At 42.9% G+C, this 288,358-nt stretch overlaps 4 protein-coding genes and 2 pseudogenes across 12 annotated transcripts; 4 read left to right on the top strand and 2 right to left on the bottom strand.

The window, feature by feature from the left end:
* Positions 1-23,709: 23,709 nt before the first annotated feature.
* LOC308339386 (small ribosomal subunit protein mS31-like) lies at positions 23,710-55,662 on the bottom strand. Its single transcript, XM_080797989.1, has 7 exons — positions 55,379-55,662; positions 50,303-50,587; positions 40,888-41,046; positions 39,954-40,091; positions 36,283-36,362; positions 31,965-32,108; positions 23,710-24,019 (listed from the first exon to the last, which is right to left on the bottom strand). The coding sequence occupies exons 1-7, from the start codon at positions 55,492-55,494 to the stop codon at positions 23,790-23,792; spliced, it is 1,152 nt and encodes a 383-aa protein (XP_080654115.1). The 5' UTR covers positions 55,495-55,662; the 3' UTR covers positions 23,710-23,789.
* On the top strand, positions 50,770-51,592 carry LOC308339805 (ubiquitin-ribosomal protein eS31 fusion protein-like; annotated as a pseudogene). The gene is made up of 2 exons: positions 50,770-50,790; positions 51,150-51,592. The product of its transcript is annotated as a ubiquitin-ribosomal protein eS31 fusion protein-like (transcript).
* Positions 55,663-84,916: 29,254 nt separating the features above from the next.
* On the top strand, positions 84,917-108,184 carry LOC308339392 (phosphatidylinositol 3,4,5-trisphosphate 3-phosphatase TPTE2-like). 3 transcript variants are annotated; one of them, XR_013966511.1, is made up of 9 exons: positions 84,917-85,161; positions 90,467-90,528; positions 91,874-91,954; positions 93,993-94,098; positions 95,008-95,072; positions 102,779-102,870; positions 104,971-105,066; positions 106,665-106,735; positions 107,827-108,184. XR_013966511.1 is itself a non-coding variant. In XM_080797996.1 (5 exons), the coding sequence occupies exons 1-5, from the start codon at positions 96,664-96,666 to the stop codon at positions 107,945-107,947; spliced, it is 423 nt and encodes a 140-aa protein (XP_080654122.1). In that variant the 5' UTR covers positions 95,639-96,663; the 3' UTR covers positions 107,948-108,184. The 3 variants fall into 3 exon arrangements, 1 of the variants encoding a protein (XP_080654122.1); XR_013966510.1 differs by lacking the exon at positions 95,008-95,072; XM_080797996.1 differs by lacking the exons at positions 84,917-85,161; positions 90,467-90,528; positions 91,874-91,954; positions 93,993-94,098; positions 95,008-95,072 and adding an exon at positions 95,639-96,706.
* Positions 108,185-141,631: 33,447 nt separating this feature from the next.
* Positions 141,632-169,186, top strand: LOC308339385 (mitochondrial ornithine transporter 1-like; annotated as a pseudogene). Its single transcript, XR_013968489.1, has 7 exons — positions 141,632-141,771; positions 144,602-144,726; positions 158,234-158,492; positions 162,383-162,520; positions 165,656-165,827; positions 166,799-166,956; positions 168,746-169,186. The product of XR_013968489.1 is annotated as a mitochondrial ornithine transporter 1-like (transcript).
* On the top strand, positions 168,768-192,939 carry LOC308339391 (phosphatidylinositol 3,4,5-trisphosphate 3-phosphatase TPTE2-like). 2 transcript variants are annotated; one of them, XM_080797995.1, is made up of 7 exons: positions 168,768-168,901; positions 175,850-175,911; positions 177,280-177,360; positions 179,374-179,479; positions 187,349-187,440; positions 189,546-189,641; positions 192,723-192,939. In XM_080797995.1, the coding sequence occupies exons 2-7, from the start codon at positions 175,864-175,866 to the stop codon at positions 192,738-192,740; spliced, it is 441 nt and encodes a 146-aa protein (XP_080654121.1). In that variant the 5' UTR covers positions 168,768-168,901; positions 175,850-175,863; the 3' UTR covers positions 192,741-192,939. The 2 variants fall into 2 exon arrangements, with proteins under 2 accessions (XP_080654121.1, XP_080654120.1); XM_080797994.1 differs by lacking the exon at positions 192,723-192,939 and having other exon boundaries at positions 189,546-189,837.
* A 6,610-nt stretch (positions 192,940-199,549) lies between these two features.
* On the bottom strand, positions 199,550-276,680 carry LOC308339383 (mitochondrial ornithine transporter 1). 4 transcript variants are annotated; one of them, XM_080797985.1, is made up of 7 exons: positions 276,662-276,680; positions 223,953-224,077; positions 210,173-210,431; positions 206,212-206,349; positions 202,910-203,079; positions 201,780-201,938; positions 199,550-199,990 (listed from the first exon to the last, which is right to left on the bottom strand). In XM_080797985.1, the coding sequence occupies exons 2-7, from the start codon at positions 224,005-224,007 to the stop codon at positions 199,866-199,868; spliced, it is 906 nt and encodes a 301-aa protein (XP_080654111.1). In that variant the 5' UTR covers positions 224,008-224,077; positions 276,662-276,680; the 3' UTR covers positions 199,550-199,865. The 4 variants fall into 4 exon arrangements, with proteins under 4 accessions (XP_080654111.1, XP_080654110.1, XP_080654109.1 ...); XM_080797984.1 differs by lacking the exon at positions 276,662-276,680 and adding an exon at positions 226,890-227,059; XM_080797983.1 differs by lacking the exon at positions 276,662-276,680 and adding an exon at positions 226,790-227,026.
* Positions 276,681-288,358: the final 11,678 nt, after the last annotated feature.

Raw genomic sequence — 288,358 nt, 5'->3', positions numbered from 1 at the left:
ATGGTATTTTGTTATGGAAGCCCAAGCAAACTAATACACTGACTAAATGATCAGCTATGTTTATGCAAAGCATAAGTTAGATTTTTAATATTCCATTGAGGAACTAAAGGTCCTAACCCAGAAAGGCAGTTAAGCAAATAAAACACTAATTTGAGAGCCAGAGTCTCATCCGAACCCATCTGCTAATGCTGGGGTCATTACCAAGTGGCACAGTCCGCATTAGAGGGAAACCAAGCCCCAGGAGTTGTTCTAAGCACTGGACCATACAAACTCATTTCACCTTCACCGCCTTGCAGGGAGGTCTGACTGTCTTACAGGTGAGTCCAGAAGGTAGAGTCACTTGCACAAGGCCACCTGCTAGCAAGTGTGAGAGCTGGGATACTAAATGAGGGAGTCCAGAGTCTTTGCCCTTGACCATCAAGCCATGCGGCATCCTTAATTAGTAAGTCTACTACTTGGGACGCCTGGGTGGCTCAGTCGGTTGGGTGTCTGCCTTTGGCTCAGGTCATGATCCTAGGGTCCTGGGATTAGGTCCCACACGGGGCTCCCTGATCAGCAGGGAACCTGCTTTCTCCCTCTCCCTTTGCCACTCCTCCTGCTTGTGCTCACATGTGCTCTCTCTCTCTCTCTCTGACAAATATATAAAATATTAAAAAAACAAATGGCTACCAGACACATGAAAAAATGTTCATCATCACTAGCCATCAGGGAGATTCAAATCAAAACCACATTGAGATACCACCTTATACCAGTTAGAATGGCCAAAATTAGCAAGACAGGAAACAACGTGTGTTGGAGAGGATGTGGAGAAAGGGGAACCCTCTTACACTGTTGGTGGGAATGCAAACCGGTGCAGCCACTTTGGAGAACAGTGTGGAGATTCCTCAGGAAATTAAAAATAGATCTTCCCTATGACCCTGCAATTGCACTGCTGGGTATTTACCCCAAAGATACAGATGTAGGGAAAAGAAGGGCCATCTGTACCCCAATGTTTATAGCAGCAATGGCCACGGTCGCCAAACTGTGGAAAGAACCAAGATGCCCTTCAACGGATGAATGGATAAGGAAGATGTGGTCCATATACACTATGGAGTATTATGCCTCCATCAGAAAGGACGAATACCCAACTTTTGTAGCAACATGGACAGGACTGGAGGAGATTATGCTGAGTGAAATAAGTCAAACAGAGAAAGTCAAGTATCATATGGTTTCACTTATTGGTGGAGCATAACAAATAATATAGAGGACAAGGGTAGATGGAGAGGAGAAGGGAGTTGAGGGAAATTGGAAGGGGAGGTGAACCATGAGAGACTATGGACTCTGAAAAACAACCTGAGGGTTTTGAAGGGGCGGGGTGGGAGGGTGGGGGAACCAGGTGGTGGGTGTTAGGGAGGGCACAGATTGCATGGAGCACTGGGTGTGGTGAAAAAACAATGAATACTGTTATGCTGAAAATAAATAAAAAATTTAATTAAAAAAATATATTAAAAAAAAAAAGTAAATCTACTATTTATTACCCTTCCTCACCAACTCAACTCTAGAGGGGAAGTTAAAAGACCTGAATTCACGGGGCGCCTGGGTGGCTCAGTTGGTTAAGCATCTGCCTTCAGTTCGGGTCCTGATCCCAGGATCCTGGGAGAGCTGCCCGCTTCTCCCTCTCCCTTTGCCTGCCACTCTGCCTACTTGTGATCTCTCTTTTTGTCAAATAAATAAATTTTTTAAAATCTTAAAAAAAAAAAAAACCTGAATTCAAATTCACACTCTACCCCTTAGCCCTCTAGGTAGCTTCCTTATCTGAATGATAATGGTACCCCTTATGGGGCTGATAATGCCTATCCACTGTGGGGGCCAACTGAGATGATCATATAAAGGTGCTTTGCAGACAAAATTAGTCCCAGGCATTGTAGACATTTTAAAATTAAAATTTTAAAATTGGAAATTTTTTTTATAGTCCTTTTTTTTTAAAGGATTTTATTTGTTTATTTGATACACAGAGAGAGATCACAAGTAGGCAGAGAGACAGGCAGAGAGAGAGGAGGAAGCAGCCTTCCCGCTGAGCAGGGAGCCCGATGTAGGGCTTGATCCCAGGACCCTGAGACCGTGACCTGAGCCAAAGGCAGAGGCTTAACCCCCTGAGCCACCCAAGCACCCCCCTTCTGGAAATATTTAGAGGGGTTCTCAGAAGAGTGGGAATCTACCATGGCCTTAGTTCCATCAGGGCCTTATATCCCCTACTGGTTGGTCCTTTTTTTTTTTTTTTTAAGTTTATTTATGTTTTAGTAATCTCTATAACCAACGTGGGCTCTAACTCAGGACCCCAAGATCAAGAGTCACGTGCTCCTCCAACTGGGCCAGCCAGGTGCCCCCAGTGGGTCTTGTATCTACAGTCCGTGAGGACTCAATCAATGCCATCCACACAGCTCCAACCCTGCCTTCTGTAAACCATTCTGTGGACAAGAAAGCATGGGAGGAAAGAGAGATCCCCACTCACTTCCCCTAGCCTCTGGAGCCTTCTCTCCTGCCTTCCCTGAGTCTTCCCAGAGCCCTTAGAAACACCGTGTTTAGGACAAGCAGAGTCTTTAGATGAAAAACATATGTGAGCAGGGCTCTGAAAGAAAGGGAAGCCTGGGCCCTTGGCTGGCTCAGTCAGTAGAGCACAGGACTCTTGACCTCGGGGTTGTGAGCTCGGGCCCCACATTGGGTGTAGAATTTATTTAAAAATAAAATATTGGGGTGCCCGGGTGACTCAGTCAGTTGAGCGTCTGCCTTTGGCTCAGGTCGTGATCCTGGGACCCTGGGATCGAGCCCAGGGTTGATCTCCCTGCTCAGCAGGGAATCTGCTTCTCCCTCTCCCCCTACCCGCTGATCCCCTTGCTTGTGTTCTCTCTCTCTTTCATTCTCTAAAAAATAAATAAATAAAATTTTAAAAACAAATAAATTCTTTAAAAAATAAAAAAGAAAGAAAGGGAAAGCCAGCCTATTGAATAAGGCAAACACAAGACCAGCTCTGACCACAGCCCCCTGCAGGCACGTGGGAAACCTACCCGAAGCTCCTCCCTCCCACCGCCAGCCGCCCACAGTGCCTTCACACTCATTGCCCGCTATGGTCCCTGTGGCTGTGAGGCATGGGAAGGCCACCAGTCTTCCCTGGGACAGGCCTCAGATGTCCGTGTTAGACCCGGTCCACCCCAATTGTAAACCCTGGCCCTCCAGGTTAACGCCTGTCGCTTCCTCCCAGGGCCCCCCACAGCTTGGGCCTTCTGGAATCACACTTTGTAAGTTGTCAGTCACCCCCATCTCTGACACAGCCTCGGCAGCATTGTCCATGCCTTGCCATGCACCTGTTGGGGTGCAATAATTAATTAAATGACAACATTTAATTAATTCCCTGCCTACTCTTGATCTTAGCACAAGCCTCAGGATGGGAAGAGAAAGACTCTTTCAAGAACCGGCTTTTGAAATCGACACTCCCCAGGGAAGCTTGCATTCCCCTCAGCTCCATTCCTGCTGCTGCTCCCATGTCAGGATCCAAACCCAGCTCATCCCATGTGCAGAACAGCTAATTAACCTTGCGGAGAAAGCTCTGTACATCTTGGCAGGGACAGAGCATCAAGCTTACCCCACAAGAGACTAGCTGGGCTGGGGCCCCTATTGAAGATAAATCTTGACATATTCAGAGCCATCGGATTTTTTTTTCCTGTGCCCTTGGCTTCTTTCTATACTACAAAAATTTGCAAAACAAAGGGCAAAAATGCCACAGGCTGGGCTAAATGCCGTGCACATTCTCTAGCTGTGTGGCACAGCCAAAGGGAAGTGCATGGGCTTACTTTTCCCTCTGTTCTCATGGAAATAAACACTCCAAGAAGCTGAGTGTTTCACTCACCGTTTAGAGATCTAATGTTCATTTACCTCCCACTGTTGGTTGTCTGAGCCAGTAGTCAAGGCCCCCAGCAGCCCAGCCTTCCCAGGTGAATATGACACCCCACCCAAGAAGGCCATCTGGCCATTCTACACCATGGACTCTTGCCACACATCAAGTGGACAGCTAAATGTTCCAAGCCTAAGCTGTCATCTATCTGAAGGCTATTACAATCTAGTATTTTCCAAAGTGGCTTATTCTAGACCACCAAAATGTGCAACAGGCCATGTGCAATTAATTTTTGCCATTTGTTTCCGTTTGGGGGATCCTCATACATAATTGTCTATGTTCGTCGTGAGGCGTCCGGGAATGAGCATGAAGTTTTATGTTCATGAGCCCTTCTCTAATACTGAACATATTAAAGTGGGCTGTCACGCTGCTTTTTTACACAGAAGATGATTCCCCACAAATTTAGTCATGGTTATTTGTTAGTTTTCATCTTTTCCTTGAACCACATTTCTCTCCCTTGCCAGTGTCCTCCATCATCTTCTGATATGAATGAGAAGAGGCAAAGAAGTTGCCATGAAGTCCTTTTTCACTTTGATGAAAGTACTTTTAATAACGTTTAAAAGCAGTGTTTTAGTGCCCCCTACTGGTACATAATATTAGTAATCCGTCTGCCAAAAAAGGTTCCCTTTTTAAAGAAAAGTGGAAAAGTAAAAAAAAAAAAAAAGAAAAAAAGAAAAGTCTTTTATAAGCCTTTTAGAACTCGTTTGATTTTTAAAATATCTTAAAAGTAACATAAATACTCCACCATTTTCACTACTGTACATTACGTAGGCGCACTAACATGAAATGTCTTGAATTCTCTATCAGCTCTTTTCTTCCATCTAATATTTAGTTTTGGCTGGGAGGAAAACTTTATCAGTTGTACTTTTGTTTTTTTTTAATTTATTTCATTTATTTATTTTTAAAAATATTTTATCTATTTATTTGACAGAGAGAGACACACAACAGGAGAGGGAACACAAGCAGTGGGAGAGGGAGAAGCAGGCTTCCCACCCAGCAGAGAGCCCAACACAAGGGCTCCAATCCCAGGGTCCTGGGATCAGGGCCCCAGCAGAAGCAGACGCCCAGCAACTGAGCCACCTGGGCGCCCTTCAGGTGCACTTTTGGAAACTGTGTCATTTTTACTTAACGAGTAAATATACTTACTAAGAGAGAATTTTCTTTAGATCTTCACACCCTCTCTGAAGCATCTTTTTTGTTAATCTAAAAATAACAATGTTCCACTTGAGGAAAAGGGAGGAAGTAGGCTTTGGGAATGAATCAGTCTTTAAAGGAAATTTATGCCTTAGATTTTCATGAACGATGATAATTCTGAAAGTAGATCAATGATAGCCATTAGGATAAAACCCCAAGCCCCTAAAAGAATACTAGAAGAACACGTCATGCCACATGAGAGACTGGATAAAAGGGTCACTGATGTGGAGAGGAACTGAGGCAAACGGGTAGGTTGTGGGGTGAGGGGTGAGTTGGAACTAGAATGACTTTTAATTAAATGCGGAGAAAGATTTTTATCCTTAATAAAACAAGCCCTGCTTTGAATAGTAAAATAATTTCGCAACATTGATTTGCACACAGAAACTACTTTTTCTCCTTGCATTTGGGTGGAATGCCAGCCAACTAGGGCAAGAAGGACCCCATATGGCCTAGAGCTCTCTGTGCACTCTTAGCCAGAAGGAAGAGGAGAAAATACAAGCGAGCATACAAGCGCAGGCCACAGCCAAATGACGCCAGATCTGCAGTGATGGCTCCCAAGGGCCCACAGGGAGTCAGGACGTGGGGGGGGGGGGTGGGGGGGAGATGCACTAGAACAGGGGTTTCCAATTCAGCCATTGATGGGCAGGCCTGTTTTGGCAAAACCAGATAGAAACTAGCCATAGATTCCTGTCAAAAATATGCCAAGTGAAACCATTTCACTGATAACCTTTTGCCAAATTTGAATGATTAGCCCTAACGTGAAAAATGCTCTCAAAGTACTATATCCTCACAATGAGCAAAGCTTCCCAGGAAATTTAAATTGCCTGAAACATTCTTCTGCTACTTCCTCAGGGATTTTCTAAGCTGTTTGCAAATCTCTTAGACCCGATCTTCTCAGGTTTTTTTTTTTTAATCCTTATCCTAATTTTAATTTTAAAATTCAGTGGAGGAGATCATTTGAGGTACATTTGTCATATTACTTTTATTTCTGTCACTTATTTCCGCCTCTTGCTTTTAAAATCTGTTAAGCAAGAAGTGAGCATTTCATCAAGGCATATACTTAAATGTCCAAAACTATGGAATGTCTCAGTGTGTTCTGCCAAAATCTTAATTCTAGGTATTTTGGCTTCAATGTTAATAACTACCATTATTAGTCATACTGTAGGGGGGGAAAGCACCTTAACTGACAGTTCTCCTAAAACCTAACCTACCCATTATAATTTCACAGGAACTAGACAACTTGGAAATCTGCGCTTGTCTCCAGGGTTTATTTCTCTTAAGGTCAGAAGTGCATTATAAATTTGACACAACTGTACATCTCAGCTCATGTTCCAGGGGAAGGGAAGGGACAGGACGAAAGTTGGGTTTTTGTTTGTTTGTTTGTTTGTTTGTTTTAATAAGCAAGCCTATTAACACATAGATCATTCTCATGAAGGAGCTCGCATTCATCTGCAATCCATAGTTTGATTAAAATACCTAGCTCGGAGAAAGAGTAAAAATAGACTGTCACCCACAAACAAATTATGGCTTATGCAGTCTCAAATGTGCTTTAAAAGTACAACTCCTGGGGCGCCCAGGAGTCTCAGTGGTTAAGCATCTGCCTTCAGCTCCGGTCAGATCCCAGGGTCCAGGGATTTAGTCTGGCATCAGGCTCCCTGCTCCGTGGGAAGTCTGCTTCTCCCTCTGCCTCTGCCTGCTGCTCCCCCTGCTTGCGCTCTCTGTGTGTGTCAAGTAAGTAAGTAAGTAACTAAATAAATAAATAAGCACATGGGGTGCCTGGGTGGCTCAGTGGGTTGGGGCCTCTGCCTTCGGCTCGGGTCATGATCCTGGGGTCCTGGGATCGAGCCCCGCGTCGGGCTCTGTGCTCGGCGGGGAGCCTGCTTCCACCTCTCTCTCTGCCTGCCTCTCTGCCTGCTTGTGATCTCTGCCTGTCAAATAAATAAATAAAAAAAAATAAATAAATAAATAAATAAATAAATAAATAAGCACAACTCCTACAGGTAAGGAAAGTTGGAAACCCTGATATAAAGAACAGTTGTCCTGATTTTCTTTTGCTTTTCCTTTTCTGTCTTCTTCTTTAATGTGAGTATAGCTGACACAAAACGTTACGTTAGTTTTAGCGTACAACATAATGATTTGACAAATTTACACATATGCTCTGCTCACCACCAGTGAAGCTACCTTCTGCCCTGATTTTCTTTTCTTTCTTTCTTTCCTTTTTTTTATTTTAAGATTTTATTTATTTATTTGACACAGAGAGTGAGAGAACACAAGCAGGAGAAGCAGTAGAGGCAGAGGGAGAAGCAGGCCCCCAGCCCAGCGGGGAGCCCAATGCAGGGCTTGACCTGAGCCCAAGGCAGCCGCTTAACCATCTAAGCCACCAGGCGCCCCTGCTCTGATTTTCTTTATGCTGAATTCCACCATGAACTTAGAGAAAACCTAGGATTACATAGGGGTTCGACAAGAAATTCACTGAAGCCTACTTACGCAATGTTTAAGGCTACAAGAGAGATGTATGCATAAGCATTTAGTTCATGTTTAGTATGTGCATTTATTCATATTCTACAACATACCGCAACAATCCTACGGGCTGGGGTAAAGTTTTACAGTCCCTGTCAACTGAGGAAACAAAGGCACAAGGTAGTAAACAATCTATGCACAAGACACAGTTCATCACAGAACCAGGGATTCAGGGTCCTGGGGGTCGGCAAGCCCAGCAACAACAGGGAGCCCACCTCTCCCTCTTCCTCTGCCCCTGCTCATGAGCTCTCGCTCTCCCACTTATTCTCTTGCAAATAAATAAATAAATTAAAAAAAAAAAACTTATCAACACTGCTCTTAAAAAACCAATCACTCTGGAGAAATTGTGTGATCTATTTTGGGCTCTTTTAGTTATGCACATAGAAGCAAATTCATCCTCATTGTTCTCAGGGACCACGGAACTGTGATGCTTCAGGAAGGGATGCTAAGTGTTCTGTTATTATCTTCTTATAGGACCATGCTCCAGTAAATTATGTTTCTATTAGGGGAGACCTTCCTACCCAAATCTGGATTCAGCCCACACTATGCTTACAGATTATAGGATGATTTTACAGACTTGAGTCTGCTGAGCTGGTGTTTGCAAAGGTGATGAGGACTGAGAGAGAGAGAGAGAGAAAGAGATCAGGAGTTGGATCCTTCCTCCTCCTGAGCTGGATGCAAGACTGGGAAAGGAGGCTGAGCAGCCCAGTACCTGGGGTTGAGCTGTCAGTGTCCCCCAAGTGAGGAAATCAAGAAGAAGGACCCGAGGGACACCTGGCTGGCTTAGTCTGTAGAGCATGTGACTCTCAGTCTTGGGGTCATGAGTTCAAGCCCCATGTTGGGCTTCAAGTTTACTTAAGAAAAATAAATAAAAATTGAAAATTGAAAAAGAAGAGATACGCTACCACTGTACCTCGGCAGGGGCAATATTAGCATTTAGGGCCATTCTTCAACATACCGGACTCTTGTGTGTATGACAAGGTGTTGACTTAGCAGTTGTGACCCTAGCAACACCACTGTCCTCTGTGAGTCATGGAGACAACCATAAAGCAAAGACTATCCTCCTGTCACACACATTTCCAAATACCCTCTGAGTGGGGTGGTAACATTCCATAATGAGTTTAGAGAGAATTTCAAGTAAATATCCTGACATTTCCATATATCACCTGCAGTAAAATAGAATTAATCAAGTGATTTCCCCCCAAACAGAGGACACAACATCAGAACCAGAAATCACGATTCAGACTGCTTTGCAATTAAACCACCACCACACACACACACAAAAGCTCACGTCCCCAGAACTCATACATGGATTTGGAGGAGTGTCAAGTGTTCAAACTACACAGTGCCTAGCACAAAAAATGGGCACTCAATAAATTACATGTGGTTCTTGGGTTAAAATATACCGACTTCTGATTTGCATTGACTTCTAGCTAATCGTTTCATGCCTGTCTTTCACCCCAGACCCAAGCTGTTGTAGCTAGCAATCATAACTTAGTCATCTTTACCTCCCACAGTAGATCTGCAAATAACAGGAAGTATCTTGAACATCGTAAAGGTCAATATCAATGGAAAGTGATGAAAGATATCAGTAATTGGATTAACAGGTAGCACAGTCACTCATGCACTGGTCCCTGGCTCCTGGCTGCATTTCAGAATCACCTTGGGGAGGGAGGGTTGTTAAAACTTCAGATTCCCAAGACTCGTATCACACCCTGTGAAATCAGAATGTCTGGGGCTGAATCAGCAGCATTTGGATTTCTTTTCTTTTCAGCAGCATTGTATTTTTGTCAAACTCCCCAGGTGACTCCTCTATGCCTACCCGGGACACATCCAAAGACTTGGGTTTATGGAACCAACTTTCCTAGGAGTGTCTCTCATACTTCCCAGATGGCAGAATTTATTAAATAAATTTCCAGGTTCCTACCTCAGAGATTCTCATCAGAAAATCTGGGCTGGGTCGCAGGAGGCTAGGTTTTTTAACAAGCACCCCAGGTGATTCTCATAACCACTCAGGATCACTAGCTTAAAGGGTTACGGCTGAATCTAGTCTCCATGGTGAAGGCTGGCCCCCACGCAAGGTTTTGTGGTTGGTTGGTATAGAGCATGTGATAGCAAGAACTAACCAATACTTTCTTCCTCAGAAAGCTATTAGAGGATGTGCTTCAGCAAAAGATGAGGTCAACAAAGAAAGAGGAAGACGTAAGCAGTATAGGAAGAACTATAAGCAACACGGGAGAGGGGTCCCCTTAGGAAGAGGTGAGGAGAGGTAATCACCATGTGCAGTGGACAGCCAGCCCAGAGCAGGTGAAGAGCCCCCAGGCAAGACGTCTTCAGGAAGGTGAACCGGATAACACAAGAAGCATCTCAGTATCTTCAGAGGAGAGATCTAGAGCTTTTGAGAGTTTCCATTTAATCTCTCTGTTATTAGTGCAGAGCCTGGTATCCCCCAGCCCCATCCTTCTGTTTTACCCTCTCTGGAACACGTCTCCAGTGTTTTATGAGTAGGGTGGGTGAGACAGGTATCTAGATGCTTGGGTGTGTGTTTTCTAAGTAAATTCCACCCCAATTCGGGGCTTAAACTCAGGACTCCAAGATCAAGAGTCACATGCTTCACCAACTGAGCCGGCCAGGTGCCCTACCTGACTTCTTCCTAACCTATTTTTCCACCAGTATGTTTTATTTTACCTATTTCCTTCTACCATCGCCTTCAGAGGAATCTGGTACAATCGATGGCCAGCTGGGGGGAGGGGGTAGATTCTGTAGCATACAACAGGTTGGTCCCATTTCCTTGGTTGGCTCCCCCTTTATCACTCACCCATTGGCCACCCAGCCTCCAAAATGGTTTCATCTTTTCTTCTCTTCTGTCCAACTTTATGTACTTGGGCCTCTTTTATTTATTATTTTTTTAAAAGGAAAGATCCCTTTACAGCCATTTTAATGAGGGTTCAGCAAGGAAGATAGATGGCATGTGTTCAGTTTGTTATCTTTAATCAATCAATTTATTTATTAAAGGCTTTATTTATTTATTTGACAGAGATAGACACAGCAAGAGAGGGAACACAAGCAGGGGGAGTGGGAGAAGGAGAAGCAGGCTTCCTGCTGAGCAGGGAGCCCGATCCCAGACCCCGGGATCATGACCTGAGGGGAAGGCAGACGCTTAAGCGACTGAGCCACCAAGGCGCCCCAGCTTATTATCTTAAACAGAAACGCTTATAGATTGCAATTTTTTCATGTACTTCAAAAGTTTTTATTATGGAAAGTTTCAAATATATATAAGATGCCTGTAATGTTAATGAACCATCAGGAGTTTCAACAACTACCAATCCAAAGTCAATCCTGTTTCAGTCCACATCCCTATTTGGCCCTCCTCCTGGATTATTTTGAAGCAAATCCCAGGCATCATATCATTTCATTTGTAAATCAATAATGGATTTGAAATGCTTGTGTAACTACCTCAAGGAATGAATTTCTGATTAGGGCACTTCAAATGCTAACTAATCCCCCCCTAGAGTTGGGTTCCTAATTAGGGCACTTCAAATGTGCACAGCGTCTAGGGTGTAGCTTAATGTATACACACATACATCACTGTTAATATTAAAGTATTTGAAAGTAAATCATCCTACAGACAATTGGACACTGTGAAACTCAGAGATCTAGGAGCATTAAAGTGCTTTGCTGTCCAACCAGCAGAAACTTAAGAGACAGAGCACTCAAAGCTGATACATTTTGTATGCAAAAATCCCAAGGTGCATTTTTGCTCTTGAGAGAATAAGAGAGGAGAAATCTAAGGAAAAAGAGCTAATTTGTGGAGAAAAATGGAGAACTTGAGATAATATTGGGTGCCACAAGAAATACAGACAATTGATACTCCATGATTAAGGCTCAGAGAGAGGTCAGACTGGCTATTTATATAGCCAGATAAATTATAATAATTTAATAATAATTAAATTAAATTTAATTTAAATTAATTAATTTAACCAAATTTAATTAATTCACCAAAATTAATTCATCAAAATTAATTCACCAAAAGCATGTGAACAAGGGGTTTGTCCAATTGAAGAGACTGGAAAGAGACCAGAATGCCCCCAGTTGGGGCATGGGGAGAGGAAAAGCGGTACCTGTTTGTGGTTCAATCGGTTAAGCACTGGGCTCTTGGTTTCAGCTCAGGTTATGATCGCAAGATCCTGGATCAAGCCCCACATTGGCCCCATGCTCAGCGGGGAGTCTGCCTAAGATTCTTTCCCCATCCCTCTCCCTTCCCTCTGCTCATGCTTGCACACACACGTGCAGGCTCTCTGTCTCTCAAATAAATAAATAAATAAATAAATAAATAAATAAATAAAATCTTAAAAAGAAGTGGTACCTGTTTGACAGAAAGGGAGTTGGGTGACACTTGCAATTTCCATTGCAATATGTTATCATGGAGAGTGTGGTATAAATTTTGTATATGCTATGCTCTCAGAGTAGGGTTCTTTTTTTTAAAAAAGATTTTATTTATTTATTCATGAAGGACAGAGAGAAAGACAGAGCCAGAGGGATAAGCAGGTTCCCTGCTGACCAGAGAGCCCGATGTGGGACTGGATCCCAGGACCCCGGGATCGTGACCTGAGCTGAATGGCAGACGCTTAACCTAATAAGCCACCCGGGTGCCCTTGAATAATGTTTTTCAATGCATAAAATAAAACATATGGAGTATAAGAGATCTAATTATGTTGAAATACAGTTATCAAAATATTTTTGAAATGTGATATAATAATAAGAGTTATTACTTTATTGACATATTAAATAACAAGATCTAGTGGCGGGTCTAATAATTACTGTAATTTTCAAATAATAATGAGCATAAATTATATTTTGAGATATCTGCAACAGTGTTCTAATGTGCTACAAAAATAGTCATGACTTCTATGGGTGACAAAGTCATAGCATGGCTAATATGAGTGTGTTGTGATGTGCACATTTATAATGGAAGGAAATGCTAATTTTCCATGAGAGGTGAGTGGAAACAGGATATATTTTCCTATCTAAGTTCACAGACAGTCCCCTACCCTGAACTCTAGCCCAGACACTCCTCTTCTTTCAACAAGACCCTGGACCTAGTCCAGCGACACCTGGGTGGCTCAGTGTGTTAAACGTCTAGCTCTTGATCTCAGCTCCGGCCTTGATCTCATGGTCATGAGTTCAAGTCCTACATTAGGTCCATTAAAAAAATATATGTTAAAAAAACACAAACCCACTATTCCAAAGGTAGACAGTTGAATACAGTTGACCCTTGAACAACCTGGGGATTAGGGGTGTCAGCCCAGTGCAGGTGAAAATCCACATAGAACTTTTGACTTCCCCAAAACTTACTAATAGCCTACTGCTGACCAGAAGCCTTACCAATAACATAAACAGTTCATTAACATGTATTTTGTATGTTATATATATAGTATATATTCTTACAATAAAGTAAACTAGAAAAAGGAAAATGTGATTAAGAAAATCATAAGAAGGGAGCGCCTGGATGGCTCAGTCAGTTAAGCGTCTGCCTTTGGCTCAGGTCATGATCCCAGGGTCATGGGATCAAGTGCTGCCTCGGACTCCTTGCTCAGTGGGGAGCCTGCTTATCTCTCTTCCTCTGCAGCTCCCCCTGCTTGCGCTGTCTTGCTCTCTGTCAAATAAATAAATAAAAGCTAAAAAAAGGAAAAAAAAAAAAGAAGAAGAAGAGCTACCAGTAGTGGATACTTCATTTAAAAAATACAGAAGGGAGGGCCCCTGGGTGGCTCAGTGGGTTAAAGCCCCTGGCTTCAGCTCAGGTCATGATCTCAGGGTCCTGGGATCGAGCCCCGCATCGGGCTCTCTGCTCAGCAGGGAGCCTGCTTCCTCTCTTTCTCTCTGCCTGCCTCTCTGCCTACTCGTGACCTCTATCAAATAAATAAATAAAATCTTAAAAAAAAAAAAAAAAGTACAGAAGGGGGCAACAAATAGTGTGTTTCTTCCCTCCCCAAGGTCTGAACCATTCATGAGGTAAACAATAAAAAGTCTGGCATATGGAGAGGTGCCTAGGTGGCTCAGTCAGGTAAGCATCTGACTCTTGTTTTCTGCTCAGGGTCATGGGATCGAGCCCCTCCATGCTCAGTGGGGAGTCTGCTTGAGAGTCTCTCTCTCTCCCTCTCCCTTTGCCCCTCCCCTTGCTCCCTCTCTCTCAAAAAAAATAAAATAAAATAAAATAAAAAAGAAAAGTATGGCATGTGGAGACCAGACTATTATGTTTATTATGAACAAAGCTGATTTTGGATAATGCAGCCTATCTCTACCTGTGAGCAGAGAGCCCTCCAAATTCTGCACCCTAGATTTTGGCAGATCTACCCTGCAACTCACAGACAGTGCTGGCCTGAGACAGCTCTCTGCCTGCAAGGAGTAAATATTTCAGCAGGCGTGCAGTCTGATTAAATACTTGTCTTTTACACCCTCAAGCCATTTCCTGGCCTTGGCATCCATCACACCGTACAGCCACGGAATCTTTTTCTCTCTTCTGCGAGCATGTGTCATTCGTCCATTCCTCTCCTCCAATAAATAGCGTTTTTAAACGCCTCTCTGGGGCCTGGTGATATGCTAGGTCTTGAGCACAGGATCTCCCAAGACGACAGAAGCTGACACAACCTCTCCCCTTGAGGAGATCAGGATGGGGAATGTCGTAACGGAAGTAAACAGAGTGTTGTGTTAGACAATAAGCGTGGAGAAATGACTTAATGAAGCAGGGAGAGAGGGCTTTCTTGGGAAGTGACTTTTAAGATGACACGTCAAGGCCAGGGAAGACCTGGCCAGGGTGTTTATACTGTGGAGGCTGGGGGAGGCTCTGCACATGGCAGAGCTCAGAAAAACGCTCAACAGCAGAAGAGTGATAACTGTCAAACACTTCACATGCTAGGAAAGGAGCACACGAGGGTAAGCCATTATCATTGGTTGATACCAGCAGATCTACTTTTATTCCACGTCCTTGGGGTACCCAAAGAGACGCTGAGGCAGACCACAGGAAAAGACGTTCATATAAAGGGCATCTGCCCATCTGGACAGATGCAGGCCCCTTCTCACCAGGCATGAGCCTGGAGCTATCCAGGTCCAAGCCTGAGCTCCCAGCCCCACAGAGAAGCCCCCACCCCTTTTTAAGAGATTTTATTTATCGATTTGTGAGAGAGGGCAAGAACAAGCAAGGGGAGTGGCAGGCAGAGGGAGAAGCAGGCTCCCCACTAAGCAGGGACCCTGATGTGGGACTCGATCCCAGGACCCTGGGATCATAACCGGAGCTGAAGGCAGATGCTTAATGACTGAGCCACCCAGGGCTCCCCCCCCTTTTTAAAAAAATTAACATATAATGTATTATTTGCTTCAGGGGTACAGGTCTGTGAATCATTTTGGTCTTATACAATTCACAGTGCTCACCATAGCACATACCCTCCCCAATGTCCATCACCCAGCCACCCCATCCTTCCCAGGGTAGCTCTGTGTTCAACATCTTGAGGAGCCTTCATGCTGTTTTCCAACATGGCTGCACCAGCTTGCATTCCCACCAACAGTGGAGGAGGGTTCCCCTTTCCAAAGGAGGCCCTTCTTCTTTTTTTTTTTTTTTAAAGATTTTATTTATTTATTTGACAGACAGAGAGCACAAGTAGCCAGAGAGGCAGGCAGAGAGAGAAGAAGGGAAGCAGGCTCCCTGCTGAGCAGAGAGCCCAATACGGGGCTCAATCCCAGGACCCTGGGATCATGACCTGAGCCGAAGGCAGAGGCTTTAACCCACTGAGCCACATAGGCACCCCAAAGGAGGCCCTTCTACCCAACACCTGCCTGGTCCCATGCCCACCCACGAAAGCAAGAGTCTGCTACAGAGGGATGATGACAGTGATGAGACTGTTTATGGATCTTGGAGGAGGACATCATAAATAAAATCAAGCATTCTGTTTCAGTGATGGAAAGTAAAGGTAACTGTATATGAAACCACAAAAAGAGCAAGCTGCCATTCCCAAATTAATGTTGGAGTCTACGGCCATACCACCCTGAACGCGCCCGATCTCGTCCAAATTAATGTTGGATAGTGAAAAAAAAAAAAAGACTCCTGGAGCGTCCTTTCTGACATTGGGGGCCTGGGGAGGAGTACAGAGAAAGAAAAAGGACATTATTTTTGAAGTACACAGAACGTGCCAGTCACTGCGATGTATGTCACCTCGTTCCGTTCCAACTCCTGCAGGTCCCACAAGAAGGGAATTCTAAGCACCATTCACAAAGGAGCAAACAGGCTGAGAGACTGAGCCCTGTTCTTAGAGTCACAGCTCCTACTGACATAGCAGGGATTTGAACCGAAGTTTCTGACTCCAAGGCGGAGAAAACCAAAGAAAGGAGAGAAAAATACAGGAAGGACCCTGCAGAATTGTCAATGATTCAGGACCTGGCAAAGCCAAGAAACTCTCAGAGCCTTTCAATTTGCTTCCTTGCCCTCTGAACTGTCCAGTAAATAGTACAGCACGCAAAGTTAACAGTTTCAGACCAGCCATTGCTTTCCAGATGGATACATTAAGTTTGTCACAATTAAAGTTGGTAAAAATAGGGCACCTGTGGGGGGGAGGCTCCATTGGTTAAGTGACTGGCTCTTGATTTCTGCTCAGGTTATGATCTCAGGGTCATGAGTTTGATCCCCACGTTGGACTCTGCACTGGGTGTGGAGCTGGCTTAAAATTCTGTCTCCCTCTCTGCCTACCCCACTCCACCTGGTTCCCACTCTCTCTCTCTCTCAAAAAAAAAAAAAATATATATATATATATGTAAAGGTAAACCACTCTCAGACATACGAAATGCTCCCTTTTAGGGGTACTGTGCCAGAGACTATGACTAAGTGTTTTCATATTCTGTACTACTTTCGACAGGAGCACCCGTATTTCATTCTCCATAAAGATGCTACTGAGATCTTGGATAACATTGTCCTTCCATTCGTGTGCTGCGAACATGATTTGTTTAAGAAGCTCTAAATCACAAGCATATTCCAGCAGCTCTTTGCTTTTCCTAATACAAGCTACTTCCCATTCTCTGCCACCATCACCAACATTCTGGTTCAAGGAGATATTAAGAGACACAGTAAATTATTCACTTTTCAGAACTCGCTTAGTCCTTGAATTAATATATTTTAGAAAGCAGGTTTGCTTCAGCCCCTTATGACTCTATTACTTAGAATGAAATCTCCCTAATTTAATAGTCAATTTGCATACATGTATAAATGCATGGATTTTAAAGCAACTTTGGGATTAAGAGGATTTTGTTGTCATTATTTGCATAACTTAAAGCTGATTACTCCAAGGAATTTTGGATCAATTTTAAGAATGGTAACAAGGCAAGAATCTAATGATAACACACTCTTTAGAACCAAGAATCTAATGATAATAAATACATTCTTTAAAATCAAGTCTGTAAACGGCCAGATAAAGGATGTCTTTAACAACATGGTCTCAGCTGAGGACATTCTCTATCATCTGTCAAAACTAGGGCTAAGCTCCGCCTGTCTTGCAGTTATTTGTCCATTTCCATTCATTCCTTAAAATATTATGAATTGTTGTAACATACAAAAGAGTATCTGTGATATGATGTAAATATAAATAATATAAATAATTTAAAGCATAATAATAAAGTGACCACCTGTGAGCTTCCCATCCAGCTTAAGACAATGTTAGTATTATGGAAGCTCCCTGTGTCCCTCCTCAACCACATGGCCATTTCTCCTGAAACGCAGTGTTGTGTCCATCATTCCCATGTTTTTCTTTTAGTTTCATCAAATTTATAGCGCAAGGCAACATATTTAAAATTTGGCTTTTAAATTGTATGGACATGGTACTGTATTACATGCATTCTTCTACAACTTCTTTTCCATGCAACATTGTTTCTGAAATGATCTGTGTTGGGCACCTCGGTGGCTCAGTCCTTAAGCGACTGCCTTCGGTTGGGGTTATGATCCCGGGGTCCTGGGATTGAGTCCCGCTTTGGGCTCCCTGCACTGTGGGGAGCCTGCTTCTCCCTCTGTCTCTGTCTCTGCCTCTCTCTGTCTCTCATGAATAAATAAATAAAATCTTTTTAAAAATTTTTAAAAATGAAATCATCTGTGTTGATGTGTATAGTTCTATTTTAATGATTTTCACTTGGGCATAGTGTTGCATTGCATAAAGAAGCCACAATTTATCAGTTCTCTGGGTGATGGGCACTTTCTCCCTTGATTTTTATACTCTGAATAGTTTTGGGGTTTTTTTTTCCGCTTTTTAAAAAAAGATTTTATTTATTTGAGAGAGAGAGAGTGAGAGAGAGCATTAGAGGGGAGAAGGTCAGAGGGAAAAGCAGACTCCCTGCGGAGCTGGGAGCCGGATGTGGGACTCAATCCTGGTACTCTGGGATCATGACCTGAGCCGAAGGCAGTGGCTTAACCAACTGAGTCACCCAGGAGCCCTCATTTTTTTTTTTTTCAAGTAAGCTCTGTGCCTAATCTGGGGCTTGAACTCAAGCCCTTGAGATCAAGAGTCGCATGCTCTATTGATGGAGCCAGCCAGGCACCCTGCTTTGAACAGTTTTATACATGCCTCTCAGGACATATTTGTGAGGGTTTCCTTGGGCATATACTCCAGGAGCAGGATTGCTTGCTTATAAGATTCAGTAATTATGTAGGTAAAAAATATTTATATACACAAAATTATATGTATTTATATTATATATTTATAGTATACATTTACATCTGTATAAATGTACATTTATACAGATGTACAAATGTACATAAATTATACATTACATGTATAATTGTTATATATTTATGTATTATGCAAATTACATATATAAATTACGTAATTCCAAAAGTGGTTGCCAATTTACACTCCTACCAACAGTGTACAAATGATACTGCCTTTTAATTTTTCACCCATCTAAAGAGAATACAAATGTTATCACAATATGGCTTAAATTTGCATTTCTCTGAACATTTTTCATCTACTTATTAGCTATTTATATATTTCCTCCTATGAAATGAAATGCCTGCCTTTGTCTTTTGACCACATTCTTTCAGTTTGTTTATTTCCCTCTATTTGATTTTTAGGAGTTCTCTATGTATGTTATATACAAATTATTTGGTGACTATATCTTCATGTTTGAGGCTTATCTTTGCACTCTTGGCACTGCCTTTTTAAATTAAAAGTTCTAAATTTTAAGTTAAATTTACAAATCTTTTCCTTAGAGATGGTGCTTTTTGATATTTTAAATCCTTGTCTACTCCAGAGCTGTGAAGATATTTTTGTTTTAAATGTTTTTTAAATTTTTTTTATTTATTTGTTTGACAGGGAGAGGGGGAGCAGCAGGTAGAGAGGGAGAAGCAGGTCCCCCACCAAGTAAGAGGACTCCAGGATTATGACCTGAGCTGAAGGCAGACATTTAACCGACTGAGCCACCCACACGCCCCAAGTATCAAATTATTGAATTTTGTTATCATGAACTTTTTATCCATCTACTTACTTAAATATTTTCATTGTTATTATTATATTATTATTATTTTAATTTAAGTAGGCTCCATGCACAACATGGGGCTCAAATTCCAGACCTGGAGATCAAGAGTGTCATCCTCTACTGACCGAGCCAGTCGGACATCCCTTTTTTCCTTATTTTTTATTACTTACTATGTTTCATTAAAGTTTTAAGAGGTTTTCTTCACAAACATCCTAAATATCTTTCATTAAGATTTTGTTCATTTATATCTTTGATGCTACTATGAACAGGATCTCATAAATCATCTTTTTTCTGTCGCTGGTATATAAAAATGCAGTTGCAAACTTGCTAAATTCTCCTATTATAATTTGTAGGTTATTTTTTCCCTACATAATCATAGACTCTAATAATGACAATTTCATTCTTCCTTTCTGTATTCCTTTCTGGGTTCCGGCAAATAACCTCAGACTTAGTGGCTTGGAACAGCATGCACATTATCTCCCAGTTTCTGTGGGTCACTTAACTGGGTCCCCTCTTCAAGGTCTCACAAGGCTGCAGTCAAGGAGTCCGCTAGGCTCTGTGACTTTTCAGAGCTTGGGGTCCTCTTCCAAGATTGGTGGGAGAATTCAGCGGTTGGAGGCTGTGGAACTGAGATCTCCATTTTGCGGCTGGCTGTCAGGCAGGAGTTGCCTTCTGCTCCCAGGGAAACTGCATGTGGCCTGTTCGTAGGCCTTTTCATGACATGGCAGCTTCCTCAAAGCCAGTAGAATTCTCACCCAGTTGGCTAACAAGGAGTCTTAGGTAATGTAATGTAATCACAAGAGGGACGAATTTCATCACTTTTGCCTAGAACGTAACTCAGTTGTGGGAGTGACTACCCCATCACCTTTGCCATATTCTATTTGCTAGAAGCAAATCTCAGTCTCTGTCCAGAAAGGGTGTGATTCAATGAGGATTACTTTAGAATGAATTTCTAATTCTAATAGCTTTTATATATATTTTTTTCTTGCTACACTTATAGGTTAGGCCCCCATATAATTTTTTAGAGATTTTTACTTATTTATTTGAGAGGGACAGAGAGGGAGAGACCATGAGAGAGGGAGGGAGAAGCAGACTCCCCGCTGAGCAGGGGGCCTGGTGTGGGGCTCCATCCCAGGACCCTGGGATCATGACCTGAGCTGAAGGCAGACGATTAACCGACTGAGCCATTCAGGCGCACCCCCAGCCCCACCGCTTTTAAAAGATTTTATTTATTTGAGAGAGAGAGAGCACGTGTGCATGTGTGAGTGAGGAGAGGGGCAAGGGGGAGGGAAGGGGAGAGGGGGCGAATCCCAGGCAGACTCATGCTGAGCACGGAGCCCACGTGGGGCTCAATCTCATGACCCTGAGCCAAAACCAAGAGTCAGAAGTTTAACCGACTGAGCCACCCAGATACCCCTGCATTCTTTAATTTTTTAATTTTTTAATAATTATATATAATTTACTATATATAATTATAATTTTAATTTTTTAATTCTTTAATTCTTTAATTTTTTCCCCATTGTTAAACCTCCCTTGCATTCCAGGAATAAACTCAGTTTGACTCTTGTTTCTTTCCTATTCATTGCTAGATTTAGTTTGCCATGTTGTTTGGTTTTTCAAATGTGCCTTCATGATTATGATTAACCTTTGTTAATTCTAGTCTCTTGAAATTAATTTGAGGTTTGTTCTTTTTCTGTGCTTTAGAATAATTTGTGTAAGAATTACCTTTCTTCTTTTTTTTTTTTAAAGGATTTTATTCATTTATTTGACAGTCAGAGATCACTAGTAGGCAGAGAGGCAGGCAGAGAAAGAGGGAAGCAGGCTCCCCGCTGAGCAGAGAGCCGGATGTGGGGCTTGATCCCAGGACCCTGAGATCATGACCTGAGCTGAAGGCAAAGTCTTTAACCCACCGACCCACCCAGACTCCCCAAGAATTACCTTTCTTCTGAAGGCTTAAAACTCTCCTGAGAAATAGTCTGAAGTTGTTGCTTTCTTTATTGGAAGTTTGTTTTTTTTTAAAGTTATCTCTATGCCCAGCATGGGGCTAGAACTCACGACCCTGGGATCAAGAGTTTCATGCTCTACGGAGCCAGTCAGGTGCCCCTTTATAGGAAGATCTTTAAACTAGGGATCCAATTTCTTTCTTTCTTTTTTTTTTTTTTTAAAGGCATGTAGATGCTCTTTTATTATTTTTTAAAGATTATTTATTTATTTGGCAGACAAAGATCTCAAGTAGGCACAGAGGCAGGCAGAGAGAGAGGGGGAAGCAGGCTCCCTGCCAGCAGAGAGCCCGATGTGGGGCTCGATCCCAGGACCCTGGGATCACAACCTGAGCCGAAGGCAGAGGCTTTAACCCACTGAGCCACCCAGGCGCCCCTTAGCCCTTATTTTTAAGATATTTTATGTTTTATCCCTCTCTTCCACTAGTATGACATGAGAAAAAATAACCAAAATGAAGGCAACAAAGCATACAAAAGGTACACAAAAGCAACTAGTAAAAATAAATCCAAATAGATCAGTAACTATGATTAAAAATAAATGAACTAAGTACTCAAAAAAGTTCAGGTGTCCCCATGTTCTAGTAAAGAATGTATTTTGTTGTTGTTGGGTGCAGTTTCTATATATGAGCAAGAGATTACTGTCTGTGAATTGATGTCTTTCATAAACCATAAAAACTCCTCAAGTATCCAGATAGCTTCTGACCCATTTCTTCTTCTCTCCTTCTGGAAATCTGATTGCACAAATGTTACCTTCTCTTAAAAAAATCTTTTTTTAAGTAGTTCTCCATGCCCAACATGCGACTTGAACTCATGGCTCTGAGTTCAAGCGTCATGAGTTCAAGTGTCACATGCTCTACAAACTGAGCCAGCCAGGTGCCTAACAAATGTTACCTTCTTGTATCAATCTTTACCTCTCTTTCAAATTTCTTTTCTCTTTTCTTCTCTGCACTACATATGGATTTTTCTTTAAGTAGGCTTCACACTGGGCACTTTTTTCTAAAACTAGGTTCAACACTCTTGGGGCACCTGGGTGGCTCAGTGGGTTAAGTAGGTTCAACACTCTTTTTTTTTTTTTTTTTTTTTAAAGATTTTGTTTATTTATTTGAAAGAGAGAGACACAGCGAGAGAGGAAATACAAGCAGGGGAATTGAGCGGGAGAAGCAGGCTTCCCGCTGAGCAAGGAGCCCGATGTGGGGCTTGATCCCAGGACCCTGGGATCATGACCCGAGCTGAAGGCAGACACCCAACGACTGAACCACCCAGGTACCCCAGGTTCAACACTCTTGACCCTGAGATCAAGACCTGAGCTGAGATCAAGAGTTGGATGCTTAATTTACTGAACCACCCAGGTGCACCCATATGGATTTCTTTAGATCTACCTTTGTGTCTAATCTGTTGTTAGACTCCTTAAATTTTCGTTTCCCAACATCTAGTCACTTTTATTATCTCCTGCTCTATATTTTACTCTATCTCACATTTAGTTCATAGTATATCATAAGTCCAATATTTATTTATTTGAGAGAGAGCAGGTTCCACACCCAGGACAGAGCCGGGCACAGGGCTTGATCTCATGACCCTGCGATCATGACCTGAGCCAAAATCAAGAGTTGGCCACTTAACTGACTGAGCCACCCAGGTGTCCCAAGCTTAACATTTAAAGACCTTATGAGTCTGCTTCTGCTCGTGTCCAATCACACAGTTTTATTTCCTTATGTGTTTTGTAATTTGAATTCTGAGTTGATGATGGGTTCCTTCATAGGATTTCCATTTGCTTATGCCGGGAGCCTAAAACACTACTAGCGTACGACCACTATAAACTAAATTCTTGTTTTGAGTTTTTTAGAATCTTTATTCCTTTGAGTTGTATGAATTTGAGTCACACTGCTAAGCACCGTAATAGAAAATAAATAGTTCTAACTTTGGCACAAAGACCTAAAGGACTAGAGGGGTTAGAATAAGCCACTTATCTCTACAAGGTTACTTCTTGTTCATGACCTAGACTTCGATAAGGGTAATTAATTTAGGGTGAAATATATAAAGATATATAAATAAAAATATGTGTGTGTAAATATACATAGTCAGTGCATATAAACCTGTCTATAAACCATCTCAACTGTTAGAGCACTCTGATGTCATCAGATATGTGGCTAATAATTGTATTTCAAAGAAGCATAGTCACTGAAAAGAAAAAGAAGTTGTCTTAAACTTGTAGTAATTCTAAGATATTCTTCTTGTTACGAATTACCAGTTGATGGAGCGCCTGGGTGGCTCAGTTGTTAAGTGTCTGGTGCCTTTGGCTCAGGTCATGATCCCAGAGTCCTGGGATCCAGGCCTGCACTGGGCTCCCTGCTTCTCCCTCTCCCACTTCCCCTGCACTCTCTCACTGTTTCTCTGTCAAATCAATAAAAATAAAATCTTAAAAAAAAAAAAAAGAATTACTAGTTGAATCTGTAAATACTGACAACTTTTCTCGATGCAAGAATATTCTTCAGTTACCACTATATACTTTAAAGCATTTTAACATTTATACCATTCAAATCAAATGTAATAATTAACACAATATAGGAAAACTTCTAGTAAAATTATTTTATTTAGTTTTAATATCCATCACCAACAGCTTGAAATAAGAATTTCCATGGTCTTCAATTAAGCCGTATCCCACTTTCTTTTAGAATGTCTTGTTTTTCATTAAAATAATTTCTAAACCACTCTATGTGTTCAATCTTCTGTTTAACACTCAGGTATGGGTTTTTGGAAAGGCCACAGGTCACCAGCTCCATGAAGTGGCGAATTGGTCCTTGTTTTGGAAAATCTTTCAGGTGTTTATCCAGAAATACATGTTCATGAAATTCTGAACCATCATCATCAAATCCTAGGAAATGAGATAAAATACAATTTTGAAGTAAAATCTCTATTGTAAAATCAGCACTAATGACTATTACAGTTAAAGCCATCAACTTTGGAGTTAGACCTATGTTTGCCCACCAATTTAACAACTGTGTGACTGGGCAAATTAATTAACTTCTCTGAGCATCAGTCTTCAGGTATAAAATGAGGATTAAAATAGAACCTTCTTCATGGGGTTTCTGTAAAGATTACACAGATACAAAGCTTATAAAACTCTTATATAATGCCTAGCACATTATAAATGTTCACTATAAATGTTCACATTATGATTCATATTATAAATGTCCAAAGCATAGGAGCAGTTACTGCTAATAAAAACTTCAATTCTACAGCAACCACTAAGAAAACTACACAAACTACACAGAAAAAATTATGTAAATAAAACAAAATAGAAAAAAAAAAATAGAATTTTAAAACATGTTCAAGCAGCTCACAGGGACCCCCCCCCCCAAAATGTAACGAGAAATAGAGAAAATGAAAAGAAAACAAGTAATAAAATTGGAGACTTAAGTCCTAACAAATCAATAATTACCTCAGATGTAAATGGTCTAAATACACCAACCAAAAGACAAAGATTGGAGAGTGAATATAAAATCATGCATCCAACGATATGCTTTCTATATGAAACTCGCTTCAAACACAAAATCAGAAGGTTGAAAATAAAAGGATGGAGAAAAATACATCTTGTTAACATTAATTTTTTAAAAAAGCAAGCATGAGTGGTTATATGATTATCAGACAAAACAGACTTCAGAGCAAAACAAACAAAATAATTACTAGGGAGAAAGAAAAACATCTGAATTAGAAAATTAGCCAAGATAAAGAAGAACTGAAGAACATCAACAAACATTATCAAACTGACATCTACAGAACACTCCACCAAACTACTTCAGAATACAAAATCTTTTCAGGAGTTCATGGAGCATTCACCTAGCTGGACCACATCTTGGGTCACAAACTGCAACACATTTAAAATAACTGGAGTAATACACAGTACATGCTCAGATCATAATGGGATCAAACTAGAAATCAGTAACAGAAAGACAATAGGAAACAGTTAAAGATCAAGCAATATACTTAAAAAACACTCGGAATTGAATGAAAAAGAAAACACAACAAATTAAAATTTGTGGGACACGGCCAATGCTACGAGGGATACATACAGCACTGCATGAATACAGATGAAGAGGAAAAGTCTCAATCAATAACCTAAGTTCCCACCTCAAGAACTAGCAAAAGAGCAAAATAACTCTAAAGCAAGCAAAGGAAGGAAATAATAAAGATAACATCCAACATCAATAAAATTGAGAATACAAAAATAGAGAAAAATCAACAAAACCAATACTAGTTCCTATCAAAATCTCAGTAAAGTTTTACCAACAAATTTATTCTAAAATTTATATGGAGAGGCATAAGTCCTAGAATATTATAACAATCTTGAAAGAAGAATAAAATGGGAGCGATAATGCTAAGATTTACTGAAATAGCTACAATAATCAAAAGTGTGGTATTGGCAGAGGGACAGACACACAGACTGATGGGACAAAAGGGAGGGCCCAGAAATAGACCCTGTTATGGACTGAATCGTTATCTCCTCAAAATTGATAGGTTGAGGTCCTAATCCCCAATGTGACTATATTTAGAGACAGGACCTTTAAGAAGGTAATGAAGGTTAAATGAAGTTTTAACAGTGGAGCCCGGATCCATCCTATCGGGGCTTGATCTCACAACCCTGAGATCAGGACCTGAGCCGCAATCAAAAGTCGGATGCTTAACCGACTGAGCCACCCAGGTGCCTCAATGCAACCAAAGATTTAATAAAGGTCTGGTGTCTAGAATATATTAAATATATATAAAAAAAAACAACCTCCCAAAGCTCTATAGTAAGAAAACCAAACAATCCAATTAGAGAATGGGTAAAAAACAAGAACAGACATTTCACTGAAAAAGATAAATAGATGGCAAACACACATAAGAAAAATGTGGTCAACCTCTCGACCCACTAGGGAAATGCAGATTAAAACCACAATGAGCTATCAATACACATCTATCAGAATGTAAACACATCTAAAAGAAAAACAGCGACAACATCAAATGGTGGTGAGAATGAGAAGCCAGATGGTTCACACATTGCTGGTGAGAATATAAAATGGCATAGCCACTCTAGAAAACAGTTTGGAAGCTTCTTTAAAAAAATTAAACATGCAGGGGATCCCTGGGTGGCTCAGTTGGTTAAGTGTCTGACTTCAGCTCAGGTCATCTTGGGGCCCTGGGATGAAGCATTGTGTCAGGTTCCTCCCCAGCCCTGGGCAGGGAGTCTACTTCTTCCTTTCTCTCTTCCTCTGTCCTTCCACCTGGCTCATGCTGCACTCTCTCTTTCTCTCTCTCTCAAATGAACAAATAAGTAAAATCTTTAAAAACAAAAACAAAAACAAAAAAACCCACACAGAACTAAACATGTAGGGCGCCCCGCTGGCTCAGTTGGTAGAGCATGTGATCTTGATCTTGGGGTTGTGAGTTTGAGCCCCATGCTGGGGCTCAATAAATAAATAAACTTTAAGAAAATAAAAAATAAAATAAAAACTAAACATGCAGCTACTGTATGATGAAACAATTTCACTCCTGGGTATTTACCCCAAGGAAATAGAAATTTACATTCATACAAAACTCTGTACAAAAATATTCATAGTACCTTTTTTCATAATAGCCCCAAACTGGTTAACAACCCAGATGTCTTTTACCAGGTGAATGGTTAAACAAACTATACAGCACATTCAAATCATGGACTACTACTCAATTAAAAAACAAACAAAAAAACCTCAACCAACCAAACAACAAAAAACAAGGCACAAACATCTGATACATGCAACAATTGGCTAAATTTCCAGGTAATTAATCAGGCTGAGTGAAAAAAAGTTAATTCCCAAAGGTTACACACTCTATGATTCTATTTGTATATATTTCTTGCAATGATAAAATTACAAAAATAGCGAATGAATTTAGTGATTGCCAGGGATCCAGGACTAAGAAGGGGAGGCAGTGGAAGGCAAGCAGGTGTGGCTTAGAAGGGCTCTAAGAGGGCTCTGAGATGATGGAACCGTGTATCTTGACCGTGGTGGTGGTCTCCTGAGTCTACACATGTGATAAAATTGCACAGAACTAAATACACATGTATAAAGGAATACTTGTAAAGCTGGTGACATCTATACACGGATGGAGAATTGTATCAATGTCAATTGCTTGGCTGTACTACGGTTCGGTTTTGCAGGAAGTTAACTATTGGGAGAAAATGGGTAGAGGCTATCTAGGATATTTATTATCTCTTCAGTGGCATGTGAATCTACAATTATCTCAAAATATAAGGCTTAAAAGCTTTCTACTCACTTGGAGTTAGTTTATATTTACTGAAAGAGATTTTAAAAAATTTATTTGGATACTTAAAGATCTATACACTATTTTTATTTATTTTAAAAGATTTTATTTATTTATTGGACACAGAAAGAGAGATCACAAGCAGGCAGAGAGAGAGGAAGGGAAGCAGACTCCCCGCTGAGCAGAGAGCCTGATGAGGAGCTTGATCCCAGGACCCCCAGATCATGACCTGAGCCAAAGGCAGAGGCTTAACCCACTGAGCCACCCAGGTGCCCCTATACGTTATTTTTATTAAAACTGAAGTAAATAAAAAATAAATCAAGGTGGTAGACAGATAAATGGCCACATATCGTATCACTCTCATGCTTCTAGACATTCCCCTTCACAATGTGATTTTGTCATTCTTTGCATAAATGGAGTCTGTTTCTCAAACCCTTGAATTCAGGGTTGGCAAGTGAACTGCTTTGGTCAACGGTATATTACTCAACACAGTGCAAACACAGGCTTGAAAAGTACCTACACATCAATCCTTGCTCTTCCTTGCTGTTATGAACTCTACTACAGTCGTGTGAAGAAGTCCAAGTTAGTCTTTGAGATGATGCGTGACATATAATCCAGTTATCTCTACCTCCACTGACAAGAGCCAGCACCCACAATCAGACATGTGAGACAAGCCACTCTAGAGAGAACTACCTGCAGCTAAGCTGCCAGAACTAACCAGAAAACCCATAAATTCAGGAGCAGTTGTAAGTTAGTTATTGTTTTACTAATTTTGGTGGTAGCATGTTATGTACCAAAAACTGATACATTTCCAAACTTATTGTACTTAACATTTTTTTGGTGGCATGTATATGGCTAAAGAATATTCAAGAGCAAGACTCTGTTAACTGCGTAGTAGTAAAAACATGATTAAATTTAAGGTCAAAGTTAAGGCTAAAATAAAAATGCTTTTATCATCAATCCAATATATAATAACTACTACAAAATCTAAGTGGGAATAATGCCATCTAACTGCTCTTACAAATCTCTATGCTGGCAAACAAAACAGAAGGGACAAACCAGTTCTTAAAAATAACAACAACAACAACAACAACCTGGAAAAAAGCTACTTCAAAATGGAAAATAATTTATATGTTTTATGTGGTAAAACAACACACTGAAATCTTTTATATAAATGAAAAACACAACACTGGAAAGTAAAGCTGTCAACACAGGACACGTCATTTTGTCATTTTCAGTATTATGTTCAGAAACTGGCATGGCCCACCCCTGAAAACAAAACACTTTTCCCTCAAAGTATCAGAGTAAATCTTCATGAAGCTAACTATTAGTAGAGAGAGCATGACATTTTATTAATCTTAAAATTTAAAAATAAGAAATACAGAAGAATATTATTAAACTGTTTAGGCTTCAAATTCTAATGCCACTCTCTTAAAGTATTCTCAGGTTCCAAACTGTATACTGAGGGGAATGATCAAAGTGAGAAAGTTTCCACAGTTCTTTTCCTGTTTTTCATTCCAATAACAATTGCCTCAAGGAGCTGGAAATGAGACACCTCCCTTTCCCACCCTGAAGCATCAATAATATGTACAAGTGTATATGGAAACTTGTCACATTTATCTCCCTAACCTGACCAAAAGACATGTTTGGTTTTTTTTTTTCTTTTTGTAAAAATTAAACTTGCTCAAAACCCAGGTCAAATTTAAGATAAATTTCTTTGGAGTTTGGACATTCAAGATTTTGACGAACTGAAGTGTTTTATTTTTGATGACAATGTATGCTAACCCTTACTTTCCTGTTATCCTATTTGGTGGTTCCTAGAATATACACATCCTCACTAACAGTTTAAGATTTAAGATCCTTGCAGGATAGTAAAACCCTCTCATAATATTGTTATAGGAACAGAGATGATGATGGTTGATGATGCTTTACTTGTATAACCTCACTTGATTTTCAGAAGAATCCCATAAAATAAATTTTATTTTTATTCCCATCATTTTATAGACAGGGGAAGTGAGGCTTAGTGAGATTAAGCATACAACTCACTCAAAACTTGAACCCCTAACCACTGTCTCACCTAAATAAAGTCACATGTTCAGGCACCTGGGTGGCTCAGTTGGTTGAGTCTGCCTTCCACTCTGGTCATGATCCCAGAGTCCTGGGATCAAGCCCCGAATTGGGCTCCCTGCTCAGAAGATAATCTGCTTCTCCCTCTGCCCCTCACCCCGTTCATGCTCTCTCTCTTCTCTCTCATAAATAAATAAATAAATAAAATCTTAAAAGAAAAAAGTCACGTTATTCTACCTCAACATTTTGTTTTAGAACCATATTTTTAATTACGATGACTCAGAACACCCATGTTTCATCAAATAAGGAAATTTTCCCTTAATATCACCCACTGCATCCTGCTAATTTTTTTCTTTTAAAATTCTGTGTTCATACAGAAGGGACATGAACTAACATTTATTTACATGTATTATACACTAAGAACTGTGCTGAGCAACTCAAATAACTTTGCCTTAGTTCTTACATTCTTCCAATGAGGTACCTTTAATTTTACAGATGAGGAAACTGATCTGGTTTTTTAACCTCAGGAGGTTAAATTGTTTTCTCAAAGGCAAATGCCTAATCACTGAGAGAGCTAGATCTGTACTCTGGTTTGCACAACTGAAAAGTCCTTGGGCTTTTTTTTTTCACCCTTCCCTGATACCTACCAGAGTATGGGAAGCATAATACTTTTTTTTAAAACTTTTTTTTAAAGATTTTATTTATTTATCTACTTGAGAAAGAGCAAGAGTGAGTGACTACAAGCGGGGAGAGCAGCAGAGGCAGAGGGAGAAGCAGGCTCCCCGCTGATCAGGGAGCCTGATGTGGGTCTCGATCCCAGGATCCTGGGATCGTGACCTGAGCTGAAGGCAGATGTTTAACTGACTGAGTCACCCAGGTGCCCCTGGAAAGCATAATACTTTGAGAAATATACATTTTATATTTAACAGGTGAAAACACAGCAACATAGCATCCTTTATGACTGCATATACCATACAAATCCACAAAATATTCAGAATTTATTAAAGGAATTATCAGTCTCTAAAAAGTTTTCCTACACAAAGTAATAATTTATGAGGATATAAGACAAAATATTTCTGATACTTAAGCTTCCATTCCACTTATTAATCCAAACAAATGAAAGATTATAAAAAAATAAAATGTTACAATGACAGCATACTACTACAAAGGTTAAAATATGGACTACATTTTCCTAAGACTTACTGCGATGTTTACAATTCCTAGCTAACTGTACCATAAAAGTAAGTGAATCTCTTCTAATTGAAAATACACCTTAAAAAAAAAGCATAAGAAATAAACTGCATAGTAATACTGTTTTCCTTTTGAGTGAGGGAAAAGTAATATCTCCAGAATAATCTTCAGGAAAGTAGATAATATAGCGTCTAGCAGTTCGAAGAACCTAGGTATGGAGCCAGAGTTCCAAAAAATCTTGAAGTCTTCTAACATTTTTGCTTTGAGTAGCGTTTAAGCACAAGAACCTTACATCTCATTAGTGCAATAGTTTTATGAGTAAAAGACAACCAGCATAAAACTTAAAGAGTTGTAATGTTCTCTAAAACTGAAATATCATCTCATACCCAAGATTTAATGTATGAGAAGATTTTCCAGGTAATCTCCTGCTTAGCAATTAGGAAACTGTCATCATTTGTAGTCAACACCTTCACGTCACATAGAAATTCATGACATGGGGCACCTGGGTAGGTCAGTCATTAGGCATCCGCCTTCAGTTCAGGTCATAATCCCAGGGTCCTGGGTTCGAGCCCCGCATCAGGCTCCCTGCTCGGCAGGAAACCTGCTTCTCCCTCTCCCACTCCCCCTGCTTATGTTCCCTCTCTCACTGTGTCTCTGTCAAATAAATAAAATCTTCAAAAAAAAAAAAAAAAGAAAAGAAATTAATGATACATTTCTACCATATGATTTTACTTGCTTTTTAAATTTATATTATTTTTTTAAAACAGACTCCATGCCCAACGCAGAGCCCAACACAGGGCTTAAGACCTGAGCTGAGATCAAGAGTTGGACGCTTAAGGGCGCCTGGGTGGCTCAGTCCGTTAAGTGTCTGCCTTTGGCTCAGGTCATGATCCCAGGTCCTGGGATGGGAGTCCCACATAAGGCTCCCTGCTCAGCAGGGAGTCTGCTTCTCCCTCTGCCCCTCCCCTCCCACTCGTGCTCTCTCTCAAATAAGTAAGTAAAATCTTCCAAAAAAAAAAAGAAAAAAGAGTTGGACCCTTAACCAACTGAGCTTCCCTGGTGCCCCTAGTTTTACTTCTTTATTTTTCTTATCAAAAACCCAGAACTAAGTGAAATTCTAACTTAAAAAAAAAAAAAAAACACTGTCAAATTTCTTTTCAGATACCACAGAGATATTTATACAAAGTTTTGAAATTCATGTAAATACCAAACTCTATGACTGAACACCAACCAGATTTAATCTCCATACGGAATTTTATAAACCTCTGAAATTAACTTACGGGCTTCATTGTTAATTGGAAACTCCCACAGCTTCCCCTCTTTCGTCCACTGGATCATCTCTGCAAAACCATTCTGAAGGGGCTGTTCATTTACCATGGCTAACAGCTTTGCAAATTCCACTTCCCAAAGTGAAGGTGCTGTCTCTACAATAACATTTCAAAATAATCACAAGTCAATATATACATCTTTATTTTTTAAAATGTTATAATCAACTCTAAATTAGTAATACATTTCAGCATTTCAGGCCCTGAGGATTAAAATAAACAGTATATAATGAAAGGTCACTCACTGAGAGCTAAAGCTAAAGGAAGATGACAAAAAAGCCTACAGCAACAATTCCTGCAAGCTTTAGCATTTACTACACTGCTAGGCAAGCAAGCCCTAAAGTCTCACCACCCCCTCTACTGGAAAGGAAAAGGAATGTGTATTTTGTTTAAGAATGTTTTCATTAATGTGAGTATTTTTTTAAAGATTTATTTATTTATTTTAGGGGCCCCTGGGTGGCTCAGTTGGTTAAGCATCTGCCTTCAGCTCAGGTCATGATCCCAGGATTCTGAGATCAAGCCCCACATTGGGCTCTCTGCTCACTGGGGAGCCTGCTTCTCCCTCTCCCACTCCCCCTGCTTGTGTTCCCTCTCTCACTGTGTCTCTCTCTCTCCGTCAAATAAATAAATAAAATCTTTGGAAAAAAAATAAATATTTATTTATTTGAGAGAGAAAGAGAGGGAGAGACCACGTATGCAAGAGAAGGAAGCGGGGAGGAAGAGAATCTTAAGCAGACTCTCCCTGAACACAGAGCCGGCCAACCAGGGCTGGATCTCACGGTCCTAAGAACATGACCTGAGCCAAAATCAAGAGCTGCATGCTTAAATGACTGAGCCACCAAGGTGTCCCATGAATGTCAGTATTTTTTATATAACATGTGACTTTAATATTTAAAGTCCAGCCTGTTTATCTTTATTTTTAGTCTGTCAAGATAAGTCACAATGTACTACTATTAATGACCAAAGAAATTAAATTAACATAATACTGACGATACTACTACTGGATAAGGAGCACTTACTCTGCTAATGCTTTTTATGCATTAGTTCATCTCATCCTCACAACCAACTCTATGAGTAAGTTCATATAAGGTTAGCTTATGACCACCATCATATCACATTTCAATCATTTATTTGCTCTGGAAATTGAAGACATCTTTCAAGAAAGGATCATATTTCCACCAGTCACTGCTGGTGGGAATGTAAAATGGTACAACCTCTTTGAAAAATAGTTTGGCAGTTTCTTAAAAAGTTAAAAATACACTTAGCATACAATTTCACTCCTAGATATTTACCCAAAACAAAACTATGTCTACACACAGACTTGTATGTAACAGTTCATGTACGACCACACCTAGGCTTAATTAGCCACATTTACAGAATAATCATAACAACAAAATAATTATCAGTCACATTTTATAGATTTATTCAGTAGGCAATGATCAGCCCACATCTTTTCTGTGATCACAATCATCACCACCATCATCACTGTCATTGCTAACGGCTGCAACTATGTCCTGAATGTCAACTGTGGTTTTGGCACTGTGCCTGACAGACACTTAATTACATTACTTCATTTAATCCTTGAGAGGTATGGACTAGCCCTATTTTATAGATGGAGAACGAGAAACCCAGAAAAGTTAGTATGACAGAATCTGAATTTGAATAATCCACATCTATCAAATACCAAAATTCCTTCCATTAAGCTATGTTGCCTCTCAGTTCTAAATTACTGCAGGGTAAGTAGAAAGGTCTACGACTACATCCTTTACAGCAGTGGAACAAACCTGGAGGGAAGCAAAATGTGGGAATCATGGGACAGAAGAATTCATTCATTCTGTCAATAAATAATTACTGAATGCCAACTATACATCAGGCATTATTTTAAGTGGTAGAGAGACAGCAGTGTACGCGGTGGGTATTGTACTTAACTGGAACAAAAGACATTCTTTAGACTCAATCAAGTATAACTTATTAAAACAGTACCTTCATTGAATTTTTAAAAAAAATTTTACTTACTTATTCTTACTTAATCTAGAGAGAGAGAGAGCAGGGGGAGTAACAGAGGGAGAGAGACAAGCAAACTCCCTGCAACTTGGGACACATCAGGCTCCATCCCACAACCTTGAAATCATGACCAGAGCTGAAGAGTGGGATGCTTAACCAACTGAACTACCCAGGCGTCCCCTAAGGTAAATGTTAATAAATTTACCTTATGAGAGTACAATCATTTTATATTTTTTATAGAACACATAAAACTTCAGTGCTTCCTTGCCAGCTAATTTCAGTTTTAAGAAACAGGATTTCTGATTTAAAAAAGCAAGCTGGCTCCTTCAAGAATCCAAGTGCCTCTCCTGGCTGTTCATTAGGTGGACAACCGCAGCTGCCCTGACAATAAATGCCCCCCCCCTTTTTTTTTAAGATTTTATTTATTTGACAGACAGAGATCACAAGTAGGCAAAAAGGCAGGCAGAGAGAGAGGAGGAAGCAGGCTCCCTGCTGAGCAGAGAGCCCGATACGGGGCTCGATCCCAGGACCCTGGGATCATGACCTGAGCTGAAGGCAGAGGCTTTAACCCACTGAGCCACCCAGGCGCCCCAATAAATGCCCTTTTGATGCAAGTGTAATAGCTGCCACATCAACAGGAGACAGGTGATCTATTCTCCATGACTGCACATTTTATTTTGCTTTTTTCAAGTAGCTTGTTAGAATCATCTAAGTGTGTGTGTATGTGTGTGTGCATTTTGTATTTCCCTTTTTTTTTTTAAGGAAGTCTCAACACCCAACTTGGGGCTTGAAACCACGACCCCAAGATCCAGTTACATGCTCTGAGAACTAAGCCAGCCAGATGCCCCTTGTATTTCCTCTCCATCATACAGGACAGAAAGCAGTTTTCGCAATAAGAGCAGGCAAGTTGTTCTCTTAGTTTTTCCTTTAGTTTAAAAGAACAAACACTGATTGAATTAACTCCTTTCCTCTATGGATTGATACTTCACATCTCAATTTGTTCAAAAAAAGCATTTATTAAAGAAAAATTTTTTAAAGCATTTATGATTTAAGGTAGTTAATTCCTATGATTCGTCAGCCACTGGCTAGGTGTTGCTGGGTATACAAAAATTAGTGAAACCCAGCCCCTAATATCTAGCAGTTTACTGAATAGTGGGAAAAATCAGATGTTTATATAAGTAACTATGATAGATTAAATGAGCCATTGGAGGCAGGCCATGGAACTTAAATATCAATTACAAAATTATCAAGCCCAAAAGCTAACTTATAATCTTTGGAAATGAAAGCCACTTGTAAGCTGAAGACCATTTGTATTGAGCTTCCCGTTTATCTGAATTTATCAGTAAACCATACTTTTTTTTTTTTTTTTTTTTTTTTTTTTTTTTTTAAAGATTTTATTTATTTCTTTGACAGACAGAGATCACCAGTAGGCAGAGAGGCAGGCAGAGAGGAGGAAGCAGGCTCCCCGCTGAGCAGCGAGCCCGATGTGGGGCTCGATCCCAGGACCCTGGGAACATGACCTGAGCCAAAGGCAGAGGCTTTAACCCACTGAGCCACCCAGGTGCCCCTCAGTAAACCATACTTAATGTCAAGCAAGAGGACACTCTTACATCTCTTTTAATTAGACTTAAATGGTGATTATGAAAGATTTGACCTCTTACCCAAAGGGATAAGTACATGGAAAAAGGATGGTGTGTTTAAAAAAAAAACAAACATGACCACCACAAATCTGCTAAATATATTTCCTGAATGCTCTTCTTCCCAGCTCCTAAACAATCACTAAGTCACTTCATTAAGTTACTTCTACAAACGCTATCTCCTTTTTTTTTTTTTTTAATATTGTATTTATTTATTTGAGACTAAGGCAGAGGCTCAATGACTGAACCACCCAGAGTCCCACCCCCCCACCATCTCCTCTTCTAGACAGCAAGCTGCCTTAGGGCAGAAACCATAGTTTATCTTTTGTAATAGCATAGTTGCAAACAGAGGGTGATAGTTAATGTTCTAACCCAAATCAGTAGCCAACTGCCAGCTCTGGATTCAAGAAGGTAGTAGTACTTACCTCCCACTGTCTCACCGAATGCAACATTTCAAGGGAGGAATCTGGCCAAGACTAGCAATGGCAACAATTACATTCATAAGCAGGATCCAGGCCAATGACAGGACGGTTTATTAAAATACCTCACATTGAGCAATCAAAATATTAAGGACTTTTTTTTTTTGAAAGATGGAATGTTTCTACACCTGAGAAATCATGTTCTTAACAAACCTGTTTCAGGTACCTCTTCAGTAACTGCCTTAAGGTCAAAAATATTAAGTCTCTTCCCTTTGAGCATATTTTTCCTAAGACTGAAAAAGAAAAAACAATTTAACTTAATATTTTTACAATAGCCAACAAAAAATTGAGAAAACTATTTTATTATTATCATTTTTAAAGATTTTATTTATTTATTTGACAGAGAGAGAGACACAGTGAGAGAGGGAACAGAAGCAGGGAGAGTGGGAGAGGGAGAAGCAGGCTTCCTTTCCCCCCAAGCAGGGAGCCCAATGTGGGGCTCGATCCCAGGACCCTGGGATCATGACCTGAGCCGAAGCAGATGCTCGATGATTGAGCCACCCAGGCCCCCTTAAGAAAACTATTTTATATGAAATACTCAATGTAGAAATTAAAAATAATTCCACTGGGGTGCCGGGTGGCTTATCATGAAACCAGGGTCCTGGGAAGAGCTCTGCAGCAGGCTCCCTGCTCAGCGGGAAGCTTGCTTCTCCCCCTCCCACATCCCCTGCCTGTGTTTCCTCTCTCAATGTGCCCCTCTCTGTCAAATAAATAAATAAAATCCTTAAAAATAAATAAATAAATAAGTAAAAATTCCACTGACCCACAACAGACATTTTAACTAAATTGCTGCATCATAAGAATGGATAACTAAAAACTGGAACAAGTGTACTTGAATTTTTGCATCATGATACAATAAAGCAGTTTAAGTAGTTTAATTTCCAAAATATCTAACTGAAAAGATTAATTTTCCATAATTTTATGTGATCCATTTCATATTAAGGCTTTAGAAAACTCAACATTAGAAAGTTATTAAAATATGCTAAATTAAAAGTTGTTAAAGTCAACAGTTGTCTTAGTTTAAGGGCAGAAAACACTGCATGTTTAATTACAAACTATAATTATAAAAGATGGCACAGATAAATCAAAACATTCCCACTTATAAAGCAATCATTCTGTCATTTTAACATAATGATTAACTTTCTTTACATAACATTTTAAATTAACTATTAAAATTAATGTCAGAGAGTTAATAGGTAACTTTTCCTTGTATATTTTAATCAACTGCTTTATGCATCAATTCACATTCATACTTGAATAAATTTACTGGGAGATTAAAAACCAGTTCAAAACTGGATAATTAGTTTTAAAATAATTTTGAATTTTTGGGGCACCTGGGTGGCTCAGTCAGTTAAGTGTCTGCCTTTGGCTCAGGTCATGATCTCAGGGTCCTGGGATTGAGTCCCCCCTACATTGGGCTCCCTGCTCAGTGAAGAGCCTGCTTCTCTATCTCAAATAATAAATAAAATAAATAAAATCTTTAAAATTCTTTTCTGAATCGAATTTTTTAATGAAATCACATTAACTGAAAAAATTCAACTACCATATTAAAATTAGATAAAGTAATCTCAAATCACTTAAGTTTTCCTTTAACAGATCCTCAAGTATTCTTAAACAAAGGTATTTATGCTCCCCAACTATTTTCAGTGTTTTTGCGTCCCTCTCCCCACCTGCACGCCCTCACTTTGCATCAGGTTAACAGGCAGATGGATTAAGGTAACTCACAGCAAAGAGGGAATGATTTGGTAAAGTATGGAATTTTAGAATGTACTAAAGAGGAAGGGAAGGGAACAGACATTTGCTGTGCATCTACTATATATAGCTGGCACATTCCTCTCCTATTTCTCAAGAAAGCCATTTTTTTTTTTTTAAGATTTTATTTATTTATTTGACAGAGACCACAGGTAGGCTGAGAGGCAGGCAGAGAGAGAGGAAGGGAAGCAGGCTCCCTGCTGAGCAGAGAGCCCAATGTGGGGCTCGATCCCAGGACCCTGGGATCACGACGTGAGCCGAAGGCAGAAGCTTTAACCCAGTGAGCCACCCAGGCGCCCCTCAAGAAAGCCATTTAAGTCAGGCTTCAGTTTCAGCATTTTATAGATGAGGACACAGACCGACAAGGCTGTAAAAGTTGCCTCAGTCCCAGAATTAGTCAGTGGCATAATGCCAAGATTCTGAGGCAGGCCAGAATGACTCCAAAGCCAGTGCTCTGTGCCTCACCCCTCTCAGATGTCTCTTCCTGAATGAATTAGCCCAGGGTATATCTGTGGTGATTAGTCTAGGCCCGGATTGTCTCAGGCTGTCCCATGACAGAGCAGGGTAAAAACCTGGTATCCCATCACTCCTCTCCCTTACTCTAGAGTCCTTCAGTCAGTTTAACACAGTCATTATATGCACATAAACAAATGTCCAACTTTTTAGCTTCTCCCTTACCACTTTCTAATTTCTAAGAATTTTTTTTTGACAGACACACACGTGTGTTGGCAGCAGCGGGGGGGTGGGGTGGCTGGAAGGAGGAAGAAGAGAGAGGGAGAGGGAGTGAAAGAATCCTAAGCAGGCTCATCTCACAACCCTGAGATCATGACCTGAGCTGAAATAAAAAGTCAGACACGTAACCAACTGAGCCACCCAGGTGCCCTGCCACCTTCTAATTTTCAATGATGGCTAATATCATTAAGAATCAAACTATGATATAGCATTCTGATGTAGTTTCGTGGAATCATTTCAAAGATGACTGATTGAAACAAGACCGAAATTATTAAATATATATATATATATATATATATTTTTTTTTTTTTTTTAAAGTAAGCTCTATGCCCAACACAGGGCTTGAACTCACAATCCCCAGAAATTAAGAGTTGCACGCTCTACTGACTGAGCCAGCCAGGCACCCCTGAAATTAAATATTTTGAGGAATCTTAAGTAACACTCCAAGTATACATTATACTCTATCCAACATGTCATAAGCATAAAATCACTTTAAGTTAGTAATTCAGAGAATCTCTCTAAATCATTGTACCTTCTTGAACTTGCTTTGTTAACAGCTGACTATCTTTTACAATCTTCCTGTACAAATCAGTAGTTTAACTTCTGATTAACTTGCTGGGATTATACTTAAAAGAAAATCCAAAGAATACATAACATGTCAAAAACACTCCAACTGTAAGCTTCCCCTTCTATCAAGATCAGTTAGTTTTTGTTAGAGCATACTAAATATCTGGTTTCCCCTCCCCGACTATTACTTCATGGGCTTGAAGGAGAGAAAACAGAAACTTTCAGTAAATACAGACAGCTTTTTATTCTAAAATAATTACATAAGGCATGGCTTAGCATCTTTAAGTCTGCAAATCACCAAATTCAAATTGCCACAAATAATCTACCACCTTAAGGTATTATAATGGATCTTTCTTTCTTTTTTTTGATGGTGGATTATTTCTCTAAGGTATGAATAATGATAATTATATAGAGATAGAAAAACTATATAAATATTGCTATGTACATATCAGAATGAAAAATAATGCTTCTCACAAATGCTCATTTGTTCAGAATTCAATCGGCTCCACTTATCTTAAATCAGGAGACCTCTACTCATCATGGATAAATAGGAGGCAGGGCTCGATGTGATTAATGGTATAGAAAAGCATAAGACTACTAAACCCAGAACATCGTTTCCTCTATAGGAAATGGTACATGCAGGGTGAGAAGAGAGATATAAATGCATCCATAATGCTCAAATACCTATCAGCAATAACATGCACAGAATAAAGTAAATCTACAGAGAAACAAATAAAACCAGCAAAACCAAACAGACTGCAAAGCCTGAGTACCTTTTCTTAAGATCATCAGTCTTCTGTCCCATGTAATTGTCAGTTCCTTCATCAAATTGAATTTGATGCACTGCTCTTGTACTAACTCTAGCTGTGGCAGATTTGGCAACTTTCATATCTGATATTATGTTACTGACACTGAAATAAGAAAAAGGTCAAGTGTATCAGAAACTGTAGCTACAGGATAGTAATAAACTTTCTTATACATGAGATTCCTATTATTTAAGTCATATTTCACTTCCACGCACTATAACAGCACAAAGCATTATGTTTAAATGAAAGATTATATGTCATATGTTAATTCACATCCCACAGACCACTAAGATTTATATTTCTTTTTGAAACACAACTTTTGAAGGTATTCCTCAGAAATGTTCATTTAAAACATAAAAGTGTCACTTTTATGGGACACTATTTTAAAAAAAGTGTCATTTATGAAAAAGTATCAGACATCTGAAGTAGTGTATCAACTTCAGTCAGTTATTTAATAATAAAATAAAATAATGAGATGAGAGGCAGAGTGAGGAGGTGTCAGCTAAAACATAAGGATAAGAGCAAAAGTGAAGGAAACAGGCCTGAAGATGATCATACTGTACATAAGACCAGAAAATTATTTAACAGGAAAAAATTAATATTCTCAGAGAAACTGTCTTATTCTTTTACTTGTTTTTAATCACGATACTGAATTTATCATTTCTTTTTCAGGGACAAGAGATCGTGTAACTTCGCGAAAGAAAAATTTAAACCATTCCATTGATCTTTGAAAGACTGCAATCTTACTTAACATGTCAGTTTAAAAAAAATTACTAATATTCCACCTATAAGAAATATTTCATGTATAAATTGATATACTGTGCACATTACTCAACAGTCACATGAAAAGAATTTATTTTGAAAAACCAGCATTACCAACAGAACTATTTGATTCACTAACCTAATTTTAGTTCTTTCTCCATCTTTCTGTGCCTTTGAGACTTCCTCATGCTGCTGGAGTTGCCTGAGCAGCTCTGACTTGGTTGTCTGCTTATCAAAAGGGAGAAAATCTGCAACAGCAGATGCCGCTGCTTCCAACTCAGGACTCACGGACTTGGTTCTAACAAAGAAAATGAAAAACAAGAAAAAAAAAAGGCATTACTTATTATGCCGTTAGTTTAGTGGAAAGTAAAATGATTCTTTTCCAGAGAAAACTTTTTTCGTCATTCAAAAAAATCCATTTCTGACAAAATCAATTATTTTTAAATATTTGGCTTTTTTTTAAGTAGGCACCACACCCAGCCTGGGGCTCAAACTCAAGACCCTGAGAGCCAGAGAGCCAAGATCAAGAGTCACATGCTCAATCCACAGAGCTACCCATGTGCCCTCGGTATTGCTTTTTTGTTTTTTGTTTTTAAGATTTTGTTTATTTATTTGACAGGAAGATACAGTGAGAGACAGAACACAGTCAGGAGTAGTGGGAGAGGGAGAAGCAGGCTTCCTGTCAAGCAAGGAGCCCGATGAAGGGCTCGATCCCAGGACGCTCAGATCATGACCTGAGCCAAAGGCAGATACCTAACGACCAAGCCACCCAGGAGCCCCGGTACTGGTTTTATATAAACTTTAAAATGTCACAAGCTGAAGTTAATGGATACTTGTTGAAGCACAATACTAACTCAGAACAACACATTAAAGTAATATATTAAAATATAAATTAAGCACAATACTAACTCAGAATATATTAAATTAAATATATATTTTATATATATTATATATTTATATAATGGTTAAAGTAGAGGGGTGAGGAAAAAAAAGAGTGGCGGTTATAGTTTACTGGATTTTTAGATGCCAATTTATTTCAGAAACTATATATATTGCAAGCCAATATTAAAGTAGCTAAATCTATTCACATATCATGATAAATCCATATGATGGAATAGTACTCAGCTCATGCGATTAACATGAATGAAACAATGAAAAGTTGGATTAAAAAAAAAGGGTGCTCTGTAATAGTCCATTTATACAACTTCTAGAACAGGCAAAATTAACCTACACTGAAAAAAATCAGCATAGTGATTGCCTCAGGACAGAAGGCTACTGACGGGAAGAAGGAAATGAGAAATGCTGTGTCTTGATAAGCTCGTGGATTTGCCAAAATCCTACAGCTAAGATGTGTATGCTTCAAAGTATGTAAATTTTACCTGGGGAAAAAAGAACCATAAATCATTATCATGATCTAGTAGGAGATGGAAAGTAGGTGAAGATATAGACAACATAAGAATGGCAAAAATATTGCTTACTGAAACTGTGTGACAGGTACAAAGGGGTTCATTACAGGATTTTATGTTTTAAACTTTCCATAAGAAAAAGCTTTAAACAAAGCTCTTCCTCAGTAAATTAGGATAAGTTAATGGAAAAATGTGCCAGACATAAAAAAACATTGTCTACATTATTACATATTAACTCACTAAGAACTGCTCTCTCAGTGAGCGGGATCCAAGTTAATGTTTTACTTTCTACATAATGATCGGTTGTTTAATATGTAAATCAAAATTCCCAAATCCCTAAGTTGCTGGATAAAGATTTAAGGACTTTACCTGAGATATGAGAACTCTAAAACCTGACTATACCAAGGAAGAAAAACAGAATAAAAAAGGGAATATTACAATTAATACTACTATTAGTTAAAAAGAAATGAGCTACTTACAAAACTGTTACCTATGAATAAGGTCTGAAATTTATCCCAAATCACTTTTCCTAAACTACTTGAGAGGTTTGTTTTCAAATTTTAATATGCATATTTGATCAGAGTGTACAAAGAATATAAACGAGTATTCATTTTCTAGAACCATGAATTTTATCACAACGGTGTTCTTTATAATCATAGTTTCTGGTTTTATAATTTGAAATGTTCTAGTTAATAAAAATTGTCAGGGAGCTTCTATCATTGAAATAAGATGATCTTTACATACTGAGATCCTTCTACCCAGATTTTTAACAAGAGAACTTGCTAAAATAACCACCTGTTCTATCCTATAACTCACACTATTTCAGGAAAACATACTTTATACCATTCTGTACTTCCTGAATTTATTTAAAATGAATTGTATGACATATACAATTTCAGAAAAGAAATTCTTGTAAGGAGTAGGATCCTGTTAAGGGGACACAAAAATTAACACAATTTTTGGCAATCTGATGACACATTTTCAATAGCCTAAGCAGCACCTGGCTAGCTCAGTCAGTTTAGTGCCCGGCTCTTGATTTTGGCTCAGTCATGATCGCAGGGTTTTGAGAAGGAGCCCCAGGGCACGCTCATTCTCTCTCACCCTCTGCCCCTCCCCAACTCGCATGAGCATGCTCTCTCACTCTCACCAGGAAAAAAAAAGTCCCAAACATATGCAAATCCTTTTACCTAGAAATTCCACCTCCAGGAGTATTAGCTAAAGAAAATAAGCAGATACATACATGTAATTTGAGGGATACTACACACTCCAAATTCAAGGCTTAAGCAGTTCTATCCCTAGTACCTGAAAGCAAATCATCTTTCAGATACCTGCATGGCTTTATGCATAACTTTATTTCAGGCCTTTTTTTTTGAGAGAGAGAGTGAGTGAGCACATGAAGGGGGTGAGAGGCAGAGGGAGGAGGAAGAGAATCTCAAGCAGGCTCCATGCTCAGTGCAGAGCCTGATGGAGAGCTCTGTCTTACAACCCCAAGGTCATGCATGACCTGAGCTGAAATCAAGAGCCAGTCGTCGCCCAGCCAACTGAGCCACTCAGGAGCCCTTATATTTCAGGCCTTTGCTTAATCATTATTCTCCCACGATCCCTTTTAAAAAATAGCCCCTCTCCAGCCTATCTTATTTTTCTTCACATTTCATCACCTGACATATTGTATGTCTATGTGATGTGAGTATATATACTCTCTCCCACCCCGACTCCCCCAATATTCCGTAAGGAGCAGAGACTTTTTTTTTTTTGATGCTGTTTTGTTCACTCCTCTCCTCCATCTCATTGGACACTGCCTGAGATATAATGACAATCTAAAGTTGTTGAATGAAGTTCATCATAGCATTATTTTATACCAATGAAAAACTAGAATAATCTAAATTTCAATTCGTGGATTCATTAATAAGTAACTGAAACCTTATTGGATGATCAGAGCAGATAGTTGCTTAGTTAAGAGAAAGTTAAAGTACGAGCTAGAAATTTTGGTTATTGCTGTACTCACCAGGGGTCTTGTTAGGTTCCACAACCCATTCAGACTCACAAGACTACCACAAACGTGTTTGGTCCAGTCTATTCAGAAAGATAAAGGACAGAACCACAGCAGACTGGCAGGGCAGCCTCATGTGTCCCTCTCAGTGGCAATCCTTGCAGCACTCATGTGGATGACACCGCACATGCCATCCAAAAGTTAGGAGACCCACATCACGCAGGTGCAGGAGCTTCTTCGCTTAGTGCCCCGTGGGAACTGGTTCTCTCTCGTAACAAGGCCACAGAGTTTCCATGGTCCCCACAACGGACATGCAGTTACAAGAGCAACTGCACAAGGAAGCCCTAGGTACATATGGTGAACCATAAGGTACCGATAGTCTCCCAAACCAGATGCGATCAATTAGGGGTCAATTTCATCATGGTAATGTTCCCTTTAGTACAACAGACATCAACAGTTATCAGGTTAACAGGTGTGGCAGATAATACTTTTAGGAAATAGAGATACCTGTATTTCTGGTGCTACAGACTCTTCCAAAACCTTGCCACATTCCCATAGAGAGAAGGACTCCATGTTCCCTCCCCTTGAAACCAGAGCAAACTGACTGCCTCGATGAACACAACGATAGAGATGATGCACAGTGACTTGCAAGCCTAGGTCATGTAAGATGACGCAGCTTTGGTTTGGCTCTCTTGAGATGTCTGTCCCTGGAACTCAACTAGGAGGTTATGGAGAGGCCTTGACTCAGTGTTCTGGCAAAAAGCCCCAAATACAGTCTTAACCAGGAGCTAGCACCAGCCACTGGTAAGTACGTGAGCGAAACTTCCCCTTGCACTGGCCCTCACTAGTGCCAAGTGGGGCCGACACAGCTACCTCCACCACGCTCTGCTCAAGCCGTGGGATGGTTTGTTGCGCCATAACACGTAACTGGAAGATTTTGGTATCTAGAAGTTGGGCGCTACTGTAACAAAAAACCTAAAATGTATGGGAAACCTTTGGGTATTAGGCAGTGGGTGGAAACAGGAAAGACCTTGAGGCAAGTATATATGAGAGACTAGGGCCTCAAAGAGACTTAGAGCCCGAGGGCCCTCAAAGCCACTGTGAGGGAGAACTTTAGGAAAATCAACATTACTGGAAGCTGCAGGAAAGGGGACTTCTCTTTAGCAACACTGTTGTTTGTAGTAACATGGAAAACAGGAAATACACCCAGGGAATTGGGTAAGCCAGTCTAAGGAGACTTTCAATGTAGAAGGTGCCTCTTGGCTTCTTAGTTGCGGATGATAAAATTCAAGAACACAGAGATGAGAAAAAACTGTACCATATAAAGGAACCAAGATTTGCTGGAATCAAAAATAAAACATTTTGGGGCACCTGGGTGGCTCAGTTGGTTAAGCAACTGCCTTCGGCTCAGGTCATGATCCTGGAGTTCCAGGATCAATTCCCACATCAGGCCCTCTGCTCATCAGGGAGCCAGCTTCTCCCTCTGCCCCTCGCCCCTTTCATGCTCTCTCTCTCTCAAATAAATAAAATCTTTAAAAATAAATAAATAAATAAATAAAACATTTTTCCTTCTTAGCTCCTCCAGGAAGGAAATGATGCTAAAATTCGGAAATGGCTTCTGATATGATCTCACTGATATGTGGAATTTAAGAAAGGCTGAGGATCATAGGGGAAGAGAGGAAAAAATGAAACAAGATGAAACCAGAGAGGGAGACAAACCATAAGAGACTCTTAATCACAGGAAACAAAACTAAGGGTTGCTGGAGGAGAGGGGATGGAGGGATGGGGTTACTGGGTGATGGATATTGGGGAGGGCATGTGTTGTAATAAGCACTGGGTATTATATTAACATTGATGAATCACAGGCCTGTACCCCTGAAACAAATAGTACATTATCTGTTAATTAATTAAATTTAAATAAAATTAAAAAAAGAAAAAAGAAATAGCTTCTGAAGAGAGATCAAATTCAGTGCAGTGTCAGGAAAACACTGTTTAATGATAAAGCCATGGGTATCAATACAAAACTCCTTGTTAAAATCTTAGATTTTTTTCCAAAGATTTTATTTTTAAGTAATCTCTGCACCCAACATGGGGCTCAAATTCACAACCCTGAGATCAAGAATTGCATGCTCAGGAAATTTGGGTGGCTCAGACAGTTAAGCACCTGCCTTCAACTCAGGTCACGATCCCAGGGTCCTGGGATTGAGCCCATATGAACCCTGCATCAGGGTCCCTGCTCAACAGGGAGCCTGCTTCTCCCTCTCCTGCTCCCTCTGCTTGTGCTCTCTCATTTTATCAAATAAATAAATAAAATCTCAAAAAAAAAATTTCATGCTTTACCAACTAAGCCAGAATTTCATGCTCTACCAATTAAGCCAGTCAGGCTCCCCAAGATCTTAGAAAGATTTAAAATGGTGCCTTAGGGAGCCTATGAACAGACAACAGAATTCTAAGAAACTAACGGGTATGGTCCCACAGGCTTGCACAGGGAGCTCAATGCAGAATAGGACTTAGGTTCTCAAACAATGCCCACAGGGAAACACAGCACCGCAGGGAAGCACCACAGGGAAACACAGCCATTAGTCAGTGACCGTGCAAACTACTAAGTCAAGGTGGTTCCCAGTGTTAACACTGGACCACTGCATTCCTTTTGATGACATATTTTTGTGAAGATGCTTTTCTGGCAGTTGCTATGATAAAAAGCAAGTACCACCCCCTCCCCTCCAATCAATATGAAACAGGAAAGTATCCAATCTTATCCAGTATGAGTCCTAGGTTATACCATAAAAACAACACAAATTCTTTCTGGCTCACTTTCTCTTGAGACACTTGCCTTTGGAACCCAGATGCCACGCAGTGAGAAAGCCCAGGCTGCACAGTCCTGCGCTAAGGTCTCAGCTAACAGCTAGCTTCAACTGTCAGAGCTATGAATGAGCAAACCTTTAACCGATTCCAGCCCCTGGACTTCCAAGTCTTCCAAGGGAGGACAGCACAGAGCAGAGATTAGCCTTTTCCACTATGTCCTGTCCAAACTGCTTGACCCACAGAAGCCATGAGCCTTAAAAATGGTTGTTTTATGCCACTAAATTTTGGAGTAATTGCTATGCAGCCACACTAACTTTATCAACAGCTGTTTAATATATAATACAAATAAAAAACTAGAATCAGGTCATACATGGAGCCATGACAGTCATCATGAATCAAAGATGATTAACCCAAATCTGTGCATCTGGGATCCCTTAAAAAAAGAAGGTGGGGAACAAAATCATTAGATACATTAAAAACAATTTTTTAATTAAGTAAACTCTATGCCCAATGTGGGGTTCAAACTCAGGGCCCCAAGATCAAGCACTACATGCTCTGCTGACTAAGCCAGCCAAGGGCTCCTAAAAGATACATTTTCATTTTATTTAAAAAAAAGATTAATTTATTTATTTTACAGAGAGAGAGCAAATGGGGGGAAGCAGAGGAAGAGGAACAAGCAGACTCCACGCTGAGCATACAGCCCGATGCGGGACTTGATCTCACAACCCCGAGATCATGACCTTAGCCAAAACTAAGAGTCTGAGACTCAATGAACCGCGCCACCTGGGAACCCCTAAAAGATAAATTTTTAAAACAAATGTATCTCATTCACCAATATTTTGTTGCAGGACCAAAGCCCTTCTTTGAACAGAAGTTCCAACATGTATCTTTTATATATGCACTGCACTATAGTACATCCTCCAAGAGTTCCGATTTTGGTTTCTTTAAAGTGGAAACTCAGATTAAGAACTTAAAAAGGCTTACAAAGCATTCTGAGTGCAGAATTTTCTTACATTTTTCTGCTTGTCTCATTCATACCTAATTGGAAAGGAATTTAAAAAAATTTTTTCTGAGTCTTTGCAAAACATTCAACTTATTTTAACCATTTCTATAATAAATAATTAAATTATATAATTGTAATAAAAAACCACAATGGGTCACAAACAGGTCTGGAAGCTTAAAAAAAAAAAACCCTCTCACTAAAGATAGATATATATATGTGCATGTGTGTGTGTCTATATCATCTAATTCTATATACTTTTACTATTTTTGTTTATTTTGTTTCTAAAAAGGAGGAGGAAGATGGGGCACCTGGCTGGTTCAGTCAGTAAAGCATCTGACTCAGTCTCAGGGTTGTGGGTTTGAAGTCCACATTGGGTACAGAGATTACTTGACAATGAATAAATAAATAGAGGAGAGGGGGTATCTATGACGGGCATGCACTGAATTAGCTTATTCTCTACCACCCAATTACGCATTCCAGGGATGGTTTTGATACAATGGGATACAATACAGAAACCAAGAAGTTTCATAAAAATATTAAGTCATTCTGGAAAGTAGAAATCTACATTAGTAGGCGCTTGGGTGGCTCAGTCATTAAGCATCTGCCTTTGGCTCAGGTCATGATCCTGAGGTCCTGGGATAGAGCCCCACATTGGGCTCCCTGCTCAGCGGGAAGCCTGCTTTTCCCTCTCCCACTCCCCCTGCTTGTGTTCCCTCTATTGCTATGTCTCTCTCTGTTAAAAATCTTTAACTAAAAAAAAATCTACATTAGCTGCTGATTCTGCTAAGAGATGTCAAAGATGGGGTTGTTTAAGCCACATACTTTATCACTATTTGAATCGATGATATCTGTGTAAGACTCACCATTATTTAAGTATCATTAAAACAAAACATTGCCATTTAAACTACAACATAATGCTAAAACATTATTAGAATCAGTGAAATAGGGGTGCCTGGGTGGCTCAGTAGTTAAGCATCTGCCTTTGGCTCAGGTCATGATCCCAGCGTCCCGGACACTGGGATCCAGCCCTATATCTGGTTCCCTGCTCAGCAGGAAGCCTGCTTCTCCCTCTTCAGCTTCCTCATGGCTATGTTCCTTCTCTTGCTATCTCTGTCATAAATAAATAAAATCTTAAAAAAAGAAAATAAAAGAATCAGTACTCTTTTCACAAGCACAAGTAATTACAATATTTTGAGGAAACCACATAAGCTGAGAGCACTGATAATTACTGGTCAAAGGAAGTCATATAAAACAGTTGTAATCAACATGCTTAAATTCTATCCTCAGTGGAATTTTTAAAATGGAAATTTCAGGGGTGCCTGGGTGGCTCAGTGGGTTAAAGCCTCTGCCTTCGGCTCAGGTCATGATCCCAGGGTCCTGGAATCGAGCCCCACATCAGGCTCTCTGCTCAGTGGGAAGCCTGCTTCCCTTCCTCTCTCTGCCTGCCTCTCTGCCTAACTGTGATCTCTGTCTGTCAAATAAATAAATAAAATCTTAAAAAAAAAAATGGAAATTTCAAACCCAGTCCTTCAGAGACATGAGGCTACCTCCAAATCAGGATATAAACAATTTGGTAATTAACAGTTTAAAGAGGCAATTAAGTTGCAGTTAATAACACTGATGAACATGTAAGAAAACATGTGGAATTCTCAATTAGATCTTGACTCTTTTCCTCTCTAAATTGTATGCAGATGTCCCCTTCCTATTTAAAGATTTTTTTTTTTCCAATTTTAAAAATTTTTAAGTAGGCCACCCCACCCCCCACCCAGAGTGGAGGCCAACACTGGGCTTGAACTCGTGACCTAGAGATCAAGACCTGAGCTGAGATCAAAAGTCAGATGCTTAACCAACTGAGCCACCCAGGCTCCCCTTAAAGATTTTATTTTATTTTTTAAAAGATTTTATTTATTTATTTGACAGAGAGAGAGTGAGAGAGGGAATATAAGCAGGGGAAGCAGGAGAGGGAGAACCAGGCTTCCCGAGGAGCAGGAAGCCTGATGTGGGGCTCAATCCCAGGACGCTGGGATCATGACCTGAGCCAAAGGCAGACACCCAGCACCTGAGCCACCGCCCCAAAGATTTTAAAGTAACCTCTAAACCCAATATGGGACTTGAACTCACAACCTCAAGATCAGGGGTCACATGCTCAACACACTGAGCCAGCCAGGTGCCTCTCCCCTTCCTATTTAAATATAGAAGGCTAACAGTATCTTTCATGTGCTACAGTCTCTGTGTTTACAGATTAAGTTTTCATGTAGCATCTCCCAGGTCCTCTAATTTCAATTTTTGTTCCTAAAAGAAAGAGTTTCAAAGATTACTTTCAATGTAATTGAAATTCAGTTCAATTTACCTCTTCTTTGGGGCATCTTCCAGAGTTTTTTGAAGCCTGCCAATTGTAGCTTCCACACTCTTGAGTTGTCTTCTGCTTGAGGGCTTTGTTGTTTGTACATTTACTGTGCTTAACTCAATTTTCATGCCCTTAATAATATCTAACAAGTCTTTTTTTGTATTCTCCTTTACACTCTCTTGGCTCTCTGTTTCTTTGGAAATCCCATGCGTTGGAGCAGACTGCTCATCTTTCTTGCTATAAATCACACTGTTAGTGCCAAAGTATCTTTGGACATTATTTTTTGTCCTAGAAAGAAGCATTAAAGAAAAAAAAAAATGAAAAATACAATCCAAAATAATAAAGCAAGGATTCAAAACACTGCTTTTACATGTTTTTAAACTTTTCTAATTCAAATCCTTCCCTTTTGTTTTTATTATTATTGTCAGCAACCGTAACAAGAACAACGTAACATTTATTAAATATATACTATGTGCTTAGTCTGGTGCAAAGTATTTATTACATTTCCTCATACCCGCAACAACTCCGTATTTCCCCCATTCTACAGATAAGGAAAATAGAAACCAGAGAAGCGAAGTGATTTACCCAAGTTCATGTAGCGCAGGGCTCACTAAGGCCTAAGATACACTGGTGAGTCACAAACGGGTTACAGGTGTGCTGAGACTGACTGATCACCTGGTCCTTGGGGTAGCTGGGTGAAGCCTGGGGCTGCTGGAGCTCCTATCTGTTGCCTCCCTCCGTTTACCTCAAAGTTTGACACAAGATCATTTTCTATGCATTCTGTGACATTTAAAAAAGGTGATAACTTTGTGATCCACCATCTGTGGTGGAAATATCACCAAGATGAAAGATTTTCATAAAAACCTTATGGGGAAAGACCACTTTCCAGGATGAACCCTCAGATACAATAGAAACTGTAAAGGCCAAGATTCGGGATAAGGAAGGAATTCCTCCTGACCAGCAGAGACTGATCTTTGTTGGCAAGCACCTGGAAGATGGACGTACTCTGTCTGACACAACATTTAAAAGGAGTCCACTCCTCATCTTTGGCTGAGACTTCATGGTGGTGCTAAGAAAAGGAAGAAGTCTTATACCACTCTCAAGAAATTCTTCTTGAGAATTCCTCATGAGGGAAAGAAGGTTAAGTTAGCTGTCCTGAAATACTATAAAGTGGAATCAGAAGTGCCCTTCAGATGGATGTGGTGCTGGAGTTTCATGGCTAGCCACTCTGACAGACATTACTGTGACAAATGCTGTCTGACCTATTGCTTCAACAAACTGGAAAACAAGTAATTGTATATGCGTTGATAAAAGACATGAACTATGGGGTGCCCGGGTGGCTCAGTGGGTTAAAGCCTCTGCCTTCAGCTCAGGTCATGATCCCAGGGTCTTGGGATGGAGTCCCACATTTGGGCTTCCTGCTCAACAGGGAGCCTGCTTCCCCCTCTCTCTGTCTCTGCCTGCCTCTCTGCCTACTTGTGATCTCTCTCTGTCAAACAAATAAATAAAATCTTAAAAAAAAAAAAAGACACGAACTAACATTTAAAAAAAAAAAAAGGATTCCACAGGCTGCCTGGGTGGCTCAGTCAGTTAAGTGTCTGCCTTTGGCTCAGGTCATGACCCCAGGGTCCTGGGATTGAGTCCCACATCAGGCTCCTTGCTGGGGAGTCCACTTCTCCCTCTGCATGCCGCTCCCCCTGCTTGTGCCCTCTCTCTGCCTTTCTCTCAAATAAGTAAAAATAAAACCTTAAAAAAAAAAGGTTGCAAAAACCGTGACAGAGTTAATAAATTGCAATTTACTATTCTCAAACCCCAAACTGACTGACTACCAAGTCCTTGTTCTTAGCATAATACTACCTCTTTAAAAGGTATAAAAATAAAGAAATTTCTTTTTTTTTTTTTTAAGATTTTACTCATTTATTTGACAGAGACGTCACAAGCAGGCAGAGAGAGGGGGGGAGGCAGGCTCCCTGCTGAGCAGAGCGCCCCGATGCGGGGCTTGATCCCAGGACCCTGAGATCATGACCTGAGCTGAAGGCAGAGGCTTAACCCACTGAGCCACCCAGGCGCCCCCAGAAATTTCTATTAATAAAGAAAAGTTACTTTCTTTAAAAAACATGTCTGAGTATTATTCTAATGTCTGGGTGTTATTCTAATCTGATCAACTTTCTCATTGAGCTACATGTCATTTAACCAATCACCATTTGTAAACTAAGCTGAAATGGAACAGTAAAAAGGATATTCAATGGCTACTTTCCGCTTTTTCATTAAATACATTTGTGAAAAAGAATGACACAAATGATTACATCTATTTCAAATTCATGCAAAAGATTTGCCAAATCTAAGTCACCCAAATATCTGATTTTATTTTGTGGTGTTAAAAACCTTTTGATACTTGATATTGACGAACTTTTTTTCTTTTTTAGAGATTCATTTATATATTTGAGAGAGAGAGCGTGTGAGCAAGAACGCAAGCACCAACAGAAGGGGCAGAGGGAGAAAGAATCCCAAGGAAGCTGAGCATGGAGCCCGATGTGAGGCTCATTCTCAGGACCCTGAGATCATGACCTGAGCTGAAACTGAGTCAGACATTTAACCAACTGCACCACCCAGGTGTCCTGATATTGAAGAAATTAAAAAGCTAGGGCACCTGGGTGGCTCAGTCAGTTAAGCATCTGCCTTCCGCTCAGGCCACGGTTCTGGGATCCAGCCCCACGTCCTCCACGTGGGGCTCCCTGCTCAGGGGAGAGCCTGCTTCTCCCTCTCCCTCTCCCCCTGCTCGTGGGTGTACTCTCTCACACTCTCTATCCCAAATAAATAAATCTTTAAAAAAAAAGAAAGAAAGAAAATATTTTTAAAAACGTAAAAAGCTAATGAATGTGTTAGATTAGAAAGGTAAAATGTACAAAAAGTCATTCATTAAATACAATGAATATCTACTCTGTGCTGGATACTATACTATGCATTGACGATAGGATACAATAGTAAATAAGAATCTCATGGTCCCTATCTTTCTGAAGCTAACAGGCTAGAACACTGTTTCTTAAACTTCAATATGCGTAAGAATTACCTAGGGGTCCCACCAAGGAATCCTTATTCAGTAGCTTTGAGGAGGGACTCAAAGTGTTTGCATTTCTAACAAATTTCCAAGTAATACTGATACTGCCCATCAGAGGACCGCGTATCTGAGGAGCTACGTGACACACGTCCTTTAATCCTTACAATTTTACAGGACAGGTTTTACTACTTCTGTTTTACATAAGCAACTGATGCTTAAAGAGGCTAAATCAGTGGTTCTTAACCTTTAGGGATCATCTGAATTACGTAGGGAGCTTATTTAAAATACATTCCTGAGATTCTTGGTTGCTAAGTTTGGTATGCTGCACAAGGACCTGCATTTAACCAAGATGCCAGGTGCTTCTGATACAACTCATCTCAAGACCGCACATCAGACCCTGGGCTACATATTATATCAAGTTCTCAAAGCTAGCCAATAGCAGTACCAGACTAGGGACCCTTTAATGAAAGAAAAAAATGGCTACTTCCAAGAATTCTGAAACAGACTATTTGATTTGCTTATAAAAATATCAAAGGCTATCAACTCGAGGCACTAAACAATTAGAATGCAAAACCAATTACATAATTAATATCTTTATAATCAGTACACAGGATCTTCATCATATCATTCAATATACGGTACGATTCAGTTTAGGAAAATATTATTTCACATGTTAAAGTTAAATATTAAAGGTATTATAACAAAGGTGGCAATCAGGAGACTCTCACATATAACCTCCCATCTTTCAATGTTTCCTTCCAAGACTACTACAGGGCCACAGAAAGTAATCTATGTTTAGTACAGGAAAATCACGTATGGGCAGTAACTCCATAACACTAAAATAATAAAACTTTGGTCATAACCTCCCACCAGGGCTTGTTTCCACTGAGAGCATTTCATCAGCACTTCAAATACAACACATCCAAAATCACCTTCAAGAGCTCCCCTCTAATACTGACTATCCATTTTTCACCCTTCTGTACTGAAGGGGCTTCTTACCATAACAGATATTTTGAATTCTAAAAACTATGACATATTTTAAAAGCTTTCTCAAAGCTGCTCCTCAATCTTCTATTAACATTAACAGTACACCTGTCTTGTAGGGTAGCCTGCTTAAATCTTTTCTCTACCTTACCCTTATTTCATGTCACATCATATCAGTTCTACCTGATTTTTCTCCTCCATCCAGCTACTTCTTCCCATCTCCATTGCTACTAACCTGCTTTGAGCTACACTTAATCATAGTGGCCCTGGCCCCAAATCGTTCTGCTTGGATTATATGCAGCAGAATTAAGTTTCCATAATGATGAGGGTTCTTAGAGAATAAACAGCAAGACGAAAGACGCATAACTACTTTTCTTGCCTGGCTAGCTCCAACCCTTGGTCCCCCTTTAGATTTTATCAGACTTCTTTTCCAGAAAGGATACCCTGAACCTCTCCTGCAATAGTTAGCTGTCCCGACTTGCTCACCCAGCCATGACTGGAATTAATAAAGCATTCTGTGCTACCCACACCATCTCAGCCTCACTCCGCTAAACTTGAATTGCATGCTTGGTGAACTATAAGCTTCGTGGTGGCAGAACTGGTGTTATTCGGGGTTTAACGCCAGTATCGGTACAGTGTAGGTACTTTAAATGTCGAATCAAAGAATAAATGGAGGCAGGAATGAGACCGTTATAGTCTTGGGGAGGGGGGGGGGAAGGTGAGACAACTTTGCTTCTGGAGCCCGGACTGAACGAGGGGAGGCGTGGCAAGAGGTAGGCGGCGCGGTGTAGAGCAGAGCGCTCGGGACAGGAGCCAACCTTGTAACCGTAGCTCTGTTTCTCACTCACGTTATGACCTTGGGCAAGTCATTTTAGCTTTCTGGGATTTCCCTTTCCTCAGCTTTAAAGCAACGGCCTCTGAGATCCCGCGGGCTGGAACATCCACCCCAGGAAGCGGAGAATGACCACCGAATGCCCCGGAGGGAGCCCGGAGGTTGCCTTAACACCCGTAAGGCCAACAGCGCCGAAATGCGGTACCTGACCGTTCCGTGCGGAGCACCGAGTAGCACAATCGTAGCCTCTGAGCCTCCAGAGTATAAAGGGAAGCGGGAGACGGGCCTTAGGGGTAGGATCGCGGAGACCCTCGGAAACATTGCCAAGAGACAAACCAAACCGGCAGCATAAACGATCAGGCCGTCCCTCTGCCAAACACGTCCCTCGCTCTCTCTTTCCGTTCTCCAGCCTGGTGCGTTCCGTCCCTTCACGTTCCGGTGGGCAACAGGGGCCGGTAACTGAGTTCCGGGCTCGTCCGCGGCCGGGCCCCGTCAGCCGCGTACCGACGGTGCTAGTGTCCTAGGTGGAGTGGATGCCTGAGTTCAGCTAAGATGCGCTGGTTCAGGCATCAGGACCCGCACGGGAGAGGAAGAGAGTGGAAGGAGTGATCTAGTGTGCAATACTACTTTGGGGGGCGGGGAAGAGGCGGAGAACTGACCCTACTGGGCGGCGTCTGGGGGAGAAGATGCACAGCGTTCATCACATTCTCAGAATGGTCCGTGGCCACAATGTTACAAAAGAAAAATTACCCTAGAACGTAGAAATTAGTATTTCTTTTCAGTCTCTGTTCTTGATGTAGCGTCAAAACATGAGACATGTATGTTTCTTCGCCCGCCCCCCACCCCGAAATTGTTTCAGAGAGAAAAATCTGCAAGAGAAAGGCGTGGTTTCTTCCTGCCCTTGAGGAAGGCAGTGAAGGATGAATGAGGGGTGGCCAAACCTCGAAGTGCTTGAGCATAAACCCCGGGGAGAAGGCCGGCTGATAAATCACATGCGAACCTCTGGACTGGACTTGCATGGTGGCCGCTGAAGGCTGACATCAATTTTCCCCCTACCATTTCAAGAGACAATCAAGATAGGTGGCGAGTTTTTTGTAAACGGAAATACAGAAAAGCGTATGAGTCATAAACATGTTGAGGAAAATGTGCTTCATGAATTAGTAGGGACTGAAATTTACTCTTTCTTCCTTCCTTTCTTCTTCTTTTTTAAAATTTTAAAATAGATTTTTGAAAGATTTATTTATTTATTTTAGAAAGACTGAAAGAGAGTACAAGCAGAGGGAGAGAATGTCCAAGCTGACTCCTGCTGAGTGCACAGCCAGAGGTGGGCCGCCATCCCAGGACCTATGAGATCAGGACCTGAGTCGAAACCAAGAGTCCACGCTCAAAAGACTGAGCCACCCAGGCGGCCCAGACTCTCAACTACTGCTTTCCAAAAGAGGCCTTTAATGATTACCCTAGTTAAAATAGCCTCCTGCACCACCCAGTCACACTTTCTGGCAGGGATTGCGGTTGTCTACCAATCCCCATTTGCCTCTTCCTCTGGAGTTTTCACTCTATGTGGCCACAGCAGAAATGACATTTCCCAGCCTTCCTTGCAGACAGGTACCTCTACATTTTACCAACAGAATGTGAATAGAAGCGATGTACCCATAAAAAAATGGGCACAAATTCCCCTAAAACTTTTCCTCTTTCCTCCTAGTTGGCATACAGACAAGATTATAGGAGTCGAAGCAGCTAGGAGATGGAGAGATGAAGCCTTTCAGAGATAAAGGTGAGAGCCACCCTGCCTCTGTCCCTTGCTGCCTCCTCCAGACTCTCACAAAGGAAGGGGGGAGGGGAACACTTCCTTCTTGTTTAAATGTATTTCTTAGTTTCTCTGTGACAAGTAGTCTAGGTTATATCTTAACTAAGGTACCCTCTATGTCAAAACCTTGTTTCATTTTCTACAGAGTATCATTAACGGAAATTTATCTCATATTTATGTGCTTTTGTTATCTCACTCTGACAGAATGTGTGTTCCGTGAAGGAATGGACTTTGTCTTATTCACTGCTGCAGTTCTAGTTCCTAGAACCATGCCTGTCATACGATAGATGCTCAAAAATATTTGGTGAATACATTAATTATTTCCAAGTACAAAATAGGTGCAGAGAGTTTAGGAAATTTGCCCAACTTCTTGCAGCTAATCAATGGCAGAGCTAGATTCAAACTCAGAACCACTTAACTCTGATATTCTTGTTCATCTTGGAGTACCTGAGGGTTTATGATTTTACTTATGCATAAAGTCACAAGGAGGTGGTCACTAAACACATAACTGAGTAGGTCAAAAGATCTGAATCCGAGATTCTAGCAAGCACCCCAGGTGATTCTGGTGCAGGTGGTCTTCAGATAGAATTTTGAGATATACTACAATGACAGTATGGCTTATTTAGCTATTCGTAGCTCTACATTCACTTAGGATGCACTTAAAGAAAAAGTGTTATAATTGGTGTACTATTAAAAGTGATGATCAGACTATTAACTTCTGACGAACGTCAAAGTCATAATGCTCAGCGAACAGAGCCAGATGTAAGAGACCATACACTGTATGATTCTGCTTCCATAACAGTGTGAAGAAGACAGAGCTAAAGGGAAGAAATCAGATCAAAAGTTACCAGGAAGTGGGGATGGAAGGAGGTGATTGGGTACGACAGAACATGAGGGAACTTTTTAAACTTATTGAAATACTCAGGGCGCCTGGGTGGCTCAGTGGGTTAAGCCTCTGTCTTCGACTCAGGTCATGACCCCAGGGTCCTGGGATTAAGCCCCACATGGGGCTCTCTGCTCAGTGGGGAGCCTGCCCCCCCCCCACCTGCCTCTCTGCCTGCTTGTGATTTTTGGCTGTCAAATAAATAAATAAAATCTTAAAAAAAAAAACTTATTGAAATACTCTATATCTTGATTCTGGTGGGGGTCATGGCCTTTCACACTTACCAAAACTCAAGACGTGTACACCTAAAATGTGTGAATTTTACTGTATGTAAATAATATATCTCAGCAAAACTGATTTGAACAAAAAAGTTAATTAAAGCAGTTAGAAATCTGCAATTATAAAATTGGTCACAAATTAAACCACAGGAGAATTTTAATATATCCTAAGAAAAAGAAAAGAAAAAACCTGTCCTGTGAAAAAGTATAATTTGTGCAATGGTTCAAAGCAATTATTTATAAAAACAACAAAAATGTAGCCTGAAAGTAGAAAATGTTTTTCCTCCTTCTTCTATTCTGCCGTGGACTCACTAATCATTTTCTTCTCATTGCCCCCTGAAATGCACTTTCTAGAACAATGTGCCTTTGGCAAGAGGCAGCAAATCAACTGAAATAAGTCCTGATACACATCAGGGACTTTGTCCTAAATGTCTCATGAAATTCTACACTAATTAACTTGACAAGCTTTCCATGAGCGGAAAAGTCAAAAATTATTCTATATTCCAGTTACCGATTGCTGTGTAACACACCACCCCAAAACTTAGTGGCTTAAAACAACAGTTTATTCTCTCTCACAGTTCTGTGGTTCACTGGGTGCAGCTGGGCGGTTCCCCGTTGGGGTTAGTCATGTGGCTACAGTCAGATAACAGCTAGTCTGGATTGGACGTCCCAGATGTTATTCTCATTCACATATTTAATGGCACAGCTGGGATGGCTGGAAGACACAGGGCCTGGCCGAGTAATATTCTCTCTCTCTCTCTCTCTTGCTTCCTCTCTCTCTGCATGGCCTCTGAAGGGTAGCAAAATATGCCACCTTAAAATATACCACTTGGGTCATAAAGATCATTTTGAGCTGTGGACATTTAAGATGCAAATACAAGTGGAGCTCTCTGCCCTCCCCCTATTTGCCTAAATGCAGGACATAAACTTTTGAAGGTGTTCCCCCTCCCTTCTCTACCAGGAAAGACAAGTTAAGCACTGGCTACACCTCTAGAAATGTCAGCCCAGAAATGGCACTGAAGGGATCCACATAAATAACTTTACTAACTAGCCCTTAGTTTACATTAGTTCCCCCCCATATATTTGCCTTTTTACGATTTGCTGCCCTAGAAACTGAAAGTCCTTTGCCCTGGTCTTGTGACTTCCCTGAAAATTCACCACTGTTTTCTTAAGATGCTATAAAAGCCCAAATTCTAACCATCTCTTTGAATTACTCATCTCCGAATGCTCTCAGACACAGAGATATGTCTGTGTGGCATATGCATTAATGAACTTCTATTTGTTTTTCTCTTGTTAACCTGTCTTCTGTTAGTCTAATTTACAGGGTCCCAGCCATTGAACCTAAGATGGGTGGAAGGAAAAGAGATCTTTTTCCTGCCCTGCACCTCTCTACCTGCCTAGCTGGGGCTTCCTTACAACGTAACATCTTAGAGTATTTGAGTTTTTTACATAGAGACCAACTTACCTTATAGCCTTATATACAGTGAGTGTTCCATGAGGCCCAGTGTAACGCTGCACAGCTTTTTAGGACCTAGCATTGGAAATCACAGAGTATCACTGCTGTGGTATTCCACTGGTAAAAAATGAGCCATAAGGCCAGCCCAGATTCTAAGGAGAGGAACTGTATCTCCCCCGGACACTAGGAGGAGTGGCTCCTAGGGCCCACCTTTGGAGACTTGCTACCACCTCTCAGCAAACTTTTAATTACGTCCATTCACCGTACCAGCCACTCTGCTGTCTTGTTTTGTCTTTTTTTTTTTTTTTTAATTTCCAACTATCTTGATAATCGTGTAAGAACTTATTTCAGTTTATATAAAATATTACAAAGAAGTATCACATACATTATTTAATTTGGTCATTGTGATACTAATAGAGGAAGGCAGGACAAGGATTTTCATTTTTATTTTTTAAGGATTTTATTTATTTATTTGAGAGAGAGAGCACGCAGAAGGAGAGGGAGAAGCAAACTCCCCACTGAGTGGGGAGCCCGGTGCAGGGCTCAATCCCAGGAACAGGACCTGAGCCGACGGCAGATGCCCAACTAGCTGAGCCACCCAAGTGCCCCAGAGCAAGGATTTTTATCCCCATTGTACTAACAAGAAAATGAGCCTCAGAGAAGTTCACTGAGTCACCCGAAGTCACATGACTAGTAAGTGCTAGCCCACAGCCTGCTGACTCCTAATCAGGGCTTTTCACTGGCTCTCATGCCGGCTCAATGGCACGTTTGTGTTTCACTGGCATCATTCCAGCCTGAATGTCAAAGTTCACTTGACAACATCCAAGTGCTGGTGTCGGCAAAACCATGCCTCTGAGGTTAGTGTGGTTGGACAAATTAAGAAAAAGCAAACAAAGCTTTAGGGAGCTGTTCACTGGAGAGATTTTAATGAGCCTGTGTTTCAGATGAAGATTATAGGTATTGATCGTACTGTTTAAAAAAAAAAGGGCTTCTTCAAGCTGATTTTGATTTTGTTTATAAAATATGAGATAACCCTGTTGAATAAAGTAGCAATAAATTGGAGGGTGCCTGGGTGGCTCTGTCAGGTAAGTGTCTGCCTTCAACTCAGGTCATGATCTCAACATCCTGGGATCACCACTCCACACCACCCCGCTTCTCCCTCTGCCCCTCCCCTCTCATTTGTGCTCTCTCTCCCTCTCTCTCTCTCTCTTTTTTTTTCTCTCTCTCTCATAAATAAAATCTTTAAAAAGGAAAGTAGCAATAAATTTGCCATCATGCAGTAACGTTAGAGATGATGCCAAGCAAACCTTTTTTTTTTTTTTTTTTTAATTTATTTGACAGAGAGAGAGAGACAGCAAGAGAGGGAACACAGCAGGGGGAGTGGGAGAGCGAGAAGCAGGTCTCCTGCAGAACAGGGAGCCTGATGCAGGGCTCGATTCCAGGATCTTGGGGTCATGACCTGAGCTGAAGGCAGACGCTTAATGACTGAGCCACCCAGGTGCCCCTGATACCAAGGTAACCTAAAATAATACATAGACAAGTCATGAATGTTCAAAGGATCATTGAAGAAAATATTCAGGTCTCAAATATTTTTATTTATTTATTATTTATTTAGAGAGCAGCGGGAGGGGTAGAGGGAGAGGGAGAAGAATCCCCACTGAACAGGAACCCAGGACCCTGAGATCATGACCCGAGCTAAAATCAACAGTTAGACACTTAATATACTGAGTCACCCAGGTGCCCCAGGTCTCAAATATTTATACTGATGACATTGTTTAGCATTGCTTCACAATGCCAAGCAGACGTCAAAGTCAACAAAAAAGGAGGATTTGCTGCTGTATGTCAGAGAGTTAACTTCATGAATCTTCTTACCTCCTTAACACCTGGAGACAGACTGACACAGGGTCCAGTACTATAAGCAGACAAAACTATTTGAAGTTTGCCATGTGACATAGACCACCCACAAAATTCACATAATTAAAGAAAAATAAACTCTAACGTGTGTTTTTAAACTATTTATACTTTTTCCAAGAAATCGAAAGCAAAGAAATGAAGAATAAAACAATCACACTAAAACTTCGTAGCTCAGGGGGCACCTGGCTGGCGCAGTTGGTAGAGCACACAACTCCTGATCTCGGGGTTGCAAGTTTGAGCCCCATGTTGGGTGTTGAGATTACTTAAAAATAAAATCTTAAACAACAACAACAACATGGGGCGCCTGGGTGGCTCAGTCATTAGGTGTCTGCCTTCAGCTCAGGTCGTGATCCCAGGGTCCTGGGATCGAGCCCCACTTCAGCTCCCTGCTCAGCAGGAAGCCTGCTTCTCCCTCTCCCACTCTCTCTGCTTGTGTTCCTTCTCTCGCTGTGTCTCTCTCTGTCAAATAAATAAATAAAATCTTAAAAAAAAAAAGAAGTGTTTGCTACTCTTACAGTAAAAATTGAAAGATGAATGGTAATATCCTTTGAAAGTTTAAAAATTACAGGAGCTGTAAGGGAGACAACTTTGTTTTTGTAATGAAACTTCTATGTTTAAATAATTGTAGACATACAGAAAAGTTGCAAAAGTTGTACAAATATTTCCCAGACTACCCAAATGTTAATGTTTATCACATTTGTTTTTATCACTTTCATTCTCTTACCTGTTATTTTTTCCCAGAACACTTGAAAATAAGTTGCAGAGGGGCACATGGGTGGCTCAATGGTTAAGCCTCTGCCATGGGCTCAGGTCATGATCCCAGGGTCCTGGGTTCAAGCCAAGCATCGGGCTCCTGCTCAGCGGGAGTCTGCTTCTCCCTCTCCTGCTCCCCCTGCTTGTGTTCCCTCTCTTGCTGTATCTCTCTCTCTGTCAATAAATAAATAAATAAATAAATAATATAAAATCTTTAAAAAAGAAAAAAAGAAAAAAGTTTGCAGAGATAATTCACTTTACCTCTAAATCATGTGGGGTGTATTTCCTCAAAAAGGGACATTATCAGGGTGCCTGGGTGGCTCAGTGGGTTAAAGCCTCCGCCTTCGGCTCAGGTCATAATCCCAGGGTCCTGGGATGGAGCCCCGCATCGGGCTTTCTGCTTAGCGGGGAGCCTGCTTCCTCCTCTCTCTGCCTCTGCCTGCCTCTCTGCCTACTTGTGATCTCTGTCTGTCGAATGGATGAATAAAGTCTTTAAAAAAAAAAAAAAGGGACATTATCTTACATAAGTACAGTGCAATTATAAAATTAGGAAATTAACATCAATATAATATTATAATTCAATCTGCAGACCTTATTCAAATTCCACCAACTGTCACAATGATGTCCTTTATAGCAAAAGCGAAAGAAACTGTTTTCCTCATCCAGGACCTGATCAGAGATCACAGGTTGCATTTAATTCCATGCCTCTTCCATCTCCTTTGAGTGGAGTTCCTCAGTGCATCCTCATCCTTCATGACCTTGACTTCTTTTTAAATTAAAGTATAGTTGACACACAATGTTACATTAGTTTCAGGTGTTTGATCTTGAGGTTTTTGAAGAGTTCAGGTGAGTTATTTTGTAGCGCACTCTTATTTTTTTTCCTGTTTCCTAGTGATTAGATTGAAGTTATTAGTTTTTTTAAATCAGGAGAAACGCGGAACTGAAGTTATATTTTTCACTGTGTTCCACGTCAAGAGGCATTTGTGTTTGTCAGTCCCATTACTAGTGGTGTTAAAAATGAACAGCTAGGTAAGCAAAATAAGTCAATCAGAGAAAGATAATTATCATATAATCTCACTGATATGTGGAATTTAAGAAATAAGGCAGAGGATCATAGGGAAAGGGAGGAAAAAATGAAACAAGACGAAACCAGAGAGACTTCATAAGTCCCAAACTGTAAGAGACTCTTACAAACCATAAGAGACTCTTAATCATAGGAAACAAACAGGGTTGCTGGGGGCGGGGGGAAGGGATGGGGTAACTGGGCGATGGGCATTGGAGAGGGTATGTGATGTAACAAATACTAGGTATTCTATAAGACTGATGAATCACAGACCTGTACCCCTGAAATAAATAAAACATTATATGTTAATTAATTGAATTTAAATTTAAAAAAGAAAAAAATGAACAGCTAGGTTAAGAGATACATAGGGCAAGGTCTAGAAGGGTCCTAGGCAGAGGAACTTCTGTCCCTTTGACTTGGGATGGACCCATCCTCCTGGCGCAGAGATGTGTTTGCCAAACTTGAAGCTTCTGCAGAAAACCATTTTGGTTGAGGATGTTAAACTATCTAGAAGGCTAAGAAGCACTCTCCTTTATAAGGCTGTCTTCTGATTTTAAACATAGCACTCCTAGAGAACACCAAAGCCAATTTTTTCAGCAATTACTACTTCTGGACCTAAACCTTCATCATTCAACTTTTACTAGAAATTCCAGGAAGAGTGTATTGTTATTGTTGTTAAGAATTTTTTTTAAAGGATTTATTTATTTATTTATTTGAGAGAGAGAGAGAGAGCACACATAGAGAGGCAGAGGGAGAGGGAGAGAGGCAGACACCTCATTGAGCGTGGAGCCCGACACAGGACTCAATCCCAGGACCCTGAGATCATGACCTGAGCCAAAATCATGGGTCAGAGCTTAACCGACTAAGCCACCCAGGCACCCCTGTTGTAAGAATTTTAATATAGTTCTGGAGTGGCTGGGTGGCTCAGTGGGTTAAGCCTCTGCCTTTGGCTCAGGTCATGATCTCAGGGTCCTGGGATGGAGCCCCCATATGGCTCTCTGCTCAGCAGGGAGCCTGCTTCCCACTCTCGCTCTGCCTGCCTCAGTGCCTGCTTGTGATCTCTCTTTCTCTGTGTCAAATAAATAAGTAAAATATTAAAAAAAAGAATTTTAATATAGTTCCACATGCAGATGCTGAAGAAAATGAAAGAATTTTAAAAATTAAGGAGAACATAGTTTCTAGCCAGCTCATGGTGCTGCAGATCTCTGGAATCTGTGATTTGAAGGCAGAAATCTAGAAGTAAAAATGTTATTGATGTCACATTCAGTTGTATTTTAAAGCAACATGTACATTTAGTCTTGGATGTTGGGAAGAGTTTTTCAAATATTCCGAATTATAACACATCTTTGGACAAGGCCAGTCTGAGAGTTTAGGAAGGGTCATATCCTGAGCTATAGAAAGGCATTCTTGGTTCTGTGCAATAAGATGGACAGACAGGAAGAACCAGGGTTGAGAATTACACCTTCCTCAGGTGTCACAGCAGTGCAGTAGGGAAAGGATTGGCCTTGCTACGAAAATGTGGGATTTGAAGCCTTTGCTGACAGCTTTCTAGAGTATAATACGATAATTATGTTTATTACCATAACACACATGAACACACCTCCAATTATATATATATATGTGTGTGTGTGTGTGTGTACATATATATATATATATATACTGCTCTGATTCCAAAGCATTCTATGAATTAATGATCGTTTGAAATTTTTTCACTAGTGAGTTAGAAATGGAATTCAATGACTAGTGGCTCACTAAACTGAAAGATGATGTTGGGTGTATATTATAATTATATAAAAATATTGAAAATGGGTGAAATTACACAAAATTACAGAAGAGCAGCAAAGATGATAAAATAGCAGTTTAGTTAATGGTAAAAGTGAATTCGCTTCCATTTAATGCACTTCCTGTAATACTGAATCTACCCACATTCATTTCGTACATTATTTAACTACTATGCTAATTCTAAGAAACACCTTAGAGCTAAGTAAATAATACATCTTGGGAAAAGTTAGAAATATTCTGCCGATCTGCCATTGCTGCCAATCTGTTCATGCTAGGACCACAACAGGGCAAATAGAGAAGCCCCTTTGCTGTGAGGGCAGGTCAGTGGAACACAAATGTCACTGCCCAGGTGAGTTTTTCTGGTTCTGTGGCTGCTTGCTTATGCATTCATTGAAGTTTTTGCTGCTTGTTTTATTCCATTTCCCATCACACTTGCTCTGTCTATATACACTTCTTATGCAATCACATTTAATTTATATTATGCATTACTTTTCAGTCACTAGCATCACCTGTATATGTGATTCATTTTCCAATAAATATGTTGCTTTGTTGTTTACTATATACCAGTATTCACTGATACCAATACATTTACTTTTAGCTATAGAGTTTATATATATATATGTGTGTGTGTGTGTGTATATATATATATATATATTTATTTATTTATTTAAGATTTTATTTATTTATTTGAGAGAGAGTGAGTGAGAGAGAGAGAGAATGAGCTGGGAAGGGAGGGGCAGTGGGAGAGGGATAAGCACACTCTCTACTAAGCAGGGAGCCCAATGTGGGGCTCGATCCTAGGACTCTGTCTGGGATCATGACCTGAGCTGAAGGCAAATGCTTAACCGACTGAGCCTCCCAGGCGTGTGTGTGTGTGTGTATATATATATATATATATATATATATATATATATATATATATGGATTTACTTATGAAAGAGAGAGAGGGAGAGAGAGAGCAGGGGGAGCGGCAGAGAGAGGGAGCAGACCCCACCCCCCCGCGCCCCGAGCATGGAGCGGGACACAGGGCTTGATCCCAAGACCCTGATATCATGCACTGAGCTGAAATCAAGAGTTGGATGCTCAACCAACTGAACCACCCAGGCACTCCCATAGATTTTATATTTTATTTTCAGGTTTGGTAGACATTACTGAATATACAGATTTTATGATTTCATGTGTAAATAAAAGGAAGTTATTTTCTGTGCAAAATAATTCCTTCCCTAAAATCAACTCGAAATTAACTTTCAATGCTTTTGTGTAAAAGAGTGCATAAAACCTCCTCCAACAAAACTGGAAAGTACCATATATACCTGCCATACGACAGTTAATTAGTGATAATGGGGCACCTGTGTGGCTCAGTGGGTTAAGTGCCTCCTGATTTCAGCTCAGGTCATGATCTCAGGGTGGTGAGCCTACATTGGACTCCATGCTGAGCAGGGAGCCTGCTTAAGATTCCCTCTCTCCCTCTGCCCCTCCCTCCCTATGCACACCCACTTCCTCTCTCAAAAAAAAAAAAATTGAAATAAACAAATAAGAAAACAGTGATAATCACAACACCAACAGCCGCTATGGAGTACTAAACAATCTGTAGCTGCTATCTCGTTTACTTCTCCGCATGAAGTCAGGATTATCCAATCCAAGGTCATCGCGTGTCAGGGCAGACAGAGGACACCACGCAAGAAGGAAGTCCACAAACAGTCAATATTTGGAAATCCAACCAGCCAGGCTGCCAGTGGCATTGGTACACCGAGGTTTGTTCTTTGTGAAATATGCCTGCAGAATAAGCCCACTTCTCCAGCACTTTTAGTTAGTCATTTCAATTTACACATGACCTCATCAGTAAAAGTATCAAATTATTACGAACGTTCTTCTCCAGGCAACGTACTGGCTGAAGGTGCAGAGAGGAAGAAGGAGGCTAGGCTAGCTCAGCTCACTTAGGGCATAGTTTGTCACCAGGTTTCCCGATCTGGGTAGGGAATGGGTGGGTGTGTGGCAGAATGTCAGAGGTAATGTTTCCCTTCCTTTTTCACAGGTGCGCTAACACCTGTTGTGTTTCCACACCATCCACAGTTGGAAATGCCTATCTTTCTCGGTAGATATAGATGTATTTCAGGCTAATCCAGGCTATAAATCAAGCCAAACAAGAGTATCAAACCCAGCCTAAAATAGACGTGGATACCTGGTATTAGTATAAATATGTAACATGTATTATGTGAAAATACAGTTTCGGTCCCCTTGGAATATGAAGATGAGTAAGACTTCATCCCTGCTTCCAGGGTCTGGTGATCAGATCAGGGTCACAGGTTAACAGGTGATGCAACAAGAGATACAAGGCAATGTGGTCAAAGGGTCATGGTCACGTACTCCTGTGGGGGCACGGGTGGAGGAGTCTCTTGGATCACAGGGTAGCCTTCGCACTAGGTCCTCAGTGCCCCAAACCAAAGGGCAGCGTCAGGTGTGTGGGGGCCAGGGTTGGGGGGAGGGTAGGGAGACCTGCGGCAGTGGCCTGTGTGGGAGACGGGGGCCGGAAGAGGAAGTGGCTTTGTGCCCTTCAGATCAGACTGTCTAGGTGCTCACTTCTCAGCCTCAATGTAAAATGACTCATTCTCAGAAGATTGACATGTAAAATGGCTTTGGATTTTAAGTTTCTCAAAGAGCAGGATCACGTCATTCTAATGTGAGCTGCACAGTGTAAGACACAGCAAATAATTTCTGGAGCTGACAGAGATGTTTCCAGGCAGAACTGTCCTCAGCCCCAATCCTCAAGTACCTGAAAGGTCCCCGGTTGCCCCACCCCCACTCCCTCCCTTTTCACCCTCATGCTGCCCCTGGGGGCCTGCCTCTGTGCTGCCTGCCCCTCTCAGAGCTTCCCAGCTTTGGGCCTCCCCAGGCCTAGCACCCTGGCCAGATCCTCCCTGGAAATTAGGCTTCTCCTCCCCTCAACTGCCTGTCAAACTGCCTCTCTCTCTCTTCTCTGCACCAGGAGGAGGGCTGAATACTTCAACCGACTTACACTAGTGTGCGAAGGCCCAAATTGCTGTCTTATTTAACACTTATTTAACAAACCATGGCAAGAAAATCTGATTTTTAGAAGAAGAGCCTTTAAATTCCAGTAAGCAAGACTGCAGCTCCAGTTGGGATTGTTTTGTTTTCCCTTTCCTGGCCCTCTCAAGTTTGGTCCCCGGGAAACCGCTTCTCTGTGAGAGTTAACACCCCTTTGTCCCTGGGATGTATTTGTAGGGCTCAGGTGCCCTCTGCAGGCAGAGATGATTTCATGGTACATAAAACATTTATACCATGGTGTGGGGAGGGGGGCAGCATGTGGTGCTCCAGTAGTGTGTGTGGGTGTATGTGTGGTATGTAGTATGTGTGTGGGAGTGAGGGCGTTGGGGGATATATGTATGCTGTATGTGTGTGTGTGTGTGTGGTTTGTGTGTGTATGTGGTATGTAGTATATGTGTGGTATAGTGTATGTGGTGTGTGTGTGTGGTACGTAGGGTATGCGTGGTGTAGTGTGTGGTCTCTGTGGGGTGTGTGTGATCTGTGTGTGGTGTGTATGTGGTATGCAGTGTATTGTGGTATAGTGTGTGTGCTGTGTAGTCTGTGTGTGTGTGGTCTGTGTGTGTGTGTGGTGTGTAATATATGTGTGGTATAGTATGTGTGGTATGTGTGTATGTGTTATGTAGGGTATGTGTGGTATAGTGTGTGGTCTCTGTGTGGGGTGTGTGTGATCTGTGTGTGGTGTGTGTATGTGGTATGCAGTGTATGTGTGGTGTAGTGTGTGTATGTGGTATATAGTGTGTGTGTGGTAATAGTGTGTGCAGTGTGTATGTGTGGTGTGATGGTGTGTGTATGTGGTATATAGAGTGTGTGTGGTATAGTGTGTGTGGGGTGTGTGGTTTGTATGTGTATGTATGTGGTATGTAGGGTATGTGTGATGGTGTGTGATGGTGTGTGTGTGTTGTGATGGTGTGTGTATGTGGTATGTAGTGTATGTGTGGTATAGTGTGTGTATAGACTGTGTGTGTGGTGTGTGTGTGTATGTATGTGGTATGTGGGGTATGTGTGATGGCATGTGTGGTATGTGTGTGATGGCGTGTATGGTATGTGTGTGTATGCATGTGCGTCCCTGCTAAAAAGACTACAGATGATTGGAACCTGAGCTGGGGGTTCCCTCATTCCTCTGCCCCTCATTCTAGACCCCCAGTCCAAGCCACCATTGTCCTGGGCTTTGGCTATTTCCATGGTCAACTAAGTGGCCCCCTTCCTGTCATTCCCACTCTCCCGCAATTTCTTCCCTATCCAGCCACCAAAGCTCTCATTAATAACGTAATTCAGACCATCTTTTTCATCTGCTTGGAATCCTCAACTGGCTCCCCATTGTACTTCAGAAATTTTCCCCCAGAGGGTAAGATTTCATTTTATTGTTACATCAGTCTCACAAATAAACCAACACAGCGAGAAACACCGAGCAGGTAAAGTGCAGTGCCGGGGCCTGGCAACAGGAGAGAGGAATCCAGTCTGTCTCCCGGGCCGCAGCCTGGAAAGGTCATTCTAGCATACAAGACCAAGGGCAGCTGACAAACAAAGCGACTCACTCTATAGACATTCTGAGGCGAGGAGTAGAAAAACTTCCCAGGTGGGTTCTGTGCAGGGCGAGGAAATGGACCTAAATGCCCTCCATGCCCAGTGCTTGACTGTGGCTCCCACCTCCATCCCCCTCACCTCCCCTCACTGCAGTTCCAGCCACTTGCGTCTGCTTTCTGTTCTTCACAAACACACCACAGCTTTGCTCTAGGACTTTCAGCTTTGGCATGGAATCTCCTCTTTCCTGGACTAGTCTTCTGAAAGACTGTCCCATGATTGCCTCCCTCACCTCTTTCTCACTTAGCTCATCAGCCAGCTTCTCAGCTGCACCACAACTGGTGAAGCCAACCTTCCCACTCCTTCCTGTAGCCCAGTTGCTTTGCCTTGCTCGCACTCATCACCCTCTGAAGCAATCTCCTTTCATCCCCTCAATAGGCTCAGGGAGCGCCTCCAGTAGGCACTAAATTGCATGCCCTTGGGCTATAACGAGATACAAACAGTTAAGCTCCCTGCCTCTTGGAGCTTACAGATCTTGTCAAACCTTTTGTTTACTTATTTATTGTCAGCCTCCCTCCCTAGAATATAAGCTGTCTGAGACCAGGGACCTTGGTCATCCTTGTTCCCTGCTTTATTCTCAGAGTCTCAAACTGCCTAGCAATGAACATCATTCATGGTCAAATTTTTTTAAATGAATAAAATGTTTATATTCTTATTAGGGTACATAGATAACATTTTAAATTCCTTTCATTGTGATGAAGTCAATTCATTCAATTAGTATTTACTATAAAAATAAGGCAAACAAAAAACCCCCCAAATTACTAATTATTCCAATGATCTATAATAACAATAGTTAACACTGATTGACCACTTACCATGCATCAGGGACTATAATAAGTTATTTATATACGTTACCTCATCTTACCTTCACCAAATTCCATGACACAGGTAGAATTATTCTTCCCTTTTTAAGATGAGGAATTTGGGGCTTAAAGAAGTTGTCCACCATCATAAAGCCATCAAATGGGAGAGCTGGTCTTCAAGGACAGGACAGTCGGGCTCCAGAGTCCGTGCTTTCAACCTCCACTCCATGCTACCTATCCACCTGTCCACATTCATATCAGAAAGTAAGTCTACTCATCAACTCCTTACCACCTTCTGAAAAAACTCAACACTCTTAGCAGGGTCTGTGGGACCCGTGGAGGCCAGCCCTGCTCCTTGCTAACTTCTTCTCCTATTATTCTCACCTTTGATCCGGCACTGAACCACTGGGGCTTCTAGACTGTCAAGCTTCTTTCTCCTTTCTTCTCATGCAGTTGCACAGTTTGTTTCCCCCTTTCAAACTCCTACTCACAATTGCTTCTCATACTTCAAGACTCAGCCATTACCTCCTCCCCGTGTGCTTCCTGGTTCCTTGGGCTTGGTCCTGTGCCCTTTCCCTGTTGCTCCCCAGCATCCCAGACATGCCTTTGCAGTACTCAGTGAACTCCTTTCCTCGTTGCAGCCCCTCTATTTGGGAAACAAGGCTTTATATTTCATCTCCAATTTTCCAGTGTTTAGCACAAAACTTGGGAAGGAGATGTTGACTACTGCTTTGAATGATGGATATGCATTTGGGAATTGGTTGAATGCCATGTTTTAGTATTTTGCACACAGAGGGTAAAGAATCCTATTATAAAGAGAAGGTTAGAATGTGGCATACAGAAGTCTTCATTGGTGAGGTCACCTGGGCATTGGGGGTAGTGGGGATGGGGATGGTACACAGAGCATCAGTTGGTAGAACCGTATCTTTCCCTCATTCTCATCCCCAGAAGACTTATTCGAACTGCCCAGCTGGAAAAATAGGTGTTCGGATTTTCCCCTCAAGCCATCTGACTCCAGACCTGCAATCATCTCTAGGCTGCGTTGCCTCTAATATACTGGACCTTCCAAAGAACGGATGTATCCCTTTATTCGTATTCCCTTTCAGTGATTGTATCTGTGTTTCTCCAAAATACTCAATTTTCTAAAAGCACTTTTTAAATGTTAAGAAATGGCTAAGTGTCTTGGGATGGGTGCACGGAAAGATCAAGTCGTTTACCCAAGTTCTCGCACTACTACTAATAGAGCAATTTGCTTCTAGACCCTGTTCTCTTAACCGATAGACTGTCTTGTCTTCAGAACAACTCGATCACTCAGTTACTCATTCTACAAATATTTATTGAGTGCCACAGCACGCTAGCTATTGTTCTAGATCAGCAATGTTCGATAAAACTTTTAGTGAGGGGTGTCTGGGTAGCTCAGTCAGTTAACCATTGGACTCCTGATCTCAGCTCAGGTCTTGATCTCAGGGTTGTGAATTCAAGCCCCGAGTTGGGCTCCATGGAGCCTACTTAAAACAAACAAACAGACAAACAAATAAACAAAAACGTTCAGTGATACCGAAATCTTCCATACCTGTCCTGCCCCATATGGGAGCCACTAGCCATATGTGGGTATTAAGTACTTAAATGTGTCTAGGACAACGGAAGCAATGAATTTACTTTATTTCCTTGTAGGTTCAAGTTAAGCAGCCACATGTAGTGATGGGCTACCAAAATGTATCATTCCAGACGCCAGGGAAACAGTTAAAAGCAAAGATCCTCCGATCTTGCCCAGTTTACATTTTGGGATGAAGACAGAGGTGAGAGGAAAAGAGAAAGACAGTAAATAAGAGACATAATACATAAGTGAATTATATAGCATGTGCTACGCTACAGAAAATTAAAAAGTACAGCACAGTCAATAGAGGCTAGTTTGCATTTTGAAATAGAGTGGTCACACCAATCATAAAACTTTCTCATCCTTTGGTTAGGATAATTTGGTCCGATTCAATTCCTACTCCAATTTCTCTCCTTCTCTCTTCCCTTTCCTCTTGTGAGTTCAGCTCCTCCAAGATGGGGCAGGAAGGGGACAGGAAAGTCAGGCTTGCCTTTTGCACTGGCCTTGCTCTGGGTCCATCTGATGCTGGTGGTCTCTGTCCAGATGAGGCTCTTCAGAGACTATGCTGTGGGGTTCTCTAGGGCAGAGTGTGCAGGTTTGCCCTGGCTCCCTCCATGTTGGAGCGCCCCTCTCAGACAAGGGCAGTGGCTTCTGCTGCGGTTAGCCTACCCCCAAATCCCTCTTCAGGCAATAGATCGTCTCCTTTGGCTCCTTGGGCAGCCCCCGGGCTCCTCCCTTCCTGTCACGTGGGGCCATGGGACCGGCTGAGAGCCCTGATGTCCTTCACCAGACCACTAGACCTTCAAACCAGCAGAGTAAGCCTTTCCACCTTCAGAAATCTCTGAGAAACAGGCATCAGTCCTTAGGTCCATGAGACCTCTGCACTCTGGCTGCCCCCAGTACACACACCAAGCCCTCCCGAGACCCCCTTATCGTGCTTGACTCTGCTTGTACGCTTAACTGCACCATGGAGGACATGGACTTGGCAGCTCACAGTCTGCCGGCTGGGAAGAGAGCCAAACATATTCCTCTCAATGTAAAAAAAGTATATTATTGAAGTGTAGTTGACATACAATGTTATATTAGTTCCAGGCACACAACATAGAGATTTGACAATGCTGTACATCACACAACACTCGCGATGGTAAGTGTGGTCACCATCTGTCACCGTACGTTATCACCACCTTATTGACTATAGTTCCTGTGCTGTACTTTTCATCTCCGTGACTTATTTATTTTATGAAACTGGAAGTTTTTTTGTTTTTTTTCTTAAAGATTTTTATTTATTTATTTGGCAGACAGAGATTGCAAATAGGCAGAGAGGCAGGCAGAGAGAGAGAGAGGGGAGGAAGCAGGCTCCTTGCTGAGCAGAGAGCCCGATGCGGGGCTCTATCCCAGGACCCTGGGATCATGACCCGAGCTGAAGGCAGAGGCTTTAACCCACTGAGCCTCCCAGGCGCCCCAAAACTGGAAGTTTTTAACCTCTCAATCCCCTTCACCTATTTCTCTCACCTCCCCCCACCCTCACCTCTTCAATCTTTTGGTGGCCTGAATGATTTTGTGAATGGGGGGGATAGGCATCTCAACAAGAACCCTGCACTCTCCCTGACCCTCACAATTCGCCTATGTCTAATGACAAACATGTCCCTGCCACCTAGTCAGTTTCTCTCCCACTGCAGACTGTGACGGTGGAGCCTGGATGAGGAGGGCTGGGCTGATGGATGAGAAGGCAGCAGGTTGTGCTGCCTCTGTTTAAGCCTACAAGGAGGTGTGGTTATCCACTCGCGGCAGCTCTTTCTGGAATGTATGGGACTTACTGCCTCTTTCCTTTGAGTCTTAGCACCAGTTTAGGACGAGAGGAATCAACCTCCTCTTACACTTTCTGGTATTAAATCATAATGGTAATTGTTAACCACAGCATCTGGGTGACTCAGTCGATTAAGGGTCCGGCTCTTGGTCTCAGCTCAGGTCTTGATCTCAGGGTTGTGAGTTCAAGCCCTGTGTTGGCCTCCATGCTAAGTGTGGAGCCTATTTTATTTATTTTTTTAAAAGATTTTTATTTATTTATTTGACAGAAAGAGACACAGTGAGAGAGGGAACACAAGCAGGGAGAGCGGGAGAGAGAGAAGCAGGCTTCCAGCTGAGCAGAGAGCCCGATGTGGAGCTCGATCCCAGGACCCTGGGATCAGGACCCGAGTCGAAGGCAGATGCTTAACAACTGAGCCACCCAGGCACCCTGGAGCCCACTTTTAAAAAAAGCTTAAAAAGATAAAAACAAGTGCAATTTTTAACCATATATTAAATGATCCGTCTATGTAACATCCCTAAATACAAACACTTTCCTTTTTTGGTTGTCTTGTTTGGTTCACTAAAAGGGATCCTTCCCAAGAGGATAAACTTCAAATCTTCCATTGACCACAGTGACCAAAATATATATGAGAAAAAGAAAGATCTAAGAACTGTAGGGTTGAGGTAGTCTAGCCTCATAGTTGCCAAGACAACTGTTTTGTAGTGACCAAAGGAGGAACTGTTCCTCCTGATATTATGGAGAAGCTATACATTAAGTTCTCCCTCCCCCAAATGGCAATTGTTCAAGCTGAATTAAGTGCTTATTGACTCTGAAAATTTGAAGGGATCTATCTGACTAGTGTCAGATGTGAACATAAGAGATGAAAAGAACCTAAACAAGAAAATTTATTCATATATTTCTGATAAGTTTGCACTTCTAAGAAAATAGGACCAATTATAAGTAGATTTTGCAGCTTCTAATGATCACAAAAGAAAAAAGAAGGCAAAGAGAATGGGCCTTTAGAATTCTTATTAAAAATATTTATAAAATGCTTGTAACGCTTACTGTGATTAATCTAAGTGTAAAAGATCTGCAAAGTTGGTAATGTTTTGATCTGTTTTATCGTTGGACAGATTATTGTTCATTCTGGCTCCTAAGCCATATTTTATAACCATTTTCAAAGATGGTTTTGATGTTGCATCTAAATGAAAACGTCATTGAAAAATGGGGATGTGGCTTTAAGAGTTAGTAATGGAATACTTTTGTATCTAAAGCACGTTAGCGTTTAGAAAAGTATGCGTTGCAAATAGGCCTAGTTGTGGGGAAAGAAGACCATAGACACCTACAACGTTCACGCTGGTGAATTGTAGGATGATGATGTAATCCAACAAATTGATTGCAATGATTCATTTTTTAAAAAGATTTTATTTATTTGAGAGAGAGAGTACAGAAGCAGGGGGAAGGGGCGGAGGGAGAGGTAGAAGAAGACTCCCTGCTGAGCCGGGAGCCCAACATGGGGCTTAATCCCAGGACCCCACGATCATGACCTGAGCCAAAGGCAGATGCTTTACCAACCGAGCCATCCAATCGCCCTCAATGATTCATTTTTTTAAGAAAGAGTTTATTTATTTATTTTAGAGAGAGTGTGCAACCATGACAGTGGTGGGGGGGGGGGCAGAGGGGGAGGAAGAGAGTCTCAGGCAGACAGTTGTGGGAGAGAAGACCACAGATACCTACCATGTCCATACTGATAAATTGTAAGAAAATGGTGCAATCCGACAAATTTATTGCAATGACTCATTCTTTTTTAAGGTTTTATTTACTTATTTATTTATTTGAGAGAGAGAGAGAGAGAGAGAGCGAGCATGTGTGCACCACAGTGGTGGGGGATGGGGGGTGGGTCGGTGAGGGGCAGTAGGCGAGGGAAAGAACCTCAAGCAGACTCCGTACTGAGCACAGAGCCTGAAGTAGGGCTCCACCTCATGATCCTGAGATCATGACCTGAGCTGAAATTAAGAGCTGGACACTTAGCTGACTGAGCCGCCCAGACATCTCTCACAACGATTCCTTTTGACAGCACCCCACTGTGGGCAAAGCTGGGGCCAGAGGAGGAATAAGTCAGAGTTCTTGTGCCTCAGCAAGGGACACAGAGTAGAATCTACTATAGGGGCCCTGAGGGCTCAGCGGGTGGCTCCTCCCACCCATCTAGCAGAATTTTCCAGCGCTCTCAGCTTTATACCCACACCTCCCCTGCACAGAGCCAGACTTCTATGGTTCCCCAAATGAGTTGTACCTTTGTACATGTAGTCTTCTCTGTTAAAAAAAAAAAAAAAAAGCCCAATTAGAATCATTTGCCAGCACCGACCCCCACCCCCGCCCCAGCAAACCCAGACTTAATTACAGTTTCAACGTACCCCAGGAATGTGATTTTTTGTTTGTTTGTTTGTTTTTTAAATTTATTTATTTGTTAGAGAGAGCGAGCGAGCACAGGCAGACAGAGTGGCAGGCAGAGGCAGAGGGAGAAGCAGGCTCCCCGCCAAGCAAGCAGCCCGATGTGGGACTTGATCCCAGGACGCTGGGATCATGACCTGAGCCGAAGGCAGCCGCTTAACCAACTGAGCCACCCAGGCGTCCCAGGAATGTGATGTTTTAACAGTCAATATGAAATTTCCTGATCAGCCCTAGTGAGGTTATCTCCATGATAAATTCTGCCATTCTCTTTCCCCATAAAGAAGCTGACCTGGCCTGAAACAACCCTTTCTTTTCTTTTACAAATAACTTCTAGGTCCATCCTCCTTTCTCTGAAAACCTTCCATTTTGCACAGCTCCTTTCAGCTTCCCTCTACTTGCTGGATGGGATGCTGCCCGATTCATGAATTACTTAATAAAACCAATTAGGTCTTCAAATTTACTTGGCCGAATTTTGTTTTGTAACCCCCCTGATGGGAATGCTCAGCCTGTCTCCAGCAGACATGTGTCGTGTTTTCTGGCTGCTTGGCATTGTCTTACAGCCCTGCCTACATTTGTGGAGTTCTACCAAGGAAACTTGTCTTGTCTTTTAAGACAAGCCAGAAATCTCACGTTCGCAGCCCCCTTTGCAGATCAGAGTGCAGGCGCCTGACTCACACTCCTTCCATCAGCTGCCTCTGTGTGATTTAATGATTTGGAAATGAGCAATACAAGGCAGTGGCCGTGGCGTGGCAGTGACTTCTCTGGCCAGGCTGCTAAGGAAGGTGCCCGGCTGGGAAGAGCAGCAGTTAGGGTGCAGAGGCCCTGGTACGAAAGCGACAGTGGTACAGACTATAACATCTAGAAGCTCTGAGGGAGTTGCAGCATGGTTTCCATGGCTCAACAGTTCTGCAGTGGGCTTGGAGACCCTTGTAAGAAGTTCTTTGGGGAGCTCCATCGGCTCATTCAGCAAACGCGGAAGTCACCCAGCATCCTTGTAATCTTTCGCTTTTGTGCTCCAGAGTTGGCTTCTGTTGATTGCAAGTAAGAGTTCTGAGTGATACATCAACAGGGTTTCCTCCCTTAAGAAAGGGCCACTTGTCTTTCAAAACCCACCCCAGTATGGGGGTCCCCTGGGGACTTCCCCTACAACTCACTCTTCTGTCCCTTTTTCGTTCCCTTCTCTGGGATGCCACACTACCCGCCCCCCTCTTGCGGCAAGCCCTCACCAAATTTTAATTATTTGTTTCTTCCTCCTTTACCAGGACTGAAGTTTCTCTGAGGCTAGCCATTGTGTCTTTCATTTCTGTATTTTCAGCACTCAGCACGGGCTGGTGCAGAGCCCATCAGTGGCCAAGGGAAGTTCCTTATTGATAGGAAGCAATGAACGGACGTGTTTGGGAGAACAACAGATCATGAAAGGGCTTTTGAGGCACCTGTGTCTAATACAGGTCTTGGTAAATAGCAGGGGGATTTCGACAGGCAGAAATGGCTGGGACTGTCCAGTTGCAGTCCATATTGACATGCAATCTGCTTTTTCTGTGCTAGCGTGTGCTTTGAACAATCTTTCTACGATCACTAACTCTAGGAGTTGATGAAGTGCTTTCATTCCGACACATAAGAATTTGTCCCGAATAGAACTTTTACTTGCCCGCTTCAATCACTCCTCACTTGCAGCCGATTTCCCGACGACCCACGACTGTTAAGCGTGTCGGGCTTCTTGCTGTTTCAGTCGATGTTTGGAGGCCATGGCTCCTCTGCTCCTCGTTACCACGTCCGGCAGCGGGAGTTTTCTGTTTTGATTCATCATGGCAGTTGTGTTCAGCAATGGCTTCTGAGCCTTTACGAGGTATGTCCGCCGGGTGTGAGGGACTCATGGCTGAAGCAAGCAGTCTCGATATTGTACGGAAGTCTCGCGCAAGCTAGTAATTTTAGCACAGACTGCATTTCTGCTGTCCATGCAAGAAACATGGAAGGAGAGCCTGGAAGGCTTTCCATCTTCCGCGGGTTGGAAAGCCTGCTCCACTAACCAGCCGCCGCCCCCTCATGTGTCTGCCTGAGCCTGCGGGGCGGACTGAGCACAGCAGCTTGAGTTCCAGATGTCAGAGGAATAGCCCTTTCTTTTCACTTCTGGGATGAGCGCTCTGTGCTTATTTGTTGCTGAAATGCTCCAGCTTTAAAATGTAGACGTTAAGGTGAAACCCTCTTTAGTTTTAAGCATACGCTGCCCGCGGCTAGAGCACAGGGATGGACTCACTGCAGAGTTCTATGTGGGGGTGGGGCACCCTGGGCTTCCCTTGTCTTCCCTGGGGTTCCCTTCCCAGCAGTCTGGATGAACCCCGGTCAGAGAAGTCTGGTTTTGTCCCTGCTGGGCCTCAGAGGCAGGGAATTCATCATCATACTTTTCCTCTGAGTTCCCTCTATCTGTTTTGAAAGTGTAAAATAAAATCTGAATTAGACAGGTGGGGGCGGGCAGTGAGGACAGGGGTTCAGAGGTCAGCAAGAGGGGCCTTCGGTGGTTGGAGTTATTTGAGCTGTAAGCCTATGTGTTCCCAGTTCTAAGTGTCTACTTCATAGGATGTTGTGAGTACGAAATGGGAAAGTGCACAATGCTTGGTCATAAACACTCCATAAATGGAATTTGTCTAGTAACTATTTTAGACAGTAAGAGCTCCACTCAAATGCATCCCCTTCTCTGAAGAATCTCCTGACCACACAACTAGGATGCATTTGCTCTCTTAGCTGCCATAACACATTGCCTGCATGTCTTTCATGAAGTTGTCATGCAATCTGCTTTTTAAAAAATGATTATATCCTTAAGAATCTTACCCTATGCTTAATATGCTGTGGGGGACATTCCTGATTACCTAACAAAACCCTGCTTCCCCCTGAGCCCTCTCCAGGTCTGCAGTGGTGATGTCTCAGGAAAGGTAGGCATCTCCTACAGTCCCAGGGGGGTAAGTCATCATTGGTCAAAACCAGGGGTTGGCAAATCACAACCTGCTAGCCAGATCTGGCCTGCCATTTTTCTCTCTTTTTTTTTCTTCTCTTTTTTCTTTCTCTTTTCTTTTTTCTTTCCCTTTTCTTCCCTTCCCCTTCCTTCCTTCCTTTTCTTTCTTTCAAAAGATTTTTTTATTCATTTCTTTGAGGGAGAGCGAGAGAGAGAGAGAGAGAGAGAGAGTGCAAGCGTGCACAAGTGGCAGGGAGCGGCAGAGGGAGAGGGATCCCAGGACTCTGGGATCATGACCTGAGCTGAAGGCAGATGCTTAACCGGCTGAGCCACCCAAGCACCCCATGGCCTGCCATTTCTTTTTGTAGGGTCATGAACCGTACAAAAAATTTTTTTTTTTCTTGAACAGTTTTAAAAGTCTGAAAAAATAAAAATCAAATAATATTCTGTAACAGGTAAAAATTATATGAAATTCAAATTTCAATGCTCATAGATGAAAGTTTTTTTTTTAAGATTTTATTTATGTATTGCACAGAGAGAGATCACAAGTAGGCAGAGAGGCAGGCAGAGAGAGAGAAAGGGAAGCAGGCTCCCCGTTGAGCAGAGAGCCCGACGTGTGGGGCTCGATCCCAGGACCCTGGGATCATGACCTGAGCCGAAGGCAGAGGCTTTAACCCACTGAGCCACCCAGGTGCCCCATAGATAAAAGTTTCGTAGGAACACAACCATACTTGTCTCTTTACCATGTCTATGGCTGCTTTTGTTTAGAACGGCAGAGCTGAGTAGGTATGACAAAGATTGCATGCCCTGCAAAATATTTACTAAAATAGTTATTAGCTGGTTGGTCCTTTTCAGAAGTTTGCTGACCCCTATTCTAAACCAAATTTGATAACTCCATTCTTTTCCCAGTGTTTTTGTTTGGGCAAGCATGAAACTCAACTTCTGGGCTAGTGGAATACAAGGGGAAGCTTGCCAGGGGACTTCTGGGAAAGATTTTTTGCGTGTGTGATAAAAAAGATATGGAGAATTCTTCCTTCCTGGCCTTAGATGTTACATGTGAGGATGTGATAGAGCTGTGGCAGCCACTTGGTGATCATGAGGGAAAAGTCAAGAGAATCAGAGAGAAGTTGACCCAGATACTTTTGGGCTGTTAAATTAACCAACCCTGGAAATTCCTATTTCTAGATTTCTTTTTATATTCAAAATAAATATATTAAGAGTTGTGCATCCTGTTATTTGCAGCCAAACAACCCTAAAGTATATGATTTAAGAAAATGATTTTAAAAATTATGTCATAGTATTTCCTTTTATTGATGATCCATTAAATTTTATCCATTTGCAGGCATTTTTCCTAAGTCTTTGCTACTATAAATGATGTCTTTAAAGATATATGTATATTATAAATTCAAATCTAAGGCTTATGAAATATACAGCTCAGCTCATTTTTTTTTTTCTTGCTCGTACCATTAAAAAGTTGTTAAGGAAAAGACAAAAGAAAATGACCTCCTTTATTTTTATTTTTTAAAAAAGATTTTATTTATTTAATTGACAGAGAGAGAGACAGCTTGAGAGGGAGTACAAGCAAGGGAAGGGGCAGAGGGAGAAGCAGGCCTCCTGCTAAGCAGGGAGCCTGATGTGGGGCTCAATCCCAGGACCCTGGGATCATGACCCTAGCCAAAGGCAGATGCCTTTTTTTTTTTTTTTAGATTTTTATTTATTTGACAGAGATCACAAGTAGGCAGAGAGGCAGGCATAGAGAGAGGGAGAAGCAGGAGCCCCACTGAGCAGAGAGCCTGATGCAAGTCTCAATGCAGGGCTTGATCCCAGGACCCTGGGGCCATGACCTGAGCCGAACGAAGGCAGAGGCTTTAACCCACTGAGCCCCCCAAAGGCAGATGCTTAACGACTAAGCCAACCAGGTGCCCCAAACAACCCCCTTTAAAACATTGTCTTAACAACTCTTTAATGGGATACAAAATACTCCCTTATTCCACACCGGTGACAAAAATCCAAATCCATGCTTATTTCAAATACAAACTCTACCTGATTCCAAAAACGATTTGAGAGAGTTTCCAATAAAGGTTACATCAACAGTCCACAATATTCAATGGGAGTTGTGTGATCAAAGCATTTTTTTCTTCTTTCTCATTAATTAAAAGTATTGAATCAGAGATGATTTAAGTTTTTGAATTATTTACAACTCCAATTAACACTTTGTTAAGACACATCCACATGGTATTAGGGCCAAAATGCTCCAAGTGATGAAATTATATCCCCATTTTTGTATCATTCCCTAGTGCATTGTGAAATACTGTCGAAGTAGCAAAGTCTCGCTTTTTCATGTTAGCCACTCTGTCCCCCCACCTTTGACCTACGTCACATCTGCCCCTTCATCAGATAGTCGGTTGTACTAATGTCCCCGGATTGCGTAGTCCCAAGTGTAGCAAACAAGTTCCTGGGGCACAGGGGTCAGTGCATGGACTCGCTTGCTGTTTGGAACCCAGATCTGAAATGCCATAGGGTTAACCTACCTATACTGATGGAAGTAATGCAGGACTCTGTAAAGTCCTGTTCTCCAGGCCATCAGATGCCTGGGGAATTACCCTCAGAACAAAGTTTGAGTGGAAAATCACCAAGAAGGTGATTTTCCAATGAGTTCTCTGAGCTTCTGTGAGGTGTTAAGCTTTTCAACATCTTATATTTCTCTATTCCTAATGCAACAATAACAAAGAGCCACTCCTGTGAGGGAGTTTAAGCTGCCAAGGTGAATTTATAAAATGTGAAGGGAGGTCTATTTCAGGAGAAAGAACTGGTTCCTGCAACTCTCTTGCTTTTAAAAGGAAGCTTCTGGGAAGTTAGGGCCATGAACTTCAGACTTGAACAGAACTCTGCGGAGTTCCAGCTCTTTCATTAGTACTTATATAACTTTGGGCAAGTGACTTGGCCTCTGAGTCGCCCATCCTTCACCAACCTCACCGGTGCCAGGCAGGGTGTGAAGCACCAGGATACAGCAAGCAAGACAACAGGACAGAGGCAAATGGATGAGGGTTTTTGCAAAAAAGGTAACTTTGCTAATTGGGGGTTCAAATTTGCACAAATGTTTCCTGGTTATTTGTGAGTTTACACATAAACTGAGGCTAAGGTTGTTGAGGAAATGTGAGGGAAAAAAGAAATGTAGCAGGAGTGCTGAGAGTCTGGAGCAGCTTTTGTGAGAGTAGGAGAAGGGACTCAAGGGAGACAACACAAAGAACAAGGTTGGCTGGCCACCCGGTGAGGGCGCAACAGTGACCTGGAGTAGTGCCTGCCCTCACGACGGTGGATGGCCCCAGCTGGCTCCCGGAGCAGCAGTGGCCCACGTGGTGGATTGCCCCAGCAGGATCACGGAGATCAGAGGCCGTGATGCAGTTGCGTGAAGGCTGGGGTTTGAAAAGGTTAAATGGTTCACTAAAGGTCACCCAGATTTTTACACAAGCATCCTGGCTCCAACTCCTGTGCGCTTTCCAATCTGTACCCGCAGACTGGATCTGTCCTTAATGAGGTTTCCTTTGAGTCTCAAGTTTCTAGCTTGCTAAAGCCACTGGACCAGGGGATACTGAAAGTCCTGGAGTCCTCTAGAATGTTGTAATGGTAGGTTCTGCTCCTGAGTCTGCTTCCCACCAGTTAGGTCACAAGTCACCTTGGGCAAGTATTTCAAACTCCCTGGCGTGTTTCTGTAATTGAGTTTCAGAAACTTGACTTCTAAAGTGCTGATTTTGGGAACCTGGGTGGCTCAGTGGGTTAAGCCTCTGCCTTTGGCTCAGGTCATGGTCTCAGGGTCCTGGGATAGAGTCCCACATCCAACTCTCTGCTCAGCAGGGAGCCTGCTTCCCCCTCTCTCTCTGCCTGCCTCTCTGCCTACTTGTGATCTCTCTCTCTGTTTCAAATAAATAAATAAAACCTTAAAAAAAAAATAAAGTGCTGATTTTGTGAAAAGTCAGTTTGTGCTGTTTTTATGAGTGCCCCCATTTACCAGGAGCTCTGATGCCTTCACAGCGCCTCCTACCTCTGGAAAGTCTGCTCAGTTGTACGTTCAAGTTAAGCACTTGCACTAACACAAGTCACTGGGGATATTTAAGTCTCCCCTCCCCCCATCACTTAAGTGATATTGTCAGTCATCCAACACCGCAATCAAACAGGGCAAAAACAAATTGTAAAAGGAAAAGATAGCACAGTTTAAGGAAGAAAATGCAGTATAGAAAATGAAAATAAATGCATGAACACTGAGCCAAAGAAATCCGAAGGTCACGACTGAGTTACATGAAGCAGCTAGCTGTCAGTGACAGACTAAGAGCTTTCCAATTAAGTAGGTGTTAGCTCTCTGTCTTAGCGAACTGGAGAAAATTCCTTTACTGATTCTTTGAATAGTGCTTTTTAATAAAATGCCAGAGAGCCACAGAAGTAGCCTATAACTCATTAGGAACTGAAAGATCAGAGAAGCCCGATTTAGAGCCAGTTTTCATCGGTGTGTGTGACCTTCTCCAATGTCATAGGCGAGGATGGATTTCCTTGCGGTAGGCAGAAAAGGGAACGTTTGTTTTGTGGGTTTTTTTTTTTTTTCCTGGCAATAAGCGAATATGTTTTTCATCACACGTCTCCGGTACTTCTGTAGTCAAATATAAAATAGAGGCCTTGAGTCCCAGCACGGTTCACCAGCCCAAAGACTTCAGCGGGTCCTCCCAACACCCCCAACCCCCGCCCTGAGTTCCAGCTGGGGTCGAGCCTCTCAGGAGTCCTCCGGGAACCTGGAGGAAGGGAAGCAACCCAGGGGTGGCCCGGGCTCCCTGTCCTCCAGGTCCTCCAGCTCGCGGGCACGCGGGCCGCGGGTCGCGCGGCCTGCGCGGGGCCGAGCGCGTCGCCTCAGCCGCGGACTTCCGCTTCCCACGCGCCGGCCCCGCGCTGCCCGCCCGCCGCCGCTGGGGTGCTCCGGGCCCGGGGGCCTTCGCCCTTTGCACTCCCGCGCGGGAGGGCGGGGCGGAGGGCCGGCCGGCGGCCGACGTGGGTGTTAAGCGGCCGCCCTGGCGGCGGAGGCAGAGCCGAGAGCCCGCGGCGGAGCTCGAGCAGCACGCGCGGCCAACTGGCGCGGCGGTGAGCGCAGCCCCACAACCGTCGCTCTGGGGGCGGCCGGAGGGAGCGGGGCGCGAGCGGGCCTACGTGGCCAGGCGGCGCGACCTTCCCGGGCAGCCGGTAGGCTTCTGGGGTCCGCGGCCCGCGCGCCGTGCACGTGCCCAGGTCGTTAACGGGCGCCGTGGGCCGGGACTCGCCGGAGACTCCGGGGCTCCGCGGCCTCCTTTCCGTGGAGTCAACTGCCGGGAAGGGTGTCCTCTTTGCCCCCGCGGAGTGTCATCAGGCCTCTGGGCACCGGGCCGCCCGTGCCCGGCCCGAGCGGGGGCGGTTATGAATGGGAGACTCTCGCAGGTTGTTGGGCTGGAGTCCGAGGACATGAAAGCCAGGACGAGAAAGTTGGAAGCTGTCTCCCTCGCGGGCCCTGTGCCCCCCGGGATCCAGAGCCTCGGAGCGGGAGTGCCTGGCGGGCGTGTTAGCGGCCAGATGGGTGGGCGTCGCAGCGCCTTGGGTCCGGCTCTAGTCCTGCGGGGAGGGCGGCCGCGCCAGCTTGAGCCTGTGCTGCAGTCTTCTCGCCCTTGGTGTTACCTGGTGGAGCAGGCGGCCTCAGAGCGTTCTCCCAGGCGAGAAACTCATTTCCCCCCGGGAACAGAAGGTGTGCGGCTGGCGATGTTGTTTATCTCTCCTGGAGTCGGACCCACGTGTGCTTGCAGGAGAGGTAAAGGGGCGCTAAAAGGATTCAGCTTTTTAACTGGCTCAAGACTGAGTTTTGACTTCTGCTGACCAGTCTTGCCTCCCCCGAGCCCAATGTATTTTTCAAGACTTCTTGAAGCCGCCTTCTTAAAGCACACTAATTTGAGTCAGTTGCTGAGTTAATCTGTTAGTTCCCATCACTGTTTTTTTAGTATCTTAATAATTCTATGAGTCGTTACTGTGGGATTTGATGCGTTTAAGTTTGGCTTACCGGAGGGGTTAAATTCGCAGCGATGACACATAGTAGGATCTATGCCTTTCTTATAAACTCAGAAAGAAATGTTGGCACCCCAAGAATTCAACCGATGGAGAAGCTCCCCACTTGCCTCCATTTTTCCTTTAAAATGCGGGGCTCGGTGCTTGTTTTTTGCTTTTCTTTTTGGTCAGGTTGGAATACTCTGGAATTAAGTATTGCTCGGTAGGCACAGACCCAAAAGGCAAGACTTGAGTTGAGTCCCCTGACTACTTGTATGACCTTGGAAAAGCTCTTGCTTTCTGGCCTCAGTTTTCCATCTGGAAAAGGAAGAGATTGGATTAGGACCCTCGTAGCCTTCTCTAGGTACAGGATGGCCACAACCTCGTCAACTATAGTTATTGATACTGCCTCTCCTGTCCTATCAATAACACAAAATCCATGTCTTGTCTGTTTCACTTAGTTGCTTTTTCAAGTCCAGTACTATGCTTTTGTGGTTGCTGGTTTTACAATCTTTTTTTTTTTTTTTTTGCAAAGAAAGCAAGATTCTTGGTGTCTGATCACTCACAACAGGCGCCAAGTGGTTAAAAAAGACTTCTTAGTGGATAAAATTATTTTCCGCCCACGTTTAGGTCCACATTGGCATTCATTAATAACCCAGCTGGCCCACCAGCCTCCAAGAGGTGGCCTGAGTGGGAGCACAAAGGTCTTTAGCGTGATGAATGAAAATTGTTCTTTGTTATTGACGGATAAGTCACTTTCTTAGTTTGAAAACCACACAGAATTGGCTGCTGAATTGGTTAGCTTGATATTATGTGTTAATGAGCCACCTTTCTTTTTTTTTTTTTTATAAAAAATCTGTATTTTTAAAGTCCATTTCTCTGTGATAGTTGATTTTTGTCTAACAGTAGAGGAGTAGACTCTAGTTTTCCCAAACTTTTTAAGCTCTAGCCCAACCATGCTGAAACAAGATCACTGGGAGACAGACCTGGTTATCTGAATATTTTACCGGTGCCCCAGTGATTCTTATCAAACAAATTTAGGACACAGTGTTGCTTCTCAAAATGTGATTGGTGGCCAGTCATTATCAGCCTCATCTGGGAGTTTGTAATGACTGGCAAGGTTTCTGGTCCCACCTGAGGCCTAGCACATCAGAATCTGTAGTTTAACAAGGTCCCCAGGTGTTTTGTGTACACGGTTATGGTTGAGAAGGTCTGGAGAGGCCTTTGTTGACCATCACTAATGCTTGGTGCTGTGCTCTGTAGTTCTAAGAACAGCTGTCCCATGTGGCTATTTGTGATTGCCTTTATATTATGATAATTCTGTTATTCACCTTTGATACGGGGGGACCTCCAGCTTAAGAGGCCCGAGGGCTCATCCTGCTGGTGGAAGATCAGGAATTCAGACCCACGCATATGTCACTTAGCAGAACACCTAATCCATTACTTTCCAGACCTACTGTTTTGTGACCTCCTAAGAGGGACTCAACTCAGGCTGCTGTCTGAATTTAGAACTGAGTTTAGTTGCCTGACAGTTCCACTTAGGCCTCTGAAAAACTAGTTTGATATGACTTGGGTGTCTGTGGTATTTGGCATTCACTTGTAAGATTTTCAGAAGGGTTGGTTGAAATGCTCCCTATGAGTGGCTGTAACTCTGATAACTCAGGGAAGGTTTTTGACTTGTGAGTTTTTCATGGGGAGATGGTGGGCGAGTAGAAGGCAGGCCAATTGCTAAGCTGCACTGATACCTTGACTGCCTTTTTCTTTTCTTTTCTTTTCTTTCTTTCTTTCTTTCTTTTTTTTTTTTTTTTTTTGCAAAAGGGAGAACTGATCTCCCAGCTCCCGGAGGTTGAGGTCCCAGTAACCAGGCAGCAGTTCTAGAGAAAGGCTGCAGAGGCTTCACTGATGGTGAGCTCTGGTCTCCTTTCAGGGATATGAGACACCCGTCATAAGCTCCAGAGAGTTGCCTTCCACAGAATATGGAATATATGTTCTTTGGCTGTTGAGTTTGAAAAGTTCTTTATAGGTTTTGGATACTAGCCCTTCATCTGATATGTCGTTTGCAAATATCTTCTCCCATTCTGTCAGTTGTCTTTTGGTTTTGTGGACTGTTTCCTTTGCTGTGCAAAAGCTTTTGACCTTGATGAAGTCCCAATAGTTCATTTTTGCCCTTGCTTCCCTTGACTTTGGTGATGTTTCTAGGAAGAAATTGTTGTGGCTGAGGTCGAAGAGGTTGCTGCCTGTGTTCTCCTCAAGGATTTGGATGGATTCCTTTCTCACATTGAGGTCCTTGATCCATTTTGAGTCTATTTTCGTGTGTGGTGTAAGGAAATGGTCCAGTTTCATTTTTCTGCATGTGGCTGTCCAATTTTCCCAACACCATTTGCTGAAGAGACTGTCCTTTTCCCATTGGACATTCTTTCCTGCGTTGTCAAAGATTAGTTGACCATAGAGTTGAGGGTCTGTTTCTGGGCTTTCTATTTTGTTCCATTGATCTATGTGTCTGTTTTTGTGCCAGAACCATACTGTCTTGATGATGACAGCTTTGTAATACAGCTTGAAGTCTGGAATTGGGATGCCACCAACTTTGGCTTTCTTTTCAACATTCCTCTGGCTATTCGAGGTCTTTTCTGGTTCCATATAAATTTTAGGATTATTTCTTTGAAATAATTTCTTTGAAAAAAATTTCTTTGAAAAAAATTGATGGGATTCTGATGGGGATTGCATTAAATGTGTAGATTACTTTAGGTAGCACAGACATTTTCACAATATTTGTTCTTCCAATCCATGAGCATGGAACATTTTTCTATTTCTTTGTGTCTTCCTCTGTTTCTTTCATGAGTACTTTATAGTTTTCTGAGTACAGATTCTTTGCCTCTTTGGTTAGGTTTATTCCTAGGTATCTTGCAGTTTTGGGTGCAGTTGTAAATGAGATTGACCCCTTAATTTCTCTTTCTTCTGTCTTGCTGTTGGTGTATAGAAATGCAACTGATTTCTGTGCATTGATTTTATGTCCTGACATTTTACTGAATTCCTGTACAAGTTCTAGCAGATATGGAGTAGAGTCTTTTGGGGTTTCCACATAAAGTATCATATCATCTGCAAAGAGTGATAGTTTGACTTTTTCTTTGCCAATTTGAATGCCTTTAATTTCTTCTTGTTGTTTGATTGCTAAGGCTAGGACTTCAAGTGCTGTGTTGAATAGCAGTGGTGATAATGGACATCCCTTCCATGTTCCTGACCTTAGCAGAAAAGCTCTCATGTTTCTCCATTGAGAATGATATTGGCTGTGAGTTTTTCATAAATGGCCTTGATGGTATTGAGGTATGTACCCTCTATGCCTACACTGTGAAGAGTTTTGGTCAAGAAAGGATGCTATACTTTGTCAAATGCTTTTTCAGCATCTATAAAAGTTGGGTATTCATCCTTTCTGATGAGGCATAATATTCCTTTATATATATGAACCGTATCTTCTTTATCCATTCGTCCTTTGAAGGGCATCTTGGTTCTTCCCACAGTTGGGCGACTGTGACCATTGCTGCTATGAACATTGGGGTACAGATGGCCCTTCTTTTCACTCCATCTGTATCTTTGGGGTAAATACCCAGGAGTGCAATTGCAGGTCATAGGGTAGCTCTATTTTTAATTTCTTCAGGAATCTCCACACTGTTTTCCAAATGCTTATGTTTTAAATTAAGATAAATGACTGAAGGTAAGTATGTATCTTTTTATGCTTCCCTGCCGTACTTGACTTGATTGGATGATAGGATATGTACTGTGTCTGTGACTGTACACAGCCACAAGGACAGGGAATCTGCAAAAGTGTTTTTCAGATGGGAAAATACCAGTTATAGAGACCCAAGGATGGCCTCCAGACAGAACTGAAATGTTAACAGTCTTGACCACTGAGAGCAGGGTTGGTAATAGTCAGGATTTCCTTTAGCAAGAAGCCTTTACGTATCACAGCATGAGGTGGTAAAAAGTCTTTTTTGGAAGTACTTGGCTTAGAATGTTTTCCAAACTATGGGTTGTAAAATAAGTTTAGTTGTTCATTGAAAAAAAAAAAAAAGAATAGGAAGTAGTATATATCTAAAGTTAAAAGGGTAAGCTTGAAATTACACAAAGTAAGTTCAGGATACACTGGCTAAGACAAAAGCTACAGATAACTGTAGAAATAAAAGACACACTGTATTTTTTAAATCAAATTTTGTATAGCAGGGCAAAAATATAATTTAGAGTAAAACATAAATTTTGAGGATGAAATAACATGAAATCAAGGGTTTGCTTTTAAATGCTAGAGGGAGTGCCTGGGTCACTCAGTTGGTTAAGTGTCTGACTCTTGATCTCAGCTCAGATCTTGATCTCAGGGTCATGGGTTCAAGCCCTCCATTGGGCTCTGTGCTGGGTGTGGAGCATACTTACAAAAAGTTTAAAAAATGAAATGCTGTGGTAGAAGAGAGGAAGAAAAACATGGAAGGAAGGAAGAGGAGCGAACAAGGACAACAATATAATATACTCTGGGAAACAGATATATGGGGTTTGTTATACTGTTCTGTTTACCTTCATGTATGTTTCATAACACACTTAAAGACTCAAAAATAGAAGGAAAAAATGGGTGTTATAAATGCTATGTCATGTTTTGGGTTCTGATCATGTTTTATCTTTTATAGGTGCTTTTATTTATGTTAGTTGGAAAAACAGGGTGTGTAATTAGTTCTTAACTGGTAAATAGCTCCTTAGCTCTAGGGTCCTAGAGGAGACCTCACTGGCTCTGTCCGTCACTGCAGTCCCCAGCAGCAGGGATTCAAGAACAGTATACACGTGCGCATGTGCCTTTGTGCACATGGGACAGAATTCTAGATACAACCTCAGAGCAATGAAACAGCTTTGGCTATTCCTGAATTGAAATCTTTTGAACAAGCACTTCCCGAGGGAAAGAAAATCGATCCCAAATGAGCTCTTTGAATATTTCTGACAGCATCTTTATACCAAGTACTGCCATGAACAGGTTGTTCATGGACTAACTTCTTTTCTTTTCTTTTTTTTTTTTTTTTTTTCTAACTTCTTTTCTTTTGCAGGGAGAACTGGAACGATGATTTGTGCCTACCTTATTGCCAGTGGAATATTTACAACTGCACAGGTAGGAAAGATGTTACTACAGATGATCTTGTGCTGATTGAATCTGATAGTTCTGAAACCTCACTGGTAGGATGTTAAGATGGTTCTTTGAGTCGTGGTACTTAATGAAGTTGTAATTAGAGATCCACTTATTAGAAAGCCTCGTTTTGATATGTCCTTGTTTATATTTTTTTCCAAAATTTTCTTTACATTCTAGTTAGTTAATATACCATATTTCCTAGTTTAATTTGCACTGGTTAGTAACTGACCTAGGTGCCTCTTAGTCTGGGCCAGGGCTAGGGTGAGGTCAGTGAGAAACTCCCCTCAGGCACAAAATTTAAGGGAATGCCAACATTTTCAGTAATTATTTCTCTTAATTAAATAATCTCATGCAGTATGTTTTAAACTCAAGATTAATGGAAAAAAAATCCATGATGTCAACAGTAATACCAACATTTTAAATAAAGGTAGGGTCTATTAGGGACAGGATTAAAGAGGGGGGTGGTAAAGTCAAGCTGTCCAAGTGTAAAACAACTCCACAGTCACAATGCCTCCTAGAGCTCAGTTGCTCCCAGCCCCATTCTTAATGCCCCCAGTTAGGGGACAGTCTCCTTCCTCACAAGAATAATATCAAGATTGGTTTGGTAGGTTCTCCAAAGGACCTCCAACATCCTTAGAAGCACTAGGTAGGTCAAAGGTACATTTTCCAACGCAGAACAAAATCTCTCCTTGATGTTATTAACCTCTCATAGTCAATATCTATGGGATCTATTGGAGGCTGGGCCCTCTGAAAATTTCTGCAGAGACAGGGTGGGCTATTTCCGGTTCTTAAAGTGGGGTTCTAAGTCTTATTTCTGCCATGATTGTGCTGAGAAATTCCCACTGAATGGACATGGCCAGCAGCTCTGCTCCCCACTTGGCCAGCAGTCTGAGAAGAGAAACTTCATGTTGTCTCCAGTGCCCCACTCTCTGGTGCCACCATCTGCTTTATTCCTAATTTGAGACACACAGGTCAGGAAAATGGAGGCTCTTCCCCAGTGTTTTCCAAACAGGGTCCAATCTCTCAGTGAATTGTAAAGTCAACTTGTTGGGTTGTGACTAGCATTTTTAAAAATAAAATGGACTAGATTCGAATAGAAAATATCAAAATGTATTGTTTTGTGAAACGTTGGTTTCAGTTGTATGTGAGTGCGTGTTTGTGTAAAAAACCTTGATACGATTATTTTTGTTGTTAACTTTAGTTTGAGTAACCTCTACCTAAAGGCTGCAGACTTAAGGAAATAATGTGCCCTTAGGACCTTTAAGAATGCCTTCCACAGGAAAAGAAGGTGCATGTGAGCCATGACTGTGTTGCCCCCTTTCCGTAGGAGAGCCTTTATTATTTTGGAGAACGGCGAACAGATAAAAGCACCAGTACTAAATTTCAGGGAGTTGAAACCCCTTCTCAGGTAAGTTGTCATTCTTACAAGGGGGGACCTTTGGGGGAGTTCAGCAGCCATTATTTGGTCTCGCTGTGCACTCTTTTCCTCTCGTGATCGGGCCGCTCCACTCTGGTGCCTGTGACAGGCCTGGATCCCTCCCAGGGCCAGAGAGCCATGTTTATGAGTACTACCCCCCCACACACACAAACACACACCCTGCCTTGGGGAATCCTGCGCTCCATTTAACATTGGCCACTGCTTACGGAGTTCAAGAGTTGATTCCTTCCCAAAGTAGAAAGGTCTAATTTCTAAGATTCTAGACTCGAAGATTAGGGAAAATCACTAGCCTTTGATTTCTCTCTGAGGGGAAATGAGTCTTTCACAAACCCCTACTTGGGCCATTCACCTCTTGCCGAACATCTCGTGTGTGTGTGTGTGTGTGTGTGAGAGGGGGGGGGGGAGAATCAAAGAAAGAGACAAGAGGGGCTGCCGTATTTTGAAAGAAAAAGGGGAAATTAACATCTTACCAAACCTATTCTATTCCAGACACTATTATACTTTGACAAATATTATCTCATTTAATACTCAGAAAATCCATGGGAAATATATGCAGTTACCCTATTTTATCCTTTCAACAATATTTTATGGTGAATAATTTCAAACATAAAAAGCTGAGACAATCCTATAATAAATCCCCTTATAGTCCTCGCACCACTTCAACCATCGTTTTATCATGTTGCATTCATTCCCTCCCCACTCTCCTCACATGCGCGCGCGCGCACACACACACACACACACACACACCCCTTCTCCACAGATCCCAGATGACTGTGGAGGAAATCCCAGTCATCGGGTCATTTTATCTCACAAGTATTTTAGTGTGGCATTCACATAGACTCTCGAGGGTAAAAATACCATAACACCATTGATCATATCTAAAAATATTATATCTTAAGGGGCACCTGGGTGGCTCAGTTGGTTAAGAATCTAACTCTTAATTTCAGCTCAAGGTCATAATCTCGGGTCATGAGATCAAGCCCTGCAACGGGCTCTACATTCAATGAGGAAGTCTGCTTGAGATTCTCTCTCTCCATCTACTTCCGCCCCTCTGCCCCTCTAAAACAAATAAATAAATCTTTAAAAAATAAAAATATCATACCTTGGGGCACCTGGGTGGCTCAGTGGGTTAAGGCCTCTGCCTTCGGCTCAGGTCATGGTCCCGGGGTCTGGGATCGAGCCCTGCATTGGGCTCTCTGCTCAGCAGGGAACCTGCTTCCCTTCCTCTCTCTCTCTGCCTGCCTCTCTGCCTACTTGTGATCTCTGTCTGTCAAATGAATAAATAAAATCTTTAAAAAATATATACCTTAATGATACCTTAGTAATATCCAATTTCTGGGGCATGTGGGTGGCTCAGTCAGTTAAAGTGTTTGCCTTCAGCTTGGGTCATGACCCTGGGGCTCCCTGCTCACTGGGGAGTCTGCTTCTCCCTCTCCTTCTGCTCCTCTCCATGCTCTTGGTCTCTCTACTACACACACTCTCTCTCAAATAAGTAAATAAAATCTTTAAAAAATACACTCAAGCTGGCCACAGGGACAAGAGCATATGTATCTTCGTTAGAGGTGTGTGGAGCTCAAGTCCTTTCGTGATTAGGAGGCTACTCTCTGCCAGAGCACAAACCTTCCTTGAACTTAGTCACAGTTAAGCCTCCACCCAGACTGAGCTTTTCCACACTCGTATTAACTACGTCTTGGTGAAATGTTGTAGCTCTTTCCCTGGGTCTGGTTAGGTGTCTGTTCAGTCGAAAGTGGCCTATAGGAGCAACATGTGGCTCCCTTCTTGTTCCTTCCCCACAGCACAGAGTTCAGAATTTTTCTTCTAAGGGAGATATTCAGTCATGAGGCAGCAAACATAAGCATGCCTAGTCATATAATGGCACTCAATAAATGTTTCCTTCATTAATGATTCTCCCTGAATTCTATGTAAAAACAAAAACAAAAACAAAATCAGGAATGCTGAGGATAGACTTTTCACCTCCACTTAAATTGAGTCTTCTGTTATTTTGCAGAATAGATACGTTGGATATTTTGCAGATGTGAAAAATATCTACAACATGACTCTCCCTCCAAGAAAAACACTCAAGATTTAAAAAATCGTCATTCATTCAATTCATGGTAAGTGTTTTGTGGGTCATTGACGAGTTGGCCAGGAGGGCAATGTTCTGACTCTGGAGGCATGGGATGGTTGCTCCCATGTGTGTACCAACAATCCCAACTCATGGCTGTCCTTTCAGGCATCCTCACATGTAACCCCTCCCAGTGGAAGAGCCCAGAAGCCCTTAGATGTCCTCTCTTCACCAGTTTGTGGGGGCTCTATCCCCTTCTTTTTTCTATTCTCACTGCTGCCTTGGCTTCAGCCCAGGGTGGGCTTTTAAGAATAGGGCCTCTGATGGAGAAGAGAGGAAGGGCTCATGAGCCCTGCAGACCACCTCTCCCTCATGTCCACCTCTAGTTCAGGGTTCATCTGGCAGCCCTGTATCATTTGCTCACATGAGCCTTTCAGAAACGTACTTTTCCCTCTCATCATCCTGGTCTCACTCTCTCCCCTCCCTCCTGCACCCTTAGTCAACTCATCTCCAGCCACTCGAGATGTCTTGATATGTCTTAAATACACAAAGGTGTCTTCAATACCCAAACAACAAAGGAAATTTGTTGCCACAAATTCTCTTTTCGAAATAACTACCAAGTGCCTGCTTTGGGCAAGGCCCCTGCTAGTGTTTCTCTGCCCTCAAGAAGGAGAGGAATGCGTGCGCATGGATATAAAGAGCTGACCACAGTGTTGGGGCACACACAGACTTGACCCTGCCAGCTGAGGGTCAAGGTCAAGGATAGCTTCCTAAGGAGCACCACCCAGGTCTTCCTTACAGAAATCTACATAAACACAGAAAGGGGGTTGGGAGAAACCTGGGCTCGGGGAGGTGGTGGGGAGGGGGGGGGCGCCTTTCAGCCTCCTAGCTTCTATTAGTTATTACCAGGAGTAAAAATCCTGATCAATTTTTTTTTTTTCCTGATCAATTTTTAAAGAGCTGACTGTTCTCCTGCTTCAAGAATGTCCGGAGAGAGACTGGGATCTGCCATCATGCAGAGAGGCAGGAAAATTAGATCTTCCATCTCTGGGACTTAAGAAATGAAAGGGAAGGGGAGGGGGAGAACCATCCTCAAGGCTTTAATTCTCCATCAACCACCCCGCTTCCTGCGCAGTTCACAGGGGAGGCGGCAGAACAGGCTCGCCACAGTGGGGGTGGGCTGGGGCTTCACTCTCACTGCCCAAGGTGCAGCAGGGAGCCATGCTCTGACTCCCCAAAGTTAAACCATGGCCCTTGCGGAGGTGCCGGGTCCCTCATGAGTAGTATGGTGCTGGAGCACTGGTATCCATCCAAACAGGCTTGTATTTTTAGCCTTCTGGGGAATCACAAAACGTAAGAGCTAGATATATATATTTTTTAACATTTCATCCAATTATTCAGAAATAAAAGAATCCTTTAAATATATATATATATATATATATATATATATATATATATATATATAAACTGCATAGTAAAACAAATTACAGTTAAAGTATAAAATGCTTTTTTCAAATTATTTCTATATCCCTTCCTCCCCACCACACACACAGAGGTGGTGGTGAGGAGTTTTAATGGATTACCACAATCGGGTTGCATCGGTTTCTGGCTTGTGAAAACAAATGTCAACCCAGGAGCATTGTTTCTGTGGGAAATTTTGTGTAGGTTTCCAAACAAGCATTGTGCAGGCAGACCCTTGAAACACGGCCCATTCGGGCAGAAGGCTGCCTGTGTATAAAAATTAGCAACTGTTGGTGAAAAGGCTTTGCAGACTGCAAAGTCCTCTAGAGAGTCCATTATGACCGTTTCCTTGGCTGTGTGTGAATTAGAAGGGAGAGGGTTGTTGTGGTCTGAATGGATGACCTCACTCAGAATTCCAGGTGTTGCCACAGCTCCCCAGGCAGAGCCAGGCTTGTCCAACAGGTGTCAGAAGGTAGGGGACAGCAGTTTTGCTCTGTTCCCTTCCCACATTCAGTGGGATCCTGCAAAAAGAGTCGACCACTTTATTCTAGACCAGGAAAAGCAACATGGTTCGTCACTGGAGCAGTTTCTCCCACCGAGAAATATAAACGCAACCATAAAACCAACTGAGTGGTAGGAGAGCCAGAATTGCGTCTGAGTGTATACTCTGCTTCAGTTTCTTCTTTGTTAACAATGGGACCAACGGTATCTATACCGACCCCCATGAGTATTAACCGTTCCAGACAGACAAATGGGCATTTGGTCCAGTGGGATTTTAATGTATTTTTCTAACATGAATAGTGAGAATGGGAATTGTTTCTCAAAATTCTAAGCTTAAAAATGTTTTTAATAAGTTCTAGGATTTCGTATGTTTCTCAGTCTGATGTTATACCCTCAAGACTGTGACTTCTCTGTTAATATTTTAAATTTTATATAAACTGCAGAAACATTGTTTAGTTAAAACTGGAAGGTGCAGAGATGGAGAACAGAGGAGCTAACCCAAATGGATAAGTACTGCAGGGGAAAACTGGGAGAGGGTTCCATGGGTTTGGTTTGCTAGTCTCAGGCTAACAAATAGATTCTAAAAGTACAGTTTGAGATGCCTCATGGAGACTTCCAGGCAAAGTTGTGATCTTAGCAGCTGTTCAGTACCATGTGGGTCCAGACTTCGGAGCCAACTCAAGAAGGGCTACATGGTAAGTTACCAGTCTTTCTGCACCCATGTAAATAATCAGGCCAAAGCTAATGACACCAGCATTTTTCTTTATATGTATGTATATATATATATTTTTTTTTTTTTTTTACTTATTATCCTCTTATCGCATTGTTAGCTTGCCCAACAAACTGTACCCTCTAGGCTAAGAAGTTCTGTTAGCCTTTGGTGCCCCATCACACTCTTGGTGCCTCATCAAGATCCCATTGGATCCCTTCCACCAGCTCTGTGATCCCACCCACCCCACCAGCCTCCACCCCCTTTACTATAATGCTTGGAGAATTACTGCTGGGGCCAACTCATTTATTTAGAGCCCCAAATCCCTGAGATAGTCACCACCCTGTTGGGCAGCCCATACGCAATGACTAGCAGCCGTACAAAAACTCAACTCCTTTGCTTCAAAGTGTGACAAACTCTGCAGTATAATTTACACCAATGAATTCCCCATGGATCAAGCTGAATCTGCTGAATCCCACCCTTCCTTGGCTCTTATGAAGAAATTCCTCCTAGGAGCACTTCCTTCATAAATCACTAGTACCCAGAGTGTTGGTTTAGGGTCCACTTCTGGGAGAACTCAACCTGTGATCATCCATTTACTTATATTGAGGTGTAGCATTTATAACACTGTATTTACGTGGTCTCTGTCAGGTGATATACTATGTTGCAAATTGCATGAGGACAGAGACCATTATTCATTCATCTTTGAATCCCCCAGATCATGACACACAGTTGGAGCTCAGTAGATCTCTGTGAAGTTGACTTGAACGAAAATGTCTCTGGCATGTCTCATCACACCTGTCCAGCCCCCCTCATCCACTTCTCTGATTTTATTCCCCACTTCTCTATCGGTCCATAAATCAGCTCTAGCAACAGTGGCTTTCTTCCTCTTTTGTTGTTGTTGTTGTTGTCATTCTTTTATAGTAACGATTCTTGGACTTCTACACGTTGTCTCCCCCTTACTTTTACAAACATTTTCTCTATTGAAATATACTCGACACAGAATGTTACATTCATTTTAGGGGTGCCTGAGTGGCTCAGTTGGTTAAGCCTCTGTCTTCGGCTCGGGTCATGATCTCAGGGTTCTGGGATCGAGCCCCGCATCCGGCTCTTATAAAATCTTTTAAAAAAATGTTACATTCATTTTAGATACATAAACTAGTGATTCGACAAGTCTATACATTATGTTATGCTCCCAAGTGTAGCCACCATCCCTCACCATACAACACTATTAGAGTGTCACTCACTATGTTTCCTATGCTGTACCTTTTATCCCCCAAGACTTACTCATTCCATGACTGGAAGCCTGTATCTCCCACTCTCCTTCACCTGTTTTGTGCCTCTCCCCACCTGCCTCCCCTCTGGCAACCATCAGTTTGTTCTCTGTATTTACAGGTCTGGTTCTACGTTTTGTTTGTTCGTTCATTTTTGTTTGTTTGTTTTATTTTTTAGATTCCACATATAAGCAAAACTACATGGTATTTGTTCTTTTCTGGTCTGGCTTATTTCACTTAGCATAATACCCTGTAGGTCCATCCATGTTGTCACAGTGGCAAAATCTCATTCTTTTTATGGGTGAATAATATTCCATTCTATGTATACATACACACCACCTCTTTATTCATCTATCAATGGACACTTGCGTACAATAGCCACGTCTTGGCTATTGTAAGTAATGCTGCAGTAGACATAGAGGTGCAAGCACTGTGGGCAATACTATAGAGTTTCCTCACGAAATTAAAAGTAGAATTACCATATGACCCAGTAATTCCACTACTGGGCATTTACCCAAAGAATATGGAAACACTAATTTCAAAAGCTATATGTACCCCCGATGTTTATTGCAGCATTATTTACAATAGTCAGTACATGGAAGCAACTCAAGTGTCCACCAATGGATAAATGCATAAAGAGAAGGTGCATATACACATATGTATAATGGAATATTACTCAGTCATAAAAAAAGAATGAAATCCTTTCTTTTGAAGAACATGAATGGACCTAGAGGGTATATTGTTCAATACAATAAGTCAATCAGAGAAAGACACGTACCATATGATTTCATTCACATATGTGATTTAAATAACAACAAAGAAAAAGACAAAAAACTAGAGTTTTAAATACAGAGAACAAGCTAGCTGCCAGAAGGTAAGTGGGGTAGGGGATTGGTGAAATAGATAAAGATGATTAATAGTACACTGACCTTGATTGTATAGAATTGTTGAATCCTTATACTGTACACCTGAAACTAATACAGCACTTATGTTAATTATACTCAAGTAAATAAATAAAGTGCCCAGAGTTGAGCCCTGCTGGTCCTGAAAACCTATTAAGCCCCACTAGTTTTCAAAGCCAAATGTTATGGGGACTTGTCTTGTCTTCTCAGCGCAGGTTCCCTGTGCCTGCTCTGTGGTCTGAGCCTCTTGCTTCTCCATGCTTGGGGTTCGCTCCTCTTCATGGATAGTCTTACCGGGGGGTTGGTTCTCAACCGTGTCTTCACCTCACCTACCTTTTCGATGTGGCCTCCTCTCTACTGTGGAAAGTCTGTTCTGCCAGTCTTTGGGTCCTTTTCAGAGTCTGTTGCACTGATGTGGCTGTTATCTTGGTGTGTGTGTAGGGGACAAGGTTAGCACAGGATCCTCCTACTCTGCCATCTTCCCAGCAACAAAAAAGCAACCATCATATAATTTTTATCCTCCTCTTGCTAATGCGGTGTACCATGCTGACTGATTTGAAAATATTGAACCATGCTTGCATTCCCAAAATAAATCCCACTGATCGTGGCAAAGGATCTTTTTATTGTTGAATGTACTTTGCTAATATTTTGTTGAGGATTTGTATATCTATCTAAGTTCATGGGGAATATTGGCCTGTAGTTTTATTTATTTGTTTGTTGTTTCTTTAATTGTGACTTTAGTCTGGTCTTGGTATGGGTAATGTTGACCTTATAGAATATATTTGGAAGTTTTCCTTCGCCTTCTATTTTTTGGGATAGTTTCAGGAGAATAGGTATTAACTCTTCTTTAAATGTGTAGCAGAATTCACCTGTGATTCTATCTGGTCCTGAGCTTCAGTTTGTTGGGACTTATTGGATGACTGATTCAGTTTCATTACTAGTAATTGGTCTGTTCAGATTTCCCATTTCTTCGTGACTCAGTGTTAGAGACACCAGCCTTCTTTTGGAGTAAGAGTAATCTTCCTTTGAGATTGTTAAGATCAAAACAGAAGGGGCATGGGGAGACTGTCAGAAAAAAGGGTGAAAGCGTTTGCAGTGAGCAGTAGTGTGACTTGTGCACCCTTCTGGGATAATCTCTACCTCTCATGGTTTTTAAGCTCTTTATAACTCTAAGTTGTAGAAAAGTAATAATACTGTAAATAATTTTTGTACATAAAAATACAAATTAGTTGAATCTAGTGGAAAGCAATTGATTATTAAACCATTTTTTAGGATTTTATGTATTTATTTATTTGGGAGAGAGAGAATGAGAGAGAGAGCATGAGAGGGGGAAGGTCAGAGGGAGAAGCAGACTCCCCGCTGAGCAGGGAGCCCGAAGCAGTACTCAATCCCTGGACTCCGGGATCATGACCTGAACCAAAGGCAGTCACTTAACCAACTGAGCCACCCAGGCGACTGATTAAACCATTTTGTATCTGTTTATAAACTCATGTCATCAATCTTTATTTCCCTATAGATGCGCAGTATTTTTTTTTTTTTTAGATTTTATTTATTTGACAGAGATCACAAGTAGGCAGAGAGGCAGCCAGAGAGAGAAGAAGGGAAGCAGGCTCCCCGCTGAGCAGAGAGCCCAATGCGGGGCTCGATCCCAGGACCCTGAGATCATGACCTGAGCCGATGGTAGAGGCTTTAACCCACTGAGCCACCCAGGCGCCCCCGCAGTATTTTTTTTAATTGAAGTATAACATATGTTAGTTTATATTAGCTTCATGTGTACAATATAATGATTCAATAATTTTATATATTACTGAGTGTTCATCAAGATAAGTATATTATCATCAAGATAAGTATACTCTCATGGGTCACCTGGGTCTGTTAAGTGTCACTCAGTCTGTTAAATGTCTGCCTTTGGCTCAGGTCGTGACCCCAGAGTCCTGGGATAGAGCCCTGTGTCAGGTTCCCTGCTCAGCGGGGAGCCTACTTCTCCCTCTGCCTCTCCCTTGCTCATGCTTTTTTTTCTCTGTCTCTCTCAAATAAATAAATAAAATCTTAAAAAAAAATTTATGGACATTGAGGAGGGTATGTGCTATGGCGAGTGCTGTGAATCGTGTAAGACGGATAATTCACATACCTGTGCCCCTGAAACAAATAATACATTATATGTTAATTTTAAAAATGATACGCGTACTCTTTATTCCCCTTTATTTCACCCATGCCCCTACCCACCTCCCTTATGGCAGCCATCAGCTTGTTCTCTGTATTGAAGAGTCTGATTTTTTGTCTCCTTTTTCCCTGTCATTTATATTTTTAAATTCCACATGAGTGAAATACATTTGTTTCTCTGTTTCACTTAGCATCCCTATAGGTCCATCCACACTGTTGCAAATGCCAAGATTTCATTTCTTTTTTAATTACAGCTGAGCAACGTTCCATTGTGTGTCTGTATACCTGTATAAATACATCTTCACTACATTTTCCTTACCTATTCGTCTATCAGTACACACGTGGATTGCCTCCATGTATTGGCTATTGTAAATAATGCTGCAGTAAACATAAGGGTGTATATAGCTCTTCAAATTGGTGCTTAATGTTCTTTGGGTAAATACCTAGTAGCAAAATTACTGGACTATACAGTAATTCTCTTTCTAATTTTGTGAGGAAACTCCATACTGTTTTCCACAGTGGCTTGTCGTTTACTTTGAATCAGCTGTAACATTTTACTGGTTTTTTACTAATTGATGAGTCAAATAAGATTTTTGACATGTATTTTTAAAATGCAAGGCACAGGACAGTGCTGTGGTATGCAACAATTTCTGTAACACAGAAGTGGGGAATAACATGTATTCATATTTGTGCGTACGTACATATATAAAAATACTCTGGGAGAGTATTTGTATTTGATTATATGTGCATAAAAATATTCTCCATTTGGAACTGGACAAATAAACAGGTGGGAGTAGGTGAGCCAGACTCTTCACCTCATGTCTTTTTTACCTTTTATATTATAGAAATATGCTTTATTTTAAAAGGTTTAAATGTGTGGGAATTAAGCTTGTAAATCAGTGCCCTTTCCTGTCATGTGGTAAGTATTGGAATTAATTTAGTTCTACATTTTCACTACTTTCTGGTGAACATCAGTTCTGCAGAGGAGTTCTGCAACTGGAATGGGATGGGATGGGATGGGATGGAGAAATAAGGCTCAGACATGATGATGCTTAATACAAATGAATAATGTGTTCATACGATGCAAATAGAATCTGAACATCAAGAATGATTAACATATGACTCTATTAGAATATTTTTTTACTTCTGTACCTTTACTTCTATGCATATTTGTGACATTCCTGGTTAAAAGAAAAGCAGTAAGAATTAATTGGAGGCTTGAGAAACCAGCCTTTAAGAACTACTAAAAAAAAAGGGGGGTCATCTGAATTGAATAGAGAGCAAGAAACCATTTGTCTATAGATGCATCGTGAATGCCACAGGAATGTTTGGATGCAGCTGTCTAATATCTAACTCCAGATGAGGGTAAGAGGAAATTGGACTATTTAAGACCCATTGTCGAATGTCTGAAGTAAGCAACACGTTAGCAGGAAAGGTGGCAAGTTACCTACGTGATTTTTTTCTAGAAAGGTGAAGAGATGAAATTCTGTCTTAGAAGCTAAACTATATGTCTCTCCCCCCACCCCAGCCTTATAAATTGTGCTTTAGGAGACAAAGTTGGGCTTAAAGCTTTGTCTTTTAAAGACGGAATCCAAGCAGGACCCAAATGATTCACTATTGACACACTGTTAGCTGTCATAATTTTCTCTTTAATCCATAATGTTAATCGGTGAGACATTTTGCTCTTTGTTCTAATGAGCCTAACTTTATTTCCCTCAGGTGTTGGAAAAGGCAATGGGAGTGATCTAAAAGTACAAATAATAATGCAGAGCCAGATCGTCTTTTTCTGTTCTGCTTCCAAAAACTGTCGGGTAAGAGACAGCATGCAAACTGGAAATTCTGGTGTTTGTATCCAATCTCAATGTCAAAGCAGCATGTTAAGTGTTAGCAGTGTCCCAAGTGACTCTACCTCCGATGTCCTATGGGACTGCACTATGAGAAGTAATGCAAGAATGGTTGGAAGGGGGACACATATACCTCTTTCCCCTAAGCGATGGGACCTGGTAGTCTGTTTTCTTAAACGTTGAAGTGCCTTAGACTACCCTAAAGCAAGAAGAAGCTTTCGTGGGTCTTAAGAAATATACACCCTCAAAATTCTCTCTCCAGGTCTGTCTCTCTTCTCCTATTACTTCACCACCACCACTCCTTCCCCTTTGTCCCACGGAAGGCACGCACCCAGACCTGATCCTTGACTTCTGTTTCTTATCGCTGCACATACTCTCCTCTTGGTTCTGCTCATCCATTCTCCTGCTGTAAACTATTTTTTTTTTTCTCTTCCATCTGCTCTGCACAGGCTTATGAGTACCCATCACGTGGTAGGTGCAGGACACCTACCTAGACAGGTTCTGCCCCAACAACGGAACTGTGTTTGTCAATCCAGATTTGTCAGATGAGCTTTTCCTCTGCTTCTGCAAGTGACACCAGAATTCTCTCACTGAGGCCTTACGATGTAGAATCCTTGAGTCTCTCCTGGCCGTGCCCCCACATCCAGTCACCACTTCCTATTGATTTTACCTTTGGAATCTCTCCTCACTCTCTCCGTTCCTTTCTGTTCCCATCGTCACGGCCCAGTCCAGCACCCCATTTGCTCATGCCTGGATTTCCACAGTGGTCTCCCTACCTTTCCCTTCTCTTCATACTATACAGTGTCGAGAGACCGGCAATATGCAGGTATTTCTCTGCTTCTACTTGAAAAGCAGTAAGTAGAGCAGAAAAAGAATGCACTCTGGGCCTGTAGTCAAAGCCAGTCAGTATCTTTGGCTCAGTATATCTGCAAAATAAAGACCACATCTCCAGGGTTGTAGGGACTAGGTTAGATAATATATGTAAAGTTGCTTTGTGAGCTATAATCACTAAGTGGTATAAGCGATAATTGTCAGGCCACTTTGTCGCATAGGAATTGCCCCGCCCCCATGCTTCCACAATTTTTCTTATTTCCTGGCTCTTGAACCTTTAAGATATTTCCCTATCCTACCTGAGACCTGAGCTTATTGCCATCAGGAACTTGACCTGCAGACTCCATTCCAAGTAGACCGGGTGCCTTCTGGCCCTCGGGACACAACACTCTCATTTCTGTTTCATGTGTTCAATGTCTTTCCTCCCCCTCCCCCACACCACCCAGTCTGCACGGCATTCTCTTTCAGTGCTCCTCGTGTGCACAAATCCTTCCACACACAACTCCTTTTCTGCTCCTCTGTGAAACTTTCTTATTCTATGCTTCTCATTAAGCTCCCCAAAACACACAACCACACAGTCTTCCTTATCCAGCTTGACGTGTAATTCATGCCATTCTACCATTGTTTCTTATGTCTATAGCTCCCTGAAGCATCACCTGAGTCTGCACCTTCTTTGGTATTTCGCACAGACTCTCCTTAGTGTGGGTACCACTGTTATGCAAGGGCCAATCAGTAACAAAGAAATACTCAGGATAGCCCCAAAGTCCTTCATTCCAGAAACTTGGCCAATCTGTGGTCACTCCATCCAGTAGTTGGCTACGGACAAAGCCTATGACACCATCAGCAAATGCCTTTTTAATAAAACATGACCAATTACATACTGTTTTTTGAATGTGAATGCCAACTTTAAAACTGAGCTTCTTAGTGTGTCCCAGCATCTGCAAATCAAATGACACACGTTCAACGGTGACATTTAAATTCTGATAGAAAACGGAGTATTTCACTTTTCAGCAGTGCAGTACCATACCCTCCAAACATGTTGGCCTTTTAACAATGTAAACAGTATTGCAACTTAATAGAAATAATGATTCACATTTATTTGTATGTGTAATGACTGCACTCTGAGACCAAGTGTACTTGATAAATCCAGGAAGCCGCGATAAGCAAACTGAACTTCACTGTTTATCCACCCATTAGCTAGGGTTACAGTTCTGAGTTCCATGTGATCATTCACAGATCCTTTATGATGCTGAAACAGACAGCGTGACAATCCATCTGTCCAACAGCCCACCTCTGTGTGATGACGTGAAAGTGCCGTTTTTCTCTTCATCGGTGAGTCATCCAGAACCAACCTATGCCGGTATTCTCGTCTGGCCTTTTGAATGATTCTGATTAAGGCTTTCCTTTGCTACAATTCCTGGCAAGGAACAGGATCGGAGATGTCAACCCCTAGCCAGGGAGGGGGAGAAAAACAAGGCCGGTCTATAACAAAATTTTTAAAAAGAACAGAAGAGATGTTTGCTCATTTTTTTAAAAGATTTTATTTATTTGACAGAGATCACAAGTAGACAGAGAGAGGGGGGAAGCAGGCACCCTGCTGAGCAGAGAGCCCTATGTGGGGCTCGATCCCAGGACCCTGGGATCATGACCTGAGCCGAAGGCAGAGGCTTTAACCCACTGAGCCAGCCAGGCGCCCCTTGCTCATTTTTTCTAAATTCTATACAACTTACATATATTCTCAAATAAGGAAAAAACCATGGTATGTTTACTTTAGAGTGGTGATCACACTTTTGTTTTGTATCTTTAAAACACACTGCTCCCCATAGTTTATAAAGTACTTTACAATGAGGGAGATCCGACTTTCCTTTGAAATGATACATAACTCGTGTTAAATAGTATTTTTTTATTAAGATTTATTTATTTGACAGACAGAGATCACAAGTAGGCAGAGAAACAGGCAGAGAGAGAGAAAGGAGGAAGCAGGCTCCCCACTGAGCAGAGAGCCCGACGCGGGGCTGGATCCCAGGATCCTGGGATCATGACCTGAGCCAAAGGCAGAGGCTTAACCCACTGAGCCACCCAGGCGCCCCTAAATAGTATCTTGAATCTAATATTTACCTTATGAAAAATGAGAATGTTTGCCATTGTCATTACTCTGAACATGAGTGTGTAACTTCTGCTGAGAAGTCACAAAGTGTACAAGTGTTACTCTTTACATAACAGATTTCTAAGCCTCAGTGGTTTTGTTTTCCTATTAAAATCATCAAGCAGAACTGCCAAAAACTAACAGTGTTGATCAAGTTCAAGTTTGTGCCCTCCTTCACCCCCTGCTTGCTCCCCGTTATGGGAGAATCTGTTCGATAGTGAAATGGTATGTGTGTGGAAGCAAGTGACCTCGATTGTTCCCAACCAGACGGCTACCCTTTGATCCCTGAAGCCGGTCAGAACGCTCGCTCAGTCAGTGGTCCTAAGCAGGAGCTCCACTACCAGAAGTACTGGCCCGGGCAGTGTTGCTTAATTTTGTGATTTTCAAGGGCCATGAGATGAAAACTCTCTCATGTGTGGGTATTCTTATCATTAATACTGACAGTCAATTATCAATGTAGCTACTCCTTGTAGAAAGGGATGAGGTCTTTGGACATAAACTGGCATCGGTCTCCGGTCAGCACGATGTAAACTAGGTTGGAGGACTATTGTCTAATGTATATAGAAAAAACTACATTTCCTTAAATTTTGATAGGAATGGCAAGAAAAAGCCATTTCTTAAAGTTTCCTTTGTGTCGTGAGCAGAAGGTTATAGACTAAGTGCTGTGTGTCTAATGGCTCTAATTGTTCTACATAGATAGGAAGGAAGGAATTTTAATCCCTTTGGAATTAGTTTTTAGTATCATTTTTACTATGAAAATTAACTTTTTTTTTTTTAATTTTAGGATCTGCCTAAATACTATGACAACTGCCCATTTTTCTTTTGGTTCCACACATCTTTTGTACAAAATAACAGGTATGGCTCTGATATAATCCAGTAGAAATGGTTTAGTCTCCAAGATCTGTGTAAGGCAGAATGGCACTCCTACCCTCAATTTATAGAAACCAAGAAATCAAGTCCCCCATTCTTCATTATGTAAAATATAGGGCTATTCTTGAGAACCACTGTGGCATTATCCTCAAAGTCCATGCCATAGGACGGTGTCATAGGAGCTGAAATGTATTCTAATCAGATCTAGAGTGTGGTGATAAATCCCTCCCCTTGCAAGTGGAGGAGGAGTCTGCTCAGTTACCCTGACTAGGGCAGGTCCACCGTATGTGTTCATCTACTGATGACCGACCACCTACCACATCCTGGGCCAGAAAGGAAAGCATCCTCGAGGAAGGCTTTAGCTAGTTTAAAGGTGACTGACACACTTATATCTAGGGCAGAAGTTAGAGGACACAGTAAGCATCAGTGAAGACAGCTTTAAAAAAAAAAATCAATATTCTCCCATTTAAAAGTGACTTTCTAGTGACTAAACTGGGAAATATATATATTTTTAAATTATCTGAAAATTATTATTCCAGGGAAACTTCTTCCCTATCTGGAAATTCGTTCCTGAGTCTGGAAGTTCTCTAGAATTCTAGTTCTCTAGTGCTTGAAGGAGGACTGAGTTAGTGGGAATAGTAGAAATAGCCGCTGAGGACTATGGGTCTTGCTTGCGGGGGACAAGAGCTCTCTTAGAGACTCTGCAGGGAAAGGGTATCGGGTGTCAGCAATAAAAACACAGCTCTGTCAGAGCCACACCACTTATTTAGGCTTTGGTCTCCATAAGGGAGTTCCTTGGGACGGTGGGCTACTGCAAGCTGTGGATACCGTGGTTCACGGAGATGGCGCGACCTCTCTACGAACTGGCTAAGGGAGGACTCACTGTGGTAGAGTGGACAGCTGAGGCAGAAGGAGCATTTTGGGAATTACAAACAGCCTTACTGAGTGCCCCAGCATTGGCCATCCCAGATGTTACCAAGCCCTTCCACTTGTATGTGCCAGCTGAGGCACAGGAGGGGGACTAAGATTAACCCTGGTTGGCCTTCTGTGCTTGAAACCTGTTTCTTCTTTCCTAGGCTTTACCTTCCACGAAATGAGCTGGATAATCCCCACAAAAAGAAAACGTGGAAAATTTACCATCAGGAGTTTGCTGTCGAACTACTTTTTGATGAAGTCATAGCTGATACTAATAGATAGTTTCCCTTTTAGGATAGGATAATGTTCTCCACAATCCCTGCCACCTATTTATGTCTGCTAACCCTCCTTCCTTGCAGGTATACTTATATTTATACTTACATACACAGTAAGCATCGGTGAAGACAGCTTTAAAAAAAAAAATCAATAGTCTCCCATTTAAAAATGACTTTCTACTGAAAATAAATATAAAAAAAAGAATACTAATGAAATAAAAAAAATGACTTTCTAGTGACTAAACTGGGAAATTTTTTTTTTTAATTAACTGAAGATTATTATTCCAGGGAAACTTCTTCCCTATCTGGAAATTCGTTCCTGAGTCTGGAAGTTCTCTAGAATTCTAGTTCTCTAGTGCTTGAAGGAGGACTGAATTAGTGGGAATAGTAGAAATAGCCGCTGAGGACTGTGGGTCTTGCTTGTGGGGGACAAGAGCTCTCTTAGAGACTCTGCAGGGAAAAGGGGATCGGGTGTCAGCAATAAAACACAGCTCTGTCAGAGCCACGCCACTTATTTAGGCTTTGGTCTCCGTGAGAGAGTTCCTTGGGACGGTGGGCTACTGCAAGCTGTGGATACCGTGGTTCGCGGAGATGGCGCGACCCCTCTACGAACTGGCAAAGGGAGGACTCGCTATGATAGAGTGGACAGCTGAGGCACAAGAGAGGGACGAAGACTAACCCTGGTTGGCCTTCTGTGTTTGAAACATGTTTCTTCTTTTCTAGGCTTTACTTTCCACTTAATAAGCTGGATAATCCCCATAAAAAGAAAACATGGAAAATTTACTGTCAGGAGTTTGCAGTCGAGCTACATTTTAAGTCATAGCGGATACTGATAGAAGTTTCCTTTTTAGGATACAATATGTTCTCCACAATCCCTGCCACACATTTATGTCTCCTAACCCTCCTTGCTTGCAGGTATATTTATATTTACATACACATATTTTTTTACAACATTAAATATATACTAAGTAAAATGTTAGTGGTGCTTTTTCTTTTCTGAAGGAGGTATGCCAGGGTTGAGAGAACTACTGTTTCTGGGGACTGTGTGCCAAAGTTAAGAGTTTGAAAAGAGGGGAGGAGTCAATATGGTGGAGAAGTAGCAGGCTGAGACGACATCGGGTAGCAGGAGATCAGCTAGATAGCTTATCTAACCATTGTGAACACCTACAAATCCAACGGGAAATCTAAGAGAAGAAGAGCAACAATTCTAGAAACAGAAAAACGACCACTTTCTGAAAGGTAGGACCTGTGGAGAAGTGATCCAAAGCGTCAGGAAGACAGACCGCGGGAGGAGGGGCCGGCTCCCGGCAAGCAGCGGAGCAAGGGAGCACAAAATCGGGACTTTTAAAAGTCTGCTCCATGGAGGGACATCACTCCAGAGGCTAAACCGGGGGGAAGCCCAGGCGGGGTCAGGGTAACCCCAGGTCCCGCAGGGTCACAGAAGTATAGCGGGTATCTGAGTGCCACAGAGCTCGCAGGTATTAGAGCGGGTAAGCCGGCTACAGTGACAAAGCCGAGGAGTGAGCTCTCAGCCCGGGGCTACCTTGTGTCGGTCACAGGCTGGGGGCCTTGGAGCACGGCCGGAGGCCACGGAGATGGAAGCAACCAGGCGCATTTCTCCAAGTGCCAGCAATTGACTGCTTTCCTACCAGCGCGACTGCAGGCCAGGGAGGCGGGGTGGTTGGGCGCTTTTCTCTGAGGGCGCACTGAGGAGCAGAACCCAAAGCTCTCGGCTCCTCCAGGCCGAGACATTGGGAGGCCGCCATCTTCATTCCCGTCCTCCGGAACTCTACGAAAAGCGCTCAGGGAACAAAAGCTCCCGAAAGCAAACCCAAGCGGATTACTTAGCCCGGCCCCTCGCAAGGGTGGTGCAATTCCACCTGTGGCAAAGACACTTGAGAATCACTACAACAGGCCCCTCCCCCAGAAGATCAACAAGAAACCCAGCCAAGACCAACTTCACTCACAAAGAACAGCGGAATTCTAGAGGAGGAGAAAGCAGATCTTATCTGGACAAAATGACAAGGCAGAAAAACTCACCTCAAAAAAAAGAACAAGAGGCAGTACCGAAGGCTGGGGACCTAATCAATATTGACATTGGTAATATGATAGATCTAAAGTTCAGAATGATGATTCTCAAGGTTCTAGCCAGACTCGAAAAAAGGATAGAAGATATTAGAGAAACCCTCACCGGAGAGATAAAAGCCCTTTCTGGAGAAATAAAAGAACTAAAATCTAACCAAGTTGAAATAAAAAAAGCTATTAATGAGGTGCAATCAAAAATGGAAGCTCTTACTGCTAGGATAAATGAGGCAGAAGAAAGAATTAGTGACATAGAAGACCAAATGACAGAGATTAAAGAAGCTGAGCAAAAGAGAGACAAATACTGGACCACGAGGAGAGAATTTGAGAGATAAGTGACACCATAAGACAACACAACATTAGAATAATTGGGATTCCAGAAGAAGAAGAAAGAGAGAGGGGAGCAGAAGATATATTGGAGAGAATTATTGGAGAGAATTTCCCTAATATGGCAAAGGGAACAAACATCAAAATCCAGGAGATGCTAAGAACGCCCCTCAAAATCAATAAAAATAGGTCCACACCTCGTCACCTGAGAATAAATTTACAAGTCTTAGCGACAAAGAAAAAATCCTGAAAGCAGCCCAGGAAAAGAAGTCTGTAACATACAAGGGTAAAAACATTAGATTGGCAGCGGACCTATCCACAGAGACCTGGCCAGCCAGAAAGAACTGGCATGATATATTCAGAGCACTAAATGAGAAAAACATGCAGCCAAGAATACTATATCCAGCTAGACTATCATTGAAAATAGAAGGAGAGATAAAGAGCTTCCAGGACAAACAAAAGCTGAAAGAATTTGCAAACACCAAACCAGCTCTACAGGAAATATTGAAAGGGGTCCTCTAAGCAAAGAGAGACCCTAATAGTAGTAGATCAGAAAGAAACAGAGACAATATACAGTAACAGTCACCTTACAGGCAATACAATGGCACTAAGTTCATCTCTCTCAATAGTTACCCTGAATGTTAATGGGCTAAATGCCCCAATCAAAAGACACAGGGTATCAGAATGGATAAAAAAACAAAACCCATCCATATGCTGCCTACAAGAAACTCATTTTAGACCCGAAGACACCTCCAGATTTAAAGTGAGGGGGTGGAAAACAATGTACCATGCTAATGGACATCAGAAGAAAGCTGGGGTGGCAATCCTCATATCAGATCAATTAGATTTTAAGCCAAAGACTATAATAAGAGATGAGGAAGGACACTATATCCTACTCAAAGGGTCTTTCCAACAAGAAGACCTAACAATCTTAAGTATCTAAGCCCCTAACACGGGAGCAGCCAACTATATAAACCAATTAATAACAAAATCAAAGAAATACATCCACAGTAATACAATAATAGCAGGGGACTTTAACACTCCCCTCACTGAAATGGACAGATCATCTAAGCAAAAGATCAACAGGGAAATAAAGGCCTTAAATGACACACTGGACCAGACAGACATCACAGATATATTCAGAACATTCTATCCCAAAGCAACAGCATATACATTCTTCTCTAGTGCACATGGAACATTCTCCAGAATAGACCACATCCTGGGTCATAAATCAGGTCTCAAACGGTATCAAAAGATTGGGATCATTCCCTGCATACTTTCAGACCACAATGCTCTGAAGCTAGAACTCAATCACAAGAGGAAATTTGGAAAGAACCCAAATACGTGGAGACTAAACAGCAGCCTTCTAAAAAATGAATGGGTCAACCAGGAAATTAAAGAAGAATTGAAAAAATTCATGGAAACAAATGACAGTGAAAACAGAATGGTTCAAAATCTGTGGGACACAACGAAGGCAGTCCTGAGAGGAAAATATATAGCAGTACGAGCCTTTCTCAAGAAACAAGAAAGGTCTCAAATACACAACATCACCCTACACCTAAAGGAGATGGAGAAAGAACAACAAAGAAAGCCTAAACCCAGCAGGAGAAGAGAAATCATAAAGATCAGAGCAGAAAACAATGAAATAGAAAGTAAAATAACAATAGAACAAATCAACAAAACTAGGTGCTGGGTCTTTGAAAGAATTAATAAGATTGACAAACCCCTGGCCAGACTTATCAAAAAGAAAAGAGAAAGGACCCAAATAAATAACATCATGAATGAAAGAGGAGAGATCACAACCAACACCAAAGAAATACAAACAATTATAAGAACATACTACGAGCAACTCTACGCCAACAAATTTGACAACCTGGAAGAAATGGATACATTTCTAGAGACATATAAACTACCACAACTGAACCAGGAAGAAATAGATAACCTGAACAGACCCATCACCAGTAAGGAGATTGAAACAGTCATCAAAAATCTCCAAACAAAATTCCAGGACCAGATGGCATCCCAGGGGAATTCTACCAAACATTTAAAGAAGAATTAATTCTTATTCTTCTGAAACTGTTCCAAAAAGTAGAAATGGAAGGAAAACTTCCAAATTCATGAGGCCAGCATCACCTTGATCCCCAAACCAGACAAGGATCCCACCAAAAAAGAGAATTACAGACCAATATCCTTGATGAACACAGATGCGAAAATTCTCACCAAAATATTGGCCAGTAGGATCCAACAGTACATTAAAAGGATTATTCACCACGACCAAGTGGGATTTATTCCAGGGCTGCAAGGTTGGTTCAACGTCCGCAAATCCATCATTGTGATACAATACATTAATAAAAGAAAGAATAAGAACCATATGTTACTCTCAATAGATGCTGAAAAAGCATTTGACAGAGTGCAGCATCCCTTCCTGATTAAAACTCTTCAAAGTGTAGGGATAGAGGGCACATACCTCAATATTATCAAAGCCATCTATGAAAAACCCACAGCGAATATCATTCTCAATGGAGAAAAACTGAAAGCTTTTGCGCTAAGGTCAGGAACACGGCAAGGATGTCCGTTATCACCACTGCTGTTCAACATAGTACTAGAAGTCCTAGCCTCAGCAATAAGACAACAAAAAGAAATTAAAGGCATCCAAATTGGCAAAGAAAAAGTCAAACAATCACTCTTTGCAGATGATATGATACTATATGTGGAAAACCCAAAAGGCTCCACTCCAAAACTGCTAGAACTTGTATAGGAATTCAGTAATGTGTCAGGATATAAAGTCAATGCACAGAAATCAGTCGCATTTCTTTACACTAACAACAAGACAGAAGAAAGAGAAATTGAGGAGTCAGTCCCAATTACAATCACACCCAAAACCATAAGATACCTAGGAATAAAACTAACCAAAGAGGCTAAGAATCTATACTCAGAAAACTATAAAGTACTCATGAAAAATATTGTGAAAATGTCTATTCTACCTAAAGCAATCTACACATTTAATGCAATCCCTAGCAAAATCCCATCCATTTTTTTTAAAGAAATAGAACAAATAATCTTAAAATTTATATGGAACCAGAAAAGACCTGGAATAGCCAAAGGAATATTGAAAAAGAAAGCCAAAGTCAGTGGCATCCCAATTCCAGACTTCAAGCTCTATTACAAAGCTGTCATCATCAAGACAGTATGGTTCTGGCACAAAAACAGACACATAGATCCATGGAACAAAATAGAAAGCCCAGAAACAGACCCTCAACTCTATGGTCAACTAATCTTTGACAACGCAGGAAAGAATGTCCAATGGGAAAAGGACAGTCTCTTCAGCAAATGGTGTTGGGAAAATTGGACAGCCACATGCAGAAAAATGAAACTGGACCATTTCCTTACACCACACACGAAAATAGACTCAAAATGGATCAAGGACCTCAATGTGAGAAAGGAATCCATCCAAATCCTTGAGGAGAACACAGGCAGCAACCTCTTCGACCTCAGCCACAACAATTTCTTCCTAGAAACATCACCAAAGTCAAGGGAAGCAAGGGCAAAAATGAACTATTGGGACTTCATCAAGGTCAAAAGCTTTTGCACAGCAAAGGAAACGGTTCACAAAATCAAAAGACATCTGACAGAATGGGAGAAGATGTTTGCAAACGACATATCAGATAAAGGGCTAGTATCCAAAATCTATAAAGAACTTATCAAACTCAACAGCCAAAGAACAAATAATCCAGTCAAGAAATGGGCAGAGGACATGAACAGACATTTCTGCAAAGAAGTCATCCAGATGGCCAACAGACACAGGAAAAAGTGCTCCACATCACTTGGCATCAGGGAAATACAAATTAAAACCACAGTGAGATACCACCTCACACCTGTCAGAATGGCTAAAGTTAACAAGTCAGGAAATGACAGATGCTGGCAAGGATGCAGAGAAAGGGGAACCCTCCTACACTGCTGGTGGGAATGCAAGCTGGTGCAACCACTCTGGAAAACGGCATGGAGGTTCCTCAGAAAGTTGAAAACAGAGCTACCCTACGACCGAGCAATCACACTACTAGGTATTTATCCTAAAGATACAAATGTAATGATCCGAAGAGGCATGTGCACCTGAATGATTTTAGCAGCAATGTCCCTAAGAGCCAAACTATGGAAAGAACCTAGATGCCCATCAACAGATGAATGGATAAAGAAGAGGTGGTATATATACACAATGGAATACTATGCAGCCATCAAAAGAAAGGAAATCTTGCCATTTGCGATGACGTGGATGGAACTAGAGGGTATTATGCTTAGCGAAATAAGTCAATTGGAGAAAGACAACTATCATATGATCTCTTTGATCATATGAGGAAGTGGAGATGCAATGTGGGGGGAGCTAGGAAAAGAAAAAATGAAAAGATGGGATTGGGAGGGAGATGAACCATAAAAGACTCAATCTCAAAAAACAGACTGAGGGTTGCTGGGGGGAGGGGCGGGAGAGGGTGGTGGGGAAATGGACATTGGGGAGGGGATGTGCTATGATGAGTGCTGCGAAATGTGGAAACCTGGTGATTCACAGACCTGTACCCCTGGGGATAAAAGTACATTATATGTTTATTAAAATAATTTTTTAAAAATGTTACATATAAAAACTTGTGGGAAGAAGCTTAAAAATTCTTAGAGGGAAATTTATGGCCTGACATACTAATCAGAAAAGAAAAAGCTTAAAATCCCTCTAAAGAAATTTTTTAAGAAAGAACAAATTAAACCAAAGAAAGTGGAAGAAAGGAAACACTAAATATAATAATTAATGAAATAGGAAACATACAAAAGAAAGAATTACAGTCAATACAGCCAAAAAACTTGATACTTTAAAAGGACTAATAAAATTGAAAAATCTCTGATGAGACTAATCAAAAGAAAACAAGAAAATAATGTAAGAAAGAAAAAGGAACCACCATGATAGATATTAGAATACAATGATATTTTGAACAAAGTGATGCTAAGACACTTCAAAATTTAGATAAAATGGACAAGTGCAGGACACCTGGGTGGCTCAGTGGGTTAAAGCCTCTGCTTTCAGCTCAGGTCATGATCCCAGGGTCTTGGGATCGAGCCCCGAGTCGGGCTCTCTGCTCAGTGGGGAGCCTGCTTCCTCCTCTCTCTCTGCCTGCCTCTGCCTACTTGTGATTTCTGTCTGTCAAATAAATAAATAAAATCTTTAAAAAAAAAATGGACAAGTGCTTGGAAAGATACACCGTACCCAAAATGGGTACAATAAATAAAATTATAATTCTATATCTAATAAAGAAACTGAACCACAGTTTTAAAACTTCCACACAAAGACAATGAGACCAAATCCCCACACTGAGGCCAATGTGGCTTTACTAGAGAATTCCACATTATATTTAAGGAAAAACATGTCACCTTACACAAAATCATTGAGAGAATTTTAAAAAAGAGGGAACACAACCCAATTCTGGTTTATGAAGCTAAAATTTGAAAATTATTAGAAAAGAACAATTATACCCAGTCATACCTATGACATGGATACAGAAAATTTTTTTTCTTTTTTTAAAAAAGATTTTATTTATTTATTTATTTATTTATTTATTTATTTATTTAACACAGAGAAAGAGAGACTGCGAGAGAGGGAACATAAGCAGGGGGAGCGGGAGAGGGAGAAGCAGGCTTCCTGCTGAGCAGGGAGCCTGATGCGGGGCTCGATGCCAGGACCCTGGGATCACCTGAGTCGAAGGCAGACGCTTAACCGGCTAAGCCACCCAGGTGCCTCTGGATTTATTAAAATTAAATTTCCAGCAATTTATGAAAAATCATAGAGCACAACAAAATTGTGTCTATTCTAGGAATAGAAGGATAATCCACCAAAGCAATCAATCATATTAGTAGAATAAAGGTAAAAATTATATGATCTCAAGGACTTTTGATAAAATTTATGAAAATTTATCAAAACTTTTGATAAAATTTAACATCCATTGATGATAAAAACAACAAATTAAAGGAATTTCTTAATCTGATAGAGTACCTAAAACACACACAGGAGTGCCAGGGTGGCTCAGTCAGTTGAGTGTCCAACTCTTTCTGCTCAAGTCATGATCTCAGGGTCATGAGATTGAGCCCTGTATGGGGCTCTGCAGAGTCTGCTTGTCCCTCTCCTTCCCCTTCTCCTCCTCTAGCCCCCACTTGTGTGCATGCTCTCTTTTTCAAATAAACAAATTAAATAAATAAAACATATACATGCATACACCCTAAAGCAATGGGTGAGAGATTTGAAAGCTTTTCTTTTTAGAGCAGGAATAGGACAAGGATGATCATTTCTAATTCAACACTGGATCAAAGGTTGGAGCCAGGGTTAGAAAAAAATAAAATTGAAGGGGAAAAAATACAATGGATTATTTTCACATGATGCAAGCATATAGCATAAAATCCAAAAGAATTTGCAGATAAATTAGAATAAGGAGGTTTGGTGAGGTTGCCAATTGCAAGGTTAATAAAACGAATTGCATGCCAGAGCAACAATAAACATTTAGAAAATGAAAATTTTAAAGAGATATGATTTATGATAGTATCAAAATATCTAGGAATAAATCGAAACAAAAATATATAAGCTTTCTTTTTTTAAGTTTATTTTTTAGTAATCTCTATACCCAACATGGGGCTTGAAAAGAATCCTACAAACATAGTGATTCAAAGGGACACAAATGCCCCAATGTTTATAGCAGTGATGTCCACAACAGCCAAAATATGGGAAGAGCCCAGATGTCCATCAACAGGTGAATGGATAAAGATGTGGCATGCACGCGCGCGCACACACACACACACACACACACACACACACACACACACAACGGAATACTATGCAGCCATCAAAAGAGTGAAATTTTGCCATTTGCAACAAAGTCGATGGAACTAGAGGGTATCATGGTAAGTGAAAGAAGTCAATCAGAGAAGACAAATACCATACGTTTTCACTCGTATGTGGAATTTAAAAAACAAAGCAGATAAACATGGGAAGGGGAAAGAAAGAGAGAGGAAAGCAAACCATAAGAGACTCTTTTTTTTTTTTTAAGAATTTATTTATTTATTTGACAAAGAGACAGCAAGAAAGGAAACAGAAGCAGGGGAAGTAGGAGAGGAAGAAGCAGGGTTCTTGCTGAGCAGGGAGCCCGATGCAGGGCTTGATCTCAGAACCCTGAGATTATGACCTGAGCTGAAGGCAGATGTTAACGACTGAGCCACCAAGGCACCCCTCCCCCCAAATAAGAGACTCTTAAGAATAGAGAACAAAGTGAGGGTTGATGAGGGGGGTGGGTGGGGGATGGGCTAAATGGGTGATGGGTATTAAGGAGGCCACTGGGAATTACATGTAAGTGATGAGTCACAAAATTCTACTCATAAAGCCAATATGACACTATATGTTAAGTAACTAGAATTTAAATAAAATTTTGAAAAGAAACAAAAACCCAAACAATTGTGAAAAAGAACCAGAAAAGGGGGCTCCTTTGACTGGAAATCAGGACTTATTAGAAAACAGTGGTAAGTAACATAGTTGTGTGACAGACACACAGATAGATGAAAGATCAGTGAACAGAAGAGAAAGTTCAGAAACTGAACCACACGTCTTGGCAGTAAAGGAATAAAAGTCTTTCTGATCTTTCTGTGCTGAAACAATTAGATAACTTGGCCCTTGCCTCACACCACACACAAAAATGAACTCCAAATGTAATAAACTGTCTATAAGATATCACGGGAAAGGGTCTTCTTAAGCTCAGGGAAAGGTTTTTTAATCAGGATACAAAAACACTAACCTTATAAAGAGAAAGAATGATATACACTGACTATATTAGAACATCTTTGTTAACCAAAAGATACTCATAAAACAAACACAGAAACAGCAAAATACAGAGAAGATGTTTCTTGTAATACATATAACAAATACATAAAACAAATTTTTGCAAATTACATATAACATACAATAGAGTTGAAATCCAGAATATATAAATAATTCCTACAACCCAATTGGGAAAAAAAAGCAAAAACAAAAATTCAGAGAAAAATGGGCAAAGAAATTAAAGAGTTACTTCATAACGAAGGACATCCAAGTGGCTAATAAACCTGTGAAAACTTTCCCAATTTTGTTAGTCATAATAGAAATGCAAATTAAATCCATAATGAGATGCATCTGCACACCCACGCCCACCCAGTAGATAAAAGTAAAAAGACTAGAAATTCCAATTATTGGTAAAGGTATGGAACACATGGAAATTTCAAACAATTTACAGTGAAGTGTAAATTGGTAGAACTATTTTTGGACATCATCTATTCAAGTTTGAGATTCATTACTCTAAACAGGAATATTGTATTCCAAGGTACACAGTCAATAGAAATGTGGGAACATGTGCAACAAGGAATATATATTTATAATAGCAGCATTAGCTATAGTAGTAAAAACTGGAAAGAATCCAAATGTAATATTAAAAACAGCTTCCACTTGTAGCAGCAGTATGTCTAGGAATGAATTTAACAAAGATACGCAAGACCATAATGAAACACTGTGTGTAACTATACTAAAAAATTATGCAAGACCATCATGAAGGAAAGTATAAATTCTCATTGAAAAACCACCAAACACTTCCAAGAAAGATGGCACTGTCGGATGATCCTACGTTCAATTTGTTCTACAGATACACCTAGATAATACATCAGTGCCAATAAACCAGAAAAATGACTGGAATACCGGTAGAGCAGACTCTTCAGAGCTACATGTAGAGAAGAGGCCACACTGAAGAGGGTAGGAAGGGAAGAGATGCAGTTGGGAGCCAAACTGACCCTCAGGACGGTCTGTGGTTGGAAAGGACACCGCTGGGGTGGACAGGACAGAGGAGCAGACCCACAACACGCACCCCAGGCATGGGAGATCCACAGTGGAAAGACGAGTCCCTGTAACATTTGACTTTGAAAATTAGAGGAGCCTGACTTTACTAGTTCTTACAGTCAGTGGGCTTACACAATCAGCTGGCCAGGCTCCGGGAAATCCTGAGGACTACAGGAAACTGAGTTCCCCCCCTTAAAGAGACAGCCCAACAGCCCAGCTGAGATGCAGCACAGAAGCAGCAGTTTGAAAAACACTTGGGATATATGGAACGGCGATTTGTTCACTAATCTTAGAGCCTGTGCTGGAGTGGCAGGGATCTTCAGGAGGCTTTTCCAAGAACAAAGGAGCTGGCAGGTACTGTTCCACTCCCCAGGCCCCCAGTTTATATATACATCTAGGGAATCAGTGTAAAACACACACTCTCCATTTTGCTTACTAACAGTGCACGCCCCCACCTGAGCGCTTCTGCAGACCCACCCCTCCAGCCCTGGAAGGAGGTTTTGGGGGGCTATAGGTCCCCTCTAGTAGAGGGGCCTTGCTGGCACCACATGTCTCACACTGCGTTCTTCTGCAGATCCACCTCCTCCAAAACACCCTTGTTGGATGTCCATCCAAAGTGATGTCACAGGGGCACCTGGGTGGCTCAGTCAGTTAAGCATCTGTTTTGGCCTAGGTCATGATCCCAGAACCCTGAGATCCTGTCCCGCATCAGGCTCTCTGCTTAGCAGGGAGTCTGCTTCTCCCTCTCCTCCTCCCCTCGCTCATACTTGAGCTCTTGCTCCTCTCTCTCTAAAATAAATAAAATCTTTAAAAAACAAACAAACAAACAAACAAACAAAGTCACCTCTTTGTAAGAGATGGCCCTGACCGGTTGGTTTGATTCTCGATGCTTGGCGTGAAATAAAGCCTTGCTTGACCTTCAAAAAAAAACAAAACAAAACAAAACAAAACAAAAAACCAACTAAACAAACTAAAAACAAAGTGGTGCCACAGTCATGGAAGTGGACAATCAGCCTTGACAGGGCCAGTACCACTCCAAACTGACTCCTGCCCCAGAGAAAAAGTAACCCACATACACCAAGGAGTTTGACTCCACTCCATCAGTGGGCTGGGGGCAGCCCAGTGGGCTGGGGCCTGACTTTTCGTACTGCCCACCATTCAAAGCTTCTTGGGGAAAACACAGGAAAAGTGCCTGCAGTTTGGTGCTATACCATCTCTGGTTAATGCTTGGTCTGACTAAAATCAAGTCCAATGAGGCTCTAGACAGGCCCACCCATAACACAGGGACCAAACCCTGCCCACAACAGGCAAAGATGACTTGTGGATGACTGGACGGAAGAAAAAAGTGGCCAAGACACAGCCATAGGGCACACGCAGCACACATAGGAGACATCCCTGAAGTACCAGGTTCTGGTGAACAGGGAACATTGCACCACAGGACACCACAGGACCTCTTCTGCATAAGGCCACTACTTTCAGGAGCAGGAGACATAGCTGACTTTCCTAAGACATAGAAACAGATATACAGACAAGAAAAAGAGACAGACGAATATGTCTCAAATGAAAGAACAGGACAAAATCACAGCAAGAGAATGAAATGAAGCAGAGATGAGTAACATGCCCAATAGGAAATTTAAAGTAATGGTCATAAGGACACTCCCTGGACTTGAGGAAAGAGTGCATGAACTCAGTGAGACCCTCAACAAAGAGCTGGGAAACATAAAAAGAACCAATCAGAGACGGAGAACTAAATAACTGAAATTAAAAATACATTAGATGGAACATACAAAACACTAGAGGAAGCAGAAAAATGGATTAGTGATGTGGAGGACTGAGTAATGGAAAGCAAGCAAGCGAAACAGAATAAAGAAAAAGGACTAGTTAAAAAATGAAAATATACTAAGGGAACTCAGCAACACCATCAAGCATGATAACATTCACACGGTAGAGGTCTCAGAAGTAGGAGAGAGAAAATGGGGCAGAAAATTTATTTGAAGATATAATAGCTGAAAAATTCCCCAATTCTGGAAAGGACACAAAAATCCAGTCCAGGAGGCACAGAGAACCCCCAACAAAATCAATCCAAGGATATCCATACCAAGATATGCAGTCATTAAAATGGCAAAACGTGGTGATAAAAAGAGAATTTCAAAGTAGCAAGTGAAAAGGAAACAGTTACATATAAGGGAACCCCCCCAAAATAGCCGCGATTTTTTTAAGCAAATGTTACAGAACAGAAGGGAGTGGCGTGGTGTATTTAAAAAACTGGAAGGAAAAACCCACAGCCAAGAATACTCTGTTCAGCAAGACTATTATTCAGACTAGAAGCAGAGATGAAGAGTTTTCCAGACAAATAAACGATAAAGGAATTCACGATCAGTAACCAGCCCTATGAGAAATGTTAAAGGGTACTCTTCAAGTGGAAAGGGAAGACAATAAGTAAGAATAAGAAAAGCAGGAAGCACAAAGACAGTAAAAATAAGTGCATCTATGAAAATCACTCAAAGAATTCACAAAACAAAAAAAAAAATGTAGAGCATGATACAGTGTACCTAAAACAGGGGAGGGGAGAGGAGTAAAAATTTGCTGCCTTTAGAATGACAAACTTAAGTGACCATAAACTTAATAAAGACTGCTATATGTCTAAACTGTTAAATATGAACCTAATGGTAACCACAAATCAAAAACCAATAAATGATATGCAAAAAATAAAGAGAAAGGAATCCAAGTATATCACTAAAGAAAGCAAACTAGCCATGAGAGAAGAGAGTAAAAGAAGGGAAAAGAGAACTACAAAACATTAAGAATAATAAAAAAGCCCCAAGTAACAAAATGGCAATAAATACACACTTATCAATAATTATTTTCACTTTAAAGGGACTAAATGCTCTAATCAAAAGACATAGGGTGACAAAATGGATAAAAAAAAGTGAGGCTGGGGCGCCTGGGTGGCTCAGTGGGTTAAGCCCCTGCCTTTGGCTCAGGTCACGATCTCAGGGTCCTGGGATCGAGCCCCGCATCAGGCTCTCTGCTCAGCAGGGAGCCTGCTTTCCCCTCTCTCTCTGCCTCTCTGCCTACTTGTGGTCTCTGTCTGTCAAATAAATAAATAAAATCTTTAAAAAAAAAAAAAGTGGGGCTTACAAGGCTTACAAGAGACTCATGTCAGAACTAAAAACATGCATAATGAAACTGAAGGGGTGGGGAGGAGTCCAAGATGTTGGGAGAGTAGGAGACCTAAATTTCATCTGGTCCCAGGAATTCAGCTAGATAGCTCTCAACTCATCCTGAACACCTGCAAACTCAGAGATTTAAGAAAAGAAGAGCTGCAACTCTACAACAGGAAAGTGACCACTTTCTGCAAGGTAGAACATATGGAGAAGTGAATCCGAGGCAACATATGGGAAGATAAACATGGGTGGAGGGAGCACCTGTCAGCCAGTTACGGGAAAGCGATACAGCAGTGAAGTGCAGAGTCAGAACTTCTAGAAGTCTGCTCCAGTGAGGGACGCCCTGGCCTCAAAGAGACTCGGGGGGCTAAATGGGGGCAGAACCCTAGGTGGGACAGTGAGGTCTCAGGATCCTCGGGGTCACAGGAAGACTAGGGGTGCTTGACTGCTGCAAAGTTCCCAGAGCAGGGAAACTGGCTCCAAGCAGCAAGCCGGGGAGTGGGCTCTCAGCCTGGGGGTTGCCATAAACCTCGAACTGAGGCACAGTGCCGAGACTGCTCTCTGAGCACGGGCCCAACAATTGACAGAGCAGGTGAAACCCTTCTTCCTCCTATGGGAGGAGTGGCACAGGTGCGAGCCACAGGAGCCTGCAGGGTTTGGAGACTCAAAACATGTCCTATGCCTGAGATAGAAATGCTTGGTCACAGGCCAGGTGAACATGGAGTGTAGACAGAGACCAGGGAGACAGGAGGGACTGACTGTCTTTCCAGGAGGGCGCACTGAGGAATGGGGTCCCCGAGTTCTTGGCTCTGGGCTGGAGATTAGGAGGCTGTTATTTTCATTCTCATCCTTTCAAGCTATGCAGACAGCCCGAGGGAACAAAAGCCATATACAGCAAACTAGAGCAGATTATTCAGCCTGGCCCCCTGGCAAGGGTGGTGCCATTCCTTCTGAAGCAAAGACACTTGAGAATCAAAACAATAGGCCCCTTCTCTAGAAGATTAGCAAGAACACCCAGCAAGACCAAGTTTACCTGTTAATGAGAACGGCAAAACTCCAGGAGTAAGGGAATACAACACATAGAATTCATGGTTTTTTCCCCCCCCATGATTATTTAGTCTTTCAATTCTAATTTAAAAATTTTTTTTCTCTTTCCCCTTTCAACCACTTTATCAACTTTTTAGAAAAATCTTTAATTTTCATTTTTACAGTTACGTTCTATCCCTTCATTGTATTTAATTTTATTTTTGTACATATACAAGTTTTTCTTTCTTTACAATTTTGGGATGTAGTTTCTTCTAACAGACCAAAACACACCCAAAATCTAGTGTATGGCTCTGTTCTAGTCACCTGTCTGATCATATTCTCTTGTACTCTGCTTCCCTTTTTTTGTTGTTGTTGATTCATTGTTGTTGTTTTATTAAAGTCTTTTTTAATTTTCCTCTTTACAGTTACATTCGATCCTTTCGATGTATTTAATTTTACTTTACACTTGGAACATTCTCCAGAATAAATCACATCCTGGGTCACAAATCCGGTCTCAACCAGTACCAAAATACTGGATCATTCCCTGCATATTTACAGATCACAATGCTTTGAAACTAGGACTCAATCACAAGAGGAAATTTGGAAAGAATTCAGATACATGGAGGCTAAAGGGCTTCCTATGAAAGAATGAATGGGTCAACCAGGAAATTAAAGGAGGATTTAGAAAATTCATGCAAACGAATGAAAATGAAAACACAACTGTTCAAAACTTTTGGGATGCAGCAAAGGTGGTCCTAAGAGGGAGTACATAGCAATACAAACCTTTCTCACGAAACAAGAAAGGTCTCAAATACACTATCTAATCTTACACTTAAAGGAGCTAGAGAAAGAACAGCAAATAAAGCCTAGCCCAGCAGGAGAAGAGAAATAATAAAGATTAAACCAGAAATCAATGAAATAGAAACCAAAGGAACAATACAACAGATCAATGAAACTAGGAGCTTGTTCTTTGAAAGAATAAGATTGAGAAACCCTGGCCAGACTTATTAGAAAGAAAAGAGAAAGGATCCAAATAAATAAAATCGCAAGTAAAAGAGAAGAGATCACAACCAACACCAAAGAAATACAAACATATTATGAGCAATATATGCCAACAAATTAGGCAATCTGGAAGAAATGGACACATTCCTAGAGACGTACAAACTACCAAAACTGAACCAGGAAGAAATAGAAGACCTAAACAGACCCATAGCCAGCAAGGAAATTGAAGCAGTCATCAAAAATCTCCCAACAAACACGAGCTCAGGGCCAGACAGCTTTTCAGGGGAATTCTACCAAACATTTAAAGAAGAATTAATTCCTATTCTCCTGAAGCTGTTACCAAAAAACAGAAATGGAAGGAAAAGAAACAAGCCAAGTAATTTTATTAAGCTATGCCATATGAATGCACTAACCACCACCACAAAACTCCAGGTCTCCTGGTGTAAGAGGGTCCCTTCTCATCCCCACTTAGGCAAGCCTCATCCTACCATGCTGCTCCAAGACCAGCAAGGGCTCTCTCAGAAACAAGTGGTCTTAAGCAGGCTGACGCTGCTAACATCTGTCCCGTGTGTGTCTGTCCTTGTTGCCACAGTGTACCCCTCGAGTGAAACCTCTGGTTTCCTGAAGCTTTTTGTTCTCTGCAGAGGCTGTGCTAACTCTAGCTATGCGCCAGAAGCCAGAGGGTCGGGGCAGTGAGCAGCTGCTCTTTCTATACACTGCAGTTGTGAAAGTTGGCCCACCAGCAGCATTCTTCTTCTGCCTGGTTGTGTGGATGGGGTTGATGTAGCAGGAAACTGTTCTATTTTTTAAAAATGGCTAAATTTCCTATTACGTTTGGATAATTCTATTCCAGGGTGGTCAGATCTATTCCGAAAAACCAGTATCATTCTGATGTACCATGATGTAAGATTCTCGAGTTGTTCAAGGAAGTATTTATGTCAGGTTGTAAGGAGGCAAGCCCGTAAATTCTCTTTATGTGAGCAAAAGCACAAGAGTGTGGCAACTCAGTGGCCAGGAATTTTGATGCATCTTGGAGGGTTAGGGAAGCGAAACCCTAACTATAATCTTCTTTCAAAAAGCAAGTCTTGAAAATTGGGGTTTTCTTCCTTAGTGCCAGCTAAGTATCTACCCCCACCCCCACCCCCCCACCACCCCCTGTTCATTTGCCTAAGCCTGCCACCTGGTCTGCCCGTCTGTCTTATGGCTGCATGCATTTTCAAGGGAACAGTACAAACTGTTTAGCGGGAACATGTGTTTCTCTAACACGAATTATAGCAAGCAATGTAGTCAGAGCTTTTTCTAAAAAGCCTTTAGATGGGCTACTGCACTGGTAGCTGAGACCCTTTGAGGGCTATTTGGAGGGAAAAAGAGCAACTGCATCCAGGCCATGTTCATAAATATGGACATTTTATTTATATATTATATAAATATATAAATAATGTCGTTAAGGTACTTAGAATAAAATAGCATCCAGCAATGAAGAGAATAGGATTCCCTGTGGACACTGGACTAACCAGTGTTTATAGTGAAAAGATGATCTTCACAGAGTTCCCTAAATTTAAATGAAGTTGGCTGGGAGCAGAGTCTGTGTCAGGGGGTGTATTTTAAAATAATCTAGATTTCTCTAGGCAGACATTTCCTATGACTTCACGGTGACGTTACAAAGAGAGAGAATCTACTGTAACGTCTGCTTATGTTTACCCAGATTCTCTTGTCCTCCAAGGACTGCGTGTGTAATTGAAGCTTGTACCACAAGCTCTGCGGGCACTGCTTATAGGAACAGTCCTATGGGCTCCAACCTTGTTCTGCTGCCAATCGGAGGTTTGTTAAATAGCTTAGAAATGACCTTTTTAATCTGACATTACAAAGGTGAAAACAGGGACTACCTACCCCAAAATACATAATAAACCTCACACAACATTGTGAGGAATCATTTTAAATGTTATTTTGATATGAAAGTTCTTTTCAAACTCTTAACTTTGGCACACAGTCCCCAGAAACAGTAGCTCTCTCAACCCTGGCATACTTCCTTCAGAAAAGAAAAGGCACCACTAACATTTTACTTTGTATATATTTAATGTTGTAAAAAATACGTGTATGTAAGTATAAATATAAGTATACCCGCCAGGAAGGAGGGTTAGGAGACATAAATAGGCGGCAGGGATTGTGGAGAACATTTTCCTATCCTAGGGAAACTATCTATTAGTATCAGCTATGACTTCATCAAAATGTAGCTCGACTGCAAACTCCAATTTTCCATGGTCAACTAAGTGGCCCCCTTCCTGTCATTCCCACTCTCCCGCAATTTCTTCCCTATCCAGCCACCAAAGCTCTCATTAATAACGTAATTCAGACCATCTTTTTCATCTGCTTGGAATCCTCAACTGGCTCCCCATTGTACTTCAGAAATTTTCCCCCAGAGGGTAAGATTTCATTTTATTGTTACATCAGTCTCACAAATAAACCAACACAGCGAGAAACACCGAGCAGGTAAAGTGCAGTGCCGGGGCCTGGCAACAGGAGAGAGGAATCCAGTCTGTCTCCCGGGCCGCAGCCTGGAAAGGTCATTCTAGCATACAAGACCAAGGGCAGCTGACAAACAAAGCGACTCACTCTATAGACATTCTGAGGCGAGGAGTAGAAAAACTTCCCAGGTGGGTTCTGTGCAGGGCGAGGAAATGGACCTAAATGCCCTCCATGCCCAGTGCTTGACTGTGGCTCCCACCTCCATCCCCCTCACCTCCCCTCACTGCAGTTCCAGCCACTTGCGTCTGCTTTCTGTTCTTCACAAACACACCACAGCTTTGCTCTAGGACTTTCAGCTTTGGCATGGAATCTCCTCTTTCCTGGACTAGTCTTCTGAAAGACTGTCCCATGATTGCCTCCCTCACCTCTTTCTCACTTAGCTCATCAGCCAGCTTCTCAGCTGCACCACAACTGGTGAAGCCAACCTTCCCACTCCTTCCTGTAGCCCAGTTGCTTTGCCTTGCTCGCACTCATCACCCTCTGAAGCAATCTCCTTTCATCCCCTCAATAGGCTCAGGGAGCGCCTCCAGTAGGCACTAAATTGCATGCCCTTGGGCTATAACGAGATACAAAGAGTTAAGCTCCCTGCCTCTTGGAGCTTACAGATCTTGTCAAACCTTTTGTTTACTTATTTATTGTCAGCCTCCCTCCCTAGAATATAAGCTGTCTGAGACCAGGGACCTTGGTCATCCTTGTTCCCTGCTTTATTCTCAGAGTCTCAAACTGCCTAGCATTGAACATCATTGCCTAGCAATGAACATCATTCATGGTCAATTTTTATTAAATGAATAAAATGTTTATATTCTTATTAGGGTACATAGATAACATTTTAAATTCCTTTCATTGTGATGAAGTCAATTCATTCAATTAGTATTTACTATAAAAATAAGGCAAACAAAAAACCCCCCAAATTACTAATTATTCCAATGATCTATCATAACAATAGTTAGCACTGATTGACCACTTACCATGCATCAGGGACTATAATAAGTTATTTATATACGTTACCTCATCTTACCTTCACCAAATTCCATGACACAGGTAGAATTATTCTTCCCTTTTTAAGATGAGGAATTTGGGGCTTAAAGAAGTTGTCCACCATCATAAAGCCATCAAATGGGAGAGCTGGTCTTCAAGGACAGGACAGTCGGGCTCCAGAGTCCGTGCTTTCAACCTCCCCTCCATGCTACCTATCCACCTGTCCACATTCATATCAGAAAGTAAGTCTACTCATCAACTCCTTACCACCTTCTGAAAAAACTCAACACTCTTAGCAGGGTCTGTGGGACCCGTGGAGGCCAGCCCTGCTCCTTGCTAACTTCTTCTCCTATTATCCTCACCTTTGATCCTGCACTGAACCACTGGGGCTTCTAGACTGTCAAGCTTCTTTCTCCTTTCTTCTCATGCAGTTGCACAGTTTGTTTCCCCCTTTCAAACTCCTACTCACAATTGCTTCTCATACTTCAAGACTCAGCCATTACCTCCTCCCCGTGTGCTTCCTGGTTCCTTGGGCTTGGTCCTGTGCCCTTTCCCTGTTGCTCCCCAGCATCCCAGACATGCCTCTGCAGTACTCAGTGAACTCCTTTCCTCGTTGCAGCCCCTCTATTTGGGAAACAAGGCTTTATATTTCATCTCCAATTTTCCAGTGTTTAGCACAAAACTTGGGAAGGAGATGTTGACTACTGCTTTGAATGATGGATATGCATTTGGGAATTGGTTGAATGCCATGTTTTAGTATTTTGCACACAGAGGGTAAAGAATCCTATTATAAAGAGAAGGTTAGAATGTGGCATACAGAAGTCTTCATTGGTGAGGTCACCTGGGCATTGGGGGTAGTGGGGATGGGGATGGTACACAGAGCATCAGTTGGTAGAACCGTATCTTTCCCTCATTCTCATCCCCAGAAGACTTATTCGAACTGCCCAGCTGGAAAAATAGGTGTTCAGATTTTCCCCTCAAGCCATCTGACTCCAGACCTGCAATCATCTCTAGGCTGCGTTGCCTCTAATATACTGGACCTTCCAAAGAACGGATGTATCCCTTTATTCGTATTCCCTTTCAGTGATTGTATCTGTGTTTCTCCAAAATACTCAATTTTCTAAAAGCACTTTTTAAATGTTAAGAAATGGCTAAGTGTCTTGGGATGGGTGCACGGAAAGATCAAGTCGTTTACCCAAGTTCTCGCACTACTACTAATAGAGCAATTTGCTTCTAGACACTGTACTCTTAACCGATAGACTGTCTTGTCTTCAGAACAACTCGATCACTCAGTTACTCATTCTACAAATATTTATTGAGTGCCACAGCACGCTAGCTATTGTTCTACATCAGCAATGTTCGATAAAACTTTTAGTGAGGGGTGTCTGGGTAGCTCAGTCAGTTAACCATTGGACTCCTGATCTCAGCTCAGGTCTTGATCTCAGGGTTGTGAATTCAAGCCCCGAGTTGGGCTCCATGGAGCCTACTTAAAACAAACAAACAGACAAACAAATAAACAAAAACTTTCAGTGATACCGAAATCTTCCATACCTGTCCTGCCCCATATGGGAGCCGCTAGCCATATGTGGGTATTAAGTACTTAAATGTGTCTAGGACAACGGAAGCAATGAATTTACTTTATTTCCTTGTAAGTTCAAGTTAAGCAGCCACATGTAGTGATGGGCTACCAAAATGTATCATTCCAGACGCCAGGGAAACAGTTAAAAGCAAAGATCCTCGATCTTGCCCAGTTTACATTTTGGGATGAAGACAGAGGTGAGAGGAAAAGAGAAAGACAGTAAATAAGAGACATAATACATAAGTGAATTATATAGCATGTGCTACGCTACAGAAAATTAAAAAGTACAGCACAGTCAATAGAGGCTAGTTTGCATTTTGAAATAGAGTGGTCACACCAGTCATAAAACTTTCTCATCCTTTGGTCAGGATAATTTGGTCCGATTCAATTCCTACTCCAATTTCTCTCCTCTCTTCCCTTTCCTCTTGTGAGTTCAGCTCCTCCAAGATGGGGCAGGAAGGGGACAGGAAAGTCAGGCTTGCCTTTTGCACTGGCCTTGCTCTGGGTCCATCTGATGCTGGTGGTCTCTGTCCAGATGAGGCTCTTCAGAGACTATGCTGTGGGGTTCTCTAGGGCAGAGTGTGCAGGTTTGCCCTGGCTCCCTCCATGCTGGAGCGCCCCTCTCAGACAAGGGCAGTGGCTTCTGCTGCGGTTAGCCTACCCCCAAATCCCTCTTCAGGCAATAGATCGTCTCCTTTGGCTCCTTGGGCAGCCCCCGGGCTCCTCCCTTCCTGTCACGTGGGGCCATGGGACCGGCTGAGAGCCCTGATGTCCTTCACCAGACCACTAGACCTTCAAACCAGCAGAGTAAGCCTTTCCACCTTCAGAAATCTCTGAGAAACAGGCATCAGTCCTTAGGTCCATGGGACCTCTGCACTCTGGCTGCCCCCAATACACACACCAAGCCCTCCCAAGACCCCCTTATCCTGCTTGACTCTGCTTGTACGCTTAACTGCACCATGGAGGGCATGGACTTGGCATCTCACAGTCTGCCGGCTGGGAGGAGAGCCAAACATATTCCTCTCAATGTAAAAAAAGTATATTATTGACGTGTAGTTGACATACAATGTTATATTAGTTCCAGGCACACAACATAGAGATTTGACAATGCTGTACATCACACAACACTCACGATGGTAAGTGTGGTCACCATCTGTCACCGTACGTTATCACCACCTTATTGACTATAGTTCCTGTGCTGTACTTTTCATCTCCGTGACTTATTCATTTTATGAAACTGGAAGTTTTTTTGTTTTTTTCTTAAAGATTTTTGTTTATTTATTTGGCAGACAGAGATCGCAAATAGGCAGAGAGGCAGGCAGGGAGAGAGAGAGGGGAGGAAGCAGGCTCCTTGCTGAGCAGAGAGCCCGATGCGGGGCTCTACCCAAGACCCTGGGATCATGACCCGAGCTGAAGGCAGAGGCTTTAACCCACTGAGCCTCCCAGGCGCCCCAAAACTGGAAGTTTTTAACCTCTCAATCCCCTTCACCTATTTCTCTCACCTCCCCCCACCCTCACCTCTTCAATCTTTTGGTGGCCTGAATGATTTTGTGAATGGGGGGGATAGGCATCTCAACAAGAACCCTGCACTCTCCCTGACCCTCACAATTCGCCTATGTCTAATGACAAACATGTCCCTGCCACCTAGTCAGTTTCTCTCCCACTGCAGACTGTGACGGTGGAGCCTGGATGAGGAGGGCTGGGCTGATGGATGAGAAGGCAGCAGGTTGTGCTGCCTCTGTTTAAGCCTACAAGGAGGTGTGGTTATCCACTCGCGGCAGCTCTTTCTGGAACGTATGGGACTTACCGCCTCTTTCCTTTGAGTCTTAGCACCAGTTTAGGACGAGAGGAATCAACCTCCTCTTACGCTTTCTGGTATTAAATCATAATGGTAATTGTTAACAGCAGCATCTGGGTGACTCAGTCGATTAAGGGTCTGGCTCTTGGTCTCAGCTCAGGTCTTGATCTCAGGGTTGTGAGTTCAAGCCCTGTGTTGGCCTCCATGCTAGGTGTGGAGCCTATTTTATTTATTTTTTTAAAAAATTTTATTTATTTATTTGACAGAAAGAGACACAGTGAGAGAGGGAACACAAGCAGGGAGAGCGGGAGAGAGAGAAGCAGGCTTCCAGCTGAGCAGAGAGCCCGATGTGGAGCTCGATCCCAGGACCCTGGGATCAGGACCCGAGCCGAAGGCAGATGCTTAACAACTGAGCCACCCAGGCACCCTGGAGCCCACTTTTTAAAAAAAGCTTAAAAAGATAAAAACAAGTGCAATTTTTAACCATATATTAAATGATCCGTCTATGTAACATCCGTAAATACAAACACTTCCTTTTTTGGTTGTCTTGTTTGGTTCACTAAAAGGGATCCTTCCCAAGAGGATAAACTTCAAATCTTCCATTGACCACAGTGACCAAAATATATATGAGAAAAAGAAAGATCTAAGAACTGTAGGGTTGAGGTAGTCTAGCCTCATAGTTGCCAAGACAACTGTTTTGTAGTGACCAAAGGAGGAACTGTTCCTCCTGATATTATGGAGAAGCTATACATTAAGTTCTCCCTCCCCCAAATGGCAATTGTTCAAGCTGAATTAAGTGCTTATTGACTCTGAAAATTTGAAGGGATCTATCTGACTGGTGTCAGATGTGAACATAAGAGATGAAAAGAACCTAAACAAGAAAATTTATTCATATATTTCTGATAAGTTTGCACTTCTAAGAAAATAGGACCAATTATAAGTAGATTTTGCAGCTTCTAATGATCACAAAAGAAAAAAGAAGGCAAAGAGAATGGGCCTTTAGAATTCTTATTAAAAATATTTATAAAATGCTTGTAACGCTTACTGTGATTAATCTGATAAGTGTAAAAGATCTGCAAAGTTGGTAATGTTTTGATCTGTTTTATCGTTGGACAGATTATTGTTCATTCTGGCTCCTAAGCCATATTTTATAACCATTTTCAAAGATGGTTTTGATGTTGCATCTAAATGAAAACGTCATTGAAAAATGGGGATGTGGCTTTAAGAGTTAGTAATGGAATACTTTTGTATCTAAAGCACGTTAGCTTTTAGAAAAGTATCCATTGCAAAAAGGCCTAGTTGTGGGGAAAGAAGACCATAGACACCTACAACGTTCACGCTGGTGAATTATAAGATGATGATGTAATCCAACAAATTGATTGCAATGATTCATTTTTTTAAAAGATTTTATTTATTTGAGAGAGAGAGTACAGAAGCAGGGGTAAGGGGCGGAGGGAGAGGTAGAGGAAGACTCCATGCTGAGCCGGGAGCCCGACGGGCTTAATCCCAGGACTCCACGATCATGACCTGAGCCAAAGGCAGATGCTTTACCAACCGAGCCATCCAATCGCCTTCAATGATTCATTTTTTTAAAAAGAGTTTATTTATTTATTTTAGAGAGAGTGTGCAACCATGACAGTGGTGGGGGGGGGGGCAGAGGGGGAAGAAGAGAATCTCAGGCAGACAGTTGTGGGAGAGAAGACCACAGATACCTACAATGTCCATACTGATAAATTGTAAGAAAGTGGTGCAATCTGACAAATTTATTGCAATGACTCATTCTTTTTTAAGGTTTTATTTACTTATTTATTTATTTGAGAGAGAGCGAGCGAGCGAGCATGTGTGCACCACAGTGGTGGGGGATGGGGGGTGGGTAGGTGAGGGGCAGTAGGTGAGGGAAAGAACCTCAAGCAGACTCCGTACTGAGCACAGAGCCTGAAGTAGGGCTCCACCTCATGATCCTGAGATCATGACCTGAGCTGAAATTAAGAGCTGGACACTTAGCTGACTGAGCCGCCCAGACATCTCTCACAACGATTCCTTTTGACAGCACCCCACTGTGGGCAAAGCTGGGGCCAGAGGAGGAATAAGTCAGAGTTCTTGTGCCTCAGCAAGGGACACAGAGTAGATTCTACTATAGGGGCCCTGAGGGCTCAGCGGGTGGCTCCTCCCACCCATCTAGCAGAATTTTCCAGTGCTCTCAGCTTTATACCCACACCTCCCCTGCACAGAGCCAGACTTCTATGGTTCCCCAAATGAGTTGTACCTTTGTACATGCAGTCTTCTCAGTTAAAAAAAAAAAAAAAAAAAGCCCAATTAGAATCATTTGCCAACACCGACCCCCACCCCCGCCCCAGCAAACCCAGACTTAATTACAGTTTCAACGTACCCCAGGAATGTGATTTTTTGTTTGTTTGTTTGTTTTTTAAATTTATTTATTTGTTAGAGAGAGAGAGAGCGAGCACAGGCAGACAGAGTGGCAGGCAGAGGCAGAGGGAGAAGCAGGCTCCCCGCCAAGCAAGGAGCCCGATGTGGGACTCGATCCCAGGATGCTGGGATCATGACCTGACCCGAAGGCAGCCGCTTAACCAACTGAGCCACCCAGGCATCCCAGGAATGTGATGTTTTAACAGGCAATATGAAATTTCCTGATCAGCCCTAGTGAGGTTATCTCCATGATAAATCCTGCCATTCTCTTTCCCCATAAAGAAGCTGACCTGGCCTGAAACAACCCTTTCTTTTCTTTTGCAAATAACTTCTAGGTCCATCCTCCTTCCTCTGAAAACCTTCCATTTTGCACAGCTCCTTTCAGCTTCCCTCTACTTGCTGGATGGGATGCTGCCCGATTCATGAATTACTTAATAAAACCAGTTAGGTCTTCAAATTCACTTGGCCGAATTTTGTTTTGTAACCCCCCTGATGGGAATGCTCAGCCTGTCTCCAGCGGACATGTGTCGTGTTTTCTGGCTGCTTGGCATTGTCTTACAGCCCTGCCTACATTTGCGGAGTTCTACCAAGGAAACTTGTCTTGTCTTTCAAGACAAGCCAGAAATCTCACGTTCGCAGCCCCCTTTGCAGATCAGAGTGCAGGCGCCTGACTCACACTCCTTCCATCAGCTGCCTCTGTGTGATTTAATGATTTGGAAATGAGCAATACAAGGCAGGGGCCGTGGCGTGGCAGTGACTTCTCTGGCCAGGCTGCTAAGGAAGGTGCCCGGCTGGGAAGAGCAGCAGTTAGGGTGCGGAGGCCCTGGTACGAAAGCGACAGTAGTACGGACTATAACATCTAGAAGCCCTGAGGGAGTTGCGGCATGGTTTCCATGGCTCAACAGTTCTGCAGTGGGCTTGGAGACCCTTGCAAGAAGTTCTTTGGGGAGCTCCATCGGCTCATTCAGCAAACGCGGAAGTCACCCAGCATCCTTGTAATCTTTCGCTTTTGTGCTCCAGAGTTGGCTTCTGTTGATTGCAAGTAAGAGTTCCGAGTGATACATCAACAGGGTTTCCTCCCTTAAGAAAGGGCCACTTGTCTTTCAAAACCCACCCCAGTATGGGGGTCCCCTGGGGACTTCCCCTACAACTCACTCTTCTGTCCCTTTTTCGTTCCCTTCTCTGGGATGCCACACTACCCGCCCCCCTCTTGCGGCAAGCCCTCACCAAATTTTAATTATTTGTTTCTTCCTCCTTTACCAGGACTGAAGTTTCTCCGAGGCTAGCCATTGTGTCTTTCATTTCTGTATTTTCAGCACTCAGCACGCGCTGGTGCAGAGCCCATCAGTGGTCAAGGGAAGTTCCTTATTGATAGGAAGCAATGAACGGACGTGTTTGGGAGAACAACAGATCATGAAAGGGCTTTTGAGGCACCTGTGTCTAATACAGGTCTTGGTAAATAGCAGGGGGATTTCGACAGGCAGAAATGGTTGGGACTGTCCAGTTGCAGTCCATATTGACATGCAATCTGCTTTTTCTGTGCTAGCGTGTGCTTTGAACAATCTGTCTACGATCATTAACTCTAGGAGTTGATGAAGTGCTTTCATTCCGACACAAGAATTTGTCCCGAATAGAACTTTTACTTGCCCGCTTCAATCACTCCTCACTTGCAGCCGATTTCCCGACGACCCACGACTGTTAAGCGTGTCGGGCTTCTTGCTGTTTCAGTCGATGTTTGGAGGCCATGGCTCCTCTGCTCCTCGTTACCACGTCCGGCAGCGGGAGTTTTCTGTTTTGATTCATCATGGCAGTTGTGTTCAGCAATGGCTTCTGAGCCTTTACGAGGTATGTCCGCCGGGTGTGAGGGACTCATGGCTGAAGCAAGCAGTCTCGATATTGTACGGAAGTCTCGCGCAAGCTAGTAATTTTAGCACGGACTGCATTTCTGCTGTCCATGCAAGAAACATGGAAGGAGAGCCTGGAAGGCTTTCCATCTTCCGCGGGTTGGAAAGCCTGCTCCACTAACCAGCCGCCGCCCCCTCATGTGTCTGCCTGAGCCTGCGGGGCGGACTGAGCACAGCAGCTTGAGTTCCAGATGTCAGAGGAATAGCCCTTTCTTTTCACTTCTGGGATGAGCGCTCTGTGCTTATTTGTTGCTGAAATGCTCCAGCTTTAAAATGTAGACGTTAAGGTGAAACCCTCTTTAGTTTTAAGCATACGCTGCCCGCGGCTAGAGCACAGGGATGGACTCACTGCAGAGTTCTATGTGGGGGTGGGGCACCCTGGGCTTCCCTTGTCTTCCCTGGGGTTCCCTTCCCAGCAGTCTGGATGAACCCCGGTCAGAGAAGTCTGGTTTTGTCCCTGCTGGGCCTCAGAGGCAGGGAATTCATCATCATACTTTTCCTCTGAGTTCCCTCTATCTGTTTTGAAAGTGTAAAATAAAATCTGAATTAGACAGGTGGGGGCGGGCAGTGAGGACAGGGGTTCAGAGGTCAGCAAGAAGGGCCTTCGGTGGTTGGAGTTATTTGAGCTGTAAGCCTATGTGTTCCCAATTGTAAGTGTCTACTTCATAGGATGTTGTGAGTACGAAATGGGAAAGTGCACAATGCTTGGTCATAAGCACTCCATAAATGGAATTTGTCTAGTAACTATTTTAGACAGTAAGAGCTCCACTCAAATGCATCCCCTTCTCTGAAGAATCTCCTGACCACACAACTAGGATGCATTTGCTCTCTGAGCTGCCGTAACACGTTGCCTGCATGTCTTTCATGAAGTTGTCATGCAATCTGCTTTTTTAAAAATGATTATATCCTTAAGAATCTTACCCTATGCTTAATATGCTGTGGGGGACATTCCTGATTACCTAACAAAACCCTGCTTCCCCCTGAGCCCTCTCCAGGTCTGCAGTGGTGATGTCTCAGGAAAGGTAGGCATCTCCTACAGTCCCAAGGGGGTAAGTCATCATTGGTCAAAACCAGGGGTTGGCAAATCACAACCTGCTAGCCAGATCTGGCCTGCCATTTTTCTCTCTTTTTTTTTTCTTCTCTTTTTTCTTTCTCTTCTCTTTCTTCTTTCCCTTTTCTTCCCTTCCCCTTCCTTCCTTTTCTTTCTTTCAAAAGATTTTTTTATTCATTTCTTTGAGAGAGAGAGAGAGTGCAAGCGTGCACAAGTGGCAGGGAGCGGCAGAGGGAGAGGGATCCCAGGACTCTGGGATCATGACCTGAGCTGAAGGCAGATGCTTAACCGGCTGAGCCACCCAAGCACCCCATGGCCTGCCATTTCTTTTTGTAGGGTCATGAACCATACAAAAAAAATTTTTTTTTCTTTAACAGTTTTAAAAGTCTGAAAAAATAAAAATCAAATAATATTTTGTAACAGGTAAAAATTATATGAAATTCAAATTTCAATGCTCCTAGATGAAAGTTTTTTTTTTTTTTTTAAGATTTTATTTATGTATTGCACAGAGAGAGATCACAAGTAGGCAGAGAGGCAGGCAGAGAGAGAGAAAGGGAAGCAGGCTTCCCGTTGAGCAGAGAGCCCGACGTGGGGCTCGATCCCAGGACCCTGGGATCATGACCTGAGCCGAAGGCAGAGGCTTTAACCCACTGAGCCACCCAGGTGCCCCATAGATAAAAGTTTTATAGGAACACAACCATACTTGTCTCTTTACCATGTCTATGGCTGCTTTTGTTTAGAACAGCAGAGCTGAGTAGGTATGACAAAGATTGCATGCCCTGCAAAATATTTACTAAAATAGTTACTAGCTGGTTGGTCCTTTTCAGAAGTTTGCTGACCCCTATTCTAAACCAAATATGATAACTCCATTCTTTTCCCAGTGTTTATGTTTGGGCAAGCATGAAACTCAACTTCTGGGCTAGTGGAATACAAGGGGAAGCTTGCCAGGGGACTTCTGGGAAAGATTTTTGTGTGTGTGATAAAAAAGATATGGAGAATTCTTCCTTCCTGGCCTTAGATGTTACATGTGAGGATGTGATAGAGCTGTGGCAGCCACTTGGTGATCATGAGGGAAAAGTCAAGAGAATCAGAGAGAAGTTGACCCAGATACTTTTGGGCTGTTAAATTAACCAACCCTGGAAATTCCTATTTCTAGATTTCTCTTTATATTCAAAATAAATATATTAAGAGTTGTGCATCCTGTTATTTGAAGCCAAACAACCCTAAAGTATATGATTTAAGAAAATGATTTTAAAAATTATGTCATAGTATTTCCTTTTGTTGATGATCCATTAAATTTTATCCATTTTCAGGCATTTTTCCTAAGTCTTTGCTACTATAAATGATGTCTTTAAAAATGTATGTATATTATAAATTCAAATCTAAGGCTTATGAAATATAAAGCTCAGCTCATTGCTTTTTTTCTTGCTCATACCATTAAAAAGTTGTTAAGGAAAAGACAAAAGAAAATGACCTCCTTTATTTTTATTTTTTAAAAAAGATTTTATTTATTTAATTGAGAGAGAGAGAGACAGCTTGAGAGGGAGTACAAGCAGGGGAAGGGGCAGAGGGAGAAGCAGGCCTCCTGCTAAGCAGGGAGCCTGATGTGGGGCTCAATCCCAGGATCCTGGGATCGTGATCCTAGCCAAAGGCAGATGCCTTTTTTTTTTTTTTTTTTTAGATTTTTATTTCTTTGACAGAGATCACAAGTAGGCAGAGAGGCAGGCATAGAGAGAGGGAGAAGCAGGCGCCCCACTGAGCAGAGAGCCTGATGCAAGGCTCGATGCAGGGCTTGATCCCAGGACCCCGGGGCCATGACCTGAGCCGAACGAAGCAGAGGCTTTAACCCACTGAGCCCCTCAAAGGCAGATGCTTAACGACTAAGCCAACCAGGTGCCCCAAACAACCCCCTTTAAAACATTGTCTTAACAACTCTTTAATGGGATACAAAATACTCCCTTATTCCACACTGGTGACAAAAATCCAAATCCATGCTTATTTCAAATACAAACTCTACCTGATTCCAAAAACGATTTGAGAGAGTTTCCAATAAAGGTTACATCAACAGTCCACAATATTCAATGGGAGTTGTGTGATCAAAGCATTTTTTTCTTCTTTCCTCATTAATTAAAAGTATTGAATCAGAGATGATTTAAGTTTTTGAGTTATTTACAACTCCAATTACCACTTTGTTAAGGCACATCCACATGGTATTAGGGCTAAAATGCTCCAAGTGATGAAATTATATCCCCATTTTTGTATCATTCCCTAGTGCATTGTGAAATACTGTCGAAGTAGCAAAGTCTCGCTTTTTCATGTTAGCCACTCTGTCCCCCCACCTTTGACCTACGTCACATCTGCCCCTTCATCAGATAGTCGGCTATACTAATGTCCCTGGATTGCGTAGTCCCAAGTGTAGCAAACAACTTCCCGGAGCACAGGGGTCAATGCATGGACTCGCTTGCTGTTTGGAACCCAGATCTGAAATGCCATTAGGTTAACCTACCTATACTGACGGAAGTAATGCAGGACTCTGTAAAGTCCTGTTCTCCAGGCCATCAGATGCCTGGGGAATTACCCTCAGAACAAAGTTTGAGTGGAAAATCACCAAGAAGGTGATTTTCCAATGAGTTCTCTGAGCTTCTGTGAGGTGTTAAGCTTTTCAACATGTTATATTTCTCTATTCCTAATGCAACAATAACAAAGAGCCACTCCTGTGAGGGAGTTTAAGCTGCCAAGGTGAATTTATAAAATGTGAAGGGAGGTCTATTTCAGGAGAAAGAACTGGTTCCTGCAACTCTCTTGCTTTTAAAAGGAAGCTTCTGGGAAGTTAGGGCCATGAACTTCAGACTTGAACAGAACTCTGCGGAGTTCCAGCTCTTTCATTAGTACTTATATAACTTTGGGCAAGTGACTTGGCCTCTGAGTCGCCCATCCTTCACCAACCTCACCGGTGCCAGGCAGGGTGTGAAGCACCAGGATACAGCAAGCAAGACAACAAGACAGAGGCAAATGGATGAGGGTTTTTGCAAAAAAGGTAACTTTGCTAATTGGGGGTTCAAATTTGCACAAATGTTTCCTGGTTATTTGTGAGTTTACACATAAACTGAGGCTAAGGTTGTTGAGGAAATGTGAGGGAAAAAAGAAATGTAGCAGGAGTGCTGAGAGTCTGGAGCAGCTTTTGTGAGAGTAGGAGAAGGGACTCAAGGGAGACAACACAAAGAACAAGGTTGGCTGGCCACCCGGTGAGGGCGCAACAGTGACCTGGAGTAGTGCCTGCCCTCACGACGGTGGATGGCCCCAGCTGGCTCCCGGAGCAGCAGTGGCCCACGTGGTGGATTGCCCCAGCAGGATCACGGAGATCAGAGGCCGTGATGCAGTTGCGTGAAGGCTGGGGTTTGAAAAGGTTAAATGGTTCACTAAAGGTCACCCAGATTTTTACACAAGCATCCTGGCTCCAACTCCTGTGCTCTTTCCAATCTGTACCCGCAGACTGGATCTGTCCTTAATGAGGTTTCCTTTGAGTCTCAAGTTTCTAGCTTGCTAAAGCCACTGGACCAGGGGATACTGAAAGTCCTGGAGTCCTCTAGAATGTTGTAATGGTAGGTTCTGCTCCTGAGTCTGCTTCCCACCAGTTAGGTCACAAGTCACCTTGGGCAAGTATTTCAAACTCCCTGGCGTGTTTCTGTAATTGAGTTTCAGAAACTTGACTTCTAAAGTGCTGATTTTGGGAACCTGGGTGGCTCAGTGGGTTAAGCCTCTGCCTTTGGCTCAGGTCATGGTCTCAGGGTCCTGGGATAGAGTCCCACATCCAACTCTCTGCTCAGCAGGGAGCCTGCTTCCTCCTCTCTCTCTCTCTGCCTGTCTCTCTGCCTACTTGTGATCTCTCTCTCTGTGTCAAATATATAAATAAAACCTTTAAAAAAAATAAAGTGCTGATTTTATGAAAAGTCAGTTTGTGCTGTTTTTATGAGTGCCCCCATTTACCAGGAGCTCTGATGCCCTCACAGCGCCTCCTACCTCTGGAAAATCTGTTCAGTTGTACGTTCAAGTTAAGCACTTGCACTAACACAAGTCACGGGGGATATTTAAGTCTCCCCTCCCCCCATCACTTAAGTGATATTGTCAGTCATCCAACACCGCAATCAAACAGGGCAAAAACAAATTGTAAAAGGAAAAGATAGCACAGTTTAAGGAAGAAAATGCAGTATAGAAAATGAAAATAAATGCATGAACACTGAGCCAAAGAAATCCGAAGGCCACGACTGAGTTACATGAAGCAGCTAGCTGTCAGGAACAGACTAAGAGCTTTCCAATTGAGTAGGTGTTAGCTCTCTGTCTTAGCGAACTGGAGAAAATTCCTTTACTCCCCGTATACAAGATTCTTTGAATAGTGCTTTTTAATAAAATGCCAGAGAGCCACAGAAGTAGCCTATAACTCATTAGGAACTGAAAGATCAGAGAAGCCCGATTTAGAGCCAGTTTTCATCGGTGGGTGTGACCTTGCGGGAGGCAGACTAGGAAACGTTTGTTTTGTGGGGGTTTTTTTTTCCTGGCAATAAGCGAATATATTTTTCATCACCACGTCTCTGGTACTTCTGTAGTCAAATATAAAATAGAGGCCTTGAGTCCCAGCACGGTTCACCAGCCCAAAGACTTCAGCGGGTCCTCCCAACACCCCCAACCCCCGCTGGGGGTTGAGTTCCAGCTGGGGTCGAGCCTCTCAGGAGTCCTCCGGGAACCTGGAGGAAGGGAAGCAACCCGGGGGTGGCCCCGGGCTCCCTGTCCTCCAGGTCCTCCAGCTCGCGGGCACGCGGGCCGGGGGTCCCGCGGCCTGCGTGGGGCCGAGCGCGCCGCCTCAGCCGCGGACTTCCGCTTCCCACGCGCCGGCCCCGCGCTGCCCGCCCCCGGCCGAAGGGGAGCTCCGGTCCCGGGGGCCTTCGCCCTTTGCGCTCCCGCGCGGGAGGGCAGGGCGGAGGGCCGGCCGGCTGCCGACGTGGGTGTTAAGTGGCCGCCCTGGCGGCGGAGGCAGAGCCGAGAGCCCGCGGCGGAGCCAGAGCAGCACGCGCGGCCAACTGGCGCGGCGGTGAGCGCAGCCCCACAACCGTCGCTCTGGGGGCGGCCGGAGGGAGCGGGGCACGAGCGGGCCTACGTGGCCAGGCGGCGCGACCTTCCCGGGCAGCCGGTAGGCTTCTGGGGTCCGCGGCCCGCGCGCCGTGCACGTGCCCAGGTCGTTAACGGGCGCCGTGGGCCGGGACTCGCCGGAGACTCCGGGGCTCCGCGGCCTCCTTTCCGTGGAGTCAACTGCCGGGAAGGGTGTCCTCTTTGCCCCCGTGGAGTGTCATCAGGCCTCTGGGCACCGGGCCGCCCGTGCCTGGGCCCGAGCGGGGGCGGTTATGAATGGGAGACTCTCGCAGGTTGTTGGGCTGGAGTCCGAGGACGTGAAAGCCAGGACGAGAAAGTTGGAAGCAGACTCCCTCGCGGGCCCTGTGCCCCCCGGGATCCAGAGCCTCGGAGCGGGAGTGCCTGGCGGGCGTGTTAGCGGCCAGATGGGTGGGCGTCGCAGCGCCTTGGGTCCGGCTCTAGTCCTGCGGGGAGGGCGGCCGCGCCAGCTTGAGCCTGTGCTGCAGTCTTCTCGCCCTTGGTGTTACCTGGTGGAGCAGGCGGCCTCAGAGCGTTCTCCCAGGCGAGAAACTCATTTCCCCCCGGGAACAGAAGGTGTGCGGCTGGCGATGTTGTTTATCTCTCCTGGAGTCGGACCCACGTGTGCTTGCAGGAGAGGTAAAGGGGCGCTAAAAGGATTCAGCTTTTTAACTGGCTCAAGACTGAGTTTTAACTTCTGCTGACCAGTCTTGCCTCCCCCAAGCCGAATGTATTTTTCAAGACTTCTTGAAGCTGCCTTCTTAAACCACACAATAATTTGAGTCAGTTGCTGAGTTAATCTGTTAGTTCCCATCACTGTTTTTTTAGTATCTTAATAATTCTATGAGTCGTTACTTGTGGGATTTGATGCGTTTAAGTTTGGCTTACCGGAGGGGTTAAATTCGCAGCGATGACACATAGTAGGATCTATGCCTTTCTTATAAACTCAGAAAGAAATGTTGGCACCCCAAGAATTCAACCGATGGAGAAGCTCCCCACTTGCCTCCATTTTTCCTTTAAAATGCGGGGCTTGGTGCTTGTTTTTTGCTTTTCTTTTTGGTCAGGTTGGAATACTCTGGAATTAAGTATTGCTCGGTAGGCACAGACCCAAAAGGCAAGACTTGAGTTGAGTCCCCTGACTACTTGTATGACCTTGGAAAAGCTCTTGCTTTCTGGCCTCGGTTTTCCATCTGGAAAAGGAAGAGATTGGATTAGGACCCTCGTAGCCTTCTCTAGGTACAGGATGGCCACAACCTCGTCAACTATAGTTATTGATACTGCCTCTCCTGTCCTATCAATAACATAAAATCCATGTCTTGTCTGTTTCACTTAGTTGCTTTTTCAAGTCCAGTACTATGCTTTTGTGGTTGCTGGTTTTACAATCTTTTTTTTTTTTTTTTTTTTGCAAGGAAAGCAAGATTCTTGGTGTCTGATCACTCACAACAGGTGTCAAGTGGTTAAAAAAGACTTCTTAGTGGATAAAATTATTTTCCGCCCACGTTTAGGTCCACATTGGCATTCATTAATAACCCAGCTGGCCCACCAGCCTCCAAGAGGTGGCCTGAGTGGGAGCACAAAGGTCTTTAGCGTGATGAATGAAAATTGTTCTTTGTTATTGACGGATAAGTCACTTTCTTAGTTTGAAAACAACACAGAATTGGTTGCTGAATTGGTTAGCTTGATATTATGTGTTAATGAGCCACCTTTTTTTTATAAAAAATCTGTATCTTTAAAGTCCATTTCTCTGTGATAGTTGATTTTTGTCTAACAGTAGAGGAGTAGACTCTAGTTTTCCCAAACTTTTTAAGCTCTAGCCCAACCATGCTGAAACAAGATCACTGGGAGACAGACCTGGTTATCTGAATATTTTACCGGTGCCCCAGTGATTCTTATCAAACAAATTTAGGACACAGTGTTGCTTCTCAAAATGTGATTGGTGGCCAGTCATTATCAGCCTCATCTGGGAGTTTGTAATGACTGGCAAGGTTTCTGGTCCCACCTGAGGCCTAGCACATCAGAATCTGTATTTTAACAAGGTCCCCAGGTGTTTTGTGTACACGGTTATGGTTGAGAAGGTCTGGAGAGGCCTTTGTTGACCATTACTAATGCTTGGTGCTGTGCTCTATAGTTCTAAGAACAGCTATCCCATGTGGCTATTTGTGATTGCCTTTATATTATGATAATTCTATTATTCACCTTTGATTCGGGGGGACCTCCAGCTTAAGGGGCCCGAGGGCTCATCCTGCTGGTGGAAGATCAGGAATTCAGACCCACGCATATGTCACTTAGCAGAACACCTAATCCATTACTTTCCAGACCTGCTGTTTTGTGACCTCCTAAGAGGGACTCAACTCAGGCTGCTGTCTGAATTTAGAACTGAGTTTAGTTGCCTGACAGTTCCACTTAGGCCTCTGAAAAACTAGTTTGATATGACTTGGGTGTCTGTGGTATTTGGCATTCACTTGTAAGATTTTCAGAAGGGTTGGTTGAAATGCTCCCTATGAGTGGCTGTAACTCTGATAACTCAGGGAAGGTTTTTGACTTGTGAGTTTTTCATGGGGAGATGGTGGGCGAGTAGAAGGCAGGCCAGTTGCTAAGCTGCACTGACACCTTGACTGCCTTTTTCTTTTCTTTCTTTCTTTTTTTTTTTTTTTTTTTGCAAAAGGGAGAACTGATCTCCCAGCTCCCGGAGGTTGAGGTCCCAGTAACCAGGCAGCAGTTCTAGAGAAAGGCTGCAGAGGCTTCACTGATGGTGAGCTCTGGTCTCCTTTCAGGGATATGAGACACCCGTCATAAGCTCCGGAGAGTTGCCTTCCACAGAGACCAGCAGAGGAGTGGGCCAACATGAAGTCCAGTCCTGCCATCCAAGCTGCCATTGACCTCACAGCGGGGGCTGCAGGTAATTCCAGGGGAAACCCATCCTCTAGTCTTGGAGTACCTGCTACAAGTGGGATCCAGTGAAGGGGTGGTGAAAATATTACTTTTGTCACTCCCAGAAGCAACATGCTTTCTCTTTGGAGGGAATCCATGTAATCGAAGTGTACTATCGTCTTCTAAGAACAGCAGAAGGTAGAGCAGTTCCCTTACAATAAAACTTTGAGTCAGGGTGCAGGGTGGGAATGTCCTCAGTTCACAGCTGGAAAACCTCACAGCTCAGAGTTGAAGTCCTTTGTCCATTGTCACACACCTGGGATGTGCAGGTGACGTGGGATTTTACACCAAGCCTGGCAGTCTTCAGAGCCCTTGTAGTCCAGAATCATACTATGCCGTCTCTCCAGGGAAGTCCTACTTACTGTCCTTATTGCTGCCAAGGAAAGAAAGGAGGACACTCTTTGGAAATGTCTTTGGTAACTGAGGTTGATATTTGATGGTTTCTAAAGGCCTAAAAAGAAAAGAGAGGCCCTAGGATTTGCCAGGGAAGGGTGGGCTGGACAGGGGCTGAGCCCCAGGGCAGACTGTGGCCTCAAAAGGCACAGGTAAATACTCCTGGGCAGTGCTTGCAACACACACAGGCCACTCTTTAGAAATATCACCTTTACTCAGCCTGAGGGCAGTAATTGGAAGTGTGTGCGTGGTGACTTGGTTCTCTAGGTTCCTGTGTTATTTTAGCGCCAGAGGAGTGCTGGAATGCTCCTATTTCCCAGATGAAAACCCTGGTTTACCCTTGCCCCTTACACTGATTCCCTTTTTAAAAAAAATTTTTTATTTTTTTCTTAACATGATGCATTATCAGCCCCAGGGGTATAGGTCTGTGAATCGCCAGGTTCTTACACTGACTCTTATAAGGGCCTCGGCCCCTGGGAGTGGAGAGGCCAGAGGGGTGAGTTGCCTGTTGTCCTCTTATCCAGTGGGACCTCCCGGGTCAACAGATCAGGTGCAGCCACAGGGCCACCCTCGTCCTGCCATCATTCCCTTAACTGTGAAAAAGAAGTTACAGTTTAGAGAACAAAGTATTTTCTCCTGAACCAAAGGTCGATGGAGGTAGGCTAATTGAGAAAGGCTATAGGCAGTGCATTACAGACTGATAAGAAGTACAGGCACCAGCTCCCAGTTTAGAGACCACAGGAGTGTCCTGGCCCAGGAGGAGGGGGAACTAAGGGTGGCCTAGGTATCCACTGGCTTCTTGCCTGCTGAAGGCCTTGGGTCAGTCCCATACCAGCTGCCGCTGGTAACCCATGGTCCAGCCAATGGCCCCATGTACCACTCCCACCCCCATGCCAACCCCCAGGCCACATTGGGATGACCCTGACCGTGGGAATGGTGGACCCATTTGCCTGCCTCCGGCACCCTCTTAACAGTCCTGGGAATGCTCTGGGCTCAGTTTTTGTCTCTACCATAGGGTGGTCTTTAACCACAGGAGAGATTCTCAGCTTTTGGAACTAAATGTCTGTCAGTCAGTCTGCCAAAGACGTAGAATCTGTTGTGATAGAATTTTCTTTTTCCTGGAAAGGCATTTCTGTGTGGACAGGTATTTGGGTGCGACTTTAAAGATACAGATTGCAGTTGTATTGTTGGGAGTCTGGTGTATAAGGCATTTGGGGGGCATGCTTTTTTAAAACATTACCATGTTTTGGGCCCGTCTACGTATGGCATTTAATTCTCCTGATAACTAGTTGGGATTTCTTCCTGCCCTGGTCTCAGAGGGTCACCCCTCACTGATGTAGCATGGCCCTGCAGCATCTGACTTTGGGGGACAACAGGCTCCTTGGCAGTGCTCCGTGCCAGGTGGACCTGGCAGGTGAGGGGTGAGAGGTGAGGGACTCCTTGGCTGGCAGGGGAGGCTTGTGTTAGTGACCTGAGAACTTCTACTGGGAGGTGCATGGCATGCAAACAGGAAGCCATAGCCCCACTTTGGAGGGGCGGCAGTCTCCCAGTGTGGAGCTAGGAGGGCCTGCAGAGGACTCTGGCTCTGATGCTCACTGTGTATTATAAAGGACATCCTGAGAGGCTGAGTGCATTTGCCCATGACTGTGCAGCTAGATGGTGTCCAGACAGGGCTAGGATGTTGGTTCCGTGGTTCCTTGACCGGTACTGTTGTTGTCTTTGTTTTAAAACTCCATAATGGGCAACAGCACTCCTGGGGGTGGAGGTTAATCTCAAGCCTCTGCTGCCAGCTGTCCGGATTGGGACATTGGGCCATCGTGGACTGAGGTGATCTCGTTGTAGTATACACATGTTCTTTTCCGTGTCCCTCCTTTTCTTTGAAATAGACCTCCCCCATCCAGTGGGTTTCTGGTCCAGTTTGTCTGCTATAAAATGCTGGGAAGCTGGCACTGCCTGTCTGCTAGTGTAGGAGAAATTCCAGAAATTCCAAGCAGCTAGGATGGGGGAGGATTTGAAGAAGATAGGTCATTGTATAATGTTGAAGTGAGGCAGTGTGGAGCTCAAAAGTTAAATTCCTTCATGAGGAACCTTGGTCTCCCTTTAAAATACAGTAGGTCTGTCTTTCTTTCTTTCTTTCTTTCTTTCTTTCTTTCTTTCTTTCTTTCTTTTTTTAAATACAGTAGATTTTTGACAACTATAACCCGCTCCCTGCTTTGACTTTGTTGCTGTATGCCTTAACTAGCCTAGCTTCTCAATGTGACCTAGACCATTGACGTTTATCCTCTCGTGCCAAAATTCATGATTCTCCTGGCCATCTGGATGTCTTCTTTGGAAAAATGTCTATTCAGGTCATCTGCCCATTTTTAAATCAGAATGTTTAGGTATTTGTTGTTATTGTTGTTGTTTTTTGGTGTTGACTTACAGAAGTTCCTTATATATTTTGAATATTAACCCCTGGTCAGATGCATCATTTGCAAATATCGTCTCCTGATGCATCATTTGGAAATATCCCCTCCCATTCAGTAGGTTGTCTTTTTGTTTTGTTGATGGTTTCATTCACTATGCAGAAGCGTTTTATTTTAGTGTAGTCCCAATAGTTTGCTTTTGTTTCCCTCACTTTAGGAGACCTATCTAGAAAAAGGTTGCTAGGCCAGTGCCAGAAGTTTTACTGCCTATGTTTTCGTCTAGCAGTTTTATGGTTTCAGATCCCACATTTAGGTCTTCAATCCATTTTGAGTTTATTTTTGTGTATGGTGAAAAACAGTTTCATTCTTTTGCATGTAGCTGTCCAGTTTTCCCAATACCATTTATAGAGGAGACTGTCTTTTCCACCATTGCATATGGCTGCTGCTTTTGTGGTGGAGTAATTGACCCTGTAAGTGTGGGTTTATTTCTGAAACTTTTTATTTATTTATTTTTAAAGATTTTATGTATTTATTTGACAGAGATCACAAGTAGGCCGAGAGGCAGGCAGAGAGGCAGGCTCCCCGCTGAGCAGAGAGCCCGATGCGGGGCTTGATCCCAGGACCCTGGGATCATGACCTGAGCCAAAGGCAGAGGCTTAACCCAGTGAGCCACCCCAGGTGTCCCTGAAACTTTTTTTAAGAAGATTTTATTTATTTGACAGAGAGAGAGAGAGACCACAAGCAGGGGGGAGTGGCAGGCAGAGGGAGAGGGAGAAGCAGGCTCCCCACAGAACAGAGGAAGCCTGATATGGGACTCGATCCCAGGACCCCGGGACCATAGTCTGAGCTGAAGGCAAACACCCAACCGAGACACCCAGGTGCCCAGTGTGAGTTTATTTCTGGGCCTCTATTCTGTTCTTTTGATCTATGTGTCCCTTTCTGTGGCAGTACTGTGCTGTTTTGATTACTACTGCTTTGTAGTTTTTTTTTTTTTTTTTGGGAAGGAAAAGGTTTAATATAAAGATTCAAGATTCACATCAATATAAATGGTAAAGTTACCTTTCTCTTGATAAGAGCTCAACTTTTGCCTTTCTCGTTTTAATGTTTCTTGCCATATATTTTCCTGTGTTTTTCTGTTACTTTCACCCCATCTCTTCCTGTCTATGGTCATATTGATGGATTCCCTCCCTCTCCCCAGTCGTTTACACTTGATCTTTAGCAAAAGGCCAAGAGGTGATCCCCAGTAGTTTAGAAACTATACTTCTACATAAGCTACAATGATTAAATTCATTTTAACACACTCTTTAACTTTACCAACATCTAGGTAGTATCCGTTTTCTTTTCCTATATTCCCCAAGTGCACTGTTAGCTATTCATCTTCCTGAGTAGAAATGTGGCATTTTGTTTTCCTGTTTTCCTTTTTTGATGTGGGAGAAAGATAATCTACATTGTGTGTATGCGTTTATAGTCACCCTAGATCGCTAAAGTATATCCTCCAGTGATTCTTCCAAAGAGGGTATGCACGAAACAAACTGTGAATTCTTTAATATCAAAAAATGTCTTTGTTTTACCTTCAAAATAAAATGCCACTTTGGCTGGATGTAGGATTCTAGGTTTAAAGGTTTTTCCCTGCAGAAATTTTACGTTACTGCCCCATTTACTTCTAGCATCCAGAGTGTCCAGTAAGTCTGCTGTCAGTCTGACTCTTGTTCCTTTGTAGGTTCACGCTCCTCTTTCTGGAAGACTTTATGATTTTTTTTTTTTATCCTTGGAATTCCCAGATTTCTAGGAGTCTCTTTTCATCAATCTTACCGAGTACTTGGTAAGCACTGACAGTCTCAAGACTTGAATTTTTCTTGGCACCTGGGTGGCTCAGTTGGTTAAGCAACTGCCTCTGGCTCAAGTCATGATCCTGGAGTCTTGGGATCAAGTCCCACATCCAGCTCCCTGCTCAGAGGGGGGTCTGCTTCTCCCTCTGACCCTCCCCCCTCTCATGCACACTCTCTCTCTCTCATAAATAAATACAATCTTAGAAAAAAAGACTTGAATCTTTCTTTAGCTCTGGGAAGTTTTCTTCAATTATTAATTATTTCCTCTGCTCCATTCCCTTTATTATCTTTTTCTGGAATTCCTGTCAAATGGATGTTGGAGCATCTGGATCTCTCCTCTATCTCTGGATCTTTCTTTATTATCTGTTTGGCCATTTGCATTGTAACCTTAGAACATTCTTCAAGTCGATCTTCTAGATCATTCCTCGTCTCTTCAAGTATGTTTCTTCTGCTACTCAGAGCATCTATGGAGTTCTTTATTTCCAAGACATCTGGATGATAATTTTTAATATTTCTAATCTTCTCTTTTATCTCTTTGAAGTTATTAAAATAATTCCACTTCTTCTAAAATTTTCTTCTCGTATATTATCTGTTCCTTTAGGTGTTGGCGCCTTTGTTTGCAGAGTTTTGTGTCTGTTTTCCTTCAAACTATGGTGATTCCTGATGGAGTACTCAAATTTGTACATAAATGCCTATTCTGCTTACCCGAACTTATCTCTAGTGACTTTGAGGGAGAGGCCAAACACAAGGTTAGACAGACTGTCCCAGTTCCTTGATTTATGAGCATATCAGTTTCCTCTTTTTTCTGGGGTCTTTGTTCCATCCAAGGTTTCACCAATTTTCATCTGAGTCCCAAGCCACATAATTTTAGGCAATTTCTTTAAGTCCATTTGAGGCCTCTCTTTTCTCAGTCTGGAAGGCAAGTCTTAACATGTTCTACTTCAGAGTCCTCTCCTTCGTCCCACGATAGAACTACTTCCATTTCCTACCCTGAACTTTCTTCCTCCTCTGGCTCAGAATCTTCTACTTCTTTAGTTACAATAATCTCCAAGGCATCTTTGGTCATTTCCTCAACTCCATGCTTCATATTTACCACAGTATGGCATTGGAAGATTGAATCCTTTCCTCACATAATTCCAAAGCCGTCTCTTCTCCCTTCTTCCCAGCCTTCAAGCCTCCTGCCTCCCTCCTCTGCCAGCCTCCTGCCTCCCTCCTCTTCTAACTCTGAGCCGTCTTCCTCTCAAGGGTTTGTTTTTCCTTCTACTCTGAAGATCCTTCCTCCTGAGTCTCTAAGTTCTTCACCTTCTCTGGCTCAGCAACCTTTACCTCTTTAACAAATAGCTCAAGCCATCACCAGTTTCCTCCCCAGTTCCATGTTTTGAGTTTACTAGTTTTATCTACTTTTTCTTGAATTTAAATCTTCCTCCTTTTTTTTTTTTTCCATTTTGTGGGAGTGTATCTTTCAGTAATTCTTTCATAAATGATTTCTGGCTGGTAAATTTGATGAGGCTTTACGTATCTGAAAAGGTCCTTCACCACCCTTAAGGCTTAAATGCTCATCTAACTGGATATAGAATTTAAATTCAAAATCACTTTCCCTTAGAATGTTGAAGACATTAACTCCATTGCTTACTAATATTCAGTGTTGCTGATGAAAAGTCTGCTGCCAATGCAGGTCTTGCTGCTTCATCTTCTCTGGAGGTTTGTAGAATATTCGCTTTATTCTTTAAATTGAGAGGGATTTTTTTTTCCCCGTCTTTGCTTTGACCAGTTCGTCCTCTGCAATGTCTCTGTTCTCTCCTGTTACTTCTGTAGGATGCTCTATCTCTGTGTCCATAAACTATTGCTTATGGTTTCTTCCCCACTTCCCATGACTTTGTGTTTTTGTGATTCATCATGGGACAACTCCTTACCTTGGTTTGTCTTGTATGCTTTAGCTTCATCTAATTTGCTAGTTACTTCTTTTCTTCTAAAAATCAAATTTTCAATATCCTCAACTATTTTAGAGTGTGCTTCTTCTATTTTCTTAATCCTGGTTTTTATGTGACTATATCTTTTATTTGTTTTATTTTATATGTTACTCCTTTTGGTACTAGAATTCTTTGGATTTTTCATTCTAAAATTTCCTTCAGGTCATATTTTAAAAAGAATTTTAAGTTATTTACTTGAAAGAGTGAATGAGCATGAGTGTGAGTGCAAACAGTGGGGGGAGAGGCAAAAGGGGCAGAGAGAGAGAGGGAGAAGCAGGCTCTCTGCTGAGCAGGGAGTCCGATGTAGGGTTGGATCCCAGGACCCTGAGGTTATGACCTGAGCTGAAGGCAGATGCTTAACTGAGCCACCCAGGCACCCCTCCTTCAGGTCATTTTTAAGAAATTTTCTTATCTTTTCAGCCACTAAGTCCAGATTTTCCATCAAGCCTTTAAACTTCATCATGATAACTACTGATGTGTCTCTGCATTTTCAGTCTAATACCTGAGCCATCTTCTGGTCAGTTTCTGTCGACCAAATTCTTTCCCCATGGTGATATTTTCCTATTTCTTTGTGAAAGTCTAGTAATTCCTTCCATCCTTCCTTCCTTCCTTTCTTTCAAGATTTTACTTTTAAGTAATCTTTTTATCCAATGTAGGGCTCAAACTCACAACCCTGGGATCCAGAGCTGCATGCTCTTCTGACAGCCAACCAGGCATGCCAAGTCTAGCAATTTCTGACTGTACATGAGCCATTGTTGATACGTATTCAAAACAGAAGTATTTTATTTTTCTGAAGAGTAATTTTTGTTTTTTCAGGCCCACTAAACTCTCCCAAACTAAAAACAATCTTAAAAATATCTATATGTATCTATATACATCTATATATACATATCATCCAGTGAGAGTCTTCACCTAGAAGGAAGTTATCTGCAGAGCAGGATTTGGTCTTCAGCACAGCTGTGTCTCAGTGCCTCGACAAGGGATCCAGCCTGAGGAGACACACACACACACACACACACACATGCATGCACGCACGCACGCACGCACGTGTGCCTAGTGCTTTGTAGTATATCTAGAAATCTGGGATTGCAATACCTCCATCTTTGTTGTTCTTTCTCAAGATTGCTTTGGCTACTCAAGAACATTTGTGCTTCCATACAAATTTTAGGATTATTTGTTCTGGTTCTTTGAAAAATGCTGGTGGTATTTTGGCAGGGATTGCATTGAATCCATTGATTTGAATCCATTGAACAATATTTGTTCTTCCAATTCATAATCATGGTACAATGTTCCATTTGTGTTGTCTTCAATCTCTTTCTCATTGCTGTATAAGTTGCAGAGAACAGGTCTTTAACCTCCTTGGTTAAGTTTATTCCTAAGTCTTTTATTCTTTTTGTTGCAATTATAAGTGGAATTGTCTTCTTAATTTCTTTTTCTGCTACTTTGTTATTAGTGTAAAAGAAATGCAGCAGATTTCTGTATATTTTTGTATCCTACAAATTACTTCATTTATCAGTATTTATTTATTTGACAGAGAGAGACGCGTGGCAAGAGAGGGAACACAGCAGGAGAATGGGAGGGGAAGAAGCAGGCTTCCTGCCGAGCAGGGAGCCTGATATGGGGCTCGATCCCAGGACCCTGGGGTCATGACCTGAGCCGAAGGCAGATGCTTAATGACTGAGACACCCAGGCACCCTCTTCATTTATCAGTTCTAATAGGTTTTTGTTTTGTTTTGTTTTGTTTTGTTTTTGTGAAGTCTTTAAAGTTTTCTTTATTTAAAGTAGACTCCTTGTCCACTGTGGTGCACAATGCGGTGCTTGAATTCATGACCATGAGAATAAGACCTGAGCTGATATCAAGAGTTGGATGCTTAACCAGCTGAGCCACCCAGGTGCCCCTAAGGTTTTCTATATGTACTATCATGTCCTGTGCAGATAGTGACTGCACGACTTCTTCCTTACCAATGTGAATGCCTTGTATTTCTCGTGGGATTGCTGTGGCTAGGACTTCTAGTACCATGTTAAATAAGTGGTGAATATGGACATCTCTGTCTTGTCTCTAATCATAGAGGGAAAACTGTCAGCTTTTCACCATTGAGTGTGATGTTAGCTGTGGGTTTATTATGCTGAGGTGTGTTCCCTCTAAACCTACTCTGCTGAAATCCATCCATTTCATGTTGTATTTTGTCAAATGCTTCTCTGTATTTGAGATGATCATATGGCTTTTATCCTCTTGCTAATTGGTGCATTCCACTGATCGATTTCAGAATATTGAAACCACTGTTGCATCCCTGGAATAAAGCCTGCTTGATCTTGCTGATGGATTTTTTTTTTCCTGTATTGTTGAATGCCATTTGCTGTTATTTTATTGAGGGGGATTTTTGCAACTGTGTTCATCAGAGATGTTAGCTTGTAATTTTTTTTGTACTATCTTCGCTTTTGAGGTCAGGGTAGTGCTGGCCTCCTAGAATGAATTTGGAAGTTTTCTATTTTTTTTTTTTTTTGGAATGGTTTTTGAAGGGTGTGTGTTTGATAGAATTCACCTGTGAATCCATCTAGTCCAATTTTGTTTGTTGGGAGGTTTTTGTTTTGTTTTGTTTTTTGATTACTGATTCAGTGTCATTACTAGTAATTGGTCTGTTCAAATTTTTTTCTTTTACTTTTTTTTTTTTCCTTTAGATTTTTTCTATGTACTTAGCATAAGCAGGGGGATCAGCAGACAGAGGGAGAGGGAGAAGCAGTCTCCCCACTGAGCAGGGAGCCCAATGAGGGGCTCGACCCAAGACCCTGGGACCATGACCTGAGCTATCCAGGTGCCTCTCTGTTAAAATTTTCTACTTGTGATTCTAGATGTTTCTGGGCATTTATCCATTGCATTTCTTGGAGGTTGTCTAATTTGTCAGCCTGTAATTTTTCATAATCTTATATGCTTTGTATTTTTGTGATGTCCGTTTTCTTTTCCATTATTTTTTAAAATCTTTTATGGTTTTTTGTCTTTCGTTATGTCTGTTCTGATCTTTATTTCCTTCTATTTTGGGGCTTTGCTTGTTCTTCTAGCTCTTTTCAGCATATGAAATTGAGATTTTTCTCATTTCTTAAGTTAGGCCTATATTGCTATAAATTTTCCTCCTAGAACTACTTTTGCTACATCTCCAAGATTTGGAGCTGTTGTGTTTTCGTTTTCATTTGTCTCCATGCATTTTTTTCATTTCCCCTTTGATTTCTTGGTTTACCCATTCAGTGTTTAGTAGCATCTTATTTAAATTCCGTGTATTTATGTTCTTTATGGGTTTTTTTTAATCTTGCGATTGATTTCTAGTTTCATTGTGTTGTGGTAAAAAAGAAGCTTGATATGATTTCAGTCTTCTTATATCAAATGAGATTTATTTTGTGGCCTAACATGTGATATATTCTGGAGAATGTTCCATGTGCATTTGACATGAATGTGTATTCTGTTTCTGAGTGGAATGTTCTATATGTATCTGTTATGTTCGTCTGGTCTAAAGTGTTGTTCAAAGCCACTGTTTCCTTGTTAATTTTCTGTCTGGGTGACCTATTGATGTATGCAGGGTATTAAAGTCCCCTACTGTAATTACTGTCAATTTATCCCTTTGTGTCTGTTAATTGCTTTATGTACTTAGGTTTCCTATATTGGTACATAGATATTTGTAACATCCTCTTGTTTTCTGGTTGGAACGATCCCTTTATCATTATGTAGTGCTCTTCTTTGTCTCTTGCTACAGTGTTTTACAGTCTATTTTATGTAAGTATTGCCACTCCAGCTTTTTTTTTTTTTTTCCTTTGCATGTTAAATGTTTTTCCAGCCCTTCACTTTCAGTGTATGTGAGTTTAGGTCTGAAGGGAGTCTCTTGTAGGCAGCATATAGATAGGTTTTGCTTTTGCTTTTGCTTTTTTTTTTTTAATCCAGTCACTCTGTCCTTTCTTTTTCCCTTTCCTTTGCTTCCTTCCCTCCTCTCTCTTTCTTTCTCTCTTTCTCTTTGTCTTTCTGTCTCTTTCTCTGTTTCTCTTTCTCTCTCTCTTTCTCTCTTCCTCTCCTCTCTCTCTCTTTCTTTCTCTTTCTCTCTGTCTTGTAAATGCCATGCCCAATGTGAGGCTTGAACTCATGAGCCCTAGATCAAGGGTTGCATTTTCTACTGACTGAGCCCCCCATCCCTTTATCTTTTGATTGGAGCATTTAATCCATCAAGGGCCTTTGACTATTGGAACATTTCGAAAATGATACGCCTCCCTGTGCAGTTAAACAGAACATTTATCAAGTGCCTCCATTGGGTTTGAGGTTCTCCGTTTTTGCATGGGTGGACAAGGTGGTCCTGGACCTTCTGGTGAAGGGTCTGCTGCTTGGTCATCCCCATTTTCACCACCGACGCCATCCCTGCCAGGTTAGATTTCCTTACCACCTTGTTATTTGCTGACTCAACTATTTTAAGCATAGAAAACCCACAACCCTGGCCCTGGTGAAGTAGAGAGTGCACCATGGTCTGAGCCCCTCTCCTGCAGGGCCTTTTGGGACACCTATGAAAGAATGCAGAACTATTTCCTTTTTTCAGTCAGGGAGAAGGAGATGATCAGAGGTCTATGCTTTGAGCAAGTGGAGAAATATTCCTCTAAGTTATTCATAGCTTCTGGGATACTTGATGGGTATCTGAGGACCTACTAGGTCTCAGTGGCTGGTGCTGGTGTTCCGAATCATCATCACCCACTTAAGGGGGGCCTGGACAGTATCGTTTGTGGTAAGTTACATGGGAGTCAGTTACCTCCATAGATGAGAGGAGGGAATTGTAGTTAGCATTTGAGCATGCACTAGCCTCCTGCCTTCTCACTGTTGGAAATGTAACTGTTACAGATATGCAACAAGTCCGTGTATTAGCAGCCTGTGATGTCCGAACTGTTGCAGGTGATTGGGTTAAACTATGGAAAGGTTCCAGTTAAAATTGCAGTGCTCTGAATGAAGTGGTTTATTCAGTTTATCTGCCTAAATTATGTACCCTCTTTAAAAATGCTGACATTCACCTCTTCTTTTGGAAGAATTGTTTTTATATACTTAGGGTCCTATTTTATTCCTAGAAGTACCTGAGAGAGAATAACTATAGTTGTAGTAGCGTCTTATTGAATAATGTTCCACTAATTCAGAACTGAAGATAATTTGGCAAGACAGAGTGGAAACGGATCATTACTCTCCTAGAGGAAGTGATCTCTCCTAGAAGAATGTAGGGATAGGATCCCAGATATACTTGCAATTGCTTAAAAGAAGAGCTCACAGTTTTCAGACTCCTTGAAAATGTTTATCTGCCAGTAATTCGTAGGAGTTATTCAAAACAGCCCCTCTCCTGTCTCTACTTTGCACAATTCAGTCAGAGTAACTATGTAATGTCAGTTATGATATCGCATAAAATCACATAAAATACTTATGTAAGCCTCCTCTTCAATTTTTTAAAAAAAGATCCTGAGGTGGGGGCAGGAGCAGAGGGGAAAGGATAAGCAGACCCCATGCGGAGCACTGAGCCCAATGCTGGGCTCAGTCTCACAACCCGGAGATCAGGACCTGAGCCCAAATCAAGAGTCTGATACTTGACCGGCTGAGCCATCCAGGGGCCCCAGCCTTCTCTTCAATTTTGATGACACTTTAAAAACCTAATCCAGGGGCGCCTGGGTGGCTCAGTGGGTTAAGCCTCTGCTTTCGGCTCAGGTCATGGTCTCAGCGTCCTGGGATCGAGCCCCGCATCGGGCTCTCTGCTCAGCGGGGAACCTGCTTCTCCCTCTTTCTCTCTGCCTGCCTCTCTGCCTACTTGTAATCTCTCTCTGTCAAATAAATAAATAAAATCTCTTATAAATAAATACATACATACCTAATCCAATAGTTAGGTTTCCTGACACAAACAGTGGACATCTGAGATGCAGGGACCTCTGAGGCCCCGGAAAGGTAGAAGCATTAACGAGTGGCATTTTCCAAATGCTGACCTAGTCCAGGATCCGGGGTTATGACAGGGTGGCCAGAGTTCATTCTTTTCCTTACATTCAGACTTTTTTATTGAGGTCCTCTACAGCAATTTAGATTTTGCTGTTTTCTAAACTCTTACAATGTAAAAGTGTAAAAATACACGATTGATGCTAAGCACGGTAGGATTCAATGTATTCTCCATAGGATGATTCCATAGGAATCATTAGTTGGTAGAATCCAGATGAAGATTTTCCGTGTGGTCAAATTTTAGCTCTTTAGGGATTAGCCAGACTCTTTGTCATCTTTGTCTGTTGCCTCTTTCCCTGTTTTTCTGATAGTCATCTGTGCTGCCGGGGATTAGGCAGAGAGGGGTGATTCACTCCTGCCGGACCTCTCCTCCCTCCCTTGATACGACTGCACGCACACAGAGTGACTGTTCTTCATGAACTGTTCACACAGCAGCTGTTATCTTCAGCCTTCTCGTCCATTTTTATTTAATCCTCGTGCAAACTGGATGGGGAACCAAGGCTCCGAAGTTAATATCGCTTGTCTAGACTCTCACAGCAGAGCCGGCCTTCGGGACCAAGTCCATCTGACCCCATTGCTGACACCTCCGAACACATGCCACCCCTGTGCGCCCTGCGGTCTTGTCTGTTGAACACGTGTCTGTCTCTCCCACCGAAGTTGGGCTCCTTCAGAGCTGGAGCTGGGTGCCAGGCACAGTGGGGACCCTTTGTTATTAACTGAGCTGGGCTTGGAGGTTTGGTTGCCGGGGGGTGGGAAGAGAGGTTGGAGTGAACTGTGACAGAAGAAAGCCCTGGGGTAGGGTGCTTCTCTCTCTCTCAATTTCTGTGGGTGTTTGCGGCTGCATTCTAAAGCAGAAGACTGGTGCTGGAGGAGACTTCTGTCCTGGTTTTAGGGGGCACAGCATGTGTACTGACCGGGCAGCCCTTTGACACCTTGAAAGTGAAGATGCAGACGTTCCCTGACCTGTACCGGGGCCTCACCGACTGCTGCCTGAAGACCTACTCCCAGGTGGGCTTCCGCGGCTTCTACAAGGGGACCAGCCCAGCGCTGATCGCCAACATCGCCGAGAACTCGGTCCTCTTCATGTGCTACGGCTTCTGCCAACAGGTGGTGCGGAAAGTGGTTGGATTGGAGAAGCAGGCCAGGCTGAGGTGAGTTGTGGGCACTAACACTTTCTTCCTTTGTTTAGAAAGACAACGTTGTTGCCCAGTCAAACTTTTTATGATACCTTATGGGAAGAGTGTTTCCTTTTCTAAAATAACCACTTTGTTTTTGATTGTGAAGTTGTCATGTAAAACTTGCAGAAGGCTGGTCAGTAATGCACCGTGGAGGAGGAGGTGCCCTTACGTGCTGGTGTTCTTCAGGAAGATGCTTGTCAGATGCCGCTGGTGGTACTGCTTCTCTTGTGGGCACGAGGGCTGGACGGGAGCCACAGGTGCAACTTGTGAGCGGAGCTTTGGGTTCCCCTTCATCGCAGTGCAGAGGACTGGAAGAAGCTGCCTGAGCCAGACAGGCTGGAGAGCAACTTGGAATTTTAGGAGGAGTTGGAAGCATCTGTGAAGATGCGGGTGGACTGACTCTTTGTCTGGCCAAGTCTGCCCAACGTTGGAATTCGGCTTGTGCTGTGTCCTCCCTTGCGTATTTATTTACATAGAGACTATAGAGGATTCAGGAACCACCAGGATGTGTAGCCCTCCCTTTTCTGAACATCGATTTATTTTAAATCATTTAAAATAGTATCAGGTTCTTATTTTAAATCATTTAAAATAGTATCAGGTTCATGGTTGGGCAGATAGCCGTATGGGTTGTTTCGGTAGGAATTGGAAACCCATTTGCAACTCCAGTCCCTCCCGACTGCAGGCCCCTTCTGTACGGAAGTGTTCCCTGGAGACACCTAGTGATCTCAAGGATGTGCCCTTTTGTAAGCAGGAGTTTTGTCTTCATGGATGGAACGTGTTTTTTAAAGGCTTGGGACTGGATGGATCGCCCAGGGAGATAGCATCTGTAGAGGGCTGTGCATGGATTCCAGGACCTTCCGGCACAGAAGGGGTCATGAAGAGGAGGAGGAAGTCAAGAAATAAGCAGGAGAGAAACCAGGAGAGTGTGGGATCTCATGCTAGAGACTGACAGAAAGAACACTGTAGCGACTGTCACTCTTCCTGCTAGAGGGCTTTCTCTGGGACAAGATGGGAAGTTTAGGTCCCCTGCGACATTCCCAGAGGAGGATGCCTTATGGAGAAGATGGAGGTAGGAAGCAGCCACATGAGGTCCTGGGAGGAAGTCCTACAGCCAAGAAGCCATTCTTACCATCCGTACCCTCCTCTCCGGTCCTGGTGAGGCGGGAGGGAGCTGCGTCTTCATCCCACAGAACGGTGTTTGCTTATTACCTGGCGGGGAAAGACCACCTTAGAGTTGATGGAGCCTGGGGCACCCACACCTGTCCTGTTTTGTTCATCCCTCCTCATGCTCCTGTGAGAGCAGCAGAGCCCCTGCTGTTCTGTTTTAAAGCTGGGGACTCCGACTTGCAGATACTGGCTTAGGATCCTATTACTTGAGCTCATAACTGAGCGCAGGACCCAAAGCCGTGTCTTCTGAGTCCCCGTCCAGTACTCTTGCCGTAAGACCAGAGTTGGGGCTCTGGACTGTGGTAGGGGTCAGGTCTAGAGGAAGGCGTGGTCAGTAGAGGCAATGCAAGGAAAGCACTGCTTGGAAGAGCCTGCCGTGAATTTCAGCAATGGTACCGTAAATATTTGCCTGTCCTTGGCTTGAATGCCACCCCGAGAAGAGTTCTCCTTTGACCTTTGTCTGCATGGGATCTTAACACAGCAGGAGGGTTCAGGTACATGTTTGTTGAATGGGTGATAAACAGCCGATTCTTACCAAATCCCTTCCTGTGCCCGCTGCGGTTTCAGTTCTGGGTCTAATGCCTCTCCCGCAGGTGCAGCCTGGGGCCCCGCGTGCCTCACTGGGCGCCCAGGTAGGGGAGAGGACTCAAAGTCCACTGCAAGTGTACTTTGGCCTTGCTGCACTGGAACAGCATGCTCATACTCAGGCAGCCGACTCTTAGGCTGAAGGGCTTCCACACTGATTGATGCCATCTTTGTTCCCGTAAACCGGGCTGTTCTGGCTACTGGTCAGCAAACTGATGAAGGGTGCCCGAGGGAAACGAAGCCTGGATCTGCAGGCTGGCCGAAAGACTGCAGAAACCACTTTAAGCTTTGGTCTTCACAATCCGCTGAGTAGCTGTGAACCATGTTGGACAGTTTCCATTCGAGAATCATACCCGATTCTCTGAAATGAGAAGCAAGTCTGGAATGCGAGCAGGGTCTCCCTCCTAGAAGAAAGCCTCGCTCCCCACCAACTCTTCTGGGAACAGGCAGGCTTGGGCCCCGCCCTCCGTCTGTCCATGGCACCGATGCCAGGACACCACGGAACAGAAGGTTGGGGCTGAGATTGGAGGCGGCCCTTGATTTTATATTCCTGTCTGACCTCCGTTTAGGTGACTGTTTAACGGGACCCCGGACAGTCGCATGTGCTCGGTCTGTTAGGCCTTTGCTCACCGTTTGGGGAAAACTTGTGAGGGGATCTCAGTAGCCAGGGGAGGGGGTCACCTCACGGGGGTGTGGCGTCCTGGTGGTTAGGTGACGGCAGGCTGCTGGCTTGAACAGGTGAGAGTCAGGGAGCGAGTTGTCTTGTGAGCAGCTCACTCTTCCTGCCCAGTCCCGGGTGCCAGCAGAGCTCTGGTGACCGAACACTCCCGAGCTGGAAGGGATCTTATTTTCTGACCCTTGTGAACGCTCAAGAGAATTCCTGACAATTACTTTCTCAGACTTTTCCCCGTATTTTTGAACTCTGATGGGACCTCGCTTTCACAGCCCTGCTGGTGACTATGGCTGGTGGTACCAGACCCTCCTATGGTGAAACGAATGCTTCTTGTGTTTACGTGCATTTGTTTCTCCGTTTACATTCCCGATGTAGCCATTTTACCTCCAGTCCTCGAGCTTGCTGACCCCCTCCTTCACCCCCCTCCTCCACCATCCTCCTCCACCATCCTCGCTCCTGCTGCCCTCTGTGGCTGAGGTCAGGAGGTCATCAGCGGAACTGGGAAATCTTTTTTGCAATGAGCAGCTTTTTGGTTAAAGATTTATTCTGGGCTTTCATGTGCAACAGTTACTTTGTACATGTGGTTGTTCCAGGTTGGATTTGAGGCGTGCAGGGATGGCCCCGGAACCTTGCTGTATGAAGCTTAGTGGCAGATACGCCGAAGTAGCGGTGATGGTGTGTCTTTGGGGTGGTGGGAGTTTGGGTAATTTTTTTCCTCCCTCTTTTTTTTTTTTTTTTTTTAAATATATCACTGTGTCTTAGTTCTGGCCGCTGTAACAAAATACCATCAACTGGATGGCTTAAACAAACATTTGTTTCTCACAGTTTTGAAAACTGGAAAGCCCAAGATCATGGTACTGGTTGATTTGATGTCTGGTGAGGGCCTATTTCCTGGTTTACAGAGGGACACCTTCTTGCTATGTCCTCAAAGGGTGGAGAGAGAGAGCGGTGGCCTCTTATAAGGACACTGATTGCATCATGGGGGGTTCTACCCTCACGACCTCACTAAACCTAATCACCTCCCAGAAGTCCGCTCCGAATACCATCACATTGGGGGATTATGGCTTCTGCATAGAGCCCTAGGGGTGGGGGATACATTCCGTGCGTGTCGCCATGACTATGACTAATAAAAGGAGCTGGATCTTGCAGTCAGGCAGACCCAGGTCTGAATCCTAGCATTGTCACGTAGTAGTGGTGTGACTTCAGGTACATTAGGTATTCTATGCACGGTTTTTCCACATGAAAATTGGGGTGTCGGTATCGGTGTTGGCCTCCCAGGGCTGGGGTCCTTCGATGAAACCGCACGTGCGAGTTCCCAGTGGGCACTCGGGAAAGTGTTCCTCTCCTTTGATCCTTGCTCTCCCTTACCAGCCGAGTGCTTTGCGTGGGGAGTGCTGAATGAATGAGTGACTGACTCCCGTTGCTGGTTTCCTTCCAGTGATCTGCAGAATGCAGCGGCGGGTTCCTTCGCCTCTGCCTTTGCGGCCCTGGTGCTCTGCCCCACTGAGCTCGTCAAGTGCCGGCTGCAGACCATGTATGAGATGGAGTCGTCAGGGAAGATCGCCAGAAGCCACAAGTAAGTGCTGTTCCGGCCCAGACGTTGGGTCTCTCGTTGCCTTGGTGCATTGAGTATTTGTCAGTTTTATATTCTACTAAAACTCAGTAGCAGAGAAAGAGATTTATCTACTCCAAAGTACTGTGTTTTTAGAACTCTTTCCCCTACCAGTCAGAGGGGGACCTCCTAAATGAACTTTCAGAGGGCGGGACCCACTCCTGCTCCCACAACAGACCACTGTCTGCAGATGTTTCACACCTGGGAGGTGGAGAGGCCGAGAGCTCCTCTCACTCTTGGCTCATTGAGTGCATGAGGCAGCGTCCCCGGTTGTGCTGGAGGCACACAGCAGACAGCTTTGAAACTGTGTCTGAGAGCTGAGCCTTCAGAAATGCCAACTTGGGTTCCAAGATGAATATTTGGTGCCCGTTCCCAGGTTTCATGTGAGCTGATCAGCCCAGATCCCAGGGTCACTCTCTTACCTCCCTCCCTCACCCTTCTCACGTACCCACAGAGAGCCTGGCTTCTGAACACTCCTCAGAGCCCTTGTGAGCTACTCTGCAGCCATCAGAATGCTCTCCCCCTCAGTTCTGCAAACAGATTCTAGTTACATGAGTGTGTGTCATACACAGTGTGATTTATTGTCTTTATTAATCTCAACATTTGCTTATTTATCTTGACATCTGGCTGACTAAAGCTCTTTGTCACTGTGGTTGACTCAGTTTGAAAATCTGACCGGAAAAATCAGATTAATTGACCATTTACAGAAGTAGTCTCCTCCCAGGGAGGGTGGGGTTTCTGATAGAGTTCTATATCCTGCCCTCTGGAGATTCTTTACAACCAATTTGAAGCTATTATTTACAGCCTAGAGGTCCAAAAGCATAAGTGTTTGAAACTTTTTATTGAAATATGCTGTATACCCAGAAATCATAATTGGGGGTTCTAATAGTCACTAAACAAACACTTTCATAACCAATGCCCAGATTCAGAGGTAGAACAGGAACAGAACCCAGAAAGCTGCTCTCATGTCCCTTAGGAGTAGTTTAAGGTATTTTTTTTAATTTAAATTTTTTATTTAAATTCAATTTTGTTAACATATAATGTATTATTAGTTCCAGGGTAGGATTTAGTGATTCATCACTTAAATACAACACCCCGTGCTCGTTACATCAAGCATCCTCCTTAATGCCCGTCACCAATTACCTCATCCCCCCCCCACCTCTCCTCCAGCAACCTTCAGTTGGTTTCCTAAGGTTTTGTTTTTTTTTTTTTAAGATATTATTTATTTATTTGACAGACAGAGATCATAAGTAGGCAGAAAGGCAGGCAGAAACAGAGAGGGAAGCAGACGTGGGGCTTGATCCCAGGACCCTGGGATCATGACCTGAGCCGAAGGCAGAGGCTTTAACCCACTGAGCCACCCAGGCGCCCCTTCCTAAGGTATTTTTAAAGAAAGTAATTGTTGGCTCCAAAAACTTAAGCGAATGGACACCTTGCACAAAGGTAAGTATCGGTTGACAATATTTTAGGTGTGGCTATATACTCCTGGCCTACACAGGGTTATATGGTACCTTAGGGTTAAGACTTGGTTCAGAAGGCAGGCCAGTCATGTTGAGTCGGATCACTGCGTTACATTCCCATTATAGAATGGGAGCTGAGTTGTAGGGAGGACCTAGATAATGAGTGATGCCTGATGAAGCCTTCTGAAATGCTTTTGATTACCGGGGGGTTTGATTCTTCACTGGTCCAAGCAAGGTCACCTGCTGAGAGCACAGTGAAGAGAAAGGGGTTCCCTAAAACACACCAAAGATGTGGTTTCTGCTGCTGTTTTCCTGGCAGATAAGGCCTGCCATGGTGCGCACCGTCAGGAAGAGGGGTCTAGACAGAAAGGATCCTGCATTACTGCTGCTCCAGGGCTCTGATCAGCCTGAAATAGAAATTCTTGCCTACTTACTTTCTAAGAACTAAATCCTTGGTGCTTCTTGCCCTGTAGCGTTTCTAAGAATTTCCTCTGTCTTGCCTTCAAGTAACATCTACTCCCTTACTCCCTCGCTGCACTAACACAAAGCAAAAAGACCGTAAGCACTTGAACAGATTCCTTCTATACCCACCCGTTCAAAAGAAAGGTAGAGGAGGGTAGGCACTGAGGGAGGTAGAGGAGTGGGCAAATACGAGGGCATTTTATTCTTGCTGAGCTTGTACAGCTCCTTATTGTAATTTCTCTTATTCATTGTTGGACAAAAGTGGGTATTGGCTCTTTTTACATCTTGGATAATATCCAGAATGTATGAATGCACTTTTTTTTTCAATGAACTAAAAAGTGAATTTGTTTATTGAGGGCAAGTGGATGCAAGCAATATGAAAATCAGAGCTTGTCTGGCTTTCCCTGACTTTTCTTTCTCCGCCTGTCAGATGGGGGTTGGATTTTATTGGTACGTGTTCTGAGGGTCCCGATCTGCACCTGGAATCCTTTATACAGGGGGAAGCTGTGGGGCAGATTCCTGAAGACCACCTCCCCCGACCACCCTTGGGGAGAACGGTCATCGGGCAGGAGTTGGCTCGGTAGCACCTACTTCTTTTCCCTTGTTTCTTGTGTACCATCAGATAGACCTTGCCTGCGATGGTGAGCCTTGCAACTAGCAAAAAGCAGCTCTAGGAACCCGCCCTGCCATGTTGGCACTGGTCTAGGTCCTTCATTGTTTTGTCCACAGTCAGAGGAGGTCTATCTGATTTTCCAGAAATCCAGGGTACTCCTTCTCCAGGAGTGTTCTCAGGGCTTCCTTTGCTGAGTGGCACACTTGGGAAATGTGAACATGGTTCCATTTGAGACGGGGTTCTGGCGTGGTCTGCTGAAATCTTGGCTGGAGGCACGGTGGCCACACACAGCTCTCTATGAATACACACTTTAATGATATTTCCTTGCTGTTGGATAGTTCAGGTGAGAACAGCTGTCCTAAAATAATAGGATCTGTGCTTCTCTGAGATTTCCTCCCTGCAGAGGCCTCATTTTCAGAATTTGGGTCCCTGGGTTTCTAGAATCAGCCATTCCCTGCCTGCCTAGGGTTGAGCCAGGTCTGCGACTGGGGTGGGAGTGCCAGCCTCGCCCCCCAGTCCCCCCCATTTCCCCGGCCCTAAGCACAGCTCCCTGTCTCCCTGCAGCACAGTCTTGGTCCGCGGTGAAGAGCGTCCTCAGGAAGGACGGCCCCTTGGGCTTCTACCACGGCCTCTCCAGCACCTTACTCCACCGAGAGGTGCCCGGCTATTTCTTCTTTGGCGGCTACGAGCTGAGCAGGTCGTTTTTTGCATCAGGGAGCTCGAAGGACGAGCTAGGAAAGCATTTGGCTGGGCTGGGCTGGGCCGCGCCCCACAGGGGCCTTCTTTTTACAGAGGCTGTGGGGGTCTGCTGGGCACTGAGGTTTCTGGAGGCTTGGAAAGGACCTAGGCACCTTCCTCTGGGTGCACTCATGTCCTCACCATGGGGGTGAAGCTGTGCATCCCAGACTTCTTTACTGGAATAACATTTTGGGGGAGAATATAGAAATTACTTTCCTGTGGGAACTCTTCAATAAAGGGGTAAATCACCTGTGAAGCATTTTGCAATAAGCATACAATTTGGTAATAAATCTTGAGAGTGTTTCCAGAGGACTGAAAAGCGTCATTCTTTCTAGGTTGTCCTGTGTAGCTGCCTGACGCAATCACGTCAATGTTTGGCTTGCATGAATGATTACTTGTTTCTTCTCAAACACATCACTTCAGTGTTTTGGACTTATTCTGGGGTTAGGCAAGCTCCCAGGCTTAACTATCACGTTCAATAAGACAACTTTGGCTTTCATGGTAAAGGAAGAATCAGGGCTGTGGGGCATTAAAATAATGAAATACTGCAGACTGAGAGGGTTGGAAAAAACGTGACCCGTGTTTCAGTGGCCTCTGTTCTCATTCCCCATGGGGTGGAGGGCGGGTTGCCATGTTGCTGGGGGCCTGCTGGTTCTTGTGAGGGCCAGTCCTTTGGAGGGCAGGCCAGGAGGGACACGGCGCCACAGTGACCAGCACTGATATGGTCCTGTGATGAGGGGCAGACCCAGAGAGCCACATGGGATCTTGTGTCCTCTGAGCAGGGAGCCCAAAGGGGGCTCGATCCCTGAGATCATGACCTGAGCTGAAGGCAGATGCCTTACTGACTGAGCCACACGTGCCCCAAGTGTCAGCATTTTTATTTGCATCTACCTGCACCCACTACCACCTTGACCTCTGGAAATGCTGTCCTTGAGACAAAAATGCTATTGGCTGCTTTCCTCCCCTAGGCCCTGTCCCTTTGATGTTAAGCGGTGGAGTTGGTGGGATCTGCCTCTGGCTTGCTGTTTACCCAGTGGATTGCGTCAAGTCCAGAATTCAAGTTCTTTCCATGTCCGGAAAACAGGCAGGATTTATCGGAACCTTTATAAGCATTGTGAAAAATGAAGGTGAGTCTGCTCATTGCAGAAATGGAGTGGGTTTGTATAGACCAGTCATTTTGCTGTAACCCTTGTGGAGGTCGATCACGTGTGTGTGGTAGCTCTCTTCCCCTGCCTCCTGTCCTTTTTCTAGCGCCCCTTCCTTAGCTTACTTCCATTCTCAAGAATGTTTAATGTCGTTGTTCCTCACTTCTGGGCCAGGATTCTTTGTTCTAAATAGCCCAGAGGGAACTTTAAAACTCCAGATTGTGCCTCAGGGGACAAATGCTTGGAAGTCAGCGCCCCTTGTTTTATAGAATATAGATAGTATCAGAAAACCATCTCTAACAGAACCACTAAAGGATTTAAAAGAACGTGCTGCAAGTCCCTAATGCTAAGACTTCCTGAAGGGGATTGGCTCTGAATTTTGAGAGTTCACGTAGGAGTATAAAGAGACAATTGAGCCTGAAAGCCTTCACCAGCTCTTTGAGGATGAAAGCGAGACCGAGTCCTTTTATGGCTTTGAAGAAGCTGACCTAGATCTGATGGAGATTTGAGTGTTAGCATCACGAGTGGGTGTGGAGTGGGGGTGGGAAAGTGTGAAGGGGAGGGTAGAGGGACTTAGGGAAAGGGGGATATGCCAGGTCGGGTATCTGGTTTATATTTTTTAATTTTATGCCACCACTCCCCCCAATATTGACTCTGTTTCCCTGTGGATTTGTGGATTATTAGGAATACCAGTAGTGATCCCATCTGAGCCAAGGAGCTGGCCCATTGGTCATTCACTTCTGCTAAAAACAGGTTTTCGTGACCTTTTTTTTTTTTTTAATTAAAATCACTGTGTTTGATATTTTTCTGACAAAATCAAGAAAAAGAAAAAAAATTATTCGTGGACGAATGTTAAATTTTTTGTTTCCCCTTTTACCTCAACTGTATCATAGTACATCTGGGTTTTTTTGTTTGTTTTACTGTGTGGCAATGTCTTTGGGCATGATGCTATCCAACCATTGTCAATGTGAGAACATTTCTGAAGATGGGAAAGACAAAAATATGTAGCTCACAAACTGGTTTATTATATATATGGATAAAAAAAAAACAAACCTTTTTTCATTGTGGTCTTAACACTTTAATGTAAAAATGAAAATGAAAAAAAAAAAAAAGATTTTCTAGGTGATGATTGTATAAAGCCAGCATCGTGCCTCTGGTGAGTAGAGACCTTTCCTTTCAGCATCCACTCTACATCTTCCACCTCGGGATATGAACTTCTCGGGCTTGATTTTGCGAGAGAGCGGTCACAGGGTGTGGAAACGGTTCAGTTCGTACTCCAGAGTTGCATAAAACTTCATAGTTTGACAGAGTACTTACTACTTACGCCTCCCTCATCCACTTGGATCTTTGTAACAGTCTGGGCAGTGCCAGCTGTAGACACAGGACTGTGCTTTTGGCCCGGTGTCCTGTGGTCCTTGCCCTCCCAGGTGACACTGTGAGGCTGTTGCCCTCCTGTGGCCCTGGGGCTGCTTCTCTCTGCCCAGGTGAGGCCTCCGCTCTGCCCGGTCCATGTACCGGGAGCGAGCCCGGGATTCGTGTGTGGTACCTGAGCGTCCCCCAAGATTTGCTGGAAGACTGGATGCCTGGCCTCGTTGCCATTAGCCTCTTTCCTTCCCATTAGTCCAGGGAAACCTGGACAGAAGCCCTTCCATCCCTCGTTGGCATTCAGTGTGTTGTCTGGATCTGTAGGTGTCCAGCCCTGGGCTCTGCGGCTTCACAGGGTCTCTCTGAGAAGAGGCGTCTCAGTCTTTGATCACTTCTTGTCTTCTAGGAATAACGGCCTTATATTCTGGACTGAAACCCACAATGATCCGAGCGTTCCCTGCCAATGGGGCTCTCTTTCTGGCCTACGAATACAGCAGGAAGCTGATGATGAGCCAGTTCGAAGCCCACTGAAGCGTCCTGGCGAACCGAGGTCCAAGTCTAGGCATGTGACCACTACAGTTCATCTCGGGGTTTCACGGAGTACAAGACCAATGGGGAATTATTTTGGTTTCATCGGAGTTCTGTTTTTTTGGTCTTTCCTTATTCTACTCTGAATCTTAAACTTTGTGAAAAGGGGCTCTATTTTATCCTATTAATTTCTGCCCATAATCGTACTGAAATCAAACTAAGTTGCTGCTCTTGTCCTTGGTGGGACATTTAGGGCGAGCTGCCGGCCTTGCACAGGATCTGAAAGGCTAAATATAGTTCTTTCGGGACTTTGCATAAACCTGTACGTGTCCATGCAGCTTGGATGGTTACATGTTAGTAAGGCATCATTTGCTTCCATGTTTAATTCTCAGATCTCACCAGAAAACCTCTGAGGTAACCGTGTTTCATGAAGATGGCTGTGAATGATTCCTTACTCTAGATGTAGGCTCTCTTTTAGAACCTTAGTACATGCACTATCCTAAGTGGCTGAAGTTAAGTTTTCCTATGGTGCTTGACAACTGAACTATCCATGTAGATTTTGTAGAGGAGAACATACCTGCAAACTGGTGTGGCTTCCATGTTCACGATTTAAGTTAGGAGTCAACCTCTTGGATTTTCCCAAGATGTTCTACCACTAAAATAGTGCCATTCACTTCCTAGGTGGGATCATCTTGTGCCCCTGACACATTGTCAGGGGTGGTGAGAGCAACATGCCCCTCACCTGTGCCAGCTCCCCTTCTCTCCCAAAGAACTCCCCCTCTGCTGGGCCTTAGGTTGAGGGGAGGGGGCCCTGCTTCTGTGCTTTGTGAAGGCCCATGACCGACAGCAGGCCTGCTTCTTCCGTCTCTGGGTCCTGGCCTGGGTAGGATTCCAGATTATTACTTTGGACCCTCTATGGCCTGCTGATCCACTTTGGACCACTCACTGCCTCCACCGATCAGAAACCCTTCCCGGGAGCAGAGTGCTAAAGCCAAGGGAAGCCCTTGTTCCCTGGCTGGTGCCTGAAGGACAGTGCTCGTGGGCAAGGTCCTCTTTCTGATGGAACTGGACAGAACCTAGGACTTGTCCTCCACAGTGAGTGATGTTGGGGCTGACTCTCTTGTTTAAGTTTATCTCGGGATTGGTAACTGCCATGTTTCTTATTGGGTTGGAGCCTTTTACATTTGGTGTTGGCAATCCGTGGATTTTCAGGATTGTATATAGGGGGCGACTTTATAAAGCAATGAAACAAGCCAAGTAATTTTATTAAGCTATGCCATATGAATGCACTAACCACCACCACAAAACTCCAGGTCTCCTGGTGTAAGAGCGTCCCTTCTCATCCCCACTTAGGCAAGCCTCATCATACCATGCTGCTCCAAGACCAGCAAGGGCTCTCTCAGAAACAAGTGGTCTTAAGCAGGCTGACGCTGCTAACATCTGTCCCGTGTGTGTCTGTCCTTGTTGCCACAGTGTACCCCTCGAGTGAAACCTCTGGTTTCCTGAAGCTTTTACTTCTCTGCAGAGGCTGTGCTAACTCTAGCCACGTGCCAGAAGCCAGAGGGTCGGGACAGTGGGCAGCTGCTCTTTCTATATACTGCAGTTGTGAAAGTTGGACCACCAGCAGCATTCTTCTTCTGCCTGGTTGTGTGGATGGGGTTGATGTAGCAGGGAACTGTTCTATTTTTTAAAAATAGCTAAATTTCCTATTACGTTTTGGATAATTCTATTCCAGGGTAGTCAGATCTATTCTGAAAAACCAGTATCATTCTGATGTACCATGATTAAGATTCTCGAGTTGTTCAAGGAAGTATTTATGTCAGGTTGTAAGGAGGCAAGCCCGTAAATTCTCTTTATGTGAGCAAAAGCACAAGAGTGTGGCAACTCAGTGGCCAGGAATTTTGATGCATCTTGGAGGGTTAGGGAAGAGAAACCGTAACTATAATCTCCTTTCAAAAAGCAAGTCTTGAAAATTGGGGCTTTCTTCCTTAGTGCCAGCTAAGTATCTACCGTGACCCCCCCCCCCCGTCCATTTACCTAAGCTTATGGCTGCATGCATTTTCAAGGGAACAGTACAAACTGTTTAGCGGCAACATGTGTTTCTGTAACACGAATTATAGCAAGTAATGTAGTCAGAGCTTTTTTTTTTTTTTTCCTTAAAGATTTTACTTATTTATTTGACAGACAGAGATCACAAGTAGGCAGAGAGGCAGGCAGAGAGAGGAAGGAAAGCAGGCTCCCTGCTGAGCAGAAAGCCCGATGTGGGGCTGGATGCCAGGAGCCTGGGATCATGACCTGAGCTGAAGGCAGTGGCTTAACCCACTGAGCCACCCAGGTGTCCCTCAGAGCTTTTTCTAAAAAGCCTTTAGATGGGCTACTGCACTGCTAGCTGAGACCCTTTGAGGGCTATTTGGAGGGAAAAAGAGCAACTGCATTCAGGCCATGTTCGTAAATAAGGACATTTTATTTATATAATATATAAATACATAAATAATGACGTTAAGGTACTTGGAATAAAATAGCATCCAGCAACGAAGTGAATGGGATTCCCTGTGGACACTGGACTAAGCAGTGTTTATAGTGAAAAGATGATCTTCACAGAGTTCCCTAAATTTAAATGAAGTTGGCTGGGAGCAGAGTCTGTGTCAGGGGGTGTATTTTAAAATAATCTAGATTTCTCTAGGCAGACGTTTCCTTTGACTTCACGGTGACGTTACAAAGAGAAAGAATCTACTGTAACGTCTGCTTATGTTTACCCAGATTCTCTTGTCCTCCAAGGACTGCGTGTGTAATTGAAGCTTGTATCACAAGCTCTGCGGGGACTGCTTATAGGAACAGTCCTATGGGCTCCAACCTTGTTCTGGTGCCAATCGGAGGTTTGTTAAATAGCTTAGAAATGACCTCTTTAATCTGACATTACAAATGTGAAAGCAGGGACTACTTACCCCAAAATACATAATAAACCTCACACCAACATTGTGAGGAATCATTTTAAATGTTATTTTGATATGAAAGTTCTTTTGAAACTTTTTTAAAAATTTATTTATTTATTTTAATAAACATATAATGTATTTTTATCCCCAGGGGTACGGGTCTGTGAATCGCCAGGTTTACACATTTCGCAGCACTCATCATAGCCCATACCCTCCCCAATGTCCATATCCCCACCACCCTCTCCGTTCCCCCCTCCCCCCAGCAACCCTCAGTCTGTTTTTTGAGATTGAGTCTTTTATGGTTTGTCTCCCTCCCGATCCCATCTTCTTTCATTTTTTCTTTTCCTACCTGCCCCCAACCCCCCCACATTGCATCTCCACTTCCTCATATCAAAGAGATCGTATGATAGTTGTCTTTCTCCGATTGGCTTATTTCGCTAAGCATAATACCCTCTAGTCCCATCCACATCGTCGCAAATGGCAAGATTTCATGTCTTTTGATGGCTGCATAGTATTCCATTGTGTATATGTACCACCTCTTCTTTATCCATTCATCTGTTGATGGACATCTAGGTTCTTTCCATGGTTTGGCTATTGTGGACATTGCTGCTATAAACGTTTGGGTGCATGTGCTCCTTCGGAGCACCACGTTTGTATCTTTAGGATATATACCCAGTAGTGCAATCGCTGGGTCATAGGGTAGCTCTATTTTCAGTTTTTTGAGGAACCTCCACACTCTTTTCCAGAGTGGTTGCACCAGCTTGCATTCCCACCAGCAGTGTAGGAGGGTTCCCCCTCTCTCCCCATCCTCGCCAGCATTGCATTTCTTGACTTGTTAATTTTCGCCATTCTGACTGGTGTGAGGTGGTATCTCCTTGTGGTTTTGATTTGTATTTCCCTGATGCCGAGTGATGTGGAGCATTTTTTCATGTGTCTGTTGGCCATCTGGATATCTTCTTTGCAGAAATGTCTGTTCATGTCCTCTGCCCATTTCTTGATTGGATTATTTGTTCTTTGGGTGTTGAGTTGGATAAGCTCTTTATAGATTTTGGATACTAGCCCTTTATCTGATATGTCGTTTGCAAATATCTTCTCCCATTCTGTCAGTTGTCTTTTGGTTTTGTGAACTGTTTCCTTTGCTGTGCAAAAGCTTTTGATCTTGATGAAATCCCAATAGTTCATTTTTGCCCTTGCTTCTGTTGCCTTTGGCGATGTTCCTAGGAAGAAGTTGCTGCGGTTGAAGTCGAAGAGGTTGCTGCCTGCATTCTCCTCAAGGATTTGGATGGATTCCTTTCTCACATTGAGGTCCTTCATCCATTTTGAGTCTATTTTCGTGTGTGGTGTAAGGAAATGGTCCAATTTCATGTTTCTGCATGTGGCTGTCCATTTTCCCAGCACCACTTGTTGAAGAGGCTGTCTTTTATCCATTGGACATTCCTTCCTGCTTTGTTGAAGATTAGTTGACCGTAGAGTTGAGGGCCTATTTCTGGGCTCTCTATTCTGTACCATTGATCTATATGTCTGTTTTTGTGCCAGTACCATACTGTCTTGATGATGACAGCTTTGTAATAGAGCTTGAAGTCTGGAATTGTGATGCCACCGACTTTGGCTTTCTTTTTCAATATTCCTTTAGCTATTCGAGGTCTTTTCTGGTTCCATATAAATTTTAGGATTATTTGTTCTACTGTTCTATTTGTTCTGTTGTTCTATTTCTTTAAAAAAAATGGATGGGATTTTGATAGGGATTGCATTAAATGTGTAGAATAGACATTTTCACAATATTTGTTCTTCCAATCCATGAGCATGGAATATTTTTCCATTTCTTTGTGTCTTCCTCAATTTCTTTCATGAGTACTTTATAGTTTTCTGAGTATAGATTCTTTGCCTCTTTGGTTAGATTTATTCCTAGGTATCTTATGGTTTTGGGTGCAATTGTAAATGGGACTGACTCCTCAATTTCTCTTTCTTCTGTCTTTTTGTTAGTGTAAAGAAATGCGGCGGATTTCCGTGCATTGACTTTATATCCTGCCACGTTACTGAATTCCTGTACAAGTTCTAGCAGTTTTGGAGTGGAGCCTTTTGGGTTTTCCACATATAGTATCATATCATCTGCAAAGAGTGATAGTTTGACTTTTTCTTTGCCAATTTGGATGCCTTTAATTTCTTTTTGTTGCCTGATTGCTGAGGCTAGGACTTCTAGTACTATGCTGAACAGCAGTGGTGATAACGGACATCCTTGCCGTGTTCCTGACCTTAGCAGAAAAGCTTTCAGTTTTTCTCCATTGAGAATGATATTTGCAGTGGGTTTTTCATAGATGGCTTTGATAATATTGAGGTATGTGCCCTCGATCCCTACACTTTGAAGAGTTTTAATCAGGAAGGGATGCTGCACTTTGTCAAATGCTTTTTCAGCCCCTATAAAAGTTGGGTATTCATCCTTTCTGATGAGGCATTATATTCCTTTATATATACGAACCATATCTTCTTTATCCATTCGTCCTTTGTAGGGCATCTTGGTTCTTTCCACAGTTTGGCGACTGTGAGCATTGCTGCTATGAACATTGGGGTACAGATGGCCCTTCTTTTCACTCCATCTGTATCTTTGGGGTAAATACCCAGGAGTGCAATTGCAGGTCATAGGGTAGCTCTATTTTTAATTTCTTCAGGAATCTCCACACTGTTTTCCAAATCCTTATGTTTTAAATTAAGATAAATGACTGAAGGTAAGTATGTATCTTTTTATGCTTCCCTGCCGTACTTGATTTGATTGGATGATAGGATATGTACTGTGTCTGTGACTGTACACAGCCACAAGGACAGGGAATCTGCAAAAGTGTTTTTCAGATGGGAAAATACCAGTTATAGAGACCCAAGGATGGCCTCCAGACAGAACTGAAATGTTAACAGTCTTTACCACTGGGAGCAGGGTTGGTAATAGTCAGGATTTCCTTTAGCAAGAAGCCTTTATGTATCACAGCATGAGGTGGTAAAAAGTCTTCTTTGGAAGTACTTGGCTTAGAATTTTTTCCAAACTATGGGTTGTAAAATAAGTTTAGTTGTTCATTGAAAAAGAAAAAGAATAGGAAGTAGTATATATCTAAAGTTAAAAGGGTAAGCTTGAAATTACACAAAGTAAGTTCAGCATACACTGGCTAAGACAAAAGCTACAGATAACTGTAGAAATAAAAGACACACTGTATTTTTTAAATCAAATTTTGTATAGCAGGGCAAAAATATAATTTAGAGTAAAACATAAATTTTGAGGATGAAATAACATGCAATCACGGGTTTGCTTTAAAATGCTAGAGGGAGTGCCTGGGTCACTCAGTTGCTTAAGTGTCTGACTCTTGATCTCAGCTCAGATCTTGATCTCAGGGTCATGGGTTCAAGCCCTCCACTGGGCTCTGTGCTGGGTGTGGAGCATACTTACAAAAAGTTTAAAAAGTGAAATGCTGTGGTAGAAGAGAGGAAGAAAAACATGGAAGGAAGGAAGAGGAGCGAACAAGGACAACAATATAATATACTCTGGGAAACAGATATATGGGGTTTGTTATACTGTTCTGTTTACCTTCATGTATGTTTCATAACACACTTAAAGACTCAAAAATAGAAAGAAAAAATGGGTGTTATAAATGCTATGTCATGTTTTGGGTTCTGATCACGTTTTGTCTTTTATAGGTACTTTTATTTATGTTAGTTGGAAAAACAGGGTGTGTAATTAGTTCTTAACTGGTAAGTAGCTCTTTAGCTCTAAGGTCCTAGAGGAGACCTCACTGGCTCTGCCTGTCACTGCAGTCCCCAGCAGCGGGGATTCAAGAACAGTATACACGTGCGCACGTGCCTTTGTGCACACGGGACAGAATTCTAGATACAACCTCAGAGCAAAGAAACAGCTTTGGCTATTCCTGAATTGAAATCTTTTGAACAAGCACTTTCAGAGGAAAAGAAAATCGATCCCAAATGAGCTCTTTGAATATTTCTGACAGCATCTTTATGCCAAGTACTGCCATGAACAGGTTGTTCGTGGACTAACTTCTTTTCTTTTGCAGGAAGAACTGGAACGATGATTTGTGCCTACCTTATTGCCAGTGGAATATTTACAACTGCAGAGGTAGGAAAGATGTTACTACAGATGATCTTGTGCTGATTGAATCTGATAGTTCTGAAGCCTCACTGGTAGGATGTTAAGATGGTTCTTTGAGTCGTGGTACTTAATGAAGTTGTAATTAGAGATCCACTTATTAGAAAGCCTCATTTTGATATGTCCTTGTGTATTTTTTTTTCCAAAATTTTCTTTACATTCTAGTTAGTTAATATACCATATTTCCTAGTTTAATTTGCACTGGTTAGTAACTGACCTAGGTGCCTCTTAGTCTGGGCCAGGGCTAGGGTGAGGTCAGTGAGAAACTCCCCTCAGGCACAAAATTTAAGGGAATGCCAAAATTTTCAGTAGTTTCAGTAATTTTCAGTAATCAAATGCACTATGTTTTAAACTCAAGATTAATGGAAAAAAATCCATGATGTCTACAGTAATACCAACATTTTAAATAAAGGTAGGGTCTAATAGGGACAGGATTAAGGAGGGAGGGGGTAAAGTCAACCTGTCCAAGTGTAAAACAACTCCACAGTCACAATGCCTCCTACTCAGGAGTAGGAGTAGGAGTAGTAGCTCAGTTGCTCCCAGCCCCATTCTTATGCCCCTAGTTAGGGGACGGTCTCCTTCCTCACAAGAATAATATCAAGATTGGTTTGGTAGGTTCTCCAAAGGACCTCCAACATCCTTAGAAGCACTAGGTAGGTCAAAGGTACATTTTCCAACGCAGAACAAAATCTCTCCTTGATGTTATTAACCTCTCATAGTTAATATCTATGGGATCTATTGGAGGCTGGGCCCTCTGAAAATTTCTGCAGAGACAGGGTGGGCTATTTCCGGTTCTTAAAGTGGGGTTCTCAGTCTTATTTCTGCCATGATTGTGCTGAGAAATTCCCACTGAATGGACATGGCCAGCAGCTCTGCTCCCCACTTGGCCAGCAGTCTGAGAAGAGAAACTTCGGGTTGTCTCCAGTGCCCCACTCTGTGGTGCCACCATCTGCTTTATTCCTAATTTGAGACACACAGGTTAGGAAAATGGAGGCTCTTCCCCAGTGTTTTCCAAACGGGGTCCAATCTCTCAGTGAATTGTAAAGTCAACTTTTGGATTGTGACTAGCGTTTTTAAAAATAAAATGGACTAGATTCGAACAGAAAATATCAAAAGGTAAGTATTGTTTTGTGAAACTTTGGTTTCAGTTGTATGTGAGTGCGTGTTTGTGTAAAAAACCTTGATACGATTTTTTTTGTTGTTAACTTTAGTTTGAGTAACCTCTGCCTACAGGCTGCAGACTTGAGGAAATAATGTGCCCTTAGAACCTTTAAGAATGCCTTCCACAGGAAAAGAAGGTGCATGTGAGCCATGACTGTGTTGCCCCCTTTTCTGTAGGAGAGCCTTTATTATTTTGGAGAATGGCGAACAGATAAAAGCACCAGTACTAAATTTCAGGGAGTTGAAACCCCTTCTCAGGTAAGTTGCCATTCTTAAAGGAGGGGACCTTTGGGGGAGTTCAGCAGCCATTATTTGGTTTCACTGTGCACTCTTTTCCTCTCGTGATCGGGCCGCTCCACTCTGGTGCCTGTGACAGGCCTGGGTCCCTCCCAGGGCCAGAGAGCCATGTCTATGAGTAACCCCCCCCCCTCACACACACACAACCTGCCCTGGGGAATCCTGCTCTCCATTTAACATTGGTCTCTGCTTATGGAGTTCAAGAATTGATTCCTTCCCAAAGTAGAAAGGTCTAATTTCTAGGATTCCAGACACGAAGATTATGGAAAATCACTAGCCTTTGATTTCTCTCTGAGAGGAAATGAGTCTTTCACAAACCCCTACTTGGGCCATTCATCTCTTGCAGAACATCTCGTGTGTGTGTGGGGGGGGGGAGAATCAAAGAGACAAGAGGGGGCTGCCGTATTTTGAAAGAAAAAGGGGAAATTAACATCTTACCAAACCTATTCTATTCCAGACACTGTTATACTTTGACAAATATTATCTCATTTAATACTCAGAAAATCCATGTGAAATATATGCAGTTACCCTATTTTATCCTTTCAACAATATTTTATGGTGAATAATTTCAAACATAAAAAGCTGAGACAATCCTATAATAAATCCCCTTGTAGTCCTCGCACCACTTCAACCATCGTTTTATCATGTTGCATTCATTCCCTCCCCACTCTCCTCACATGCACACACACACACACACACACACACACACACACCCCTTCTCCACAGATCTCAGATGACTGTGGAGGAAATCCCAGTCATCGGGTCATTTTATCTCACAAGTATTTTAGTGTGGCATTCACATAGACTCTCGAGGGTAAAAATACCATAACACCATTGATCATATCTAAAAATATTATATCTTAAGGGGCACCTGGGTGGCTCAGTTGGATAAGAATCTAACTCTTAATTTCAGCTCAAGGTCATAATCTCGGGTCATGAGATCAAGCCCTGCAACGGGCTCTACATTCCATGGGGAAGTCTGCTTGAGATTCTCTCTCTCCCTCTACTTCCGCCCCTCTGCCCCTCTAAAACAAACAAATAAATCTTTAAAAAATAAAAATATCATACCTTGGGGCACCTGGGTGGCTCAGTGGGTTAAGGCCTCTGCCTTCAGCTCAGGTCATGGACCCGGGGTCTGGGATCGAGCCCTGCATCGGGCTCTCTGCTCAGCAGGGAACCTGCGTCCTTTCCTCTCTCTCTCTGCCTGCCTCTCTGCCTACTTGTGATCTCTGTCTGTCAAATGAATAAATAAAATCTTTAAAAAATATATACCTTAATGATACCTTAGTAATATCCAATTTCTGGGGCATGTGGGTGGCTCAGTCAGTTAAGTGTTTACCTTCAGCTTGGGTCATGACCCTGGGGCTCTCTGTTCATTGGGGAGTCTGCTTCTCCCTCTCCTTCTGCTCCTCTCCATGCTCTTGGTCTCTCTACTGCACACATTCTCTCTCAAATAAGTAAATAAAATCTTTAAAAAATACACTCAAGCTGGCCACAGGGACAAGAGCATATGTATCTTCGTTAGAGGTGTGTGGAGCTCAAGTCCTTTCGTGATTAGGAGCACAAATGTGTGCCAGAGCACAAACCTTCCTTGAACTTAGTCACAGTTAAGCCTCCACCCAGACTGAGCTTTTCCACACTCGTATTAACTACGTCTTGGTGAAATGTTGTAGCTCTTTCCCTGGGTCTGGTTAGGTGTCCGTTCAGTCGAAAGTGGCCTATAGGAGCAACATGTGGCTCCCTTCTTGTTCCTTCCCCACAGCACAGAGTTCAGAACTTTTCTTCTAAGGGAGATATTCAGTCATGAGGCAACAAACATAAGCATGCCTAGTCATATAATGGCACTCAATAAATGTTTCTTTCATTAATGATTCTCCCTAAATTCTATGTAAAAACAAAAACAAAAACAAAATCAGGAATGCTGAGGATAGACTTTTCACCTCCACTTAAATTGAGTCTTCTGTTATTTTGCAGAATAGATACGTTGGATATTTTGCAGATGTGAAAAATACCTACAACACGACTCTCCCTCCAAGAAAAACACTCAAGATTAAAAAAATCGTCATTCATTCAATTCATGGTATGTGTTTTATGTGTCATTGATGAGTTGGCCAGGAGGACAATGTTCTGACTCTGGAGGCGTGGGATGGTTGCTCCCGTGTGTGTACCAACAATCCCAACTCATGGCTGTCCTTTTATGCATCCTCACGTGTAACCCCTCCCAGTGGAAGAGCCCAGAAGCCCTTAGATGTCCTCTCTTCACCAGTTTGTGGGGGGCTCCATCCCCTTCGTTTTTCTATTCTCACTGCTGCCTTGGCTTCAGCCCAGGGTGGGCTTTCAAGAATAGGACCTCTGATGGAGAAGAGAGGAAGGGCTCACGAGCTCTGGAGACCACCTCTCCCTCATGTCCACCTCTAGTTCAGGGTTCATCTGGCAGCCCTGTATCATTTGCTCACATGAGCCTTTCAGAAACCTTCTTTTCCCTCTCATCATCCTGGTCTCACTCTCTCCCCTCCCTCCTGCACCCTTAGTCCCCTCATCCCCAGCAACTCGAGATGTCTTGATATGTCTTAAATACACAAAGGTGTCTTCAAAACCAAACAACAAAGGAAATTTGTTGCCACAAATTCTCTTTTAGAAATAACTACCAAGTGCCTGCTTTGGGCAAGCCCCCTGCTAGTGTTTCTCTGCCCTCAAGAAGGAGAGGAATGCGTGCGCATGGATATAAAGAGCTGACCACAGTGTTGGGGCACACACAGACTTGACCCTGCCAGCTGAGGGTCAAGGTCAAGGATAGCTTCCTAAGGAGCACCACCCAGGTCTTCCTTACTGGAATCTACGGAAACACAGAAAGGGGGTTGGGAGAAACCTGGGCTCGGGGCGGTGGTGGGGAGGAGGGACGTCTTTCAGCCTCCTAGCTTCTATTAGTTACTACCAGGAGTAAAAATCCTGACCAATTTTAAAGAGCTGACTGTTCTCCTGCTTCAAGAATGTCCGGAGAGAGACTGGGATCTGCCATCATGCAGGGAGGCAGGAAAATTAGATCTTCCATCTCTGGGACTTAAGAAATGAAAGGGAAGGGGAGGGGGAGAACCATCCTCAAGTCTTTAATTCTCCATCAACCACCCCGCTTCCTGCGCAGTTCACAGGGGAGGCGGCAGAACAGGCTCGCCACAGTGGGGGTGGGCTGGGGCTTCACTCTCACTGCCCGAGGTGCAGCAGGGAGCGATGCTCTGACTCCCCAAAGTTAAACCATGGCCCGTGTGGAGGTGCCGGGTCCCTCATGAGTAGTATGGTGCCGGAGCACTGGTATCCATCCAAACAGGCTTGTATTTTTAGACTTCTGGGGAATCACAAAAAATAAGAGCTAGATATATATTTTTTAACATTTCATCCAATTATTCAGAAATAAAAGAATCCTCTAAATATATATATAAACTGCATAGTAAAACAGATTACAGTTAAAGTATAAAGTGCTTTTTTCAAATTATTTCTATATCCCTTCCTCCCCACCACACACACAGAGGTGGTGGTGAGGAGTTTTAATGGATTACCACAATCGGATTGCATCAGTTTCTGGCTTGTGAAAACAAATGTCAACCCAGGAGCATTGTTTCTGTGGAAAATTTTGTCTAGGTTTCCAAACAAGCATTGTGCAGGCAGACCCTTGAAACACGGCCCATTCGGGCAGAAGGCTGCCTGTGTATAAAAATTAGCAACTGTTGGTGAAAACGCTTTGCAGACTGCAAAGTCCTCTAGAGAGTCCATTATGACTGTTTCCTTGGTTGTGTGTGAATTAGGAGGGAGAGGGTTGTCGTGGTCATAATGGCTGACCTCACTCAGAATTCCAGGTGTTGCCACACCTCCCCAGGCAGAGCCAGGCTTGTCCAACAGGTGTCAGAAGGTAGGGTGTAAGGGCCTACTTAATCAGAGGGAGCCATATTGTTGCAGTGAACTTAGATTGACCCTGCCCCTCCCAGAGGAACTTCCTTGCAAAGCCTAGATGGAGGGGCGGGTCAGGCCAGGTGAAGACATCCAATCAGAGGGGCACACATATATCTACTAGTGTAAATTGAAATTCAATTGGCCGCCCGTGTATTGCAATCTCATTGGCTACCTGTGTATAGCCCGGCTAAAAGTGCCTCTATAAAAGTTGGTTTGCGAGGCTAGTAGGGGCAGTCTCTCGAAGTCTCGCCGGAGCAGTAAGAGCTGCCAGTAGGAGCTGTGAGAGCCGTCAAGAGGCCTTGCCAGTGCAGCCTCCCTCCGGGGAGTGGCCTTGCCTGAGCAGCCTCCTTCCAGGGAGTAAGAGCTGTCCCCTGTAGGAGTAGGAGCTGTGGGCCTCGTCGGGAGCGGTCTCGCTGGAGAAGCAAGAGCTGTGAGAGCTGTCAGCGAGAGCTATCAGCTGTAGGAGTCATCGAGAGCTGTAAGAGCAGTCAGTAAGAGCTGTCAGAGTCCTCGGGAGTGCTTGCCAGAGCAGCCTCCCTCCAGGGAGTGGCCTCATCGACAGCAGCCTCCTCTGAGCAGTCTCGTCCAGAGCGGCCTCGTGCAGAGCGGCTTCGTCGGAGAGCGGCCTCGTCCAGAGTGTCCTTCTGGGGAGCGGCCCTGTCGGGGTCGTCATCGTCATCTCTTAGTAAGAGATAGCCCTTACCAGTCAGTTTGATTCCTGATGCTTGGCGCGAAATAAAGCTTTGCTTGACCTTCGCTTTGTATCAGTCTCGCTCCTTTGATCACGGACCCTAAGAGTTGTCTCCCCCTTACTTTTACAAACATTTTCTCTATTGAAATATACTTGACACAAAATGTTACATTCATTTTAGGGGTGCCTGAGTGGCTCAGTTGGTTAAGCCTCTGTCTTCGGCTCGGGTCATGATCTCAGGGTCCTGGGATCGAGCCCCGCATCCAGCTCTTGGCTTAGCAGGGAGCCTGCTTCCCCCTCTCTCTCTGCCTGCCTCTCTGCCTACTTGTGATCTCTGTCTGTCAAATAAATAAATAAAATCTTTTTTAAAAAGTTACATTCATTTTAGATACATAAGCTAGTGATTCGACAAGTCTATACATTATGTTATGCTCCCAAGTGTAGCTGCCATCCTTCACCATACAACACTATTAGAGTGTCACTCACTGTGTTTCCTATGCTGTACCTTTTATCCCCCAAGACTTACTCATTCCATGACTGGAAGCCTGTATCCCCCACTCTCCTTCACCTGTTTTGTGCCTCTCCCCACCTGCCTCCCCTTTGGCAACCATCAGTTTGTTCTCTGTATTTACAGGTCTGGTTCTACTTTTTGTTTGTTCGTTCATTTTTGTTTGTTTGTTTTATTTTTTAGATTCCACATATAAGCAAAACTACATGGTATTTGTCCTTTTCTGGTCTGGCTTATTTCACTTAGCATAATACCCTGTAGGTCCATCCATGTTGTCACAAGTGGCAAAATCTCATTCTTTTTATGGGTGAATAATATTCCGTTCTATGTATGCATACACACCACCACTTTATTCATCTAACAATGGACACTTGAGTACAATAGCCACGTCTTGGCTATTGTAAGTAATGCTGCAGTAGACATAGAGGTGCAAGCACTGTGGGCAATACTATAGTGTTTCCTCACGAAATTAAAAGTAGAATTACCATATGACCCAGTAATTCCACTACCGGGTATTTACCCAAAGAATATGGAAACACTAATTTCAAAAGCTATATATACCCCCGATGTTTATTGCAGCATTATTTACAATAGCCAGTATATGGAAGCAACTCAAGTGTCCGCCAATGGATAAATGCATAAAGAGAAGGTGCATATACACATACGTATAATGGAATATTACTCGGTCATAAAAAAAGAATGACATCCTTTCTTTAGAAGAACATGAATGGACCTAGAGGGTATAGTGTTCAATGCAATAAGTCAATCAGAGAAAGACAAGTACCATATGATTTCATTCACATATGTAATTTAAGAAACAACAAAGAAAAAGACAAAAAACTAGAGTCTTAAATACAGAGAACAAGCTAGCTGCCAGAAGGTAAGTGGGGTAGGGGATTGGTGAAATAGATAAAGATGATTAATAGTACACTGACCTTGATTGTATAGAATTGTTGAATCCTTATACTGTACACCTGAAACCAATACAGTACTTATGTTAATTATACGCAAGTAGATAAATAAAGGGCCCAGAGTTGAGCCCTGCTGGTCCTAAAAACCTATTAAGCCCCACTAGTTTTCAAAGCCAAATGTTATGGGGACTTGTCTTGTCTTCTCAGCGCAGGTTCCCTGTGCCTGCTCTGTGGTCTGAGCCTCTTGCATCTCCATGCTTGGGGTGGGTTCCCTCCTCTTCATGGATAGTCTTACCGGGGGGTTGGTTCTCAACTGTGTCTTCACCTCACCTACCTTTTTGATGTGGCCTCCTCTCTACTGTGGAAAGTCTGTTCTGCCAGTCTTTGGGTCCTTTTCAGAGTTTGTTGCACTGATGTGGCTGTTATCTTGGTGTGTGTGTAGGGGACAAGGTTAGCACAGGATCCTCCTACTCTGCCATCTTCCCAGCAACAAAAAAGCAACCATCATATAATTTTTATCCTCCTCTTGCTAATGCGGTGTACCATGCTGACTGATTTGAAAATATTGAACCATGCTTGCATTCCCAAAATAAATCCCACTGATCGTGGCAAATGATCTTTTTATTGTTGAATGTACTTTGCTAATATTTTGTTGAGGATTTGTATACCTATCTAAGTTCATGGGGAATATTGGCCTGTAGTTTTATTTATTTGTTTGTTGTTTCTTTAATTGTGACTTTAGTCTGGTCTTGGTATGGGTAATGCTGACCTTATAGAATATATATGGAAGTTTTCCTTCGCCTTCTATTTTTTGGGATAGTTTCAGGAGAATAGGTATTAACTCTTCTTTAAATGTGTAGCAGAATTCACCTGTGATTCTATCTGGTCCTGAGCTTTAGTTTGTTGGGACTTATTGGATGACTGATTCAGTTTCATTACTAGTAATTGGTCTGTTCAGATTTCCCATTTCTTCGTGACTCAGTGTTAGAGACACCAGCCTTCTTTTGGAATAAGAATAATCTTCCTTTGAGATTGTTAAAATCAAAACAGAAGGGGCATGGGGAGACTGTCAGAAAAAAGGGTGAAAGCGTTTGCAGTGAGCAGTAGTTTGACTTGTGCACCCTTCTGGGATTATCTCTACCTCTCATGGTCTTTAAGCTCTTTATAACTCTAAGTTGTAGAAAAGTAATAATACTGTAAATAATTTTTGTACATAAAAATACAAATTAGTTGTATCTAGTGGAAAGCAATTGATTATTAAACCATTTTTAAAGATTTTATGTATTTATTTATTTGGGAGAGAGAGAATGAGAGAGAGAGAGAGCATGAGAGGGGGAAGGTCAGAGGGAGAAGCAGACTCCCCGCTGAGCAGGGAGCCCGAAGCAGTACTCAATCCCTGGACTCCGGGATCATGACCTGAACCAAAGGCAGTCACTTAACCAACTGAGCCACCCAGGCGACTGATTAAACCATTTTGTATCTGTTTATAAACTCATGTCATCAATCTTTATTTCCCTATAGATGCGCAGTATTTTTTTTTTTTTTTTTTAGATTTTATTTATTTGACAGAGATCACAAGTAGGCAGAGAGGCAGCCAGAGAGAGAAGAAGGGAAGCAGGCTCCCCGCTGAGCAGAGAGCCCAATGCGGGGCTCGATCCCAGGACCCTGAGGTCATGACCTGAGCCGATGGTAGAGGCTTTAACCCACTGAGCCACCCAGGCGCCCCCGCAGTATTTTTTTTAATTGAAGTATAACATATGTTAGTTTATATTAGCTTCATGTGTACAATATAATGATTCAATAATTTTATATATTACTGAGTGTTCATCAAGATAAGTATATTATCATCAAGATAAGTATACTCTCATGGGTCACCTGGGTCTGTTAAGTGTCACTCAGTCTGTTAAATGTCTGCCTTTGGCTCAGGTCGTGACCCCAGAGTCCTGGGATAGAGCCCTGTGTCAGGTTCCCTGCTCAGCGGGGAGCCTACTTCTCCCTCTGCCTCTCCCTTGCTCATGCTTTTTTTTCTCTGTCTCTCTCAAATAAATAAATAAAATCTTAAAAAAAAATTTATGGACATTGAGGAGGGTATGTGCTATGGCGAGTGCTGTGAATCATGTAAGACGGATAATTCACATACCTGTGCCCCTGAAACAAATAATACATTATATGTTAATTTTAAAAATGATACGCGTACTCTTTATTCCCCTTTATTTCACCCATGCCCCTACCCACCTCCCTTATGGCAGCCATCAGCTTGTTCTCTGTATTGAAGAGTCTGATTTTTTGTCTCCTTTTTCCCTGTCATTTATATTTTTAAATTCCACATGAGTGAAATACATTTGTTTCTCTGTTTCACTTAGCATCCCTATAGGTCCATCCACACTGTTGCAAATGCCAAGATTTCATTTCTTTTTTAATTACAGCTGAGCAACGTTCCATTGTGTGTCTGTATACCTGTATAAATACATCTTCACTACATTTTCCTTACCTATTCGTCTATCAGTACACACGTGGATTGCCTCCATGTATTGGCTATTGTAAATAATGCTGCAGTAAACATAAGGGTGTATATAGCTCTTCAAATTGGTGCTTAATGTTCTTTGGGTAAATACCTAGTAGCAAAATTACTGGACTATACAGTAATTCTCTTTCTAATTTTGTGAGGAAACTCCATACTGTTTTCCACAGTGGCTTGTCGTTTACTTTGAATCAGCTGTAACATTTTACTGGTTTTTTACTAATTGATGAGTCAAATAAGATTTCGACATGTATTTTTAAAAATGCAAGGCACAGGACAGTGCTGTGGTATGCAACCATTTCTGTAACACAGAAGTGGGGAATAACATGTATTCATATTTGTGCGTACGTACATATATAAAAATACTCTGGGAGAGTATTTGTATTTGATTATATGTGCATACAAATATTCTCCATTTGGAGCTGGACAAATAAACAGGTGGGAGTAGGTGAGCCAGACTCTTCACCTCATGTCTTTTTTACCTTTTATATTATAGAAATATGCTTTATTTTAAAAGGTTTAAATGTGTGGGAATTAAGCTTGTAAATCAGTGCCCTTTCCTGTCATGTGGTAAGTATTTGAATTAATTTAGTTCTACATTTTCACTAATTTCTGGTGAACATCAGTTCTGCAGAGGAGTTCTGCAACTGGAATGGGATGGGATGGGATGGGATGGAGAAGTAAGGCTCAGACATGATGATGCTTAATACAAATGAATAATGTGTTCATACGGTGCAAATAGAATCTGAACATCAAGAATGATTAACATATGACTCTGTTAGAATATTTTTTTTTACTTCTGTACCTTTACTTCTATGCATATTTGTGACATTCCTGGTTAAAAGAAAAGCAGTAAGAATTAATTGGAGGCTTGAGAAACCAGCCTTTAAGAACTACTAAAAAAAAGGGGTCATCTGAATTGAACAGAGAGCAAGAAACCATTTGTCTATAGATGTATCGTGAATGCCACCGGAATGTTTGGATGCAGCTGTCTAATATCTAACTCCAGATGAGGGTAAGAGGAAATTGGACTATTTAAGACCCATTGTGGGATGTCTGAAGTAAGCAACACATTAGCAGGAAAGGTGGCAAGTTACCTACCTGATTTTTTTCTAGAAAGGTGAAGAGATGAAATTCTGTCTTAGAAGCTAAACTATGTGTCTTTTTATTCCCCCCCTCCAGCCTTATCAATTGTGCTTTAGGAGACAAAGTTGGGCTTAAAGCTTTGTCTCTTAAAGACGGAATCCAAGCAAGACCCAAATGATTCACTATTGACACACTGTTAGCTGTCCTAATTTTCTCTTTAATCCATAATGTTAATCGGTGAGACATTTTGCTCTTTGTTCTAACGAGCCTAACTTTATTTCCTTCAGGTGTTGGAAAAGGCAATGGGAGTGATCTAAAAGTACAAATAATAATGCAGAGCCAGATCGTCCTTTTCTGTTCTGCTTCCAAAAACTGTCGGGTAAGAGACAGCATGCAAACTGGAAATTCTGGTGTTTGTTTCAAATCCCAATGTCAAACCAGCATGTTAAGTGTTAGCAGTGTCCCAAGTGACTCTACCTCCGATGTCCTATGGGACTGCACTGTGAGAAGTAACGCAAGAGTGGTTGGAAGGGGGACACATATACCTCTTTCCCCTAAGCGATGGGACCTGGTAGTCTGTTTTCTTAAATGTTGAAGTGCCTTCGACTACCCTAAAGCAAGAAGAAGCTTTCTCAGGTCTTAAGAAATATACACCCTCAAAATTCTCTCTCCAGGTCTGTCTCTCTTCTCCTATTACTTCACCACCACCACTCCTTCCCCTTTGTCCCACGGAAGGCACGCGCCCAGACCTGATCCTTGACTTCTGTTTCTTATCTCTGCCCATACTCTACTCTTGGTTCTGCTCATCCATTCTCCTGCTGTAAACTATTTTTTTTTTTTCTCTTCCATCTGCTCTGCACAGGCTTATGAGTACCCACCACGTGGTAGGTGCAGGACACCTACCTAGACAGTTTCTGCCCCAACGACGGAACTGTGTTTGTCAATCCAGATTTGTCAGATGAGCTTTTCCTCTGCTTCTGCAAGTGACACCAGAATTCTCTCACTGAGGCCTTACGATGTAGAATCCTTGAGTCTCTCCTGGCCGTGCCCCCACATCCAGTCACCACTTCCTATTGATTTCACCTTTGGAATCTCTCCTCACTCTCTCCGTTCCTTTCTGTTCCCATCGTCACGGCCCAGTCCAGCACCCCATTTGCTCATGCCTGGATTTCCACAGTGGTCTCCCTACCTTTCCCTCCTCTTCATACTATACAGTGTCGAGAGACCGGCAATATGCAGGTATTTCTCTGCTCCTACTTGAAAAGCAGTAAGTGGAGCAGAAAAAGAATGCACTCTGGGCCTGTAGTCAAAGCCAGTCAGTATCTTTGGCTCAGTATATCTGCAAAATAAAGACCACATCTCCAGGGTTGTGAGGACTAGGTTAGATAATATATGTGAAGTTGCTTTGTGAGCTATAATCACTAACTAAGTGGTATAAGCGATAACTGTCAGGCCACTTTGTCGCATAGGAATTGCCCCGCCCCCATGCTTCCACAATTTTTCTTATTTCCTGGCTCTTGAACCTTTAAGATATTTCCCTATCATACCTGAGACCTGAGCTTATTTCCATCAGGAACTTGACCTGCAGACTCCATTCCAAGTAGACCGGGTGCCTTCTGGCCCTTGGGACACAACACTCTCATTTCTGTTTCATGTGTTCGATGTCTTTCCTCCCCCTCCGCCACACCACCCAGTCTGCACGGCATTCTCTTTCAGTGCTCCTCGTGTGCACAAATCCTTCCACACACAACTCCTTTTCTGCTCCTCTGTGAAACTTTCTTATTCTATGCTTCTCATTAAGCTCCCCAAAACACACAACCACACAGTCTTCCTTATCCAGCTTGACGTGTAATTCATGCCATTCTACCATTGTTTCTTATGTCTATAGCTCCCTGAAGCATCACCTGAGTCTGCACCTTCTTTGGTATTTCACACAGACTCTCCTTAGTGTGGGTACCACTGTTATGCAAGGGCCAATCAGTAACAAAGAAATACTCAGGATAGCCCCAAAGTCCTTCATTCCAGAAACTTGGCCAACCTGTGGTCACTCCATCCAGTAGTTGGCTACGGACAAAGCCTATGACACCATCAGCAAACGCCTTTTTAATAAAACATGACCAATTACATACTGTTTTTTGAATGTGAATGCCAACTTTAAAACTGAGCTTCTTAGTGTGTCCCAGCATCTGCAAATCAAATGACACACGTTCAACGGTGACATTTAAATTCTGATAGAAAACGGAGTATTTCACTTTTCAGCAGTGCAGTACCATACCCTCCAAACATGTTGGCCTTTTAACAATGTAAACAGTATTGCAACTTAATAGAAATAATGATTCACATTTATTTGTATGTGTAATGACTGCACTCTGAGACCAAGTGTACTTGATAAATCCAGGAAGCCGCGATAAGCAAACTGAACCTCACTGTTTATCCACCCATTAGCTAGGGTTACAGTCCTGAGTTCCATGTGATCATTCACAGATCCTTCATGATGCTGAAACAGGCAGCGTGACAATCCATCTGTCCAACTGCCCACCTCTGTATGATGACGTGAAAGTGCAGTTTTTCTCTTCATCGGTGAGTCATCCAGAACCAACCTATGCCAGTATTCTCGTCTGGCCTTTTGAATGATTCTGATTTAGGCTTTCCTTTGCTACAATTCCTGGCAAGGAACAGGATCAGAGATGTCAACCCCTAGCCAGGGAGGGGGAGAAAAACAAGGCCGGTCTATAACAAAATTTTTAAAAAGAACAGAAGAGATGTTTGCTCATTTTTTAACAACATTTTATTTATTTGACAGAGATCACAAGTAGACAGACAGGTGGGGAAGCAGGCACCCCGCTGAGCAGAGAGCCCTATGTGGCGCTCGATCCCAGGACCCTGGGATCATGACCTGAGCCGAAGGCAGAGGCTTTAACCCACTGAGCCAGCCAGGCGCCCCTTGCTCATTTTTTCTAAATTCTATAGAACTTGCATATATTCTCAGATAAGGAAAAAACCAAGGTATGTTTACTGTAGAGTGGTGATCACACTTTTGTTTTGTATCTTTAAAACACACTGCTCCCCATAGTTTATAAAGTACTTTACAATGAGGGAGATCCAACTTTCCTTTGAACTGATACATAATTCGTGTTAAATAGTATTTTTTTTTAAGATTTATTTGACAGAGATCACAAGTAGGCAGAGAAACAGGCAGAGAGAGAGAAAGGAGGAAGCAGGCTCCCCACTGAGCAGAGAGCCCGACGCGGGGCTGGATCCCAGGATCCTGGGATCATGACCTGAGCCGAAGACAGAGGCTTAACCCACTGAGCCACCCAGGCCCCCCTAAATAGTATCTTGAATCTAATAATTACCTTATGAAAAATGAGAATGTTTGCCATTGTCATTACTCTGAACATGAGTGTGTAACTTCTGCTGAGAAGTCACAAAGTGTACAAGTGTTACTCTTTATGTAACAGATTTCTAAGCCTCAGTGGTTTTGTTTCCCTATTAAAATCATCAAGCAGAACTGCCAACAACTAACAATGTTGATCAAGTTCAAGTTTGTGCCCTCCTTCACCCCCTGCTTGCTCCCCGTTATGGGAGAATCTGTTCGATAGTGAAATGGTATGTGTGTGGAAGCAAGTGACCTCGATTGTTCCCATACCGGACGGCTACCCTTTGATCCCTGAAGCCGGTCAGCACGCTCGCTCAGTCAGTGGTCCTAAGCAGGAGCTCCACTACCAGAAGTACTGGCCCGGGCAGTGTTGCTTAATTTTGTGATTTTCAAGGGCCATGAGATGAAAACTCTCTCATGTGTGGGTATTCTTATCATTAATACTGACAGTCAATTATCAATGTAGCTACTCCTTGTAGAAAAGGATGAGGTCTTTAGACATAAACTGGCATCGGTCTCTGGTCAGCACGATGTAAACTAGGTTGGAGGACTATTGTCTAATGTATATAGAAAAAACTACATTTCCTTAAATTTTGATAGGGATGGCAAGAAAAAGCCATTTCTTTTTTTTTTCTTTTTTTTTTTTTAAGATTTCATTTATTTACTTGACAGAGAGAGAGACAGAGAGCACAAGCAGGCAGAGAGGCAGGCAGAGGCAGAGAGAGAAGCAGACTCCCCACTGAGCAAGGAGCCCGATGCGGGGCTCGATCCCAGGACCCTGAGATCATGACCTGAGCCGAAGGCAGTGGCCCAACCCACTGAGCCACCCAGGCGCCCCAAGAAAAAGCCATTTCTTAAAGTCTCCTTTGTGTCGTGAGCGGAAGGTTATAGACCGTTAAGTGCTGTGTGTCTAATGGTGTGTGTCGTGAGCAGAAGGTTATAGACTGTTAAGTGCTGTGTGTCTAATGTTGTGTGTGTAATTGTTCAACATATACAGAAAGGAAGGAATTGTAATCCCTTTGGAATTAGTTTTTAGTATCATTTTTACCATGAAAATTAACTTTTTTAAAAATTTTAAGATCTGCCTGAATACTATGACATACTATGACATATAACCTGCCCATAAATACTATGACTATAAACTGCCCATTTTTCTTTTGGTTCCACACATCTTTTGTACAAAATAACAGGTATGGCTCTGATATAATCCAGTAGAAAAGGCTTAAGCTCCAAGATCTGTGTAAGGCAGAATGGCACTCCTACCCTCAATTTATAGAAACCAAGAAATCCTCAAGTCCCCCATTCTTCATTATGTAAAATATAGGGCTATTCTTGAGAACCACTGTGGCATTATCCTCAAAAGTCCATGCCATAGGACTGTGTCATAGGAGCTGAAATGTATTCTAATCAGATCTAGAGTGTGGTGATAAATCCCTCCCCTTGCAAGTGGAGGAGGAGTCTGCTCAGTTACCCTGACTAGGGCAGGTCCACCGAATGTGTTCATCTACTGATGACCGACCACCTACCACATTCTAGGCCAGAAAGGAAAGCATCCTCGAGGAAGGCTTTAGCTAGTTTAAAGGTGACTGACACACTTAGATCTAGGGCAGAAGTTAGAGGACACAGTAAGCATCATTGAAGACAGCTTTAAAAAAATCAATAGTCTCCCATTTAAAAATGACTTTCTAGTGACTAAACTGGGAAATATATATATTTTTTAATTAACTGAAGATTATTATTCCAGGGAAACTTCTTCCCTATCTGGAAATTCGTTCCTGAGTCTGGAAGTTCTCTAGAATTCTAGTTCTCTCGTGCTTGAAGGAGGACTGAGTTAGTGGGAATAGTAGAAATAGCCATTGAGGACTATGGGTCTTGCTTGCGGGGGACGAGAGCTCTCTTAGAGACTCTGCAGGGAAAAGGGTATCGGGTTTCAGCAATAAAAACACAGCTCTGTCAGAGCCACGCCACTTATTTAGGCTTTGGTCTCCATAAGGGAGTTCCTTGGGACGGTGGGCTACTGCAAGCTGTGGATACCACGGTTCGTGGAGATGGCGCGACCTCTCTACGAACTGGCTAAGGTAGGACTTACTATGGTAGAGTGGACAGCAGAGGCAGAAGGAGCATTTTGGGAATTACAAACAGCCTTACTGAGTGCCCCAGCATTGGCCATCCCAGATGTTACCAAGCCCTTCCACTTGTATGTGCCAGCTGAGGCACAGGAGGGGGACTAAGACTAACCCTGGTTGGCCTTCTGTGCTTGAAACCTGTTTCTTCTTTCCTAGGCTTTACTTTCCACTTAATAAGCTGGATAATCCCCATAAAAAGAAAATATGGAAAATTTACTGTCTGGAATTTGCAGTCGAGCTACATTTTAAGTCATAGCGGATACTGATAGAAGTTTCCTCTTTAGGATACAATATGTTCTCCACAATCCCTGCCACACATTTATGTCTCCTAACCCTCCTTGCTTGCAGGTATATTTACATTTATACACACATATTTTTTACAGCATTAAATATATACAAAGTAAAATGTTAGTGGTGCTTTTTCTTTTCTGAAGGAGGTATGCCAGGGTTGAGAGAACGACTGTTTCTGGGGACTGTGTGCCAAAGTTAAGAGTTTGAAAAGAGGGGAGGAGTCAATATGGCGGAGAAGAAGCAGGCTGAGACGACATCGGGTAGCAGGAGTTCAGCTAGATAGCTTATCTAACCATTGTGAACACCTACAAATCCAACGGGAAATCGAAGAGAAGAAGAGCAACAATTCTAGAAACAGAAAATCAATCACTTTCTGAAAGGTAGGACCTGTGGAGAAGTGAATCCAAAGTGACAGGAAGACAGACCGCGGGGGGAGGGGCCGGCTCCCGGCAAGCTGCAGAGCAACGGAGCACAAAATCGGGACTTTTAAAAGTCTGCTCCAAGGAGGGACATCAGGTCTCAACCGGTATCAAAAGATTGAGATCATTCCCTGCATATTTACAGACCACAATGCTCTGAAGCTAGAACTCAATCACAAGGGGAAATTTGGAAAGAACGCAAATACATGGAGACTAAACAGCATCCTTCTAAAAAATGAATGGGTCAACCAGGAAATTAAAGAAGAATTGAAAAAATTCATGGAAACCAATGATAATGAAAACACAACGGTTCAAAATCTGTGGGACACAACAAAGGCAGTCCTGAGAGGAAAATATATAGCGGTACAAGCATTTCTCAAGAAACAAGAAAGGTCTCAAATACACAACCTAACCCTACACCTAAAGGAGCTGGAGAGAGAACAACAAAGAAAGCCTAAACCCAGCAGGAGAAGAGAAATCATAAAGATCAGAGCAGAAATCAATGAAATAGAAACTAAAAAAACAATAGAACAAATCAACAAAACTAGGAGCTGGTTCTTTGAAAGAATTAATAAGATTGACAAACCCCTGGCCAGACTTATCAAAAAGAAAAGGGAAAGGACCCAAATAAATAAAATCATGAATGAAAGAGGAGAGATCACAACCAACACCAAAGAAATACAAACAATTATAAGAACATACTACGAGCAACTCTACGCCAACAAATTTGACAACCTGGAAGAAATGGATACATTTCTAGAGACATATAAACTACCACAACTGAACCAGGAAGAAATAGATCACCTGAACAGACCCATCACCAGTAAGGAGATTGAAACAGTCATCAAAAATCTCCAAACAAACAAAAGTCCAGGACCAGACGGCTTCCCAGGGGAATTCTACCAAACATTTAAAGAAGAATTAATTCCTATTCTCCTGAAACTCTTCCAAAAAGTAGAAATGGAAGGAAAACTTCCAAACTCATTCTATGAGGCCAGCATCACCTTGATCCCAAAACCAGACAAGGATCCCACCAAAAAAGAGAATTACAGACCAATATCCTTGATGAACACAGATGCGAAAATTCTCACCAAAATATTGGCCAATAGGATCCAACAGTACATTAAAAGGATTATTCACCACGACCGAGTGGGATTTATTCCAGGGCTGCAAGGTTGGTTCAACGTCCGCAAATCCATCATTGTGATACAATACATTATAAAGAATGAAAGAATAAGAACCATAGGATACTCTCAATAGATGCTGAAAAAGCATTTGACAAAGTGCAGCATCCCTTCCTGATTAAAACTCTTCAAAGTGTAGGGATCGAGGGCACATACCTCAATATTATCAAAGCCATCTATGAAAAACCCACTGCAAATATCGTTCTCAATGGAGAAAAACTGAAAGCTTTTCCGCTAAGGTCAGGAACACGGCAGGGATGTCCGTTATCACCACTGCTGTTCAGCATAGTACTAGAAGTCCTAGCCTCAGCAATCAGACAACAAAAAGAAATTAAAGGGATCCAAATTGGCAAAGAAAAAGTCAAACTATCACTCTTTGCAGATGATATGATACTATATGTGGAAAACCCAAAAGGCTCCACTCCAAAACTGCTAGAACTTGTACAGGAATTCAGTAACGTGGCAGGATATAAAGTCAATGCACGGAAATCCGTCGCATTTCATTACACTAACAACAAGACAGAAGAAAGAGAAATTGAGGAGTCAGTCCCATTTACAATTGCACCCAAAACCATAAGATACCTAGGAATAAATCTAACCAAAGAGACAAAGAATCTATACTCAGAAAACTATAAAGTACTCATGAAAGAAATTGAGGAAGACACAAAGAAATGGAAAAATATTCCATGCTCATGGATTGGAAGAACAAATATTGTGAAAATGTCTATTCTACACATTTAATGCAATCCCTATCAAAATCTCATCCATTTTTTTTAAAAGAAATAGAACAACAGAACAAATAGAACAGTAGAACAAATAATCCTAAAATTTATATGGAACCAGAAAAGACCTCGAATAGCTAAAGGAATATTGAAAAAGAAAGCCAAAGTCGGTGGCATCACAATTCCAGACTTCAAGCTCTATTACAAAGCTGTCATCATCAAGACAGTATGGTACTGGCACAAAAACAGACATATAGATCAATGGTACAGAATAGAGAGCCCAGAAATAGGCCCTCAACTCTACGGTCAACTAATCTTCAACAAAGCAGGAAGGAATGTCCAATGGATAAAAGACAGCCTCTTCAACAAGTGGTGCTGGGAAAATGGACAGCCACATGCAGAAAAATGAAATTGGACCATTTCCTTACACCACACACGAAAATAGACTCTAAATGGATGAAGGACCTCAATGTGAGAAAGGAATCCATCGAAATCCTTGAGGAGAACACAGGCAGCAACCTCTTTGACCTCAACCGCAGCAACTTCTTCCAAAGGCAACAGAAGCAAGGGCAAAAATGAACTACTGGGACTTCATCAAGATCAAAAGCTTTTGCACAGCAAAGGAAACAGTTCACAAAACCAAAAGACAACTGACAGAATGGGAGAAGATATTTGCAAACGACATATCAGATAAAGGGCTAGTATCCAAAATCTATAAAGAGCTTATCCAACTCAACACCCAAAGAACAAATAATCCAATCAAGAAATGGGCAGAGGACATGAACAGACATTTCTGCAAAGAAGACATCCAGATGGCCAACAGACACATGAAAAAATGCTCCACATCACTCGGCATCAGGGAAATACAAATCAAAACCACAAGGAGATACCACCTCACACCAGTCAGAATGGCTAAAATTAACAAGTCAGGAAATGACAGATGCTGGCGAGGATGCGGAGAGAGGGGAACCCTCCTACACTGCTGGTGGGAATGCAAGCTGGTGCAACCACTCTGGAAAAGAGTGTGGAGGTTCCTCAAAAAACTGAAAATAGAGCTACCCTATGACCCAGCAATTGCACTACTGGGTATATATCCTAAAGATACAAACGTGGTGCTCCGAAGGAGCACATGCACCCGAACATTTATAGCAGCAATGTCCACAATAGCCAAACTATGGAAAGAACCTAGATGTCCATCAACAGATGAATGGATAAAGAAGAGGTGGTACATATACACAATGGAATACTATGCAGCCATCAAAAGACATGAAATCTTGCCATTTGTGACGATGTGGATGGAACTAGAGGGTATTATGCTTAGCGAAATAAGTCAATCGGAGAAAGACAACTATCATATGATCTCTTTGATATGAGGAAGTGGAGATGCAATGTGGGGGGGCTGGGGGCAGGTAGGAAAAGAAAAAATGAAAGAAGATGGGATCGGGAGGGAGACAAACCATAAAAGACTCAATCTCAAAAAACAGACTGAGGGTTGCTGGGGGGAGGGGGGAACGGAGAGGGTGGTGGGGATATGGACATTGGGGAGGGTATGGGCTATGATGAGTGCTGTGAAAGGTGTAAACCTGGCGATTCACAGACCTGTACCCCTGGGGATAAAAATACATTATATGTTTATTAAAATAAGTAAATAAATTTTAAAAAAAACTTTCAAAAGAACTTTCATATCAAAATAACATTTAAAATGATTCCTCACAACATTGTGTGAGGTTTATTATGTATTTTGGGGTAAGTAGTCCCTGCTTTCACATTTGTAATGTCAGATTAAAAAGGTCACTTCTAAGCTATTCAACAAACCTCCGATGGGCACCAGAACAAGGTTGGAGCCCATAGGACTGTTCCTATAAGCAGTCCCCGCAGAGCTTGTGATACAAGGTTCAATTACACATGCAGTCCTTGGAGGACAAGAGAATCTGGGTAAACATAAGCAGATGTTACAGTAGATTCTCTCTCTTTGTAACGTCACCGTGAAGTCAAAGGAAATGTCTGCCTAGAGAATTCTAGATTAGTTTATTTTTTTTTAAATTTATTTACTTGACAGAGAGCGAGAGAGAGCACAAGTAGGCAGAGAGGCAGGCAGAGAGAAAGGAGGAAGCAGGCTCCCCGCTGAGCAGAGAGCCCGACGCGGGGCTCGATCCCAGGACCCTGAGACCATGACCCGAGCCAAAGGCAGAGGCTCAACCCACTGAGCCACCCAGGCGCCCCTCTAGATTATTTTAAAATACACCCCCTGACACAGACTCTGCACCCAGCCAACTTCATTTAAATTTAGGGAACTCTGTGAAGATCATCTTTTCACTATAAACACTGCTTAGTCCAGTGTCCACAGGGAATCCCATTCTCTTCGTTGCTGGATGCTATTTTATTCTAAGTACCTTAACGTCATTATTTATGTATTTATATATTATATAAATAAAATGTCCTTATTTATGAACATGGCCTGAATGCAGTTGCTCTTTATCCCTCCAAATAGCCCTCAAAGGGTCTCAGCTACCAGTGCAGTAGCCCATCTAAAGGCTTTTTAGAAAAAGCTCTGACTACATCACTTGCCATAATTCGTGTTACAGAAACACATGTTGCCGCTAAACAGTTTGTACTGTTCCCTTGAAAATGCATGCAGCCATAAGCTTAGGTAAATGGACGGGGGGTGGGGGGTCACGGTAGATACTTAGCTGGCACTAAGGAAGAAAACCCCAATTTTCAAGACTTGCTTTTTGAAAGAAGATTATAGTTAGGGTTTCTCTTCCCTAACCCTCTAAGATGCATCAAAAATCCTGGCCACTGAGTCGCCACACTCTTGTGCTTTTGCTCACATAAAGAGAATTTACGGGCTTGCCTCCTTACAACCTGACATAAATACTTCCTTGAACAACTCGAGAATCTTACATCATGGTACATCAGAATGATACTGGTTTTTTCAAATAGATCTGACTACCCTGGAATAGAATTATCCAAAACATAACCGGAAATTTAGCTATTTTTAAAAAATAGAACAGTTTCCTACATCAACCCCATCCACACAACCAGGCAGAAATAGAATGCTGCTGGTGGGCCAACTTTCACAACTGCAGTATATAGAAAGAGCAGCTGCCCACTGTCCCGACCCTCTGGCTTCTGGCACATGGCTAGAGTTAGCACAGCCTCTGCAGAGAAGTAAAAGCTTCAGGAAACCAGAGGTTTCACTCGAGGGGTACACTGTGGCAACAAGGACAGACACACACGGGACAGACGTTAGCAGCGTCAGCCTGCGTAAGACCACTTGTTTCTGAGAGAGCCCTTGCTGGTCTTGGAGCAGCATGGTATGATGAGGCTTGCCTAAGTGGGGATGAGAAGGGACCCTCTTACACCAGGAGACCTGGAGTTTTGTGGTGGTGGTTAGTGCATTCATATGGCATAGCTTAATAAAATTACTTGGCTTGTTTCATTGCTTTATAATGTCGCCCCCTATATACAATCCTGAAAATCCGCGGACTGCCAGTACCAAATGTAAAAGGCTCCAACCCAATAAGAAACATGGCAGTTACCAATCCCGAGATAAACTTAAACAAGAGGGTCAGCCCCAACATCACTCACTGTGGAGGACAAGCCCTAGGTTCTGTCCAGTTCCATCAGAAAGAGGACCTTGCCCACGAGCACTGTCCTTCAGGCACCAGACAGGGAACAAGGGCTTCTCTTGGCTTTGGCACTCTGCTCCCGGGAAGAGTTTCTGATCAGTGGAGGCAGTGAGTGGTCCAAAGTGGATCAGCAGGCCACAGACGGTCCAAAGAAATAATCTGGAATCCTACCCAGGCCAGGACCCAGAGACGGAAGAAGCAGGCCTGCTGTCGGTCATGGGCCTTCACAAAGCACAGAAGCAGGGCCCCCTCCCCTCAACCTAAGGCCCAGCAGAGGGGGAGTTCTTTGGGAGAGAAGGGGAGCTGGCACAGGTGAGGGGCATGTTGCTCTCACCACCCCTGACAATGTGTCAGGGGCACAAGATGATCCCACCTAGGAAGTGAATGGCACTATTTTAATGGTAGAACATCTTGGGAAAATCCAAGAGGTTGACTCCTAACTTAAATCGTGAACATGGAAGCCACACCAGTTTGCAGGTATGTTCTCCTCTACAAAATCTACATGGATAGTTCAGTTGTCAAGCACCATAGGAAAACTTAACTTCAGCCACTTAGGATAGTGCATGTACTAAGGTTCTAAAAGAGAGCCTACATCTAGAGTAAGGAATCATTCACAGCCATCTTCATGAAACACAGTTACCTCAGAGGTTTTCTGGTGAGATCTGAGAATTAAACATGGAACCAAATGATGCCTTACTAACATGTAACCATCCAAGCTGCATGGACACATACAGGTTTATGCAAAGTCCCGAAAGAACTATATTTAGCCTTTCAGATCCTGTGCAAGGCCGGCAGCTCGCCCTAAATGTCCCACCAAGGACAAGAGCAGCAACTTAGTTTGATTTCAGTACGATTATGGGCAGAAATTAATAGGATAAAATAGAGCCCCTTTTCACAAAGTTTAAGATTCAGAGTAGAATAAGGAAAGACCAAAAAAACAGAACTCCGATGAAACCAAAATAATTCCCCATTGGTCTTGTACTCCGTGAAACCCTGAGATGAACTGTAGTGGTCACATGCCTAGACTTGGACCTCGGTTCGCCAGGACGCTTCAGTAGGCTTCGAACTGGCTCATCATCAGCTTCCTGCTGTATTCGTAGGCCAGAAAGAGCGCCCCATTGGCAGGGAACGCTCGGATCATTGTGGGTTTCAGTCCAGAATATAAGGCCGTTATTCCTAGAAGACAAGAAGTGATCAAAGACTGAGACGCCTCTTCTCAGAGAGACCCTGTGAAGCCGCAGAGCCCAGGGCTGGACACCTACAGATCCAGACAACACACTGAATGCCAACGAGGAATGGAAGGGCTTCTGTCCAGGTTTCCCTGGACTAATGGGAAGGAAAGAGGCTAATGGCAACGAGGCCAGGCATCCAGTCTTCCAGCAAATCTTGGGGGACGCTCAGGTACCACACACGAATCCCGGGCTCGCTCCCGGTACATGGACCGGGCAGAGCGGAGGCCTCACCTGGGCAGAGAGAAGCAGCCCCAGGGCCACAGGAGGGCAACAGCCTCACAGTGTCACCTGGGAGGGCAAGGACCACAGGACACCGGGCCATAAGCACAGTCCTGTGTCTACAGCTGGCACTGCCCAGACTGTTACGAAGATCCAAGTGGATGAGGGAGGCGTAAGTAGTAAGTACTCTGTCAAACTATGAAGTTTTATGCAACTCTGGAGTAAGAACTGAACCGTTTCCACACCCTGTGACCGCTCTCTCGCAAAATCAAGCCCGAGAAGTTCATATCCCGAGGTGGAAGATGTAGAGTGGATGCTGAAAGGAAAGGTCTCTACTCACCAGAGGCACAATGCTGGCTTTATACAAAAATCACCTAGAAAATCTTTTTTTTTTTTTTCATTTTCATTTTTACATCAAAGTGTTAAGACCACAATGAAAAAAGGTTTTTTTTTTAATCCATATATATAATAAACCAGTTTGTGACCTACATATTTTTGTCTTTCCCATCTTCAGAAATGTTCTCACATTGACAATGGTTGAATAGCATCATGCCCAAAGACATTGCCACACAGTAAAACAAACAAAAAAACCCAGATGTACTATGATACAGTTGAGGTAAAAGGGGAAACAAAAAATTTAACATTCGTCCACGAATAATTTTTTTTCTCTTTTTTGATTTTGTCAGAAAAATACCAAACACAGTGATTTAAATTAAAAAAAAAAAAAAAAAGGTCACGAAAACCTGTTTTTAGCAGAAGTGAATGACCAATGGGCCAGCTCCTTGGCTCAGATGGGATCACTACTGGTATTCCTAATAATCCACAAATCCACAGGGAAACAGAGTCAACATTGGGGGGAGTGGTGGCATAAAATTAAAAAATATAAACCAGATACCCAACCTGGCATATCCCCCTTTCCCTAAGTCCCTCTACCCTCCCCTTCACACTTTCCCACCCCCACTCCACACCCACTCCTGATGCTAACACTCAAGTCTCCATCAGATCTATGTCAGCTTCTTCAAAGCCATAAAAGGACTTGGTCTCGCTTTCACCCTCAAAGAGCTGGTGAAGGCTTTCAGGCTCAATTGTCTCTTTATACTCCTACGTGAACTCTCAAAATTCAGAGCCAATCCCCTTCAGGAAGTCTTAGCATTAGGGACTTGCAGCACGTTCTTTTAAATCCTTTAGTGGTTCTGTTAGAGATGGTTTTCTGATACTATCTATATTCTATAAAACAAGGGGCGCTGACTTCCAAGCATTTGTCCCCTGAGGCACAATCTGGAGTTTTAAAGTTCCCTCCGGGCTATTTAGAACAAAGAATCCTGGCCCAGAAGTGAGGAACAACGACATTAAACATTCTTGAGAATGGAAGTAAGCTAAGGAAGGGGCGCTAGAAAAAGGACAGGGGGCAGGGGAAGAGAGCAACCACACACACGCGATCGACCTCCACAAGGGTTACAGCAAAATGACCGGTCTATACACACCCACTCCATTTCTGCAATGAGCAGGCTCACCTTCATTTTTCACAATGCTTATAAAGGTTCCGATAAATCCTGCCTGTTTTCCAGACATGGAAAGAACTTGAATTCTGGATTTGACGCAATCCACTGGGTAAACAGCAAGCCAGAGGCAGATCCCACCAACTCCACCGCTTAACATCAAAGGGACAGGGCCTAGGGGAGGAAAGCAGCCAATAGCATTTTTGTCTCAAGGACAGCATTTCCAGAGGTCAAGGTGGTAGTGGGTGCAGGTAGATGCAAATAAAAATGCTGACACTTGGGGCACGTGTGGCTCAGTCAGTAAGGCATCTGCCTTCAGCTCAGGTCATGATCTCAGGGATCGAGCTCCCTTTGGGCTCCCTGCTCAGAGGACACAAGATCCCATGTGGCTCTCTGGGTCTGCCCCTCATCACAGGACCATATCAGTGCTGGTCACTGTGGCGCCGTGTCCCTCCTGGCCTGCCCTCCAAAGGACTGGCCCTCACAAGAACCAGCAGGCCCCCAGCAACATGGCAACCCGCCCTCCACCCCATGGGGAATAAGAACAGAGGCCACTGAAACACAGGTCACGTTTTTTCCAACCCTCTCAGTCTGCAGTATTTCATTAATTTAATGCCCCACAGCCCTGATTCTTCCTTTACCATGAAAGCCAAAGTTGTCTTATTGAATATGATAGTTAAGCCTGGGAGCTTGCCTAACCCCAGAATAAGTCCAAAACACTGAAGTGATGTGTTTGAGAAGAAACAAGTAATCATTCATGCAAGCCAAACATTGACATGATTGCGTCAGGCAGCTACACAGGACAACCTAGGAAGAATGACACTTTTCAGTCCCCTGGAAACACTCTCAAGATTTATTACCAAATTGTATGCGTATTGCAAAATGCTTCACAGGTGATTTACCCCTTTATTGAAGAGTTCCCACAGGAAAGTAATTTCTATATTCTCCCCCAAAATGTTATTCCAGTAAAGAAGTCTGGGATGCACAGCTTCACCCCCGTGGCGAGGACATGAGTGCACCCAGAGGAAGGTGCCAAGGTCCTTTCCAAGCCTCCAGAAACCTCAGTGCCCAGCAGACCCCCACAGCCTCTGTAAAAAGAAGGCCCCTGTGGGGCGCAGCCCAGCCCAGCCCAGCCAAATGCTTACCTAGCTCGTCCTTCGATCTCCCTGATGCAAAAAACGACCTGCTCAGCTCGTAGCCGCCAAAGAAGAAGAAATAGCCAGGCACCTCTCGGAGTAAGGTGCTGGAGAGGCCGTGGTAGAAGCCCAAGGGGCCATCCTTCCTGAGGACGCTCTTCACCACGGACCAGACTGTGCTGCAGGGAGACAGGGAGCTGTGCTTAGGGCCGGGGAAATGGGGGGGGACTGGGGGACGAGGCTGGCACTCCCACCCCAGTGGCAGACCTGGCTCAACCCTAGGCAGGCAGGGAATGGCTGATTCTAGAAACCCAGGGACCCAAATTCTGAAAATGAGGCGTCTGCAGGGAGGAAATCTCAGAGAAGCACAGATCCTATTATTTTAGGACAGCTGTTCTCACCTGAACTATCCAACAGCAAGGAAATATCATTAAAATGTGTATTCATAGAGAGCTGTGTGTGGCCACCGTGCCTCCAGCCAAGATTTCAGCAGACCACGCCAGAACCCCGTCTCAAATGGAACCATGTTCACATTTCCCAAGTGTGCCACTCAGCAAAGGAAGCCCTGAGAACACTCCTGGAGAAGGAGTACCCTGGATTTCTGGAAAATCAGATAGACCTCCTCTGACTGTGGACAAAACAATGAAGGACCTAGACCAGTGCCAACATGGCAGGGCGGGTTCCTAGAGCTGCTTTTTGCTAGTTGCAAGGCTCACCATCGCAGGCAAGGTCTATCTGATGGTACACAAGAAACAAGGGAAAAGAAGTAGTTGCTACCGAGCCAACTCCTGCCCGATGACCGTTCTCCCCAAGGGTGGTCGGGGGAGGTGGTCTTCAGGAATCTGCCCCACAGCTTCCCCCTGTATAAAGGATTCCAGGAGCAGATCGGGACCCTCAGAACACGTACCAATAAAATCCAACCCCCATCTGACAGGCGGAGAAAGAAAAGTCAGGGAAAGCCAGACAAGCTCTGATTTTCATATTGCTTGCATCCTCTTGCCCTCAATAAACAAATTCACTTTTTAGTTCATTGAAAAAAAAAAGTGCATTCATACATTCTGGATATTATCCAAGATGTAAAAGAGCCAATACCCACTTTTGTCCAACAATGAATAAGAGAAATTACAATAAGGAGCTGTACAAGCTCAGCAAGAACAAAATGCCCTCGTATTTGCCCACTCCTCTACCTCCCTCAGTGCCTACCCTCCTCTACCTTTCTTTTGAACGGGTGGGTATAGAAGGAATCTGTTCAAGTGCTTACGGTCTTTTTGCTTCGTGTTAGTGCAGCGAGGGAGTAAGGGAGTAGATGTTACTTGAAGGCAAGACAAAGGAAATTCTTAGAAACTCTACAGGGCAAGAAGCACCAAGGATTTAGTTCTTAGAAAGTAAGTACGCAAGAATTTCTATTTCAGGCTGATCAGAGCCCTGGAGCAGCAGTAATGCAGGATCCTTTCTGTCTAGACCCCTCTTCCTGACGGTGCGCACCATGGCAGGCCTTATCTGCCAGGAAAACAGCAGCAGAAACCACATCTTTGGTGTGTTTTAGGGAACCCCGTTCTCTTCACTGTGCTCTCAGCAGGTGACCTTGCTTGGACCAGTGAAGAATCAAACCCCCCGGTAATCAAAAGCATTTCAGAAGGCTTCATCAGACATCACTCATTATCTAGGTCCTTCCTACAACTCAGCTCCCATTCTATAATGGGAATGTAACGCAGTGATCCGACTCAACATGACTGGCCTGCCTTCTGAACCAAGTCTTAACCCCAAGGTACCATATACCCCCGTGTAGGCCAGGAGTATATAGCCACACCTAAAATATTGTCAACCGATACTTACCTTTGTGCAAGGTGTCCATTCGCTTAAGTTTTTGGAGCCAACAATTACTTTCTTTAAAAATACCTTAGGAAGGGGTGCCTGGGTGGCTCAGTGGGTTAAAGCCTCTGCCTTCGGCTCAGGTCATGATCCCAGGGTCCTGGGATCAAGCCCCACGTCTGCTTCCCTCTCTGTTTCTGCCTGCCTTTCTGCCTACTTATGATCTCTGTCTGTCAAATAAATAAATAATATCCTAAAAAAAAAAAAAAAACCTTAGGAATCCAACTGAAGGTTGCTGGAGGAGTGGTGGGGGGGGTGAGGTAATTGGTGACGGGCATTAAGGAGGATGCTTGATATAATGAGCACGGGGTGTTGTATTTAAGTGATGAATCACTAAATCCTACCCTGGAACTAATAATACATTATATGTTCACTAAATTGAATTTAAATAAAAAATTTAAATTAAAAAAAATACCTTAAACTACTCCTAAAGGACATGAGAGCAACTTTCTGGATTCTGTTCCTGTTCTACCTCTGAATCTGGGCATTGGTTATGAAAGTGTTTGTTTAGTGACTATTAGAACCCCCACTTATGATTTCTGGGTATACACCATATTTCAGTAAAAAGTTTCAAAGACTTATGCTTTTGGATCTCTAGGCTGTAAATAATAGCTTCAAATTGGTTGTAAAGAATCTCCAGAGGGCAGGATATAGAACTCTATCAGAAACCCCACCCTCCCTGGGAGGAGACTACTTCTGTAAATGGTCAATTAATCTGATTTTTCCGGTCAGATTTTCAAACTGAGTCAACCACAGTGACAAAGAGCTTTAGTCAGCCAGATGTCAAGATAAATAAGCAAATGTTGAGATTAATAAAGACAATAAATCACACTGTGTATGACACACACTCATGTAACTAGAATCTGTTTGCAGAACTGAGGGGGAGAGCATTCTGATGGCTGCAGAGTAGCTCACAAGGGCTCTGAGGAGTGTTCAGAAGCCAGGCTCTCTGTGGGTACGTGAGAAGGGTGGGGGAGGGAGGTAAGAGAGTGACCCTGGGATCTGGGCTGATCAGCTCACATGAAACCTGGGAACGGGCACCAAATATTCATCTTGGAACCCAAGTTGGCATTTCTGAAGGCTCAGCTCTCAGACACAGTTTCAAAGCTGTCTGCTGTGTGCCTCCAGCACAACCGGGGACGCTGCCTCATGCACTCAATGAGCCAAGAGTGAGAGGAGCTCTCGGCCTCTCCACCTCCCAGGTGTGAAACATCTGCAGACAGTGGTCTGTTGTGGGAGCAGGAGTGGGTCCCGCCCTCTGAAAGTTCATTTAGGAGGTCCCCCTCTGACTGGTAGGGGAAAGAGTTCTAAAAACACAGTACTTTGGAGTAGATAAATCTCTTTCTCTGCTACTGAGTTTTAGTAGAATATAAAACTGACAAATACTCAATGCACCAAGGCAACGAGAGACCCAACGTCTGTGCCCGAACAGCACTTACTTGTGGCTTCTGGCGATCTTCCCTGACGACTCCATCTCATACATGGTCTGCAGCCGGCACTTGACGAGCTCAGTGGGGCAGAGCACCAGGGCCGCAAAGGCAGAGGCAAAGGAACCCGCCGCTGCATTCTGCAGATCACTGGAAGGAAACCAGCAACGGGAGTCGGTCACTCATTCATTCAGCACTCCCCACGCAAAGCACTCGGCTGGTAAGGGAGAGCAAGGATCAAAGGAGAGGAACACTTTCCCGAGTGCCCACTGGGAACTCGCACGAGCAGTTTCATCGAAGGACCCCAGCCCCGGGAGGCCAACATCGATACCGACACCCCAATTTTCATGTGGAAAAACCGTGCATAGAATACCTAATGTACCTGAAGTCACACCACTACTACGTGACAATGCTAGGATTCAGACCTGGGTCTGCCTGACTGCAAGATCCAGCTCCTTTTATTAGTCATAGTCATGGCGACACGCACGGAATGTATCCCCCACCCCTAGGGCTCTATGCAGAAGCCGAAATCCCCCAATGTGACGGTATTCGGAGCGGACTTCTGGGAGGTGATTAGGTTTAGTGAGGTCGTGAGGGTAGAACCCCCCATGATGCAATCAGTGTCCTTATAAGAGGCCACCGCTCTCTCTCTCCACCCTTTGAGGACATAGCAAGAAGGTGTCCCTCTGTAAACCAAGAAATAGGCCCTCACCAGACATCAAATCAACCAGTAGCATGATCTTGGGCTTTCCAGTTTTCAAAACTGTGAGAAACAAATGTTTGTTTAAGCCATCCAGTTGATGGTATTTTGTTACAGCGGCCAGAACTAAGACACAGTGATATATTTAAAAAAAAAAAAAAAAAAGAGGGAGGAAAAAAATTACCCAAACTCCCACCACCCCAAAGACACACCATCACCACTACTTCGGCGTATCTGCCACTAAGCTTCATACAGCAAGGTTCCGGGGCCATCCCTGCACGACCCAAATCCAACCTGGAACAACCACATGTACAAAGTAACTGTTGCAGATGAAAGCCCAGAATAAATCTTTAACCACAAAGCTGCTCATTGCAAAAAAGATTTCCCAGTTCTGCTGATGACCTCCTGACCTCAGCCACAGAGGGCAGCAGGAGCGAGGATGATGGAGGAGGATGGTGGAGGAGGGGGGTGAAGGAGGGGGTCAGCAAGCTCGAGGGCTGGAGGTAAAATGGCTACATCGGGAATGTAAACGGAGAAACAAATGCACGTAAACACAAGAAGCATTCGTTTCACCATAGGAGGGTCTGGTACCACCAGCCATAGTCACCAGCAGGGCTGTGAAAGCGAGGTCCCATCAGAGTTCAAAAATACGGGGAAAAGTCTGAGAAAGTAATTGTCAGGAATTCTCTTGAGCGTTCACAAGGGTCAGAAAATAAGATCCCTTCCAGTCCGGGAGTGTTCCGTCACCAGAGCTCTGCTGGCACCCGGGACTGGGCAGGAAGAGTGAGCTGCTCACAAGACAACTCGCTCCCTGACTCTCACCTGTTCAAGCCAGCAGCCTGCCGTCACCTAACCACCAGGACGCCACACCCCCGTGAGGTGACCCCCTCCCTTGGCTACTGAGATCCCCTCACAAGTTTTCCCCAAATGGTGAGCAAAGGCCTAACAGACCGAGCACATGCGACTGTCCGGGGTCCCGTTAAACAGTCACCTAAACGGAGGTCAGACAGGAATATAAAATCAAGGGCCGCCTCCAATCTCAGCCCCAACCTTCTGTTCCGTGGTGTCCTGGCATCGGTGCCATGGACAGACGGAGGGCGGGGCCCAAGCCTGCCTGCTCCCAGAAGAGTTGGTGGGGAGCGAGGCTTTCTTCTAGGAGGGAGACCCTGCTCGCATTCCAGACTTGCTTCTCATTTCAGAGAATCGGGTATGATTCTCGAATGGAAACTGTCCAACATGGTTCACAGCTACTCAGCGGATTGTGAAGACCAAAGCTTAAAGTGGTTTCTGCAGTCTTTCGGCCAGCCTGCAGATCCAGGCTTCGTTTCCCTCGGGCACCCTTCATCAGTTTGCTGACCAGTAGCCAGAACAGCCCGGTTTGCGGGAACAAAGATGGCATCAATCAGTGTGGAAGCCCTTCAGCCTAAGAGTCGGCTGCCTGAGTATGAGCATGCTGTTCCAGTGCAGCAAGGCCAAAGTACACTTGCAGTGGACTTTGAGTCCTCTCCCCTACCTGGGCGCCCAGTGAGGCACGCGGGGCCCCAGGCTGCACCTGCAGGAGAGGCATTAGACCCAGAACTGAAACCGCAGTGGGCACAGGATGGGATTTGGTAAGAATCGGCTGTTTATCACCCATTCAACAAACATGTACCTGAACCCTCCTGCTGTGTTAAGATCCCATGCGGACAAAGGTCAAAGGAGAACTCTTCTCGGGGTGGCATTCAAGCCAAGGACAGGCAAATATTTACGGTATCATTGCTGAAATTCACGGCAGGCTCTTCCAAGCCGTGCTTTCCTTGCATTGCCTCTACTGACCACGCCTTCCTCTAGACCTGACCCCTACCACAGTCCAGAGCCCCAATTCTGGTCTTACGGCAAGAGTACTGGACGGGGACTCAGAAGACACGGCTTTGGGTCCTGCGCTCAGTTATGAGCTCAAGTAATAGGATCCTAAGCCAGTATCTGCAAGTCGGAGTCCCCAGCTTTAGAACAGAACAGCAGGGGCTCTGCTGCTCTCACAGGAGCATGAGGAGGGATGAACAAAACAGGACAGGTGTGGGTGCCCCAGGCTCCATCAACTCTAAGGTGGTCTTTCCCTGCCAGGTAATAAGCAAACACCGTTCTGTGGGATGAAGACGCAGCTCCCTCCCGCCTCACCAGGACCGGAGAGGAGGGTATGGATGGTAAGAATGGCTTCTTGGCTGTAGGACTTCCTCCCAGGACCTCATGTGGCTGCTTCCTACCTCCATCTTCTCCATAAGGCATCCTCCTCTGGGAATGTCGCAGGGGACCTAAACTTCCCATCTTGTCCCAGAGAAAGCCCTCTAGCAGGAAGAGTGACAGTCGCTACAGTGTTCTTTCTGTCAGTCTCTAGCATGAGATCCCACACTCTCCTGGTTTCTCTCCTGCTTATTTCTTTACTTCCTCCTCCTCTTCATGACCCCTTCTGTGCCGGAAGGTCCTGGAACCCATGCACAGCCCTCTACAGATGCTATCTCCCTGGGCGATCCAGCCAGTCCCAAGCCTTTAAAAAACACGTTCCATCCATGAAGACAAAACTCCTGCTTACAAAAGGGCACATCTTTGAGATCACTAGGCATCTCCAGGGAACACTTCTGTACAGAAGGGGTTTCCAATTCCTACCAAAACAACCCATATGGCTATCTGCCCAACCATGAACCTGATACTATTTTAAATGATTTAAAATAAATCGATGTTCAGAAAAGGGAGGGCTACACATCCTGGTGGTTCCTGAATCCTCTATAGTCTCTATGTAAATAAATACGCAAGGGAGGACACAGCACAAGCCGAAGTCCAACGTTTGGGCAGACTTGGCCAGACAAAGAGTCAGTCCACCCGCATCTTCACAGATGCTTCCAACTCCTCCTAAAATTCCAAGTTGCTCTCCAGCCTGTCTGGCTCAGGCAGCTTCTTCCAGTCCTCTGCACTGCGATGAAGGGGAACCCAAAGCTCCGCTCACAAGTTGCACCTGTGGCTCCCGTCCAGCCCTCGTGCCCACAAGAGAAGCAGTACCACCAGCGGCATCTGACAAGCATCTTCCTGAAGAACACCAGCACGTAAGGGCACCTCCTCCTCCACGGTGCATTACTGACCAGCCTTCTGCAAGTTTTACATGACAACTTCACAATCAAAAACAAAGTGGTTATTTTAGAAAAGGAAACCCTCTTCCCATAAGGTATCATAAAAAGTTTGACTGGGCAACAACGTTGTCTTTCTAAACAAAGGAAGAAAGTGTTAGTGCCCACAACTCACCTCAGCCTGGCCTGCTTCTCCAATCCAACCACTTTCCGCACCACCTGTTGGCAGAAGCCGTAGCACATGAAGAGGACCGAGTTCTCGGCGATGTTGGCGATCAGCGCTGGGCTGGTCCCCTTGTAGAAGCCGCGGAAGCCCACCTGGGAGTAGGTCTTCAGGCAGCAGTCGGTGAGGCCCCGGTACAGGTCAGGGAACGTCTGCATCTTCACTTTCAAGGTGTCAAAGGGCTGCCCGGTCAGTACACATGCTGTGCCCCCTAAAACCAGGACAGAAGTCTCCTCCAGCACCAGTCTTCTGCTTTAGAATGCAGCCGCAAACACCCACAGAAATTGAGAGAGAGAGAAGCACCCTACCCCAGGGCTTTCTTCTGTCACAGTTCACTCCAACCTCTCTTCCCACCCCCCGGCAACCAAACCTCCAAGCCCAGCTCAGTTAATAACAAAGGGTCCCCACTGTGCCCGGCACCCAGCTCCAGCTCTGAAGGAGCCCAACTTCGGTGGGAGAGACAGACACGTGTTCAACAGGCAAGACCGCAGGGCGCACAGGGGTGGCATGTGTTCGGAGGTGTCAGCAATGGGGTCAGATGGACTTGGTCCCGAAGGCCGGCTCTGCTGTGAGAGTCTAGACAAGCGATATTAACTTCGGAGCCTTGGTTCCCCATCCAGTTTGCATGAGGATTAAATAAAAATGGACGAGAAGACTGAAGATAACAGCTGCTGCGTGAACAGTTCATGAAGAACAGTCACTCTGTGTGCGTGCAGTCGTATCAAGGGAGGGAGGAGAGGTCCGGCAGGAGTGAATCACCCCTCTCTGCCTAATCCCCGGCAGCACAGATGACTATCAGAAAAACAGGGAAAGAGGCAACAGACAAAGATGACAAAGAGTCTGGCTAATCCCTAAAGAGCTAAAATTTGACCACACGGAAAATCTTCATCTGGATTCTACCAACTAATGATTGCTATGGAATCATCCTATGGAGAATACATTGAATCCTACCGTGCTTAGCATCAATCGTGTATTTTTACACTTTTACATTGTAAGAGTTTAGAAAACAGCAAAATCTAAATTGCTGTAGAGGACCTCAATAAAAAAGTCTGAATGTAAGGAAAAGAATGAACCCTAGCCACCCTGTCATAACCCCGGACCCTGGACTAGGTCAGCATTTGGAAAATGCCACTCGTTAATGCTTCTACCTTTCCGGGGCCTCAGAGGTCCCTGCATCTCAGATGTCCACTGTTTGTGTCAGGAAACCTAACTATTGGATTAGGTATGTATGTATTTATTTATAAGAGATTTTATTTATTTATTTGACAGAGAGAGATTACAAGTAGGCAGAGAGGCAGGCAGAGAGAAAGAGGGAGAAGCAGGTTCCCCGCTGAGCAGAGAGCCCGATGCGGGGCTCGATCCCAGGACGCTGAGACCATGACCTGAGCCGAAAGCAGAGGCTTAACCCACTGAGCCACCCAGGCGCCCCTGGATTAGGTTTTTAAAGTGTCATCAAAATTGAAGAGAAGGCTGGGGCCCCTGGATGGCTCAGCCGGTCAAGTATCAGACTCTTGATTTGGGCTCAGGTCCTGATCTCCGGGTTGTGAGACTGAGCCCAGCATTGGGCTCAGTGCTCCGCATGGGGTCTGCTTATCCTTTCCCCTCTGCTCCTGCCCCCACCTCAGGATCTTTTTTCAAAAAATTGAAGAGGAGGCTTACATAAGTATTTTATGTGATTTTATGCGATTTCATAACTGACATTACATAGTTACTCTGACTGAATTGTGCAAAGTAGAGACAGGAGAGGGGCTGTTTTGAATAACTCCTACGAATTACTGGCAGATAAACATTTTCAAGGAGTCTGAAAACTGTGAGCTCTTCTTTTAAGCAATTGCAAGTATATCTGGGATCCTATCCCTACATTCTTCCAGGAGAGATCACTTCCTCTAGGAGAGTAATGATCCGTTTCCACTCTGTCTTGCCAAATTATCTTCAGTTCTGAATTAGTGGAACATTATTCAATAAGACGCTACTACAACTATAGTTATTCTCTCTCAGGTACTTCTAGGAATAAAATAGGACCCTAATTATATAAAAACAATTCTTCCAAAAGAAGAGGTGAATGTCAGCATTTTAAAAGAGGGTACATAATTTAGGCAGATAAACTGAATAAACCACTTCATTCAGAGCACTGCAATTTTAACTGGAACCTTTCCATAGTTTAACCCAATCACCTGCAACAGTTCGGACATCACAGGCTGCTAATACACAGAATTGTTGCATATCTGTAACAGTTACATTTCCAACAGTGAGAAGGCAGGAGGCTAGTGCATGCTCAAATGCTAACTACAATTCCCTCCTCTCATCTATGGAGGTAACTGACTCCCATGTAACTTACCACAAACGATACTGTCCAGGCCCCCCTTAAGTGGGTGATGATGATTCGGAACACCAGCACCAGCCACTGAGACCTAGTAGGTCCTCAGATACCCATCAAGTATCCCAGAAGCTATGAATAACTTAGAGGAATATTTCTCCACTTGCTCAAAGCATAGACCTCTGATCATCTCCTTCTCCTTGACTGAAAAATGGAAATAGTTCTGCATTCTTTCATAGGTGTCCCAAAAGGCCCTGCAGGAGAGGGGCTCAGACCATGGTGCACTCTCTACTTCACCAGGGCCAGGGTTGTGGGTTTTCTATGCTTAAAATAGTTGAGTCAGCAAATAACAAGGTGGTAAGGAAATCTAACCTGGCAGGGATGGCATCGGTGGTGAAAATGGGGATGACCAAGCAGCAGACCCTTCACCAGAAGGTCCAGGGCCACCTTGTCCACCCATGCAAAAACGGAGAACCTCAAACCCAATGGAGGCACTTGATAAATGTTCTGTTTAACTGCACAGGGAGGCATATCATTTTCGAAATGTTCCAATAGTCAAAGGCCCTTGATGGATTAAATGCTCCAATCAAAAGATAAAGGGATGGGGGGCTCAGTCAGTAGAAAATGCAACTCTTGATCTAGGGCTCATGAGTTCAAGCCCTACATTGGGCATGGCATTTACAAGACAGAGAGAAAGAGAAAGAAAGAGAGAGAGAGGAGAGGAAGAGAGAAAGAGAGAGAGAAAGAGAAAGAAGAGAGAGAGAAAGAGAAACAGAGAAAGAAAGAGAAAGAGACAGAAAGAGAAAGAGAAAGAGAGAAAGAAAGAGAAAGGAGGGAAGGAAGCAAAGGAAAGGGAAAAAGAAAGGACAGAGTGACTGGATTTAAAAAAAAAAAAAAAAAGCAAAAGCAAAACCTATCTATATGCTGCCTACAAGAGACTCCCTTCAGACCTAAACTCACATACACTGAAAGTGAAGGGCTGGAAAAACATTTAACATGCAAAGGAAAAAAAAAAAAAAGCTGGAGTGGCAATACTTACATAAAATAGACTGTAAAACACTGTAGCAAGAGACAAAGAAGAGCACTACATAATGATAAAGGGATCAGTCCAACCAGAAAACAAGAGGATGTTACAAATATCTATGTACCAATATAGGAAACCTAAGTACATAAAGCAATTAACAGACACAAAGGGATAAATTGACAGTAATTACAGTAGGGGACTTTAATACCCTGCATACATCAATAGGTCACCCAGACAGAAAATTAACAAGGAAACAGTGGCTTTGAACAACACTTTAGACCAGACGAACATAACAGATACATGTAGAACATTCCACTCAGAAACAGAATACACATTCATGTCAAATGCACATGGAACATTCTCCAGAATATATCACATATTAGGCCACAAAATAAATCTCATTTGATATAAGAAGACTGAAATCATATCAAGCTTTTTTACCACAACACAATGAAACTAGAAATCAATCGCAAGATTAAAAAAAACCCATAAAGAACATAAATACACGGAATTTAAATAAGATGCTACTAAACACGGAATGGGTAAACCAAGAAATCAAAGGGGAAACGAAAAAAATGCATGGAGACAAATGAAAACACAACAGCCCCAAATCTTGGAGATGTAGCAAAAGTAGTTCTAGGAGGAAAATTTATAGCAATATAGGCCTAACTTAAGAAATGAGAAAAATCTCAATTTCATATGCTGAAAAGAGCTAGAAGAACAAGCAAAGCCCCAAAATAGAAGGAAATAAAGATCAGAACAGACATAACGAAAGACAAAAAACCATAAAAGATTTTAAAAAATAACGGAAAAGAAAACGGACATCACAAAAATACAAAGCATATAAGATTATGAAAAATTACAGGCTGACAAATTAGACAACCTCCAAGAAATGCAATGGATAAATGCCCAGAAACATCTAGAATCACAAGTAGAACATTTTAACAGAGAGGCACCTGGATAGCTCAGGTCATGGTCCCAGGGTCTTGGGTCGAGCCCCTCATTGGGCTCCCTGCTCAGTGGGGAGACTGCTTCTCCCTCTCCCTCTGTCTGCTGATCCCCCTGCTTATGCTAAGTACATAGAAAAAATCTAAAGGAAAAAAAAAAGTAAAAGAAAAAAATTTGAACAGACCAATTACTAGTAATGACACTGAATCAGTAATCAAAAAACAAAACAAAACAAAAACCTCCCAACAAACAAAATTGGACTAGATGGATTCACAGGTGAATTCTATCAAACACACACCCTTCAAAAACCATTCCAAAAAAAAAAAAAAATAGAAAACTTCCAAATTCATTCTAGGAGGCCAGCACTACCCTGACCTCAAAAGCGAAGATAGTACAAAAAAAATTACAAGCTAACATCTCTGATGAACACAGTTGCAAAAATCCCCCTCAATAAAATAACAGCAAATGGCATTCAACAATACAGGAAAAAAAAAATCCATCAGCAAGATCAAGCAGGCTTTATTCCAGGGATGCAACAGTGGTTTCAATATTCTGAAATCGATCAGTGGAATGCACCAATTAGCAACAGGATAAAAGCCATATGATCATCTCAAATACAGAGAAGCATTTGACAAAATACAACATGAAATGGATGGATTTCAGCAGAGTAGGTTTAGAGGGAACACACCTCAGCATAATAAACCCACAGCTAACATCACACTCAATGGTGAAAAGCTGACAGTTTTCCCTCTATGATTAGAGACAAGACAGAGATGTCCATATTCACCACTTATTTAACATGGTACTAGAAGTCCTAGCCACAGCAATCCCACGAGAAATACAAGGCATTCACATTGGTAAGGAAGAAGTCGTGCAGTCACTATCTGCACAGGACATGATAGTACATATAGAAAACCTTAGGGGCACCTGGGTGGCTCAGCTGGTTAAGCATCCAACTCTTGATATCAGCTCAGGTCTTATTCTCATGGTCATGAATTCAAGCACCGCATTGTGCACCACAGTGGACAAGGAGTCTACTTTAAATAAAGAAAACTTTAAAGACTTCACAAAAACAAAACAAAACAAAACAAAAAAAACCTATTAGAACTGATAAATGAAGAGGGTGCCTGGGTGCCTCAGTCATTAAGCATCTGCCTTCGGCTCAGGTCATGACCCCAGGGTCCTGGGATCGAGCCCCATATCAGGCTCCCTGCTCGGCAGGAAGCCTGCTTCTTCCCCTCCCATTCTCCTGCTGTGTTCCCTCTCTTGCCACGCGTCTCTCTCTGTCAAATAAATAAATACTGATAAATGAAGTAATTTGTAGGATACAAAAATATACAGAAATCTGCTGCATTTCTTTTACACTAATAACAAAGTAGCAGAAAAAGAAATTAAGAAGACAATTCCACTTATAATTGCAACAAAAAGAATAAAAGACTTAGGAATAAACTTAACCAAGGAGGTTAAAGACCTGTTCTCTGCAACTTATACAGCAATGAGAAAGAGATTGAAGACAACACAAATGGAACATTGTACCATGATTATGAATTGGAAGAATATTGTTCAATGGATTCAAATCAATGGATTCAATGCAATCCCTGCCAAAATACCACCAGCATTTTTCAAAGAACCAGAACAAATAATCCTAAAATTTGTATGGAAGCACAAATGTTCTTGAGTAGCCAAAGCAATCTTGAGAAAGAACAACAAAGATGGAGGTATTGCAATCCCAGATTTCTAGATATACTACAAAGCACTAGGCACACGTGCGTGCGTGCGTGCGTGCATGCATGTGTGTGTGTGTGTGTGTGTGTGTCTCCTCAGGCTGGATCCCTTGTCGAGGCACTGAGACACAGCTGTGCTGAAGACCAAATCCTGCTCTGCAGATAACTTCCTTCTAGGTGAAGACTCTCACTGGATGATATGTATATATAGATGTATATAGATACATATAGATATTTTTAAGATTGTTTTTAGTTTGGGAGAGTTTAGTGGGCCTGAAAAAACAAAAATTACTCTTCAGAAAAATAAAATACTTCTGTTTTGAATACGTATCAACAATGGCTCATGTACAGTCAGAAATTGCTAGACTTGGCATGCCTGGTTGGCTGTCAGAAGAGCATGCAGCTCTGGATCCCAGGGTTGTGAGTTTGAGCCCTACATTGGATAAAAAGATTACTTAAAAGTAAAATCTTGAAAGAAAGGAAGGAAGGAAGGATGGAAGGAATTACTAGACTTTCACAAAGAAATAGGAAAATATCACCATGGGGAAAGAATTTGGTCGACAGAAACTGACCAGAAGATGGCTCAGGTATTAGACTGAAAATGCAGAGACACATCAGTAGTTATCATGATGAAGTTTAAAGGCTTGATGGAAAATCTGGACTTAGTGGCTGAAAAGATAAGAAAATTTCTTAAAAATGACCTGAAGGAGGGGTGCCTGGGTGGCTCAGTTAAGCATCTGCCTTCAGCTCAGGTCATAACCTCAGGGTCCTGGGATCCAACCCTACATCGGACTCCCTGCTCAGCAGAGAGCCTGCTTCTCCCTCTCTCTCTCTGCCCCTTTTGCCTCTCCCCCCACTGTTTGCACTCACACTCATGCTCATTCACTCTTTCAAGTAAATAACTTAAAATTCTTTTTAAAATATGACCTGAAGGAAATTTTAGAATGAAAAATCCAAAGAATTCTAGTACCAAAAGGAGTAACATATAAAATAAAACAAATAAAAGATATAGTCACATAAAAACCAGGATTAAGAAAATAGAAGAAGCACACTCTAAAATAGTTGAGGATATTGAAAATTTGATTTTTAGAAGAAAAGAAGTAACTAGCAAATTAGATGAAGCTAAAGCATACAAGACAAACCAAGGTAAGGAGTTGTCCCATGATGAATCACAAAAACACAAAGTCATGGGAAGTGGGGAAGAAACCATAAGCAATAGTTTAAGGACACAGAGATAGAGCATCCTACAGAAGTAACAGGAGAGAACAGAGACATTGCAGAGGACGAACTGGTCAAAGCAAAGACGGGGAAAAAAAAAATCCCTCTCAATTTAAAGAATAAAGCGAATATTCTACAAACCTCCAGAGAAGATGAAGCAGCAAGACCTGCATTGGCAGCAGACTTTTCATCAGCAACACTGAATATTAGTAAGCAATGGAGTTAATGTCTTCAACATTCTAAGGGAAAGTGATTTTGAATTTAAATTCTATATCCAGTTAGATGAGCATTTAAGCCTTAAGGGTGGTGAAGGACCTTTTCAGATACGTAAAGCCTCATCAAATTTACCAGCCAGAAATCATTTATGAAAGAATTACTGAAAGATACACTCCCACAAAATGGAAAAAAAAAAAAAGGAGGAAGATTTAAATTCAAGAAAAAGTAGATAAAACTAGTAAACTCAAAACATGGAACTGGGGAGGAAACTGGTGATGGCTTGAGCTATTTGTTAAAGAGGTAAAGGTTGCTGAGCCAGAGAAGGTGAAGAACTTAGAGACTCAGGAGGAAGGATCTTCAGAGTAGAAGGAAAAACAAACCCTTGAGAGGAAGACGGCTCAGAGTTAGAAGAGGAGGGAGGCAGGAGGCTGGCAGAGGAGGGAGGCAGGAGGCTTGAAGGCTGGGAAGAAGGGAGAAGAGACGGCTTTGGAATTATGTGAGGAAAGGATTCAATCTTCCAATGCCATACTGTGGTAAATATGAAGCATGGAGTTGAGGAAATGACCAAAGATGCCTTGGAGATTATTGTAACTAAAGAAGTAGAAGATTCTGAGCCAGAGGAGGAAGAAAGTTCAGGGTAGGAAATGGAAGTAGTTCTATCGTGGGACGAAGGAGAGGACTCTGAAGTAGAACATGTTAAGACTTGCCTTCCAGACTGAGAAAAGAGAGGCCTCAAATGGACTTAAAGAAATTGCCTAAAATTATGTGGCTTGGGACTCAGATGAAAATTGGTGAAACCTTGGATGGAACAAAGACCCCAGAAAAAAGAGGAAACTGATATGCTCATAAATCAAGGAACTGGGACAGTCTGTCTAACCTTGTGTTTGGCCTCTCCCTCAAAGTCACTAGAGATAAGTTCGGGTAAGCAGAATAGGCATTTATGTACAAATTTGAGTACTCCATCAGGAATCACCATAGTTTGAAGGAAAACAGACACAAAACTCTGCAAACAAAGGCGCCAACACCTAAAGGAACAGATAATATACGAGAAGAAAATTTTAGAAGAAGTGGAATTATTTTAATAACTTCAAAGAGATAAAAGAGAAGATTAGAAATATTAAAAATTATCATCCAGATGTCTTGGAAATAAAGAACTCCATAGATGCTCTGAGTAGCAGAAGAAACATACTTGAAGAGACGAGGAATGATCTAGAAGATCGACTTGAAGAATGTTCTAAGGTTACAATGCAAATGGCCAAACAGATAATAAAGAAAGATCCAGAGATAGAGGAGAGATCCAGATGCTCCAACATCCATTTGACAGGAATTCCAGAAAAAGATAATAAAGGGAATGGAGCAGAGGAAATAATTAATAATTGAAGAAAACTTCCCAGAGCTAAAGAAAGATTCAAGTCTTTTTTTCTAAGATTGTATTTATTTATGAGAGAGAGAGAGTGTGCATGAGAGGGGGGAGGGTCAGAGGGAGAAGCAGACCCCCCTCTGAGCAGGGAGCTGGATGTGGGACTTGATCCCAAGACTCCAGGATCATGACTTGAGCCAGAGGCAGTTGCTTAACCAACTGAGCCACCCAGGTGCCAAGAAAAATTCAAGTCTTGAGACTGTCAGTGCTTACCAAGTACTCGGTAAGATTGATGAAAAGAGACTCCTAGAAATCTGGGAATTCCAAGGATAAAAAAAAAAAATCATAAAGTCTTCCAGAAAGAGGAGCGTGAACCTACAAAGGAACAAGAGTCAGACTGACAGCAGACTTACTGGACACTCTGGATGCTAGAAGTAAATGGGGCAGTAACGTAAAATTTCTGCAGGGAAAAACCTTTAAACCTAGAATCCTACATCCAGCCAAAGTGGCATTTTATTTTGAAGGTAAAACAAAGACATTTTTTGATATTAAAGAATTCACAGTTTGTTTCGTGCATACCCTCTTTGGAAGAATCACTGGAGGATATACTTTAGCGATCTAGGGTGACTATAAACGCATACACACAATGTAGATTATCTTTCTCCCACATCAAAAAAGGAAAACAGGAAAACAAAATGCCACATTTCTACTCAGGAAGATGAATAGCTAACAGTGCACTTGGGGAATATAGGAAAAGAAAACGGATACTACCTAGATGTTGGTAAAGTTAAAGAGTGTGTTAAAATGAATTTAATCATTGTAGCTTATGTAGAAGTATAGTTTCTAAACTACTGGGGATCACCTCTTGGCCTTTTGCTAAAGATCAAGTGTAAACGACTGGGGAGAGGGAGGGAATCCATCAATATGACCATAGACAGGAAGAGATGGGGTGAAAGTAACAGAAAAACACAGGAAAATATATGGCAAGAAACATTAAAACGAGAAAGGCAAAAGTTGAGCTCTTATCAAGAGAAAGGTAACTTTACCATTTATATTGATGTGAATCTTGAATCTTTATATTAAACCTTTTCCTTCCCAAAAAAAAAAAAAAAAACTACAAAGCAGTAGTAATCAAAACAGCACAGTACTGCCACAGAAAGGGACACATAGATCAAAAGAACAGAATAGAGGCCCAGAAATAAACTCACACTGGGCACCTGGGTGTCTCGGTTGGGTGTTTGCCTTCAGCTCAGACTATGGTCCCGGGGTCCTGGGATCGAGTCCCATATCAGGCTTCCTCTGTTCTGTGGGGAGCCTGCTTCTCCCTCTCCCTCTGCCTGCCACTCCCCCCTGCTTGTGGTCTCTCTCTCTCTCTGTCAAATAAATAAAATCTTCTTAAAAAAAGTTTCAGGGACACCTGGGGTGGCTCACTGGGTTAAGCCTCTGCCTTTGGCTCAGGTCATGATCCCAGGGTCCTGGGATCAAGCCCCGCATCGGGCTCTCTGCTCAGCGGGGAGCCTGCCTCTCTGCCTGCCTCTCGGCCTACTTGTGATCTCTGTCAAATAAATACATAAAATCTTTAAAAATAAATAAATAAAAAGTTTCAGAAATAAACCCACACTTACAGGGTCAATTACTCCACCACAAAAGCAGCAGCCATATGCAATGGTGGAAAAGACAGTCTCCTCTATAAATGGTATTGGGAAAACTGGACAGCTACATGCAAAAGAATGAAACTGTTTTTCACCATACACAAAAATAAACTCAAAATGGATTGAAGACCTAAATGTGGGATCTGAAACCATAAAACTGCTAGACGAAAACATAGGCAGTAAAACTTCTGGCACTGGCCTAGCAACCTTTTTCTAGATAGGTCTCCTAAAGTGAGGGAAACAAAAGCAAACTATTGGGACTACACTAAAATAAAACGCTTCTGCATAGTGAATGAAACCATCAACAAAACAAAAAGACAACCTACTGAATGGGAGGGGATATTTCCAAATGATGCATCAGGAGACGATATTTGCAAATGATGCATCTGACCAGGGGTTAATATTCAAAATATATAAGGAACTTCTGTAAGTCAACACCAAAAAACAACAACAATAACAACAAATACCTAAACATTCTGATTTAAAAATGGGCAGATGACCTGAATAGACATTTTTCCAAAGAAGACATCCAGATGGCCAGGAGAATCATGAATTTTGGCACGAGAGGATAAACGTCAATGGTCTAGGTCACATTGAGAAGCTAGGCTAGTTAAGGCATACAGCAACAAAGTCAAAGCAGGGAGCGGGTTATAGTTGTCAAAAATCTACTGTATTTAAAAAAAGAAAGAAAGAAAGAAAGAAAGAAAGAAAGAAAGAAAGAAAGAAAGACAGACCTACTGTATTTTAAAGGGAGACCAAGGTTCCTCATGAAGGAATTTAACTTTTGAGCTCCACACTGCCTCACTTCAACATTATACAATGACCTATCTTCTTCAAATCCTCCCCCATCCTAGCTGCTTGGAATTTCTGGAATTTCTCCTACACTAGCAGACAGGCAGTGCCAGCTTCCCAGCATTTTATAGCAGACAAACTGGACCAGAAACCCACTGGATGGGGGAGGTCTATTTCAAAGAAAAGGAGGGACACGGAAAAGAACATGTGTATACTACAACGAGATCACCTCAGTCCACGATGGCCCAATGTCCCAATCCGGACAGCTGGCAGCAGAGGCTTGAGATTAACCTCCACCCCCAGGAGTGCTGTTGCCCATTATGGAGTTTTAAAACAAAGACAACAACAGTACCGGTCAAGGAACCACGGAACCAACATCCTAGCCCTGTCTGGACACCATCTAGCTGCACAGTCATGGGCAAATGCACTCAGCCTCTCAGGATGTCCTTTATAATATACAGTGAGCATCAGAGCCAGAGTCCTCTGCAGGCCCTCCTAGCTCCACACTGGGAGACTGCCGCCCCTCCAAAGTGGGGCTATGGCTTCCTGTTTGCATGCCATGCACCTCCCAGTAGAAGTTCTCAGGTCACTAACACAAGCCTCCCCTGCCAGCCAAGGAGTCCCTCACCTCTCACCCCTCACCTGCCAGGTCCACCTGGCACGGAGCACTGCCAAGGAGCCTGTTGTCCCCCAAAGTCAGATGCTGCAGGGCCATGCTACATCAGTGAGGGGTGACCCTCTGAGACCAGGGCAGGAAGAAATCCCAACTAGTTATCAGGAGAATTAAATGCCATACGTAGACGGGCCCAAAACATGGTAATGTTTTAAAAAAGCATGCCCCCCAAATGCCTTATACACCAGACTCCCAACAATACAACTGCAATCTGTATCTTTAAAGTCGCACCCAAATACCTGTCCACACAGAAATGCCTTTCCAGGAAAAAGAAAATTCTATCACAACAGATTCTACGTCTTTGGCAGACTGACTGACAGACATTTAGTTCCAAAAGCTGAGAATCTCTCCTGTGGTTAAAGACCACCCTATGGTAGAGACAAAAACTGAGCCCAGAGCATTCCCAGGACTGTTAAGAGGGTGCCGGAGGCAGGCAAATGGGTCCACCATTCCCACGGTCAGGGTCATCCCAATGTGGCCTGGGGGTTGGCATGGGGGTGGGAGTGGTACATGGGGCCATTGGCTGGACCATGGGTTACCAGCGGCAGCTGGTATGGGACTGACCCAAGGCCTTCAGCAGGCAAGAAGCCAGTGGATACCTAGGCCACCCTTAGTTCCCCCTCCTCCTGGGCCAGGACACTCCTGTGGTCTCTAAACTGGGAGCTGGTGCCTGTACTTCTTATCAGTCTGTAATGCACTGCCTATAGCCTTTCTCAATTAGCCTACCTCCATCGACCTTTGGTTCAGGAGAAAATACTTTGTTCTCTAAACTGTAACTTCTTTTTCACAGTTAAGGGAATGATGGCAGGACGAGGGTGGCCCTGTGGCTGCACCTGATCTGTTGACCCGGGAGGTCCCACTGGATAAGAGGACAACAGGCAACTCACCCCTCTGGCCTCTCCACTCCCAGGGGCCGAGGCCCTTATAAGAGTCAGTGTAAGAACCTGGCGATTCACAGACCTATACCCCTGGGGCTGATAATGCATCATGTTAAGAAAAAAATAAAAAATTTTTTTTAAAAAGGGAATCAGTGTAAGGGGCAAGGGTAAACCAGGGTTTTCATCTGGGAAATAGGAGCATTCCAGCACTCCTCTGGCGCTAAAATAACACAGGAACCTAGAGAACCAAGTCACCACGCACACACTTCCAATTACTGCCCTCAGGCTGAGTAAAGGTGATATTTCTAAAGAGTGGCCTGTGTGTGTTGCAAGCACTGCCCAGGAGTATTTACCTGTGCCTTTTGAGGCCACAGTCTGCCCTGGGGCTCAGCCCCTGTCCAGCCCACCCTTCCCTGGCAAATCCTAGGGCCTCTCTTTTCTTTTTAGGCCTTTAGAAACCATCAAATATCAACCTCAGTTACCAAAGACATTTCCAAAGAGTGTCCTCCTTTCTTTCCTTGGCAGCAATAAGGACAGTAAGTAGGACTTCCCTGGAGAGACGGCATAGTATGATTCTGGACTACAAGGGCTCTGAAGACTGCCAGGCTTGGTGTAAAATCCCACGTCACCTGCACATCCCAGGTGTGTGACAATGGACAAAGGACTTCAACTCTGAGCTGTGAGGTTTTCCAGCTGTGAACTGAGGACATTCCCACCCTGCACCCTGACTCAAAGTTTTATTGTAAGGGAACTGCTCTACCTTCTGCTGTTCTTAGAAGACGATAGTACACTTCGATTACATGGATTCCCTCCAAAGAGAAAGCATGTTGCTTCTGGGAGTGACAAAAGTAATATTTTCACCACCCCTTCACTGGATCCCACTTGTAGCAGGTACTCCAAGACTAGAGGATGGGTTTCCCCTGGAATTACCTGCAGCCCCCGCTGTGAGGTCAATGGCAGCTTGGATGGCAGGACTGGACTTCATGTTGGCCCACTCCTCTGCTGGTCTCTGTGGAAGGCAACTCTCCGGAGCTTATGACGGGTGTCTCATATCCCTGAAAGGAGACCAGAGCTCACCATCAGTGAAGCCTCTGCAGCCTTTCTCTAGAACTGCTGCCTGGTTACTGGGACCTCAACCTCCGGGAGCTGGGAGATCAGTTCTCCCTTTTGCAAAAAAAAAAAAAAAAAAAAAAAAGAAAGAAAGAAAAGAAAAAGGCAGTCAAGGTGTCAGTGCAGCTTAGCAACTGGCCTGCCTTCTACTCGCCCACCATCTCCCCATGAAAAACTCACAAGTCAAAAACCTTCCCTGAGTTATCAGAGTTACAGCCACTCATAGGGAGCATTTCAACCAACCCTTCTGAAAATCTTACAAGTGAATGCCAAATACCACAGACACCCAAGTCATATCAAACTAGTTTTTCAGAGGCCTAAGTGGAACTGTCAGGCAACTAAACTCAGTTCTAAATTCAGACAGCAGCCTGAGTTGAGTCCCTCTTAGGAGGTCACAAAACAGCAGGTCTGGAAAGTAATGGATTAGGTGTTCTGCTAAGTGACATATGCGTGGGTCTGAATTCCTGATCTTCCACCAGCAGGATGAGCCCTCGGGCCCCTTAAGCTGGAGGTCCCCCCGAATCAAAGGTGAATAATAGAATTATCATAATATAAAGGCAATCACAAATAGCCACATGGGATAGCTGTTCTTAGAACTATAGAGCACAGCACCAAGCATTAGTAATGGTCATCAAAGGCCTCTCCAGACCTTCTCAACCATAACCGTGTACACAAAACACCTGGGGACCTTGTTAAAATACAGATTCTGATGTGCTAGGCCTCAGGTGGGACCAGAAACCTTGCCAGTCATTACAAACTCCCAGATGAGGCTGATAATGACTGGCCACCAATCACATTTTGAGAAGCAACACTGTGTCCTAAATTTGTTTGATAAGAATCACTGGGGCACCGGTAAAATATTCAGATAACCAGGTCTGTCTCCCAGTGATCTTGTTTCAGCATGGTTGGGCTAGAGCTTAAAAAGTTTGGGAAAACTAGAGTCTACTCCTCTACTGTTAGACAAAAATCAACTATCACAGAGAAATGGACTTTAAAGATACAGATTTTTTATAAAAAAAAGGTGGCTAATTAACACATAATATCAAGCTAACCAATTCAGCAACCAATTCTGTGTTGTTTTCAAACTAAGAAAGTGACTTATCCGTCAATAACAAAGAACAATTTTCATTCATCACGCTAAAGACCTTTGTGCTCCCACTCAGGCCACCTCTTGGAGGCTGGTGGGCCAGCTGGGTTATTAATGAATGCCAATGTGGACCTAAACGTGGGCGGAAAATAATTTTATCCACTAAGAAGTCTTTTTTAACCACTTGACACCTGTTGTGAGTGATCAGACACCAAGAATCTTGCTTTCCTTGCAAAAAAAAAAAAAAAAAAAAGATTGTAAAACCAGCAACCACAAAAGCATAGTACTGGACTTGAAAAAGCAACTAAGTGAAACAGACAAGACATGGATTTTATGTTATTGATAGGACAGGAGAGGCAGTATCAATAACTATAGTTGACGAGGTTGTGGCCATCCTGTACCTAGAGAAGGCTACGAGGGTCCTAATCCAATCTCTTCCTTTTCCAGATGGAAAACCGAGGCCAGAAAGCAAGAGCTTTTCCAAGGTCATACAAGTAGTCAGGGGACTCAACTCAAGTCTTGCCTTTTGGGTCTGTGCCTACCGAGCAATACTTAATTCCAGAGTATTCCAACCTGACCAAAAAGAAAAGCAAAAAACAAGCACCGAGCCCCGCATTTTAAAGGAAAAATGGAGGCAAGTGGGGAGCTTCTCCATCGGTTGAATTCTTGGGGTGCCAACATTTCTTTCTGAGTTTATAAGAAAGGCATAGATCCTACTATGTGTCATCGCTGCGAATTTAACCCCTCCGGTAAGCCAAACTTAAACGCATCAAATCCCACAAGTAACGACTCATAGAATTATTAAGATACTAAAAAAACAGTGATGGGAACTAACAGATTAACTCAGCAACTGACTCAAATTATTGTGTGGTTTAAGAAGGCAGCTTCAAGAAGTCTTGAAAAATACATTCGGCTTGGGGGAGGCAAGACTGGTCAGCAGAAGTTAAAACTCAGTCTTGAGCCAGTTAAAAAGCTGAATCCTTTTAGCGCCCCTTTACCTCTCCTGCAAGCACACGTGGGTCCGACTCCAGGAGAGACAAACAACAACGCCAGCCGCACACCTTCTGTTCCCGGGGGGAAATGAGTTTCTCGCCTGGGAGAACGCTCTGAGGCCGCCTGCTCCACCAGGTAACACCAAGGGCGAGAAGACTGCAGCACAGGCTCAAGCTGGCGCGGCCGCCCTCCCCGCAGGACTAGAGCCGGACCCAAGGCGCTGCGACGCCAGCCAGGCACTCCCGCTCTGAGGCTCTGGATCCCGGGGGGCACAGGGCCCGCGAGGGAGTCTGCTTCCAACTTTCTCGTCCTGGCTTTCACCTCCTCGGACTCCAGCCCAACAACCTGCGAGAGTCTCCCATTCATAACCGCCCCCGCTCGGGCCCGGGCACGGGCGGCCCGGTGCCCAGAAGCCTGATGACACTCCGCGGGGGCAAAGAGGACACCCTTTCCGGCAGTTGACTCCACGGAAAGGAGGCCGCGGAGCCCCGGAGTCTCCGGCGAGTCCCGGCCCACGGCGCCCGTAAACGACCTGGGCACGTGCACGGCGCGCGGGCCGCGGACCCCAGAAGCCTACCGGCTGCCCGGGAAGGTCGCGCCGCCTGGCCGCGTAGGTCCGCTCGCGCCCCGCTCCCTCCGGCCGCCCCCAGAGCGACGGTTGTGGGGCTGACGCTCACCGCCGCGCCAGTTGGCCGCGCGTGCTGCTCTGGCTCCGCCGCGGGCTCTCGGCTCTGCCTCCGCCGCCAGGGCGGCCGCTTAACACCCACGTCGGCAGCCGGCCGGCCCTCCGCTCCACCCTCCCGCGCGGGAGCGCAAAGGGCGAAGGCCCCCGGGACCGGAGCACCCCTTCGGCCGGGGGCGGGCAGCGCGGGGCCGGCGCGTGGGAAGCGGAAGTCCGCCGCTGAGGCGGCGCGCTCGGCCCCGCGCAGGCCACAGGACCCCCGGCCCGCGTGCCCACGAACTGGAGGACCTGGAGGACAGGGAGCCCGGGCCATCCCCGGGTTGCTTCCCTTCCTCCAGTTTCCCGGAGGACTCCTGAGAGGCTCGACCCCAGCTGGAACTCAACCCCCAGCGGGGGTTGGGGGTGTTGGGAGGACCCGCTGAAGTCTTTGGGCTGGTGAACCGTGCTGGGACTCAAGGCCTCTATTTTATATTTGACTACAGAAGTACCGGAGACGTGGTGATGAAAAATATATTCGCTTATTGCCAGGAAAAAAAAAACCCACAAAACAAACGTTTCCTAGTCTGCCTCCCGCAAGGTCACACCCACCGATGAAAACTGGCTCTAAATCGGGCTTCTCTGATCTTTCAGTTCCTAATGAGTTATAGGCTACTTCTGTGGCTCTCTGGCATTTTATTAAAAAGCACTATTCAAAGAATCTTGTATACGGGGAGTAAAGGAATTTTCTCCAGTTCGCTAAAACAGAGAGCTAACACCTACTCAATTGGAAAGCTCTTAGTCTGTTCCTGACAGCTAGCTGCTTCATGTAACTCAGTCGTGGCCTTCGGATTTCTTTGGCTCAGTGTTCATGCATTTATTTTCATTTTCTATACTGCATTTTCTTCCTTAAACTGTGCTATCTTTTCCTTTTACAATTTGTTTTTGCCCTGTTTGATTGCGGTGTTGGATGACTGACAATATCACTTAAGTGATGGGGGGAGGGGAGACTTAAATATCCCCCGTGACTTGTGTTAGTGCAAGTGCTTAACTTGAACGTACAACTGAACAGATTTTCCAGAGGTAGGAGGCGCTGTGAGGGCATCAGAGCTCCTGGTAAATGGGGGCACTCATAAAAACAGCACAAACTGACTTTTCATAAAATCAGCACTTTGTTTTTTTTAAAGGTTTTATTTATATATTTGACACAGAGAGAGAGATCACAAGTAGGCAGAGAGACAGGCAGAGAGAGAGAGAGGAGGAAGCAGGCTCCCTGCTGAGCAGAGAGTTGGATGTGGGACTCTATCCCAGGACCCTGAGACCATGACCTGAGCCAAAGGCAGAGGCTTAACCCACTGAGCCACCCAGGTTCCCAAAATCAGCACTTTAGAAGTCAAGTTTCTGAAACTCAATTACAGAAACACGCCAGGGAGTTTGAAATACTTGCCCAAGGTGACTTGTGACCTAACTGGTGGGAAGCAGACTCAGGAGCAGAACCTACCATTACAACATTCTAGAGGACTCCAGGACTTTCAGTATCCCCTGGTCCAGTGGCTTTAGCAAGCTAGAAACTTGAGACTCAAAGGAAACCTCATTAAGGACAGATCCAGTACAGATTGGAAAGCGCACAGGAGTTGGAGCCAGGATGCTTGTGTAAAAATCTGGGTGACCTTTAGTGAACCATTTAACCTTTTCAAACCCCAGCCTTCACGCAACTGCATCACGGCCTCTGATCTCCGTGATCCTGCTGGGGCAATCCACCACGTGGGCCACTGCCGCTCCAGGAGCCAGCTGGGGCCATCCACCGTCGTGAGGGCAGGCACTACTCCAGGTCACTGTTGCGCCCTCACCGGGTGGCCAGCCAACCTTGTTCTTTGTGTTGTCTCCCTTGAGTCCCTTCTCCTACTCTCACAAAAGCTGCTCCAGACTCTCAGCACTCCTGCTACATTTCTTTTTTCCCTCACATTTCCTCAACAACCTTAGCCTCAGTTTATGTGTAAACTCACAAATAACCAGGAAACATTTGTGCAAATTTGAACCCCCAATTAGCAAAGTTACCTTTTTTGCAAAAACCCTCATCCATTTGCCTCTGTCCTGTTGTCTTGCTTGCTGTATCCTGGTGCTTCACACCCTGCCTGGCACCAGTGAGGTTGGTGAAGGATGGGCGACTCAGAGGCCAAGTCACTTGCCCAAAGTTATATAAGTACTAATGAAAGAGCTGGAACTCCGCAGAGTTCTGTTCAAGTCTGAAGTTCATGGCCCTAACTTCCCAGAAGCTTCCTTTTAAAAGCAAGAGAGTTGCAGGAACCAGTTCTTTCTCCTGAAATAGACCTCCCTTCACATTTTATAAATTCACCTTGGCAGCTTAAACTCCCTCACAGGAGTGGCTCTTTGTTATTGTTGCATTAGGAATAGAGAAATATAACATGTTGAAAAGCTTAACACCTCACAGAAGCTCAGAGAACTCATTGGAAAATCACCTTCTTGGTGATTTTCCACTCAAACTTTGTTCTGAGGGTAATTCCCCAGGCATCTGATGGCCTGGAGAACAGGACTTTACAGAGTCCTGCATTACTTCCATCAGTATAGGTAGGTTAACCCAATGGCATTTCAGATCTGGGTTCCAAACAGCAAGCGAGTCCATGCACTGACCCGTGTGCTCCGGGAAGTTGTTTGCTACACTTGGGACTACGCAATCCAGGGACATTAGTATAGCCGACTATCTGATGAAGGGGCAGATGTGACGTAGGTCAAAGGTGGGGGGACAGAGTGGCTAACATGAAAAAGCGAGACTTTGCTACTTCGACAGTATTTCACAATGCACTAGGGAATGATACAAAAATGGGGATATAATTTCATCACTTGGAGCATTTTAGCCCTAATACCATGTGGATGTGCCTTAACAAAGTGTTAATTGGAGTTGTAAATAACTCAAAAACTTAAATCATCTCTGATTCAGTACTTTTAATTAATGAGAAAGAAGAAAAAAATGTTTTGATCACACAACTCCCATTGAATATTGTGGACTGTTGATGTAACCTTTATTGGAAACTCTCTCAAATCGTTTTTGGAATCAGGTAGAGTTTGTATTTGAAATAAGCATGGATTTGGATTTTTGTCACCAGTGTGGAATAAGGGAGTATTTTGTATCCCATTAAAGAGTTGTTAAGACAATGTTTTAAAGGGGGTTGTTTGGGGCACCTAGTTGGCTTAGTCGTTAAGCATCTGCCTTTGAGGGGCTCAGTGGGTTAAAGCCTCTGCTTCGTTCGGCTCAGGTCATGGCCCCGGGGTCCTGGGATCAAGCCCTGCATCGAGCCTTGCATCAGGCTCTCTGCTCAGTGGGGCTCCTGCTTCTCCCTCTCTCTATGCCTGCCTCTCTGCCTACTTGTGATCTCTGTCAAAGAAATAAAAATCTAAAAAAAAAAAAAAAAAAAAAAAAGGCATCTGCCTTTGGCTAGGGTCATGATCCCAGGATCCTGGGATTGAGCCCCACATCAGGCTCCCTGCTTAGCAGGAGGCCTGCTTCTCCCTCTGCCCCTTCCCCTGCTTGTACTCTCTCTCAAACTGTCTCTCTCTCTGTCAATTAAATAAATAAAATCTTTTTTAAAAAATAAAAATAAAGGAGGTCATTTTCTTTTGTCTTTTCCTTAACAACTTTTTAATGGTACGAGCAAGAAAAAAAAAAAATGAGCTGAGCTGTATATTTCATAAGCCTTAGATTTGAATTTATAATATACATATATTTTTAAAGACATCATTTATAGTAGCAAAGACTTAGGAAAAATGCCTGCAAATGGATAAAATTTAATGGATCATCAACAAAAGGAAATACTATGACATAATTTTTAAAATCATTTTCTTAAATCATATACTTTAGGGTTGTTTGGCTGCAAATAACAGGATGCACAACTCTTAATATATTTATTTTGAATATAAAGAGAAATCTAGAAATAGGAATTTCCAGGGTTGGTTAATTTAACAGCCCAAAAGTATCTGGGTCAACTTCTCTCTGATTCTCTTGACTTTTCCCTCATGATCACCAAGTGGCTGCCACAGCTCTATCACATCCTCACATGTAACATCTAAGGCCAGGAAGGAAGAATTCTCCATATCTTTTTCATCACACACACAAAAATCTTTCCCAGAAGTCCCCTGGCAAGCTTCCCCCTGTATTCCACTAGCCCAGAACTTGAGTTTCATGCTTGCCCAAACATAAACACTGGGAAAAGAATGGAGTTATATTTGGTTTAGAATAGGGGTCAGCAAACTTCTGAAAAGGACCAACCAGCTAGTAACTATTTTAGTAAATATTTTGCAGGGCATGCAATCTTTGTCATACCTACTCAGCTCTGCTGTTCTAAACAAAAGCAGCCATAGACATGGTAAAGAGACAAGTATGGTTGTGTTCCTATAAAACTTTTATCTATGGGGCACCTGGGTGGCTCAGTGGGTTAAAGCCTCTGCCTTCGGCTCAGGTCATGATCCCAGGGTCCTGGGATCGAGCCCCACGTCGGGCTCTCTGCTCAACGGGAAGCCTGCTTCCCTTTCTCTCTCTCTGCCTGCCTCTCTGCCTACTTGTGATCTCTCTCTGTGCAATACATAAATAAAATCTTAAAAAAAAAAAAAAAAACTTTCATCTAGGAGCATTGAAATTTGAATTTCATATAATTTTTACCTGTTACAAAATATTATTTGATTTTTATTTTTTCAGACTTTTAAAACTGTTAAAGAAAAAAAAATTTTTTTTGTATGGTTCATGACCCTACAAAAAGAAATGGCAGGCCATGGGGTGCTTGGGTGGCTCAGCCGGTTAAGCATCTGCCTTCAGCTCAGGTCATGATCCCAGAGTCCTGGGATCCCTCTCCCTCTGCCGCTCCCTGCCACTTGTGCACGCTTGCACTCTCTCTCTCTCTCAAAGAAATGAATAAAAAAATCTTTTGAAAGAAAGAAAAGGAAGGAAGGGGAAGGGAAGAAAAGGGAAAGAAGAAAGAGAAGAGAAAGAAAAAAGAGAAGAAAAAAAAAAGAGAGAAAAATGGCAGGCCAGATCTGGCTAGCAGGTTGTGATTTGCCAACCCCTGGTTTTGACCAATGATGACTTACCCCCTTGGGACTGTAGGAGATGCCTACCTTTCCTGAGACATCACCACTGCAGACCTGGAGAGGGCTCAGGGGGAAGCAGGGTTTTGTTAGGTAATCAGGAATGTCCCCCACAGCATATTAAGCATAGGGTAAGATTCTTAAGGATATAATCATTTTTAAAAAAGCAGATTGCATGACAACTTCATGAAAGACATGCAGGCAACGTGTTACGGCAGCTCAGAGAGCAAATGCATCCTAGTTGTGTGGTCAGGAGATTCTTCAGAGAAGGGGATGCATTTGAGTGGAGCTCTTACTGTCTAAAATAGTTACTAGACAAATTCCATTTATGGAGTGCTTATGACCAAGCATTGTGCACTTTCCCATTTCGTACTCACAACATCCTTGGCTGACCAGAGCCAAGGGCAGAGGCGGGAAACCCATTAGGAGACACAGCAAGCAACTGGTGAGAAATCATATGGCTTGGACCAGGGCCAGGGGTGGAGGAGGTGAGACATGGGAAGGAAATCTGAACACTCTTAAGTTAAGACAGAGCAGAATTTGCTGATAAAATCGCACATGGGATGGAGAGGGAAAGGAAAAAAGGTCTTTCTGAATTCAAAAGTACTACCTGGAATATTTACTTGAATGGAACACAGATATCTTTAGTAGACCGCACTGAGCTCTCTCAGAAGAGCTCTACAAAGACACTAATGTTTGAAGAAGTATGAAGGAGAGAGATGGAAATACTAATTGATAAAAATAAGAATCAAAACAGGTACCTCTAGAAAGTTCTTGAGAAGGAAATGAGTCTTGAGGATGAGACAATGTAGGTCTAATGAAGAGACAGGGAAACAGTATTTCAGATGAAGAGGCTCTAGAGAGGGCAAAACGCACATGGGTAAGGACAAGAGGTCTATCGGTAAAATCGTAAGCAGGGGTAGCAGAAAGGGCATTTCGTAATAGAGAGACACCTGATGTACGAAAAGCCTATGATCAGGAACGTTACTTACTGTAAGAGGTTAAGTGTTAGAAGCTACCACAGGAATGGGAGAGATGAAGCTTTGTTTCTGTGCTGAAGGACAGAATAGACCAGTGAGTTAGGGTGGATGCAAAGGCAAAGAAGCACAATAAAATTAAGACCTAAAAGAGACCCAAGGAATGAAAAGAATAACCGGGCAGTACTTGGTAGTCTGCATGGAGGTGGTGGGGGGCAGGTATGTGGGAAAAGTAGCAACTAACCCCCAGTTCAAACTGCAATTAACTGGTAGTGGTTGGTTGCTTGATACAGGAAACACAAGACAAATTCTGAGTTTTTCAGGTGTTCTTTTTCCAAGTTACATCCCTTCTGCTCTAGAACCCTAACACACAAATACATACAATGACATCCCTTACCCACCTTGCTGAATCCAAATAATTTTCAATTAAAAAGAAAAAACTAAACAGATTTTTAAAATATTATACAAAAATATTCATCTTTACGTGGATACTTCAATTAGAATTTCTGCATGGAATCCAAATGGGATAATAGGAAGAGAAAGTATATTTTAGGGAACCAACTATCCGTAATGAATAAGGGAATTGGAAAAGGTGAAAGGTCTTTAAAAATATTTACCACAAAAAGAAAGAAAGGTGACATCACCACAGACCATAGAATCTTCTGATAGAAAAGAAGACCAAATAACATGTCCTCGGTATGCAAGGGCTAGGTGGGAAATACAGTCGGAGCTAGTAGAGACAAGGAGCCCCAGCACTCAAGAAGCCAGCATCTCTGCGATCCTAACTTATATTTGGATGAAGGAACAAAAAATATCAAATGAGTTGTTAGGAGGAAAAGAAATCACGATCTGGGGGCGCCTGGGTGGCTCAGTGGGTTGGGCCTCTGCCTTCGGCTCAGGTCATGATCTCAGAGTCCTGGGATCGAGCCCTGCATCAGGCTCTCTGCCCGGCAGGAGCCTGCTTTCCCTTCTTTCTCTGCCTGCTTGTGATCTCTCCCTCTTTGCCAAATAAACAAATAAAATCTTTAAAAAAAAAAACAAGAAAGAAAGAAAACAAGAAAGAAAGAAATCACGATCTAAAAACAGAGAGAGACACGTTAACAATGTTGAATAACTAAGAAGAAAGCAAAACCAAAGAATATTTAATTTTTAATTTCAGATTTTCTAAAGCAAGGAAAGCATGAGTAGACTACACCACACATGGCACAACATGGCACACGGCACGACAAAGGAGGTGTACTATATGTGAAAATATTTGGAGAGAATGGAAACTAGAGTGTAAGCCTAAGATTATCATGAACAAGAAATGAAGAGGTCAAGTCCTCTCACACATTTTGGACCACTGAACAAATAATTGCCACTTCAACCCCATCCTTTCATTGACAAAACAGAAACCAACAAGTAACAACACCGGTCAAAATGATATTAACCACATTTCCAAACATTCCTTCCAGACCAGTTCAAGATTCAAGAACTTTAAAAGTACACGTGTAAATACCAATTCATAATAAAATAAACACTTCATTTTTCTAAGCTCCCAAGAGCTGTGTTCCATGTTGCGGGACTATGTCATGGTGGGTGATTCTGCTCAAATGGATGATAAAGGCAGAGAGAGGAGTAATTTCATTTTATTGAAGACTAGCACTAGAAAACTGAAGGTAGTACAATATTAGAAACTAAGAGCCTTGGAGACAGACAGACCTGGATTTGATTCCAGCCTGTCCTTTCTATTAACTGCATTATTACCTGAATTATCCAAGCCTTGATTTCCACTTTAAAGAAGGGGAATATCAACATCATCTACTTTGTATGGCCGGAGTAAGAATTGGAACTACTTATGCCCTTACCAACTAGTACAAAAGAAGTACCAAATAAAAAGCAGCTATCTCATTAACTCATCTATGGCTTAAGCTCCATTTTTTTTTAAGATTTTATTTATTTGATAGAGACACAGTGAGAGAGGGACCACAAGCAGGGGGAGTGGGAGAGAGAGGAGCAGACTTCCCGCTGAGCAGGGAGCCCAATGTGGGGCTGGATCCCAGGACCCCAGGAGCACGACCCAAGCAGATGGCACACTTAACAACTAAGCCACCCAGGTGCCCCATTAAGCTCAATTTTTATTTCTATCAGCATTCCAGCAGTAGAAAGCAGTATAAAACTGGGGTTCTTCCAAATCCTTAAAACCCTAAAGTACTCTGTATATGATTGAGGCTCCTCAAAAGACATCTGATGTATTAATATTATTCTTCAGCAGGGGCGCCTGGGTGGTTCAGTGGGTTGAAGCCTCCGCCTTCAGTTCAGGTCATGATCCCAGGGTCCTGGGATCGAGCCCCACGTCAGGCTCTCTGCTCAGCAGGGAGCCTGCTTCCTCCTCTCTTGGCCTGCCTCTCTGCCTACTTGTGATCTCTCTCTCTGTGTCAAATAAATAAATAAAATCTTTTAAAAAAAATTATTCTTCAGCATTATGTAATTATTTACATACAGTTATTTTAAAAGATTTGTATCCTAACTAATGAGCTTGACACTTCTCTCTCAGGTACAGACTATATTCCATTAAAGACTTCTTCATTCTGAAATTAAAATCTCAAATTTCACAGTTGTGGAAAATGCTACACTTATAAAGGGGGTGTGTAGGCACCTGGGTGACTTGGTTGGGCAACCGCCTTCAGCTCAAATCATGATCCCAGGGTCCTGGGTTCAAGTCCCAAGTCGGGTTCCCCCTGCTCTGCAGGGACCCTGCTTCTCCTCCTCCCTCTGCCTGCCACTCCCCCTGCCTGTGCTCGCGTGCGCGCGCACTCACTCTCTCTCAAGTAAATAAACTCTTTAAGAATAACTAAATAAAAAATTAAAAAATAAAGGGGGGTTTTACTTAAAAAACAAATCTCTGATTCAAATGACTAAGCCTCAACATGATACCGTGAGATATCACTCTTGGATACCAGCTCACCCATGGAGTTTCTTTCTTTTCTGGCAAAAGGCAATCTGCCTTTCTCAAATCAAAGATTTATCTCCACAAAAGTAACCAAACTTTCTGCCAATTCCACATAATTCCACTATTCCCTAAGCCCATTTCCACAACTACAAAACAGAGTTAATAGCAGGTAGTTATTTCAGTGTTGTTTAATGATTAAATAAAATAATATACACGAAGTACCTAGTGACAGATAAAGCAATTTAAAAAAAAAAGTTAGCTTGGGAAGCCTGGGTGGCTCAGTCGGTTAAGTGTCTGCCTTCAGCTCAGGTCACGATGCCGGGGTCCTGGGATTGAGTCTCACATCGGGCTCCCTGTTCAGCGGGGAGCCTGCTTCTCCCTCTGCCTGCTCTGCCTGCTGCTCCCCCTGCTTCTGCTATCTCTCTGACAAATAAATAAACAAAATCTTTTTTAAAAATTAGCTCTTTTATTATTTACTGAAATATTTCAATTCCTTAAAAAATTTTTTTTAAGATTCTATTTATTTGTCAGAGAAAAAGAGCACAAGCATGGGGACTGGCAGGTAGAGGGAGAATCAGGCTCCCTGCTGAGCAAGGACGTGGGTAGGACTCGATCCCAGGACCCTGGGATCATAACCTGAACTGAAGGCAGATGCTTAACTAACTGAGCCACCCACCCAGGTGTCCTGAAAATTCCAATCCTTTAAAAATTATTTCCCAATTTACTCCTATCCTGCCCATTCCCCAAGAATTACTAGAGCTGGGGCGCCTGGGTGGCTCAGTGGGTTAAAGCCTCTGCCTTCAGCTCGGGTCATGGTCCCAGGGTCCTGGGATCGAGCCCCGAGTCGGGCTCTCTGCTCCGCGGGGAGCCTGCTTCCTCCTCTCTCTCTGCCTGCCTCTCTGCCTACTTGTGATCTCTGTCAAATAAATAAATTAAAAAAAAAAAAAGAATCACGAAATAAGGACTCTTAGCTCTCTGAGGTGGTTCTTACGTGGTTTAAAAAAAAATGTTTAAAAAAAAAAAAAAAGAATTACTAGAGCTATAACAAGCATGGAGGAGAAAGAGTGCTCTACTCATTACTAACCTCCACATAGGAGAAGACCCCCTAGGGCACTCCCTGCTTCCAGGCTCAGACTTGGGAGATTTAAGCCTATGCCAATCATTTTATTTGGCTTTAAGTATGCTAATAGTTAAGACATTCACACAAATTCTCAGCTGAAAGAATACCTTTTATCAAGAGTCCTACTAAATCAAAACAAACCTCATTTGCATTTATTCACCTTTCCTTTAATCCTCCAATGGGAAAGTTAAAAAAAAAACAATGAAATGTAGGTAAAGGGGAAGAGAACAATGAAGACGGTAAACTGACATCCGAAAAACTACACAATCATATTGAAATACACTTCTCTATCAAAAACATGACCATAAAACATTAATCCATTGGTAGGCCACTCTATGAACACGGGCTTTTTAAAGTGACCCTGGGGAACACCTGGGGCATTAGTTCTTACTGCTGCTGACTCTTACTAATAAACCTTTCCTTATTCCATATGTATACCTCTGTGTCACGTGATAACCCAGAAAGCAGACCAGCAAACTTGACAAGAAGTAAAATGAGACAAGCAAGAAAACCAACAACAGAATTAAATTACACTGACAAATTAGAATGCTGGGTTAAAAATCAAGATGAAATTGAAAGTTCAACAGAATTATAAAACAAGGATGTGAGAAACAGAAACACTTGCTGACTGCAAGCTTCAACTGAACCATCAGTTAGGTTCTGTCAGGGTCTTAGGCTGCATTAATCAAAGGAAGATCACAGGAAATTAAAGTCCCACTGTGCTCAAAACTAACCACATCACAGCCAGAGGATAGATGAGCTCTTGACTGGCACACTCCAAGAAGGACATTGGTAAATGAGAGTGCATCTCATAAAAGGAATGGAGGCCAACAGTGCAAAATTATGGTCAAAAAAGCCCCCATTTCTGCAGATAAACAGGGACTAAGTGATTTCTGCTGGAGAGGCTGAAAGGAGATATAACCTAGTCTCAATTCTAAGATGTTGTGCACCTGGAATGTTACCACATCATAGCCTGATAGTGCAGTCAACAGAAAGCAGAACAGTAGCGTTATCAAAGCTACTGGCAACAAAATAAAAAACACAAGAAACAAGTGTTGGTGAAGATGGGGGGGGGGGGGAAGAACCCCGCTGCACTGCTGGTGGGAGGGCACACCAGTGCAGCCACCATGGAAAACTGCATGGAGGATCCTCAGAAAGTTGAAAGTAGAACTACCCTACAATCCAGCAATCATACCACCAGGCATTTACCCCAAAAAATACAAAAACACTCATTCAAAGGGATACATACACCCTTGTGTTTATTGCAGCATTATTTACAATAGCCAAGCTATGGAAGCAGCCTAAGTGCCCACTGAAAAGATGAACGGCTAAAGACGTGGTAAGTATATAATGGCATATTACTCAGCCATCAAAAAGAATGGTATTGGGCCTCCTGCGTGGCTCAGAGGGTTAAGCCTCTGCTTCCGGCTCAGGTCATGATTTCAGGGTCCTGGGATCGAGCCCCGCATCGGGCTCTGCTTGGTGGGGAGCCTGCTTCCCCTCCTCTCTCTCTCTCTCTCTGCCTTCCTCTCTGCCTAGTTGTGTTCTCTGTCAAATAAATAAACAAAACCTTTATATATATACATATATATATTTTTTTTTTAAGTGCAAATTAAAGGAAAATGTGGCTCATGGTAGGGATGTTACATAGATAGCAACCATCCCTACTGCCACCTGAAGACATCACATATACACTCTTAAGAGCAATCCAGGACAGTACGGATTATCAGCTCTATTTTATATATGCTGAAACTGAAACAAGAGAGTTTAAATGAGGGCACCTGGGATCTGGGTGGAAAGCTTTTTTAATCTTTACTACTCTCTATTTTAGAAAATACCTGTTCGGAAGGAATGAACGAACGAACAAAAAAAGAAAGAGCAAATACCTGTTCTAAGGAATACAAATCGTCCCCCAACTTATGATGGGGTTACATCCTGATTAAACCCTCTGTAAATTGAAAATATCCTAAGTTGAGGGGCACCTGGGTGGCTCAGTCGATTAGCATCTGCCTTTGGCTCAGGTCATGATCCTAGGATCCTGGGATCATATCGGGTTCCCTGCTCAGTGGTGAGCCTGCTTCTCCCTCTCCCACTTCCCTTGCTTGTGTTCCCACTCACTGTCTGTGTGTGTGTGTGTGTGTTAAATAAAATCTTAAAAAAAAAAAGTAAAGTAAATATCCTAAGCCGAAAGTGCATTTATACAACCAGCCTACAAACATCACAGCTTAGCCTTGCCTACCTTAAATGCACTCAGAACATGGACATTAGCCTACAGTTGGGCGAAATCATCTAACACAAAGCTTATCTTAAAATAAAGTGTTGAATATCTCATGTAGTTTATTGAATACTGTACTGAAAGTGAAAAACAGAGTGGTCATATGGGTACAGATGACTATAAGTGTATCTATTGTTTACCCCCATCATCACGTGGCTGACTGGGAGGCGTTGCTGCCCAGCTGGGAAAGGATCCAAATTCAAAATTCAAAGTATGGGTTTCTACTGAATGTGTATGGCTTCTGCACCACTGTAAAGTTGGAAAATCGTTTAAGTCAAACCACTATGTATCAGGGGCAGTCTGTATTCAACTAAAATCAAATAAAAGAGAAATCCCACCAGCAGGCATTCTAGTAACAACAGGATATATTTTTAACTAATCCCACTACTTAAGATATTGTAAAAACTTTCAAAGATACTCCCAATCTCCTGACAAAGGAACCAAATAAGTTCACTGATCTTAGGTGGTTATAACGGTTCAATACAAAACAATAAGCTTTTATAAAATTGGAAATGTAACGCTGTTTCTAAAGCTGTCCTATCAGTGAGAGACCTGCCCCAAACCCCGCAAGCGTTTCTCAAGGGTTATAAAAGTAATTCCTAGTCCGTTTAATACTTTTTTTTTTTTTTAAGTAATCTCTATTCCCAAAATGGGGCTTCAACTCACGACCCGGATTATCAAGAATCACATGCTCTACCAACTGAGCCAGCCAGGTGCCTCCCATGTCAGTTTAGATTCCCAAATTTTCTTGATTCAACTATATTACACAGAACACCCAGAGGTAACTCCTTACCCTTAGTGTAGTGTTAAATACCGAAAGAAAGTTAAAGTAATCTATATAACAAAGTTGTAAACTCCACCTACACCTCTCTCCCTTCCAAATGTGTACTGAGTTGTGGTTTCACAGCAGACAAGGGGCTCATGAACTTCCCTAAAACTGGGTAGTCAGACTCTGCCACCCAAAATGACATTAGCCGTGATTCCTTAGAGCCAGAGGACCAACTTCCCTCCATCCAAAGCTGAAGGACGACCAGCTATCAACACGCACCCAAGGGACTTCACTGACAATTGCCCTTTGTGTAACAAACTTCTATCTATTTGGCCACAAGATCCAAAACTCCTAACATTTCACCACCTCTTTCTAAACAAAATTAACACAGGCCAGGTGTCATAACGTCAATAATTAAGAAACATATGTATATGACACGGGGACATGAACCTGCCCTTGTCCAATTTTTCTTTACTCCTCCCTCCTCTTTATTTCTTCGATTTGCTAAAATCATGAGCATTACTAGAACCCTGCAATCTCTTCTGCTCTTCCCCAGTTCTACCCACAGCCAAGCAATTTTATCAGCACTTCCTCCAGCCTAACCTAGACCTCTCTGAATCTCAACAAGACCGTTGCCCCAGACCCTCTCTCTGCCCATCCCGACCCTGTTCATGTTCCCTGGACCCCGAGGGATCACTTCAACCACCTGCTCAAAAGCCTCACACTCTTTAACTGCTGTATGTCCTTTCAACTGTCAACTGCATGAGAGATGAAACTGAGAAACTGTTCAAAGGCATAACTGAAGAAAGTAATTCTTCAATGCACAGTGCGGCCAGTCACTGGATCCTGTACCAGGAGAAAAAGCACGCCACTAGTAAGGATGCTACTGGGAAGCTGACAAAAGTGGAACATGGAATTAAAAAGTGGAATGAAAAGCACTGTATTAATGATAAATTTGGGGAGAAGCTGGCTTAGTCGGTTGAGCATGCAACTCTTGATCCTAGGGTTGTGAGTTTAAATCCCACATTGGGGATAGAGATTACTTTTTGGAGAAAAAAAAAGAAAAGAAATCTAGGGGTGTCTGGGTGGCTCTGTGGTTGAGCTTCCAGCTCTTGGTTTCAGCTGGGGTTGTGATCTCAGGGTGGTGAGACTGGCCCTGCATGGAACTCGCTCAGGGAGGCATCTGCTTGGGATTTTTTCTTTCTTCCTCTCTCTTTCCCTCTGCCACTGCCCCCCACACCCTCTAAAATAAATAAATAAAATGTTTAAAAAATGAATAAAGTCTAAAGAAAATAAAATTTTTAAATAAATGATTTTTTTTGATTTTTTTAAAAAGATTTTATTTGTTTATTTGAGAGACAGTGCGCAAGCACAACCAGAGGGAGCTGCAGCCAGCGGGAGAAGAGGGCTCCCCACTGAGCAAGGACTTGATCCCAGGATCCTGGGATCATGACCTGTGCCTAAGGCAGACACTTAAACTAAACCACTGAACCACCCAGGCATCCCCAAAAAAATTTTTTTTTAATTTTTAAAAATAAATGAAAGTAGAAAGAAAAGGTAGTAAATTTCCTAAATGTGCCAGCTATACTATGGATATATAGGAGACTATTCTTACTCTTTGGAAATACACACTGAAACATTAAGGGATGAATGAAGCAACACCATTTTATGTAAGCTACTCATGAATGGGTCAGGGAAAAATGTGTGTATATGTCTATCTAAATTTACACACACACATATATATATACATAGGAATGCAAACAAATGTGGCAGATGTTAAAAATTGGTGAATTTGGATAAAGAGTGCACATAAATTCTTTATATATATATATATATATATATATTTAATATTTTATTTATTTGACAGAGAGAAATCACAACTAGGCAGAGAGGCAGGCAGAGAGAGAGAAGGAAGCAGGCTCTCCGCAGGGCAGAGAGCCCAATGCGGGGCTCGATCCCAGGACACTGGGATCATGATCTGAGCCGAAGGCAGAGGCTTTAATCCACTGAGCACCCCAGGCGCCCCATTCTTTATATTTTTAAGCTTACCTTTCGAAAATATTTCCAAACAAAAAGTTGTTTTGTTTTTTAAAAAGCCCTTTGAAAAAAAAATAAATAAAAAAATAAAATAAAAAGCCCTTTGAGGTGGCATGAGGAAGCTTTTCAGTGATAGGTATGTTCATTATCTTGACTGTGGTAATATTTCGCATGTGCATCTCTAAGTCAAAACTTATCAAATTGTGTACTTAAAATATATGCAGTTTATGTACTGAGTTACACCTCAAAAAGCGGTTTCTTAAAAACACACACACTCAAAGCCTGAGGGTTTCAGTCTTCCTGGGCAGACAACTTGTGTCACCGTACCTTATGATCAACATGGCCCTCTTTTCCCTTTACTCTTCACCCCTCCTTTCCACAATCCTGAAGAACTCACTGCACTATCTGAGCTTGTCTTTCTTCTGCTGTTTTGCTCATTCTACTACTACTTTCTGGAAAAGGAACAGTAGAATTTGGACTCGCAGCCAGATGCAAATCGAAGATGTGTCAAATGCTCTATGAGAAGCCTACCTCCTGATCTGTGAAATGGGGATTATGGCCACCTACTGACAAGATGCAGCTGGCAACTGGCAGGGTGGCTGAGGTCCAAGTAACTGAGGTTGAAAGTATGACAGTACTGTGTAAACTGAAATAATCCAAAATATTGTTCAGAGTCATTACCTCCACATATCAAAAGCCCAAAGTTTTCCCCCACGCGCCTGCTTGGAAACAGACTCCCCTCTCCCCTGAATTAAAACAGTACTGTCCCTGATCCTTTGGTAGACCATCTGTGGTCTACCACATTCATCACAATACCACATGGGGGTGCCTGGGTGGCTCAGTTGGTCATGATCCCAGGGTCCTGCTCAGTGGGGAGCCTGCTTCTCCCTTTCCCCCTGCTTGTGTTCCCTCTATACCTCATCTTCCTATGCTTCTTATGCCTTGTGCGCTTCCTAAGAGCTCCATGTCTGAATTCCTGAATTCAGGAACATGAACTACAGTGATCCAACTGTGGTCAGTGAACAGCCCCAGCCAGTAAGTGGCAATGGGTGGTTAGAGCAGTAAGCTATCAACTGCCTCAACTTCATTCACAGTCTGTGGGTGTATAAAATGGCTGGATGTGGGGCCCGCCCACCACAGAACCTCCTTTCACATACTGGGTTGTGGGCCTGGGAAAAGACCACAGATCCAGTTGCCCTATGGGGCGCTGGCCTCCACATGGCTCCCCGGGGGGCACTGTGTTCTCAAGAGGAAGCTACAGATGACAGGATTCAGGACAATGAAATGAATGTGCATCATTCTGAAACCAGAGGACCTAGAAGGCAGATAGGAACTGGTGGTCACCAAGATTTTCCCATGATCAGCAACTCAAGCCCATCAACATATGGTGCAATAAGAACCTTTACTTAGGTTACATTTAGTATTTTTAACTTACTGAAGAATGCTCACCACTTAAAAACTGGCTAATACCTTCCACCTTTCTACCTCCAAAAAATAAGGGAAGGCTTTTAGCTTTGTGTGTTTGGGTTCTTGTTTTTGTTTTTTAAGATTTTATTTATTTATTTGACAGAGAGAAAGAGAGAGAGCACAAGCAGGGGGAGTGGCAGGCAGAGGGAGAATCAGACTCCCAACTGAGCAGAACCTTGGGATCATGACCTGGGCTGAAGGAAGATGTTTAACTGACTGAGCCACCCAGGCACCCAAGGAAAGAGGTTTTAAAACATAATTAGCTAAAACCAGGAACCCCAGACCTCCCAAAATGCTAGGCACTTTGTTCTAGGAATTCAAGTACTATGTAAGGGGAACTGAAACCCTGAGAATCTCTGATTGTATAGAAAATCTGCATGTAGTTTATACACACACAAGCCAGGGGGAATCCTTCAAAAACAGTCTTGGGCTATTTTTGTTCCTACTGAAGAGCAAAACTTACTTGTCAACACTGGAAAAACCAGGAGAGGCTTGTCATCTAATGACTGGTTTGGTAAACAAGAAAAGGGCCTAAAACAATCTACTGAAGTACTGTAAAGGCTACATCCTTTGGCAACACCACTGTCATTTTATTTGTTTTAAATTTCTTAAATGGGAGGGAGGGAAGCTGCCCTGAGGTACAACACTAAGATCCCTCTCGGCACACCACTATGCTGGAGTGCGGTCAGAAGAGAAAAGGGACGTGCATCCACACAGGTGGGAATTCGAGTCCCAAAGAGGCTTACACGGAGGGGGAGTCTTCTACCTAACATAAAGTATGCTGTGGAGGTAAGTGAAAAAGAATGAAGCCATTATGCTGAACAAAGAAACATAAAGAAGGTGCAAAATTAAGTAACTGCCAAAGTCTCTGCTCCAGACTTCTCAATCCTCTGGGGCTAGGAGAGGGCGGTCTCGGGGTCCTGTAGCAGGTGGTGAAGAAGGGCCTCCGCCAGAAGCGTTTATGCTCCAACCTTGCAACATAACCAAAGCAGACCGAACAACTGGAGAACACATTCAGAACCAACAGTCCATAAAAATATGAACGGGAACTCATACTATATACTGCAATTAACTCAAAAGTATCAAAGACTTAAATGTAAGAACTAACGCTATGGAACTCTTAAAAGAAAATATAAGCAGAAATCTTTGTGACTTTGGATTAGGCAATGAGTTTCTCAGACACAACACCAAAAGCATAAGCAACCACCACAAAAATATAGATAAATTGGCCTCCACCAAAAACTCTTAAAACCTTTCTTATTTCCAGGGTGCCTGGGTGGCTCAGTCATTAAGTGTCTGCTTTCGGCTCTGGTCGTGATCACAGGGTCCTGGGATCAAGCCCCGCACAGTGCTTCCTGATCAGCAAGAAGCCGGCTTCTCCCTCTCCATCCCCCTGGCTTGTGTTTCCTCTCTCACTGTGTCTTTCTCAAATAAATAAATAAAACAACAGCAACCAACCAACCAAACAAACAAACAAAAAAAACCTTTTTTATTTCCAAGAACACCACCACATATTCTACATCCATGTTCATGGCAGCAGGAGCAAAAAATGGAAGCAACCCAAGTGTCCATTGGCAGATGAATGGAAATGTGGTATATGCAATGGAATATTATTTGGCATTTAAAAAGGACAGTCTGTTACATGCTATAGTATATACTTGAGGACCTTATGTTAAGTGAAATAAGCGTATTCAAATTCAGAAACAATAGAATGCTGGTGGCCAGGGGCTGACGGTAGGTGGGTATGGGGAGTTACTGTTTAATGGATAAAGAGTTTCACTTTTGCAAAATGAAAAGAACACTGGAGAAAGATGGTGATGGCTGCTCAACAATACGACACTACCGAACGCCACGGACTACACACTTAAAACATGGTTACAATGGTGACTTTACGTGTAGTTTACCACACTTCAAAAAAAAAAAAAAAAGATAAAAATACCAAGGAAGTGAAAAGACAATCCACAGAATGGCAGAAATTATTTACATGGCTCGCCCTGCAGCAATGGAGGTATGGAATGGCTAATAACATTAGTATAAATCCTCACAGCAGTTCCACATGCCGAGCTCACCCTTGACCTGAGTCTTCCCAACTCAAAATATGTCAATGTCCTTCCTATTTTCTGTCTTCTATAAACTGTTCTATGCTCAAGTAATGATAATAGCTACCATTTATAAAACATTTCCTACATACCAAACACCTCACTAGAACATTCTACATTTCACTGAATTCTCACAACTTAGAGGAGAATTACTATTCACATTTTTCAGATGAGAAAGCTACAGCACAGTGAGGTGGCTTGCCCAAGTAACAAAGTCCTAAAGGCAGAAGTTGAGCCAAGCAGTGTGACCAGCAGAAACCAAGATCTTGGCCACTCTAGTCCAACTTCTCAGCAACTAGTAACTTTATGAGAATAACTTAAATCTATGGTTTAGATAACCAATAATACAGAATTTCAGAACATTTTGTTTCTCTATAAATCAATTACAGGTAAAACTAAAATTTTAAAGCACTTTAGAGTTATTTCCAAGCTACAATACACATATTTATCGAGAGTCCACCTACTTCCTTAACAATATGTCTGCCTACTTTAACTGTACTTTTTTTTTTTAAATTCTTGAAATTTCTTTTTCTACCAGCACAGTTCAGTGGCAGAAAAGACTGAAATACTCTCTTCCTTTCTACATATAAGAATCATATGGATTGGGTTAGGTTAGGTTAGTCCAAAAGCAACAGTGGACCTGATACTTTAAATGGTTACTCTAGAAAAACATGTGAAACCAGATGAGAACCTTTGATGACATCATCACTCTCATCATTATCATCATTATCATCATCATGTAACTTACAGAGGAACAGTAAAGTAATAGAAGGAAGACAGAACTTGAAAGAATAAAACAGTTTCACATCCTCATCAAGAAAAACATAAACTGTTTTTTTAAATGTCTGTTTCATGCCCATTATGTGTGAGGAACTAAACTCAGGTGTTTCCAGAACCAGGAAAGAGAAGGAAGAGTATTGCCCTACAGAGCTCAGAGCCTAATGAGACACAGGAAGCAAGACACAAATCCAGGAGAATCTCCATGAGAAAGCACACCTGTTATGAGGAATCCAAGGGAAGAAATTCCACTGAGGAAATCAAAAAAAGCTTCATAAAGGAGGTGGTAAAAAAGGTTGTGTGGGAGGAGGAAGGAAGCACAGTGGGAGCAATGCCCATTCTGTGAAGCATGAGGACCAGGCCTGGGATGAGCATTCTGCTAACACACACCTGGGGGATCCAAGGTCTCAGAAGGCAGCAAGGGTCCTGAATGATCTATTGACCTCTTAGGACGGTGAGGAGAAGAACTGAAGCAAACTCTATATTCATGCCATTCTGAGTTTTGCAGACACTTAATCATCAACAAGTAAAGGGATTTCAGTGTAGGGAAAATATACAGGGTAATTTTGCACAGAGCAAGGTTTCTCAATCTCAGCAGTATTAGCCATTTGAGACCAGATCATTCTTTGTTGAGGGGCTGTCCAGAGCACTGAGGGATGTTTTGATGTTTAGCAACAACTCTGGCCTTTTGCCTCTAGATAAGCCAGTAGTGACCCCCTCCTGCTCCATTTCCACAACCAAAAGTCTTTCCCCAATTGCCAAATGTGCCCTGGGGGGCAAAATCCTTCCCAGTTGAGAACTACCAGCCTAGTCTTTTATACAACAAGAATGTAGAAATACTTAGAATTTTTTCCTTTCTCCCTTCTATCTGAAAAAATCTCTGTGGATAAAATGGATAGAGGACAGGGGAGACAGCAACCTCTGCCTTCTTATGTGGCAACCCCAATCTCAGCCCTCACAACAATCCCAGGAAGTATTATTCTCATTTCAGAGATGAAGAAACCCATACTTAATGTTAACTTGAATAAGTTCTGCTAAGTTTAACAACCTTGAATAAATTTGGTGACAATACTCAAGGTTCTAAACACTACTTACTGCCCCAAGGAGACCTTTCACATAGGTAAACAGAAATTCTATCACTTTGGGGCGCCTGGGTGGCTCAGAGGGTCTGCTCAGTGGGGAGCCTGCTTCCCTCTCTCTCTCTGCTTGTCTCTCTGCCTACCTGTTATCTCGCTCTGTGTCAAATAAATAAATAAAATATTTTAAAAAAAAGAAGAAATTTTTTTAATAAAACAATTATTACGGAGCACCTGGGTGGCTCAGTGGATTAAGCCTCTGCCTTTGGATCAGGTCATGATCTCAGGGTCCTGGGATCGAGCCCTGCATCTGGCTCTCTGCTCAGTGGGGAGCCTGCTTCCCCCCACTCCCTCTGCCTGCCACTCTGCCTACTTGTGATCTCTCTGTCAAATAAATAAATAAAATCTTAAAAAAAAACAAATATTAATAACCTACATAATCTCATGCTACATTAGCACAAATCCTGTCCATCTATTATGAACTACTTGTTTAGGAACATCTAAAATACCACCACTTCACACAAACAACATACAGAAGCAGTGAAAAGAAGAACCACTGTTAAGCTGACATGATTTCTTAAAAGTTATATGGGAATGAATATTATTTGGAAGCAAGATCCAAAGGCAAGCAGTACCTACCTGGGAAGCCCAGGCTATCACTGCCTCTGAACCACACAACTCTCTTCATGCATATTGCAAAGCAAAACCGAAAGACTTTCTCTAACAAGGGAAATCCCAGTAGTTATACAGGCCAACTGATGATCTAGTAAGAAAGCTTGGCAATCCACAACTCCTACAATGCCAGGAGGGTGGTCTGGAGCAAGCCCCAAGGCCTCCCTTGGCCTCAGTTTCCTATCCATGCATTGGAGACACTGCCAAATGTTAAGGAAGACTGACTAGCACTTAGCGAAGTTTGGATAACAGCTTAATGGGAGAATTTTACCTCATCCTTGCCCCTCAAATGAGGACTCAGTAACCATTCTGAAGCTTAAGCTCACCCTAAGAACAAAGTCTTTTCTGTCCAAATGGGTCAGTACTTGTTCTTTTTGTCAACCACAGAGCATCAACAAGCCAAGTCCATCTGTGAAAGGAACTACTTTCCTTCTTTTAAGCAGAATGTGGAGGGAGTGACAGAGTCCACAGCACAAAGGAGTAAAGTCCACCCATTCACCTACAAAGGAAAACACCGGGCAACTCCTTCTGGCCACGCTGTAAGCCATGTTGGGTCACTTGGTCATCTCTTCCCAACCATTCATTAATCATCACCACAAACTCTTTCCTCTGCTCAGAAGAGGAAAAAATCCACTAACCCAAAGGTTCTTTACATCAAAGTACTTTGTCATCCTCAAGAGTTAACCAGCTTGGGGCATCTGGGTGGCTCAGTCTTTAAGCGGCTACCTTCAGCTCAGGTCATGATCCCAGGGTCCTGGGATCAAGCCCAGCATCAGGATCCCTGCTCTGCAGGGAGCCTGCTTCTCCCCCTCTCACTGTGTCTCTCTCTGCCAATAAAATAAATTAAATTAAAAAAATAAAAAATTAAAAATTAAATTAAAAAGTTAACCAGCTAGATGAGTCAACAAAAATTTGTCTTGGGATTGTCAGTTTCTGCATTAACAGTTTAGATTCTGTTAATTAACTTATTATTATCCATTAATATTATTTTACCCTCATATTTCCAATTTTAAATTTAAGTTCTAGTTCTGTTTTTTGTGTTTTTTTTAAAGATTTTAATTTATTTATTTGATAGAGAGATCACAAGTAGGCAGAGAGGCAGGCAGAGAGAACTCTTGTTCTCCAAGAGTCCAAAAATAATCATTCTCTCTGATGTAGCACAGTGAAGTGGTTAAGAGCCTGAGTTTTATAATAAAAAACCACTGACATCTTGCTTGGTTCCATTACTTACTATGTAACATTGGGCAATTAATTTTGTGCCTCAGTTTCCTCATCTAAAAAATGGGGATAGAGGGCACCTGGCTGGCTCAGTCAGAGAAGCATGAGACTCTTGATCTTGGGATCATGAGTACAAGCCCCATGTTGGGTGCAGAAATTGCTTAAACGAACAAATAAAAACTTAAAAAAATAGTAAAAACAAAAGGAAAAATAATTAAAAATAGGGATAGTAACAATATCTACCTGGTATGCTTATGCAATTGAATAATAAATATGCAGTCTAATCCCCATCCTCTTCTCCTTCCTTTAACAGTAAAACTAATCAACACTTGCCTGAATCCAATATTCTCTCTCAAAGAGGAATGGAAAACCATAAACTTAATTTTCATTCCAAAAACCTTACACGCTTCTAATGTGTTTGGTGCTTAAAATGTGAAAAGGCAGTCAAAATATAAAGGAAAAATAAATTACCCATATTTATACAATCCAAATACTTCCCATCATTAACATCTGAGTATTACTTCCTTCAGATTTTTGACACAACTGGACATTGAAAGATATTTCATACAGTCAGATCAATTCATATACAATTTTATATTCTGCTTTTTCATGTTGCTAGGTATTTTCCCATGCCATCAGAAGCTCTTCCAAAATACAAAACAAGTCTTCCAGAATGTCCCTATCATACTCGGTGCTGTATTATTAGGAAAGATAACTAAGTATTTTGGCTTTCTTTGGTTCTGATCTGTGCTTTTTACCTGAAAATATTCCATACAAGGGACCCAGATGGCTCAGTCAGTGGAGGTCAGGGGGAGAGCCTGCTTCTCCCTCTGCCCTGCAATTCCCCCTGCTTATACATGCTCTCTCTGTCAAATAAACAATTTTTTAAAAATATATATATAAATAAATAAATATAAATAAATATAAATAAATGAATATAAATATCCCAGGGCACCTGGGTGGCTCAGTTGGTTGGGCATCTGCCTTAGGGCTCACATCTCGATCCAAGGGTCCTGGGATCAAGTCCCACATTGGGCTCCCTGCTCTGCAGGGAGACTGCTTCTCCCTCTGCCTCTGCCTATCTCTGTCTCTCATGAATAAATAATAAAATCTATTTAATAAATAAACAAGAATATTCCGTATAATCCAGAAACCCATAAACAGAAAAATGAAAGCCCCAAACTCCCAGCTACTCTGAATTTTAAGTCCAACTGTTTTGACTAATGCTGAAGTGTATAGTATAGCGTAATTATACAGCTCCTGCTCTAAACACTTCCATTTGCCCTATCAAGTTCTTCCCCATGGTATCGTTAACCCCATTTTACAGATCAAGAAACTAGTACAGCAGTGATGTGATTTATCTAAATATAAATTATCTGGTTACCAATCTGAAAACAGAATCCAGGACTCCTAATATTTACCACAATATTATAGATCTGGGTGAGGCTCTTGAGGTCATTTGATAAAACGCAAATGTTAGGAATTCTGATGGCTCTGCAATGGTCCCAACATCAGTTCGGGAACACCTTGGTAATCTAAGGACATCCTTCCAGAGGTGTAAGAAAACTGATCTGACTAAAGACCTCCAAGCATGTTTTGCAGGAGCTGGCACTGGCAGCCAATTAGACTCTCTAAAATCACAGGTGGCAAAATGGAGACAGAAGGAAATTAAAACACACATCCCCAACAATCTCTGATTAAGACCAGTATTCCTCTCCTACCTCAGCTCACCTCAAATGAAGCCAAGTAGGCAAAATTTCCACATCAACTAACAGAGGAACGTGGGAACTTCACCGCTTCTAACAGAAAGGGAAATATTAGGAGGGGTAGGGAGATGATGATGAAGACAGAGACAAAATGAACACCCAATCCAATGCAGCTGAAGAAATATTCATGGCACAGTATCTGTACATGGGTCATCCCAAGGCATGTAAGAGGTCACACATGCAGCGCTGGCTCAGGCACTTCCCAAGCAGTTTACAGGAGCTTGGAGCCCTTAGCACTGGAGATGCCAACTCCATAAAGCCTGCCTGGTTTGACACGGGTCAAATCTCTGTCATCAACAGACAAAAATGTCCATGCCAAGTATTAAAGCAAAACAGGGACAGCATTCTCGCTCATACTCATTAAAGCACAAAAACCATACAACCCTGCGATTTTTAACTCCTTTTACTAATGTATAGACTATGCTAACACAGAGACATATCAGAATGTGAAGTCAGCCAACACCACCCATCTCCAAATTAATAATTTCTGGGTTAAACACAGATGGGACAGGAAGGTGCAAAGTCTGCTAAACCAGGTTATGGCTCCAGAGTTTAGGAGTCACCACTGAACGAAATGAAGATACACTTTTAACTCTATGAGGACACGTAGTAACAGTATGCACCTAAAGGGGCACCTGGCTGGCTCCATCAGAAGAGCATGTGACTCTTTTGGGGTTGTGAGTTCAAGCCCTACAATGGGGACAGAGGTTACTTTAGGATCTTTAAAAAAAAAAAAATGTACCCAGAATTAACACTGATACGGCTGTATTTACTTATCTTGCACCTTGGTTGGTTCTCTCTTCCCAAAAGTCAAATATAGGTTAACTACACATCACATAATGGGATGGATTTGATAGTGCAGATTCAGTGGAAATTGGCATGTATACAACCAGACTATCTGATGCCGGAAAAGCTGTTTCCTTCCCTTCCCTGACTATTTACCAGTACAAACTGAATTTTAGTAAAACTATCTTTTAGGGCACCTGGGTGGCTCAGTTGGTTAAGCATCTGCCTTTAGCTCCGGTCACTCCTGGGATAGAGCCGCACGTCGGGCTCTCTGCTCATCAGGCTCTCTGCTCAGCAAGAGCCTGCTTCTCCCTCTCCCTGCTACTCCCTTCTCCCTGCTTGTACTTCTTCTCTATCAAATACATAAAATAAAAATATTTAAAAGGGGAGGCACCTGGGCGGCTCAGTCATTAAGTGTCTGCCTTTGGCTCAGGTCATGATCCTGGGGTCCTGGGATAGAGCCCCACATCAGGCTCCCTACTCCACAGGAAGCCCGCTTCTCCCTCTCCCAGTCCCCCTGCTTGTGTTCCCTGCCTCACTGTGTCTCTGTCAAATAAATAAATTAAAATCTTAAAAAAAAAAAAACCTCTTTAAAAAATATATGTATCTTTCAAAACAGGTAAACACATACTTACAGATTTTTTAGCTTAAAGACTACAATACATTGAGTTGTTTCCATTTAGCTTACCCCTCTCAGTTACTCTCCTCTTTATGGGCCTTGCTTAATGTGGAACTTGCTCTGATGAGGCACAGTACTACCATCCTCTGAACACAGGTTAGAAGCACAGGCCCCTACGCCCCTACAGTCTACTACAGTTCTTCTATGTCAAATGGTGACAGCATCCAAAAACTAGCACAGGCTCAAGCCACCCTCCCAGAAGCATGGTGTCCCCAGACAAGGGCACCAGCAACCCCTCTGTGTACTTCACTGGTCATTCCCCACCCACAACAGAAGACTAGGTTTGGGATTCTGTGTTTTGTCAACGCATAGAAATCTAAGTCTTCTGAAAGGCTTATTAAAGAGTTAGGACTGGTTAGCTGGGAAAACAGTAATTATAGGAACTGGCTTCCTGTTCCAGAAGGGAAAATAAATTAAGCTAATTCAAGGTGGCTCCCAAATCCAGAACCAGAAGCAAACCAGGGGCAGGGGAGTGGGGAATTATAGGCAAAAACCTAGGCTTATAGCAGTGTGGGAAGTAACAGATTCTCAAAATCCGCAAAAGGCCGAAGAGAGGCTTCTGTTTCAGATGGGTAGTTCTAAAATTTGTTCGAAATGAAACTTCAGGGGCACCTGGCTGGCTCCATCAGCAGAGCATGCAACTCTTAATCTCAGGGTTGGGACTCTGAACCCCACGTTAGGTATAGAGATTACTTCAAAATAAAAAAATTAAAAATAATCTCCATGATTCTTCATACCTTCATTACACAAAGTTTAAGGAACTTGAAAGCCCAAGCCAAAATTCAAGAACTAGGAAATAAATGAGAATCCAAACACTTTAACCTAACTCCTATACAATTTGGCAGACATTGTGCTCGCTTCGGCAGCACATATACTAAAATTGGAACAATTTGGCAGACATTAAATATTCTACTTATAAATACTTTTGAATGGGATTAGATCTATTAGTAATTTAGTGACCATTTCCCATGGCAGTAGGGTTGTTTTAATGAAGTAAAAACGTACCAGTAACCAGCAATAACCCTGGAAGAAACGTTTCACCTGATTTACATTAATAGGTTGGAGAAATTTATTCAAATTAAATAAATTAGGGGGCTGAAAATAAGAAAGAACGCAAAGAGGAAATGAAAACGTAAGGAGGGGAGAAGTAGGAGATGATCAAAAAGACCCTTTTAATATAAACCATTTAGATCTGTACCCTCAGAAGCTCAGAAGACTATGTGGCATTCTTCATTTAGTGAATAACTGGGACCAGATCAGATAGATGCCCTACATCCCACATTTTTAGCTAATCTACCCCAGGTATCAGCTTTAGATGGGCAATGAGAAAATTAATGAACAAAAAGTAAGCCTTTTAATGCGGGGGAGGGGGGAGTAGTCAGGGAGGGTGTCATAAACAGGGTGTCATGATTTTCTGTTTAAAGTACTTAAGGCAAAAGTGGAATTTTGTGACTTCTAAAAAGGGAATACTGCGAAAGTCTGGCTTCAGCATTTCTCTCTACCTCATCAAATTTTAGGAACTGAATTTTATGACAATTCGGAAGGGATAATTTTTGATGGAGGTTCTAACAGTGGTTCAGGAAAACAATCACACTTGTAAACTTAGTAACAGCAAAACACTCTCCTGCTCAGGGGAGAGAAGTGATATGTACCCTTTTGTAGCTTTCTCTGCTATTGATAGCATACTTGAGACATAAAAGCATCACAAAAAGACATTTTCTTTCTTTCTTTCTTTCTTTTAAGATTTTATTTATTTATTTGATAGAGATCACAAGTAGGCAGAGAGGCAGGCAGAGAGAGAGGAAAGGAAGCAGGCTCCCTGCTGAGCAGAGAGCCCTATGCGGGGGCTCCATCCCAGGACCCTGGGATCATGACCTGAGCCCAAGGCAGAGGCTTTAACCCACTGAGCCACCCAGGTGCCCCAAGACACTTTCTATCTACTATAAATACAAGAGTTCAAAGACCCTAAAATATCTAACTAGTCAAAAAATTAAACCCAGATTAAAAAAAAAAAACAACTAAATATCATTATAATATTTTCCTAATATTCTGCACTAAATAATTTTGTAGGCTCAGACTCCTATAAAGAGCACGTTTGTTTTTGAACCACACCCAGCAGAAATAATTAAGACCCTCTCTGTGTGGTTCAATTTTTATTTTTTTCCTGTCTTCCTCCACCACTGGTTGAAAGAGCCAAAATGTGTATTCCCCACACTATCACAGGAAACAAAGCAAGGGAATTCCATCTAAACTGAAGGATGTTAAATTCCCAGGCACAGCCAAGCAGGATGTCAAAGGTCATACCCCATATGTGGCCAAAGAAAAATACTATTAATGTATTTATAGCTAGAACGAATAACTATAAATTCAAAAGCTATAACCTGATGAAAGATGGAAGAGGCATTAAATTCAGAAGTTTTTAAGCCTACACGCGTGTGCTGTCCTGGTGACATCCAAGTTCATCTGCAAAATAAATACAGTCTAACTAGTCATTAAGCTCTTATCAGTGCACCCCTGACGGACGAGCCCTGCCAAGGTCTGCAGGAAAGCCACTGCTCACTTGTTTCAAGCCAGAGTAACAAAGTAGCCTGAGGGAGCAGGCCGACCTCACCAGGAGAGATGCGCTTTGTGCAAAAGGCAAGGACAAGGGGACGCCTGGGTGGCTCAGTGGGTTAAACCGCTGCCTTCGGCTCAGGTCATGATCCCAGGGTACCGGGATCGAGCCCCGCAGTGCGCTCTCTGCTCAGCAGGGAGCCTGCTTCCCTCTCTCTCTCTCTCTGCCTGCCTCTCTGCCTACTTGTGATCTGTCTGTCAAATAAATAAATAAAATCTTAAAAAAAAAAAAAAAGGCAAGTACAAGACTCCAAAGTTTGCTTAATAAAATTCAATGTCTTTTTTTATTTAGGTGAGTCCCTGAAACAGTCTCAGCTTAATAGGGCATGTAACTAAAGGAGGGCTCTCCATTTCAAATCCCAGATGTAATATTCACAGTTAAGGATCACAAAAAGAATTTTATCAGGAAAGAAACCCCTCTGATGCAGTACCTTAGAATCTGAGATGTTTAAAGTTCTCACTTTATGCCTCTGACATCTTTACTTCTTTCTCCCAGTCTTCTTTAAAAGTTATTTGAAACACAAATGGGGGTGGGAAGTGTGAAAGAGCTTAACTGGAGGCCCTGAGCTGTCAATCGAAGGAGAATGACCTCAGCTCTTGACTTCCGTGACTGCATGTGTTTTCCTTTTTTCTCTTCTTTCCTTTTATACAAACACAGGCGGAAGTCATGGTTAGTCTAAGAACCATAGCCATCAACAGCTTGTCTTTGATTAAAATGTCTCCATAATTTCATCGCAAAAAAAATTAAGTAGGGTCTTTCTACGAATGCATTCAGCAAATGATATAACCCAAGATCATTTACATTGTTCAACAGAATCACAAGGCACAACAGCCATTATTTTAGTTTTTTTAATATAATTTTATATTTCCTAGAAATATAATTTATAAGCCATGCAATCCAATGGTAATGAATTCTGAAACTGACTTGCAAACATGCACCCTCCCTTAGTTTGCTGAGCAGAATGAACAAGTAAATGTGAGCTACATATGTATCGATATAATATTCTCTCCATTTTATCCTGTATCTCTCTCCCACATCCTCTACCTTTAGCTCAAAATAAAGCAAAAATAAAGCAATCACACTAAGGAATGCAATGACACAAACTTCAATATTCAAACTACTTATTAAATGGCTCGAAACCCAACTAACCTGGAAAGATAACTCCAGAATATTTACTTCTGAGTTAGACACCACAGGCTAAAAGGATCATACAGAAGGTCTGTCTCTGAAAAAGTGGAAACAGACAGTGTGGGGACTAGCCCCCAAATACACAGGACCCATCTAAGCACCAAAGTGTAAGCAGGGAAATTAAGAAAGCTGTGGCAACCATGATTCTAAATTTCTATTTTGGTAATTCTAAATCTGCTTTCTTGTGTTCTGGGGGTTTTGTGGGGGGTTTGTTTGTTTGTTTTTAGAACGTCCTCTATATAACTATTCAAAGATATCAAATGGCATTTCAAGAAATACAAAGCACCTTAAAGAAATATCCAGGAATACTAGGATATAGTATTACAGTGCTACTACAAAGCACTGTGATCACAGTTGGGGAAGTACCAATTACAGAACCAAAAAAGATGATGTAAATCACATCTAAACACACCTAATTACAGGAATTTTTGACCCTAACACCTTTCCTTAGTATTTATTTTTTAACTTTCCCCAATACTTCAGAAGAGAAAATAGCAATAAAAACCATTTGGTGATCTCTTCTAAAATGTAGAGCCATCAAATACTGTGTTTGAAATCAGTGTTATATACATACCATCCCCCCCTCCCCGCCAAATATACAAATTTGCCTGTTAATACAAATATATATAATAGACATAAATCTAGGCGCTATATAATCAATTCTATTTTATGAATTCTAAGAGGTTTAAGAAACCATTTAAGACATACCAGTAACAGAGGTGTAGGAATCTTTCACATTCAGTATATGCAAATGTTATAATGGGACACTAAAAAGAAAGGAGAAACCAATTCAGCCCCACAGATTACATAAAAGTCAGCAGGATGGTCCACAGGAAGCCTTCACATTCACTGCATGTAAATTTCAAGATGGCATGCATATCTACCCATCCAGAGAGAAAAGGTTTACATTCAAATTTAGAGAGATGCAACCAGCTTGGTACCCAGTACACAACAACCTTAGGTGATATTTACAAGTTTGGCAAGTTCCCCTCCCCCCACTTCAGAGCTGGCCCCTCAGACTGAGAGACAGAGAGGTCCCAGATGCAGACAGGTGATGTAACACTTGCCTTAAGGTAGGTGGGTTTCTCCTACATTCAAATCACAGTATGGTGGGCTGAACCTGACATTGAAACTTCACTGGTGTGACAAATTGATGATTCTGCAAATTACAAGTCACAAATTCCAGAAACTACATCATCTCTGAAACAAAATTAGAGTGACTGATTTATCCTGATACAACCCTACATTTAAGGTTATATGAGAACAACAGGAAAAAAAATTCCTTTCATGTCAAAATAGTACAATAAAATCCACATTTTGACTTATCACTACCTCAAGAATCTGCCAAAATAAGAGCCTCTAGCTAAACCACATGCTTTGACCTTGCTTCCAAGCAACCAAACTGTCTAAGGTATTTGATATTTACTTGTATAGACCATTCCCAAATACATATGTGGTTATTTTGTTTTCAAGCTTTGAAGGACACAATATTTACAACCCTAGGAATTATGCAATTCATTATAATTTCTCTATCCAAACTGGATTTGAAATCGGGTGAGCCCTCTTCATTCACCCTCCCAGCCAACAAAAAGATAAAGACCCTCCCATTCTGTATGCAGGGATTTCTCACCTAGACAACATGATGTGTCCTTTCTCACGACACCTTCATGGCAGGCTTTCTGCAGCATGAAAATGGTAGAGAAAAGCACTAATTTTTTAGATTAAAAAAGGAAAACTGGAGGTGCCTGGGTGGCTCAGTCAGTAGAGGATGCGACTCTTGAACTAGGGTTTGTGAGCCCAAACCCCATCCATGGTGGGCACAGAGACCACAAAAAAAAAAAAAAAAAAAAAAAAAAAAAGCAAAACTGTTGTGGGGAGGAGGGTGGTGCACAGGGAGGAACAGAGGAAGCAAAGCTAAAAGGTTAAGTGCCTCCCGGCCTCAGATAACCATTTGGGAGATACTGAAATGAAAAGATCTTTATCTGCCCACAGAATCCAAGCTGGTTCTCCTCTTCCTCCTTCCTTCATTAGGCCTCTCTCTTAGCTAGAGTCCAAGTAAGACTGAGAGGGTTAATCCTGCTCTTCGCTCTATGAGACTTTTCTCCTGCAGTTATAAAATGCAACCACTGAGGTCCCCTCCCCTTCCTGAAGTCAGGTTCCTTTAGCTACTTTCAGACTGTTAACTCAGCATACCAGTAATTGGAGGCCTCTCACCAGCAGTGCACACACAGTTCTGTAACAACTTCAGGATCCCCATTATCAGGAGAAAAACATTTTTTCTCAACTCTGATGTTTATCAGATCCCTGGTACAATAAAAGAAGAGATTCAGGAAACCATGACCCATTTTCCAGATTCATGAGGAATGGCAATTGAGAAAAATCTGTTTATCCAAGAAATGTGTTTAATCCAACAAAAGAAAACAGGCCACCCCTTCTTCCCACCCTCTTTCGAGTAACAGCTCTCCTTTAATCAGAGGAGATGAGCAGCATCTCCACAGCCACTAAGGTCACAGGATTTAGCATCAGGATCAGTTCCTAACTTAAGCCACACAAAGTGACACACTGTAATTAAAACCAGTATCATCTAGGGGGAGAAGGTAGTCAAGGCTGGAAAAGATTCTGTTTTCAGGTCTCAAAAATCCACACAGAGATGTGGGAACCAGCCACACTCACAAAGGTGGCAGCCTGGGGACTCCCACATATGCAGCCAACAGGAGAGTGTACAAGGAGCATGGGTTGTAGGAGATAAGAGCACACATCCCAGGTCACAGGCACTACAGTGCACACCAATGAACCACAGGCTTTAGAAGTGGCTGGAATTCTCTTCTGGAGAGATGTGCCATCCACCATCCCTAAGAATTCAAGAACTCCTGTGACTTAGTGTCAGTAGGGACAAGCTACCTTGGAAAAAAATGACCTGCCCTCCCACAGATCTACAAATTGACTCTGCCTCTCCTCCTAGGAGCTAAGACCCCACACCGCTGTCCTTCAAGATCACAACTAAGACAAGACACAAGTTAAAGGATGAAGATGTTTTACATCTCTCTCTACTTACAGAATGAAAAGAACAAAGATGAGCAACAATTCTGAACCTCACTTGATCTCACAAGTGTATCCTGGTGTACTATGAAAGCTATTTTGTCCACATGGAATGTAACTTACACATTTAATAAAACCTCATAGTAGTGAGCTCCTTATTTGTTTTTGATTCCCTGTCCCTCTCTCCCCAAAGCAAGGTACCTTTTAAATGATATGCTGTCTGCTACTATAGGTATGTATATAATACTAAAATAGCTTTCTACATTTCCCCACCACTTGTTATTTCTAACATGGCTAATAAGTTCTAATAGGTGAGAATTTGTGCCTTTTGCTATACCCAAATACATTTTATATTGCATAGATCTTTAAGTTCTCCATGAGCTAGCCAAGCTCACTCACACAAGGATTCGGGATGCACTCAGTTCCATGTCTGTCTGCCTGATATCACTTTTAGGTTTAGCACATCAAAATTTAACTCCCTTTGGATCCACTGAAGTATCTCATTATAACCTTCATTCCTACTCTAAGGTCAGTGGGTAAGGACATATTTTTTTTTTTTAAAGATTTTATTTATTTATTTGACAGACAGAGATCACAAGTAGGCAGAGAGGCAGGCAGAGAGAGAGGAGGAAGCAGGCTCCCTGCCGAGCAGAGAGCCAGATGCGGGGCTCGATCCCAGGACCCTGGGATCACTACCTGAGCCAAAAGCAAAGCTTTAATCCACTGAGCCACCCAGGCGCCCCGGGTAAAAACATATTAAAATGAGAAAGCTATCAAGAATTTCTAATATTTCACTAATGCAATACTAGAACTGATGTAAATTTTAAAGCATCTTTTTAAGCCAATATAACTTTGCCTCACAATTGCCCTAAGTATATTTTGAGATTGCTAACTCCAGCTTTAGGATTTCTCATTTAAAAAAAAAAAAAAAAAAAAAGTATTAACAATGAGCATTCTGGGGCACCTGGGTGGCTCAGTCTGTTGGGCATCTGCCTTCAGCTCAGATGATTATCTCTGGGTCCTGGGATCAGGGTGGGGTGAGGCCTGAGGCCTGTGTTGGGCTTCCTGCTCAGCACAAGGTGGGGGGTGGGGGGGTGTATGCTTCTCTCTCTCTCTACCCCTTCCCCCCTCCTCGTTCTTGCTCTCTCTGAAATGGATGAGTAAAATCTTTAAAAAAGGGGTGTGTGGGGGGGTGCGGTGTGCCTAAGTGGCTCAATCAGCTGGGCATCTGCCTTTGGCTCCGGTCATGATCCCAGGACCTGGGAATCTGCTTCTCCCTCTGCCTTTGCCACTGCTCGCGTTCTCTCTCTCTCACTCTCTCTAATAAGTAAATAAAATATTTTTAAAAAGATAAAACCAACAACAATGAGCTTTCCTTGTTTAAATCACTCTCCCAGGACACAAAAGTATGAAGGTTAAGTTTTTGTTTTTGTTTTAAATAAACTGCTCAAATTCACCACCATGAGATCAAGAATTACATGCTCCAACCATACTGAGCCAGCCAGGCAGCCCCTAAATATTAGTTTTAAAGAGCAGACCAAACAAAAAGCTAAATATTATGTAAATGTCTATATTCATATACTTTTCTTAATTTTTTAGGGGGGGCACAGGGAAGGGGTACAGAAGAAGAGAATCCCAAACAGACTCTGCCCTAAGCACAGAGCCAGACACGATCCTGAGAGCCTAAGATCTCTCCTCAGATTATGAACCCAGCTGAAACCAAGAGTCCGTTTCAAGAGTCAGACACTTGGGGCACCTGGGTGGCTCAGTTGTTAAGCATCTGTCTTTGTCTCAGGTCGTGATCCAGGATCCTGGGATCGAGCCTGGCGCTGAGCTCCCTGCTCCACCACCAATCTGCTTCTCCCTTGCCCTCACCCCCTGCTTGTGTTCCCTCTCTCGCAGTCTCTCTCTGTGAAATAAAGAAATAAAATCTTTAAAAAAAAAAACAAAAAACAAAAACAAGAGTCAGACACTTAACTAACTGTACCACCCAGGAGCCCCATGCCTCCTATTCATATTAAATTAATTATATAATGTGTTCCATTACCAAATTCTATGTATGACTTTTAAACCAAATGTAGTACCTTGGCTTTATTTGCAATCCATGGGTTTCTATATTTATATGAGCATCTCTAAGAAATTTGATTTTTTAAAAGTTTTTATTTATTTATTTGACAGAAATAGACACAACAAGAGAAGGAACACAAAACGGGGGGAGCGGGAGAGGGAGAAGCACGCTTCCTTCTAGTAGGGAGCCAGATGCAGGGCTTGATCCCAGGACTCTGGAATCATGACCCGAGCTGAAGCAGACACTTAACGACTGAGCCGCCCAGGTGCCCCCAAAGAAATTGAATTTTAAGAACTAAAACTGTGACCACATTTTCATAATTTCTTATTTTATTAAAAAATATAATTTCATAGAAAAATTTAATCTATAACTTTTTTTAAGAGGATTTTTTTTTAAGATTTTATTTATTTGATAGAAGACATGGTGAGAGAGGGAACACAAGCAGGGAGAGTAGGAGAGGGAGAAGCAGGCTTCCCGCTCAGCAGGGAGCCCAATGCAGGGCTCCGATGTGGGGCTCGATCCCAGGACCCTGGGATCACAACCTGAGGCAAAGGCAGACACTTAATGACTGAGCCATCCAGGCACCCCTGTAACATTACTTTCATACTATATACCAAGTCCAATTTCAATCTGACAATAGTCTACCTATACTTTTTCAAACTTCCTAGGTTTTACGTATCACTCAGAAAAACTGATGCTCCTATTTGCATGCTTTTATGAATGCCAAACCATCATTTAGAAAATCAATTTAAAAAATAATCTGATGGGAGGCACCCAGGTGGCTCCGTCAGCTAAGTATCTGCCTTCAGCTCAGGTCATGGTCCCAGAGACCTGGGACTAAGCCCCACATAGGGCTCCCCACTCACTGGCAAGCCTGCTTCTCCCTCTTCTTGTGCTCTAATAAATAAATAGAATCTTTAAAAGCATAATAATATGATGGATAGAAAAATGGATGTGCCAAAAACAGATACACAGTGAAGCAAGTACAATAAAATGTTAGTAGTAGAAACTAGATGGCAGGTATACAGGTGTTCAATGTAGAATTCTTTCAACTTTGCTTAACATCTGAAAATTTTATAATGAAATCTTGGGAGACTAACATCCCATTTTCAAGGTCCATCTCAATAGCTAACACAGAACTCAATTTTTCTTGCAGGCACATAACCCTTTCTACAGTGTATTATACAGTTTTTTACTTGTCATACCTCATCTCCCTACAGGATCCATGTTTGAATCATTTTTCCATCATTCAGATACATCTAATACAACATCCTGTAAACTTTCGTTACACCAATAATCCAATAATCATTCAACAAATGGAGAAAAAATAAGATACTGTAACCATCTCCAGAAAATAAAACCATCACAGATCTTTATTGTTATACTAATATAAACATTATCATATTGTGAACACACAGAAAGCTAAAATATAAAAGATCCATAATTCAAGAAAAACTCTTCCCAACCATATATTTACAATATAACTGCAGGCATTAAAGTTAAGTTATAATACAAAGCAGCATGAAATTAAGAGATCATCAGGCATTCACTAAGAGAAGGCAAAAATGCCTTCAGGCAGGAACCAAGACTGGAAGTTGGCAAACAGATGTGTGAGCTTTGCATACTAAGCAAAATTTTCAAAACCTCCAGTAAAGGCACAAGATGATCCAAGTCCTGGGGACAGGATGGTTTGGAACTTAAAGAAGAGACCTAACCTAGAACAGGTAGGGGTCAGGAAGTCAATGTCTCAGCAGACTGAGAAAGAAGAGCTGAGAAACTCCAGGCACTGAACAGAAAGAAAAAGAGTGTGCTGAAGAGGACATCCAAGTCTGAAAACTAGGTAAATGGTTAACTAACTAGACCACTAACCAAATCAGGAAACTCAAGATGGGAACCTCATCTCAGAGTAAGAGGAAATACAGCATGCTTGGGTTTAAATGTGTTCAATTTGAGGTGAAAGTGGGACACTTATGGCCTTTAAGTAACTGGAGACCAGGACAATAGAGGGGTTAAATCATCTAGGGAAAAAAAAGAGAGAGAGAGAAAAAGTCCGCAACTTGTCCTGAGGCATCTTTAGGTTTGAGCATAGAAGAAAAAAATGATAAATAAGTGAACCAACTGAAAGAGAAGCCAGACTGTCCATACAGCTGAGTGCCCAGTCAGAATGGACTGGGTGGTCAACGGAAAACTGCAAAAGGGGAAGACTTGGACGCGCCCGTCAGCCTTAGTGACATCTGACCATAAAGATGGCAAGCTTGAGCAATCATCAGAAACCAAAAACTGGGGGCTACAGAAGCTCATCACACAGCTCCACCTCACTTTTTTTATGTAATAAATACAGCCTGAAATAGAGGACACTTGTTGAATTTCTGTCTTTATTTAAAGTAATGCATTAAGGTGAAAATTCACTACATAATAAACTGGAAAGGGACTGCAAATTTAGCTTTCTAATCTTATTTGGCATAATATCAAAACTAGTTGGCTCTTTTTAATAGCTTATGTCAAAGCTATACGAGGATGAATAAAAAAGAAAAAGAGGGGGGGAGGGAAAGCATCCCCCAAAAAAGCCTCCCAAGTGGCAAGAATAATTCAAACCAAGTCTCAGTAACTGCAGTGCTTACCCCACAAATTTATAAACCATACATAGACTGAGTGGAATAAAGTGGGATGCCATGAGGAGGGTGGTTTTTTAAAAACCTGAACCATGTGAAATCACTAATATATAAAAATCCATTTTCACATTTCATATGTTCCTTAGAAGACCACAGATAACAAGCAGTAATTCTCTGCAAAGAATTTCTGCACCACTGACATGAGTTCTGTTAGCCCTTACCAGGAATTTAGCCAAAAGGGTGAATTCTTCCAAACTTTAGTGCATTTATATACAGCATATTCATTGGAACACAAGCCCTCACCCCTTAGACATCAAAATATAAACTCTGAAGTTCATCCAATCCTCTGTTTGACAACTGAGAAGGAACCCATACTAACTTCAGAATCTTGTACACACCAAGAAAAGGTAGTTATCTGACCCAAGGGAGGTCCTGGAGGCTGGGCCAAGGGCAAGTCTCTACAAGTTGTTATTATGAAGGCCAAGGCAAATGTTGAAGGAGCAAGGCTAGATCCACTCTACTCAATGTTCCAATGCTCTGTACAACTAAACACTCCTTTGCTCTCTCCAATCACCACTGGGTTTATAGTGCTTCTCCAAAAGGATTCCAGGAAGCCCCAAAGTTATGGCACATGCAGGGGGGAGGAAAAAAAAACAGCCGATTAAATTCCCATGATGCCAGGGTACTGGGTAGTTTCCAAGGGCAGAGTGTTCTAGAAAAATGCAAATAATTCAGGCTCTCCAAAGAAATTCCAGGCAAATACAGACAGCTGCTGCTTAGAAAATCATACAGAACAGTAGTTTAGGGAGCTCGGATGGAAATGCACAAAAACAGGCAAAACACTTTGAACCTATCAGGGATTCTAACTCACCACTGAGTATTCTATTCCCACCTCCCGTTTTATATGTCTCCTTAAAAGATTCTCCGTGCAGTATATGATATCTAGCCATATTTGTGCCCATTGCCAATGTAATAGCTTCTAAATAATTGTGGGGCAGGGGGGAGAGGGTCTCAAAGGACTTTAACCTTTTTTTAAAATTTACATGAGAATTTAAAATGTCTTCTTTCCAGTATCCAAATATTTGCCACTCTGAGAAAATAAAACCTGGGGGGAAAAAAAACCAACAAACAAAAATAGAAGTTGCCACTCTGGCCACATCTCTCCCAAGGACCAGCCACAAAAACATAGGTAAAATAAAAATAAAAATAAAATTCTGATAATCACCAATGATGAAGTTCTAGAACCTGGGTGAGGTTCGGTGGGCTGAGGTCCGGAGCCGATGACCAAGAAAGAATTCTTGAGACATCTTTGGTGCAAAATGGTGGTTTATTAAAGCACGGGGACAGGACCCGTGGGCAGGCAGAGATGCAGCTGCCCCGGGGATGTGAGGAGCGGTTGGTTATATACACAGGAGTTAGGTAGGTGAGGACAAAGGGGATGATGTTAGTCTCTAAGGAATTTTGGAAGCAAGGTCTCCAGGACCTTGAGGGGCTAGCTATCGTTGGGAGAAAGGTTATTTATTACTAGTAGTAAAAATCTTCTTGTGAGACCCTTTAGATGTATATCAGTGGGCCATATGCTTGGGAATGATTCGACACTATCTTGAGATCTAGAGATAAGGTTTCACATTTCTCCTATCAAGTGTCCTTGTTAGTGAGATTTGGGTTTAGAAGAAATTTAACTTTATTTAGGGCTTGAGGAACTGAGTTATTTGCTTCTGGAAATTGTGCTATTGATAAGGTAACTTCTTTGTTGTAAATCTCAAGGACATTTGTAAACCAAGGGAGACTCCTGCCTTGCAGGATTGTGATCTCTGCAAGTTAACGATTTGTTTCTCATTTATGGCAGTCAGGGGTGCCTGAGGAATGTCACACACATTTCCCAGGGGAGTGGGTGGAGAGGGGGTGCAAGGTGCCAGCTTTTGCTTTGTCCTCAGCCAGCCTCCTGCTCCCTCATCATTCCCCCCTGAACAATTTTGACCCTTAAATCTTTAAGGTAGTTGAAGGTGGAAGGTCTCATCTTCTGTAACTTCTTCCTGCTGAATAGGGGCGTAGAGCTGTCCCTACCTACTCGGGTCAATATTGATCGGTGGAGGAACGTAGAAGGGAGTTACGAAAGGCGGAGGCAGCTGAATCCAGCGCTGACAGTGAAGAAGTGTCTTTGCGTGTGGTAAGGATCATCTGTCGTCGTGAAGTTATTGCAGTAATGGAGTCTCGGCACCAAGTAGAGAAACATTGAACAAAGCAACACATTAAGATTAATAAGGCGATAAGAATGAGAAGCCCAAAAAGGAGATTTTTAAATGTTGGCCATAGCCCTCCCTCAAACCAGGAAGCTAACCAATCACCAAGAGAGAGAGAGGGATCTTGTAGAGCCTTAATCTGGGCATTCATATCTTTTATTAGTCCTGAGACATTTTTGTGGTAGTCTGGGATGTATACGCAACATTCTGTTTTGATAATTGCACAAGTGCCACCCTGTGCTGCTGTCAGGACATCTAAGGCCATCCTATTTTGTAGGACTGCCTTGCGTATCTGTGAGACTTCAGTATTAAGTAGGGAGATGCTATGTAGTGAATCGTTGAGTGCCTTTGTAGTATATTTATTAAGGGCGTCTACATGGTACATGACATCCTCTAGTCCCACAGATGGAACAAAAATGGATGCCAAGTGATCATACCATTTAAAAACAGAACGCGTCCATCTTTGTTTTAAATTGGGGAGATTTTAAATTGGGGAGTGGTGATGGTTTTAGTAATGCGCCCATGAATCCAGGCAAATCCTAAAGTACAGCGACCTATCCATCCTGGAGGAAGCCAGGGCCACAGGTTAGTTCCACATATCCAGTGGGTTCCGTTTGGAGCTAACCATCTAATGCCAGGTCGCCTCGCCCAATCAGTAGCAAACCAGTCAGTCTCCTGGAGTACTATCACTTGGGAACACATTTCTAATGATATCCATCCTAGATATCGTGTGTTATTTGCCCAAGTGTCATATGTATAATTTCTTTGTTCCCAGCATAAAGCTGCCTTTTGACTGAGCCGTCCAATCGTGGGTGTGAGCCACAAATACGTATCCCAGATTTGATATATACCATCCTTAGTATAGCAAAAAGGAGGGTTTTGTAACTTAGGCCCATATTTGATTGGGGAGTTATGGCTTGACAGCAATCCCCTTTCCTTCCAAATAGCTCCATGGGCATGTAGTACCAGGAAGGCATATTTGGAGTCAGTGTTGTTGATTTTTAGGCTTTGGCAATTGCAAAGTGCTAGTGAGCACTATGACATACCTAGCTTTTCTTATTCTTTCTATGAAAAGTATTGTCATCAGTAAACCAACTGTCATTTGTATTTTTAACAGGAGCATCTTAAATCTGGGCTCTATAGAGAAGTACAATGGTCAGGTTCAGGCATACAGGTAACTAGGTTTAAAATTTGACAACTTTTAAGTATTATTTTTGGCATATCTGTAAGTATAGCCCAGTATTTAATAAGTCGGCCTCCATCATCCATTGGTGGCCTTTGGTTTCTAAGACAAATCTGGACCTGATGTGAAGTCATTACAGTCAGGGACTGTCCCATAGTGAGCTTTGAGGCTCTTTTTATGAGGAGGGTTGTTCTATGCTTGGCTAAAATAACTGTTTGCAATTGTACCTCAACAGAAGTGGCTTCTAGAATAAATATGACTAAGGGATGAAACCATTAAGAAGCCCTTTGAGTGGTCCAGCCTTAACAATATCCTAATTACAAAGGATCACTGGCAAGTGGGAGAAAACTTGTCAAGAGATAAGGGGAGTTCCCCATGCATCATCCAATCCAATCATAAAGAAAGTGAGTTCATCCATTATCTCCACAAGTCCATAGTTAATCCTATGGAGTGCGGTATGATGGCTTTTAGGCAATTTCATTATTCCAGCCACACACAAGGTGATAGTTAAGTTATACAACTGTTAGGGAATCAATCCCATTTTCTAGTTGTTTAATCATGTGCCATGGGGTTCTGCTAATATCTCCACAGAATAAAAAAACAAGAAGATAGTCTAAATGAGCTATGTGCAACTTCTCTGAAGTTTACCTCAAATTGTCTAGCTTAGGTAAACAAACATTTAAGGACAATTAGATCTAGAATTTAACATCCATAAAGGTGGGTTATTAAAACATAATTTTTCTCTCTAAAATAACCCTCATCTCCAGGGATAGCCAAATCAGGACTGACTTACTTGAAAAACAAGTCCAGTTTTAACAAACTTGACCTATTATTTACATAAGCTCAGCAAGAACAGTGAGTGTGATCATATAGATCTTTTAGAATCTGCTTTGCTGGAACTTCTTATAAGGAATCTCTAGGTTGAACTTTTAGTAGCCTCTCCGGGCCAGAAGCCAAGCCACGTACTTGCCATCCGACACGCCTGCACCATCACACATGCCTGCAATACCTGTTGATTTGGGCAAATGCCTCTTCTGAGCTTCCCAAAGTATCCTACCAGGGAGTGACATTCTTTACTCACCTGGTGAGGCTGCTGGGAACTCTGTAAGCAAGGTATCAGGCCAACAGTTCCAAGGGGCTTTACGGCTCCAGGTTTCACAAAGTCAACCTTAGTTCCTTTAAGCTGTCTGGTCATATCTGAGTCTTTTCAAATATGACATTCCAGTCAAAGCCTTGGTAAAATAACCAGTTTCCAATGCTGTCCTGTTACAAGGAGAACAGATTCTTATTGAACTTATGCAAATGACTACTTATTGAGACCTTTTGGTTTCAGAGGGTTCAGATAGAGAGAAAAGTTGAATGCTTTGATTCCTTTACAAATGAGTACTTTCACAGCTCTGTAAGTTACAGATAACTTAAGAAAAAAGTTTCCTTAGTCTGGAAGAGCAAACATTAAAAAACCAGCAATGTCTAAAACAAGACAAAACATTAAGAGACACAACACTATAATCTTTTAGTTCATTTAGTCCCATGTTACTAAATCTGGTGAATGCAGCTTTAGTTATAGAAAATCTTACCCATTTCAGTTTTAGGATTTTCAAGTATATCAAGTATCTATATTTGTCCTGAAAGTCCTTTATATGAATCTCCTTTAAGATAAAACTCATTTTACAAGAGAATTAAAACAATTATAAATGACAAAAACTCAGAATGGATATGGTTAGAGCTGATGAGACGAGAGTTTACACTTTAGCTGGCAAGGAAATCAGGTTATTTCTGTGACACATAACCTTTCTATAATTACAATATCAAGTGATGATCTCTCAAAACATTAAAAACTTTAGGAAATGCATAGAATCTCCAGAATAGTTATAGCATTTTCCCAAAGGTGACCCAAGGTTTATCATTGGTTTAGCAGTACTTCATGAGTAACTTAGCATACTAAGGAAAAGCCTGAGTTAAAGAGATTTACAACTTAAATCTTGTCAACATTTGCTAAAATCTTACAAAGTTTTAAAGCACATGCCTAAATATAATTAGGGATGTTAAACACCTGATAAGACAAAACATAGACAAAACATAGAAACTGGGTTTTCTGGGCAGGCAAAGAGAAAACCATTTACATTTTCTTAACAGCAGATCAATTAATCTAAGAAAACTTAATCCTTTTTGAACAGAGAGAATTTCAGTCTTACACCAATGTGTACCTTTAATAAAACACATTCATTTCAATCTTAGTCTGTCCTGACCATAGCTAAAATTCCTTTTCTGAAGATTTCCCTTCACAAACCTTCTACAACTTTCCTTTGCATTCAGGTTTTGTCCCAAGTCATTTCCTTCCAAACAACCATCTTATTTAGGACAAGTTTACCTTTTACCTTTAATAAAATGCATTTCCATTCCTTAAATCTTTCTTACATATCATCTACTTTTCCACAGAGTTGTTTCCCTTATTTTCCATCAGTCTTAGTTACACTTAGCATTTTGTACTCTTCAAAACACCTTAATCAGTTACCAACAGATTTAAGTACTCTTAGTTTCTTTGCAGTAAGAAGTCAAAAGCACAAACCTACATCCAGTAATTAATGACTTAGCATTTTATCCTGTTTGGTTAAGACCTAGATGTCCATAATTTAATTCCATTTGTCATCCAACCAAAACTTTAAAGTTTCAGGTTACCAAAGACTTTGAAAGCTACTTCAGCAATTACCCATTAAAACTTTGAGACAGACGATTAACCATCAGTTTAGTCATTTTTTGCTAACAAATTTAAACAAATAACACAAGCTCATTTGATCTTCAGTAAACTTCGGAAGTTTCACATTTACTGCTGATAACTTAAAAGACATGTCTATCTTAATTAAACCAATAAACTTAACTTAGTTCCAATACTGATTTACATTCCACCTGGGCCCACTCCACTTTGAATGTTTACCTGAGACACGAGTGGGGAGATCTGGAGTGGGGAGTGTTAGGTCCAGGGGATGATCTTCTTGCTCCTTGACAGTGAGGAGAGAAGGAGCCGTGGTGCATGATCTAGAGGCTAGTCATGCAGTCTGCACGCACATTGGTGCAGAAACACGAGAAGGGGGAAACAGAGGAAATAAAGTGCTGCCAGGAGGCAGAGAAAGGATTCCCGGTTTTAGAGCTCATCAGCCCCAACAGCGGAGCAGACACCATGTTTTCCCACCAGCGGGGGGAAGGGGTTAAGCAGTCCAAGTCAGGCCAGAGAAAACAGGGAATTTCCCCGAAACAAAGAGAGTTTCGGCAGCTGCTTGGGAATATTCCTTAAGGTCTCTGTCTCGAGTTAAGACTAACCCCAGTTGGCTCCAGTTATAGCCATTAACACGGGAAATGAGTGAGGGAGAAGCCCCCACATCTATTAGGAGAAACATAGAGAAAAACAGAGTCCCCTTTGCTAGGGATGACCCAGCAACCTGGGTTTACTAGAAGGAGGCTTATTAACGTAATTATCATCCAATATGTCAGGAGGAAGTTTACTAGCTGACTCATTCGGGCAAACACATTCCGCAAAAGCCCCTTAGTTTGGGGTCCTGGTGCAGAGCAATGAAGGCCTAGGTATGAGCAATGAAGGTATCCTAGGTCCATCTCCTCCTGCAGAGGAGATCTGATAGTTTCCACTGAGGCCATGCAGTGTTACAGGAGCTCAGTCCTTTTCTAAGTTTTGCAATCCAAATTATTTCCAGTGGGTTAAAAGGCACCCCAAGGTAGAGTCCTTGGGAACTGAAGAAGCCTACTGAGGCCATGCTCCCAGAAACGTAAAGAAGGTCCATTACCAAATCCCCCCTGACTCCTGGGTGGCGTCCCACGCAGAATATGTCAGAGGTTCTCGTGTGTCAAAAGCGACCAGAGGCGTCCCTCAAGATATCGCTATTGATCACCATCCTGCCTTCCCCGGGAAGGCATTCCTGCCGTTAAAGGCCCTGGAGGGTTGCCGGCGTCCCTCCTCTTCCCCAGCGCATCCTAGGCTGCTGATGGGTGCCTGGTGAATGAACCAAAATACTGTGCCATGCCATGCCATTGTCTGTACTGAAAACTGCATACTGTTTTGCCATTTTAACCCATGGAAATACTAGAAAAGTTTGGCAAGGGGAAATTAGCCAATTTCATAGCTTTAAGTAGTCTGTAGAAGATACTGACAAGAAACAGTAAAGACTGAAATCCATCATGGTCTATGCGACATTCCAACACATGTGGTCCTTACAGCCAACTTCCCAAGGAAACGGTCCCCGGTTGCATTTTAATTCAATCAGGTACTGGTTTCGGCCGGCTCCCAGTGGAGGTCTCTCGGCCAGAAGTGGCTAGACCAGGGATGTGGAGGGGATCACATTAGATCAATCAGGAGGAAACCTCACACGGGAGTCTTAAGATTGGCAGCCGTCCTGGTGACTTAGGTGGCTGTCCCGTGCCCAAAAGAGACAACTTTATATAAGAACAGGAATAAAGAGAGGGCATCAAGTTTCTGGGTCTTATTGCCATTCCGGCCGGGGTACTAACTTGCAGCCAAAAGGCAGACGCTCTCCTCCCCGTAGAGCAGCCACGGGCTAGAGGATTACAGCCTGAGCAACTGACATGCAAGTGTTCCAATAAGACCATACTCCTTGAAAAGCCCCTGAAATGAGACTAAAGGAAAAGGAGAGAGAAAGTACTCACCAATTTTGCACCGAAGCTCAGAGTCCAAATGTAAAGACTCACAGCCCCACGTTGGGCGCCATATGATGAAGTTCTAGAACCTGGGTGAGGTTCGGTGGGCTGAGGTCCGGAGCCGATGACCAAGAAAGAATTCTTGAGACATCTTTGGTGCAAAATGGTGGTTTATTAAAGCACGGGGACAGGACCCGTGGGCAGGCAGAGATGCAGCTGCCCCGGGGATGTGAGGAGCGGTTGGTTATATACACAGGAGTTAGGTAGGTGAGGACAAAGGGGATGATGTTAGTCTCTAAGGAATTTTGGAAGCAAGGTCTCCAGGACCTTGAGGGGCTAGCTATTGTTGGGAGAAAGGTTATTTATTACTAGTAGTAAAAATCTTCTTGTGAGACCCTTTAGATGTGTATCAGTGGGCCATATGCTTGGGAATGATTCGACACTATCTTGAGATCTAGAGATAAGGTTTCACATTTCTCCTATCAAGTGTCCTTGTTAGTGAGATTTGGGTTTAGAAGAAATTTAACTTTATTTAGGGCTTGAGGAACTGAGTTATTTGCCTCTGGAAATTGTGCTATTGATAAGGTAACTTCTTTGTTGTAAATCTCAAGGACATTTGTAAACCAAGGGAGACTCCTGCCTTGCAGGATTGTGATCTCTGCAAGTTAACGATTTGTTTCTCATTTATGGCAGTCAGGGGTGCCTGAGGAATGTCACACACATTTCCCAGGGGAGTGGGTGGAGAGGGGGTGCAAGGTGCCAGCTTTTGCTTTGTCCTCAGCCAGCCTCCTGCTCCCTCATCACCAATGAAGGGATTCATACTTGACACCGACATAGATTTTGGAATTTCTGAAGAAAAAGTACCAGCCATAAGAACTGTCCCATTAGTCCCACACACCTTTTTCAGTCTTCAGCAAATATGCTTATCAATTTTGCGGCATTAATTCCCCTACTCATTTTTAATTCTCTTACCTCATGCTCCCTTCCCCAAATACATACATGGAAATTTTGTAAAACAAGGTTTTCTTAAAGGTAATTTCAGTAACAAACTGGAATTAGCCTCACCAAGAGGCCATTCTTTAAGTCAAATGTGAGTATGCGGCAAGAAAACATCTGTCATCCCTGTGCCAAGGACTCTGTAGGATTTAAATCACTCACCTCCAAAATGTGAATTTTAAAATAAAAAAATTTTTTAAAGTACTGTCAGTTCATAGGCCAAATTAAAAAAAGTCATTCCAAACCAAATATCTGAGATATATAAAACAATTTAAAATTTTCTTTAAGTATCAAGTCTTATTGTTGAAGCATTCTTTTAACCCAGGTGTTCCAAATAATGTCAAAACAAAAAACAAGAGTCAACCTAAAACTGCCATTAAAAGGGGGGAGGGGAAGTGGAACCAGAGCTCACAATACTACTTCCCAAGCTCTAGAAAGCTTTCTATGGGTGGGAGGGCGGGGGAGGGGGACAGGTCATGGAAATGAAGTTTCACTATTTATAAATACTGTACATGGTTTAAAAGATCCCGGGTTTTCCAAAAGTCTTAGCTTCCACTTTGAGTGTAACCTTATGACAGTTATGGCCAATAACAAAGCAAGTGTAAAACAGATGTAACATACCATCCCTACAAACACAAAATGCACATCCCACAAATAAAACTAGTGTCTAAGGAACTAGCAGTTGATGAACTCTTTATCAGCTTTTCAACTATTGTCCTATGCAAATGACTTTCAAAATCTCTGGCAGGCCCCAGGAAGTTAAAGCACAAGAAACTGTATTTAATTAAAGATTCAGTCTAATTCCCAGTAGTAAATCACAGGAAATATTTAGTTCCAAACCAGCCTCTCCTCAGTTCTAAAAGTTAGGTTTGGGTTGATTTGCATTTTAGAATTCGATTTCTTTTTTAAGCTAAAAATCATAGTAAAATGTGTCCCTTTTATGAATCTTTAAAAACAGATGAGTCTCTCAAATCTGAGAAACTAGGTTTTAACAAGTAACTCATTTTTATGAAAACTCTAACCAGAAGACTAGTTATGAGTTAGAACACTTAAGGTTGTTTCTTTTCTTCTTAAAATATCCTTTTACTCAAAGTGAAAATGCACTTGCTGTAATCTGACTTGCACCAACGGACTCTCATTACACCTGAAACATTTACTCACTTGAGAACAGCAGTCTGCTCCCTCCCAAAGCCCCACTTGGTTTCCACTGGGAGCTGTCACTGGGCCTCCAATTCTGAACAGATAGTAACAATTCTTACCATCACTTAATGGATCTTCTAGCTACAATAAGTATATTTTTAAAGAAAAAATTTTAATTCCATTTAGGTAAAAAAAAATTATAACAAGAAAGAACCTAATAAAAAAAGTTTGGGGGTTTAATTTGCCATTAATATCTTTTTTTTTTTAAAGCACTTAATCTTAAAAGTCTAGGTTATACTCCTAGTTTAAGAAGAATACTCTGATTTAAGGCCTTATGAGAGGCAAAACTAAATATAATCCCCAAACACTGCCCTTCTCCATCTTTGAAGAAAAGCACTCCAGCAAACTGAAGTAGATTGTATCCATTTCCAAGGACATAAAAGATGGTGTAAGTACACACGGTACTTTCAATGTCCAAAAAAAAGAAAAAAAAATTTTAATGGCAAATACTTTATAATAAATAGCTCAAGCAGGGTTGACAGATGAGCAAGTCAAGCACTTAAACTCAAATGTTAAGAAAACTGGATCTGGATTTTGTGACTTAAAAGAATACATACCAAGCTTTTTGAAACAGTAAAACTGCACGTAATGCCTAGGAATGAGATTGTAAATGGTATTTTTACTCTAAAACACGCGTTGGAAAAAATAAAATCCTGGCTCCTTCTCCAGGAACTTCAATAAGATATGAGTAACTTAACCTTTTTTGACACACATTAACCACAAACATGACAGCGTATGTAAAACCACCGTGGTGTAACCAACGGCGCAGCAAAGATCAATCTTTATTATGCTATACAGTCAGGATAAGGGATGAGGAAGAAGTTCTCAACTTAACTTTCGTATGGATCCCTCCACCTGTGACAGTGAGAAACCGTCAGCTTCAGAAGGCCACACGGCGAACGGACCCCCGGTAAGCCTGCCCACAGCCTGTCCTGAGAGCCCCCGGGTCTTTTCGACCGGCCAAGTAGGGAAGTACCTGTCCCGGCCCTGAGTCCCTCTGAGTCTCCTCTCTCTGAAAACCAAAAAAGGACCAGAGGCGCCTCATCTACAGTCCTCTATTGAAGCAGGACGTCCCCACACGTTCCTTTCATGCGCACCTCCACTCCCACTCCCCCGAAACACTTGTCACAAAGACCCCTGCCTCGTCTGTACTTCCACGCTCGGTAACAATGAGGTGGCAAAGCGAGAAAGAAGGAACACACATCTCCAACTCTCGTCACCCAGAGCAGCTTCTCCATGCCTAATTAAAGGCCTCGGACCATGGGCGAGGCCAAGTTTGGGGGCATTTCCCTGCGCAGAGAAGCGCTGGCCTCGCAGCCCCGCGGCGGGGCCGGGAGCTGCGCACCGCCCCGGCGCGCTGGCCCTTTAAAGGCGCTCTCTTCCTACGCCTGCGGCCCCTCCCTCGCCGTCGCAGCTCCTGCTCCCGCCCCCGCCTCCGCCGAGGGTCACACTTGAACTTTAGCTCGCCCCGCGCGGCCCAGCACCCGCGCTCCGCAAGCGGTGGCCGCCTCTTCGCACGTGTCGGTCGCACTACCTCCGGCTAGGGTCGCCCGGCCCCCTGCACTCGAGGCCACTTCGGATAAAATCAAAACAAAGCAAAATGCACACCGGCCTCCAAAAACTGCGCTGCCTGCCCTCAGGGTCCGGCTGGCGACCTGTCTGTCCCCTCCACCTACAGCTCGGTGCTCGGTCGGCGGGGCCCAGAAGAGGCCCGCCGCGCCCTCCTCCGCCCAGCGCGGCGGAAACTGCTCTGCTGCGCAGTCCAAAGCTGGTGGGACGCGCGCACCGCAGGAGACCGAGAGGAGCCGCCCTCACCCCCAAGGTCCTGGAGGAAAAGGAGCAGTGGCACGAGTCCCCTCCAGTCGTGGGGGAGCAGACCCCAGTAAACCCCTTCCTCCCCTCACTGGCGAACTTTTCTGCCTTCTCTGATGTCCACTTCTTGCCGTACTTTTTTCACCAATTCCCAAGTGAGCCCCCTTCCCCGTCCCGCTCGAACTCTCACTTGAGCGCGCTCACACACACTTATTCCTGTCCCCCGACAGGTCCCGGGCAAGCCCACCACTCACGTCTGCCACTTCTCGCGCTCTCTCTGCACGCGCCGCCCGCATGCCCTGCACTTTCAGGGCAAGCAAACTTCCACAGTCGCCCCCTCATGTGCCCCACCACGACCTCGGGTGGAGGCAGGGGTCCCCGCGCCCCCCCTCCCTGTCCAGCCTTGCGCCCCGAGGCCACTCACCTTCCAGCCCGCCGAGCTGTTGCTGTCACCCTTATCCTTGAAGTAGGGCACGCTCTTGACCATCCACTCGTAGATCTGCGACAGCGTGAGCCGCTTCTCCCCTGAGCTCTCGATGGCCTTGGTGATGAGGTCGGCGTAGGACAGGTTGCCCCACGCGTTGCGGGGGGACCAGCTGCTCTTTCGCGGCTGTCCGGCGAGCGGCCCGGCGGCGGCTGGGGGCACCGGCGGGTGCTGAGACAGCGGCCCGGGCGGCGGAGGCTGCGGCGGCGCCGGGTGCAGGCAGCCCGCCTCCGGGCTCTGGAAGTCCCCGCACAGACCCCCGGAGCCGGGCGCCTGCGGGAAGTCCCCGGGCTCCTCCAGCAGGTCAGGTTGCTCATGAAGTCGGCGTTGACAGCGGCCGCAGAGGCCGAGGGCAGGCCCGCGGCGGCGTCGGGGTTCGCGGCCGCGCCGCCCGACGGCGCCGGGCTGGAGGTGGCCGAGTTGGACTGGCTAAACTCCGGCCTGGGCAGCGGCCAGGTGCACGAGCGCGGCCGCGGCAGCGGCGCGAAGTCCGGGTCGATCTCCACCACCTGGGGCGCTTCGGCCATGGTGTCCCCCACCCCTCCCCCAGCCGCGGGAGAGCCAAGGGGTCTAGCGCACCACACGGGGCCGAGGGGGGGGGGGTGCGAAGAGCCGGTCCGAGATTTGGGGGGGCGAGGTCCGTGCCTCGAGCCGACGAAAACCGGGAGGAAGGCGCGGCGGAGTGGAAGCGCGAGCCCAGAACTTAACTTCGCGGGTCCATCAACATCTAGGCTCTTCCAGGTCCGCTGCACGGGCAAGACTGCAGGCCAGAGTCACCGGGCCGGACAGCGGTCGGCGTCGTACTCCTGCTGACAGGGCCCGCAGACAGAAGGACGGACGGACGCAGCGGGCCGCTCGCTCTCCCCGCGGCGCGACCGCGGCGCTGCTGCCTGTTGAATGTGGCGGGGGCGGCGGCGGCGGCGGCTGCAGCGACTACGCTGCCGCCCGACTTACGGGATCTGCCGCCGCCCCCCCGCCCGCGGCGGCGCGTGCGCCGGCCCGCCCCTGACGGACAGCGCGCGCGACCAATGAGCGCGCGGCGCCGCCGCCCAGGCAGCCAGTGGTCGCCCGCCTGGGCGGGGGCCGGTTTTCCACCGGGAGGCGGCAGTGGTTTGGTGGGGGGTAGTGGGGTGTTTTTCTCTTTCACACTCTCTCTCTCTCTCTCTCTCTCTCTCTCTCCTCTCTCTCTCTCTTTTTTTTTTTTTGGATCTTTGTTATTATTTTCTGGTAATTCTCAAGTGTTTCTGTGAGTCTCTCGCCCTCTCAGTGTTTTGATTGCTAGGAGGCAAACCAAGCGTGGAGGCGGCGGCGACACTTTGTTTACTACTGAGGAGCAAAGCCGAGTACTCGGGAAGCTCGAGTGGAACGAGTCTCTTGCTTCCCCTCGACCTCCGCTCGGGGCCCAGAGTGGGGAGGGGCGGGGGCCGGGGAACCGCTCCTCCCTCCTCAGGCGCTAGGTGTGCGGCGGAGGCGGCCTCGCGGAATTCTACTCAATCGCCCCCCCTTCTCAGCTCCACCCACGATTTTTTTGCGGAGAAACGTGGGGAAGTCGGTGGGTTTTGTATTTGTTTTTTGTTCTCTTTCTCTGCGATCTGTCAAGTTCTACAGCCCCCCACGCGGGCTGCACAGCAAACCGCCCCCCCCCCCGCACCTGGGTCCCGGCGGTGGAGTCCGCGCGGTGGCCGCCCTCCCTAAGCCCCCGAGCCCGGAACCCACCTATCCGCACCCCTAAGCTGAGCCTCTGCGGTTCCCTCTCGCCGGGGGCCAGGCGTCCAGCCCACCAGCTGGGTTCACTCCATTCTTGACCTAAAAGGCTAGAAATGAGGAAAAGAGGACTCAGCGCGGGCCGAAGACAATCCTATTTCACACGCACACCCAGACTCAAAAGCATCCTAGACCTCATGCCCTCTGTGGGAACATCTTCCCCTCGGCGGGAACCTCAGACTCTAATAATCCAGGGGCGGCGGGGAAGGGATCAGAGAAGAGCATGTAGACAGAACCTTGTCACTTTATTACTTACCCCTAATACACTTGCACTATTTGCTTGTTATTTCCTTGCTGTCGAGGATGGAAGTGGCAAGGTGTCGAGAAGTAAAAGCGCCCGAAGGGTAAGACGAAAGCCTTGGGGCTCAGCCCTTCCCCAAACCCAGGTTCCAATAAACTGTTTGCCTCGAGTGTCAGTAAACCCCTCACCCACCCCACCCCACGTTTTTCCATCTGGGCTCCAGGTCCTGTCGAGATCAGTGGGGCCAAAGGTAGGAAGACAATGGTCCTTGTGTGTTAGGAAGCAAAAGAAGCAGTTCTCAAGAAACAGGGTTTTTTTGTTTGTTTGTTTTGGTTTGATTTTTTAGGAGGAATATGGAAGGCATTTCCTTTCATAGGGATGGGATCACTCAGGTTGGAAGATTGACAGAGTCTTAAATATCTTGTCCAAAATGACGGCTCAGTGGATTAAGCCTCTGCCTTCCGCTGGGGTCATGGTCTTAGGGTCATGGGATGGAGTCTGATTTTGGGCTTTCTGCTAGACAGGGAGCCTGCTTCCCGCTCTCCCTCTGCCTGCCTCTTTGCCTACTTGTGATCTCTCTCTCTGTCAAATAAATAAATAAAGTCTTTAAAAAAAAGAAAGAAAGAAAGAAAAGCAAAATGACAGCTCCCGATTACTTTAAAAATCCCCTTTTCCTTACAGGTTTAATTCGTCAATTAAAAAAAGTGGTGTCTAGGGGCACCTGGGTGGCTCAGTGGTTTAAGCCTCTGCCTTCAGCTCTGGTCATGATCTCAGGGTCCTGGGATCGAGCCCCGCATCTGGCTCTCTGCTCAGCAGGGAGCCTGCTTCCCCCCCCCTCCCCTGCCTGCTTCCCCCTCTCTCTGCCTGATTCTCTGCCTACTTGTGATCTCTCTCTCTGTTGAATAAATAAATAAATAAATCTAAAAAAAAAAAAAGTGGTGTCTAAAGAAACTTGGGCCTCCTTTACAAAAGTTTGAAAGGACTTAGAGATTTATTTCTTCCTTTACATTCTCACTATCATCTCCCTAGTTCAGACCCCCATTTCTTCATAATCCACTTATCGCAAGAGCTTCCCACGGATAATGGGGGCTTGGGGGAGAAGGTCGTGAGCCTGATGGATGAAGGATAGGGTTAGTTCCCACCCTCCTCCACTTGTGGTCTCTGTATCTACTATCAAACTTGGACAGTTTGGGCCTCCTCTGCCAGCCGCTAGGGGACCTCAGTAACCCAGATGATGAGCTCAGAGGAAGGAGGTTAATGTGGAACTGTTGATACCCTCAACCTCGCCAATCAAGCTCGGCAGAGGCAGCCCCCATTCAGATGGCCGCACCCTGCAAATAGGCGGTGCCCTAGTGGATCATTCTTGGCAAAGGAAACCAGCTGCAAATTTGGTTTTGCCTTCCTTTCAATTCCGGTTTTTCATGGCTTCAATGAAAGGACAGTACTTGGTTAAGGGAGTTTTCTTACAGAATTTCCTCAGGTCCTTGAAATCTGAGCTGTCCTGCCTAATTGTTTTAAGTGTTGTAGTTTGCTTTTCTTTGGCCTTGTTATGAAATTTGACTTGAAGTAGGCACAGAGTACCTAGAAGGCCAACGTCCCTGACACAACAGTTCCAAAAACGCTGAACGTATGTTTAAGGTGTTTCTAGCTTCCAGCTGCCTACTCTACTTACTGAACCTTAGGATGCTGGTGAGCATTTGGCCTGTTTCCAATCTTCAGCTTGCACAAGCTATTCTGTAATGAATAACCATACATAACTCATTTCGCATCTGTGTAAGTCTATACACAGGAGGAATTTCCAGAAAAGAGATCACTGGGTCAGCAGTTAAATGCATTTGCAATTTTGAGACACACTGTCATATTGCATTCCATAAGAGTTGTATCAAGCTAAACGCTAAAGATTCTTTTCGGCTAGATCCACAGAATGTTAAAATCGAAAGTAGACAGAGATCACCTTGGTGGCCTCCTTTAATTTCTCCATAAGGAAATCGAAGCACAGAGAAGCTGATTTGCCCAACGTCACACAGAAGCGAGTGCAGCTGCCGTGGCTGGAATTTTCTGCTTTCCCATCAATAATCGCTTCAAAACACAAACAGAAAATAAGAAATATCTGCTATTCCTATATAGTGATAACCACTCTAATATTATATAGTATATTTCCTTCCAGGCCACCACACAGATTTTAGTAATTTTAGTTGGATGAACTCCACTGAACTAATCGAAGTTTGGATTTGGGAGACTGAAAAAGCAGACACAAAAAAGATGAAAGCGACAGTAAGAAAATGAAAGAAAAAAGATTACAAAAGAAGTGATTTGGGTTTTTTTAGTCAAGAATACAAACGTTTTCTCTCTTTAAAGGATGCCAAAGTATTTAGATTGGCACTTGCTCTGCTTAAGAGAAAAAAGTTCATTTCTTTAGTATTTTTTGTGGTAGCTGTTTGCTTGGAAGGCTGATTCTAATGATTATCGCTTACTAGCTGGTGCATATATCCCAAATGGGAAGAAAAATGTTTCATGTCAGGTAAGAACAATTAAACTGAAAGAGGAAATTTATCTTCACAGAGTCCATCTCACAAACCTATATGGTGTTCTTTCCTCTGCCTGGTTTTTGGAGTGGTTATCACACCACCCTTGACAGGAAGACTGAGGGATGATTCCTTTCCATCAGTTCCTTGGCAGAAACTTCTGCATTTGCCCCTCACTACCAGTATACCGATCTCTGGTTTAAGTTCTTACTTGTCAAAATAGGTAACTTAAGTCCAACTTGTTTAATTTATTAATTTTTTTAAGGTTTTACCCATTTATGGGGCGCCTGGGTGGCTCAGTGGGTTAAAGCCTCTGCCTTCGGCTCAGGTCATGATCCCAGGGTCCTAGTATCAAGCCCCGCATGGGGCTCTCTGCTCAGCGGGGAGCCTGCTTCCTTCTCTCTCTCTCTCTCTCTGCCTGCCTCTCTGCCTGCTTGTGATCTCTGTCTGTCAAATAAATAAATAAAATCTTAAAAAAAAAAAAAAAGATTTTACCCACTTATTTGACAGAGATCACAAGTAGGCAGAGAGGAGGAAGCAGGCTCCCTGCTGAGCAGAGAGCCCCACACGGGGCTTAATCCCAGGATCCTGGGATCATGATCTGAGCCAAAGGCAGAGGCTTTAACCCACTGAGCCACCCAGGCTCCCCCTTAACTCCAATTTAATGAGTAAGTGAAAAGTCTGGACGTATATTTTTCAGTTATGACACTTCGCTTCATACTTTGCCTTCCCTTTCCCTAACAACTGCCCATTTCTGATATTCTGTCTGAATTATTATGAGGTACTGCTATCAGCCTAAATTGGCCTTTCTTTACTTTGCCCCTAGAAAATAATCTGAAAAACTACAGCTTCAGGTTCTTAAGCCAATATCTGGAAACCTGACATATTAAGTGGTAGCTCTAGCAATAGTAGAAGGAGTCACTCATTTTTCTTGAGGGATAAGTTCCTTTTGGTTTGGTTATCCTTTCAACAAAAATGTATAGAGCACCTGTTATACATATGCCAGGTATTGTGCTTCTCAGGGTACTTAGTTTTGATGGCAAATTGCTTGAGTTCACAAATGACTTTTTTTTTTTTTTACTTTCCTGTATATGATTTTGATGTCAGAGTTAGGATGATGATACTCTTATTTTTTATTCATTTATTTATTTATTTGACAGAAAGACAGAGGCAGGGAGAGAGGAAACACAAGCAGGGAGAGTGGGAGAGGGAGAAGCAGGCTTCCCACTGAGCAGAGAGCCAAATGTAGGACTCGATCCCAGGACTCGGGGATCATGACATGAGCTGAGGGCAGAGACCCAAGGACTGAACCACCCTGGCGCCCCGGGGCCAGTGATACTCTTAAATAACCAATGCATATTAACAATATTTATTTGGAGGAATCACACACACACACACACACACACACACACACAGAGCATTTGGTACAAAAAATGCTAAGTCAGGAAAAAACTGGAATATTACCAATTTTGAAGAAAAATGATAAGGTGAAGTAGAAAAGCTAAATAAATGTGCAATTCACAGGCATTGGGAGTATGAGCTCTGGCTACCAGCCCTTGGAGTTTAGATGATCTTGCTTCAGATGGACAAAAGACACAAACTACATTAGTTTATTTGCCTATCGCAAAGAAAGCCAATGCTTACTAATCTGTAACTGGAGAGAGAGGCATTGGGCCAGTCATGAACCAGATGATCAATATTTTCAGTTACAAAGAGCCAATTTTTTTTAAAGATTTTATTTATTTATTTGACAGACAGAGATCACACGAAGGCAGAGAGGCAGGCGGGGGTGGGGGAGGCAGGTGGGGGTGGGGGAGGCAGGCTCCCCACTAAGCAGAGAGCCTGATGTGGGGCTTGATCCCAGGACCCTGAGATCATGACCTGAGCCGAAGGCAGAGGCTTAACCCATTGAGCCACCAAGGCACCCCAGCAAAGAGCCAACGTTTGTCTCCTTCCACAAATTCTGTTCCCTCACTTGAAGTGTTAGTAAGAGACTGCTTGTGGGTCTCTACAGGAATACTGAAATATATTTGTAGGTAATTCAAATGACCAACAATAGAGAATGGTTAAATAAATAATGACTTATCTGTAAGGTAGAAACTTAGGGGATCATTTCAAATAAAGTGGACAAAGCATTTGTAACGACATTGCAACGATGCTGATGATAACAATATTTAAAAGATTAGAAGGTACTCCTGTCAGCTAAAAATGTTAGCAGTTGTATCTGGGTGATGGATTTATAGGTGATCATTACTGGTCTAACACAAACTCTTCCTTTTACAGGTCAGAAAACAGAGACACTAAGAACTTAAATAACTGGCCCAAGGCTGTACAGTTAATGAAGCACTGGGAGCAGAATGCGGACGTATTAACATTCGGGCCATAACTGAGGTCTATCGCATTGCTTCTCATGACAGTACCTTTCCTAACTGGGACTTTCAGACTACTTGATGACATTCAACCTACTTTATTTTATTTATTTACTTATTTCGAATCAACTTTTTTTTTTTTTTTTTAAGTAAGCTCTATGCCCAATGTGGGGCTTGAACTGACCACCCAGAGATCAAGAGTTGCATGCTTTACCAACTGAGCCAACTGCCCCTCAAATTCAACCTGTTTTAAACACTAGGTCTTTATCTTTGAGACTATAAAATAACTCTCCCAAACTCCAAACTGTACGAATGTTACCATTAAAATTTTTTCTGACATGAAGAACTCATGGAATTGCCATAAAATTCATGGATGGCACATGAAATCCCAAATTCTTTGAATGTCACAAATCTCAATTTTGCATCCCTGCTTAAACACTATGTGTTTTCACTATTTTATTTCTGTTTCATGTCATATTAAAACTCTGAACATGCTTCCAAAAAAGGGGGGACATATGTATTAAATAAGAAAATGCTGCCATGTAGAGCACAGATGGTAGTACATTTTTGGCAGAAAGGAAGTTTAACGAGGCATTTTACTTATTTACTTGGAAAACTAATATGTATGAATGTTCAAGTTAAGCAGTAAGAATTAATTGCTGTTTTACAACAATTTTTTTTCCCAAATCCCTATTTCCATACCATTAGTAAGGAAAGGGAGTCAAATGTGATTGGAAAGCAACCCCCAAGAGAGTTGCGACAGCAATAAAAGAATGAAGAAGAAACTGTTTGCATTTTATGGTAAATAACCATGTTGCTTGTCATTGGTTGATAAAAATCAATAACAAGAGGTAATGACTGTGTAGAGTACATGTGCTTTTAATGATACGTATAGTCACCGACTGTGTCAGTTACGGTGTGAAAACAGGAGGTAAGAGTTTTATCAAATTTCAGATTTGGCTGACTCACAGGGCCCACCCATATGCAAAGTAGGCTGTGCCAAAGAGTAAACATAGATGGATAGTGAATATTTCTGCAGGAAATCAGGTTTCTATTTGGTGGTAAATACAGCCTTTTAAAACACACTGAAATATCCTATATTCTAAGGTTTAACATTTAAAAATGGAATTTCTAATTAGCTGATCGCTGATGTCATGCTGGAGGAAAAATTGATTTGTCTCATAGGATGCCATGTGTGCTTTAAATAATTTTGTGTTTGAACAACAAACTAAAAACAGAACATTTGACAGCTATATTGCATGCCTGCACTCTGGAAGAACCCAACCTGGAAAAACTCTTTTCACAGTCCAAGACTAGGCTTGGTGAATTCCCTTCCTCCTGTTTTTCAGATTTATATATGATCTGAAACAAGATGTTACATAAATTGACAAATGTAAGTATATACTTCTTATTTCAAAATGTTTTTAGTTATAAACCATAGGTCACTATTTACCCAGAATCAAACATATACGTGAAAGTTATTTTCTTTGTGCCCCAGGATTAATAAAAACAACTATTTTTTCAACTATTATGGACTAAGCATTTTATGGCTATCATCTGAATTAGCCCTCAAACCACCCAAATAAGGTAGGAGATAGTATGATTCGCATTTTACAGAAATTGAAACTGAGGTACAAAGACCTAAGCAATTGACCCAAGGGCTTACCTTACAAGTTTATCCACTTATGGGCAGACTTGAGCCTACCATTATCAAAATCCAGAGTTTGTCTCCTGTTCAACACTAACTTTCTGCCTCCATAAAATGTTGGAGTTTTTAAAAAGAGAAATAGAAATTAACCAGCGATTAATTCGATGATTCCGGTTTTTTTTTCCCCCAGAAAATTGACTTTTGGACTTTTTCTGGTGGTGGTGGGGGGGGTTACCTGCAGCCGGCTCTGCCTGAAACCAGTTTAGTTTATGTTAAAGAAGAAGCCTAGAGATAGACCATAAATAACAATAATAATGCTGATATTTGCATTTGTATAACGCAAATGATGTGGGGGATGTCAAGCCATTAACACTTGCTTATTTGAACCAACCATATACAATAAGAGCAACCTGCCCTTCTGGAATGGTTGGCTTATCTGAACTCTTTCCACAGCTCGTTGTATGCTGAAGAAAAGCACACGAAGACAAATTGAACGGCTAGCTTGAGCTCTCTCCCCACCAAAGTTTATTGGCATTGGATTTTTACCTAAAAGCCTTCCTTCATATGAGTTTCAGAAGCTTGGGGTTAGATAAGAACACATTTACAGTTCAAGGAGGCCTTACTCCTATAGTATTTAAAACCCAGCTCTATTGCTGAACCTGCTGGGGGCTGGTGAGAGCCTTCAGGTCTCCTTTCTGGAGACAATAAACAAAATTACAAGTCAAACAAATAAAATCCTTGGGTTCCCTTCTATTTTAAAGTCAACCTCAAAAGGAATCGGAAGGTGCTACCTCTGCTATCAGACACATTTTTAAAGCACCTTTAGAAAACGACTGTGGAGGAGCACCTGGGTGGCTCAGAGGGTTAAGCCTCTGCCTTCGGCTCAGGTCATGATCCCGGGGTCTTGGGATCGAGTCCTGCATCGGGCTCTCTGCTCAGCAGGGAGCCTGCGTCCCTCTCTCCCTCTGCCTGCTTCTCTGCCTATTTGTGATTTCTGTCTGTCAAATAAATAAAATCTTAAAAAAAAGAAAATGACTGTGGAAATGTACAGGGGCATATCTTCATCCCCCCAGTTCTCTTCAGCTAAGGGTTTAGGGTGTGTTCTCTTGCACACCCTTGACTCACAACCCAAGGAAGTATAGGCAACCTCTACAAACCACAGACTACCGGTCAGTATTAGTTAAAAGAACTTATCTGTGGCTACCTTCCTTTCAGCCAGGAACCATTTCAATTGCCAATGAATCACAAAAGGGAAAATCACTCCTCAGTGCTTTCTAATCTCCAGGAGATGGCCGCATTTTAGTCACCCACTGAACTGTCCCAATCCATCCAGTCGCTGTAGGAGTCTGCAAGTTTGAAGAAGGCCAGCCTTTGTGTGATAATCAAGTTAGGTCAGTCAATCATCCAAATATATCATCTCTTTTCTTTAATAGCCATATATCTGAGTTTTGGTCTGAGTTTTCACTTTTCATTATAGACAGGGCCGTATGAGAAGGCTGACAGGGCCTGGGGAAACATTTCAGGGGGAGCAAGGAGCAGAATGCCTCCTCTTGAATCGGAAAGCCGACCCCACTGTGTCCCTGGGGTTGTTTCCAGCCAGGGCTTGAGGGAGTAGGAAACCGCAGAGACATGGATTTGACAGCCTTTTTATCAAGAATGCCGCCCTGATGTTTGTTGGCCCTACATGCAAAATATGATAAAGGGAAATCACCAATGGATCTTCCAAGAAAAGCTGAAAATCAACAAGGCATGATCAACTAGGAGCTCTTTTCTTCCCTATGCAATGTTCAATTTATTCTGCATTATGAATTTTTATCTTGGTATGACTTGCCACCTACATACCTCAATAAGGTATTATAAGGATTAAAATAATGTCTTAAAACGCTTTGAAGCAGGGATGAAATGTTTGTTCTTTGACATTGGTACAACCTCGTGGGTAGGTTTTTGTTACGCTATGAATTACTTTAAGGAAGGTAAACATATGATTTCTAAATCACTAAATCCTACCATGGCTCCTTCGTATTCAAGCGTTATGAACATCGCTTGCCAATTCCAGCTGATTCTTTGTGAATTCAGAAGTAATGTGTGTAATATCCATGGAATATCATAGCAAGCATTTAGGAGAAGTCTCAAATTAGGGATCTTTACTACCTATCAATGGCCTATGGCAGTACATAAAAAGGACTTGAGAATTCTAAACCTTTGATCCACCTTTTCATATGGTCTGATAATATCAAAACTTTGCTATAAAGACCTTAAAAATCCTATTATTCTTGACAGTCTCAATAGACTATTAAAAAGCAGTTAAAAATAAAGTTAGCTGACTCATTCGCGGAGTTTAGTTGATGATGTTACTGGCAGCTTCAACTTCAACAGATAATGTTATCACAGAAGGCAGTCCAACTTAACAATAGAGAAAATTTCTCTAAAATAATTTCAACAGAGAACTGATACAATGTATTCTTTGGTTTTCTGTGGTTCTTTAGGGTAAAATTCTTTTTTTTTTTTTAAGATTTTATTTATTTATTTGACAGACAGAGATCACAAGTAGGCAGAGAGGCAGGCAGAGAGAGAGGGGGAAGCAGGCTCCCTGTGGAGCAGAGAGCCTGATGGATGCGGGGCTAGATCCCAGGACCCTGAGATCATGACCTGAGCCGAAGGCAGAGGCTTAACCCATTGAGCCACCCAGGCACCCTAGGGTAAAATTCTTAAAAATGAAACCCACTCAGACATTCCAACATATTTTATAACAGGTAGATGTGCTTCTAAGAAACATAGAAACTGAAGACAAGTGACTTTCTCATGAAGAGAAAACAAACAAACAAAAAAATCCTACAAAATTACCTCTCTCAAAAAAAGAAAAGGAATCCTACAGAACAAGAGTGACATTTAAGTATTCTACTTAATGGAATACTTAAGTATCTACTTAATTCTACTTAAATGGAAATAGAATATAGCGGCTTCTAAGTCCTGGATTTTTTTTTTTTTTTTGGATTTTTTTTTTGTAAGGTATGATTTTTTTTTTAAGACTATTTACATAGTTTATTGAGGAAGGAGTCAGTAGCTTAACTCTAATATTCACTTTTAAAA

This window comes from Martes martes (assembly GCF_963455335.1).
Source record: "Martes martes genome assembly, chromosome: 3".
NCBI lineage: Eukaryota > Metazoa > Chordata > Mammalia > Carnivora > Mustelidae > Martes > Martes martes.
The sequence above is the reverse complement of the archived record's forward strand: the minus strand, read 5'-3'. Positions and strand labels throughout refer to the sequence as shown.

Bases quoted from the DNA above. Each gene is read 5' to 3' on its own strand.
- LOC308339386 (XM_080797989.1), bottom strand. From the start codon at position 55,494: ATGTTTCCGAGGGTCTCCGCGATCCTACCCCTAAGGCCCGTCTCCCGC. The intron at 41,047-50,302 runs GTAAATTGAACT...TTTCTTTGTTAG, and splicing joins GAAGATGCCCCAAAGAAGAG to AACCAAGTCCGTGAGTCCTG. The intron at 32,109-36,282 runs GTTTGTTAAGAA...ATGTTATTGTAG, and splicing joins TGAAGAGGTACCTGAAACAG to AGACAGCACCTTCACTTTGG.
- LOC308339383 (XM_080797985.1), bottom strand. From the start codon at position 224,007: ATGAAGTCCAGTCCTGCCATCCAAGCTGCCATTGACCTCACAGCGGGG. The intron at 203,080-206,211 runs GTAAGTGCTGTT...GTCTCCCTGCAG, and splicing joins AAGATCGCCAGAAGCCACAA to CACAGTCTGGTCCGTGGTGA. The intron at 201,939-202,909 runs GTAAGCATTTGG...TTCCTCCCCTAG, and splicing joins GAGATCGAAGGACGAGCTAG to GCCCTGTCCCTTTGATGTTA.
- LOC308339391 (XM_080797994.1), top strand. From the start codon at position 175,864: ATGATTTGTGCCTACCTTATTGCCAGTGGAATATTTACAACTGCAGAG. The intron at 179,480-187,348 runs GTATGTGTTTTA...TATTTCCTTCAG, and splicing joins CGTCATTCATTCAATTCATG to GTGTTGGAAAAGGCAATGGG. The intron at 187,441-189,545 runs GTAAGAGACAGC...GATCATTCACAG, and splicing joins CTGCTTCCAAAAACTGTCGG to ATCCTTCATGATGCTGAAAC.
- LOC308339392 (XM_080797996.1), top strand. From the start codon at position 96,664: ATGTGGGTCCAGACTTCGGAGCCAACTCAAGAAGGGCTACATG. The intron at 102,871-104,970 runs GTAAGAGACAGC...GATCATTCACAG, and splicing joins CTGCTTCCAAAAACTGTCGG to ATCCTTTATGATGCTGAAAC. The intron at 106,736-107,826 runs GTATGGCTCTGA...CTTCTTTCCTAG, and splicing joins TCTTTTGTACAAAATAACAG to GCTTTACCTTCCACGAAATG.